Source organism: Physella acuta, unplaced genomic scaffold (genome assembly GCF_028476545.2).
Source record: "Physella acuta isolate Inbredline_101_S28 unplaced genomic scaffold, ASM2847654v3 ptg000130l, whole genome shotgun sequence".
Lineage (NCBI taxonomy): Eukaryota > Metazoa > Mollusca > Gastropoda > Physidae > Physella > Physella acuta.
Genome location: NW_026731649.1, coordinates 1 through 217,500, shown reverse-complemented (window position 1 = coordinate 217,500; position 217,500 = coordinate 1). Strand labels below are relative to the sequence as shown.

The window sequence follows — 217,500 nt, the reverse complement described above, 5'->3', positions numbered from 1 at the left end:
GCTTATAACATCCACCTAATCTAGATTTATACTGACCTAACAGTAGGTCATTGGACAATGATTTACTGATTGTAGCGAGAACATGATCTAGAAATGACAATTTAGAATTTAGGTAACTGCACTTTGATATTTCCTATGGTACCCCAGTCGGGCCAATGATAACAATTTCTACTTGTATTTATTGTTTTTTTTTCGGTTGATATTTCTTATCGCGGGACACGAGAGGGGCTAGTTGTGCAGGGAGGGGGTGATGGGAGATGGGGTGACATTTCATTTATCTTACACAGACCATCGGTATAAGAAATGACCATCGGTCATGTCAGTTAACTGGGTTAAATGGCGGTTAGTAAAGATAGAAGGTCATTGACCTCAGATAGCCAATAATTTGGGCTGTTTGCTTTGTGTGTGTTGTTTTCTGTTTTCTTTATTTTGCCTTATCTATTTAGGACAACAGTTTAGAGTTTAGAGGGTAGGAGTGGTAAGGGAAAGGGGGCGGGAGGGACCACCTTTTATTTACCCTATACGGCAAATAGATTTATAAAGAAAAGAAAAAACGTGATATGTGTATCATACTGTTTTATGTGTGATAAATGATGATTTGTATGCAGAGTTTCTTCCAGGCATCTCTTCGGGGGGAGGGGGGTGGGGGCAGGGGGGCGAGCCCCTCCTCCTCTCGAAGAAAGTCTACAGCCCCCCCCCCTCCGAGCGAACTGGAATTTATATAGAAAATATATACTTTTAATAGTGTCCGCCCCCCTCCCCCCCCCCCGAAAATTTCATGAAGTGCCCCCCCCCCCCCCCCCGAAGAAAAAATTCTGGAAGAAACACTAATTGTATCTGTTCTCTCGTTCTCTCTTGATTCCAAAAACGCGTTGTAAACCTGGTGTTTGAACTGGTGTTCGGTACTCTTCCACTCGACCACCGGCCCCCACACCTTGTGATTGATACTAAATACGTCTGGAAACCGGATGCCAGGATTATGACGTCACTCTGGCTTATGGGTGTTCTGTTAAGAAGTCTCCAGAAGATTCGATCGTCGTCTGAGCAGGTGTTAGGAGGCTAACGACCCGACGATGATAAAAGATGGGATGAGGGGGGGGGGAGGTTGGGGTGTGGGGGTCGACAGTAAATAGCTAGACTGGACATTGGTTGAGTGGGACTATTTGAATCCCCCCCCCCCCTACACACACACACACCCCTATTTATTTTCCGGGATACGGATCGAACACCGGGAAATCGAGGATACACAAAACCACGAGGAAACTTAATTGGTTTGTAAATTAGCATTTTTGTTATCACGTGACCTATACCGCCCCGGGTGCCAGACTACGAACCCCGCCCCCCTCCAACTACACCCCCCTCCCCCCGCCTCCACGGAATCTGACAAGTGTTGTCATATGGATGTTGTAATAGGGCCAGAATTACGTCATGAGTTCTGTCAAACATGACCTGTAGGCAAGGTCGATGGCCCGGGGTTCTCTAAGGGTCAACAGGTATTTAGGTCTTGTTAGGCTCCCTGGTGGGATGGGGGTCGGGGGTCGTTAGGGAATGGATTTTGTTATTGATATTGACTCATACTATCCAGTTGTGTGGTATCGATTACTTTTGAGCGGTACTTCTGTTGGTTCGTAAATGTGTTCTTAAAGGGTGGAGGATTGATTTTTAGATGGTTGGATGTGTGAGGATTAGATGTGTGAGGATTAGATCTGTGAGGATTAGATGTGTGAGGATTAGATGTGTGAGGATTAAATGTGTGAGGATTAGATGTGTGAGGATGTGTGGATCTGAGAAATGTGTGTAGATGGTAAGATGGGTGGATCTAAAGAATGTGTGGATGGTAAGATTGGTGGATCTAAAGAATGTGTGGATGGTAAGATGGGTGGATCTAAAGAATGTGTGGATAGGTGGATAGTTAGATGGGTGGATCTAAAGAATGTGTGGATAGGTGGATAGTTAAATGGGTGGATCTAAAGAATGTGTGGATAGGTGGATAGTTAAATGGGTGGATCTAAAGAATGTGTGGATAGGTGGATAGTTAGATGGGTGGATCTAAAGAATGTGTGGATAGGTGGATAGTTAGATGGGTGGATCTAAAGAATGTGTGGATAGGTGGATAGTTAGATGGGTGGATAGTTATATGGGTGGATAGTTAGATGGGTGGATCTAAAGAATGTGTGGATAGGTGGATAGTTAAATGGGTGGATCTAAAGAATGTGTGGATAGGTGGATAGTTAGATGGGTGGATCTAAAGAATGTGTTACTCCGCCATTGTCTGATCCCAAGTTCAGAATGAAAAAGGAGAAGGGTTTTGGGTTTGGGCTAGCAACCCACCATGTGAAAACAGAGGAGGGTTTTGGGTTTGGGCTAGCAACCCACCATGTGAAAACAAAGGAGGAGGGTATTGGGTTTGGGCTAGCAACCCACCATGTGAAAACAAAGGAGGGTTTTCGGTTTGGACTAGCAACCCACCATGTGAAAACAAAAGAGGAGAGTTTTGGGTTTGGGCTTAGCAACCCACCATGTGAAAACAAAGGAGGGTTTTCGGTTTGGACTAGCAACCCACCATGTGAAAACAGAGGAGAGTTTTGGGTTTGGGCTTAGCAACCCACCATGTGAAAACAAAGGAGGGTATTGGGTTTGGGCTAGCAACCCACCATGTGAAAACAGAGGAGGGTTTTGGGTTTGGGCTAGCAACCCACCATGTGAAAACAGGAGGGTTTTGGGTTTGGGCTAGCAACCCACCATGTGAAAACAAAGGAGGGTTTTGGGTTTGGGCTAGCAACCCACCATGTGAAAACAGAGGAGGGTTTCGGGTTTAGGCTAGCAACCCACCATGTGAAAACAAAGGAGGGTTTTGGGTTTGGGCTAGCAACCCACCATGTGAAAACAAAAGAGGAGGGTTTTGGGTTTGGGCTAGCAACCCACCATGTGTAAACAGAGGAGGGTTTTGGGTTTGGGCTAGCAACCCACCATGTGAAAACAAAAGAGGAGGGTTTTGGGTTTGGGCTAGCAACCCACCATGTGTAAACAGAGGAGGGTTTCGGGTTTGGGCTAGCAACCCACCATGTGAAAACAAAGGAGGGTTTGGGTTTGGGCTAGCAACCCACTATGTGAAAACAGAACGGCAACAGATCTAAATCAAACCATCATGGGAGAGCAACCGAGGACCGAGGCAGCTTTGCCTGATATGACGAGTCTAGATGAAAGCCGCAAGGAAGGCTCTACTCCGAAACAGTCCATAGTGACCCCCAAAAATATTACACGAATAGGAGCTTGAAATGTGCGTACCATGTACGAAACTAGCAAAACAGCTCAAGTGGTCAAGGAAATGTCAAGATACAGGATAAAAATACTGGGTATCAGCGAAATGAGATGGACAGACTCAGGCCTGACTATACTCAGATCAGGAGAAACTGTAATCTATTGTGGGAGATCTGATGATCAGCACTAAGAAGGAGTTGGTATTATCATGGATAGAGAATCAAGGAAAAGTCTAATAAATTAATTCCCGCATTCTCAGAGCAAGATTCTAAACAAGACACGTAAAAATTACCATAATCCAGTGCTATACCCCGACAGAACAAGCAAAAGATGAAGACAAAGACACGTTCTTCTACACTCTACAAGACCAAATCGACTCCACAACATGACTTTCTAATAGACATTGGGGGACAACAACCAAGGATACGAACTCTGCATGGGCAGATAAGGGCTAGGAGAGGGAAACAACAACGGTCAAAGATTTAAGGAGATTTTTTCAGAAAATGGTCTAGTTATAGGTGGCAGCTTATTCCAGCACAAAGTAATCCACAAATCTACATGGATATCCCCAGATAAACGAACCAGCAATCAAACTGATCACCAGTGTTTCTTCCAGACTTTATTCTCCGGGGGTGCACTTGAAATTGGGGGGGGGGGCGGACACTCAAAAGTATATATTTTCTATATAAATTTCATTTCGAAGAGACGCCTGGAAGAAACTCTGTTGATTACATTGCTATTAATATAAAGTGGAGAAGATCCATGAGGGATGTAAAGGCAATAAGAGGAGCTGACGCAGGTAGCGACCATAATCTAGTCTTGTGCAAGCTACAACTCAAGCTTAGGAGAGCTGACAGGAAAGTAAACCACCAGCTATTTGACTCAGCTTAACTAAAAGATCCCACCATTAAGGCAAACTTCGCAATTGAACTAAAAAATAGATTTAGTCTACTCGAGAACCTACCAGAAGAGGACACCAATACACAATGCGAGAAGATCCTGGATGTATACACGAAAACAAGCCAATGCATACTAGGACACAGGAACAAACAAAGGAAGGAATGGATCTCAAACGATACTTGGAATCTCATTGAAAAGAGAAGAGAAGCCAAAATAGAAACACTATCTGGAACCATGGAAAGCAGGGTACGGAACGATGTAGAATATAGAAGACTGCAAAAAGAGGTAAAATGAATGCTAGGAAGGATAAGAGAAACTATGTAGACACAATGGCCACAGAAGCACAGGCTGAAGCTGATAAGGGAGATAGCAGAACAGTCTACAAGGTTATCAGGACTCTAACAGGCGGAATAGCAAACAGATCATCTACAAGGACAAAAATGGGAGAATTCTCACAACGGAGAAAAATCAACTGAAAAGATGGGAAGAATACTTTGAAGAGACCCTAAACAGACCAGATCCAGAAGAAACTGCTGACTTCATTGACATGAACATACATTTTAAAATGTCTAGAGGACCCATCCTAGAACAAGAAATAATAGAAGCTATTAATAAAATACTTAAAAAAAACTTTTTAAAAAACCACGTTTTTCTTGTGGACTAAAAAGTAGAAAATAACTATTTACATACATTTGATGACAAAAAACGTGGGTACGTTCACCATCAAATTTCCCGACCCATCTGCCCGACCCACGTTTTTTGTCATCAAATGTATGTAAATAGTTATTTTCTACTTTTTAGTCCACAAGAAAAACGTGGTTTTTTAAAAAGTTTTTTTTAAGTATTTTATTTTCTCCTTTTTAGTCCGTTGCTACACATGAAAAACGTGGTTTTTAAAAAAGTGTTTATAAATACACGGACTAAAAATCTTGAGCGACCAGGATTCGAACCTGGGTTGTCGCGGCCACAACGCGAAGTACTAACAACTCTACGATCACGGCCAGCGCGCTCACATCGATTGGGGCCGAAGTAACTGTGTCATTAGGACTCCAGTCTTGTCGGTATCTTTAGAAATCATGTCCTCAATTTTATGGTCCTTGGGGCGTAATTAAATTAAGCTAATTACGGTCACTAATTGCTAGTTTTTATGATTGCATCTGAAATTGTTAGGCGAAAGTAGCATGCATGCCAAATTTCAGGTCTCTAGAGCAATCAGAAGTGGGCTAATTTTCGATGTCAATTTTAACAACAAACATCCAAACAACCAAACAAACGCGAAGCTGAGTTAAGAAAAACGTTTTAAATAAAATACTTAAAAAAAAACTTTTTAAAAAACCACGTTTTTCTTGTGGACTAAAAAGTAGAAAATAACTATTTACATACATTTGATGACAAAAAACGTGGGTACGTTCACCATCAAATTTCCCGACCCATCTGCCCGACCCACGTTTTTTGTCATCAAATGTATGTAAATAGTTATTTTCTACTTTTTAGTCCACAAGAAAAACGTGGTTTTTTAAAAAGTTTTTTTTTAAGTATTTTATTTTCTCCTTTTTAGTCCGTTGCTACACATGAAAAACGTGGTTTTTAAAAAAGTGTTTATAAATACACGGACTAAAAAAATCTTGAGCGACCAGGATTCGAACCTGGGTTGTCGCGGCCACAACGCGAAGTACAACCTGGGTTGTCGCGGCCACAACGCGAAGTACTAACCACTATACGATCACGGCCAGCGCGCTCACATCGATTGGGGCCGAAGTAACTGTGTCTATAGGCCTCCAGTCTTGTCGGTATCTTTAGAAATCATGTCCTCAATTTTATGGTCCTTGGGGCGTAATTAAATTAAGCTAATTACGGTCTCTAATTGCTAGTTTTTATGATTGCATCTGAAATTGTTAGGCGAAAGTAACCTGCATGCCAAATTTCAGAACTATAGAACAATCAGAAGTGGGCTAATTTTCGATGTCAATTTTAACAACAAACACATCCACGCGAAGCTGAGTTAATAAAAACGTGTTAAAAAAAAACAAAAAGCAATAAAGCTCCAGGAGAGGACAGAATCACTGCGGAGATACTAAATGCAGACCTAAAAATAGGTGCACAAACTTTATCAGGGATCTTCAATAAAGTATAGAATGAAGAAAAAGTGCTAGACTCATACAAAGGGGAATCATCATCAAATTACCAAAAAAAGGACAACCTGAATCTTTGTGAAAACTGGAGAGGCATTAACCTTATGTCAGTACCAGGAAAAATCTTCTGCAGAGTCCTATTACAAAGAATGAGGAAAGGAATTGATGGGATCCTTCGTGAAGAACAAGCTGGCTTCAGGGCCAACAGGTCATGTAACGACCAAATATTTGTCTTTCGCACTATAGTGGAACAGTCCCTGGAGTGGAATTCGTCTCTCTACATCAACTACATAGATTTCGAGAAGTCATTTGATAGCATCCATCTCCATCACTAAGGAAGATACTAGAGCTATATGGCTTTCCAGGAAATATCATAAACAATCTCTAGAACATGTACTATGACAACCAATGCTGTGTGCGACATGAAAATCAAGGTAAAAGCTAGTGTCAAACAGGGCTGTGTCATATCACCTGTCGTCGTTTTGGTGGTAATAGACTGGATTATGAGAAGAGCCACTGGGGACAAGCCAAGAAGAATTGTTTGGGAACTTACCAACCACTTGAAGACTGTGACTAAACTGATTACTTGGCTCTTCTTTTACATGCTCACAAAAAACCCACAAAAATAGAGCAAATTGCTAAAAGCGTTGGTTTAAAGAAAACCAAGCTAATGAAAGTAAAAACTAAAAGTGTTCTCAAGACCTTTGCTAATGGAGCAGAGCTAGAAGAGCTAGAAGAGGTCGAAGACTAAGTACTTCGGCAGCTACATCTCAGCAAATGGCAGCATTGAGAAAGAAATGGCCACCAGGCTTTCAACAGACTTGCTACGATCTCGAAATCATCCTCATTGCATGGGGGAACCGAAATAAGGATCTACACGTCTAGTGTACGTTCTGTACTCCTCTATGTTGCAGAGTCCTGGAAACTAAACAAGAAAGTAGAGAGCCGCCCTAGAGACTTTGAAAGAAGATCCTTCCAATGTACTCTCAGGATAAAGTGGGACGACAAAATCCCGAACAAAAAAATAAGACGAAGGACAGGATTAAACGACATTGTTTCAGAAGTACGAATGGGGAGATGGCTGAGTCGTGTCCTTAGCATGAACCTTAGCAAGAAGACTCCCGAACATAACGCTAATATTGACTCCACTTGGTAAAAGAAAGAGAGAGTAAGACCACAGGGGACATGGAGGATAAAATGGAAGAAGAAGTGCAGGCTACTGTCAAGACCTGGCATGAACTAAAGATGCTCGCCCAAGACAGAATGGAATGGCGGAGATTTGTTGCTGCCTTATACTCCACAGGGAGTGATGAGGATTAAGTAAGTAACTAAAGAATGTGTTGATATGTGGATGGTAAGACGGGTGGATCTAACTAATGTGTGGATAGGTGGATAATACATTGTAAGATGTGAAGACTGTGTGGATAGTTGTATGGTATTTTGGTGAATGTGGCCTACCCGGCATATTTTAACCACGTGACGTGAATTATACGTAAACGTGCATTAAATGACAAATTAAAACGACCTCAATAATTGAAGCTTTAGAACTTGTCATTAGAGCAGCTTGCAAAAGCTACTTCAATATATTAGTTTTGCTTCAATAAACTATTTTTGCTTCAATCAATTAGTCATACTTCATTAAGTTAGTTATACTTCAATAAATTAGTTTTACTTCAATAAATTGCTTTATCTCCCTAAACTACACGTCATTTTACAACACATGTGTCAAGCACACGCCAAAGTCCTGACTAAATCTAATGTAAAGATCACTCAAGGGAATTAAATCTGAAGTCAACGCTATTCGTGGTTATTTCCCTTACGGATTTCTGTATAACTCGTACCGTGCATTAACAAAGAAATGTACTTCAGTGACGCGATTTGTTTAAAGTGCTATCATATAAATACAAATTGAGTTCACTGACCGAGTTGTGCTGGTCAGTTTGGAACTGGACTGGTGTGGTCTGTCGTCTAGGGGGCACTGGTTGACAGATTGAAAATCTTCCTTAGGAGTTAGGCTGTAGAGTTACGCCCCTTGGTAATTATCTGCCCCTAGAGCGACATGACCTTAATGACTGCCCTTCCCACCCATAGGGGACTTTTTCCTCGATTACTTCGTACTTTTATTGCTCTAAGTATCCTTGCAAAGCAAAACAAGTAATTTTTTTTTTTTTTTTTTTTTTTTTTTGCAGTAGAATTAATGGTGCTATTTTGTTTTCTTTAAAATGTGTTAAAGTTTTGTTCCAGTAATCGATACTTTGTTTTGTGGAACTCGGCGAGTCTGAAGCAATTTGTCAAACAAGATTTGTTTCAATTTTTTAGTAGGCCTTTACTGTAATTTATCAAAGTTGAAAGATAGCGAAAGAAACACGAGTTTAAAAGGCTAAACAACATTCAAAATACATCACGCGGGCTAAGAAAAAATATTCACCGGAAATTTCAATGAAAAAAACAACAAAAAAGCAACCAAGAATTACGTGCGTTCGTGGAAATTTTTAGTTCATTATTTTTGTGAGTGCGGTTTCGTATTTAAGAGATTTTAAAACGATTATAAATGTAAAAATAAAAAATAACTAAGAACTGGGTGTGTACTAAATAGAGGTCACCTAATTTCCTTCCATTTATATAGAACTATGTAATTTCTATATAAGGAGTGTAAAGATAAACAAAGGGCTAGTTTTTAAGTGCTTGTTTTCTTACCTAGATAATGTTAACAATAAAATACATCCGGTAAAAGTTGGTAAACATCCGGTTAGACACAGACTAAAACTAGGCTGGAAATCCCATTACCTACTTAAGGAGTGTATCCCGGGTGTGTTGTGTGTGATATAAGCTCATAACATTCGAAATAAGTTGTTAAATAAGCTCCAACATTAGCTCCTAAACAGCGGGTAACAAGAACAGCATTACAATGCTACTCTACACTTATGTGGCTGTTGTTGTGATGACGTGTACATCACTACTGTTGTCGGGTAAGTTGATTAATTATCATTCCTTGATGGGTCACGTGGATTGTTAGTTCAAAGGTTAATCATGCATGATTGTGTGGCCAGTACGACGTCAGTTGGTGTAAATTTGTGGCCAGGTACTCATAAGAGCTGAGTTAGTGGTAAAAATTTAGAGAAAACCCTTGATATTTCATAGTATCCGCCGCCAACCAATCAAACGCGCGCTTTCAACGCGTTTTGGTTGGCGGCTGACGTCACGATGACGTCACGCGACCCGTAAACACGGCGTTTTTGGAGCTAAAAAGGGCCGAAAAAGCCATTTTTTCTACGTGTAGTTCGGATTTTTTTACGTTATTTAAAATGGGCCCGAAAATGACACTTTTTAGAAATGGACATAGCCATTTTTTCGAAGAATTAATTAAAAAAAGGGCCGTTTTGAGCTATGTTTCGATGTAAACAAAGGCCCATGTCAACACGTGTCAAACCACGTGAAGGCACCCGATCGACGATTTCGGTCACGCATGAGTGGTTTTCGTACGTTCTCGTGAACTAAATACCAGTTTCTTGACAACAAATTGGAAAACGACAATTTCGTGAAAATAACGACCCTAGCCTAGAGGAATGGCTTTTGAAGATTATTAAATAAAAATCGATGTATAGAGTCCTTTCATATGACGTCACGTCCGTTCGTGATACCTACGCCCGCCGCCACAGTGGTGTACATCAGACGTAAACACAATCAGCTGTTCGCCAGCGCTGGACGTGTTCACCAGCGCTGGACGCGTTCACTGTATGTAAAGAACCGCACCCGCGGAAAAGGAAAAATACGTTAAAAAACTTGAACTCTTAGGAATTGAAGATCCTTATACTGTTATTGACAGTTTCGTATAAATAAATATGTGGACAAAATTTCTAAATAAAAATACTGTTAGTAATACTGTTTGCGTTTAGAGTTAAAGTAGCCGAATCTGATCAAATGCAGTTCTCGATACTTTGTTTCATGTAAGGACAGTAAAATAATAAACTTCATTTTAATTATAAAAGATAACTATTAATAAAACAAATATGCTCGACCTTCACAAATACTAATAGTAAAAGACAAAGTCAAAAGTAATATTATAGGCTAATATGAATAATAAGATCTAATAGTAGGCTTATACCTGGCTCCGCTGGGTAGACATAGAATCTAGAATCTACTTCTTTACTTAAATTTAATTACTTTAGATCTACATTCGATTCAAAATACACCCATAATAAATCAAAAGTAGTCATAATAGGCCTAATAAAGCATTTAATTGTCTCTAAGATCTAAAATCTCGCTCTATTATCTAATCATTTTTTTAGCAAACGAAATTTTCTGAAATTGAAATAGATTATATGACTAGACTTAGATCTAGAATCTGCTACTTAAATTAAATTGTAAAAACTTTATACAAGCATGTAGTTGATATTATTGTAGTAGAAGGCTTTAATAAATTACTAAGGCCTACCTACTTTGTTGTCTTTTTACAGCAATATGTATCTGATACTGGACTGAGTTTAATTAAATTCAAATTCATATCTAGTAATTGGTCTACTAAGTTTTTGTAGCCTAGTAGTACAATCTAGATCATACCAGCCAACAACAAATAACCACATTATTATTATTAGGTTAATGATTAGGCTAATTTTTTTTTTTAAATCCACTGTTTATAAAAGAAACAAATCAAGCTAGAAACATTATAAGTGAGATGGTTTAGAATAATAACAATGGACCCAGTCTACAATTGATACAATTGCAGGTCTACATAGGGCCTACAGTCTAGTAGTTTACAGTAGGCACCTAGTGTGTAGCTAGTATACTAGTGTGTAGCTGTCCAGAGTTAAGATTCTTAATGCCTTAATGCTTTCCCCTGATAAGCCGTGTGTGCTATAAATGACATAACATGACACCGAGGTGAGAAGTGTTGAGGGGAGAGCAGTGGGACTTTCCCCTTTGTTCTCCCTGCTGGGCCCTGAGGGTCAAAATTATATAAGAAATACTATCTCTGTGGGGCTGGGTATCACGGAGGTGAGACATTTTCAGGGGAGGGCAGGGCAGACTCCTCTTTGGTTTTATTGTGGGCTAGATACAGGTGGGGGCAGCCATCATGACGGTTGAACGTCAGTATTAATGTGTCTGATTACTTCCCTGCTGGATTATAAGGGTCTTAAATTGTATAACATGCTACCCAGATTGGTTATTACCCATGGATTATATTAGCCGTTGTAGTGTGGGTTTTGTAGGAGTTAAGTGGTCTCCTGTTTGCTACAGTAGATAACCTCTAATATATTACTGCATTTGATCAGCTTCGTCTACTTAAACTCTAAACGCAAACGGTATTACTAACAGTATTTTTATTTAGAAATTTCGGCCACATATTTATATTATCCACGAAACTGTCAATAACTGTATAAGGATCTTCAATTCCTAAGAGTTCAAGTTTTTTAACATATTTTTCCTTTTCCGCGGGCGCGATTCTTTACATACGGTGAACACGTCCAGCGCTGGTGAACACGTCCAGCGCTGGCGAACAGCTGATTGTGTTTACGTCTGATGTACACCACTGTGGCGGCGGGCGTAGGTATCACGTGATTTAGGTCACTTGTTTGCAAGGACTCTATTGGCTACATGTGTTGATTCTAAAGTTGTCTATAATTGACTAGTAAGTAGGGCATGCTGAAACAACGGCCTTAGGGCGCCGTGTAGTGTGTAGTTTCGCTAAATGTAAATTAATCAGCCCGGCCGCAGATCGACCGCAAACTGTTAAGTTGGTTGAATGTGAAAAGCATACTACTTACAAATTACTTTTGATTATTCACATCACACAAAATAATCCCAAAGAAAGCACAAAATAAAATCCGTTAGAAAAGCATCACCATGAAATTTGAAAACCACAGTATGTCAACCTTAACCAGCCATCTTTGGCTCGATCTAGACTAGATCTAGAGGTCATTCTTTAGCCTACACATGTGCCTTGTCAACCAATTTAGTTTCTGACGGTACACGACATTTAGATCAATATATTAATTAACAAACTAACTGAATTCCAACATTCTATCACTCTAATCCTAAAATGAAACAGAATTTGAAGCACAATGATCTAACGAATAAATCCCACTCTAAGTAAGTGTCGCAGCTTTAATCCTGGATAGAACCATAGTGTGTAGTCGTGTTGTGAGTAAACTTGCACGAGATAAAACGCCGACCTAGACCTTCCTGATGTGTATGGCCCCAAAGTTAAATGCTGGGAGTAGGGGAGGGGAATTTAACACCAGAATAGATTTTTTTTCAATAGTTCAGTAGTTCACGCATCCTAACGGGGTTGAAAGTGTAACTTTATTATATTCAACTAGGCAAAAGGTGGAGGGTGGGGTCATTTAAACGACGGAGCTATATTTGTAGTCCACGAATACGGGGAAGCCGGTATTTGAAGCCGGCATTTCATTATCGTCATTGCTATTGAGTACAACCCTTTATTCTAGTTTAATGCTCGACTAGGCTACACATTACGAAATCTAAAAAATGCCGTAGTGCTACCATGCAAAAGTAGCCTAATATTTCTACTGAATGGGGTAGGTATTTGACTGTGCTTATTTAAATGCAGATCCCGTTAGCCTAAAAATATTTGGATACACATTTTAGTTATATAGTAAGGATTAATTTTATAATACAATGCATATATTCTGGTAGTCCTTCAAGTATTAGTAGTTATTGGACTATCCATAACTTGTATTTCAAAGATTTATAATGAGCGGGATGCACTCGATGTTTTAAGTGCTACATTCGGTAACTGTTACTTTGTGCATGACAGCATCCCAATAGTTCAATGTTAATAATGTAAACTGAACTTGACGAGACTCCCATCGCCAAGCAATCGTATGATAGACCCAGCAAGCATCACTCGTTAAATTCGACATGACTATACCAGTCCTTGATTTTCATTACTGCCTTGAAACGCCTAGTTCTTGGTTTAAAAAAAAAAAACGTCTCCCCCCCCCTCCCCCACCCCTTCCCGCTAGCGCCGACGTCATCATAGGCCAGGGGTCGGCAACCTTTTGAGACGAAAGAGCCAAAAGTTACAATTTTCAAAATTTCCCAGCTTTTAAAGAGCCACTAACATTTTTATTTTAATATTATGATCTTTGATTATGATTAGGTATATATATATATATATATATATATATATATATATATATATATATATATATATATATATATATATATATATCAATGTATGTAGTATGTAAGTGTGTGTGTCTGTTTGTCTTTTATTCATTACTACACCTTTCACCCGATCGCCATGAAACTTTAGGAAGCTGTTGAGAATACTCATGGGGAGATATTTGCGAAAATAGAATGTCAAATTCGCAAATAGAATAGCGAGTGTTTACTGTTTATATTTATTTAATCGTTCATTAACGAGTGTTGCAGACTAATATTTTTATTAGTTTCAAGAAGAAAATAAAATAATTTAATATTTTTCCATGGAACTGAAGAGCCGCACCTCGACGTCAAAAGAGCCGCATGCGGCTCGCGAGCCGCAGGTTGCCGACCCCTGTCATAGGCCAATACCACGGTGCATTTTTTTTCACCGAGTATAACACACACCTCTCTCCCCCTCACAGCAAGCGCCAACAACGGTCGCCCAAGGCCAATAACACGCACCACGGTGGATTTTTTTTTCAATGAGTATATACCCTACCCACCCGCCGCCTTACAGCATACCGCTAGTCTTTACAAACGGGGTTACAAGTTTAACTTTGAGTTCAAGAAGGGGAGAGGGTGGTATTGAAACAACGATGTTCTTTAATAATATGTTTAATAGTACAAATACATAGTAAGAAATTATACTTACCTACTTCTATAGCATCATACATAATTTTATAATTAGCAAATTAATTAATTAATTAAGTCTAATGATAATGAAGGGAGATAGTTTATTTTGGTTAAGGCACGACACACAACACTATGCGTGCGTGGTATGTGGCCTGACCGACCGAAAGGAGATTGTTTATATTATTGTTTTGAGTTTATATTTAACTCAATGCAACGAGCCCGCCGGTTGGCTGAGGCCACGCCGGGGGGACGATCTGTCCGGGATTCAAAGGGTCGATTCTAAATATCATCCGTTAAACAGTTACATTAGTGCGAGGGCAATAGACTGGAAAAGTCTATGTAATCATACTAAATTTTTTAAAAATTATTTTTAAAAGTATGGCAAGCGATAAAATTACAGCTACAATTTTAAAAATTAAAGTCGATAAGGAACCATCGATTGCACTCCTTTTCAGATTTTTGTGTTGAACATAAGCCGTTGAAAATGATTTTGAATTATTGTATAAATTTTAATATTTAATAAAACCGCCCTCAACCCCACCTTGAACTGAACTGAAGTGGCCAGGGAGAGTGAAACGATAAATGTCATAACATTTATTGTCCATGATAAATACGAACAAGCTGATCCAAGAAAACAAAATGGCGAACAAGGGAATATTTTCAGTTCGATTCAGGCTTTTAAAATTCGTTTGTATCTCTTTTCATTATAATTGGCTTATTTTTTTATGACTGTTATGCTCAGATTACTTATATCTAACATTATTCTTATTAATTGTTACCAATGTTTTTGTAGAATGTTTTTAACGCACGTTTCATTGTTTTTTTTTAGGCCTGTGGCCTGTGACTACTCACTCTGTGAGTGCTCTAAGCAGTAAGCTAGAGCTATAAGACAAGTTTCTAGATCTAGATCTAGATTATCTAGACTAGATAGATTTATATCGAGAATCTAGATTGTAGTACTAGATTCTAGGAGGAGTACTCTAGAGATCTATTCTAGATCTAGAATCTATTATTATCTAGATCTAGTAGAGAATCTAGTAGTAGATCTAGCTAATCTAGATTCTAGATCTAGAATCTAGTCTAGCTAGATTCTAGATCTCTAGATCTAGTATACTAGATCTATACTATATACTTCTATACTATATACTATATAGACATCTAGGATCTAGATCTAGTCTAGTAGTAGATCTAGGATGTTACGGCTTTTTTATATTTTAATATGTTTAATTATTTATTAAATATAAAAATACCAGATCTTGATCTATTTTAATTTATATACTTAATACTCAATAATATTAATACTAATACTATACTAACTAGATTAGATCTATACTATAGATCTTATAGTTAGTTAAGTAACTTTATATTGTACGTCAGTAGATCTATTAAGTATAAGTCTAGAGTAGAGATCTACTCTAGGCTAGATCTAGAAGTTATATATTTTATAAAAATCTATATTAAATAATTCAAGTATTTTAAGTTAATAGTAATAATAGATAAGTTAAATAAATTAGGCCCATAGTTTATATTATAAATGTGTAGCTGGTATAGACTAGTTTTAGAGACTAGTCATATATTAAATAGTTAATCTTAGTCCTTGGTAATTAGTAGGGCACTACACATACACCTAGTCTAATAAATGATTAGTCTAATAAGTTAAAGCCTACTTGTTAAAATATATTTACTATAGTAGTAGTATTAGTAAGTATAGTTACTCTATACAGTTACTAGGTATATTATAATACACACAACCTCATAATTGCAAAATCATGACATTAGTGAATCAATTATTTAGTAGGCCAATAATTTCTATATTAATTTAATTTTAATAGTTAATACTTACTAAATTACTAGATCTGTACAAAATACATTTTATTTAAGATAATTTAGGCTATGGTACAGACGACAGTCCTAATACTTCAATTACATTGTTATTATGATTAGGACCTAGTTAAAGGTAATTACTAATTAGACTTATGATGACTTATGTTAGTCTAATAACTAATAATAGATTCATATTTAATAGCAGTAGGTCTATAGGCTTAAAATAGTATTGTAAAAGAAATAAAGTATGCTTAATTTTTACAGTTGTCATATTACTTTTAGTTTCAGTAGGCCTATCTAGACTGTAGATTTACATGTAGTAGCTTAGTAGTAGTCTAGTAGGCCTGTGATAGGGTAGGTATTTAGTATTAGTATGTAAGTTAAACAAAGTTAACTAGGCTTAATAAGGCTACAATTTTAGACTGTAAAAATTACATGTAGCCTAAATAAAAGGTTACAGACTAGTACATTAAATAATATCCAAAATTTAAGTTCAATCTAGATTAGTATGCTAACAGTAATTTTAGGCCTCTAATAATAATAGTAAAAATTACTGAATAGAAGAGTAGGCTTACTAGTAAATAGCTGTCTTATTTTAGTTCTACTTAATTAACTTAATATATGACTTAGTCTACTCGTAGTTTTATGTAGTGATCTTTAGAACTTAAAATGCAGAATAGTTGATAAAGCCAAAAGGTGTCACTTGTCATAGATGTATTAACTTACTAATCAAATTAATTTAATTATCCTAATATTTATTTTAGTATGTGCATGAATTAATGATAGTTATAGTAGCCTAGTTTGAATATCAATTTTCAACTAATTCCTGAGGTGGCTAAACATAAGTAGTATATCTTTATTGATACCTTTTTCTTTTTTTTAAAATGATATATACATGACTTTTGGACTCTTTTGAAGGCCTATTGTATTTAATGACAAACTCCTTACATTAAAATATTAAAAGTAAACTTTTAGACCAATATTTTTAATGAATGGTAATGGTTAGATAGCCCATACAATCCAATACATAAATACACATCATTGCTTTATGATCTTTATAAGACGGACAAATATTTTTATTTATAACATTAAGAGTTGAAAGTATGTAAACATAATGAGTTTAATATAACAGTTTATGAAATTTATTTATGTTTTTTTAGATACTGTGGATTATACAACTGCAAACAGAGACGACAATAGTCAAGATGAAGCTCAATTTAAAAACTGATCCAAGGATACATGTTGGACCCAAGAAAACTTGTTCATATTGAACAACTATTTTTTATTATGTTAGTTCTGAATGAATATGGTAATTAAAAAAAGAAAATCATAAACTTTGTTATGTTTATTTTTTTTTCAGCACTGGTTGTGTGTGCTGGTGTAAGCGGAAACTAATTATTGCTACCTTAATTCAACAAATAACTTAAACTGGTGAACTATAAATAGTTTTTAAGAATATGGGGCTGAAGTAGATTTCACCTAGTTTTGTTGCCTCTCCATATAAATAAATTTTATGGTCAGCAAAATGTCAAACAGCTTTTACTAAGTTTTACTGTCTATAACCAGTCAGGTACCAGTTAAGGTTAAAGCTGCTTTGAATTTGAATCAGAGACAACCTAAAGGATTAAAATTTCAACTCAAGAACTTTTGCTTTAGCAAATGTGTTCACAAATATGTAGTCCCACTCTAAGCCTTACATTTGCATATATATATATATCATAGATGTAAAACTTAATGATAAGGGAAGAATCAAGAATATGGGTTTTTGTCAATTCTAGCCATACCAGCATATAAATGTAGACCAGGCTTAGTGAAGCATGGCTGATAACTAACCATCAACCACAAATACAGCAAACTATAATCACTGCTTGTTTCCTGGTAATGTGTTGTTATTGGCCGTGCAAGTTTATGAACATGTTATATATTACAAAAGAAAAAGACTTGCTGATCAGATGCATTCCAGATATTTGAGGAAAAGATGTTTTCTTTAAGGATAGGCAGCTATAGCAAATGAGCTTAGGGGAAATGTTGAGTTAAGATAAACTATTTAATAATTGTAATGACAGAGATACCATCACAGCAACAAATGTAATTGGGTTTGTATGACTAATTAATGAATATCCTATAAATAGTAGCAAAATGCTGTAGTGGTCGCCCATCAGACTTTGAGGTGGTGGGGGAGATTTGGACCTTTGTGTCAAGGGCGGGAGGGGGTTCAGAAAGTAAGATGACACTTTTCAATGTTCAACAAACACTCATGTTAAGAAACTGAATCTAAGCCTTTATTTGCATTATTAAAAGTTTTTTTATAAATTGTTATAAAATAATTAATCAATAGGCCTACATTGAATGTTGGAAAAGCCCATAGGTCTAAATATTTTATGAAAATCGCTGCAATAGCGGGGGGGGGGGGGGGGGGGGGGGGGGAGGGGGCTTAGGTTTACTTTTTTGGGGAAGGGGGGTGTCTGGCATCGTTGTGACATCGTTAATAGATGACCCCATAGTCAGAGGTCGATCTAGATTGATTAGGCCTATATTAAACTGTTGATATTAATTACGCTTTACTTATTATTACAATGGAATATAGCCTAGTAGTTTATTTATATTAAATAATATAACATCCCCTTTCACCACAACACCCTGACTATACTAATCCAAATAAAAATTAAAATGTTTTGTAAATTACTATTATATTATTAGTAATTTTGTGTTAAAACATTTTTAGCTTTAGTAAAACCGGAAGTGACTTTGTACTTATTTCACAAATATTTTAAAATATTCAATTTTGGTTCAAAAATATGCTTTCTGGCAACACAAAGTGGAACCACTTTTGGAACCACTTTTCCAGTCTATTGTGTACACCGGCCCTTGGTAATGAAATGTTATTAAAAATTTAAAACCAGAAATTAAAAAAAAAAAAATTAATTAAATTATTAATGTAATGCATGAATACAAAATCATAACAATCAGAGACAATGGCTATGTTAGGATAATATCTTTGGCTAGGAAGCTGATAGATACAGTTGTGTTGACAGAAATATTTTCGTTTGTTTTGTGTTGAATGTTTTCTACACTTGGTGTGGTTGGGTGTATGTGTGGACAGGGGCGAAGGGTTGGGGCAGGGGGGGGTAGTTAGCGCCTGATTGGTGTGAGTGTGTGTGGGAGTGTGTACGTGTGAGTGTGTGCGTGTGTGTGTGTGTGTGAAATATGTCGTTTATGAGGGGGATCGGATTCAAGGCTGTGGTTGGCAGAAATATTTATAGTTGAGTTTTCAGGATTGTGTGTGATTGTAATGTTTTGGATACTAGAATGGTGTTGTTAAGATAGTTTTGAGGATGGTGTGTGATTGTGAGATGCTGTCATAATTGGGCTGAGAATTGTGTTATTAGAATGTTGTTGTTGAGATAGGGGAGTAAGGAGGTGTGGGTTTTGGAGAGAGAGATGTAAATTGAGGAGTGAGATCAAGGATGTGATATCATAAGAGTAGGGTGTCAAATTTGACAAAATTTGACTGAGTGGGGCGTCAAATAAAGGTTATGGGCAGAGTGGGGGTGTCTTGTATGAGTTATGGACAGAGTAAAGTGTCAAGTATAGAGTATGAGAAGAGTGGGATGTATAAATTATTGGCTGAGTAGGGTGTCAAGTATGTATTATGAAAAGAGTGTGATGTCAAGTATGGGTTATGAGAAGAGTGGGGTGTTTAAGTATTGTGGCAAGCGATGACCCCCACTAATTGAATCTCTCCGCCATTGTTTTCAGTCGCTGGTTCTAGAATCGAACTGTCCACGACGCCAGAGAAAGTAGTGCAGGGACTGACGAGCTCGGTATCCTTGCGCTGCTCCCTGCTCGATACAACAGATGTGACCTCAGCACCGGAAATAGAACTGGAGAGCGACAAAGGTGAGGGTCGCTGTAACCAGGTCACTGATACGGTAGAGAATATCCAAAATGTTATTTCCGTGACCTTGTCCAAAGTCGGGATGACCTTGACACCTTTAGCTACGGTGAGCGTCTTCTCACCACCAGTCTCAGCATCCACAGGTAACTTGACCGTGACAGGTCACGTGAAAGGTGAGCCGGGGAAAGCACGCGCTACTCTCGAGGTCACGTGGGATCGCGTGACCCTTCAGGAGCACGGGGTCTACGCCTGCGAGATCCACGCGCTGACGTCTGCGGGACGTCTGCTCACGTTCGCCAGTCGTCTGGAGCTTGACGTCGTCAGCCCGACGGTGTCGGAGCTCCTGGAACGTCTAGAGCACGTGCAGGCAGAGGTCAAGGTCAGTAGAGCCATGACGGAGCAGGCGCTGAACGCCACGAAGGAGATGAAACAGCGCGTGCGAAAACTTGAAAGCTCAGAGCAGGCATCCTTGTCCGAGCTGAAAGAAACCAAGGCCAAGGTCGCGGAAATTCAAAGAAATATACATGACCTTGACCTTGCCAGACAGGAATTACAAAACGGCGTGAGCGACCTGAACGCGACGGTGACCTTGGGCAGAGGTCACGTGGAGCAGGGTTTGGTCCGCTGCGGCCACAGCATCCACGACTGGGTCAAGGACAATTCGGGCGGGAAGTTCAGCCTTCACCCCGTGACCTTCAGCCAGTCCTACCCGGTCCCGCCCGCCGTGATGATCGCCCCTGTCCAGTTCTGGATCGGCAACTACCAGGCGATCACGTTCGGCCTTGAGACCCTCAATGTCACGGCCACGGGCTTCGTTCTCCGCTGTTACATGGTCAACCAAGTGACGGACATTGATCACCTCAATGTCCGCTGGTTAAGTACTGCCCTCTAGTCAATCTGATGGACTTATGGTCAACTGCTTCATGGACATTGGTCATCTCAATGTCCGCTGGTTAAGTACTGCCCTCTAGTCAATCTGATGGACTTATGGTCAACTGCATCAAGGACTTTGGTCATCTCAATGCCCTTGAGTAAATGTATTGAATTGATTTAAACACTTGCTTGCAATAAATGTAATCCTAAAATATTTTTGTTCATGACCAAATCCATATTTGCTGGATCTTGTGCAGTTAATATCCCATAGTTTCAGCTACTTTTTGTTCTCAAAACATTCTTGAGCAGATTCAGCTTTGATTCGTACCTAGCATAAGTTGGCAGATTTGCTTAGCAATTCCCAGCAATGCTGTAGCAGTGAGGCTCATCACCCTCTTGTACCTGTACAGGTGTAGCAACTATGTCCAGATGTTTAAAAAATATGTGTAAAGAGATCTACTATCGTGGTCAATATAAAGCCTACCTGTCAGGTACCGATTGGAACTGGGTTGAATCTTGGAAATTCCTGGAACCGAACCCGAGACTTTCAGATAACAAGTGTTGCGGATTTTATATTTGACGTTCTATTCTGCCCAGTACACAGAGACTACAAGGACTATGCCCGTATACTTTGTCCTTTACAAGACACTAACTAGCCGCATCCCCCATCCCTGTACGGACTTGGTCAAGTTCTCAATATCGTCAGATTTTTAGTTCCGTCTCCTATACCCCATAGATCAGCATACTCATCAATGAGACAGCAAATTTGTTTAGTATAAAGTCAACAAGAAAATGAGAATATTCCTTTTTATAGTGTACAATTTTTTAAAGGGAAACAACAAATAGCACAATTATTCACCAGTTTTGTGTGGTTCCTTCCCTCTATCTACAACAATTTTTTTCTTTTTTTTTTTCTTTATGAATTAACATAATAGGAAACAATCTGTTTCATTACGATTTCAGGTAAAATATTTCAACAATTTTGTCAAAAAGTGTCGGTCTAATAGTTGAACTTTATGTCGGTTGAAAAAAAAATTAAACAATTTTGAAAAAATTGTTTAAAACATGATTTTTTTAATCAAAGGGAAATAAATGCATAAATTGTGAAAAGTCGTCGGGTTACCTTACCTGCCATATTGCTTAACGGATCTATAGTGACAAACAGTAGAGTAACATGGAGTTGGAATTCAGGACTCGAGTCATGGGTAGCTTGAGAATTGGTTAGTGTCAAAAAAGAGCTGACATTTTTATTTTATTTAATCAAGTACATGAGAAGATGGGACGGAAACATTTCCCAGATTATGTTCTAATGAAGTAGTAAAAAAAATATTTTAAAATTCAATCGAATATATATATATATATATATATATATATATATATATATATATATATATATATATATATATATATATATATATATATATATATATATATAAATATATAAATATATATATATATATATATGTGTGTATATATACATATAAATGTATATATATATATATATATATATATATATATATATATATATATGTGTGTGTATATATACATATAAATGTATATATATATATATATATATATATATATATATATATATTTATACATATACATACATATAAAAACATCTCACAAGTCCATTTTAATACATTCCAGTCACCTTTTAAACTCTAGTCTAAAATAGAAACTTTTAATACCCCATCCATCAACCTGATTTATTTCTGAACCATACATTGATCCACTTACAGACCATGGATGATATCCAGAGTTTCGTAAAAAATACATTTGAGTGACATACGACCACCGTGACGTAGCAGAATATATTTTGTATGTTCTAAGCCCCGCAGCGGGGAGCGCAGTTCTCCGTCTCGCTTGACTGACCTCTGCTGGTGTAATACAAAACCGTCATTTCTATTATCACCCGGCATTTGCAGTTTTTTGCCTGTAGACATTTGGATGTCTTAACAAAGTATTTATCACCGGTTCTCAAAATAAACTGCGCCTGGTGAAATTTTATGGGCATTATAAAATTTAAAATTATTTATTATTTAATTATTTATTTATTTTTGGGGTGAATAAATATCAATTTAAAAAGACGTAAGAATATCAGATATCGTGTGATAACTAATAACCCAAAGGTCTTTTGATCACATCCTCAAGTTAAGCTACCTGTGGCTCATAACTTACTTGAGCAGGCTCAGCTCAAGTAAGTACCTGGCGTTTTTAACCTAAAGTAGAAACCCCTGGTCATAGTACTAGAAACAGGTTAAACACAGACCGTTAGCTTACATTATAGATGCATTATGAAGTGGGGGTGGACACAGTAATATGAGAACCATTGCGTTACTGAAACGACACATCACCTCACAAGATGACATAGATGCAGCACAAACGATCCTAAGCTAGAAAGAACAGGAAATATCACATGTCATGTTCTCACCGTACCATCAAGTTCTGTGTGTGGGAGAGATGTATCACATGTCATGTTCTCACCGTACCATCAAGTTCTGTGTGTGGGAGAAATGTATCGCGGTAATCCCCACCCCTAACCTTCCCCTCCCCGCCGTAATTCGGCTGATAGTATCTTCATTAAGCGTCTTAAATTCTTTAAGAATGGTTTTTAATCTTTATAAAACGTAACACGTACATTAATGGAAATGAAATATTATTATTCATGAGTTATAATCGTGAAAACCATGTTGTAGATGTTGGTAATGTTACTTTCAAGCTTTGGGTTAGGTTGAGGGTTAGGGTGTGGTGGTGGTGGTGGTGGTGATGGTGGTACCGGGTTACGGTCAGGGTGGTACGTCTCATAATGGTGGAGACATTTTCGAACTTGATGGGGCTAGTGAAGTAGAGTTTACCTGTTTCTGTGACGTCGGCAAATGAAGGGATAGTGTTGTCAGCACTATGCCCAGCGCCTTTCCCTAACTTGAGACTTTCAGTTATCAGACTAGCGCTCTACCCCTAGGCCACGCCGACCCTTTAGTAACACTCGTAGAGCGCACGACTGCTAACGATAGGTTTAAGTTTGGTTCCCAGACTATACTTCGCAACACGTCTATGAGTTCACCCAGCTCTAACGGGTACCTAGTTCAAGTTGGTAAAAGTTAAGGCAACTGGGCATAAACCTGAAAACGTATTCTTTCAAATACCGTTGTCACTAAAACAGACTTAATACTTAAAGAATTATTTGGGTAAAATATTCCGAGTTTATTATACAACGTCTTCTCACTTTTCGCTTTAAAAATGATCAAATTTGAAATGTTTACAGTACTAGAAAAGCGACACAGCACACATGAGCCGAGAGAATGCGTAAGATGAAATGATTTCAATTTTAACACGTTTTTATTAACTCAGCTTCGCGTGGATGTGTTTGTTGTTAAAATTGACATCGAAAATTAGCCCACTTCTGATTGTTCTATAGTTCTGAAATTTGGCATGCAGGTTACTTTCGCCTAACAATTTCAGATGCAATCATAAAAACTAGCAATTAGAGACCGTAATTAGCTTAATTTAATTACGCCCCAAGGACCATAAAATTGAGGACATGATTTCTAAAGATACCGACAAGACTGGAGGCCTATAGACACAGTTACTTCGGCCCCAATCGATGTGAGCGCGCTGGCCGTGATCGTATAGTGGTTAGTACTTCGCGTTGTGGCCGCGACAACCCAGGTTCGAATCCTGGTCGCTCAAGATTTTTTTAGTCCGTGTATTTATAAACACTTTTTTAAAAACCACGTTTTTCATGTGTAGCAACGGACTAAAAAGGAGAAAATAAAATACTTAAAAAAAAACTTTTTAAAAAACCACGTTTTTCTTGTGGACTAAAAAGTAGAAAATAACTATTTACATACATTTGATGACAAAAAACGTGGGTCGGGCAGATGGGTCGGGAAATTTGATGGTGAACGTACCCACGTTTTTTGTCATCAAATGTATGTAAATAGTTATTTTCTACTTTTTAGTCCACAAGAAAAACGTGGTTTTTTAAAAAGTTTTTTTTTAAGTATTTTATTTCCGCTTGTTGCGTGTTGATGGCCTAAAGATAACTGGCCAAAGAAACATTGGCCATAGAGAAAAAAATTCTCTGCGGGGTGCCCCCGTTCAGCGTGAAACAGGAGCCGTCTATTTATGCGACCTAAACAATTTTCTATTCAACCGTTGGTCTATTCTCTACTCCACGGCCGGTCTATTCTCTATCGAAAAGAACGTTAAAAGGCGCAAAGGGAAGATTAGCCTGTAGTTGTTCTTGAAGTAAAATGAATGTTAAAACGCGATGGATTGCTAGCGCGAAGGGAGATAAGTCGACCTAATGAAGCGTCGTCTTCAAAGTTAAATATTCGGTTATCTCCCGTCATTTGTTATTATTTTTATTTTTTTTCGTGTATGTAATATGATGTTTGTAATTTTTAACTTTTTTTGTGTGTGTGTGTGTGAACAAACAGGACAACACGATGAGTCAGTCAGTTCTGTACCCGTTACAGGAAACTGTCCTTGTTGACAGACAGCTGGTGTGGGGGCAAGACAAACAACACAACATCCGTCAACATGTTGGTACACGGCAATACAAGCTTTCCCCGGGGATTTGGTGAGTGGGAGGGGATTAAGATATAGTCTCATTGCGTGTCTGTGTCTCTTAGTATCTGTGCCTCTTTATATATATATATATATATATATATATATATATATATATATATATATATATATATATATATATATATATATGTATATATATAATAAATATTAATAAATACGTGTATAAGTAAAAACGGTGTTGTAAGATGTTAGTTACAACTAAACCGAGATTTAAATGTTGTTATAACTTCTCGCTTGTTGAATAGAAATACCACCGTCAAAAAAAAGGAAAACACAGCCAGGTAATATAAACCGAATGGGTACCCGTATCTGTACACTAGTTAACCAGACTACGCCCCCCCCCCCCCCACACCCCTCTACACACACCACGTGACCTCCAACAATTAACCCAATACAATCAAGATCCTCATCAAACCCCTTGCTCCCCCTCCTCCCCATTAACCGATAAATTTCCTACAATCCTCCAAATAACGGCAAGTGACGACGTCAAGTGATTTATTGTGTGGTATCGGCATTTCACCATTACAGCTATTGAGGGTAATCTTCATATTTAAAAACAAGGCATGAATGTAAATGTTATAAAGGCAAGTTACCAGCTAATGTCGGTCAGTGGTTCCCAAAGATATAATTCTGACTAACCTTTCTCCACTCGAAATGAGATGTGCGCAGTTGACACTTTTGTCCTTAGTGCAAGGGCTGTATGTTGCCCGTTTGACCACACCATTGCTAGATACATACACCACACCTGTGCACCGTTGTATAGAGTTGATTAGCAAGATTCTAAAACCCACATATATCATATTATCAAGACCAGGGCAGCCACACAAATACAACACCACTACACCTATTATCCACACCACTGCACCTATTATCCATACCCCTGCACCCACACACACACCACACCACTGCACCTATTATCCACACCACTGCACCTATTATCCATACCCCTGCACCCACACACACACCACACCCCTGCACCCACACACACCACACCACTGCACCCACACACACCACACCACTGCACCCACACATACACCACATTATCCACATTATCCACACCCCTGCACCCACACAATACCACACCACTGCACCCACACACACACCACACCACTGCACCCACACACACCACACCACTGCACCCACACACACACCACACCACTGCACCCACACACACCACACCACTGCACCCACACACACACACCACACCACTGCACCCACACACACACACCACACCACTGCACCCACACACACACCACACCCCTGCACCCACACACACCACACCCCTGCACCCACACAATACCACACCACTGCACCCACACACACACCACACCACTGCACCCACACACACCACACCACTGCACCCACACACACCACACCACTGCACCCACACACACACACCACACCACTGCACCCACACACACACACCACACCACTGCACCCACACACACACACCACACCACTGCACCCACCCACACACCACTGCACCCACACACACACACCACACCACTGCACCCACACACACACACCACACCACTGAACCCACACACACACCACACCACTGCACCCACACACACACCACACCACTGCACCCACACACACACCTCACCACTGCACCCCCACACACACCACACCACTGCACCCACACACATACCATACCACTGCACACACACATACCACACCACTGCACCCACACACATACCACACCATTGCACTCACACACCACACCATTGCACTCACACACCACACCACTGCACCCACACACACACCACCACTGCACCCCCACACACCACACCACTGCACCCCCACACACACACCACCACTGCACCCCCACACACCACACCACTGCACCCCACACACCACACAACTGCACCCACACACACCACACCACTGCACCCACACACGCACAACACCACTGCACCCACACACACAACACCACTGCACCCCCACACATACCACACCACTGCACCCACACACACCACACCACTGCACCCACACACGCACAACACCACTGCACCCCCACACATACCACACCACTGCACCCACACACATACCACACCACTGCACCCACACACACACTACACCACTGCACCCACATACATACCACACCACTGCACCCCCACACTCCACACCACTGCACCCACACACACACCACACCACTGCACCATTTAGAAACACGATTAACCAGATCAGTTCGTGGCGCCACCGTGTGAATTATTTCCACAGAAATTTGATCTGGCAACCTGTTAAGTATCGGTGCTGTTCTAGGCAGGGGGTGTGTGTAAATTATTCCTGCAAGATAGAATCGTTGGGTCTGAAAGGCTGGCTCGTATTTAAAAATTAATCATATTTAGAATTTTTAAACAGTTTTGTTTGGTTGAAGTAATTAAAAACAGTACATCGATTATTGGTATTTTTAGCTCCGTAGAACAGAGGTTTGTGTTGCCACAGGATGACGAGTTTTTTTTTTTCTAGAATGTTTTGTTATTGTTATTATTGGAATACATGATTAAATATTCGAGTGTTCGGTTATATATTGCCGTTTTTTATAGAGGTAATTAACTAGTATTAATTAAGGAGCTTCACGGTAAAGTGTACGATAAAAAGTTGAATTGATTAGGTACGAACTTTGAAAATATAAAGTGAGAGAATCAGGAAGGAAAGTTGGTTTATTGAAAAAGCTGATGAGAGAATGTTGGGTTAGATCTGTGTGTTAGGGTCAGATCTATGGCTCAGTCAGTGGCGTAGGCAGGGGGGTGGGTGGGGGGGTCATAATCCCCCCCCCATAGACCCCTCGGTATATATATATATATATATATATATATATATATATATATATATATATATATATATATATATATATATATATACATATACATATACATATATATATATATATATATATATATATATATATATATATATATATATATATATATATATATATATATATATATATATATATAAAGTATGAGGGGGGCGCAAATCGAAAGTTTGAGGGGGGGGGGTGCAAATCGAAAGTTTGTCCCAGGTTAAAAATTGGAACCCCCCCCCCTTGAGACGATCCTGGCTACGCCACTGGGCTCAGTGTCAGATACCTGGGTTTGTATCAGATCTATGAGTTAGGGTCAGATAAAAGGTTGGTATGATTACTGGTTGGTGTAAAAAAAAATGTAAAAAATAATTTAGACATGGACCTAATGACGTGTGTGGAAAAGATTACCTGGCTATTGTTGTAATGAAGTAGTTTATTACATTTAGATCGGTGTAGAGCTACACATACAAATATATTTTAAAAATCAAATCGAGAACTAGTTTCGTGTAATGTCTTTTAAAAGAGTGCTGTTAAAATTAATATTTTAAATATTATGTTTAACCCTTACAAATAGAGTTTAAATAAACCTATATAAAAATCAAATAAATGATATTACATTGTTGGCCGACTCATTATGATTTTAGAACAACTTTGGTACTAGGTTGAACAATAAGACCAGAAGTAAACAAAACAAACGACTAGCAGTGTGTCGGGTATTGGTTGGGAACATGTAGACCTTCTTTTGATTGGGAATATGTAGACCTTCTTTTGATTGGGAACATGTAGACCTTCTTTTGATTGGGAACATGTAGACCTTCTTTTGAATGGGAACATGTAGACCTTCTTTTGATTGGGAACATGTAGACCTTCTTTTGATTGGGAACATGTAGACCTTCTTTTGATTGGGAATATGTAGACCTTCTTTTGATTGGGAACATGTAGACCTTCTTTTGAATGGGAACATGTAGACCTTCTTTTGATTGGGAACATGTAGACCTTCTTTTGATTGGGAACATGTAGACCTTCTTTTGATTGGGAACATGTAGACCTTCTTTTGACTAGGAACATGTAGACCTTCTTTTGATTGGGAACATGTAGACCTTCTTTTGATTGGGAACATGTAGACCTTCTTTTGATTGGGAACATGTAGACCTTCTTCTTTTATTCCTTGTTCTTTATTGTAAAATTGGGCGGGATTTCCTTCAACACAATCAAGTACTACGTTATTTTGGTTCTTTGACTCCGATTTCAGATCGCTTATCTTTATGGGTATACTTCCATAGCCTTAGTCTACAAGGCAGATGTTTGATTTTGGAGTTTTCTCTCCTAGATGGGTTGATATCCAAAGCTATCGAGCCTCGTCTGTCCAGGCGTTCGAACTCGAGACTTTTTCGGTTTAAAGATAGTCGATCTAAGTTATAATGATAGGGAACGTATGAGATTGTTTTATCTATGAAAAATATTAATAAAATATCATTAAATGCTTGATTGGAATCCCCAAGGAAAGTAGGTAGACCAAAACAAACATGGAAAAGATATCAGTGAAGCAGAAGCAGCCGGAATGTTGTGGGCCCAACTTTGCAGAGGCATAGCGAAGGGGGCGCGCGGGGGGGGGGGGGTACATATGTTCCCGGGCGCCGACCCTAGGGGGTGCCAAAATGGGTTGAGAAAAAAAATTAAAAGCTCTTTTTATTTGCAGTTTTGCATTATAAATATAAATAATATATGGGGGGAGGGGGGGGGGGCCAAATTGAAAGTTTGTCCCCCGGTACCGGGAAGGGTCGTTACGCCTCTGCAACTTGGAGGAATCGTCTAGAACCGAGTATGATGGACAGGTGTGGTTGCGTCCCTAAGCTCCACAAGGGGTCCACGCGAATGATGATGAAGAATATTTTAAAATCTCAGACTAACACGTAAAATGATTATATTTCATTCTTACATTTTGTTATAAATTTTGTTTTGTTTCATTAAATGTTTACACTAAGCAGGATTTCTCCGAAATTTTAGGAAACTCCATATGTGTTTTGTTGACTTTTCAAACCACCGGATTGCAGAATAACATGCCGTGTCCGGGAAGTTTTGCCGTGACCTTGGCTGTTGTCACGTAGTGGTAACCGTGACGGATCACGTTCCCGTCAGCCGAGAGGTCACTGTTACGTCATCTTTACTTCTGTAGTCCAGGTGAGCAGAGAGGCGGAGCTGCATCTTATGGAACTTCCGGTTTACCTGGAACAGGTGTGACGACGTGTCGTCAGTTCGTGGAATAAAACCTCACTTAGATGGTCTATGGGACGGTGCGGTCATGTAGTAGAGCGCACGATTACTACCTTGAAAGATTTGTGGAACTACCACAAGCCCACACTGAAGACCTAGCTCTGGTGATGGAAAATAAGGACAGTTGGCCACATACTGTAACTTTTTACAACAAGATTACAAAAACAGGTGAACTCTACTTCATCTGCTATATTGACCCTAGTTTATAACTTCAAGGACTGTTAAGTTAAAAACCACACTCAACAATCTAAACAGCTACCACGTATTTTAACCACCATCTTATATCCTAACCATCACCCCAAAGTTAAAACACTACATTTATGCCATCTCTAGTTAATCGGAACTTACTCTAAACCCCCACTCTGGACCCCCACCTACCCTATCACCTTCATCCTCACAAAACATTCTCAGTCCGCTAGCCACATTTCTAACACGGAACATCATTCCCAAACAACCCATTTCAAGAAAAGACCATCATTCCCTCCAACCCACTTTTACACCAAGCCTTCACCACAGTCGTGTACAGAACGGAGGCGGGGAGTGTGTGCTAGGGGGAGGGGGGGCACACTACCATTCCAACCATCAAAACAATTTATTACAGCATTCTGAAAAGTTAATAAAGACGCCCAGGCCCCCCAAAAAATAAAATACCCGGCCTGTAGAAAGGCTGCAGTTCTGCGGCAAAAGACATCCTAGTGATGTTATCGAGGGGGGGCCTTTCAACAGCCCGGGCGCATTTCTGAGAGGTATTCAAATCTACGCATGCGTGAATGGTACAAAAATTAAACTTCTCCCGGGGTAAAGATACATGTCTGCCTGAGGTTATTTCCCCTTGGGGCTCTGGTGTGCTTTAGAAGATCGTGATGTTTGTCTATTCACTTTAAAAAAAAATTTAAAAAAAAAGTTTTGTAATAATTATTATTATACATGTAAAATGCGAGTTTGCATGTGTGTGTGCGTGTGTGTGTGTGTGTTAGTGTTGTATGTGTATGTAGCTGTATGCCAGTATTATTCATGGAAAATATTGCAAAACTAATGTCCAACATTGGAAAGTCAAACGTGTTGTTTGCGTGATTTATATAGGTGTGTGTGTGGAGGGGGGGGGGCATCCACAGATCGGCCACAATCACTCATCCATCAAAGGGCAGTCAATAGAAAGGCCATCGATCAGAGGGCCATCAATAGCAAGGCCATCAATAGAAAGGCCATCAATAGAAAGGCCATCAATAGAAAGGCCAATAAATAGAAAGGCCATCGATAAAAGAGCAATAGATAGAAGGATCTTTAATAGAAGGGCCATCTTTCAAAGGGCCATCAATAGAAGGGCCATCAATAGAAGGGCCATCAATAAACTATACCAAATAGATCCTCTGATCTAAAATTGCAATTAAAAATCCTATTAAATTAGCCAGTGGTCTTCGCGCATCTCGTCAATACTAATGCTTTTATTAAAATTTATCCACCCTGGTATAAGTAGTAAAAGCCACTCGCTTATCTTGGAGGAAATATTTCCCACAAAGTTGGTATGTGACCACATCAGTACCAAAAAACCACCCGCTTATCTTAGAGAAAATAATTCCCACCAAAATTGTATAAGTGACCTCATTATTAACAAAATCCACCTTATTATTTTGCCTAATATAATGCCCACCTAGCTTGTGTAAGTGACTACACTATAATCAAAAAACCACCCTTCTGTTTGGGAGAAAATATGTCCCACCAATTTTGTATATGTGACCACATTACTACCAAACATCATCCCACTAATTTCGAGAAAATATCTCCCTCCAAGCTGGTATAAATGACCACATTATAAGCAAAACCACCCACTAATCCTGTAGAAAATATTTCCCACCAATTTTATACATGTGACCACATTACTAGCAAAAATAACCCCAAAAATCCTGTAGAAAATATTTCCCACCAATTTGGTGTCTGCTTACAAGCCTGCGCTATTTTGTTTCCGCCCAAACAGCGTGTCTTCAATAATTATACAACTAAATTATGTGTCACGTGTCACGCCGTCGTGACGTTGGCTCCCATTTCACGTCATCTGCGTGACTATGCGAGATTTAGATAGAAAAACAAGAGGTTAAATTATAATTTCATTTGTATCACATTTTTTAAAAGAATATTTCGGATTTCGGCGCTTAAACTCAACGCTGACTTGAGGATTAAAACCAGATATAAAAATGGAAATGCTATTTGAGCTCAAATTTCAATTCCTGAATGCTAAGAAGCTGATTTCTGTCTGCTTGAAGTGAGTTATGTTTGACGCTTTGTTGAAAGCTAGTGTTGTACATGTTAATAATGATTTTTTTTTTTAAATTATTTTTTTTTGCTTCCGTTGAGCAGGTGATGTCATATCCTGTCTTTGCTTTCATGTAATCCGATGTAATTTATTTATCGTTAGTACGGGTTCATCTGTAGACAGAAGGCCATTATCCAACAGATAACCAGGTCGTCTAGTGTACATTAAGGTAGTCTGGTAGATCACAGGATTAGTAATTAGTAACTCATAATATCTCGAGTTCGAATCATGCACTCGAGTCCGTTGAACTTTCCTGAGTCCACCCAGCTCTGTTGGGTACCTGGCGCTACTAGGGAAAATGGTAAACGGCTGGGCACGGTGCTGACAATATTGTCACTTCAATGTACCTAGATGAACTCCACTTCACCTGCTCCATGGCCAATCTGGTTTGAAGGGGATCTTCACTTTTAATACGAGCAAATGAAAAGTACAGACATGATATCTTTGTTTTCAGTCACTAATTTAAAATCATTTTTTTCTCTTTTCTAACCTAACTTCTACACATAGTATTTGTTACTCTACCTGTACGAGGTCCGTGTTTCTATTACGTTCGGTTTTTTTATTGAATTGAAACAAGTGGCAACCGTCGACCCTTCACAGCTCGACCTTGACCTTACCATTAGCTCCCATTGTCCAACTGACTACCACGCACGACGCACCATTTTCTCCACGCCAGCGGTGACCATTGCGTGTAGACCACCGGCGCAACAGTCGTCAGGAACTTTTCAATTTCTGGGAGAATGGCGTCTCAGGCAGACAAAAGGGGAGGTAAGGAGATGAAAGATATCCGCGGACAAGGGAGCTAACTAGACAAGTAATTCCCCCATTGATTACGCGAGACAATGTGCGGATTGCTGACCACCCAGGATCGACCCCAGGTCAGACGTAGGTACGACACGGTGGCGGGGGAAAGTTACTTTCAATGGACATCAATTAAAACGTTGTCGGCGTAAAAGGGGGGTAATTATTTTAAAGCTCGTCGTCTATGTACGGTCTCATGGTGTGGGCAATAGGCAAAAAAACATACATCTAAAAATAATAATTTTTTGTTGCGCCATTTAGACGGAATAAACCATGTAAAGACAAGAAAGTGCAGTCATTTGTCTGAGCCGGCATGTAGTTAGCTCATCGTGTTTTATCAACACAGGCTTCGGGCATGGATGTAGCTCATAGAGTTTCATGCACGTTGGCCACCGAAGCCGGATTATGTTCTCTTGACAAGTTCTAGACACGTATGACGGGTTTATTGGGGAGGGTGAGCTATAGCACTATAGTGAAAGCTCAAACACAGCCACAGGTGAAATCTACTCCACCTGTCCGCTGTTAGTTTCCTTAACACCAAATTACAGAAAAAAAAACAATGAAAGTAGGTCAAGTCATGGTGAATCTCTTTGAGAGACAAAACGGTCCAGGGTGCAGGTGAAGTAGATTTCACGTGTGGAAGGGAAGTAATGATGTACAGTCAGGTAGGAAAGGGAAATAATCATGTACAGTCAGGTAGGAAAGGGAAATAATCATGTCCAGTCAGGTAGGGAAGGGAAGTGATCATGTACAGTCAGGTTGAGAAGAGAAGTAATCGTGTCAAGCGGGACAATTATAAAAACCTTGTCAAGAAATTATCAGATTATCGTCTGGCAAGGTACCGAGTTAAGTTTCCCTGTTCACCATTGTCGTGCTCAACACAGAACTTTACCTGCGTAAAGTAAAGGTCAAGATTAGGTAAAGTAATCCACGAGTTTACCAGCGAGATCTGTCTAAGCAAGGAGTTTAACCACAAGATGAATGATGCATTTTGTCTGTCTTTTCTATGCGGCGCCTTAGACATACCACAGAACGTGTGTGCAATCCGAGTCAGACACGAAGACAGACTGCAAATGTCTTATATCAATGTGAACAGACAGACAATGTGGTTTAGGGGGAGCTACCCCCGGTATTTACCCACTAATCCACCGGAGTAAAAAGAGTTAATCCTACGGTCAAGGACGGGATCTAAAAATAGATTTATCACATGGTTTTTAAGAGTGGGGGTGGAGGGTGGGTATAGCTTTTCGCTATTGACCTCTCGTTTCAGTGGTCATAGAGCTAAGACTTGCGATATATACCGGGGCATGACAATGTGAGGACATTTCAATAGGACTTCTTTGTAAGGTCTTTACACAAACATAAAAGGTCTTGTAATAGAGACATAGATACTCAAAGACCTAGTACCTGGTCTTTGTAAGGTCCTTCCTTAGACACAGATAATTCAGATAATCTGCCGTAGATACAAATAGACTCATCGAAGACACATAAAATCCATCTTAAATTACATATTGCATTGCTACCCAATCCCCATCAATGAGTAACAGAAACAGTTATTAGACTCCAATCTTATGTACCCCCCCTCCCTTCTCTTCTTAATTAATAAAAAAAAAACACTTCTAAATGGCATCTTGATAATCAAACTTTTATTTAAACAACTAATATTTAAAAAGTGAAAAATATATTTCATACCGATAAGGGGAAGAAAAAAATCTTGAAAGATCGTTAATAATTTTGTAATAACGAGGGTCAATTTTTATGTAATGGTGGTCAATTTTTATTTTTCAATGGTCAATTTTTTTAAAAATGTAATCATTAAAGGTACTCAATATTTATTTGTCAATGGTCAATTTTGTAAATGTATCATTAGTAATTAGGCCTACTTATTTCAAAATCTCAAATTGTATGTAACGATAGTAAAATGTTACTTAAGGATGTTAAATTGTTTTATTTAACGATCAAGTGTATGGAAATAAAAGTTAGCAGCAACTGACCACGTACAGCAGAAACTTCTTTGGATATTTTTAAAAAAGTAAGAAAACACATTATTATTTTTTTTTTTGGTCGTTAGTTAAAGTATCCAATTATGATTGAGAATTCTTCAGGTCATGATTAATTAGGAAAATACTCTATGACGTTGTGGGAAGGGTTTAAAGAAAACTGAGATTGTGGGGGGACGGGGGGGGGGGTATTTCCATTCTGTTCCCGATGACAAGTGTTGTGTAGCATTTCTGTCTTTGCTTAGGCCATTATATTTAAGACCTCCCCCCTCCCCCACTGCCTCCCCCCTTCCCAGTGACCATTCGGCCTGCAAGTTGATACCCGTTTGTTATTCCACCCCCCTTACAAGTCCCGCCGTAAAGCCGGGATTATCCCCCCTGTCGCGAGTGATACGTTTCTAAATGAGGCCAGGAGCGACCCTGGGCCGGGATGTGCTAGTCTTTTGGTCGGCAGGATCAGGTGGCGGTCACGTGACTGCCGGCTGAAAACAGCTGCCGACTGTCATGGGGATGGTGTTAGGTAGAGGACGCTTGTTGATGCAGGGAACAACCTATGTAGACCCATTCAGTGGACCAACAGGCAAAAACCTATCTAGACACATTCAATACACTAACAGGCAAAAACCTATCTAGACACATTCAATGGACTAACAGGCAAAAACCTATCTTAAACCTATCTAGACACATTCAATGGACCAACATGCAAAAACCTATCTAGACACATTCAATAGACTGACAGGCAAAGACCTATCTAGACACATTCAATAGACTGACAGGCAAAGACCTATCTAGACACATTCAATAGACTGACAGGCAAAAACCTATCTAGACACATTCAATGGACCAACAGGCAAAAACCTATCTAGACACATTCAATGGACCAACAGGCAAAAACCTATCTAGACACATTCAATAAACTGACAGGCAAAGACCTATCTAGACACATTCAATGGACTAACAGGCAAAAACCTATCTTAAACCTATCTAGACACATTCAATGGACCAACATGCAAAAACCTATCTAGACACATTCAATGGACCAACAGGCAAAAACCTATCTAGACACATTCAATGGACCAACAGGCAAAAACCTATCTAGACACATTCAATAAACTGACAGGCAAAGACCTATCTAGACACATTCAATAGACTAACAGGCAAAAACCTAAAACCTATCGAGACGAATGAAACACTCTAGTATGTAGCATTAAAAAACCTCATAAAAATAACACACCTCAATGTCATCTAGATCTACATTTCTAAAGTTGCTTTAATAAACTCATCTGTTTGTTTTTCACAATGAAAACATTCTACTTTTATTTTAAAACATTTTTAGTGTCTCGACTCAGCTGATTCTTAGGGGGTCATCCATAAATGACGTCCCGCTTTTTTTGACGATTTGTACCTCCCCCCCCCTCCGTCACACATCGTCACAAAAAGCAAGACCCCCCCCTAAAATGACGTCACACCTCAGCCTACAACCCGCCCCCCTCAAAATTGCAGTCAAATTTTTCTTAAAACATCGATGTTTTTTCCAAAATTGTGTATGAACTCTGTCAAAATATAGTACTTCTAACAAACACAGAAACTTGTCGTTACCTCATCGTCCGACACCCAAACATGTGTAATACAACATCCGGTACTTGAGAACTGTTTTCTAGCTATAAAATACAACATTTTATAAATCTAACTAAGTGACTTAGCTTCTGCATGACTCTCAAGTCTTACTGTTGTGTTAATTCTCCGATTAAGACATCGGACCGCAGCTTTACGTAACATTTATATAGCATCTAGACGCACCAAGCACTGATAGATGGCTTAAATGTATTCCAAACGTAGACGGGAATTAGCTTTTATGGTCATTATTTTAGTGATGGTCAGCCCACAAAAATAAATTAATAAATAAAATAAAACAATAACCAAAGACTCGTGGCTTTTTGTTTCTGAACATTCGTAGTTATTTCAAAAACTTTCTTTTTTATTTAGGGGCATACATATTTTTATTATTATTTTTATTACATTGATTTTGCGAAATCTGTAAAGATACTGATCTGCTTAGTATACATTAGTAAAAATTTTAGGCCTGCACTTGATATTTTTATGCCCTTCGGAAATTTTCTGAGACATCTCTTCGGGGACACAATCCCCCCCACCCACCCCCGTTTATTGCCCCTGGACGAAAGACAAAATATATTTAACATCTAAAATATATACGTTACCCAGTGTCCTCCCCCCACCGCGGAAATTGTAAGTGCACCCCGTAAGTTTAATGTGCTCCTCTGGAGAAAAACGTCAGATATTTGATGTAAACCATAATGTCCTTATTCTGAGTAACCTAGTACCTTCAGTAAAAGCAGTGGTCGCTAAAATGAGTTGAGACTATGAGCGGAAAGTGGTACATCAGACATCTGTACCACACATAGATTCCCAAGACGATGCTGATGGAATTAACCCTTACATTTCCCTGGCTAAATGGGTATTTAAGAAGATACCCAGTTGGCAGGAATGTCCTCGTATCCATAATAAGTAGAGTTAAAAGTTATCCATAATGACATCACGCTTTTCCGTGTGCGATTTCTTCGGTCGTTTAAAAATCCGAAATATTCAATAAATTTCAGTTTTAAATCCCCTCATCGCAAATCGTCACAAAACTCTGATTCTCCCTTTCCCCCCCCCCCCCCCCACTCCACCCCCCCCCCCCGAGTATACTGCCAGGTATGCACTGCTAAAATTTTGAGGGGAGGTAAATGCTACCGGATATCGCAGTAGCCATATAACCCATGCACGTGCTTTGGTTGGAGAATCACGTTAACTCTGCTTCATCTGCCCCACTGACAAGTTGTAGACAGGGCACTTGGCTTTTGCAAGTAAAGACCTAATAGTTGGTCTTCCGATTTCTCGAGTTTACAAGATCAAAGACAATGATTTAGAAACAGATCACTTCAAATTTAAAAAAAAAACTATTGCAGCGAAAGGGTTAAAAACAAAATTAACAATACAACAAAACAACAAAACAACAATACAGTACAGCAGTACACCAGTACACCAGTACACCAGTACAGCAGTACACCCGTACACCCGTACACCAGTACACCAGTACACCAGTACACCAGCACACCAGTACACCAGTACAGCAGTACACCAGTACAGCAGTACACCAGTACCAGAGTTTCTTCCAGGCATCTCTTCGGGGGGGCCTGGTCCCCCCCCCCCCGAAAAATTTTTATCGCACCCCCGAACGAAATTAAATTTATATAATTTATATAGATAATATATACTTTTAACAGTGTTCGCCCCCCCCCCCCCGAAGAAAGTTTACCGGCCCCCCCCCCCGAAGATTTCAAGTGCCCCCCCGGAGAAAAAAGTCTGGAAGAAACACTGACCAGTACACCAGCACACCAGTACACCAGTACAGCAGTACACCAGTACACCAGTACACCAGTACACCAGTACACCAGTACAGCAGTACACCAGTACACCAGTACAGCAGTACACCAGTACACCATTACACCATTACACCATTACACCACCACAACACTACAACAAGGCAGGTTATCCATCATAACAGTAGGAAGCAAGCATGAAACTTGTCCATATGGGGGCTTTTGGGACCGATGGGAAAATGTGTGGGGGGGGGGGGGATTCCCCTTAATTTTTGAAAAATGTAAAATTACTTTTTATAATCATATGTATTGCCAGTTTGTCTTTTTTAATGTTAATATTTTACGTATTTAATTTGCTTGCCCCCAACCCCTTTCATTCTTTTATGCATATTTGTATGCCAATGGGCAGATTTAGAGTGGGAATTGAATGCCTCCCTCCCCAAAAAAAAAATCATACATAAATTTAGCACCCCCTTGCAAGTAAACTATAAATAAAAATAAAAATAATACCTAGATGTGCCTATGCAAAAAAATATATTAATAAACATTACTCTTAGACCTAGCTATCCGTTGGGCAGATACAACAGAATTCTGATGGTTCTTGACCTCGATATATGAAGGGATAGTGTGGTCAGTACTAGATTGTAGGAAAAAAGTCACAGGAAAAAAAAACACAGGAAAAAAAACAGAGAAAAAAAGTCACAGGAATAAAAGTCACAAATATATATTTGCATGATATTTGTTAATACTTTTATGTATTAAATATTTAGAGAGTGCAAATAAACTTAGGATTAATTAAATGTAATGTAATGTGTGTAGGTTGTATACGCATATTAATTATTATAATTCATCTAAAAATATTTAGTATGAAGTATGTAGATTGTAATTATGTTAAAGATAATATTAATAGCATTTAATAGAATGCTCCAAAGTTCACGGTTCTCATCGTGTTTTTTAAGTACCTACATTAAATTACTGTGAAATGGTTAGTTCATCTGACTTGCTGCCCTCAACTCATCGCAACAATAGTTATGATTAGTTCAACCACCTTTACTTCCCACATTTATCACGCTCATTACATAACAAAACTAAATATCAAAACAGAAAGCCGACAAGGTTCAAAGGCTGTCATTGACACAAAACGTCAACAATACAAAACATGTTCGGACTATGCCTACTAAGGAGAGGCCGACCAGAGAATAGCCTACGGCAAAATATATGCAAAACACGATGTGCCTAAATTTCTTTTATAATTAACTTTTCTACCGCGTATTTAACTAAATACGTAAAAGTTCAGATTGTTGTGTAAATTATCTTAGAGTATTTTTTACTTACAATTAATATTAACGATAATACGTTTAACGTCTATAAATAATTTATGCTATAAAAAAAATACAACACACAACAATAAACATACAAAATTTTACAATTCTTAATAAATAAATAAAAATATTTCTAAAAAGATGTTTGTGACTTTTTTCTGAAACTTTTTTTCTGTGACTTTTTTTCTGTGAATTTTTTTCTGACTTTTTTTTCTGTGACTTTTTTTTCTGTGACTTTTTTTCCTAGCAAAAACTAACTTTTTTTCTGTTTCGTTTTTCCGTTCACCCTGTACTATGCCCGGTCGCCTTTAGTTTCTCCAACGTGAGCCAGGTACCCACCAGAGCTGGATGAACTCAGGGACGCTAGTCCGAATCAAGATACGACCTCTAGACCTTCGGGCAGGTAGTCGAGCGCTCTACCATTATATCTGGATTTATCTCCATAGCTTTGGTCCAACTAAGAACAAACAACAAGGCAGCAGTTGTTTGATTTTGAGATGTCTCTCCTAGATGTGTTGCTGTCCTCGTATATCGAGCCTCATCTGCCCGGAGGTTCGAACTCGGGACTTTTCGATTTAGTGGTCCCGACCCCACCAACTATCTAATAATGCTCCCCCCCCAAGCACACACACGTTAAAGTACGCTGCAACTATGTATAAATAAATAACTGATAACGATATCGTAAGAATCTCTTACATTTACACATACATCAAAAGCACTTAATACACTACAAGGGAAACCCTTTGAGAACCTCTTTCAGGAATATACATCGGAAAGACAGAACTACATTAAGAGAACCTCTGACATAGGACCATGAATTAAGATCACATGGTACAACACAAGAAAACCCTTTGAGAACCTCTGACATACTATGAATAGAGAGCACATGGCAGTGGCGGAACTAGAAAAAACGGGCCACCCCGCAAAAAAAATTTTTTGGGCCCCCCTCTTATATATGTGTATATATATATATATATATATATATATATTTATATATATATATATATATATATATATATATATATATATATATATATATATATATATATATATATATATATACAAACACAGAACTTATAAATTAGATACTCATTTCTGGCCTGATCGGGTTTTGAAAAAAAATTGTGTTTATTTTTCAATTTAAACAAATTACATGTCATGTGTGTTAGTGCATTGGTCTGTTTTTATTTTATTTATTTATTTATTTATAATTTAGAACTAGTTTATTGAATACGTTTGCTGTAATTCAGCCGACCCTCTAGTATTGAGCCGGTCAAAAAAAATAATATATAAAACGTGAAAGCTTTGTATGTGTAATGGTTTCTCGTGTTATGTTTATTTTTATGTTTTTTTGTATTTATATTATTTGTTTTAAATATATTTCCTTTTTATGCTATGTCAGTCGTTAACTTTTATTTTTTTTTAAATAATAATTAAGAGAAGAAATTGCTTTTTAATTTTTTTAGTACAAATATATTAAAAGGAGCTTATGATTACCCCTATTTAACTATTTAAAAAAGGGAAATAAGTCATGGAAGGGTTTTGAATGTTTGCCTATCTTTCACACGACAGATGAAACATATATTTTTTTTACGCAACAGCATGTGTTAGCTACTGTATAACATCACAACTGTAGTAGATCTGTTTGTTATTTACAAAAGCTTTTACCGTCAAGTCAAAAATGCAAGAATTTTTTTTGTAACTATAAAATTTTTATTATGGTCGGCTATGGGCCCCTAAAATGGCGTGGGCCCCCCCGCATTGCGGGGTCTGGCGGCACTGTAGTTCCGCCCCTGGCACATGGTACGATACAAGAGAACCCCTTGAGAACCTCTGACATAGGACCATGTATCAAGATCACATGGTAAAATAGAAAAGAACCCTTTAAAAACCTCTGACATACTATGAATAGAGAGCACATGGTACGATACAAGAGAACCCCTTGAGAACCTCTGACATATACTACGAACCGAGAGCACATAGTAGGATACAAATGAACCCATTGAGAACCTCTGACATATACTACGAACCGAGAGCACATAGCACACGATACACATTCATCAAGTCACCACGCACACAACGAGTGCCGCGGGGCATACAAAAGCCTCAGTATACACAAATGATTTTGCTCCCTACAAGGATTTAAACCCATTATAGAATCCACCGTTTCATTGATTCGAATACGTTCTGTTCTAGGATTAAGAAATATTTTTAAATTGGTTATATTAGATACAGTATAGCAGAACTACATAGTACAATAAAACTATTTTAACAGCTGATGTAGGCCTGTTGGCGAGGGCCAGCGAACCCCCCACCCCGAGATTGTATTGATGTCCATTTTGAATTGTTTTCCCGTGTTCACGAGTCGGAATGCGCGGGTCACGCTCCGCCTTCACTTGACCACCGTGTGCTTAGTCGCGGCCCAGCGCACATCGTTCACAACAAACCTGTGTCGCGGGCCTCGACATCATTTCCGTCAACTGTATCGTCTGCTAAACGTGTCAACCGGGCCTTCAAACACCGTGAATCATTTAGGTCGAGAGTTTTTAGGGTGAGGTTTAAGTTCGTGGGTGGTGTTGTTTAAGGTAGAGACAAAACAAAAAGGTAAATTAATCAATTTTATAGCAGGTGTGGGAGCTGAGCGAGAGAGGGGGGGGGGTAAGGGGGCGGAGTTATGCGAACCGCTGGTGACAAGCGGCATGAAAAGTTTTGACGGGTGTGTGGAGCCTCGATATGAGCTGGTGTCCCAATTGCCTAAAAATAACCTCGAACACGGGTGGAGGGATATTCTCAACACGCAGGGTGCCGAGGTGTGTTGTTCAGTTGTGTGAAATTCGAGACGAGGCGGATTCGAGGACCGGGGACCAACATGATTGTGAGTACTGGTAAAATTCGATAAAAAGTAATTTGTTTGAACTCTGATTTAACTAGAAAAACTGGCGACCTATTTTCGTGTGGGTTAATCCGTCCCATACCACCTGTAGCCACAGGCCTGTGACGAAGAAGGACATGACACTGGTCCCGCCACGCTCGCCCGTTCGTCTGCTACGATCCGTCTTCACGCGGTGTGATTACTGTGCCCACTGGATTGGAAAGTTTATGTTATACGACGGACGGGGGTCGATAATGTTTTAAACACACTTTAAAATGTTTTGAAATTCGGTTTTATTTTGTGTTGTACTTAAAGGAGTTGCATTTTCGTTTCTGGATTCTTATATTGTTTTTAGAACAAATTTAGTTGACTTGTGAAGATTAGTTCTGGTAGTTTTGAAAACTTACCTGTTGTTCAGTGGACTGTTTCGGTACAGCGTATCACCTGGTATTCTCAGCCGCTGAGAGAATGAGGAAGCACTCAGGGAAGCAGGGGAAGAGGGGGGTGCCCGTGAGCCCAGCCAAGCGGGGCGGCGGCGATGACAGTAGAAGCTCGCCCGCCAGTGAGTGCGCATCGCCGCCCGTCGACTCCATGAGCCGTGTCGCAGATCCCAAACACAACAACAACAACAATACCCACGATGTCAACAGAGAGCGGGCGTATTCCGTCAAGTGTGAGATCCTGCAGCCGGAGACGATCGTTCACGTGAAGACGGAGATTCTCCAGGCTGAGTACTTGCAGCAGTTGAAGAGGCAGCAGGAGCGAGAAGCCGAGGTGGCGAGACGGCAGCATTACGAGGACCAGAACAGGTCCAGCTACCACCGCGACACGTCCAGTCCGGAGGACGATGACGTCAGGTCTGCCCAGCCGTACACCCTCCACGAACTGCCGTCCCAGCATCCTCTAATCATCAACCCCACCCAGACCGGGTCGTCCCCGCCCCCCATGCTTGTGTCCGCCACTTACCTCAGCAGTCAGAACCCAGCCCACATGACGGGTTCTACTACTCACCTCGTCTCGTCTGGGATGATCCTGGGCCAGCAGATGTACGTCCCAGACGACGCGCACATCTTTCGCGGAAATGACCCTCACCTTCGCGCAAGTGACCACAACCTACGCGATGACCTCAACATGGTGGAGGACTTGTCCGGGACGTCACGGATTTCGTCCCTGGTCGGGCAGCACCCTGGGAATATTCCAGAACAGACCATGTTCGAGCACCATCTCCTGGCCCAGCAGCTGGCCGAGATGGCGCAGCCCACAAACCTGACCGTGCTCACCAACGTCAGCAGCAGCTCTATGAAGAACAGCAAAGGTAAGACACTCACCAATCTCACACGGCACTCGCCATTTCCTCGGTTTACCTCCAGTCTCAATGTTTCAACACGGTTCACTTAGGCCCAAAAATATAAAGCCCAAACTAACGTTTAATTTAATTTGCAACAGACGGTTTTAAATGGTTTGGTTGAAATTGAAACCTTTTTTTAAAGTAAAATTGTAACATCGTTTATAATTTAAATATTCGTTTGGTGAACAAGTTTTTAAAAATATGTAATGGTAATATTATCAATTTTCGTCACTTGCCGAGTTTTAAGTACATATGTAAGCTATACAATAGTTATGTTGAAATATTTTTAGCTTAGAATTCTATTTCTTAGTGTTTAATAAAAAAATGTTTTATTACCTCAACAAAATTTCACGAATTGACATAATCCCAACGGTTCTAATGACATGAGATGGGTTAGGGTTGTAGCTATTTATTTCTTGTGTTGAGAACCTTTGCTATAAGAAAAACGTTTCACTGGCATTTGACGTTGTGTAATTGGGGTGTGTTTTAATTTCTCAAGCAGTTCCAACCTTAGTTGCTTGATACACGAATTGTTTTGCATGTTAGGTGAACATTTTTGTATTATAATTGGAATGTATTGCTGAAGCTATCGTTACATAATTTAATTATTTAAAGTTCATTAATTGGATGAAACCGTAAGACAATTAAAATAACAGCAATGAATAGATGGTGTAAAATAATTTTAAGTGAGATATTACAAATGTTTTTTTTTAAATTTCCTACTAGTGTGTCAAAAGTTAATTAGTTCCATGTTTGATTGCATGAAAAGTTATGTTGATTAATAACTAATTAGAAACCATTTACATTTAGTAATTGTTCTCGTGAAATACATATTTTAGCCTTCCTTCTCAACAAACAATAATGTGTTCAACCAACACAGCTCTTGATACATGAGCTGTCGAGGAGCTAGTACAAAACAATATAATACTAGGCAATCAATGTAATACAAAAGTAATATTAGAAATCAATGTAACACAAAGTATTATAAAACAATATACATTATCTAATACACAACAATATAATACTAGCAATCAATGTAATACACAAGTAATATTAAAAAATCAATGTGATACAAAAGTATCATAAAACAATATACATAATGTAATTGAAAACAATATATATTTGTATATATATATATATATATATATATATATATATATATATATATATATATATATATATATATATATATATATATATATAATGTGATACAAAATAAATAAATGTGATATAATACAAAACAATCACTGTAATGTAAACAAATCAACAAATGTAATACACAGCATTAAATTCTAAGGTATTATCCGTGATAGATACATCTACGGTTGGGTGGGGGTGGGGGTGGGGGTGGGGGCTATGACTGTTTATAACCCAGACATTACACAATCTCATGTTCTATGACGCTGTGGTTTTGATGTAAACAACTTTCTCCCCCATACCCCACGGTCCTTATATTGGACGACTCACACCCCCACCCCCCTGCAACATAATAAACTAGCCATCTCGTGACCGTCTTTAAAACCAATACACAGTTAATACAAGCTATCGTGTAACATCAATACTTAGTTTTTATACAGAGACATTTTTTCAAAATATCAATTATTTTTTTTCGTTTATAATTATCAGTAATTATTAATTAACACCGTGGTGTAATTGAGATTGTAACAAGAACGAGACGATCCATTAAAGTGGTGTGTGTTTACTTGTGTTAGTCTAGGAGTTATTGTGTGTGATTGTGACACGTGTGTGTAGGCCTATAATTGTGTGTAGGAAATCTTGTGTGTGTTGTGGGGCATGTTGTTATGTGTGTGGGGGAATAGCTGTCAGGTGTTACAATGTGTGGATGACGTCAGATGTGTCACAAAGGATCGGGGAGGACACAAAACAGGTGTGTCGCTTGTTGCGTTTTTGTGTCATGTATGTCATAAGTGTGTCGTGTACTTGTCACATTTACATATCCCTGCCATGTATGTTTTGCTTGTCGGATGTATGTATGTGTCTCATGTTTGTGTCTCATGTATGTATGTGTCTCATGTTTGTATGTGTCTCATGTTTGTATGTGTCTTATGTATAAATGACTCGTGTTTGTTGTGTGTGAAACGTGTATTCGACTGTTTGTGATACGTCTGTTGTCAGCCTTGAAGATTCTTCTAGTAGGTGTCGGGTTTCACAGACACAATCATTAAATCAATCACACACACACACTATCAAGTAGACACACACACACAATCAGGCATTTACACAGACCCACACAACATCAGACACACACACCCAGAGAGACAGACACAATCAGACAAACACACAGACACATGCACCGACAGACATCCACAGCAACATGTCTATATCATGTTTGTTGCCTCTACCCTACCAAGAAACCCGACATTATGACACAGGACAAAAAGCTCCAAAACATGTCACTAGACTTCCATGTTGTACCCGAGTACCCGTAGGGTGCCCGTACACAATAGGACTAACTACCACAGTACGTTTATTGTAGTAAGGCCACTTGTGGTCTGGATTGTTCTATACTACGCCCTTTCTTTACATGACAAGTGTTATGGGGCACCCCAGGGGTTATGGGGCGGGAGCGAATGTTGATTTTGTATGAGGTATGTATAACTTAAAGTTTAAGGCGTGTGCTATGTTAAAATTGTTTCAATACAAATTTAAGAAGTACAGGTATGTAACGTGTTTATTGTTCAATTTATTTGAGTATATTTTTCTTACATTTATATTGTGTTGGTGCTTATTAAAACTACCCATAAAATGGCCGCATAGTTTCAATCAAGCAACTCTTAGCGTAGGGTGTGAGTGTGTGTGTAAGGGAGGGGGGAGTTGGTGTGTGAAAGGGGGCACTACCCTTCGAAGCATGTCCACTCCCCCCCCCCCATGAATGTTTCAAATGCCCCCTTCTCTGAAAGAAAAATTATGAAAGAAATACTGCCTGACTCTTACCCTAATCTTGATTAAATCTCTGACCCTAACCGCTGTATCGGCAGAAGAAATTAAGCTCTATTCAAGTTACGGATTAAAAACAAAATTATAATATCCATATGTTGAAATCCAAACCAAAAAGTTGCTAGCTACCCCTCCAACATGTGCTCAGTTCTACAGAGGCGGACCCACACATTCCTTACCCTGGGGGCGCACTCACGATGTGCTCAGTTCTCCAGAGGCGGACGCACACATTCCTAACCCTGGGGACACACTCTCAATGTGCTTAGTTCTTCAGAGGCGGACCCACACATTCCTTACCCTGGGGGCACACTCACGATGTGCTCATTTCTACAGAGGCGGACGCACACATTCCTAACCCTGGGGACACACTCTCAATGTGCTTAGTTCTTCAGAGGCGGACCCACACATTCCTTTCCCTGGGGGCACACTCACGATGTCGCCGCTACCGTAGCTGTACACCATTATGGCGTCCGTCTTACGATTTTGGCACCCCACTCCCCCTCTTGTCAGTAACTACTTGAGAAGAAGTGCCGCCCGGTGCGTACATCCCCTCAACTCCGCCCTCGCATTGTCCGAATACCTGTTGCCGTAACTCGCGTGTATCCTTAAGGCTATGTGTATGTACGTTTTTTTCGCGATAACCCGGTTTTACCAATACACCTTTTGAATTTGTATTAACAGACCCGTTTGTGTTGTTTGTGACTTACTGCTAGAATTGAACCGTAGCACGGGAGTTTTTAAGTTTAATTACGTCAAGCTTCACCACACACCCTTTCCTACCTCAACCCACGGGAACTGGGGTTGGGGGGGGGGGGGGGGGGGGATCATCAGACCGACGCATTGTTAAAGTTGCTGAGGTTGTGCATTGCTGTGCATTGCTCCCACAGCAGTATTTTTAAATACAGAATGTGAGGAAATTGTGAATGTAGATTCTTTCTCTTCAAATACATTTCTTCTTATTCAGCTCATGGCTGCAGCTATAGGTGGGGTATAAACAGGCTGGCTGTGCTGCAGCTAAATGACTCCAAAATTTTCAGCCCCTTCCCCCAAAAGTTTTTTTTTAAATTATATTTTTCAAATCGGTGACTAGGTCACATATCAGAGACTGGAAAATATTCAGAGAAAAAATGTGTTTATTTCAATATTGTTTGGTTAATGTTTTCATACAGCTAAATAAAAATAAAATAAATAAAAGGTCCCAGTAAAATTAAGACGTCGCTAATTTCACATGTGTGAAACATATCGGTGATATTGTGGATGTCTTCTCAATGTATCGGCTTCCGAAACTTTTTAGAGAAGGAAAAAATAAAGCAATTGGGCAAATCCATGACAACCTGTTGACCTAATGTTCCACAACAAGGTCGTGAGGGTGACCTTGTATCGTGTCAGTGACCTCGCGTCGTGTGAGTGACCTTTCAGGGTCACCCCACCTGAGTTGTCAAACTGCAGCAGAACCAAATCCCCGTGACCTCGACGGGGGGAATCGTGCAGACGATTGAGGCCACTCACGCTAGTAAAACTGAGCAGCCCTCTCGTGCGTACCGCTGTGAGCCGTTGTTTCTGGTCACGTGACGGTCCCCGCGCCCCCTCGACGCCCCCCGCGCCCCCTCGACGCCCCTTTGTTGCAGTCAGTTAATAATGCATCGAATATAGCAGCATAATCGATTACATGTGGTCCCCTATTGTCAGGCCCAGAAAGTTATTACTTGTCGCAATTTTCAACGATTATTTTTCCCCATAATCGATTCCCATCGATACTTTATTCGCCGTGCCTAAATTACTTTACCAAGTTCAGCTTTAGATCGGTTCGATGATCGTTTTAACTTTGGGAGCCATCTGTCGATGGGGATCTTTCCGTGGGACTGTAGGATAGGAATATCAGCGAATGGATTTTAGGTAGTGTTGATAGGGTACTTGTCGGATATGACTAAAGTGTTGGATGTTTTATTATTATTTATTATTTATATTTGATTATTTTAGATTTGTTGAACAGAAAACTCACTATTTTAAGCATTGTCCAAGCCAAATTTATTTTTAAAGCACTATTTTAAGCAGTTGAAATTTGAAAAAAAAACCCCAGCAAACTTAACAACACAACGAAACAAAGTTACTTCTGTGAATAAAAGACGTTCGACGTATCGACTTTCACAAAAAGGTTTTTACAATTTTTTCAAGTACCTACTTATACTGTAATAACATTCGGACTTTTAAAAAAAAATTATACTGAAAGGCTCTCAAATCCTAAACCTAACCCTACCTGTTTAACTATGAACAAAAAGAATTTTGGACCGCGTCGTGTATTCATTCCAACTACAGGGAGTATTGTTGTGTTGGAATTTTTAAATACTGGCAGAAGTGCCCTCGCTTAATGTATTCATTTGTTTACTCAATAATATTGTTAGTTCCCCTTATGTCACGATTTGTAGCTCGCTATTTAATAGAGAAGGGACGTAACCTACGAGTACTAAAATCGATAGCTAATGCCAAAATCAATTTAGCGTACATTTTTTTACTAACCGCAGACTATTATAAAAAAAATAGCCTTTTGTAATGATTTCCAACATAGAAGAATTTTAATACATCTTTCCGCTTCTTCTAATAGTTGAAATTATTAAGTTATTTTTTTTTAATTCTATGTTCTGTTTGTCGGTTTTGGTAAAAAAGATGTGTCCATTCTAGACATTTAATAATGCCCAGCCTGTACATTTGGACACATTTTTAGCATCTCCACAATAGAGAAATCTTAGCTTTAGATTATCTACATGTTTATGATACATAGAAGGTGTCACCCCAGAACCGTTGCTCTTGGCATGTTTTCCAATCAGTACTGTTATTGATCTTTGGACTCATCTTTTTATGTGGAGATTTTAAGCAATGTAATATAATAGCATACACAACACCCAATATACCAACAAAATATAACAATATTACTGGTGCTTTACACATAACCCCACACAATACCTCATACACATTTTCACCCAGTATTTCACGATGCAACATTTATTTTTAACACTTAGAATACGAGCCGGGTAAAAAATATTTTATAAACGCTGCCAGTTTTGTGGGTTTCAAAGCGTTAATACTTTAAGGACGATATATCGTCGTGGCTCGTCCACGGATACATTCGTCCTGGCTCGTCCGTCGATCGAATGTCCTGTTTTATGTCCTGTGGCTGGTGACACCTACGTCAGGGGGAGACCACTTAGTCATTGTTTCCTACCAGAGTTATCCCAGCTAGAGCCGCACAGGGCCCTGGCTGGAAACGTGAGCCACCCGGCCCTGTTACCTTTAACCCCCACTACCCCGACCCCCACCCCGAGTTGAAGGCAGGTACCCCAACCAGAGATTCTTCCCCATGGTAAAGGGACCCAGGCGTCAAGGTATCGAATGTACAACCTACTATTTTAACTGTCTTTCCACACATTATGCCGGGCTGTTTTGTTAATTTTAAACTTAAAAAACCCAAAGCATATTTTTACAACATACTTCTTTAACTAATTGTTCTCAAACTATGCTTGTTTATTTTAAACTTTGAAAACACCAAATCAAATGTCGACCAACTGGTCGGCATATAGAATGTACATTATACACTTTAAACAAACTGTCATCTTTATATGCGTGACTATGTTAATTCTAAACTTTAAAAAAAAAATAAAACCTTAAAATATATGTTGATTTACTGGTCAGCACATATGCCCGTAGCCCGTAGAAAGAATGACATCAGTTTTAACAAACTGTCCTCACTTTATACGTGGCTGTTATAATAATTTTAACAAAATATATAAGCGTATGTTGACCAACTAGTAAGCATATCACATGTACACCAAACTGTCATCTTTTTATGCGTCGCTGTGTTAATTAACTTTTTAAAATGAAACCTTAAAACTTAAGTAGATACATCGGTCGCACATATGCCGATAGAAAGTACGACATACAATTGTAACAAACTGTCCTCACGTTATACGTGGCTGTTATATTAATTTTAACATAATATTTAAGCATAAATTGACCAACTGGTCAGCATTATAAAATGTACACTTTACAATTTTAACAACCTCTCCTCACTTTCTACGCGGCTGTTATGTTAATTTGAACTTAAAATTTAAGCATATGTTGACCTACAGGTACAGGGTGACTCGCCCCGGGGCCACATATTAACATAACCCTCGCCGTTTAGATGGTGACTTTTTTCCTACTAACATTGTAGATTAGTAGGGGGATTAGGAGACTTGGATTATTGGTGGGATTTACCTGACCGTTGATCATTGAATTAAAACAGTTGAGGTATTATAACTAATAGGTAATGTACTAGTGTTATAATGATAGGTATTGTAATAGGTATCAAATTAGTAGTTAATATTAACAATTGGTTTTATAAAAAGTATACTTCAATAGAAATTATGTTATATGTACTTAGTTAATTGTATAGTTATAAATGTAGGAATTAAAATAATACTTATTTGGACGATACTACTAAGAGCTTTTGGTGTGATGTATGGTTGGCAAATATTTCTTAGGCCACTTAGTTATGTTGTTTTTGGTCACTTTGTCTTTTTATTTGGTAATACTTTGTTGGCCTGTATCTGGCCACCTAGTCATGTTATAACATGCCGAGTAGTCTGACTCTGACCAAAACATTTGAGATCAAATTCGCCACCGGTCATTTCACGTTCAACCCCAGTTGAACACGATACGGTGTCGCTCCTCTCTTATCTCTCTCCATCAGCTGGGATCTTTTTTCTCCTGTTGATAGTTTACACGACACCGTACCCCCGGCCAGTACTGTATCGCACTCAGGATTTTTTGTGTATTTTTAACGCCATTAAAATGTCCGGCAATTTCCGGCTGTGTGAGGTCTTGGGTAGAGGCACGGCTCTGGTGAAATGAATACGGCAGTAACAGTCGGAATACGGCAGTAATAGCCACTATACCCAACACTTTGTTTACGTCTTTAAGGTGACACATATAGAATGACTGTCTGGTTTAGTTGTCTATGGTCTGGCTGTTTTATATGTCTTCAGTCTGTCTGTTTTATGTGTCTTCAGTCTGTTTTAGTTGTCTTTGTATGTTTTAGATGTCTTTAGTCTGTTTTGGATGTCTTTAGTCTGTCTGTGTTAGTCTAAGTTCGTTTTTAGTTGTCTTTAGTTCACACAATGAATGTCTGTCTATCCCAACTTGTCTGTGAGATACATTTGTAAGCGTTTGTGTGTGTTGATTTCTGTCTGACACGGATTGTTTTGACGGACGTCGTATCTTGTCTGATAGACACGGATTGTTTTGACGGACCGTCATGTCGTGCCTGTCTGCCCATCAGATCTAGGTACTGTAGACAACTGTTGATAAGAAGAAAAATTTTACCTGGTTACCTGTTGGGGTAAACAATTAAGGTGTATCAAATAATTTACTGATCCATCGCCTACAATAGGATTGTTCAAAACATCAAGTTTCGATACCATTAAAGATCTGTTTTCTTTTTTAAACGCTGTGTAACAAACAATTCGGGCAGTGTTTGAAATGTATACTTTTGGTTAACTGCTATTTCATGCTTATACATGTGATATACTAGGTTTGTTTTAAACAAGGTGTTTTGGACAAGGTGTTTTAAACAAGGTGTTTTGGACAAGGTGTTTTAGACAAGGTGTTTTGGACAAGGTGTTTTAGACAAGGTGTTTTAGACAAGGTGTTTTAGACAAGGTGTTTTAGACAAAGTGTTTTGGACAAGGTGTGTTGGACAAGGTGTGTTGGACTATGTGTATTTGACTGGGTGTGTTGAGCCAGTAGGTGTCTTACAGCAGATGTGTTATAACACGCGTGTTGAGCCCCATGTGCCACATACACCTAGCAAATCCGAGTGTGTTACACATACCGTGTGCTACATAGTGTGTTATACGAGAACTAGGCTTGTGGAAGAACTCTAGATCTACACAAGGCTGAAGGTGCTGTCAAGTCGACAATATGTCGAGAGGGGGGAGGGGCGTGGCGCTTCACAAAAGTGACCATTGTGTTCTCTCTGGACGATCAGACAGCGGTCTGTTTAGACCGACCCCCACAGGGGGGTCCAGGTGAGGGTCATTACCCGACGGTCAGCCCTGGGCCCGGGGTGTTTTGTAATTTGCCGCGTCAAAAGAACCTGAAAATATTTTCATACATTCATCAATAAGCTTTGAGCTATTTATAGAAAACATGGACTCGTCTGGTGTCAACGTCTTGGTGTGTATGGCTGATTGAAAATGTGACCTACTTAAACACGACTGACTGAAAATGTGACCTACTTAAACACTGTCGATTGAAAATATGACCTACTTAAAGCTTGCTTGACCGTAGGTCAGACCCGTGTTAACAAGATGACACACTTTTTTTGGATCTTATACCATCTACCTGTAATGATGTTGCCTACCTATATAGTTAGCTAAAGTGTTACGATGAGATACTAAGGCGGGGGGGGGGTACCAATGTTTCCACCCAGCAATTTCTTTTGTCCACACCAACGTTCGTTTGGTCAGCTTTTGTTTGGACCGAAGCCCCACAAAAAGCTGCGTGGCAGTCGTAAACCTGCCGTGCGACCATTCTGTAAACTACATACATTGTACAAAGTCATATGGTGTGTAAGATTGTGGTCCCCAAAGTCATGTGGTGTGTAAGATTGTGGTCCCCAAAGTCATGTGGTGTGTAAGATTGTGGTCCCCAAAGTCATGTGGTGTGTAAGATTGTGGTCCCCAAAGTCATGTGGTGTGTAAGATTGTGGTCCCCAAAGTCATGTGGTGTGTAAGATTGTGGTCCCCAAAGTCATATGGTGGGTAAGATTGTGGTCCCCAAAGTCATGTGGTCTGTTAGATTGTGGTCCCTAGCACGGCTGTCCAAACATCCAAGTATTGACAGCGATATATTTTCACATAATTCTCATGTACCCGTGGACGACATCGGTTACTTATCATGAACTTATGGACGACATCTGTAACTTATCATTTTGCCTGTTGTCCATTTCACTTATTTCTCATGTTGCCGTGGCCTATATCCCTTGTTTACCATATACCCGTAGACTATATCGTGACGTCCTAAAGTAAGCGCGGTGCGGTCTAATAATTAACCTCGCCGTATTTAACTCTTCTAACAAGTAAACAAATTAAATGTTTACAAATATATAGGATGTCTACAGCGTCGCGAGATGTACTCAAAGATAGAGATCAAAGACGAGGGGACGCCGAGTAAGAAAACTATTCAGCGAGGTAACATACGCTTCCGGTTTTTTAACAAAGGTTGGATTTTTGGGTAATTATTTTCATTTCTTGCGTGTTGCGGAAGGTTTGGCCTAGTGATCATATCTGCTATCGCGTTTTTTGTTCCAAAGACTAGAACAGAGCTAAGAAAAGTGCTGCACGTTTTAATTTAAAGTTTGGGTGGGGTGGGGTGAGATTCTGTGTAAACACGTTGTTAACAGTACCTGTTTATATTTTCCTTTTTATTTTTTTACTTTGAGTATAAAAAAATAACCTAAAATAGATCCCGATGTATTTATTAAACCATAAGTATTGTAGCTGAAACAAATATCTTTCTACTTCATAGATTGCATGGTTGTAATCGTTAAACGAGCACTGTTAAGTGATGTTTGTGGTTTGAGAATAGAAGTGAAAGTTTGATTCTTTTAATTGTGAAAATAAGGTTTCAGATCAGTTCAATTCCGAAAGAGGTTATTCCTTATTTGGTCCATACTGAGTGAGTATAATGTAACTATCAGAACTTATTTCACTTTTTCTTAAGTAACACTTATTTTGTTTGATTATATGTGGGATCCATTGTTATCGAAATTTCAATCCGCTCATTTCTAATGAACCGAATTCTGTCAATCTTTCCTGATAAGCTCGTTTCCCTGGACAAAGCAGTCTAATTAGATATTAATTTAGCAATTAATAATTAACTGATAGATTACTATATTCATTATCAATAGGGGAGATAACTAATCTAGGTAGTAACAATCACTCGATCAGTTGGTATTGTGGTGTTCACAAATGTGGACAAACTCAAGAACCCGGACCTTGGGTATCAGTTTCCTCCAAAGAACCACCGTTTTAAAATGACTGTATTTCAAAAGAAAGATTATTTTATTTGATTATTTTAGTGTGTTTAGACGATGGGTTGTAAAAGGTGTTCTATACCTGTTTTATCAGCCGTATGTGTTCTCTGTTCAGGTGACACATCCCGCTAGACCCAAGGAGAGAGCGATGGAGTGGATGATAAAAGCGATGACACAAACAAAATCGTTCTGGGTGGATTTAGTTTTTTTGTCGCCCTCGAAAATATTTGTATTAATTGGTAAACTTTCGGTAGTCTTTACAACACTTGAGTCGATAGAACTCCGATTAGAGAGAAAAAAAAAAGGGGGGGGGGGGTAATAACGCAAAAATTGACGTGATATACGTACTATGACATTATAACTTAATTACATTTCATGATCATAAGCTAAAAATAAATACCGGCATGTCTGGATGTGGTTTGCGACCAACATTACCTTATAGAGCCAAAGTGTGCACGCTGCATTACATTTAAAAAAATAACAATGCTCCAGGTAAACTAGCTCCGCGCGACCTTACAACTTCCAGGGACCATTGCTCACACGGTACCTGCTGCATAGATGTACCACGTGACGGCCATATAATAGGTTGTCCTTTATGTAGGTGAACTGTGACGAGCCTGATTCCACTGTTTAGTTAGGGCTTAGACCAATGGTGTCCTGCTATGTGGAGGGATCCTATGGACAACCCGTTGAAAAGAATTCCAATTCCTTAAACATAGCCATAAACACTAACATTTAACTTGAAATATATATATATATATATATATATATATATATATATATATATATATATATATATATATATATATATATATATATATATATATATATATATATATGAATATATACACTGTTTGCTTTATAATAATGGCTAAATACAAAATATCCACCACATATGTATGAGCAAGCAACGAACACCAATATACAGACACGCTAAGAAACCTACACACAGCACATATGCGAGATCTGAACACTACACACTTGGAGTCCCTGATCCCTGCCCTAGGCGCATATAGTAAATCTTACAACTGAGAAGCCTCCGTGTGATCAAACGGGGCTAAGGTTCACGTCAATATTTGTCGTTATAGATCAGTGGCCTCACGGCGCTTGTGTTTCAACTCAGGCCTGTGAAGTGTGTCAATGAAATTTCGGCTTGGCTAACCATGGGAGAAAGGGATCAAGGTTGGGCTACCGTGAACCGTCGCACTCGAGTGGTCACGAACCAATACAACCCGTGGGTCGTTGTGTGGCACTGTGCATGACGTAATGTTGGCAGTACTGTACAGTACATGACGTAATGTTGGCAGTACTTTATAGTGCATGACGTAATGCTGACAGTACTGTTTAGTACATGACGTAATGTTGGCAGCACTTTATAGTACATGACGTAATGTTGGCAGCACTTTATAGTACATGACGTAATGTTGGAAGTACTGTGTAGTATATGTTCACGCTCGGTATTATACATAACACCATATCCCGTGGACTGTATTAAAAATGACTGTATATTCACTGTTCAGTAAAGTACACGTCCCAATGTTTACGGTACTTTATAGTACATAACCTAGTAGACACGGTACTGTATAGTACTGTTACAGGAGACTGCAATAGCTAACTGAACAATATATTTAACTGCTTCCATCTCCAAATTCTCTCTACAATCCCCCCCCCCCCCATCTCTCCAGTTGTGTACAATGTACGCTCGCTACGACGTGGCACTAATTGTCTCTACACATGTATACACGCATGACGTCATTGCACACGTGATCACTACACACTGGGACATCACACATGTTCTAATCACACGTGGACACGTGACGGTATGGTCAGCATACATGAGGTCGGCTTCCATAGACGAAGTCAGGGTGAATGACCAGACCATGGCTATCTGACAAAAGAGGTCGAATCCATTTAGCAATCTATCGCGTACTAATTAATTGATTTTTTAAAATGTATTAATTAGCTTCCAAGTTTTACATTTATCCGACCCCCCCGACCCCCCCCCAACCCCCACCAAATTCTATATGATGTAGTTATATGTTGTTTTGGATTTAGTTTACTCGAGTGATTCGACACCGGTCAGCTGTCTCGTATGCTCTTCTGGTTTGACTGTATGGCAAGTTACATTGTCAGACCTAGCGGTCCATGGGATAAAGGAAGTAGAGTTCACTTGTTTCCGTAGCCTCAGCACCTATATTTTCCCTAATTTTATTCAACTACTTGCTAGACTTGGATGGACTCAGGGACTTCCTATTGACTCAAGCTCGGGATCCAAACTCGAAACTTTCGGGTTAGCGCTCGTTCGCTCTACCATCCAGCCACGCTATCCCACTTTATAAATATCAACTCAACCAGTTGTTTAAAATCAAGCATTTGTGTCAGTCACCATCGTGTGTCACCTGATATAGTGTGTGTCACCAGATATCACCTTAGATCCTGTTCTTAACACAATGCCATCATGTATTCCAACCACCATCATAAAAAATCACCACACAACGCCATCATTCATACTATCCCATAACCATTCGTACCTGAAACGGACATAAGTTTATAATTACTCTGCCCCTAGCACGCTAAACGAGGCGGGGTGGGTGGGTATGAGAAGGCGTCTCATTGAAATAAAAATTAATTTCGAACAAGAAGTACACTCAGAAGACGTTCTTGAGCACAGCCCTCGTCTTGGTCCCGGTCTTCTGTGCACCGTGGCGGCGTACCTTTCGAGCAGGGCTATTATTTCCTACAGTTATTAAAATTTGATGGCAGCACCCCCTCCCTCCCTCCCTCCCCACCCCCACTCACCACTCCTCACAAATGCAGATATGAGTGCCCACGCCATTCTATTAGGAGACCAATGATACATTTTTTTTCTTTCACGTGGCCGATCTTACTGTACGGCGTTGGTAGAATGTGGGTCGGTGTGTTTGTGTGTTTGTGTGTATGTGTGTGTGTGTGCCTATAGAATTGCTACTGAAGATCTCTACATTAAGGCTCTCAAGACTAGTTTACCGTAAATCCTTTTAATATTGTCTCTAAAGAACTACTCATGAAGGTTGACACATTTAGGTCGACGCATGAAGGCCGAAATGTTGAGGCCGACATGTTGAGTCGGACACACACTAGGGTCCGTCACTACCCCCCCCCCCCCCCCACACAGCCCGACCATACAAGGTGTGTAGAAATAGATATATTAAAAAGGATTTAGTCTTCGTACCCGTAAAAAAAAGGGGGGGGGAGGTAACCATCTCCTCTCCCCCTTCCTTTTGTTCCAACCCCCACCCCCTATTCTCTATCTCGACCTTTATTATGTCCTTTCTCAGGCACCGAAGCTGGGGATGTTTTGATTAAATTGTGGCCTGTCATATACACTAACACGGATGGCATTTTGTTACCTTTAAAAAAATAAAGCGTAGAGGTCGTATCCAGAAAATAAAACAACACCGGCGTGCCATAGAAATTGCCTATCCAGAAAATAAGACAACGCCGGTGCACCATAGAAATCGCCTATCCAGAAAAGAAAACAAGTATTTTGGGTCTTCGTGGCAAAGAAATGTAGCCACAGAAGTCGTAGAGGCCTAAATTCCCCCTCCCCTACAACCCCCTCCCATTTTATATTTGAGACAAATGTATAACCGGTCTTAAAGTTGATTGAGCCACGTGATACTATTAGCATTTGAAAACATTTCAATGTCCTTACCACTTAGACTGGATCGTCTTATTTTGTACCGGAGGGGTGTCAGGTAGGTTAAGAAAAAAACATAGAAGGGGGGGGGGGGTGTTATGGGTCTTTTTTAGTTACCTAAACTATTTTCCCCAGGGAGGAAGTTGGAGTGGGGTTTAAAGAAAAGGTGTGTGTATGTGGGGGTGGGGGTCTGTACTTTATATTTTTCTACCACATACATAAGTTTCATTTCTTTAAATAAAACAGGGGGTGGGGGTGGGGACGTATCGATGGGGTAGAGGCTACAGCCGTCTGGTGAATAGGCCGTAGCTCATGTGTGAATGCTGTTACATTTCTTCCATGGGATATGAATCATAACCTGAAAGGCCCCTCTAGAGCGGCGAATAATATCCGTCCTGAATAGGACGGCGTACCGGGGGAGGCCCGCGGTGAATACGGCCCTTTGTCCGGCACTAATATTAAAAAATGGTCGTCAAAAATTCTGTCAAACAGCATCGAAATCTTATTTAGATTTCGAAAACAAGTTTTAACATTTTTTCCCTCCAAGACGGATGAACTGAATTTTAATTGTTTCAAGTAATCTCCTTTTTTAAAATCATCTCTCTCTCTTTTTTTTTTAAAGATAATGTTTTGTAAGTAGGCCTTTAAACCAAATAGATCAAATTATTTAATTATTTTTTAACATAATTTTTGTAATAGCTCACGGAAAAATATACAAATACAGCTAACAACCCCCCCCCCCCCCCCCCCAGGACAAATCTGTGTTTTAAAAAACTCACAGGATAAATCAAAAGCCCACAGTACCAATCTATAAAGTATTAAAAAGCCCCAGGACAAATATATAAAAGTATCAAAAAGCCCACATAACTAATCTATAAAAGTATTAAAAAGCCCTAGGACAAATATATAAAAAGTATCAAAAAGCCCACATAACTAATCTATAAAAGTATCAAAAAGCCCACATAACTAATCTATAAAAGTATCAAAAAGCCCCAGTACAAATCTATAAAAGTATCAAAAAGCCCACATAACAAATCTATAAAAGTATCAAAAAGCCCACACAACAAATCTATAAAAGTATTAAAAAGCCCCCAGGACGAGCCTAAGAACGTGACAAAAAGCCCAGCAAGAGGCCATAGCCCGCTGTCTCTGTGAAAGGGCCCTTTATTGCTGCAGCTTAAAGCGTTTGTGCCGAGTGTAGTATTTGCAGCTACCCTTAGTGGAACACAATACCTTCAACAGTCCTATCCTTGATCCTTGGAGGGTTAATGGCGAAATCATATCCACACCCCCCCCCCTTTTTAAGTTATGGCGAATTCGTGCATTTTATGTGCAGGATTGTTTTATGCATAAATTCATATACACATGCTTGCAGATGGTGTGTACACATTGTGAATAAACGTCATCAGTATGATGGTATACACACTGTGAATAAACGTCATCACTATGATGGTATACACACTGTGAATAAACGTCATCACTATGATGGTATACACACTGTGAATAAACGTCATCACTATGATGGTATACACACTGTGAATAAACGTCATCACTGTGATGGTATACATAATGTGAATAAACGTCATCACTATGATGGTATACACACTGTGAATAAACGTCATCACTATGATGGTATACACACTGTGAATAAACGTCATCACTATGATGGTATACACACTGTGAATAAACGTCATCACTGTGATGGTATACATAATGTGAATAAACGTCATCACTATGATGGTATACACACTGTGAATAAACGTCATCACTGTGATGGTATACATAATGTGAATAAACGGCATCACTGATGGTATACATACTGTGAAAAAACATCATCACTATGATGGTATACACACTGTGAATAAACGTCATCACTATGATGGTATACACAATGTGAATAAAGTCATCACTATGATGGTATACATACTGTGAATACACGTCATCACTATGATGGTATACACACTGTGAATAAACGTCATCACTGTGATGGTCTTGCTTGAGCTTTGTAAGAGCGTTTTTTTTTTCGTCGATATGTGTATACATTTATTTAAATGTGTACCAACTTATATACCAACTCGGTTAGGCGTACAGCTGACGGTACATAAACTCTACTTCATCTGCTATATTGACTGTTTAATAGGACCGAAAATGTAACTTTTCTACCAGCTACATAATATACCTTTATAGACGATGATGAATGTTAACATTTACTTTGTATACCTTGATAGATTTATAATTTTATACCTAAAAATCTGAACCTTTATAGACTTTGTCCCCTATAAACCTGTACTTTTATAGACTTTAACTTTTATACCGTAAAAATCTATACCTTCGTACATTTGTTCCATTACGACTTTATACCTTTATGACAGGTGGCTTCACTACTTTGTATGTTCCCACGTTTTCTTTAACTTGCTTTCTCTGTTTGTCTGTTTTGTCTGTTTTTCCAATCCAATCTTGCGATCGAAATTGCTGGCACTTCCCAGTTAGCTAGCGCGCTGAAATTTTCAGGGAAGCTTTCTTTTGGATGACCATAGAATATTCAATAGTTATTATTACTAAATTGATAAATGGAAACATTTTATTGAGCATTTTAGACCGCTATATAATCTATATATATAATTCTCCTCTGCGAGCCATTAGAAAAAAAACGAGCGACGCGTACCTCGCGCGCAGTGAAGCGAACGATCCCACGTCGCCACAGGCTTAGGGGCAGATAATTTAGTTTGGACCGAGTTTAAACTTACAGGAGGTAGGCCAGTTTGGGGGAGACGATATGGTCGAGTGGTTGGGCACACGATTGCTATCCCACTCGACACGGGTTCAAATCTATGTGTTCTAGTCAGTAACCAGCCCTCGTCCTAACCGCTATCAACTAACCTCTGACAATCATTCACTTGCGATTGAGACCGAAGAAGAAAGGGTCTCTCGTTTTTTACGAGTTGTCTTTTTACGAATTGTCTTCATTTACCCAAAAAAAAGTGAAAAGATAAAATCGATAGCAAGATTTCAATGCAAACAAACAGACAAAGACTAAAAAGTAGAAAATAATAATCATTTAAAAAGTTTTAAAAAACCCACGTTTTCTGATTGAACTAAAAAGTAGAAAATAAATGTTATACATCACAATAATGCAAGCGATCACTCTACTATAAGCGATCAAAAACGTGGGGCGCCGTGATTTTCTTACAGTTTCTAATACTGTTGACTCTCTACAAGCTCCCTAATAAAAGTCAATAGTATTATCTAATCAATAGTAATATAACTTTTACTTCGGCGCCCCACGTTTTTCATCGCTTATAGTAGAGTGATCGCTTGCATTATTGTGATGTATAACATTTATTTTCTACTTTTTAGTTCAATCAGAAAACGTGGGTTTTTAAAAACTTTTTAAATGATTATTATTTGTACTTAACTCCGTATATTCATGTACGTGTGTATGTTATTCCCGACATAATGCTAGTGAGTTATGGAACCTTTGTCACTTGGTATAGGTTCAGTAGAATATTTGAAACGGGAATATCCGGATAAACACAACATAGGGACAATGGGACAATGAGACAAGTTTATACTTGAACGTCCCTGGTCATGTGACGTCACGTACGGGGGTGGGGGGGGGGGGGAATGTTCGAGAATATCAAAGACCGGCTGAGATGGCATCTTGAATCTGATACGTTGGACGGTCTGTTCAAAAATTCTTTTGTCGCGGGTGAATGTAGATGAAGTTTTTAAAAACGCGTGTAGTGAATATTTGTTGGTTAGTTTGTAATCAGTGAACCGTATCATGTGTCCGAGTGGCCGCTGATTACCTGAGCTAGCTGGTGTCTAGGTAGTCTGTAGTCAGTCAAGTGTGTCCGGCTAGCCTGAGATTTATTGGATTAAATGGTGTCTCGTTAACCTTTAGTTGGTTGGATTAAATGGTGTCTGGTTGACCTTTAGTTGGGTTGTATTAAATGGTGTCTCGTTAACATTGAGTTGGTTGTATTAAATGGTGTCTGCTTTGATTAAATGAAACCTAATTAGCCTGTGGTTAATTGGATTAAACCTTGTCTGGGTAGCGACTGACGACTTGGTTTACTCGCAGCCTTGTTGATTTCTCACAATTAGTGAAGAAAACATCGCCTATGATACATGAGTTTTTAACCAAAAGGCTTCGTTTAAATGGTGAAAATATTTTAGTCAAATGAAAAGGTTAAAATGAAACTTATAATCTTCTTTATGGAGTTGCGCTGTGTTCAAAAAGTATATGTAAAAGTTAAAAAAACAAACAACAACAACAGAAATTTAAATCACAATCTGCTGATTGAAATATTATAAATCTTCAACCTAGAATTTATTTATTTAACGAAAATTTTCAACGTTCATAATACAACCCCCCCCCCCTCTCTTCATATTAACCCCCCCCCCCCCCCCCCCCACCCTTTCAACGAACGAACTAGCGCCATCTATAGCCTAGAAGAGCTCGCCTCAATAGCCCTCAGACCGTACGTCCTTAATGATATTTTGGCAAAAGCCCACCTTGTTGACAGGTCTAACTGAGTCAGTCGAGCGGTCCTTTGTGGGCCCTCAATAGCTGCCCCGACCCCTGGTGGATACGGGGGTCATAATAAAATACGAAACATACATCGGGTATCAGAATGCTGGCTACGTAAAAAAATACGTCCTTTAATCTCTGTGACTACACTAGAACGTTGGAATCTTTTTAAAAGGGTGATCGTTTAAAAGGGATTTTTTTTTTGGAGAAATACGTGCAGGATTTTTTCTACTCACGAGTGTGAAGCGTGTATGGAAATAATAATCTGCGTGTAAGGGCCCCGCTAGAGTGGTGTTGACACAGGCTAAAGAAGGACAGCGCTCTATAGGTGAGTGGACGGAGACAGAATTAAAACGGACGGGGGGGGGGGGGGGGGGGCTTAACATGTGCTGAAAACTAATATACATTTTTTTGTTTGTGCATACATTAACAAGGGAAATATGTGAAAAAGGAATCGTATTGCTAATATTAATCCTACCCCCCCCCCCTCATCTTACTTGTCTTTTCATCCAAGACCACACCACCACACTCCTAATTCCCCCACCCTCGCATTTAAAACCACACCCCTTATACCCCCACCCCCGTAGTTAAAACCACACCCCTTATACCCCCACCCCCGTAGTTAAAACCACACCCCTTATACCCCCACCCCCGTAGTTAAAACCACACCCCTTATACCCCCACCCCCGTAGTTAAAACCACACCCCTTATACCCCCACCCCCGTAGTTAAAACCACACCCCTTATACCCCCCACCCGCGCAACTAAAACCACACCCCTTATCCCCCCCACCCTTCAGTTGAAACCTCACCCCTTATTTCCCCACCCCTGCAGTTAAAACCACACTACTTATCCCCCCACCCCTCAGTTGAAACCCCACCCTTAATTCCCCCACCCCCAGTTAAAGCTCAACCCCGTATTCCCCCACCCCTCATTCCCCACCCCCGCAGTTAAAAACCACCACTGCAGGTGTGCTCTACAGGTATTTGATGTGTTGACGTCGTGGTTTTTTATACCCCACAACATTTGTCAAAACTCTCGTGTCGATGCTTTGATTGCAGACAAAAACTAATGTTGGTTTTTTTATGATCTAATTGATTTGATAGATACCGTCTTTAATTTATGCGGCTCTTGTAGGCCAGCCGTACATTTTTTGATCGCTTAAAACTGGTTTTCTTTCATTTGTTTTTATTACAACTTTTTTTTACGACGCTTGTTGAGTTGACTTGTAAACGGATGTATGTAGTATATAAAAGCTGACTAAAAACAACAACTGTTGGAATGTGTTTAAGGAATGAAACAATTATGATAGGAGTCTAAAGCAAGCAGCCAACCACGGTACATACGATACATAAAATATTTAACTTTGATCATAACCAGCTACATTAAGTATGTTTGTATACCACCCACTCTTTAGTCTAATATTGTTAAAAATAGATTTTTCCAGATTCAATTTGTCGCAGGAAAGTTATTTTTAGGTCTGAGTAACATTAATGTGTTTTTGTACAATTATTTATGCAGTATTTTATAACTTCCATTAATGGTACCAGTGTAGGTTAAAACGATCAATGATTAGCGATGCAAGCGGATACATTAAGTTATTTTGTTTTTAGTCTTTTCATACGGAGCTAGTTTGTATTGCAAATCGGAACCATCCTCTCAAATTTAGTCATAACATCGTGGAAAGAACCCCCCCTCCCCCAACACACACACACACCCCTCGTATAAAAGTTGGGTCAGTGACCAGAGTTAGACTGGACAAGTGTTAACCAATGCCGAGGCTACTATATCTGTGTATGTGGTTTATTCTTGTGTCCAGACTTTTTGAGTAATGGAATTTATATAGAAAATATATACTTTTAGTAGTGTCCGCCACCCCCCCCCCCACCCGCCCCCGAGAAAAAAGTCTGAAAGAAACACTGGACCAAAGTCGATGGGATCTCACTTTCATCATGTTACACGCCCGATTATTCCACTAATTTAATTAACTAAAGTAATTGCCTCATTATATTTGACGGCATTGGAATTCGTTTCGTTTTTACTAAGTTTTTAATTTTCAAAATTTTGGGACACGTATTTTTGTCAGAATAAAGATTTGATGTCTTAGTATTGATTCAGTGGAATGGTATTTAAAATAACAAATGGTACTCGAATACCACACAACTCAACAATAACGATTTGATGTATTTGTATCGATTCGGTGGAATAGTATTTAAAATAAGAAATAGTACTCGAATACTGCCCAAGTCAACAGAATAACGATTTGATTTCTTAGTATCGATTCGGTTTATTGGTATTTAAAATAAGAAATGGTACTCGAATACCGCCCACCTCATCCATGTATTGCCGCTGGCTTAGATGACAGGTAAGATAAGCCACTACATTCACCTGTTTGTGTTTGCTGCAGGTCCTTTCCGAACTGTGGTCCAGCTCAACGATCAGTCACTGATCTATTTTTAGTCAAGGTCGCCGATGTTTTGTTCCGAGCGCGGTCATCCGTGTCTGGAAGGAGTGAAAGTGCGCCAGGCGTCAGAGCGTGACCACCGCATTGACTTCCGTCGTGGTCCGCCTGTTGTTTGCCGTGGTCCAATATTTGGAAGGTCACGCTGACACGCTCCGTCTGTCTGTGTGTCTTCTGACTTATCTAACGGTTCATAGATCTGCTGTGTATGTTTGTTGAACAGTTACTCGGTGTGTGTGTTGGGGAGGGTGGGGGTTGAAAGGTACCTGGAGTAGATTAGCAGTTGTTGCTGTACAGATGTTGTGTGTTGGGGAGGGTGGGGGTTGAAAGTTACCTGGAGTAGATTAGCAGTTGTTGCTGTACAGATGTTGCAGGTGTAGTAGCGTGACAGCTGTTGCTGGCGTAGGTGCACAGGTGGTCGTGTCGTCACGGGCTAAACGTTGGAGTTAAAATTGTCACAACCTGGACCACACTCACTGGGACTTTGAACTCGAGGCTTGTACATGACGTCACTTGTTCGGATTGTTGACCTACCCGCGGTGTCCTAGCCATACCTTAAATCAATTAGCCATACCTGTAATCAACTAGCCATACCTGTAACCAGCTAGCCATACCTGTAATCAACTAGCCATATCTGTAATCTACTAGCCATATCTGTAATCAACTAGCCATACCTTAAATCAATTAGCCATACCTGTAATCAACTAGCCATACCTGTAACCAGCTAGCCATACCTGTAATCAACTAGCCATATCTGTAATCTACTAGCCATACCTGTAATCAACTAGCCATACCTGTAACCAGCTAGCCATACCTGTAATCAACTAGCCATACACGTAATGTCCTAACCATACCTGTATCGTCCTAGCCATACCTGTAATGTCCTAGCAATACAATACCTCTAGTAACCTAACCTTACCTGTAATAACTAGCCCTACCCTAGTCCTATCTAGCCTGACTGTACAAGCTTGGTTTGTAATGATAGATGACTTTACTGAAACCTGGCACCATACTAACCTGGTTCTCAACTCACCCGGAATTCCGAAACTCGTACCCGACTCTAACCGACTTACCATGTAACCAGACTCGCCTTTAACCCAAGTAACCTGGTAACCAAAGCGTCAGTTGTATACCCACCTTGTTACCCCCCACCCACCACCACACAACCCTACTATGTCGTGCTCTTAAGTCATCTCTTTAGTCCCATGACTTGAGATTTAACCTTGACCCCGTTTCCCTTATCAGGCCCGGCATCATCTTACTCCTGTGACAGCCCGGCTCCCCTTTCAGCACATCGTCTGGTCATATCTTCTGGCATCTCATTAGCGACTTGGTTACCCCGGCTCTAAATGCACGTACCCATCCTTTGATCACACGAACACCCCCACGACCATTTCGTATGGTCATTAAATAGACTCGCCCAACTAACAGGGGTGTGAGGCGGTGCGGGCTGTGATTACTTGAAGCAGATAGGGGTGTTCGTGTCGAGAGAAGTCCCGACCTGTTTAATGTGCGAAGGTCCTAGATCGCCCCCTTTATCTTTATAAATATTTGCATTTAAATGTGGTTGTGGTATCGCGATAATCTCATGTTTTAGAAAGGCCCATAGATGTACTAGTCTTGTCTTGTATACGGTATAGATTGTCTGGAATATGTTTTTAGATCGTAGTAACAAAGGGAGGTGACTCGCCCTTGCTGAGTGTGAGAACTTGGCCCTACACCAAGGTGACATTAAGTACTCAGGTGACCCTCCACCCATGTGACCTTCTCTCTACCCATGTGACCCTCTATCAATGTGACTCTCTACCCATGTGACCCTCTATACCCATGTGACCCTCTATCCATGTGACCCTCTTTATCCATGTGACGCTGGACCCATGTGACCCTCTACCCATGTGACCCTCTCTACCCATGTGACCCTCTATACCCATGTGACCCTCTATCCATGTGACACTCTCTACCCATGTGACACTCTCTACCCATGTGACCCTCTATCCATGTGACACTCTCTACCCATGTGACACTCTCTACCCAGGTGACACTCCACACAGGTGACTCTCTCTACCCAGGTGACTCTCTCTACCCAGGTGACTCTCTCTACCCATGTGACCCTCCATATCCATGTGACCCTCTACCCATGTGACCCTCCACACAGGCTACTCTCTCTACCCAGGTGACCCTCTACCTATGTGACCCTCTCTACCCAGGTGACTGTAAACCAAGGTGAAGCTTTTAACACCTGCCATAAAGAGTTAGGCCCACACGGCCGTGCGTGAGATCGTAGATTTAATGCTTGTTTTATGTCATGACTTCTTTTGGGGGATACGGAAATAGGACTCAATATTCGGTTAACTGGCGTTTTAAGTTGGTCAACTGGCGTCTAAAGTTGGTCAACTTGTGTTTAAACATACTGAAATTTTTTGAAACAGTCTTCATGGGGAGTTAGAATTATTTTTGGACCATCATGATGTGTAAGCGCGCAGTGTTAGAGCTGTGTGTAAAGTCTGCACCACTTTCACAGCAACACACGCCACATTTTGTCGTGCTAACATTGCTCCAAGGTATCCTGGTAGCTGATCTCTATTGCTTGTTCAATTACTTGAAGTCATTCATGCATTCACCTCGATAATTTGACGTACGCAACAGTTTAACTCTTGACGACAATTGATCATATGAAACTTTATTGAAGTTATCCCCCCTCCACAAGACCCATCACCCTGTCCCTCCTCTCCACACACACACAGTAAATGCTACTCAAAAACCCACATAGTAAAGCCACACAAAACCCCCACACAATAAAGCTACTAAAAAAATCCACATATTAAAGTGATAACCCCCCCCTACCACACACACACAAACACAGACACTAAAATCACACAAAACCCACACACTAACACCACACAAAAACCCACACACTAACACCACACAAAAACCCACACACTAAAGTCACACAAAAACCCACACACTAAAGCCACACACTAAAGCCACACAAAAACCCACACACTAAAGCCACACAAAAACCCACACACAAACCCACACACTAACACCACACAAAAACCCACACACTAAACCCACACACTAAAGCCACACAAAAACCCACACACAAACCCACACACTAACACCACACAAAAACCCACACACTAACACCACACAAAAACCCACACACTAAAGCCACACACTAAAGTCACACAAAAACCCACACACTAAAGCCACACACTAAAGCCACACAAAAACCCCACACAGCCAGACACAAACCCACACACTAAAGACACACAAAAAACCCACACAGCCACACAGACCCCCACCGACTACACACACACGGCCTGTTGTACCAACAAAGCTGTAACAGCCTCCTAATTAAAGATTCGGATTAATATCAGCAACACATGTTTTCACGGAGATGGCCTTATTGATCCGCGCACAATTTTTTTCAATTGGGCATCAAATTGCGATTAATTAACCGAAACGATCTGTGTGATCCCAACTTCAGTTGGTGGTACTCGTCTTTATACCATGACTGGGTGAGCTTTACCGAGGGGATGAATGCTTGTACAGGACCCGAGCGTGGATGGTCTGGTGGGTGGATTTGTTTCTTGTACATCTTTGTGTGGATTTGTTTCTTTTACATCTTTGTGTGGATTTGTTTCTTGTACATCTTTGTGTGGATTTGTTTCTTGTACATCTTTATGTGGATTTGTTTCTTGTACATCTTTGTGTGGATTTGTTTCTTGTACATCTTTATGTGGATTTGTTTCTTGTACATCTTTATGTGGATTTGTTTCTTGTACATCTTTGTGGATTTGTTTCTCGTACATCTTTATGTGGATTTGTTTCTTGTACATCTTTGTGTGGATTTGTTTCTTGTACATCTTTATGTGGATTTGTTTCTTGTACATCTTTGTGGATTTGTTTCTCGTACATCTTTATGTGGATTTGTTTCTTGTACATCTTTATGTGGATTTGTTTCTTGTACATCTTTATGTGGATTTGTTTCTTGTACATCTTTGTGGATTTGTTTCTCGTACATCTTTATGTGGATTTGTTTCTTGTACATCTTTATGTGGATTTGTTTCTCGTACATCTTTGTGTGGATTTGTTTCTTGTACATCTTTATGTGGATTTGTTTCTTGTACATCTTTATGTGGATTTGTTTCTTGTACATCTTTGTGGATTTGTTTCTCGTACATCTTTATGTGGATTTGTTTCTTGTACATCTTTATGTGGATTTGTTTCTTGTACATCTTTATGTGGATTTGTTCTTTATACATAAGTATATGGATTTATTTTCTGTACATATTTAAGTGGATTTGTTTCTTTTACATCTTTATGTTGATTTGTTTCTTGTACATATTTATAAGGATTTGTTTTTTGTACATGTTTTTGCACATCTTTATGTGGATTGGTTTTTTTTTTTTTTTACACTTTATGTGGATTTGTTTTCTTGTTCATATCTAGTGAATTGTTTTCATTTACATCTTTATGTGGATTTGTTTTTTTTTGTGTACATTTTTATGTGAATTTGTTTTCTGTACTTTTGTATGTGCATTGTGTTTGCTATGGAAACTGTGAGTCTTTAAGCTAAAATGTAAACCTGGGATTTAATCGTTTCTATAACTTGATGATACCCAAAGTCTCTGTGTAATTCTTCAAGCATGTCCCAATACAAAGGAACAGGTTGTATACCCCTAGACAGCATCAAGAGACATGTTCAACTTTTTTTCTTTTCGCATACTAATTTGCAAATATTTTTTACATTAAAATAAACGTGTAATTGTATTATGATATGCAGGTTTAAAATTATCATGGTTTGTTTTATAGATACTGATTGGATAGATTAGTCAATAAAAAAAAGAAACAGTTCAGAGACAACAACGTAGTAATTGTTTACTGATTAATGATTATGAATTTAAAAAAAAATTGTTTATTAGTGTGTGTGTGTGTGTGTGAGTGAGTGTGTGTGTGTCGCGTCTAGTTCCCGTCGATATATATATATATTTATTGTTTGGCTTTACAAGACTACGTGAAACGGTTGACTGACTACGTTCACCTGTGTGTAGTTGACCATGTGACCACTGACCAACCAATCACAGCAGTTCACTCCATGGGTCGCCTCCTAGCCCGGATCAATGAAATAATTAACATGATTATTGATTTTAAGGCATCGATTAAGAATACCTGGAGTAAAAGAACAAAACGCGATCCCAAGATTACCCGTGTTGTCTCCCCTTAACTTACCTCCCCTGTCGCCCATACACAACAATCTTGTCCCCCTTTGATGTCCGGGCACGCTTTTGTCCCACTCGATACCTACGGTTCTTCTGTTCTCGACAGACAGATAAATCTGGTAATATATTCATACTTTAATACACCCCCATAAACCATAATAAAAAACACCCACCCCTTTTCCTATGAAACCCCCCCCCCCCCCACCCACCTCTCCCCCCTATCGCAGGTATATACAAAACGACTCGATAAAATAAAACGGTTTGTACCTTTGTCCTGATCGAGACGTAGATGGTATCGAGACGTAGATGGTATCGGTGGAGATGGTATCGTTGAGCTGCTATCTATTCAATAGTCTAGTGTATTATTTAAGGCCAGGAATGAACGCGTCTTTTTTAAATGCAGGAGTAGATGCATTCGTTAAGATAAAAGTTGTTTTCTTCTTACTTCACTGCGAGTATAAGGGAAGGGGAAGGGGGAGGAAGGGGGGGGGGGGGGGGTTACAAATCTAAAGGTTGGAGGATTGGATGTCTGTAGGGGTCTTTGAATCTTTAAATCTTTATAAGTATACAGCTATAAAATGGATTAATTATATGAGATATATAAGATATATATGCATAAATTATATATATATATATATATATATATATATATATATATATATATATATATATATATATATATATATATATATATATATATATATATATATATATATATAGATATATATATAGATATATATATATATATATATATATATATATATATATATATATCTATATATATATATATATATATATATCTATCTATATATATATATATATATATATATATATATATATATATATATATATATATATATCTATATATATATATATATATCTATATATATATATATATATAGATATATATAGATATATATATATAGATATATATATATATATATATATATATATATAGATATATATATATATATATATATAGATATATATATATATAAAATATATACGTGATCTACAACATCCTGGTGGTGTTTCGATACTCTTTTGTTTACAAAACCCCATTAGCAACATAATAGTTTCTTACGTCATGGTGTGGGTGTCTCTTTACCTAGAAGGTTCTCAAATGGAATTACCTCCCTCTCCCCTCTCCCCTCCCACACACAAAAAGAAACTACCTTAACATGACCTTGACATTTCATGTATACCACCTTGACTCTACACCCCCCTCTCGCACGACATGATTTGGTTCAATGTAATTATGGTTACACATGGACCCCCCCCCCCCCCTCCTCGCTCATGACTACCCGGGTCTAATATACATCAGGGTACAGTGATGTTTAATGTCTGACTGTCATATACGTACCTACTCTAATTTAGCAACTCTCATATCGTAATAGTAATGTTTACATTCTTAAGTAGAAGGCACAACATTTGATGGTACCATGTTACCTAAAGTACTAGCGATGGTACGATAAAGTACCAATTACCATGGACTTCTAAGGTACTAACCATAATCTCATTCAAGCGTACCGAATCATTATGGTACTGACGTACTGAAGGTACCATTCACAATCTACTGCACCCACTCAACCGCCTACGAACATTAATTTGTCTGTAGATCAATGGCCGCTCCATAACTTCCGGTGTTTGCGTGGCACCTAGTTGGCGCCTCCCCTCTAATGTGTCTACTGGTGCCTTAACCTCCCTTTAAAGTTGGACCCTCGGCAGTAGGAGTTGATGAAATGTAACCGTTCATTCAGGCGAGGTAACTGTAGGACCAGTGGGTGGAAGTAATTGGTGAACTCGCGTGGATTATCTCCACTTCTTCTCACCGATCTTGTTTTGGTGGTTTAACCTACAAGGTGGGGGACAAAAGGTGTTAACGAATGGGCAGGGCATAGGTGGTGATATCTTCAACCCAGGGGTGTTGTGGTGACTTCATATGTGGGAATATTTTTTTTACAAATTTTCTTTCAACTCTTCCAAACCAAATTGTCCGAACTGGTTCATTCGCTCAATCAACAAGTTGTTTACATTCTAGAATATTCGGTTATATCGTGGGGGAGGGGGGGGGCATTCACCTTTACATACTGGTCTTGTTTTGACACATTAGTGGGGATTAGCGGAGATTAGCATAAGGTCTTTAATGTAGAATGTTAGATAGTCGTTGGTGCTTTAAGTTGGGTCGTGTTTTTACTTAAACGTATGTTGACTTAAGCTTCTAATAGTTTAAATCACATATTTAGAGAAGCCTCTATCATCTTAAATGACATATTTAGTGAAGCCTCTAACAAAATAAATTGCATATTTAGTGAAGCCTCTTTCAACATAAATCATATATTTAGTGAAGCCTCTTTCAACATAAATCATATATTTAGTGAAACTAAAATCACATATTTAGTGAAGCCCCTATCAACATAAATCACATATTTAGTGAAGCCCCTATCAACATAAATCACATATTTAGTGAAGCCCCTATCAACATAAATCACATATTTAGTGAAGCCCCTATCAACATAAATCACATATTTAGTGAAGCCTTTATCAACATAAATCACATATTTAGTGAAGCCTCCACTCAACCACATCACTACCTGACATCTCAGCACTTATCCTCCTCCCATGATGCATTTCGACACATACTCCCCCCCCCCCCCCTTTTCACCCCTTGTACAGAAACGCGAGCCGAAATTAAAATTCTTCCCCCAATTATGCCATGAAGATATGTCCCAATTTTCTGCTGTACGGCGACCGTCTATGTCCTGTTCGCCTTTCAGACGAGTCGAGGGCACCGTCTTGTAACACGGCCCGACTGGCGAAACTTTTGTCGTGTTCGCCACGGGGGTTCCGTGCACGGACATTAAACTCTGCTTCTTTTATTGGGGAGGGGGGGATTATTTATTGACTTAGAGGGGTGGGGTGGCGGCTGTTTTTTTTTCTAAAGATGACAAGGAGAATTCAGGATTTGATGTGTATTGTGGATTACTTGGAAAGGGTTAGAATACTATGTTGGAATGTTGTTTGTACGGAACATGTTACGAAATGCGGGGTTTGAATACAAGTTTTATGATGGGATGGTTAATATCGGGGAAGTTAATTAATTGTCGATAATTGGGCCGTTTAAGCTCTTCAGTTTTGTATGGCTAGAGTATGTTTGACATCCTTGAGTCCACCCAGCTCTGATGGGTACTCGGCATGTCAGTAGGACTTCCTGGTTCTACCTAGCATAGCTTCCGTAGTGTATTTAAAAATCAGCATGGTCATTGTGATGTTATCAGATGCCGGGGTCTAAAACGCTTATTCACTTTTTAAAACAATGGGTGCCCATAGTGATCTAAATAGGATCTATTTGTGAATAAAAGCATCAATCGATCAATACAAGATTTTAAAGCGCCATTTTGGCATTTAAACTTAAACCCAACACATTTTTTTTAATTAGCCTGATATATAATTAACCTAATGTATGTGGTTTAATTTCGGCAATAAAACGTATATAATTGGACGAATTAAAATGGCCATTTAAAAAGTTAATTAATTACTGAATACTGGGATGGATTCTCCGTGTCGTCATCATGAAAAGGTCATGACGTCAGTTGTTTGATGGGAAGGTCACAATAAATAGGATGTATGAGGTCACCAGTAAAGCACATGTTTTAAAAGTAATTAAAACTATTTCAATTACTAACAGAGGCGTATCCAGGTTTTCGTTGTAGGGGGAGCGAAAAGAGCAAAAAAAGGCGCCGAATTTTTAACACGTTCTATATACGTGTATATATATATATATATATATATATATATATATATATATATATATATATATATATATATATATATATATATATATATATATATATATATATATATATATATATTATGCTGACGTGTAAGAGTACATTATTGTTGGAATAATATTATTAATATTATTGATAAAAGGCTATCTTTTATTTATTTTATTCACTGAATGTACTGTTTACTAATTATAATTTTTAATCAACTATTCTCCATTACTATATTAAGTCATCACGTTCATTAGGTGCGCAATGGTTTTAGTCATGAAACTTTATTGTACATTTTTAAAAGTACTGAAAAAAATGCATGAATTTATAAAGTGCAATATGGTCGGTAAAACACGGATATTCTACATACTGCCTTTAATTTATTTGCGGAAAAGCTAGGGGTTTTATAACAGGCGTAGCAAGAGGGGGGGGGGGGGGAGGGTGGAAATCGAAAGTTTGAGGGAGGTGGGAGGGTGTAAATCGAAATTTTCCGCCAGCGCTCGGAAAGGGCGCGATTTGGCGCTACGGGACAGACTGTGAGCAATATGCCTTTATGATTACATTTAAATTGAGTTTATGTTGAGTGTTGTGTTTGTTTTTTCGTTTTTGTTTTTTCTTTGCGTTCGTTTGTGTTGTATTTAGTTTTGTTCTGTTCCCAACTTGGTACATTTAAAAAAGATTTACCGTGTGTTGTGGTTGTGGTTGTGTTGTGGTTGTGGTTGTGGTTGTGTTGTGGTTGTGGTTGTGTTGTGGTTGTTTTGTGTTGTGGTTGTGGTTGTGTTGTGGTTGTGTTGTGATTGTGTTGTGGTTGTAATGTGGTTGTGTTGTGGTTGTAATGTGGTTGTGTTGTGGTTGTGGTTGTGTTTCGTTTGTGTTTGTGTTTGTGTTTGTGTTGTGTTTTAGTTTGTTTTGTTCTGTTCCAAAGTTGGTATATTTTAAAAAGATTTACCGTGGCGGAGCACGGGATGCAGCTAGTAGATATATAAAGTAATTATGTGTGAAGTTTTATGTAGAACATTTTCTAATTCAATTATTCGTAAGCAAATACATTATACAGTTGCCTTAAACTTAACACCCCTCTAAAAAGTTTCCAAAAAGGCGCCACTTTGCTGAAAATGGCCAGAGGGGGAGCGGCCGCTCCCCCTGCTCCCCCCCTGCGTACGCTACTGATTACTAATGAGACAATTCAGAGCAGTTTCGTATGTGTGTTCATTTAATTGTTGGTAAGTTAGACGTTCTAGTAAAATTGATAGCCTATATATACTATTGTTGATTATGCACCTTTTTTTTACCTTAAACTTCATTGTGCAATCAGATGTAAAAAAAAAAAAAAAATGACCTGTGTTTTATCGTCAAATTAAGTATGCAATTAAGAATAATTTTAACTTACCTGTATTTTTACCTATGATTTAATAATTTATCTGTAGAAAAAGTATCTATTTTACAATTCTATTGACAATTCACCTGTTTTATATTGGTAACGGTGAAATCGGTAAAAAAAAATGATTATGATGGCACACCTTGATTTGATAACATAACTTACGTCCAACCTATTTCCCCCACAGAAAAAGACATGATCTACGCCGCCCATGAGGAGTTTATGCAGCAGCTGCACCACGTCATCCGGCACAATCCCAACAACAGCAGCAGCAACCACCATCATCAGAACAACAACAACAACAACAACCAGCAGAACGACAGCAACAAGAGGAGGGACAATGAGGGGGAGGACAAACAAGGCAACGATCAGGGTAAGGTTGTGTTTGTTTGTCTGTCTGTGATCGTTGTCAGAATACGTTGTCAATGTTCATTGTCAGTGTTTGTTGCAGGGTTGTTTGGGAGGGTTTGTGACAGAGTTTGGAAGGATTTGTGTGTGTGAGTGATTTTGTACAATAGCCACAGATAAACAAGTGAATAGATTAACATAAAAAATATTCGAGATTAGAAAGGCACCTCAATTCTTACAGTATTTAAATTTGTATATGTTTTTTAAGTCAAACTTACATTTATAAGTTTTCCATCTTTATATTGCTGTATTTTGAACAAGTCCCATGGTAGACAACCGTGTCTACCCTGAACAAGAAAAGTAAAATACCGGTTGCTTCCCTTAGTTTAATTCTCAGGAAAATATAAACCCAAAAAATAATTTCGTTCTTTTCTCCTTTTCCCCGCATTCTAAATTCATACATATTTGTTACTAGGTATTACTAGGGGTAAACGCATAACATAACCGTTTTATTGACATATAAAATTGTTTTTATAATCATCACATTATCCACTTTCTAACAGTTTCGCTATAGCTCTTTCTTTTATTAGTATCAACAACTCACAAAAAAAGTGGTTTCGTCATTTTCTTGTTTAAATTATTATTTATTATTTTCTTATGGTTTTAAATTATTATTTTTTTCCTAGTCTGTCATCTACACCATTTAATTCAATAAAAACGTTAGGCGAACACATTTTACCGTGTTTAATCGGCTGCTGGAAATGTAACCCGTGTTTATGTAAGAATAAAAATGATTTCGTTTAAAAATTGACTTTTTATTTTACCTGTTTAAAATTTCAACCGGACGATGTTCATCTAATTACTTGACCAAAATCATAATTAAACATTTCCCAAGTTGTAAGTCTTTGATATTCGATTAGCCGTACCCCCACGTTTCCTAATCATCTCTTTGTTTACTCCGACCATTAGGGTCATGGTGTAACTGCACCCTGCCGTATGATTAACGCGATGACTGTCGCGGTACGGCTAACCCAACTGTCCTATTAACAGCGCATTATTCACACTGACCACAAAGCGTATCTATCTGTTAGGGTTCTGCTTTATCTCCCCTGTGATTATAATTTAATGCCACGCCTAGCATGCATGCATCTTCACCACCCCCTTCCATTCAGTCACAGCAACAAACACAGAAAGTCTTACCACATCTATTATAGAGACGCTAGGCAGTAGTTAGTCCCACATTTAAAGCCTAACCAACGAACCATTTCAAAGATTTGTGGGTTAGTTTTTAAGTTACGTTCGCGTTATGTTACGTTACTTTTGTTGGGTTACTTTCTAGAAGCTTCGAGATTATGTTGATAATTTTTTTTTCAATGCCGTTTTATTTACATGTCAAAAGTGGTTGATTTTTTTTCTCGTCCAAAGATGCTGTGTTTTTGTAGGCTTGTTCTATGCCGACATTAATAACACATCAATCGTGTTTCTGGCCGACAATAGGGACTTATCTTTGGTCATATTGAGTCGCTGTTGAGTGTGTGTCGTGGCGACACGCCACTCACGACATCTCTGTAGCAGTGGTTCTTGTGGTGGGGCCGGTAGGGGCGATATAAAAATAAAAACAAGGAGAAATGCGCAAACTGTTAGCGAACCAGTAAAAAACCTCATTGCACAGCTCGCCTCACAGCCGCCGTCATTAGCCCGCTCGTGACGCCAGCAAAAAACGCGAACACAGGAAACGATCAATAAGTAGGCGGGGCTAAAAGCGTAGCCACGCCCGCGCGTCTTCCATCGCGTCAGCTGCAGTCGAGCAGCCAACCGCAGCCGTCGAGAGCCAGCACGAGGGGGCTGGTCTTAGTGGGTTGTCTCGCATAGCGCGGACGTCACAGTATCATTGATTCGCTAAGCCTTGGCAAGCTTGCTGGGATCAACGCGGGGGATAATCTAAAAAATAAAAATATGCATCAATCCTCGATACATCCCCAAGAAATTTTTAATGTCTAAATCCTAAATCGTTTGTCTATGGGGTTTATGTCCTGTCTTTTAGGTATATTCTTAATGTATAAATAAACCATTTAAATATTTTACTTAAAATCGATTTGACGTGTACCCATGGTGTCTATAATTTATATTGCTGGTATAACGTGTATGCTATTTCTTAAAGCCAAAGGTCATCTTGGTGTAATGACTAGGTTTGCTATTAAAGTCTGGCCACTGCTGTTGTTAAGGCTTTATGTCAGTACTCATTATTAGGCTGTGGACATAGTCAGCATTAAGGCTGTAGTTTGTGGTAGGATTAAGAGAATTTAAGACTCTAGTCAAAGTTAAGAATATGGGTGCTTGGGTTAAATGTGTTAAGGTTCAGGCTTAAGTCAATGTTTTAATGATCTCTTTAGTCACTATTAGTCGTCTAGTATTTCTTCCAGATTTTTTTCTCCGGGGGGGGGGGGGGGGCATTTGATATTTTCGGGGGGGGGGGGTCTACATTTTCTGTGGGGGGGGGGGGTGGACACTAGTAAAAGTATATGTTAATATAATGTTATATATTAACTATATGTTAACCCCCTAAGAGGTGCCTGGAAGAAACTCTGTTGAGAACTTTCGGAGGGAGGCTGACACTGGTACAAGTATATATGCTCTATATACGTTCTGTTTCATCGGGGGGGGGGGGGGGGTTCTTTGGTTAAATGTAATGTGGAAATGTTGCGGTACTAATCAGACACATCAAGATTAAGTTGTTTTCTATATTCGCGTGCTATGACAGTGTGGCTTACCCAACCACACGCGCTTACCCAACCACATGTGCTTTATCAAGCAAGTGATATACGAGTCAGGGCTAGGGTTAGTGTAAATGTCGAAATGACTGTTCTTGTGATAGTTAGCTACAAGAACGCGTTCCGTTACGGGTGCAAATACCGGAACATATTTAATGGACCTGAATGCGACAAAGATTTATTTGTTTGCTGGTCTGCCAGATATACCCTCAATTAAAATATATATAGCGTGAATTAGGGCCTGGGTTGGAGAGTTACCACCCCCCCCCCACTCCACTCACACACACTTCTCTGCTTAAAAAAAAAAACTACTTGTAAATTATCAGACCACCTACAAGGCCTACTTGAAACTGGTGTTAATTTATTTAAATATTGCCCCTAAGAGGAATGGGTAGCGGCCTATCTCGATGTTGCCCGCTAGTCATATCTTGCCTCATATGAGGTCCTCCCCCCCCCCCCCCCAATCAGAGGTGTCGAATTAATCGCACATTCGTCTACGCTGCCGATCAGGGGGGGGGGGCGCTTGAGTAGAGTTAGCTTAGGGTTTGGATTACGCGGTTTAAGATTAAAGTTTTAGCGCGATCTTAAATCTCCAGTGTGAAACACGCAGCTGACTTTGTGTGGGCTGTAGGTTTTACTGTGTCGGTGATGTTGTTGAGTTGTACAGATGACGGCGTGGTTTTGGTCGATAGTTTGGTGTTGGGTGTTGGGTTGATGTTATTGTGTTGGTTGGTGGTGGTGTTATGTAGGTGACATCAATAAACTGGACTACCCTCACCCCCAATGTTCTAGTCACATGACTCCCGACCAAGTTACAATAAACCATCCGTCTTCTGACAACTGAATACGTGTGGTCTAGTGAGCTAGCACAGAAAGACTCGACCATTGACGTGAAAAGTTCAAACCTTGTTCTTTGTTTTATTTATTTTTATTTTATTTTATTTTTTTGTGTGTGTGGAGCTAGCGTTACACAACCACCCAACAGAACCACCCATCAGAACCACCCAACACAACCACCCAACACAACCACCCAACACAACCACCCAACAGAAGCACCCAACAGAAGCACCCAACAGAACCACACAACAACCACACAACCGAACCACCCAACCGAACCACCCAACAGAACCACCCAACAGAACCACCCAACAGAACCACCCAATAGAACCACACAACAGAACCACCCAAAAGAACCACCCAACAACCACACAACCGAACCACCCAACCGAACCACCCAACCGAACCACCCAACCGAACCACCCAACCGAACCACCCAACAGAACCACCCAACAGAAACACACAACAGAAACACACAACAGAACCACGCCAACCACACAACAGAACCTCCCAACAGAACCATCCAACAGAACCACCCAACAGAACCACCCAACAGAACCACCCAACAGAACCACACAACAGAACCACCCAACAGAACCACCCAACAGAACCACACAACAGAACCACCCAACAGAACCACCCAACAGAACCGTCCAACAGAACCACCCAACAGAACCACCCAACAGAACCACCCAACAGAACCACCCAACAGAACCACACAACAGAACCGTCCAACATAACCACCCAACAGAACCACCCAACAGAACCACCCAACAGAACCACACAATTACCCAATAGAACCATACAACAGAACCACCCAACAGAACCACCCGACAGAACTACACAAACAGAACCGTCCAAATTTGCCCGACTCAACCGGTAAACACAATAAATCACAACCATTTTAATCTAACTAAACCAAACCAAACAGATTACTACATACCAACTTTGACATGTCTATCAATAAACAAAACCTATGGTAAAATAAAACCTAGTTAATTCCTGTAAAAATCCATCTTCAGCTCTATCAAACGCACATGCCTTGAACTAGAGATTCAATACCTCAGTGTAAGACTCTACGCTTTCTGTTGGGGATACATCCGCTCCTATATCAATTAAAGAGGATCTGAAGATTACATAAAAAGTGATCGCTATTTTTACAGCTTATAAATAGACGCAACGGCACAACCTGTTACTTCCCCCGGTGAAGTGATTTCCCTTTGTTTCAAATCTTTAGCTCCCCTAACAATCGTCAACAAAACAAAAACAAAAAATGTGCACTTTCGATTCTCCGATCTTTCCCGGGGTTTTATGTAACCGCCGTTTTGTTTTTCTAGTTAATTCACTTTTTAAAGTCATAAAAAGACGAAATTGAAACGAATTTTTAGGTCGGATTCTATTTTAAAAACCTGAGTCTCTGGTGGAAGCCAGGAAGCGATCCACCAGCTCGGTGGCTCCATCTGTCGGCCGTTTTGTGGCCCAGACACAGTTGTCGCCCATCCCTCCATTTTCCTCCCCTTTTCTTCCATTCTGTCCTCTGCAACAGCTTTTGCCTACCCATTTCATTGAAGATGGTGAACAATTAATCCGATCAGTTGGAAAAGATAAAAATAATTTATACCCCAGGAGTCCTTAAATTGACCATTGTTCTTAAAAACACATGAAAAAAAGAATAGAAGACCTTGATCTATTTATAGAAGACGCCAGTGCGACTTTGAATCCCGCGAGCACCAAAGCTGCACTAAAAGACACTTCCGGGTTTTCTCGTTTTAGTGACCCGTGGTAGAATGGCGTTTTATTGGTGTATGTCGGTCTAGTTCGTCACGTGATGGGTCTGCTGGTCTTTTTAGTCACCAGGTGGGTCATGTGGGTCATGTCAGTCATAATATGGGTCTTGTGGGTCAAGTCAGTAACAAAATGGGTCTTGTGGGTCATGTCAGTCACTTGATTGGGTCGTATAGGTCCTGCTGAAAGATTTTTGTTTGGATCAGTTTATTGTTGGGGTTCCAGTTTGTCCCAACACGACCAGCCTAGATTTAAACCTATGCTCCCCCCTGAGCTGCTTGACACCGCATAAGTTGTAACCTGCCTACCTGACGTTTTGTTGAACTAACATACCCTTTGTACGCAACTTCAGATCAGCGTCCCCACACAATACAGGCTGCACACAGAACCGTAACCATTTATCTGAACCCTAACCATTTATCTGAACCGTAACCATATATCTGAAACCTAACCATTTATCTGAATCCTAACCGTTTATCTGAACCCTCACCATTTATCTGAACCCTAACCGTTTATCTGAACCCTAACCGTTTATCTGAACCCTAACCGTTTATCTGAACCCTCACCATTTATCTGAACCCGACCACCATGGCAATGCTAATGCTTAATCCCCAAAAAAAATTGTTGCAAAATGTTGTTTCGTGAACAAAAACAAACGAAACACTTTTGAATTCAGTGTATATTTGTACAGCTCAATCAGTGCCAGAACTTTCTCCCATCTGTATATGTGTCGTGCTGTGAATTACATGTCCACAACTTTCTCCCATCTGTATATGTGTCGTGTCGTGGATTACATGTCCACAACTTTCTCTTATCTGTATATGTGTCGTGGATTACATGTCCAGAACTTTCTCCAATCTGTATATGTGTCGTGTCGTGGATTAAATGTCCAGAACTTTCTCCCATCTGTATATGTGTCGTGGATTACATGTCCAGAACTTTCTCCCATCTGTATATGTGTCGTGGATTACATGTCCAGAACTTTCTCCCATCTGTATATGTGTCGTGTCGTGGATTACATGTCCAGAACTTTCTCCCATCTGTATATGTGTCGTGTCGTGGATTACATGTCCAGAACTTTCTCCCATCTGTATATGTGTCGTGGATTACATGTCCAGAACTTTCTCCCATCTGTATATGTGTCGTGGATTACATGTCCAGAACTTTCTCCCATCTGTATATGTGTCGTGTCGTGGATTACATGTCCAGAACTTTCTCTTATCTGTATATGTGTCGTGTCGTGGATTACATGTCCAGAACTTTCTCCCATCTGTATATGTGTCGTGGATTACATGTCCAGAACTTTCTCCCATCTGTCCATCCCAGCCTCCCCCTCACCAGCGTGTCCAGCCACCGCCTCCATGAACTGACCTTTACATAAGTCCGTCCAATTCTCGGGAACGGACCCCAAAAATGAGCCCCCAGATCCGGGCTGTGAAATCTCGCCCTCGCCAAATTGGCTTGATTTCATTCAATTAGCCTCGGCCAGAACGGGCGAGACCTCGCGGCATTCAGGCGAGGGGGGGTGGGGCCCTTGGGTTCTTTTGGTTCCACAATATTAGGCCCCCGTCTCCCTGAGATGACAGCCCACCGCGTCTCGCTTCACTGGCTCGGCAAATTGTCTTCATCAGTCAGGGTCCGCCTTCTGTGGTGACATGGGCGTCTAAGAATCTTCTGGCGTCTTTTAGTTCTTAGTGGTAAAAATATAAGGGAAGTAATCAATATCTTAGCTGTAAGTTGTTTCCCTGTTGCAACCAGCTTCTCAAAAGTGTGTATGTTATCTCCCTTTGATAATTATTATCTGGGTTGTCTCCCTTATGCAAGTTCTCTCATATCTCCACTTATCTCCCTTTCTGTTTGCCCACAAACTCATCCACAGTCTAGTTGAGAACAGCCCAGACATCGTAACCAGGAGAAACCTGTGTAACACGTCCAGAAAGGTTCACATTTCTTGAGGGACATCCTGAATCTTACTACACCACATGAGGCTCATTTTGGTACTTTAGTTGAGAGGCATTTTTGTATATCAGTTAAGAGTTAAATTTGTAGGCCTACATTACTTTAGTGCCATGTTTCTGGTAGGTCTACGTCATTTATCGAAAGGATTCGTGTTACACCGCTTGGGGGGGGGGGGGGGGGGGGTATTCTATTACAGTCACTTGAAAAGGTGTATAGCGGAGCCTAGGGTATTGTAACTGTAAGTTGAAAGGACGTACATCGAGGCTTACAGTTTGCCAACATTGTCCAACACCCAGATGATACGGGCCCGTCACATAGGGGACCACACACTCACTCGAGCCCGCCTCGTTACTTATTCATTAATAAACTCGCGCTTGCAATCTGTGGTCCCATTGTACGAGTTATCTCCCCAACACCGCTTTTGTTCCTCCGCTGTTTTAGTCGAATCATATCGGAGCATCACACAGCTGAAATATTCCTACGCCGCTTGAATCCGGACTACTTGCGGTGATCGCTTATAGCTTAGTGCTGTTTATCTGTCTATTAATTATGATAGGGGCTGGTTGGCGAACAGCGGGAGACAAAAGCCCATGTGAACTTCAAAGAAATTTAAATGGTTTTAATTATAGTCAATTAATTAGTCCTGAGAATTAATTGTAATGTATCCCACATGGTTTGGTGAAATTATGACTAGGTAAAAATGGCAGCTGGTTAGGGGGCCCTAACTACTTGAGGGCCCCCAGCTGCGTGTTTAGAGTGAAGTGGAGATGATAATCAGCTGTTTCAAGCCTCTCTGTCAGTTGTGAGTAGTAGTCACTGACAGAGTTCAGGCAGACGTCAGAATTGCTGTAGACGTCACACACCCAGCCGTACACGTCACAGACCACGGGTACCATCACGTGACTGTCTTATAGCGCCCTCTATCCAGGTAGTTCTAGACATGGATTAGCCCCCCTTGCACCTAACCTGGGACGCTTGCACCTAATCGTGGACGCCATTTTGCAGGTGTAGGCTACTTTCAGCATCGAGTTCAAGAATTGTAACAATGACGTTACACTATGTACTCGAACTTCCGCTTGCTCAGCCGACCGTGAAAAAAAAAATTCTGCAGCTTCTTCGTTTTTTGTTCTTAACTGTAATGTTTAATGGGATGGACAGGGTTGTTTGATTTTGGAATTTTCTCTCCTAGATTAGTTGCTATCCTAAGGCCTAAGTTGTCGAACCTCATCTGCCCTGGGATTTGAACACGGGATTCTCCGGTGTAGCAACCATGAGCTTTACCCGCACGACCACGCCGAAATTTGGCAATTTTTTAAATTTAACAATGCAGAGTAAAGTTGTTTCTGTTATCAGATGAGACTAGGGGCGTGTATAGCTCTTTAGTTAGTTATCGTTTTAAATTGCACATCAACAAAAAGACATGTATTCACTGGAAAACTGGTATTGTATCATTTTAGTCACAGACTTGATAGATATTTTCGTGAGTTAGGTTTGAATGGAAATACAACACTGATTTCGATCCTGTTCAACAGCCTTAGTGCTTGAACCTAGCAAGGTTTGAATATTTGGAATGGTAGGTGAAGTAGAGTTTACCGACTCAGGGTAGGGCTTAGACGCTTTTTTTTTCTTGAGAATTTGAACATAGAAACTACACATATGTTATCCTATCAGTTACTTGACCTAATCCTGACTCCCACGCTGCTTCCTCCTACATAATCCACCACTAATCCCCTTGGCCAATCAACCGTCCTAATCCCCCATTCAAGTTACCAGTTTTATTATACATCATATAGAAATAAACCGAGAAAAAAAAATCTGTATTACAAATAACTAGCGATAAAATAAAGTAGTGCGGGCCACGAGGCAGAACGCGAGACCGGCCGTTATTCATCTAGGGGAGGGCACCCCGGCCAGGAAGGATGGGTGTGACAAAATCCACTGACCGCTCTCACTGAGAGGATGCCATAACAATTGCCGACCACGCGACACTCTTCTTTTATTCATGGCCCTGTTAACTCAGTTTTATGTTGCCCTCGCCACCGAGGGGACACTATTTCTGTTAGACCCCTCCGTGAGCTGGAGTTAACTCCCTTCTCTGACGTCACCGGAAAACAGGAAATTGTGCCATAAATAAACGGCGCCTCGGCTGTTGTATTGTCTTGGCGGGGGCCGCGGTTTGTGCTATATTTTGATTGCTTTTTTATTCCCTTGTGTGCAAATCACTATGGAAAATTATTCCCCATAAGCCTCTCGGAGATGTATCTTCCTGGGATGTCTGGCGGTGACTACCCCTTCGACGCCCCTCATCCCATCCCCCCCTCCCCACCCCTTCATTAACACCATTGGCGGTTTCAGTCATTTGCTTATAAAATCTCTCTCGAATTTCGTGTTTTTACTATTAAATTACTTTCACTTATAAGTAGTGTATCTTAAATTTTAAAAAATATATTATTTTAGAATATTCCCATAGCATCATAACTTTTGTCATAATACTGCTATATTTGACTTAACCATTAAACGTGGGGATTTGATTTTGAGCATTTGACTTGGACATATGACTTTAGCTTTTGGCTTGTCTATATCTATCTGATGGATATTTGAAATGTCATCAAGAAATAACACCGCCACCAATTCCTTTACCACTCCGCCGACATTTCCACTTCCACTAGCCTACCACAACACCATCGCTTACACTAGCACTACTACAACTTCCACAAGCACCACCAAAACACCATCTCTGCCACTAGCACTACCACTAGCACTACCACACTTACACCAGCAATAGCACTAGCACAACACCATCACCTCCGCTAGCACTACCATAACACCACCACTTCCATCACCGCCCCACCATGACCACAAACACCCACACCCCCGACATGTTGAGATCCATCGCCCTGTAGCTGAACATTTTATCCCATTCGCTGGTTCTCACGTTCTCGCCCTTCAAACTCTGGGTGTGGCCAACCTCCTCATTAATTTTATAATCTAGTCACGTGACCTTTATGTTTCCGTCCACGGGTGCCACTCTGTTGGTTTCTGACGTCATCAGACACGTCTGACAGAAGGACAACAGCCAACTTTTTTGTTGAGTTCATTCGGTGTCTGTCGATTTTTTTAGTTTAGCACGAATTAGTACCTACGTTGAGATTTACTTTTAGGACTAATTGTCGGGACCTAATTTTGTCTACCTATTTTTGGGATCAGTGTTTGGGACCTACTTCTGGGATCAATGGTTTGGACCTACTATGGTAACATACTTTTGGGACTATTGATTAGGACCTACGTTTGTGACCTGTGACCTACTGTCCAATCACCCGACAGGTGCTCTATGATTGGTTCGATATACTGGTCACAAAATAGAAAATAACTCTGGACAGTTCTATCAGTATTTAGAGGTGTGGTGGTTTTGTTTCTCCACCATTGCTAATCTCAGTTCTCTCAGTCGTTGTGATCTAATGGTGACGTATACTAGTTCCTGGTCACTCTAGTTTCTAGTCACGTGTTTACCGTAGTACCTGTCTATGACACCTGGGTGCTGGCGTGAGGAGAATAACTTACCTGGAAGAGCCTTCAGGTTTATGCTAATTTGTAGGCTACACCTGCATTGGTTTTACTCACGTGTAGGGGAACAGATGCACTGGTCATCACATGGGTCAGCCCACGTGGCTGTGGTCATCACATGGGTCAGCCCACGTGGCTGTGGTCATCACATGGGTCAGCCCACGTGGCTGTGGTCATCACATGGGTCAGCCCACGTGGCTGTGGTCATCACATGGGTCAGCCCACGTGGCTGTGGTCATCACATGGGTCAGCCCACGTGGCTGTGGTCATCACATGGGTCAGCCCACGTGGCTGTGGTCATCACATGGGTCAGCCCACGTGGCTGTGGTCATCACATGGGTCAGCCCACGTGGCTGTGGTCATCACATGGGTCAGCCCACGTGGCTGTGGTCATCACATGGGTCAGCCCACGTGGCTGTGGTCATCACATGGGTCAGCCCACGTGGCTGTGGTCATCACATGGGTCAGCCCACGTGGCTGTGGTCATCACATGGGTCAGCCCACGTGGCTGTGGTCATCACATGGGTCAGCCAACGTGGCTGTGGTCATCACATGGGTCAGCCCACGTGGCTGTGGTCATCACATGGGTCAGCCCACGTGGCTGTGGTCATCACATGGGTCAGCCCACGTGGCTGTGGTCATCACATGGGTCAGCCCACGTGGCTGTGGTCATCACATGGGTCAGCCCACGTGGCTGTGGTCATCACATGGGTCAGCCCACGTGGCTGTGGTCATCACATGGGTCAACCCACGTGGCTGTGGTCATCACATGGGTCAGCCCACGTGGCTGTGGTCATCACATGGGTCAACCCACGTGGCTGTGGTCAGGCCTTTTCGTTCTATTGTTGGATATTGAATATCATACTCCGTAAGTGACGTTATCTACACAGTGTTACACTGTAAATGACGTGGTATCCGTAAATGTTACACCATGCAAGATTACTCACTAATATTATAGTGTCACATCTGTGTAAGTTACGTGATCTTCGTTAATGTCACGCTCTTGTAAGACCAGGTGTGACAACTGACCACCGTAAAGTAATAACCGTTTGAATGTTTTAACTTTTAAGTCACACATTAAAAAATCTGGCATTTGACCAGCTCGCTGGTTGCATGGGCTTTGTACGAGGGCTCAAATCTGGGTGAAAATGTGATTTAGACTAGACGAAAATTAAATGTTAGTAGAGATCTAGCTGGGGGGCAGTAGGAGGGACCAGTGATGGACATGATACACTGACCACGAGAGTCGAGTGCCATGGTTGGTGTCCAGTGTCCCAAGTGTACCAGCCAATGAGATCTATCAGTGTTTTATTTGTACTGGTGTCTGGCTGTGTTTCTCTACAACACAACGGCGACATACACATCTTTCTTACAAGCTATATACACTGTCTTAAGCAACAAGTTTTGGGGAGGTGGGGGTAGAGGAGGGTGAGCGTACGCTGGGGGGGGGGGGGGGTAGAGGAGGGTGTGTGTACGGTGTGGAGGGGGTAGAGGAGGGTGTGTGTACGGTGGGGGGGGGGGGGAGGTACGTGACAAGTTGAGCCGATATTTTAGAGTTCCAGCTTGAGATAGCCAGCGCCGCTTCTCGTGCCGCGAAGCGAGGCGAGGGCAAGGGCTCATTTGACTCAAGCACGCCCCCCTCACGCCCCCCTCCCCCCTTGATCCGGGTTTCGATTCGCTCATTTGCATTTTGATGTGGCCAATCTCCCGCCCTTTTCTTTCCCTTTTTTTCCAAATCTTATTTCTGCTAACAGCCTGGCATTGAGATTTCTTGTGTTTTTCTTTTAATAATTCTGAAGAAGTAAAAAAAAAGTTCTAATAACAAGTAAAGAAAAAAAAATGTATTAATTCTTTGCTCGCCCCATATATAAGAGTTGTTTTTCGTGTGGTTTTTACATATTTCCTTTAGTCCAAGTCATGTCATACTTTGTCACTACATGTTTAACCGCTATATGTTTTTGTATCGTATACAATTGGTAGCCTCCCTTGTTCAATTTATTATGGGTAGTTTTCCCTCGAATCAGCTTACTTTCTACTACCCCATGTATTCATATAGCAGCAGTTATCCCACTCCCCCCCACCACCCCCAGCACCCCACCCTTCTTGTCTTACTTAAGTAATTATCGCCCCTCGCTCTCCGCCCTCATTTGTCATGCTCGCCTTCTCGGCATGAAAATTCATGATCGGATCCACTCGTCTTCTCTCCCCTTTCCTCCAGTCTTATAATGCGAGTGAGTTCCCTTGGTCAACTTCTCTAACGCCTCCATGCTTGTTGGTAGGATATTTCCACACTGATCAAGGGGACACCACTGTGTTTCTTAATACTCAAGTTGATATAATCTTCATCATCTAGGCCTAGTTGTGATCTTTAAATTTTAAAAATCGCGAAAATCGTGCATCGGTTTTTGTTGTTTTTAGGTTCTCGTGAAAACATTCCGTCTCAATATTTTTAGGAGTTTAGTTTCGATTTTGGATCTTGTGTGAGTCTTAAGGATTTTCTGTTTTAAACCAATGGATGTTTCTAATTTTGTAACCTTTTGGAATGTGAGGTGTGTTATTTTGTTGATTTGTAAACTAGTGTGATACTTATAATCATGTTAGTTCTAATGTTATCTTTACAATTAGTGCTACTTCTTGTAATATTAGTATAAAGTTGATGCTTCTTAAGTCAAATTAGTTGTAACTTTATTATAATCGAGTCAACGCGTGATGCGTGTGACGTAACTGCTGACGTCATAGTTGCGTCATATTGTGACCGGCGTCGGTGGACGTGAATTTCATTAGCCCGAGTTGACGTAGCTGTGACCACGACCCGTCCGTTATTCCGCTGAAGACGGCGCTCGCTGAAGCGTGTCGCTTACGTCATGTACTGGGCAGACACCAGCGCCCTCTGGTCGCGGATAGCTGGTCATCCTGTTGGCACGGCAAGCCGGTCATCATGTGGTCACGCTCAGCTACTGACGCAACAGGCGGCGCCTGAACCCCCACCCACCCCGTTGAAACTAAAACCGACCGGCATCCCGTGAGGGGTCCGTGCCGGAAGTTGGGTCCAGTGTACGCTACACGGTTACCTCCCCTTTTGTTTTAGCCGGCTCGGCCGTTACCCACGGACACGGACTGCCGGATAGAAAAGTGTGCTCTTTTCAGTTTCACGGAACGTAAATTAAGTGTTGTGTTTGCTTTTCCGGCATCGAATTGTGCGACTTCCGATTGCCGGAAAAATCTCGCTGAATTCTATTTTCCATGTTATAATTGTGAACTGCATATTCAATTTTCCAGCTACACCTTGCGCTGTATTCGCATTGCCGGTAACATAATATATAGCCTACACATATTTAAAAAGAACCATATTTTTATAGTTTGTTTCAGTACTGTTTATTCCCTGTTTTTATACCTATTTTTTTTTCGCGTTTTTGTCTACTTAAATTGTTTTACTTATGTTAGATGAAGCGTATATTTAAAGAGCCGGCTGTATTTATTTTAAGAAAACTAAGTTACATTTTAAATTACATTTTTTTTATTGCAACTTTTAAAGTAAGTTTAAAAAAATAAAACTTTTAGAGGTTCCTAAATTCTATATAACGCTGGTCCAATTTGCACAATGGAGAAATTCTAAGAACAATTGACGCGTTAAAAATAAGTAAGAGGAAAAATTGTGAAAGGAAATTTTGTGTCTACATAAAGTAATAATGATAAAATACATTAGATGAAAACACATTTGACGGAGTAATTTGTTAAACTAACATAGGATTTTTAAGTCAAATGTTTTATTATAAACGTCAGAAAACTCGAATTGAATTCGAATTAAAACTTTTATCTCACTGTAGTCGCCGGGTAAGACGGTGATGAAAAAACCACTTCCGCCGCTCAAACAATTAGTGTATTTTTAATCACATGATTACAAAAGTTTGAACAGTTAAAGATGGCGAAATGTTAACAATAGTGAGAGTTAAACGTTAACCCCGAGTTGGAGCCAAATGTAACGACGGACGCTTTGTTAAACAGTGTTAAAAGCTCGACGCGAGTGTGGGCATTAGCCTGCCCTTAGAGCAACATTCAGGGGGAGGGAAAAGTCTCACAAGGGCAAGAACTCTGCGCCATTATGACAAACCTCAGGGGAGGCCACTGCAAATTTAGACCCGTTTTATTAATTATTGGATTTGACGGGACCATCTTCTCAATTATCTTCGAGTATAGTGTACTCGCAACCACGCGATCTCTTAGACATCCGCTTAAGGATATTTTTTTTCTCTCTTTAACTTGGTGATGCTGACGTGTATCCTTTAATGCAGATTCCAAAAACGAGATTTGTTTTATAAAATAGCTTGTAGCCTCGTTTTCGTATCTAATATTGAGTCTTTCAGATAAAACGTTCGTGCGGTAATATATTTAAATATTTCTTCGCTTCGATGTCCCGTTTAAGTTCTAAATGATCATCTTAAATTGGGAATAAATTGAAATATTATTTATAAAAACTGTTTCAATGAAATTGTCATGTTTTAATCTTATATCATATGACAATTTAATTTTTATTAGGAATTGTTTTGTTTTTTTTACAATAAAAAAAATATTTAAAATTTGTTTTGTATTGGTTTAGAAATATTTTTTAGATGGTATAAAAAAATAGTCCAGCAGTTGAAAAATTAAATTTGTAGACCATTTTTTAAGTTGGTAGTGACAGAGACTAGACAATGGTGTTGACAGGGCGGGTAGAGATCCCGCGTTGGGAATCCCGTCACTTAACTCTGTCCGCCTTAGATCCGTCGGTGTTTTTTTTTTGTGAGGTAACATTGTATTGTATCGGAGGAGTATTGGTGGTTCGCAGGTGAACACTGGTCCAAAATATCCGGGTAATTTTTATGGTGGAGATTATCTTCTCCGTACACGGCGTGGAGTTTGTACGTCCCGTGGCGCGTGGAACGGACAAAGCGGTGGATTACAGTACGGGCATCACGTGGTACAGATACAGTCTCATTGGGTGATGCTAGGAGTGTGTTCCGATTGATTGGGCGCGGAGATTACGATAAAGTCACCCGTCATTGATGTTGAGACGAGAGTCGGGATAATTTTTTATGGTGGTATCTCGGGTTTGGAAAGCCAAGCCGTTAGCGCTGGGGTTGTCTTTTTTTTTTTAGGTCCCGGACTGAGTGGGATTTGATCCTGAGACACTTAGAGCCGGCGGTGTTGAGTTTGACGGGGCTGGCTAAAAAATCTAAACAATACCAGTCCATGAAATCCTACGTGCTGCTCCATTCAGAAGTTATTTAAAACAAAGTGGGTGTTAAATTTTGGCCAGGTTTTGTAGTGCTGTAATCCACGGTTACTCACGTTTGTACAGCTTATGTTATGCCCATCACCTGTATCGCTCATGTTACGCCAAAGTGCTCAAGTTAGGTCCGGTATGTGCTAGTGCTATAGTGCTAAAGTTAGGTCCCGTATGTGCTAGTGCTAAAGTTAGACCCGGTATGTGCTAATGTTAGACCCTGTATGTGCTAAAGTTAGACCCGGTATGTGCTAGTGCTAAAGTTAGGCCCGGTATGTGCTAAAGTTAGACCCGGTATGTTCTAGTGCTCAAGTTAGGCCCGGTATGTGCTAAAGTTAGACCCGGTATGTGCTAAAGTTAGACCCGGTATGTGCTAGTGCTAAAGTTAGACCCGGTATGTGCTAGTGCTAAAGTTAGACCCGGTACATGCTAGTGCTAAAGTTAGACCCGGTATGTGCTGGTGCTAAAGTTAGACCCGGTATGTGCTAAAGCTAGACCCGGTATGTGCTAGTGCTAAAGTTAGACCCGGTATGTGCTAGTGCTAAAGTTAGACCCGGTATGTGCTAGTGCTAAAGTTAGACCCGGTATGTGCTAAAGTTAGACCCGGTATGTGCTAAAGTTAGACCCGGTATGTGCTAAAGTTAGACCCGGTATGTGCTAAAGTTAGACCCGGTATGTGCTAAAGTTAGACCCAGTATGTGCTAAAGTTAGACCCAGTATGTGCTAGTGCTAAAGTTCGACCCGCTCTGTTGTAGCACTAAAGCTAGGCCTTTGGACATCTGACAATGGAAATGCTCTATCTCGGCGATAACGGACCGTACTCCTACCGCTCCGGCTACCGACAGTTCCAATGCTCGCCCTACGCCAAGTACGATCTGCCTCCATCGTGTGCCTACTCCACGGGCATGGGGCAGGGCGCGGACGCCCCCGGCTACCTCCCCCCTCCTGGATTCGGGGCCTACCCGTTTCAGCAGATGACGTCATCTTGCATGGGATTTTTCCAGCGGCGGCCAGGTCGGATCAAAGGTGAGTCCAGCGCGTGCTGTTGTCTTGTGGCAGTACCTGTAGCCAGGTGTCCGTGTACATGGTGGTGTGAGGGGGGGGGGGGGGGTATGAGGGGGGTATGTGGGTGGGGTATGGCGGGGTGTAACAGCTGATGTTTCACGAGGCTTTACAAGTGTATGGCCGGCCTACTATTGTATCATTAAGTCGTTAACATTGAGTGGCTGACCTCAATTACTGTAACATAACTGGTTGACCCCCCCCCCCCCCCCCCACACACACATCACCTATCTGTGGATAATCCATGCGGGCACATAATCCCAATGAATCCCCGCTGTGATCTCTCTGAACACTCACCCCCTCCCATGTAGGTGAATAGTTTTTTTGTTTTTTTTTTTACTGGGAATAACGTCTCTCAACCACTTACTATGGGCCTAGTATACTGGTGGTAGCTACAATGACCACCGTATATTATAAAGGTATGTAAGGGTAGCTTAATTGGCTACCCTACTTTGCGTATACGGGCTGCTTCACATCTAAGTAGGGCTTCATTGTAGTTTTTAAAATAAAAAATGTAGTTTTTTAAATTTAATCACGCAAACACTAAAGCTTTCGACTATTTATAGATAAATTAGGCCAAGCAACGAATTAGGCGTTCATTACGTTCCCTATAAAAACGTATGTAATCGGTTTTGCATATGTGTAATTTAGAACATAACACATGTTCTTTTCTACACATACACACATACAAGCCCATCTTTCAAACATACACACACGTGTATGTATGTGTATACATTTATATACAAAACCTGACTTCCCCGACTCCCCCCACCCTCACCCCCCCCCCCCTCGCCCAAACATACATGCATATTCTTATACATATATAATTATACTCGTTACATATTTAGCCGCACTCAAAGTAAAAAAAAAAGATATTAGTTATCATACTGGTTTTTGATCACAGTTTTTCCCACATTCTCCAACTTTATTTTTCCTTTTTTCAATACCCCCCCCCCCACCCATTGATTTTTTCGCTCCCCCCCCCCCCCCCCCCCCCACCCTCAATTTTAATCCACTACGGTCAGTTTTAACGGGGTTTTTTTCGCCCTGCGTCTTAATTTCTTCTACCGGCTTCCTCAGGGGGGTTCGCGGTGAGAAGCACCCCCCCCCCCCACCACACCCCTACCCATCTCCGCCACAAGGGCGTGACGTCCCCCTATTGTGAGGGGACGTCACTGCCTGTGCAGGGAGGACAACTCTGGCGGGTACCACGGGATCGATTGCAATCCCGGGTAGGTAGCGCGAGACTGATGAAATTAGGGTACCGCCATTGAGCTCTGGATTTGTGGGCCGGTCTTCCCGTCGTCTCAAAGGGAAGCCACCCGTTGTTTTAACGTCTCGCCCAAGCAAGTTATTCCCCTTTAATTTTCGAGTCAATGTTTCAGCGTGCACTAAATTGTACTGCTCTCCCTTTGGTTCTGTTTCACCGCTTTCTTCTAATTTTTTTTTCTAGTTTAAACCTGGGAAATCTAAATTGTTGTTGCCCCCTTTTAACGCCGTTAACGCTGAAACACAACACCTTAGGCACAAATCTCGCTTCTAGATAGATCTAGATATCTGTATAGTTGTTTTCAAATTTCACTCACCAGAAAAGTAATAGTTTTTTTTGTGTCTTTTGTCAATTTTTTGTCAATGTTGCTGAAAAAAAAAGCGCATAGGACCTCACTCTTCTTCTCTAGTGGATATATTTACGTTGCAAGTCATTGCATTTTTTATCTACTTACATTAATAATGTTTAATTAGGTCAGAGTGCTAATTTCTGGATGGGGCTAATGAAGTAGGATCGGAGCTTTCAGTTGGCAAAGGAAGTAGAGTTCATGGAATCCTACGTCTTCAGGCACTGCAAAGTTGTTTGTCTGTTCGTATGTTACCCTTTCGAACCCATCGGTGCAGATGAAATAGAATTCGTCTGTTTCCGTGACCTCAGCATATGAAGGAATAGTGGGATCAGCACTATGCCCAGACGCTTTTACTTACCCTAACGTGTCCGCTACCCTTCAGAGCTAGTTGGAATCAGTGACGTCTTAAGGACTATAGCCCGGATTCTAAACTCGAGACTTTCGAGTTAGAAGTCGTAAGTTCTACCATCCAACCAAACCGTACCCAGTTCTATAAGGTTCGTGAAACATGTAGCCTACTCACCAACTGACACCTGTCAAGTCCCAACTGTCCTATCTCCGCCTGTTTATCTAACAGTCCTTTCTTTTTTTTACTATAGACTCTATACATAGCTGGTTCTTTTCACCCCTGTCATTCTTTAACAATGCCGGCTTCCATTTTCATTAGCTACCATAAACACCGGAGCTTTTATCGGCTTCAGTTAAAACCGGCTTCCACCACCGGCTCCCATTCACCACCGTCCCCGTTCACCACCGGCTCCTATCACCACCGTCCCCCATCACCACCGGCTCCCATAACCACTGGCTCTATATACCACCGGCTCCCATATACTTCCGGCTCCCATATACCTCCGACTCCCATATACCACCGACTCCCATAACCACCGTCTCCTATCATCACCGTCTTCTATCATCACCGGCTCCCATATACCACCGGCTCCCATAACCACAGGTTCCCATATACCACCGGCTCCCATATACCACCGGCTCCCACCACCACCAGCTCCCATAACCACCGGCTCCCATATACCACCGGCTCCCATATACCACCGGCTCCCACCACCACCAGCTCCCATAACCACCGGCTCCCATATACCACCGGCTCCCATATACCACCGGCTCCCATATACCACCAAAGCTCTGACTCCGTGTCTCGAGTTCCCACCATTAGATCCCCAGCACATCCTCCAATAAAACTTAGCCACGGCTTTTTATCCAGGCCATTAATCTTCAACTAATGTACGAACCCCCAATAGGGCGTCGAAATTACGTTCCCAAGAACGGGGGGCCCCAATCAATGTTGGCGCCCGACAATAAAAGTTTATAAATTACCCCGCTTCCCCCGTGCCATCCACCTTTTTTGGCGTTTGTTTGGTAAATTCTAAAGCCGTCACCGGCGTCGTGAAAAGGGGCTAGCAGCGACCTGTTCGGTTTCATCAAGTCCGCCCCATCAAGCAGTGTATCACGGGCGCTCCTGGTGGACAGGGAGCCATTGACAGCAGGACCGGCGCCCTGCGGTTTTATGAGCTCTGAGCTGTAAGCCTCACATAAGTGCCGGCGTCGGTACTGCTATGGTGAAATGGCTGGTCTCTTGAGGGGGCGCTAAACGTTGGGGGGACGTTTGGGACATCCGGGGGGTTGGCGGGGGTCTTCGGGTCCATTTTGTCGCAGGTCTGGAGCCGGCGCTGTAATTAGGGCATCGGGGATTTAGGGATCAACACGTGACTTACCTGCAGCGTAGGACGGTTATAGCTAAATCTGTGTCCCCCCCCCCCCCCCTCTTCCTCGCAACAACACAACCATGGGGTGTTTATAGCTGAATCTGTGTTTTACACACCACACGAAAAACCTTGATGTATAAAGCTTAATCTGTGTCCCCGTCCCCCCTCACCCTCCTTACAGGCACCGGTACAACCTTGATGTTAAGCTTAATCTCCCCCCCCCCCCACCCACCCACACACACAACCGCCATACGCACAACACTAAAACCTTGATGATTTTATTTACCCCCCTCCCCCCCCCTCCCTCATACACACACGCTATACACACATCACTAAAACCTTAATGATTGCATTTTAACTACCCCCTCCACTCTCCATATACACATACACACACACCACACAAACCCTGAACTTTTAGCTAAATATACCCTCTTTACACACACACACCCACAAAACTCAACGCACACATTAATGTTTACATCTCAATCTTTACTTCACTCACGTCACACCATCATAATTAATATTACATAAACTGCATGTAATGTAATGCCATCAAAACTAGCTTCATTGTTTAAATACATTAGTAAACAGTCATATGATCCATATTAATCAGTAGGCTAAAGAAAAATTAGCCTATTTAAACAATCTAGACCTACGATACCAAGCCAAATACTAATCACTGATCAGGTTGGATGAATCGTGTCATGCTGACCTAGAACTCTATTTATTTTTACACCGTATTTTGTTTTTCCATAGCAATTATAAAGTGTTATTCATACCTCTGTCAAAATAACTTGATACAAACTTGATCATAATCAAATTACCCAGATAACAACATTATCACGTGCGCTAAGCTTGTGAAATAAATTTTGTCATCAGAATTTTGTCATCAGAATTTTGTCAAGAAAATTGGAAACCCGAACTGATGAAGTACGCTATACGTCACACAATTTTATAGCGTAAAATACAATTCACGTGCAGGAAGACCATCATTGTTTTTGTCGTGAGTCGCTGTATTGACACACTCCGATGAGCATGTACGTGCATGACAGGGGTACCCGCCCTACGAGTGTCGTCACATGAGCAAACACTGATTGAATTGTAACTCCATCCTAATGCGATCCTTTACACACTCGCCGGTCTATATGCCCTCGCTCGAGTCTCGATGATACCCCACTCAACATGTTGTCTACAAGACGCATCCGAGCCTGGCACAAAAAAAAATTAAAAAAAAATTAAAATATTTTTTCCCGTCCGAATTTTTACGAAATGTAAATTTAGTTTTTAGGATGCATTTGTGGTAAATCCTTGCCACAATGGAGTCTGACATGCGATAGTGCGCATATAATTGGGACGGGTATGGACGTAGGAGACAAGACGAATGCATCACCAAGCGGAACATCCCCAAATTGGCTGTTTTTAAAAGCTCGATTCTCAGACAATGGCTGCTGTGTTTGGCCTTTGTTGTCCCATCGTATGTTCGCGGCTGGTGGGCGGGGCTGGGTACAGTTTAAGTGGCATATGGGCGGAGTTTGGTATCTCATGCACGGATCGGATTAGCACGTTTCTGTACGGGAGGGCGACGATACGTATCAGATTTCTTCTACAACGTTTGGTTTATGAATTAATACGTTTCCAAGGTAATTAGGAAGTGTGAGATTTGATTATTATTTTAATGAATATTTTAATTAGATATGGATAGTAAGAAATATTTTTATTCAGAGCATTCAACTCACAAAGAGACCAGTTCATTCTACATCATCGCATCATCCCCCAACCAAAACTAGACTATAACATCACCTGAGTTTCTTCCAGGCATCTCTTCGGGGATGCTCCCCCTTCCCACTCCCCCGAAGAAACTCTCCCCCCCTCTTCTCCCCCCCCCCCCCCTAACGAACTGGAATTTATATAGGAAATATATATAGGAAATATATACTTATATAAGTGCATGACTCTCTAGAAATAAAAATAATAATTATTATTGTATCACCTATAAGCCTTTAACTCTCATGTGTGGAGTAATAGATTATCACTTTATGTAATCTTAGTTACTGTCATAACCTATGTAATAATTACTGTATCACCACAATGTAATTACTGTATCAACACATTGCAATTACTATATCACCACATTGTACTTACTGTATCACCACATTGTAATTACTGTATCACCACATTGTAATTACTGTATCACCAAAGTGTCTCGCCCATAATTTCTTTACTCATTTCAATACACCCCGATACCGCTTTTATTTTTTAAAGTTCAATATCCGCTCTGTACCGTGTACACTGAGATTAGACCTAATTAATTAAAACTTCTCTAATCTTAAAATTCCACTTAGTGCCTTGGGACTACTTACACCCTCAGCCAAACACCAAAAGCAGCGTTAAAACAGTAGCAAAAAAAAAAGCATCCCCTTCCCTCACTTATCCGAAAAAGCATGAACGAGATCCTAATCTACATCTAAAGAATGACATTAAAAATATTTCCATTAGCTCTTACCTCTGTAAGAAACCGCTGAAAGCCCCGCCTCCAAAGCAAAAAGCCCACTTAAAAGCCTGCTCCACCGGTGGCTTACAGTGTAGATTTGTGCCCAATGCCTGCCCCCCTGTCCCATTAACAATTGTATTGAGACAAACGTTGGAGATCTATATATCAAAGAGAATTGATAAGCCGGTTATCTGTTCACTGTGAAGGCTATTTTGTGTGTTGTAGTTCGCTATCAACCCCGACCATCGGCAACTCTTTGATCTACATAATGTCGTGGAATTTGAATTTTTTCCCCCCACTACGTCTTACCCGGATTCGATCCTATTTACAATCTCGTCGACCAGATGTGCAAGCCTAGCCAATCTAGATTAGAAATATTGTTTCGTTTCTTTAATTTCAAATTGACACATGTTAAGTCAGCGCCCCACCCTCACCCTCCCACGCCCGCATAGCTCTTTAAAACGTTGTGAAAACAGTCGCATAAAGATAGGTTTTAAAAAAATCGTTGACGCCATCAATAGTAAAAGGAAAAAAAAAAACCGAGCCGGCTGCATAAACAGCGTACAGCCGGCTGTTCACTTGAACATGAGCCGTACCATAGCAATTAGTGACCCCCGTTCCAAGTCCCAATCACAACAGTTCACGTTCGCCGAGTTATTCCCCCTTGCTCATGGCGACCCGAGTTACGGCAAGTGATTTTTCCACAGTCGGCCATCGATTGCTAGAAGACGCCGGAAATAGGGTCCGGCCCGGTCTGATATGGCCACAGAAATCTGCTTATGTTGGCCGCCATTTTGTCTTATCGGCGAGGCTGGTCTAATGACGAGAGCGACTCCTTTTGTTTACCCAAACAACCATTTCCACTCGGCCTCGGCGTACGGCATTGTTCGGGGATACTCGGGTTCTTCCGGAGTGTCTCTAGTCAAATTGGTCCTAGTATTCATCTTCATGGGGAATTTTTTTTTTAATTAGAGAGTTGATTTTTTTAACCCGCTTAGTTTGTGAAAAAATAAAATGAATTTTGTATGTTAGATTTGTATAAAGCAACACCCCCATCTTTTAAAATAAAAACAAACACCGTTTTAAGTTGTTTTTTGTGAGCGCTTCAATAGATTTAAGCATGGCGGATGGGGATTGCATGCTCAAGTTGAGACGGCCTTTTAAACGATAAAAGGTGTGTGTGTGGGGGGCGGGGGGGGGGGGGGGGGACGACTGTTACTTGTGTTAAATGTCATCTATATTGAAGTATCACATGACTGTTATAAATGTCATCTATATTGAACTATCACTTGGCTGTTATAAATGTCATCTATATTGGACTATCACTTGGCTATTATAAATGTCATCTATATTGGACTATCACTAGGTTATTACAAATGTCATCTATATTGGACTGTCACTTGGCAATTACAAATGTCATCTATATTGGACTGTCACTTGGCTATTATAAATGTCATCTATATTGGACTATCACTAGGTTATTACAAATGTCATCTATATTTTATTGTCACTTGTGTTAAATGTCATCTATATTATAAATGTCACCTCGTTCTCTAACCCATGTCATCATAGTCCCCATGTATTTTACGCTTCACCAAACATTACCCATGTCTATTAATGTAAGAGAAGGGGTGGGGCAGGGGGTGGTATCTTATACAGTACGTGTTAGATTACCTAGATACTAATCCCTTATATTTAACACCTTCTTCCTACAACTGATATTGTTTGGTAATACAAGAAAACATGGCAGATTGTGTGAGTTGATGCTGCTGGTCCACTAGTGGTCACTACAACATCCGCGTGTAGACAAGATTCTCACGTCAGTCCAGTCAGCCCACTATATTGTGACCTAGTTGGATACCTTGTCTGTATGACGCAGCCACAATAAACTCCGGACTATACCCTGAACAAAACTCAGTCAAATCGAATTCTCCAGACTTTTTCTCAACTCAATCCGCCACAACAACAAAAAATTGTTCAGCGGACTTGGAGTCCAATGTCGCGTTTGATTGACAGCCGCCGGCCCCTAGTGTCGATACGAATTGGTGGGCGTGGCGATAAATCAGGCCGTTAAAACGTTGGATGGCACACGAGCGACAGGCGGGCCGTCAACCTATGGGCGGGGCCAAGTCGCTATCGATCACACGGCCCTGTCCCCTGCACGTCGCTATCGGCAATCAGTCGCGAAATCGCTCCGGGTCTTTTACGATTTGCTTTATTTCCTTCCAATGTATTTTTACTAGTTCCCTCCGCCAGCCGTCTCCAGAGGTCTTGTTTAGGGATACACACGGCCATCTTTCTTCCGGCAGGAGCCGTGTTGTTTTTACTCGGGAGTCCGCAGCCGGGGTTTTAAAATTATTTTCCTGCTCCGGGAGCTGTGGAGCAGTGAGCGTGCTGATAAGATCTGGTCTGATAAACCCTGGGAGCTGCGACACGTAGCCCCCTACAATAAGGCCGCAGCACAGGACCGAGGCGAAGGGAGAGAAAGCGATCTGGTTGGTCGGTTGGTCACTCGTCAAGCAGGAAAACTCCACGCCTCAAGGCCTCGCTGCCACGCATCGCCACCCATCGGCACTTCCTAACTCTAATGTTGACAAAAAAAAAAAGGACATCGGCGGAAACCGAACTGGGAATCCAAAACTCTGTCTGGTATCAACATCTCAGTCACAGCGGGCCGAGCGTTGTCGTGCTGGTGAACACTTGACGGTGTTTGAGGTCAGCAGCCGACCGTCGCATCGTGCCGTGACGTGAGGCACACGGCTGTTCCCGGTCTAACGGTAAATTCACTACAACGTCACCGACTTCTGGAAACTCGAAAACTCAGTCTGCTGTCGTCTGTCAAACGGACATGCGAGGTTGACGGAATACGATCTACAGCTCCGTCGCGTGGAGCAGTCATCCGTGTGCGCAGGTTCGGAGAGTTCGGCAGCCACCAGCCCATTTTTCGCCTCTGTTGGACATATAAGCCGTCAATTTGCACCCGTGTTGGACACAGAGGTTGCGCACCACGGCGCGAAGTGACTGCGACCCCGAAGTGAAATGTACACCAGTGCGCATTCATCTGTGGAATGAAGAGCTCGAGGCCTATGTATCGAGGGTCGCTGTACGTGAAGCCTAGCGAATAGTTCCACGCTGTGGATTACCTGTCTACCGAAGGAATAGGGGCCGTGTTTTAATGTGAAATATTCCGTCGTGTGATTTATTTTTTTTATCAAGACTAAAGCTAATTAATATTAATGAAACTCGCGGTTTAATTAACCCTATCTTCGAGTGTTATTTAATTGTTTTGGTCTAATACAATTATATAAACCCATGAGAGTGTTATTGCACTGTAAAATATAAATTTAAACAAAAAGTTGGTTATTTTTCTTGAAGTTTAAGATGGTTAGGTTTAGTAAGAAATAGTGACGTGTTCGGCTTCTTGGTTCGTCCGAGGATATAGCTCCACTTGACCGCAAGTGGACACTGGTCAGTGGCCTGCTGTATGGCCACGTTAGCCTGGGAGCGTATGCTTCCCCGGGGGTGCGGAGACAACATGGGACCTGCAGGCAAACGGTTTCACTCCCCCATGGAGCTCACAGCTTACTGCTACCACCCCCCGCCGGCCCACCCAGCGGCCCACCATCACCACCATCACCATCCGCACGCTATGGGCCACCCGGCTCATCCTGGCCCTCATCCGGCGGGCCATCCGGCCCAGGGAATGATGGAATTTTACCATTCATGTAAGAGTAAGTAAAGAATTCAATGTTGAGCAAACAATGGGTTCTTATGTGTGTCCTTAAAATAGTTGACCACTGTAAAATAGGTGACCAATGACTTCTAAGTGTCCCCAAAACAGTTGACAATGGGTTCCTATTTGTGTCCTTTAAATAGTTGACCACTGTAAATTGTTGACCACTGACTTCTAAGTGTCCCCAAAACAGTTGACTAATGTTGACACATTTACTTCTAACTATCCCCAAATTAATTGAACAACATTGAAATTTTTTTTTCTGAATTGACTAAAATAATTGATCTCTTCAAAATGTCCCTAAAATAATTGACTGTTGTCAAAATTCTTATAAATGTCCCTAAAATAATTGACGAATGTTGTCAAATGTCTTCTAAATGTCCCTAAAACATTTGCTTTATCTTGACCCAGCAGAGCTAAAATTTGTCTCCACAAATTGAAGAACTGTGTGGTTTTATATGTGTCTGTCTAGTGTGTAGTTGGTTTGTAATAGACTAAGTGTGTAAGTTTGTTCATCTACTTCCTAGTTTTACTGCAATCATTTTGAAGAAAAAAAATGATGTCAGTTTATCAAATTCCTTGTCTTCTGTTAAATGTTAGTTATCATAAGAATTTTTAGATCTGGCATATTCTAACAACTGAATTAATTCTTAATTACTATAATAAACTTAAAAAACCCAGAACTTTCATTTCTTTTCATTTCCAATTCTCCTTTTAAAACGTCATTAAACATTCATGACATATGCTTGTGGCAAACATTTCTAATTGTAGAACTTAATTTTTACTCCAGCTAATTAACTGTAGCTGAAGTTTACTTTATAAAGATAGAGATCGGAGAGTTTTTAAATGTCGGTGTTTTAGTTTTAGCCATAGAATTCGTGTCCATTCATAAAAGATAATATTTTCCCCCCTTTAAACCCTATTATAATAGTGTTCTATAACTACTTACTGATATCATACAATTCCGCTACTTTGGGCTTTTGTAATGTAATACAAATCTTATTGTAAGAAAAATATTACTTTGTTTTAGATCAAGTATACTATACATTTTAATTAAGTATATTTTAATCACAGAGTGTATTTGAATTAAACTAAAAAATAAATCTTTGATGGAGTAAAAGATGACTTTCCCTATAACCCAAAAACATTTGGTTGACTGACTCTAGAATTAACCAGAATAAATGACTGATGCATTCATTGTTTTAAGTACTCGAACTTTAACAATTTAAAAATGACATGAATTGACAAATGACAATACATAACAAGCTTCTTAATTTATTAACTTTCAAAGTGTAGTTATATTAAAATAAACCTTTTTCTATTTATAAAAAAAAAATACCCCCCACCCCCTCTAGCATTTGAATTTATTGAACCTAGTTTATTTGTACTCTAACATTACATGAACTTATATTAATTCTCAATCATCACATTTACCTCACATTAATTCTCCTACATTACATTTACCTCACATTAATTCTCTAACATTACATTTACCTTAAATTAATTCTCTAGCATTACATTTACCTCACATTAATTCTCTAGCATTACATTTACCTTACATTAATTCTCTAACATTACATTTACCTCACATTAATTATCCTACATTACATTTACCTTACATTAATTCTCTAACGTTACATTTCCCCCACCAATTATCTATGTAAGTACATTCACAATATGGACATTAAGTTCCTTACCAAACGTTTATTTTTACTGATACAGAATCAATACATTAGCAATTTTAAGGCTATAATCTGGATTATAAATTATGTTCTTACTCATACAAGAGTTTCTCCATGATAAATAAGGTATTTTATTTTTCATCTTTCTAAAGTGGAACAAAAATTATTTCTAACCGATAAAAACATGCCGAAAAGAAAATTAATATAGCATGTAAATTTGAGAGGATCTTGAATTTTACTTCATTTCATAATAATGGTATTTATATATACAGATATAACTATACACTTAATCTATAATTATAAAAGGAAATGAATTACTTAAGAAAGTATTGATTAGTCAATTACTGCAACTTGCAACTAAGAATAATTGCTGTTTTTTTTAATCTCCAGAAAGAAAACTATTTATTAAAAAATAAATTAAAACTTCCAATTAATTGACTAAATTTTTAAAATTAATCCCTCGTGTACTTCCATAATCTAAACTAAACCCCTAATCCTAATCATAATTAAGAGTAACCAGTCGCCTCTAAGCTTAACTCAATTGAACACGAATAACAAATTATACAATTACAACCTGACCGCACACACTGACACAACTTAACCCCCTAGCCGCTTCACACATCAACAGACAACTTAACCCTTGAACCGCCGGAGCAAGCAGCATGCGCCGACCATAAACCGAACCCTCTGACGGCTACAAACTGACACAACAACACAGTCTTCATTAACCTCATCTATATTTCACTGGGCGCAGCAGCCCTTCTCACCACTACAAGCACTCTACAACACGACACAATCTAGATCCTTATCTCACTGCTGGGTCGTCAAAGTTTAATCGGAGGCAGGGGGGTCGGCTTGATTCTTGGACGTGGTAGTAGGGGGGGTCGGGCTGATTCTTGGACTTGGTTGTAGGGGGGTCAACTTGATTCTTGGGCGTGGCTGTAGGGGGGGTCGGGCTGATTCTTGGACTTGGTTGTAGGGGGGTCGAGCTGATTCTTGGACTTGGTTGTAGAGGGGGGGGGGGGGTCGGCTTGATTTTTATGTAGGGGGTCGGCTTGATTCTTGGATGTGGTTGTAGCTTTGATTTGGCTTTTTTTTTTTTGGGGGGGGGGGGGGGGGGGTTGAATCAAGCCTTGTTTTTAAGACTGCCTTTTGTCAACCCGCATCTACCCTCAACCCACATCTACCCCTAACCCACATCTACCCCTAACCCACAGCTAACCTTCAACCCACATCTACCCCTAACCCACAGCTAACCTTCAACCCACATCTACCCCTAACGCACAGCTAACCTTCAACCCACTACCCTCAACCCACATCTACCTTCAACCCACATCTACCCCTAACCCACATCTACCCCTAACCCACAGCTAACCTTCAACCCACATCTACCCCTAACCCACTACTACCCCTAACCCACTACTACCCCTAACCCACTACTACCCCTAACCCACTACTACCCCTAACCCACTACTACCCCTAACCCACTACTACCCTCAACCCACAGCTAACCCCCAACCCACATCTACCTCAACCCACTACTACCATGAGCCCACTACTACCCTGAGACCATCAATAATTGAAGAGGAAACTAACGCCGTTCGCCATACTTGTTTTGAGCGTTTATTGATGGCAAGACGCTCTACCGTACTTAGTCAAATGAAGGTCCCCATTTTCTTTGTACTCACCTAACTAAATATAGGCAGAGTGTGTGTACTAATTACGTCATACACAGGTTGTATGGGGGATTCCACGTGACTTTCACGTGACTATTAAACTAAATCTATTAATAATTGCAAGTTGTGTATTTACACTATGGGTCCTATAGGCTAATCACAATTCAGATACACACATAAGCTTACACACACAGACATACACGCGTGCGCGCGAACAAACATAATGTGCATATATGTATATCAGAACGTGGTTTAAAATGTCACGAGATTTCGTTGAAGTATTAAACTATTAGCACATTGAATACTTGCACACAAAAACTGAAGGGATTACATTACATTGTATTGATTACTTGTTTAACCGTGGATTATTGTTCTTTACTTAATAACAGCGGGTTGTTTTTGGCTACAATTAATGGATATTTTCCTGGCCACAGCACGGGGTCATAGATCTCATACAGTGTGTAGTTGGAATATTGTATGTTATCGTTTAACTTAACAAGATTAATGACACAATTAATTTTTTTTAAAGGTTGAGTTTGGGAAAATTGGGTTAAACTAATGCAAATTTATTCAAATATATTCTTTTCTAGTTTATAGATCCATTAACGTGTAATTTTTTTATTCCGTAAAAATGAAAAACCAAATTATTTTAATTTTGGCCAAAGAAATGTTTTCGTAGTAAAACAGTTGTGCTACACCACATTTTTCAAGCGGGAGTGACGTCCCTTAAAACATGAAATCCAGGACACGACTGGTGAATATTCCATGAAATACCTTGATTGCTGATAAGTGATTGGCGATATTGATTAGTCCAGGCACAGTTAGTGAAACTGTCGTTAATAGCCCCACACACACACTGTACATTTATTCGCACGCACTCACTCACTCACACACACACACAGACACAATGTACACTTATCCATACGCACTTACTCACACCCACACAGACACATATTTACACACACTGCGGCTGTACAGTGTAGAAAGGGTTAACTCGTCTCTGGAGGTTTGATTGCGTGTCGGATGTACTCACGCTCGCCGTTTACAAACACAACAAGGCTCACGTCTTAAATATTGACCAGCCCCGGTCACGTGACCCGACCATGACCAGTGCCCGCTTTACGTCGTGTAAACGGCTTTACAGTGAGTAAACCTACTGCAACCTGACACTACTTAATATAACGTAAACAGATGTTGACGCGATGTAGAATTATGTGTTTACATACAAACTATTTTTACGGTAACGTACGGTTACATACAGCCATGTTCACCTGAACCTATTTGTATGTAAATATAACTTTAATGTAAATATATTTTTATTTAATCAAATTTGTATCTAAAGCTATTTTTATGTAAACCTTTTTCTACTTATACCGATGTTTACGTTAGATCCCATCTAAGATTGTTGTATAGCTCTGCGTTCTGTTGCGAAAACAGGTCATTCTAGATTTTAGGGGCCTGTCTGTGTAGATGAAGTAGAGTTTATCGACTCAGCCCCCCCCCCCCCCCCCCCCCCCATCAGACCCAGGTGTGTCCCACAGACCCAGGTAAAACATCGATTCCATTCACCTGTGGTCCGTGTAGCTAATGTAGGTACATAAAAACACCGACTAGAGAAACCGTGTCGCAAGCTTTTCTCCACTCACTCAAGCGTGTCAATGATTTGTAATATTTCCCCTGTGCTGTTGGGCCTGCTTACACGTGCGTGTCAATCAGTTTGTAATCTGTGTTACGTGTGCTTACAGAAGCGTGTCGCCCTCGAGGCCCCTCGGCTAAGATATTAACACTTCAATTTGTTTACAAAAGATTTTTGTTTCTGATTATAAAAATGTTGATGCTAATATAGTGTTATTTTTAGAATTATGTAAACATTTTGTAGCTGCAAATAAACAGCACAATTAACCGAAATAATACAGTAGTAGTTATAGCTATATAACTATATTAACTATACTAAGATTATAAAAAAAAAATAACTGGTAGATTACCATACGCATTCGACTTGAGATGTATAAAAAGAAAATAATTTTAAACCGGCTTAAGCAATTTTACTACACTAAAAACAATTATACTCGATTGAACGAAAATCCTCATGTCAAATATTTCCCGAAATTCATTGTGTTAAAAAAAATTCCCATTGTAAAAGTGTTGAAACAATTTTATTTTATTTAACGAAAAACGTAAAGAATGTTGAAAAAACAATTATAATTTATCTTAAAAAACTGTATTTATTTTTTAAAATATTTATATTTCTTTAAAATGTTTAAATTAATAAACAAATAAATATAATATAAATAAATAAGTAGGCTACTGCAATAAGGCACACCCATAAGTTAGGTTGTCTCATAATCGTACACTATTGTTGTTTTTAGGTGTTTTACTGTTAATAATAGTTTAATACCTGTTATGTGGGTACCTGATTAAATTAGATAAGGACTTCCTTGTTGGTAGAGTATATATAGGTATAGAATCTACCTGTTAGGGTGTAGGTAAATACCTTTTTCTCTCATGTTGGTTGGAAGGTGAAATATTTATATTTTAATTTGATCAAAGCTTTCTTTATTAGTATTGTAAACGCTTGCTTTTTTGACAACCGGTCGTTTCGTTAGCGAATTAAAATATACCCATTCGACCAGAGTGATCCATCTCTTTACATAACGATCTGTTTATTCATCCACTTTTGATCCAAACATACGGGGATAAAAGTTTTCCATAAATTAGTTTCTTAAATAAAAATTAAAGACTTATATTTGTATCACACCTGAAGCAGTCCCTCTGTCGAATACCAAGTCGACAATAATAATAATAACAATAATAATTTGTCTATTATATTAGTCGTAGGGCCGTGTTTTAATATTGTATGAATTTGATTGTTGTGATCATATTGTATTTGTTGGGTTTTTTTTTTTACTTTTTTTTTTCAAACCCGACCTAAGCAATCATTCATTATAAAGTATTTAATTTGTTTAAAGTAAACAAGGAGTTAATGCTACAGGGTCGCGAATCGCCCATCTCGTCGGTAGCAATCAATGAACCAAACTCTCTTTTCTTGTTAATTTCAAGCCTAAATGAGCCCAGGAAAACAACGGCAGCACGTAGAAATCATTAACCTCCGTCCATTGCAGAAACTCTCCCCCCAGGCCACGAGACTCTGCCAGCACAGAGCACTAGTCACCTATGGGAGTTGTCGCCCATTCTCCCCCATCACAATAGTGGTGAGGGGGTGGGGGGATGTGAGGGGGGTGGGGGAGGTAAAACGATTTTTTTTCCTCTCTCTCTCTCCTCATCCTGCGTTAATTTCTCCATTAGTTGAAGCAAGTTAACTGAATACAAATGTCCACATGTGTTCATTAACATGTGCGGCTACGTATTGTTTGTTCATTCGTTCGACTCTTTGGTCAAGACGCCCTGCCCCCCCCCCCGCCCCCTCCCCCACTCTACGGCTGCTGTTTTGATTAACGCCGTAAACAGATGTTAAATAAAGTCAACTATAAATAAAAGAACTTCAAAAAAACATATACATGATCGTTATCGTGGTGCGTTTATTTTGCTTGTATCAAAAGGAACAAAAATGAAAGAAGGGGGGGGGGGGGGCAGCGAAATGATTTATTTAATCTCAAACAGTTTATCTGCCCCTTGCACCTACCTGGTTCTCGCCGGCTGTCCGAGAAAAACCGAGATTCCGCCGAGCAATCCATAAGGCACATCTCGTGGGCCGGATCAAAAGAATCTATTAAGACGCCTAAAAGCTTGCCTGTCGCGTACACCGGCATGTGTTTGATGTCTGTTCTCCGGTTGTCATACCCCCCCCCCCCCTCTCCCATGTTCGTCTCGATACACGGGACAGGGGGGGGGGGCAAATCGAACATGTTCCGATGGTCCCGATAAGTACATACAGTGGGCGGGGCTACACTCGAACATTTAGGACACGGTGCAATAGAGGCAATTTTTTTTTCTTCTCCCAAATTTTTATTTTGTGGAATTCAAGTGCCGGCGTTGACATCCATTCACCCGAAGCGCCGAGTGGGGGCCCATTCACCCGTAACTTTGAGTGGGGGCCCCTCCGAAAATGAACTGGAATCAAAGGAGGGTAGTTAACTATTGAAAGAAATGTTGACGGCCTTTTGCCGGCTTCGTCTGTTTTTTTTATGTGGGATACAAAATGGCGCCACTTTCTTGCAGTCGTGAACCGTCGTCAACATTCATCCTGGTTCCATACCGCTTGTGGAGTCTACGTTAATATACCCGGAGATCTTAAATTAAACGGAAAGGTTTTCAGAGATTTATTCACCGCGGTCCTTACATTGGCTTTTGTTTTAGTTTGTAGTTTTTGAGTGACGAAATAGACCTCCATAATGTTGCTCGGCGGTCTTTAAAGTCTAAAAATAGCATCGCTATAAATTATGCTACGGCATCCAATGGCAGAAGACTATAGAATTAAATCTTTTAAAATATTTTTTCAATAGAATTGTTTAACACTTAGCTTCTTAAACTATCTAGAATTTAATTATCTTTTTTGTATTTATCTTAGCGTAATGAATCGTTAATTGTGATAGATATAGTTGGATCCCTACTGGATTAATTTCTTAACCAACTTTAGGCCCGTTTGGAATTAACAGATTACGTTGTCTTGAGGCGTCTGCTACAGTGAAAGATTAAATGGATTATTAGTCTTGTCAGGTAGCCAGTGGATTAACTGATTGGTCGCGGGAGGACGCTGCCGACTCGATGAGAATATTCTCTTGATGTTCTGGGACCCTCAGGTCAGCCAGGGGAGGTGGGCAGGTGCGTCCCACCGGGTCCACCACCCACGGGCGCTAGAGACGCTCCGGCCGCCGTACGCCGGACCCTACAACAGCTACGGCGCGAAGTTCGAGCGTTACTGCGGGCCGGAGCCCATGACGCCGTTGTCCGGCCCACCCACCGGACCTCCGCCCTACAGGTACTCACCTGAGCTGCTGTACCGCGGTCACCCCCGTCTGTTGGATGAATTGTACTTGCAGGAGCCCCCGGGCAGCGGCCACCACCAGCACGCGCACGGTGTCTACCTGGACCACTTCAGGGGTAGGTTGTTGACGGAGATAGTGTACCGACATCAGGGGTAGGTTGTTGACGGAGACAGTGTACCGACATCAGGGGTAGGTTGTTGACGGAGACAGTGTACCGAAATCAGTGGTAGGTTGTTGACGGAGACGTGTACCGACATCAGGGGTAGGTTGTTGACGGAGACAGTGTACCGACATCAGGGGTAGGTTGTTGACGGAGTGTACCGAAATCAGTGGTAGGTTGTTGACGGAGACAGTGTAAGGACATCAGGGGTAGGTTGTTGACGGACACAGTGTAAGGACATCAGGGGTAGGTTGTTGACGGAGACAGTGTACCGAAATCAGGGGTAGGTTGTTGACGGAGTGTACCGAAATCAGTGGTAGGTTGTTGACGGAGACAGTGTACCGAAATCAGGGGTAGGTTGTTGACGGAGTGTACCGAAATCAGGGGTAGGTTGTTGACGGAGACAGTGTACCGAAATCAGGGGTAGGTTGTTGACGGAGACAGTGTACCGAAACCTTTCCAGTCTAGTTAGTTTATCCATGTATCCCGTGTACCAGTCAATAAAATATTGTTCAATCACTTTTGTTCAAACTATCACATGGTATCACAGATCCTTTAAGATAAGATTTCTGTGGGTGCAATGCTAGTTCGAGACAATGTCTCCCTCACATTATCATCTAACTTTTTCTTGATATGCTTAGTGTAGCCGTCACCCCTGTGACTACTCGATTACTATTTAGGTAGATCTTGTTCCATTCTCACCCTGTTTATACAAAACTAGAACTCTATTAACTATCTGTTCGGTCGATTACTGCAGCATCTTATAACATTAGTGTGTTGGCTTAACTTATAACAAGGGAAAATACCTGGTATGATTCAACACTGTTCTTGCCTTGGTTACTGTGCGCCATGAATCTAGATAAGTTGTTTTAAAATGTTACTTGGTTATCCTGCGCTGTGTATCTAGGATAAGCTAGTTTAAAATGTTACTTAACTTTCTGAGATTATGCTTTAATGTATTTTCTACTTAGGAAATCAATTTCGTTTTTAATTACCAGATCGCTCGATAAAGTTGTCTTAATCTCCCCGCTATTGATCTGCTTGTCTTTTAAGTTTTGATCTTTGATATACGACTTACCTACCCGTTCGAACTAACTGCAAGGGCGGGGGGGGGGGGGTATTGTTAGCATAATCCGCATTAAGCTTTTACTTAAGTCAACATATCCCAGCCTTTCTGATCTAGTTAACATCCAACATTAAGGATTAACAGTGGGTAGACCTCCAACCTTGACGGAACCTACTTTTAAGATCTGTTATAGCTATCGCAACCTACCTTAAAGACCTGTTATAACTAACTAAACCTACCTTAAAGACCTGTTATAATTAACGAAACCTACCGTAGGAATCTACTCTAGTTAACAAAACCTACGTAAGGACCTAATGTAGTTATCCTACCTTAGGAATGTACTCTAGCTAACAAAACCTACGTAAGGATCTAATGTAATTATCCTACCTTAGGAATCTACTCTAGCTAACAAAACCCACGTAAGGATCTAATGTAGTTATCCTACCTTAGGAATCTACCTGACAAAGCTAACCCCTAGGCACCTACTAGCACCGGCCATTCAGGTAGCTTGGAGTGGCCGATGCCCCATTGAGACTGACAACGACTATTCAACGTTCGCTTCTGAATCTGGTGTTGTGCGTGAATGTCATAGCTTGCAGACCACAGGGCGCTGCGGTTTCTGTAGCCAGCGTTAAATTACCTTCGTACCCTCCCCTTTACCGTGTCGACCGTTCTGAAGATGTAAGGCAAGTTGACAACATTCAATACATAACCCAGTTCAGTAGTTTGGTGAGATATTTCTAATAACAAAATATTTCATCTCGTCTTGCGTGTGATTGAACGTTTCTAGGAACTACAAAATAAAGTTGTTTTCATTTGAATCGACGACAAACTAAAGACTAAACTTTATAAACTTATTTTTAAAAAAATTATGTTTATATTTATTTAATGAAATGTATTGCTTTAATTTGTGTGTGCCTCTAACATAGGGGTCGGCAACCTTTTGAAGCGGAGGAGCCAAAAGTTACAATTTTCAAAATTTCCCTGGTTTTAAAGAGCCACTAACTTTTTTTTAATTCAAATATTTTATTTTTTTATTAAGATTATTAGTATTTGTTCAAGGAGCTGGAGAGCCGCATCTTGATATCAAAGGAGTTGCATGCGGCTCGCGAGCCGCAGATTGCCGACCCCTGCTCTAACATGCCATTTACAGCGTCAATTTACAATTTATTTAAATTTAATTTAAAACAATTTAGCTGCTCAGAGACCTCAGTAACTACGTTTCGCTGTAAACCAGACATATTCAATGAGAATGGGGATGAAAAATGCATTTGTTCTTGGCTCGGAGATTATATGAACAAATATTTACACTTTAAAAAAATCGATATCACTTATCTCTCCAAAATTAAAATTCTTATTAGCTTAATTTTTATGGGTCAATTTTGAGAAACTAATTTTCAAATCGATCAGTAAACGCGAAATTAGTCGTTAATTAAACTAACATGTGATGACGTAAAGAGTTAAGTCCCTGTCAGTAATGTTTCCCCTGAGAGCCAAGTCTTGTTTTCTCATGACACCCAGCATCAGTAAGATTGTTTTTACCGTTATACTCCCTTCACATTCCCTTCACATTCCCCCCCCCCCCTCCCCCCCGTCTTTTACCCACGTGTTGTTTTTGTTAATTCCTGTGTTTAGCTTATCGTCTGCTAGACCTGATGGTGAAGTAATTAGACAACAAAAAAGGTGGGAGGGGGGGGGGAAGAAGGAGAGTATCGTGTGGTGCGTGCTGGGATACGTTCCTACACAGCCATGTACGATGCTGTTGATGTTTGTGAATGTTGGTGTTTGAGGTGTGTGTAGTGACTTGAATTATCCAGTAATGATGGTGATGCTCTATGATGTGGGCTGAGACCGTTGAATTACACAGTAATGATGTTGTTTAATGGTGTATGTTGAGACTTGAATTATCCAGTACAGTATGATGTTGATGTTCTATGATGTATGTTGAGACTTCAATTATCCAGTACAGTATGATGTTCATGTTTTATGATGTATGTTTAAAATTGAATTATCCAGTGTTTATGTTCTATAGTGTTTGTTGACGCTGTTGTTTATGTTGATGTTTGTCATGTGTTGAATTACCCAGTAATGTTTTACTATTTTCATTGAGATTGTTGGTAATGTTGATGTTTCACGATGTCTATACCGTTGATGAAAGCTAAATTAGGGGATGTCATCTATCATGATCCGAATCTATTGAATATGGGGATAGTGTTGACATTATTATTTGCGACTTTGTTTTTCATAATCCTATTTGGTAGCTAAAATGTAATTAATTCACTTAAACTAAATTGTAATTAATGCATTTTAGTAGAATTTTAAGAAACATGCAAGTTTGAAAGGTTGGATTTTTTTGTCCAATAGTCAGTATATCATGTTGGTACCAGGTACAAGTCCCGGATTTGATTGGGGAAAGAAAAGAACATGGAATTGAATTAATTCAAGTTTTGAAGTTTTAATAAGTTCACTACAGCAAAATCGTATTACACAGTATAATTTTTTTTAAGACCTGAAAATTTAAAGGGATAGGCTTTTTGTTTTCACTATAGTCATGTTTCTGAGAATTTGAGTGACAAAAAAAAAAACCTTGTAATTGAATTGATTCTAATTTGAAATGTAATAAATTCACTTAATTGTAAAACACTATAGGAAAAAAAATAAAAGTTTAAAGAGATGGGATTCTTCTACCCCCCCCCCCCCCCTCCCCCCAGTCAGTGTTTTTTTTTTTTTTAAGATTTTGATTGAAAAAATTGTAATCGTTGTTTTGAAATTATATTCAATAGTCGAAATAACTTCAACTCAGGTATTGCCACAAATCATTACATTTTTCAGCAACAAGTTTCAGTAGAAAAATATATTTGATATAGCTGAGGAATCGAACCAGTTGATTTCTAGCAAATTCTGGGAACACTTCTAACACATATGCTTTATTAGGGTAAAAACATTAGGAATTATTAGCATTACTAAATGTTTAATAAAGCGAGTGAGATAATACATATTTTAAAATGTATTAGGGTCCCTCAACGGCGGGCATGCATTGATGAATAATTGAGTGAAATATGACATGGAAATGGGGTTTAGAAGCAAAAAAATATTTTATTTAATTTTTATTTTTATTTCTCTAAATTGTTGTTTAACTCCCACCCCTCTTATTCTGTGTAATAGTAACACTCTTACCTCACACAATCATTCTTTGTAAAATAGTAAAGCGTCTACAAATCCCCCCCCCCACCATATCAACACCAGATCTACTCACTCTATCCCCACATGTGTGGATGTTGTATTAATTATTAACAGGCGTACAGATTCAGCCCATTTCACTATCACCCCTGTCGACGTTTGGTAAAATATTGACAAACCTACAGACCCCACCCCTTCTCCCACTCAACCACACCCCTAGAGCTGTTGAGTGAAATGGGTGACCCCCCCCTCTTCTACACACCTAGTTTTGCAAGGTACAATAGACACCCCCCCCCAACTACACCTCTATAGTGCTGTTAGGTGAAATAGCAACACGTCTACAGACTCCCCCCCCCCCAACTACAGTGCTGTTAGGTGAAATAGCAATACGTCTACAGACCCCCCCCCCCCCCAACTACAAAGCTGTTGAGTGAAATAGCCACACGCTACATGCTCCACTTGTCTCCTCCAACTACACAACCACAGTGTTGTTGAGTGAAATAGCCACACGCTACATGCTCCACTTCTCTCCTCCAACTACACAACCACAGTGTTGTTGAGTGAAATAGCCACACGCTACATGCTCCACTTCTCTCCTCCAACTACACAACCACAGTGTTGTTGAGTGAAATAGCCACACGCTACATGCTCCACTTCTCTCCTCCAACTACACAACCACAGTGTTGTTGAGTGAAATAGCCACACGCTACATGCTCCACTTCTCTCCTCCAACTACAGTGCTGTTGGGTAAAATAGCCACACGCTACATGCTCCACTTCTCTCCTCCAACTACACAACCACAATGCTGTTGGGTGAAATAGCCACACGCTACATGCTCCACTTCTCTCCTCCAACTACAGTGCTGTTGAGTAAAATAGCCACACGCTACATGCTCCACTTCTCTCCTCCAACTACACAACCACAATGCTGTTGGGTGAAATAGCCACACGCTACATGCTCCACTTCTCTCCTCCACAGGTGAAATAGCCACACGCTACATGCTCCACTTCTCTCCTCCACAGGTGAAATAGCCACACGCTACATGCTCCACTTCTCTCCTCCACAGGTGAAATAGCCACACGCTACATGCTCCACTTCTCTCCTCCACAGGTGAAATAGCCACACACTACATGCTCCACTTCTCTCCTCCACAGGTGAAATAGCCACACACTACATGCTCCACTTCTCTCCTCCACAGGTGAAATAGCCACACGTCTACAGACCCCCCCCCCCCAACTACACCACACGCTACATGCTCCACTTCTCTCCTCCACAGGTCACGGAGGTGTTAACCAACTTGGTGGGGTCTTCGTCAACGGCCGGCCTCTGCCGGACATTGTCCGGTCAAAAATTGTGGAACTTGCTCACGCCGGCATTCGACCTTGTGATATATCCAGACAGCTCCGGGTCAGCCACGGCTGTGTGAGCAAAATTTTAGGAAGGTGAGTACCATATATGTCATCTTTTTTTTTCGCGTGCATGACATTTGTACACGTCGGCCAGTGAGCAAAATTTGAGGAAGGTGAGTACACTATAGGTCACCTCTTTACGCGTGTACACGATGGTCAGTTAGGTCGATTACTATTTCGGTGCCTGGCGTCTTGAACAATGGGATTCCATACTCTTATGCCGTGGTCCAGTCGGGGACCGGACAGAGTGGAAGATAATGGTTGAGTGAAGAGATGCAAGTCATACTGTGGTCAGTTGCTACTTGCTGACCTGTTGACATCTTACCCATGAGCTCAAATTTCTTGGAAGTTAAACATTAATGTGTGTGTGTATGTGTGTGTATAACTAAAGACATGTTGTTGTAACCAGTAAAATAAGCACCAGGTAGTCTGTTAAACATCCAGTTATTGATTAACCATCAGTTTAACTCACTGATAATCGAAGCTTCACCGGTTTTACACTCACGATGTAAACACACAGCGACTAAAAATAGAACGCTAATTGAACAATTTAGGTCAGTCTTCTAATTTGGTTACAGTACAAAGTTTTCATAGAATTTACACACAGAGCTTTTACATTCCAACACACTAATCCTTAATACACAGTCCTGGAAACACATTTACAAACACCCACGCTAATACACACACAGTTACTCACTCACTCACACACATACAACCATACTCGCTAACACCAATACACACAGACACCGTGTGCTGTTTAGCCCGCTACGGCTGACCCACTAAATAATTCACGTAATTCATGTTCAGGGCCAGTAGCTGATTGTATTTCCTGTCATTTAATATTTATATAGTGAATCGCATCAAGTTCAACCAATTAATTTAATTTAAGTGCCAATTTAAAAGTTATATATTTACATATTCTTGGTCGAGACAGGTTGGGGCAGGTATAAAAAAAAAATAGGCAATATCTGAAGTGGAGCATACAGGCGCTAGGCATGTTTTCGTATTGTCGTGAATGGCTAGAATCTATATATTCTAGTTTTCCTCTTGGTTTTGTGTCTCCAAAATTCACAGCACTTAGTCGCTAAAACAATTACAAATGAACGTTTACTTTCCGAGAAAACACGATTGGTGTTTATATTGCTATCCGTAGGCCTATATTTTTTACTACAATGCACACTTGAATTATTTTTTTTTAATTAAGGTGATTTTACTCAAAACTATTTTAAAACATCAAACCCTAATTCGAACTTAAAACATTAAATCAACAGGATGATTTCTAAAGTATTGAATTTATACATAGATTTTACAACATTCGATCTTCCAAGTTAATTTTTTTAACAGAACAACTCTCATGTAATTATTTTTTAACACCCCTCCTCTCTGCCTTGATTTCCTCCCATTTTATCCTCCCGCCTCCCGTCCTCTCGGTCCGTATCGTCTCCTGCCGTCCTCCTCATCAGCTAATCAATGCAAGCCATCTTAGCTGACAAAACTATCGACTCCAATCGCTGCATCCTCCCCCACCCTCCCGTCCCTCTTGTCACCCCACAACACTCCCTATCTCATCCTCCTCCATTAATGTGAGCCCCCCCCCCCTCCCTCCATACCCCCACACCCCATCAATTGTGCGAAAGTGGATAATTTGATTAAAGGCACGAGTTGTGTGTCCTGTTTTTACCGCGAGTCGTGTCCCTTGTTTTTTGACGCTTCTATTTCCCGTCTACGGAAGCTTTTGCGTGATTCGCTCGCGTGGGAAACTCTCTTCTCTTTCTCTCCATCTCCCGTCTTTCTCTCCATCTCCCATCTTTCTCTCCACGACTCTGATCTTCTATTTGTTTATCTAGCTGTCGTATTTCTCATCCAATCACTCTCTCAGAAAATCTCACTGTATTTTTTTTCAAGCTTATCTAGTCACTTAGAGTCCTATGCATCTTTCTGAGTTTTCGCAAAACAAAATAAAATCTTAAATATTGCTGTTATTAAAAATGAAAAGAGAATCATATAATCAAATTTTTATAATAAATCTGGATGTTCGGGTTTAGGAGAAGTGGTGTGTAGTTCTGAACACATTACCCCCAAAGAAAATCTCGAACGTTCGCTGGAGCGTCCGTACCTTTGGGGACTAGTCTTCAGCCGTCAAACTCCTGTCACAGAGAAGCCATCAGAGAAAAGGGGGGCTAACCAGGGAACATAAAATAACCACTCGCGTCAGGAGCTCTGGGATTCCCTGGTTCCCTCCCCTTGCCATCCCCAAATTTCTGTTGGTGAAGAAATTTTTTAAGTGTAAGGCTTGTCAGGGGCAGCCTTAATTAATTCCCCTTTAATTGGGTTGCACAGCCAATGCACACATTAGCGATCGGCTGAGATCCCTATCAGACTGCCGGTCTAATGCCGGTCTCATGCCGGTCTATTGCCGGGGCTCCGGTTGGCTATCTGAGCTCTGTTCTATTGTCAGAGCTAAACGGTCAGATCGTGAAGACAAGAATCATCAGCCTCGATCTGGAGATGGGTCGTTACAGTCAGTGGAAGCTAAAGTTAGGGGTCAGCGACAGCAGTTGACCTGTACATTGTAGCTGTGCATCGTGCCAGCTTGGCTGTTCATATTTTTACAATAGTAGATGTACCAGTGGTCTCCCCGTACACAGCTGATGTACCAGTGGTCTGCCCTTTACAATAGTAGGTGTACCAGTGGTTTCCCCTTTACCACAGTAGGTGTACCAGTGGTCTAGCCTAAGACAGTAGGTATACCAGTGGTCTGTCCTTTACCACAGTAGGTGTACCAGTGGTCTGCAGCTCAAATATTTATATCAGAGGCTAAAACAAGGTAGCTGGCTATAGCAATGCGCGGTCCACACTCTTTGTGTGGCCCACAATTATAAAATATTACCATGATATCCGCAGCACATACAAGTGTGATCTATATTTCAAATGTGTCTATAAAGCAAAACTAAATTGACTAACATAACACGTTACATATTTCTCTAGCCAAAAACTGCATATTTCAGTAGCCAATGTCCCTCTGGGATGCTTCATAGTTATAAACATGCCGCACAGTCATTGTATAAAATCCAAGTAAACTTGTAAGAGCCTTACAGAGCACCGCGCACACACAATACATGTTGCACAACAACATTCCAGGGGGAAAAGCTAGTATGCAAAATGTATTTTCTGTGTGCTATGTTCTAAAAGTCATATACAAAGGATATATTTATTTTACAAAATCAATGCGCGGCATGTCAAAACTACTGCGCGGCCGCGCAACCGCGCAGCTTAGAGGGTACACTGTTGCACACCTGCTTTTCTCGTCAGAGAGAGCGCTCTCCGCTACTTGCATATTCTACAACCCGCAAACAACCCATATTCTACAACCCGCAAACAACCCATATTCTACGACCCTCAAACAACCCATATTCTACAACCCGCAAACAACCCATATTCTACAACCCGCAAACAACCCATATTCTACAACCCGCAAACAACCCATATTCTACAACCCGCAAACAACCCATATTCTACAACCCGCAAACAACCCATATTCTACAACCCTCAAACAACCCATATTCTACAACCCGCAAACAACCCATATTCTACAACCCGCAAACAACCCATATTCTACGACCCGCAAACAACCCATATTCTACAACCCGCAAACAACCCATATTCTACAACCCGCAAACAACCCATATTCTACAACCCGCAAACAACCCATATTCTACAACCCGCAAACAACCCATATTCTACAACCCGCAAACAACCCATATTCTACGAGCCACAAACAACCCATAATCTGTGGCCAATATATTTCTCAAGACAGGGCGGGGTCGGTCCCCAAAAACCACGTCATGCCCCAACAAGAATAAAAACAAAACAACCGTCAATGCATGAATCAATGTACGTTATTACAATGTTGGGGAATTTTTACCCTCCTGTATTATGTTATTATCACATTAAAAATTAATCTGGAATTTAATTGTCGGTGCCGGCACATTAAAAATAATTATACTTTGTCTCCCCGGGTTCTCTACAAAATGTGGTTTGTGGGATTTTTGCTGCTCCTCCCCCCACAACTGTCGCGCTACACACTGCAACCGCCGCCTGCGGTTATCTTCCCCTGATCTAATTATAATGTAGACCGTGATTTATTGGGTCTGAGCATGCGCATTGGATGAAATGATCATTGCAATTGATAGGTACAAGTGTTTTCAATTGACTTGCGGATGGCGAGCGGGGCGGGAAAACTATCACTCTCCGGGTCTCGCATCCTCTACTCCGTGCACGTATCAATTTAAAACTTTCGGTTTTTTTTATCTTCTAATTTCTTTTCGCAATTAATTGTTTGTCAATATCGCGGGCAAGCCGAATGTTCTTCCCAAGATAAAAGCTGTGTTATTAAAGTGGATTTAAAATTAAAAAATGGAATACTTTAGAATTAGTTCTGTGATCGTCTGCTGGTGTAGCCAGTGCTGCTGGGTCAACGGTTCTGTTCATCTTTGTCGTGTGGGTACAGGGGGCGCTGTCGTTCGTTTATAGTACCGACCGCTCCATTGGTAGTAGCTACAGACGGGGCTGGTACTAGTATAAATACTCTTAAATCAGCTTGGCCAGCTACCTACTAGTACATTGGTACTAGCTACAGACGGGGCTGGTACTAGTATATTCACATTTAGTTTAGCTAGACCAAGTACCAACTTGTACATCGACACAACCTAACAAGCAGTTAATGGTTTTGTATTGATGATGTGCTTGATGCCACTGTAAGTCACATAAAGGGGCACCATTTTAACCTAGCCCCAGTCTGGGCGCCACCTTAGCCTAGCTACCCAGTCTAGGCGCCACTTTAGCCTAGCTGCCCAGTCTGGGCACAACCTTAGCCTAGCTCTCCGCCTAGGCACCACTTTAGCCTAGCTACCCAGTCTGGGCACAACCTTAGCCTAGCTCTCCGCCTAAGCACCACTTTAGCCTAGCTACCCAGTCTGGGCACCACTTTAGCCTAGGTACCCAGTCTAGGAACATCTTTAGCAGCTCCTACTCTAGGCCCCACTGTTGACTACCGAAACCACAATCCAATCTCTCTATCCCTCCCCTGAACTCCCACGTCCCCGTAACTTCGCCTGGGCTCCCCTTCTTCACGTCCCTGTTGTTCTACCTGTCCATCGACCATCTCAATCCGGTTTGCCGTACCCACTTCGTCCTTCTCCACCACGTGACCCAGCTGATGAGTAACATAACCAATAGCAAACGTGCGCCATTCATGTCTAACTCACGATATCTTAAGAAACCTTCGCCAAAAAGTTGACACGATCGTGCTTGTCTTACAAACTAAACTACAACCTAATCAAGTGGAAGTGTGAGAAGTTAAAGACTAGTTATCTAATTAATCGACTGCCCCGAGGCTAGCACACACAACAATTTTAATTAAAATTGCGAATGAGAACATCCACGTTTGGTGTGTATCATAGCGTCGGTTCCCGCCTACGTGCGTTCAAACTTTAATGCTGGTTTGTTTTAAAGCGAGTTTAATTGTTCGCCTACACAAAACACGGGCATAAAAGATGGGGACCCGCATTTAAAAAATGTGACGCAGACTCCCACACATCACGATTTGTAATTACTTGTACGTTCTTTTGCTCCAGTAGTATCCGCTCTTTAGTTGGTTTCTTTATTCTTTAGATCAATGTCGATTTATAGTTTTTTTTTAAGAGAAATTTCCACTTTCAAGTATTATTTGTTGGAGAAGTTTAGATTCTGAGCTAATTTTAGTTTCGAATTTTTTTTTTGTTATAGCTGTTTCGACTTTTATGTTTTTTTGTTATAGAAGTTTCGATTTTTATGTTTTTTGTCATATGAGTTTCGACTTTTATGTTTTTTGTTATAGCAGTTTCGACTTCTGTGTTTGGACTACCGTCGCTAGCTTGCCGTCTTTGTTGTGTCAAATAAAGGAAGACCACACCACAAGGGCTTGTGGTAGAGTTCCTGGGGCCTTTAGACGTACCGCGCCCCGACAACCTATCATTTGTCCTGTCCGGGATGGTTTAGAGCAGACTTTGACACGGTCAGACATGACAGCCAAATGACACACGGCCATATGGCATACGGCGCTCGCGCTCGCTTGCATGTCGTGCTGTTTGGTCCCTGCTCGCTCTCGTGGGGAGGGCTGACAATGCGGTACTCATCTTTTCTGACAGGACGACAAAAGAGGGGAGTGGCTGAGGTAGACAAAATGTCGAAACGTTATCCCCTGCTCCCCCCTCTCACAAAAAAAACGTCGTCTTTTTTGTTCCTCCATTGTAAAGCTGCTTCAGTAGTTTGGGGTTTTTTGTTTCGTTTTGTTTCGTTAAAACTAAAAGATATTGCTCTTTTCTATGGGACGTAAATTAACTAGTGCACCCATATGAAAAACATGTGCAGTCTTTAGCGTGAGTGATCAAACTGGTTTCAGCAGAGGTCACAATTTGAGACAAGTTCCCGTGGTCTTTCCGTGTGTGTTGAGTCAAATATTGTGGTTAGGATCGGCCCGAACACACACGGAAATAAAAGAGTAGAAAAATATACAATAGCTGCTGCGGATGAAGTAGGACCGTACGCCGGTCGCGTGCCGGCTTTTGTCGACCGGTGAGCTCTATTAGGGCGGTGCTTGAGACGTTTTTAGAAAAATTATAATTAGTGTAATTTGGCATTTTTGTGTTGTTGTTGGCCGGGAGGGAGCTGTACAATGTCATTACGTGTTCGCACGTGCTGTCCGCTCGTGGCGTCGCATGCTGGTGACGTCACTGACACAAATGTCAAGGTGCTGTTTGGGACTTCAAAAAGAGGGGGCGAATATGAGCTTTATATTTATTTATTTATTTATTTTGTTGATTGTAGTAGAAATCAATTTGGGCGATTTATAATAACAGCTGGGAAAGAAAGACCATTAAGGCAAGCTTTAAAATCATTACAACGTTGAAAACTATTTTAAACATTTTTTTTTAATATCTAAATATTAACATATGTATGGTTAAAAAATTAAAACCATTAAATAATCACCAAGTTTAAAATTTAGATAGTTTACAAACAAACTAAAGTTTCATAAAATTGATCATTAACAATTTCTTTAAAAAGTATCACGTGCTCATAAATCTACAGTCATAATTTTTACTTAAAGAACATAGTCTGTGTGCACTAATTATTAATAAGGATTATCCTTAAAAACATATTTCATGTCGTTGTATTTATTGAACACAAGTTAAAAGAAATAAATCGTGATTTTAGTTGCAGAATAGTTGATTAAAGAGGTGCTTTTAAAATCTCATTAGTGTCGTGTGTTGTGCTGTGTGGAGTGATGGGCTCAACTCCCTTCTGGCTACAACTGTTCTGTCTTCACAAAGACTGTATTTCCCACGTTTTCTTTAACTTGCTTTCTCTGTGTCTTTCTGTGTTTGTCTTTCCAATCCAATCTTGCGATCGAAATTTCTGGCACTTCCCAGTTAGCTAGCGCGCTGAAATTTTCAGGGAAGCTTTCTTTTGGATGACCATTGAATATTCAATTGTTATTATTACTAAATTAATCCATGGAAACATTTTATTGATCATTTTAGACCGCTATATAATTGTACCAAAAAACGTGGGGGAAAAGGGACATTACCCAGTAACTGTAATTTGATGAAAACAAGGTTCGGCACTCCCCCTCTTTTTGCTAACTGAGTAGTTGTCACGCTGTGTTTGTGTACAAACAACCATAACGTAACAACTGGTGGCCAGTATGGGGGAGACGATATGGTCGAGTGGTTGGGCACACGATTGCTATCCCACTCGACACGGGTTCAAATCTATGTGTTCTAGTCAGTAACGTATTCACACAACGTGTTTTTTACGAGTTGTCTTTTTACGAGTTGTCTTTTTACGAGTTGTCTTCGTTTACCCAAAAAAAAAGAAGTGAAAAGATAAAATCGATAGCAAGATTTACATGCAAACAAACAGACAAACACTAAAAAGTAGAAAATAATAATCATTAAAAAAGTTTTAAAAAACCCACGTTTTCTGATTGAACTAAAAAGTAGAAAATAAATACTATACATCACAATAATGCAAGCGATCACTCTACTATAAGCTATCAAAAACGTGGGGCGCCGTGATTTTCTTACAGTTTCTAATACTGTTGACTCTCTACAAGCTCCCTAATAAAAGTCAATAGTATTATCTAATCAATAGTAATATAACTTTTACTTCGGCGACCCACGTTTTTGATAGCTTATAGTAGAGTGATCGCTTGCATTATTGTGATGTATAGTATTTATTTTCTACTTTTTAGTTCAATCAGAAAACGTGGGTTTTTTAAAACTTTTTTAATGATTATTATTTTGTATCTGTGTCTACCTCTGCCTTGAGACAACACTTTGTATCCTATATTACTATTTCAGTAACAGCCCCTATACTTATTTACCCAGACATAAATTATTTATTTATTTATAAATGTATTTTTTCTGTCTGTGTTCAGGTACTATGAGACTGGCTCCATCAAACCTGGAGTTATCGGGGGCTCCAAGCCCAAGGTGGCGACGCCTATGGTGGTCAAGGCCATCACGAAGTACAAGGAGGAGAACCCCACCATGTTCGCATGGGAGATCAGGGATAAGCTGCTCAGTGACAACGTGTGTACGAGCGACAATGTGCCCAGTGTTAGTTCTATCAATAGGTGAGTACTGGCGTGGTCGGTTGGTGGGGGCAGTTGGGGTGGTCATTTAGTGTGGTCAGTGACAACGTGTGCACGAGCGACAATGTGCCCAGTGTTAGTTCTATCAATAGGTAAGTACTGGTGTGGTCAGTTGGTGTGGTCAGTTGGTGGGGTCAGTTGGTGTGGTCAGTGACAACGTGTGCACTAGCGACAATGTGCCCAGTGTTAGTTCTATCAATAGGTGAGTACGGGCGTGGTCGGTTGGTGGGGGCTGTTATTTGGTCAGTTGGTGTGGTTAGTTGGTGCGGTCAGTTGGTGTGGTCACTTATGTGATTAGTTGTGTGGTCAGTTAGGTGCTCGGTTAGGTGGTCAGTTGGTGTGGTCAGTTGTGTGGTCATTTGTGGTGGTCAGTATTAACGTGTATTCTAGCGACAGTGTGTTAGTTCCATCAATAGGTGAGTTTGCTGGTCAATGTCCTCCTGTGTACTGACCACTGGGTGGTCAATGTCCTGCCAAGTCCCAATATTTAAACCTGCGATAATGTACCATTGGTCTCGTCAGTATCCTCGTTCATTGGCATTGTCCGTGACGTTTAGGTGCAGACAGGCGACTGAGCTTTCCATTTTAATGGTCATCATTCTGGCAAATATTCTGACCAGCGAGTTGGTTACTGGGGTGGGGAGGTCATTGATTTGACCATTGTCATTGTATGTGTCCTGTTACTGCTGTAACAGAATCTCCGAGGTTAATCTTGTAAAATGGCTTGCTTACGGCGGCCTTGTGACTTTTCTGTTGCCGTCCGTCACCATGACAACAACAGATCTTTTTTACCCATCTCAATTACACGTGTGTATCCATCGGTCGATACATTTGAGCTTTATTTTGTTTAACGTTTCGTTTTCAAACTTCCGGTTGCTTATGACGCGGAGTAGTGACGTATGTACCTGTGACACAAACAATGACGTATTTTCAACATGGCCTCCGTAAAATACCCACAAACCAGCGTTTTGTTTGACCTAATTGATCATGTGACTTCTTCTTACCGAGACACTTCATGAACGTAGCTTTACCTAGGTATAGCCATACAACATCACCGTGTGTCTGTATGCTCCGTGTTGGACGTACAAGGCAAAAAAATAAAAATACAAAAACTCGAGTAATATTCCGCCATTTTCACACCGGTATCGCGCGGGTTGGTAAATGCACATTTCAATAACAGACCAACGATACGGATTCTTAATAGCCCTTTGTACAGACGGCTGCCTGAAAGGGATTTGATCGCGTGTACCATCGCGCTGGACCCCTGGATAAGGCGCGGACACCCGCAGAGCCATACCCCACCGTCGGTCTCTTTTCCGACAGAAACTTCGAGAGCGTCGACAAAGCCGTCCAGCTGGGAAGGGGATAAAGGATATCGTGGCCGTCCATAAATGATGTCGTAGCCGTCCATTGAGTTGTCTACAGCTACAAAATGTCTCCCTTCAGGTTATGTTTCTCGAGTGGAATAAGCGCGACTCGTTTACCGCGGCTTAAAAGTTGCGCTTTGTTTTGGAGCCGCGCTACCAAAATTTAAAGGGACGCAACTCTAGGTCTTGTACGGACTTGTAAGATTCAGAACGTAATTATACATGCTTTATTAGGCTTTATTTCTGTTTTACGATTATGGTTAACCGTAATTTTATCTGAGATGTGTCCGTTACAATAATAAACATATATAAAATACGCAAAAATTATGCCGGGCGTTTCCTCTAGATCAGGGGTCTCCAAACTACGGCCCGCGGGCCGGATGCGGCCCGCGAGGTCATTTTATCCGGCCCGCGACGATCTTTTTGTCCACTGAATAAATGTTTGTTGTAGGTGGCTGAGGAGCGTTGCACAGAAAATTCAAAACTATTTGAAAATATATCTTTGGGTGCAAATACAATTACTCGCCGTGTTGCAGATATTAGTGAAAAAAATGTGACTCAAATAGCGAAAAATTCAAGCAAGTTTCGCCATTTTTCAATTGCAATGGATGAGTCGCTGGGCAGCTGTTCCATCTCTCAACTTCTTGTGTTCATTAGAGGTGTGGATGAAGACATGAACATAACACAAGAGCCGGCTTCCCTACATATAATGTATGACACTGTTACCGGAGAGGATATCTAACCATAAATAGTTCAGAGACAAACACAAAATCACATCAGTTAGATTGCTAATTTTGCGAGAAAATTCTGAGCAGCGTATCAAAGAAAAGAAATAGGTGACTTCCTGATAGTAAAGGCAAGTCACATCCATTATTGTCTGATGAAGATTGGGTAATTGGCCTCTGCTGCAGACATAACTAGTCATTTAAATTTTCTGAACCTAAAACTACAAGAGAGTGAAATCTAGTTTCTGATCTATACACCCACCTAAAGGTCTTTAGATACAAACTTATCATGTTTTTGGAACAGATGCAGGCTAACAACTTGACACACTTTCAGCAGTGCAAGGTCTTCATGGCTGAGTTCCCCACGTCATTTACATACGAGATCATCAAAGACCTCCAGCTGCAGTTTTAGTAGCGGTTTTCTGACTTGGATTCAAAGTCAGAAGAAGTGAGACTGTTTCAAAGCCCATTTGAAGCAAATGTGGCCAGTTTCAAAGATGAACTGCACCTTATGTCATTGATTTGCAAGTAACTGACCTCCTTAGAGATGTTCAAAGAAGGGCGGATGGGGTTTCATACGTTTTCGCACAAGGAAGACTTTCCTAACATTAAAACTTTTGCATCAAAGTACCTTTCAAATTTTCGAACAACATGCTGTGTGAACAAACATTTTCAAGAATGAAATACGTGAAGAACAATTTGAGAATAAACGTGGACCTCGGGTGAGGGTGGTGGACACTTAAAATGTGTATATATTTCTATATAAATTATATTTCGTTGGGGGGGGGGGGGCAGGGGCGGTAGACGTTCTTCGGGGGGGGGGGGGGGGGCGCCACGACCCTGAAGAGATGCCTTAAAGAAACTCTGGCCCCCGAACTGATATGTGATAGCTAATGCGGCCCTCGGGCTGAAAAGTTTGGAGACCCCTGCTCTAGATTATAATACCAAGTAGCGGTAGGTCGCAAATGTACCGTTATTTATGAGATAAAAAAGTAACCCTTTTGAACTCAGCGGTTCCTTATTTATGAGATTTTTAACAATAATATAATAATGTTAACCTCATATTTAAATTTTGTCCACGTGACTTTATATGTCCAGGAAGTGTGGGACTTGCCAGATAGTTTTCTGGCCATTTTTTAAATATTTTTTACCCCACAAAATCCACCTTTTCAATTATTTCCTTAATGTGACAAAAAAAAAAACACCAACAACTGAACAATGGCGGGGTGTACAATTTCTACTGTGTTACCTGGCAAGTGTTCCGGCTAAAGTCACGTGGTTGTTTTCCCACTGGGAAGTCGCCATTTGGTCCTACCGCTCCCCTCCCCACAGCAGGGGCAATAAAAATTCCAGCTTTAACATCAAAGTCAATCGAAAGGTTTTTATTTTATTTTATTTTTTAAATTGCTTCTTAATCTAGATACAGAATTGACGAGAGAGACACGGTGTGTATGTGTGAGTGTGTGTGTGTGTGAGTGTATGTATGTGTGGAGAGAGGGAGTGGGGGTGTACAACTCATCAAGGGCATTAATCAAAAGCTGCTCCGTTGTGTAGCTCCGCCTTTTTTTGCTCCCCTAATGGAGAGATGGTATCTACCTGGTCTGATCGTAATCTATCGCTCAATAGACTCGGGGGTTAAAAGCGAACCTTGTGCTACAATTTACTTGTAGCTGTGTCACTCGGCGAGCCGTAGGTCGAGGGTTTGACTTAATGTCTTCTAAAGTGCCGGTCCCCAGCGCGTCGCTTTGATTCCATGCACCAGACCAGTGCTGGGCTTTCAGGGCGACAATGCGCACCAAACCATCCCGTCATTCCCACGTCCGCTGGCCCGTGTTCGTTAAATTGATACAAGCGAGATCGAAACCAACTCCACTTTTTAATTGAATTTAAATTTTTAAAATAGATTCTAGTGTGTGTTTGAGAGGGGAGAGGTATTTGATTGAAATTTTGATGACATTAAATTAAGTTTGGTTAAGTAAGAAGGAAATTATAAAACCAGAAGTTTTTATATTTTTTATTTTTTTATTTTCCTAAACTGGTCGATATATCGATTAATTTTTTAAAACTTATTAGGAGGTGGGGGAACGGGGTTAAGCTGGATGAGGAAGGGTTAAGCCTGGAGGTGGATGGTTTATGGCGCGTTAGGGCGCGATTCCAACGTTACCTTAATGGCGGCGTAATCCGTCTGCCGTACGGCTTGATTTGAGGATCACCACGGGGCAGGAAAAGTGCCCCCCGCGCCCGGCTTAGACGTATTCGTTCTCGAGATGTGCATCGGTGCACAGACGAAGACGTCATCAATCAGGCGGTGCCGACAGCGCCGTGTGTTTTAACCCTCCACCGCTAATGGACGACAAGACGAGCTGAATGAGGAATTAAACTGACGGGTCTATTTCAGGAAGTCTCAGACATAATGAAGTTCTAGCTTCTGTGTTAGACATGCTACGGTAACATACACTGGTTAATGTCACATCACAGAACGGGTGGAATCAAATGACTACGTGTCTTATATTAGCAAATCTTTTTTTTTCTTAATCGGAATAATGTATTAATTTTAATATGTCAATGACGACACGAAAGCTTTTAATTGATAATTGAAATTTGTATTGCGTTGTCAAAAAAAAAAGCTTTTAGTTGTGACATTGATATTGCTTTTGTATTTGTAATGCTCGTAGTCCATTCGTATAATTGTAAACTATTTTTTGTGTGTTAATTAATAAAGAGGTTGTTAGTTGTTGACTAGAAAATGTAATTCGTAACTGAATTTGTTTAGCTCGGTTTCATTTAAATCGGCGGATATTAGTTCCATCGTGTTTCTATGTAAATAAAATCGACAAGGCTAGATGGATAATGAATCTGTACATAGACGGGTCTTCTAGCTAGTAAATTAAACATAATGTAAAGACGTTTTACGCATAAACACATGGCCATCATTTTAAAAGCAATACATTACACCAGACGTCAAGGAGTCGAATTAGAAATTTCAAATAAATTGAAGACGACGCGAAAATATAGAGGCAGTTGATGCTAAAACATTTTTTCTTCACAAAACCGCCCCTATAATCTGATAGTAATTGGCTTCGAAGCGTAATGGCCATACGTCACCGACACGATGAATAATTAATTAGTAGTAATGATGAGCCAAGATGCCCAAGACCATGAAGGGAAAGTGAAGAACAATCCCCGTCTAGTTCCCTCGTAAACCAGACTGGCCCTCGGCGGCTCCTCGCGGGGGGAGAGGGCCGAGTTTGTATCGACTTTGACAAGTCTTGGGGCGAGTCGCCCACATCATCATCCTTTAACGAGCTTTCTATTTCTTGATGACGACAAGAGGAACAGATTTCCCCCCGCAACTCGTTTTGTTAACACGATGACCCCATTCATTAGCCACGCCAGACAAATGGGCAGCCGAACGCGTTTGAGATCTAAGGAAGACTTTTTTTTGGTTCTGGTCCAGGATAACGGTTGGGTCCTCAAACCTCAGGGATAGTAGAGTATCAGTCGCATTTCATTTCTGGCTTTATATGCGTATGTAGACATGCATTTAAAAAAACAACTTATTTATTCTTTATTTCTCTGAAAGAAAGTTAAATTGACCAATGTAATAAAAGTATAGCCGTGAAATAATGAAGGGTGCTGAAAACAAACGATACGTTCAAACATTAAACCGGAGGCATTTCTTGTTATAAATACACAGATTTACTCAACTACATGTATTTCGGTAAGCGTGGACTGGCGGTTATGTTTAAGACTTTGTGTACTATGTCGAACCCATGCGTTAGTGTGATAACTATTGGATTACGTCTAACCCTTTAACTACATACACTATTTAGTCAAATACAGTGTTCTCAATTTTTTTTTATATCGTGAATCGCGTGGATATGTGGCTAGTGTGATATAACCCACAATAATCTTGACCGCTGAACTCTTCCCGCCTGCTAATAAAATCAGCAAGATGTAGATAACTAATCGTGTTATTAACGTCAGATTCGACCACGTCATAACCCCGCCCACCGATCGAGCCCCCCCCCCCCCCCCCCCTCGGGAGTTTGAGTATCTTTTGTCCCTCGTCAATGGCCATCTTCGCTAACCTTGACCGATCCTTACGTCAAATCTTGTCCATCTGGTGGTGTGGGGGCTTTGAAATATTCATCACTTCTTAACGATCATCACGCAGAGAGGTTTCTTCCAGCAGGGGAGGGAACTTGTCACAGCGCTAGCGGGCCTTCGCCGAGAGTTGTCGTCCCCTGGGGACCAACAAATTTGGCTTTCACGAGGGGAAGAAGAACTGCGATGGCGGTTTCAGATCCGAAAAACGAGGGAAGCGATTAATCTCGTCGCTAATTTGACACAAGAATTACGCCACCAGAGACCCCCCGACCCCCGGGTCTATTGTCTACCTGCTCCTGGTAGCGCGGCGGTTCTCAAACTCGGCGGTTCGAGGGTGTTTTTCTCCGAGCTGCTCAGCTCGGCGCTGGCTCGGTTTACGGGTAATTGCCCCCGCCGCCATCTTTGGTCACCGTAGCGATGCTAATTTAAATCACGTGACAATTGGCGCCGTGTTTGTCATTTTCCTTGTCGTGGTGTGAAGTGGGGGGGGGGGGGGAGATGTCTTCATGTTTCGTTTTGTTCACATCTGCGGCGATGAAAATAGCGACGATTAAAGACAAATAACCCCTCTAGTTTCACTGTCTCATATTTGCCTTCATCGTAACGGATCCACGATTTTTGCTCACTTTTGAAATTATTTCTAAACAGTGCTTAAAAATTAACTTTCGCTTTTGATACCGCACATTTTTTTTTTAAATTCCGATATTTTGTATTCATTGAACCGCTTTTGCTTTCAAGTAATTTAACTACACCTAATTATTTTTATTTTCTACTTAAGTAAAGATAGACTTGTTTTTGCCCATTAAGTTCTCTACTCCACCCCACCTCACCCCCACCCACAGACCCCTATCAATCCATATCTGAACGTTAAAAGTTAAAATAATTTTTAAAAATACATCTTTTTTAACCGGCACATGTCGTTCGGTGGCACACGTGACTTAATCTATTCCATTATCACGTGATTCGTGTGTTTACGATTGATTTTATCCTGATTGTGTTCATTTGAGCGCGTGGACCAACCGCGATGATGTGCGCGCGTGTCGCCGGGCGCGCGTGTGTTGGTGAGTTGATACAAGGCCTCTGCCGGATGACAGCTGTGTGTCCCATCTTACCGGCATCATTGACCGATCTAATGACCTGTCCACATGTTACTGACACTCAAGTCCGCCTTACCCCCCCCCCCCCCCTCCCCGCCGATATTTCATTAGACATAAACTTTCAGCGCTTCGCCAGATGGCCCGCATACACTAACTGATTTTATTTTTGCAGACACCGGACAAAATCGTTTTCATCGACATTGTTAATGTGACATATTTTAAGGTTCACATTTCAAAGAATATAGTATAGTCCTTTGTAAAATTATACTTTATAAACCTACTGCTTTTAGTTGGCCGCTTAATTTTGGTCTGGAAGTAGAGAGTGGTACTCATAACAGAAAAACATGAGTTCGAAACCCAAAGTTCTAAAGTAAGATTTCGCAACTAAAGGGAAATAATCATTTGTCGCAACTAAAGGGAACTAATTCTTTGAATTTAAAAAAAAAACGCGATGCCCCTTCAAAGAAAAATAAATAAACAAAATAAATAAATACCAACTTTACTTCAACTAAAATTTAAATGGCCACATCTTTATTTAAAGCCATGGAGTTGTAACTAAAATATTTTCTCTTACAATTTAAAAAAAAAACCTTTACAAATGTCCCCCACCAATCAGATTCACTGAAGGACAAACTCCACGACCGGTCAGCACCAAGTCGCCAACACATGCCCTAACAAGGAAAAAGCCATGTTTTCAAGCGCTCACTTTAATACCGAGGGTCAGATAATTGGCCGCGATTGAGGCCGCCACGTTTGATTTTATTCTCCCCCCTCACCCCCTCAGAGCCCCGGGATTCTATTCTCCCCGCACCCCTCACAACCACACTAATGAGAGGCTGTGTGTGTTCGCGTGCGGGATCAGAGTGCGAGTTTAATGCACTCGCCCAATCGCTCCACAAGGATGCGAATTCACTGCGCGTCATTCTTGCAGGCATTAATGGAAATTTCCGATTAATTAGTTTATCCTTTATGCCGCACACAAAAACTACCAGGCCGTTTGTTTCAAAATAAACACATTGTATAGACTAGTATAGACTAAGTAACTTGTAGTCATACTAATATTAACTTATTGGTTAAATATTTGTGGTAGAATTTTAACAGAATATCGGTAAGAATGGTAATAGATTGAGACAAAAGAAAGTGTGTGTGTGTGTGTGGGGGGGGGGTAGTTAAGCCTCTTGTGTGGGGCCGCAAGCTGCGACCACCTTCATGAATAGAACCCAGTCTACGGGGGAGGGGCGGGGTGAATACCGGGCAAGTATTGCGCGACATCTCTAGGGGATTTGTTCCCAAAGTCGCGGCTCAAACATGCAACATGTTTCGTTTTCATTTTTATTTCTTTTGTTTCACGTTTTCGATATCCGTTAAACCACACCCATCCTCCCCGCCCGCAGCTTTTTTCCCCATTTCCCAAAACAATTGTTCTTTAGAGATTATCCTATTAGATGTCTTTAATCTTACTTACTTTTAATTAGATGGGAAGAAATATTTGTTTGGCAGGAAGAAGGTAGCTAAATAAATAAATTTTTAAAATTACGGTAAATTATTTTTTCTTTTGTCAGACTTCACCCATGCGCCACTACGAGTTACCAATCTAATGAAATACTTTTTTTTTAAAACTGCTTCCTTCGATACTTTAAAATATCGAAAAGACACCTCTTCAAAATTGTAAGCATCTTTTTAAAGAAAGTGAAGGAAGAAAAAAAATCCCACCAAAAAATAATAACCCTCAACACCCAGCCCGGTTTCTGGTAGACTGGGTGCAATAAAAACCGAGGTAACGAAGCGGAAAGAAAATAAATCGTATCGTTACAGGCTCCTGTCTCGCCCAAATATTTTTTTCTTCACCATTCAAACTCATCGCCGCTTCATCACTCAAAGACCGTGAGTGATAACTACACCGGGTCAGGGTAATTAATTTATTCATTAATTAAATCTCCCAACAGCCCAGTGTTTTGTGGTTGGGGTTTCTGTCCACCAACTAAAAAAAAACCGCAAAAAAAAAAAAGTTTTGTGGGAGAGTACGGTAGATTAAGCAGGCTTTCAGCTCATTTAGCATACCACTGACTTAGTCGAGCTTCCCGTCCAGGCTTGCTCATCCTTGGTTTGATGCGCCGAATTAAAGGCCACTTTATTCATAGTCAGGCTCCTCTTCACGGGCCATCTGCATCCGTCTGGCACCATTTGGCCACTGGCCACTTGGTCTGTTAGTGTTAACAACAAATGAGGTTATTGCTACATCGTTTTTTTTTAGATTTGATTTCCTCGTTAAATGTTGTAGTATCAAGATAAGAATTTTTATCCGCTTTCTTCACGTATGGAAGATTGATCAGATTTTGGTCCTTCTCAGCTTATTGAAAACGGAAACCAAAACACTGCATGAGAGTTAAATACATTACTCACCGGACTAATTTCTTATTTCGATCTAGCAATTTAAAACAGGTGGCCTAACACACTAACAACGCACTGTACCTAACGGACCAACTTTAACTTCATTGAACCAAGTACTAGTGCCAAATGCCTCAGTTATTACTTGGTCAGATTGAAGAAGATCAACTCCATCTAGAAAATGTAAAATGTTTTGATGGTTTGTAGTTTTAAAATCAACCAGTACACACCATTTGGCCCGATGCCACCCCCCCCTCCCATAAACATTTTCCCCATGATTACCTCCTCCCCGCCTTGTTTAAACTACAACCCCTGACCTCCCACCCCACCCCCTAAAACTGCTATCCTTACCATTACGGGTACCGGCAACTAATACATTTATGGACGACACTAGACCCGCCCTGGTCAACTGGCCGCCATTTCTTCATCTAGCAAGACGCCAGGTTCAGACTTGGGGCGCGTTAGTGGAATCGCTTCCCTTCCCTGCTGGAGACTCAATGATCCCATTCAAGGGGAGAGAACCCCCTTTAGGTTCAGACACTTTTTACTGGGGTGACCGCCCCGGGCCTATATTGTCTACCAGCGGTGGATGTGTGAGATGCTGCTCAGCGGGACCCAGTGAAGATCCATCGTCGTGAATCACGTGACGCCCGGGGGCCGACATCGTCAACGGCTGGCCGGTACAAAGCGCCCCCGCTGGAATCGTCGAGTTCTCCCCCGTCCTCCGCCCCTAGGTCGGTAATGGACACCCTTTTAATCCCCCTTTATTATTGTTGGGGTTGATGAAAATAAATTACAAAACACTGGCCGCCATTAAATGAAACGTCTTTAGCTGGGTGTTGACAAGTGGCTGGATGTGATTTGTGGCGGTTTTCTCGGGAGGTGTTGTGTGCTTTGTGTTTTGAGTTTTGTATTGGGGATATCTGCTTAATGTTAACCTAGGGGAAATGTGTTTTATGTTGTATCGGGGAGATGTTGTATGATTTACTGGGTAGATATGGTGTATGATTTACTGGGGAGATGTGCTTTATGTTTTACAGAGGAGATGAGCTTTATGTTTTACTGTGATTATGTGTTTATGTTTTCAAGGAGATTCAGCTAAAAGATTAGCAAAATGTTGTTTAACAAACACTATGCTATTTAGTTTTAGTGTGTGTTGACATTCACCCTATTATGAAAAACCCAACCATGTCTGTACATGTTCATTTCTGTACCCCTCCGTTTCTCTACCTGACAGTGCCTGTACTTATGTTTATTCACTTGGTCAAAATTTCGCCTGGTCAGCAGGACGCACGTGCAGTGTCCTAACATAATGATGTGTGTACTCACGATTTGTTTCTTTAGTGCTCATGACATGATTTTCTCACGGACAAACTACATTACAACTTACAACACCGTTTTAAAGTAATTCTTCAACTTAGTCACCAACTTTTACCATCGAGAGCTAGTGATTGAAACTATCTTGTAGACAAGTCTAAATCGAAAACCTAGAAAACCAGTTGTAAAACGTTGTTCCGTGTTAGTTTGTCTCATTAATTACAAGCCTGATTGGTCCATTCACTGACCGACGACAACATGACAGCGGACTAGACGTGGACAATGGCCCTCACATTTTTATAACTGTCCACGCACGTCCAGACGTCCAGTGCTGATTAACGAAGCGCTCCTTGGAGACAAACCCCCGCCCGGATTAGACGAATTAATCTTTCCGCTCTGGTGAAAACTAGCTTTGTGGGACGATAATCTCTTTAACACAATCCCCCTCTATGAAGGACACCGCTGTTATCGAATTTGCTCACTAATCGAAGTTTATTGATTTTGAAAATTGGCATCGATTTTGTTATAACTTAAGACGTAAGACGTTACGTTATTTGAGAATAATAAAACCCGGGTGTATTTCTAAAGACAGAAAATCAAATCGGGAATCAGAATTATCTGTAAGGGACACCGGGTGCTAACAGGGACAAAAGTTTGAACCAGGCATGAGAATTATAAGGGCTGGTTCGATTTTTTTTTCATTCATTAGCATTTTGTCTTTCATGCCTGACTTTTGAGCACTCAAGCGAGGGCTATATCTGAAGACTTTTCATCGGGTCTTAATCGCCCTTTTTTTTTCTTAAAAAAGGGGGGGTTCTAAAAAGGGGTTCTATTATTATTTTTCGGGGTCTTTCAAACCCACGTGTGGTGAGATAAGGGTCATTTGCTTTTGAAGACATCAATCAAACTGGTCTTCTGGATTGAAGACAAACTTTGTTTCAAGTTCCGTTTTGTGAACGATTCTTTCACGTGTAGCATATGTGCCATAGAGGGGGCTACGTTAAGCATATGTGACACAGGGGCGGGTAAGTCAGTTAACATATGTGACACAGGGGCGGGTAAGTCAGTTAACATATGTGACACAGGAAGACAATCCTGCTCTTCTGAACATGTGTGACGTAGCGTGGTGACAAATATTGACTTACTCTCTAGAACCTTCTCACCGCCACATGAAAATACTTCAGACGAGGAGGGAAAATTCTCAAACAAAAGAAAGCTAATCGCAAAAAGAAGTTCCATAAAAAAATATAAAATAAAACGATTTTGTGGTATTTTTTACCATAAAGTGTAAGATTAGGACAACATTTTGTGGCAATTATTGGAGGAAATTTTCATTTCTTTAAAATTTGAGCGTATATTTTAGGGGTCTATTTATTTATTTTGTTGCTAGCTGAAGATATTTTTTGTTTGCTTTCCTCTACTGTGATTATTGTTATTGTTGTTGTTATTGTTGTTGTGTGCCAGGTCATCAAATTATCGTTGTCTTAAGTTGTATCGGTATCGTATCTACTACTACAATTAACCGACATGGCTTCTTCTAATTGACCTATCACATGATGTATCCAACAATTATTTTAAAATTTATCCCAGAACCCGTAACTTGACGGGCGTGGGTGCTAGTACACTGTTTATTAATCTGTAACAAATCCCTGATACGCCACATGAACTCCAACATTTCCTTCCGTAACGTCAAGTTCTACGAGTCACCGAGTGCGTTATGTCTACCTGTAACCTCTGTCATGGCTTTCTTTTGTTCAGACACCTGAGACAGGTAAATATTGACCGAGGCTTCGGTAGATTTAATGCTGCTGTAGACTATCTGGAACTGTGTTCCATTAGGCTGGTGCTGGTATTACTTTGTCAGTATTGTGATGCTTGTATCATCGAGTCAATATGTTGATTCTAGTATCACCGAATCGACAGTACTTTTTACGCTGCTATGGAATCATTCACAATAATATGTACCTCTTTAAGTGAAGAACATCATCTTTAGTAAGTTACTGTCGATGTTAGTGAATTTAAAATAAAACCCCTGTTATAGCTGGATAGATGCCTGTTTAACTCAAGTTTTGTGTACTTACACAAAAAAAAAATTACTGTGATACTGAATAAAATTTAGATGTCTTAATGACGACATGCATGTCCTATGTTTGTCAATATTTTGACGTTAAAGTATTTTCCTCCCCTCCTCAGAATCGTGAGGAACAAAGCCAACGACCGCGCCAAGTCCACCAGCCCCCACACACAGGACGGCGGCTCCCCGTGTTTGGTCAACGACGGGAGTCTGGGCGTCCACCCGTCCTCCTCCCCGGGGATGGAGGGGGCGCAGAGGGGAGCCGCGGGCCCGAATGGAAGCGGTAACGGAGCCGGAGCCGCTGGCGGCTTCAACATCAGCAGCATCATGAGCGCAGGGAACAACAACAACAACAACAAGCGAAAAGGCGAGTCGGATACAGGTAAGGGAATCATTGGGCTTTTCATGGCGGGAGTACTGGTGGGCTTTTTTTGGAAGGAGATTACTGGTGGGCTTTTCTGGAGGTTAAATTTGTGGTTTATTTGGAGCTAGTATTTGGTGGGTTGTTTTTTTCTAGAGCTTATATTAGTGGGTTTTGTTTGGCCTCAATTGTTTTGTTCGTAGTGGTGTTTTTGTTCTGGTGCTGATTTGGTAGGTTTTTCTGGAACTAATAACGATGGTTATTTGATCAAAAGCATATAATGTTGGGGATTTTTCTTTAGGTTCCATTGAGTATTTTGCTTGTTTTGCATATCCAGATAGCAACTCCCCCTCCCTTTTTGTGATTTGGCCAATTATTGAAGCTTTTCGTTTTGTAGTTTTTACAATGAGTTATTTTCATCTCATTTTTATCACTTTGATTATTTTTCCCTGTGCAATGGAGAAATAACTTCACTCTTAAGACTGGTACGTTTAAATCATCAATCATGTTGTTCGACTAGATCTTGTTGCTGAAAATGAATTTGGAAATACTTTTCTATGTAATTTAATCAGACCAACAAATGATTATAACTTAGTAAACGTTTTGTTATTGAAAAAGCTAGAATCCCATTGGATCACAGGTTGGGGGGGGGGGGGGGGGGGCAGAGAGACATCGGTTGTCCTCCCAACAGCTGGCTGTGACCTCTGAACTACATCAATAAAGAATGATGTACAGATTTCCGCTCATGAGAAGGTCTAACGTGACTCGGGGGAGCTGGCAGTTACCCGGCGCCCCCTCGCACTGACCACGTTTAATCACGTGAATTGCCTCGCGCCTGGACGCCAGCCAGTGGTCATTTAATAATTGATTGGACGCTCGGACTCATCACGTGGCACTCGGGGTCACTCGGGTGTACGGTGCTGACGTTGTCTGGACTAACGCCCTGTCCCCGGGGAGGTGGGGGGGGGGGGGGGAGGGAGATGATCCGGGTCTTGTCGTCGCTGAGATTTTAAATCTTAAACGTCCAGGTGTTAGTTGCTCACGGGGATATGACGATCAGGTGTGTAGGATATTACGTAACAGCCGCTTCTCCCGTCCGGTTGATAACCGTTATCTCTGGGTGTCACGGTGATGACCCGCAGCGGGGAGACTACATTATGTCATTAAGCCCGATGACATGGAGTTGAGCTATGCTGGTCAGTAGTAGTCCGATGGACACCTGTACCAACCACACACACTTTTAGGATGCATTCTTGTCCAATTCTCACTGACCTGTACTTTCGCATATTTTCTGTGTTTATCTATTCTAGTTTTTTCAGAATGTACAAATATAGATTCGTGTATGAATATCATTAGAATAAATATTTCCCTAGCATTACCTTTGGCAAAAGTTGTTTTCTCCATATTATGTACTTATGAGTTTGTTTTTATACAGAATTCAATCAAAGCAGCTTTTCCCTATCCACTCCTCGCCCTCCCCAACTCTCATCACATTGATCACCAACCCTATCCTACCCCCCTCCCACCCACAGTAAATCCATCTATCATTCGGCATCCCTACTCCAAACCTCTACTACTTACTCTGATCTAATAGACCTCCCTCTCCCTCCCCCCCCCCCCCCACACATACACACGCACATCAAAAGCACCCTTCCGCTGATGAAGATGCTGATTCTAAGGGGTGACAATTTACTTTTATTTTCTCTGACTTCTCTCCCCGATCAAAGGGTGACAATTGACTTTTATTTCCCCCCGACTTCTCTCCCTTCGCTAAGAATGTACCCATATTGAATAAGACCCCCCTTCGCTTCGTGCTAGTAGATAGCCATCTCCCAAAGTACCCGTGTTTCTACCTTTTAACTTTAAACCTTTCTTTCATCTTACCGTGTAGTGGGGGGGGGGGAAGGTAGAAACAGACGGGGACCGGGACACTATTCGTCGTCCCAAAAGTATCGTTAATTGTTAAAATGTTATTCCAAACGTCTGACAAACCACCCCCTCCCCCCTCCCCTTTCAGTCCCTGCGTGGCAGATCTAAACTCGCATCTCATGCCGTCGGTATATGATCGGATCTCGGCTGGAATTAAACTCTCACAAACCACGAGTACAAAAACACCTGAAAACGTCTCATTGGAAACATTAAACGCCATTCATCCTAAACGGAGCCGTTTTCTTTTATTGCGTTGGTTAATTTTTTAAAGTCTTCTTTAGATGCTACAAAAAAACTGAATTTCTCTTCATATTTTTACATTTTAAATTCCATTAAAAGATGAATATTATAGGTCTTAATTTTTGCTATAGAGTATAGATAGTTTTTTTTCTAAAGTTAATGAAGCGAAAATTTTTAAAAATTGTATCCTCGCTTTTTCTATAAACAATAGAGCCAATCAGCTCGGTGATTAAAAGTTCTAGAAGCATCGAGCCAGTCTGATGCCGCTTTCAAGAAAATCGTCATTCATGTTTAAAAAAAAAAAAGTATCCCTTGTGCATTGCGCGGTCTCCCTCTGGCTTATCTATTAAAATTGTGAGGTCAGTCAAGCGAGAAGCGCCATACAGGTCGCGATTTGTTTGTTTGTCTGTGTTGAATGTTTTTTTTTTTTTAAAACCTTCCGACATTTCGAGTCGTATTAAATTTATATTTAATGGGCCACGAATTAATCCAAGTTTTTGTTGATTCCATTTGCCTCATTTATTAGAGAATGCTTGAGGTAGATAATAAAATTTAATTTAAAATAAATGGGGGGCAAAAAAAAATTCATGCATTCGTCTGTTTTAATGTTCTCGTTAAGTTATTTTTAATGGCACATCGATGGACGACCACCGCCGTTAATCGAACCACCAGACGACCACCTCCCTGCAATAAACGGTTGCGTTTTTTGTGCATATTTTCTTCTCTGGTCCTGTCGTACGGTTGGGTTTAAAAAAAAAATTCTGCAGTAGTTTGGGGTACAATGTCTCTAGGTACGGACGTGTTATATTATTCAATCTTAATAGCCTGTTCTAACGGGCACAGCTATTTTAAAACAACGACTGTGGGTCTGAAAAGAAAGTTATGAAACGTTTTTAAAAGCAATTGTTCTATAAAATAACTGCATTGAACTTCCTTTTGATGTGAAATGCACTAAAAAAATTGCGATCTTAAATCGAATGTTTTTTGCATATTTACGTAAGGTTTTGGTTTAACAATGCCTTAGTGAAGAAGTCATCATGCGTGACAGTGGTTCCAAGGTTCTTTGTTTCTATACACCTATTCAGTGTTTTATAAAAGCATGTTGCCAGCTTTTGTGTGTACTTTACATACGACGGACGTGGTATCTCATCTTGCTAACTCTAGTTCCCCAGTCTTCATTGATGTTATACTAAGATTCTGTCAGTGTCAACTTACCAACAAAGTTAGAACCGCTGATGTATCGTGTGTAAAAAAATGTGTATGTCAATTTTTATTCGTTGACGACGTAACAAAAGATTTGAAACGTTGCGCCGTGAGTGCTCACACTTTCACGTGTAGAGTGAGTTTACTTTACACGTGAGTCCGCGCGTCTGGCGACTTTTCTTCTCCCCGTGTTCACGGTTCTCGTGTCATAAGTTAGATATGAGATCAAACACGAGGGCTTTAAAAAAACACGGCTTCCGGCTGGCGAGGGCTGAGAGCCACTCGACGGGTGTTCCGTGTGGTTGGGTAGCCACACAAGCCACACGGGCCTGTGTTCTCAAGGTCGCTGTCAAGTGACGTCCGTCAGACAATTGGTGCTGCGACAAAACGTCAACACCACAGCGCGATTGTTTTCTTTCCCTCTTGTTGCTCCTGACAAAAGACCCCTGTCACGTTGACTGTGACATTTCGCTGAGGAAACGTGATCGTGACAATGTCAATATGGCCGCGATCACGCCTACAAGCCTGCTTCACTTTTGTTCATCTCAACTGAAGTCTGACCATCCCCTCTCCTCCCCATCCCATTCCCATACGATGCCCAGTTTCAGCCCACCTAAGATGCTAGTATAAAAAAACAACAAATAAATAAAAATCGATATGCATAAGGGGAATTAATTCTGTATAAAATCCCGTTTCCAAGGGAAATAATTCAACTAAATAGCTAGTGTGTAACAGAGAAATAACGTCAATGATTCATAGCTGGTACTTTTGATTGTTGAATAATTGAGACGGTGGATTTGTTTTTCCTACAGATCTTTTCTTGTGTCTCTCTGTTGTGGTAGTTTGTCTTACAGATCTTTTTCTCGTGTCTGTCTATTGTGCTAGTCTGTCTTTTCTTATCTTTGTCTGTTGTGGTAGATGTTTGCCTTGCAACAGGATACGGGCTAGCTGCTGTCGTTCATTCATACCATTGACAGCCTATGGCAGCGACGCGAGCCAGACGTATGTTGTTTTAAACTAAGCTCCGCGGTTTTCTAAAACTTTTTTTCTTTTATTGTTTGAGAAACGAAAACTTTGGAAGAAAAACTTTTGTTTTTTATTAGTAGACTGTGACTCGAGTGGTTGGGAGTCGGTGGTTGTGTGAGGAGGGTGAACTTGGTGTACTCACATTGAGGGTCGTCAGCTATAACTTCAGTGCTGCCCAGGGGGCGGGGGGTAGGGCGGTAGAGAGCACGATTGTAAATCCTGGTGTCATGTTCAATTTACACTCTAGCAATTGTTATTTCTTTAAAAGTATGTACCCCAATCAGGCGGCTGACTTTCAGTACGAATTACTTTTGAATGGAACACCTTGACAAACTTATGACTGCAACATGAGACACAATTATGCACATTGAGACAATATGAGACAACATGAGACACAATAAGACAACATGAGACAACATGAGGTACAATGATACACCATGAGACACAACTAGACAACATGAGACACAATTAGACACAATTAGACACAATTAGGCACAATGAGACAACAACAACCTGGACACAACGAAACACGCTTAAAGTAAGCTTTTAACTAGACCCAAACCAGACCCAAACTAGGAATAAACTGTATACAAACTAGACCCAAAGATATAAACTAAACCCAAGCTACACCCTAACTAGACCCAAACTAGGCATAAACTAGAGCCAAGCCTAGACCTAAACAAGATGAAAACTAGACCCTAACTAGACCCAAACTACACACAAACTAGACCTAAACATGATTTAAAACATTCAAGTGGGGAAAAAAATGAAAAATATCCTTTTTAGAGAGCAAATGTCATAACCAAATAAAGCCTCCACAAAATATTGTTGAGTCCCAACCCGATTGTTCTCAAAACTTTCCGTGTGTAGGTCAACATGCGTCCAGAATACACACTAACCTAACTGCTCAACTGATACATCTGTTTTTTTTTTGTTTTTGTTTTTTACCTTTTGAGCAGCAGTTAGCTGGAGGTAATTGCTCACCTGGAATGATCCCAACAAGATCGATATGCACCTCGGACAAAGTCTGATCATAAAACTACACAGGTCCTAGGCTACTGTAGCCAACAGGGATTTTAAAAAAAAAAAGTATCCGACTCCTGTTCATCAAAATGGTTTACACACGTCCCTCCACTCTGCCTACCATTAACGCCTTAGCTCCCCTTTCAGCCGAAGAAAGACCAAAGTCGCAAAAATGAACCTTTATTGCTGGGGCTCTTTGAAACGGATTAGATAAAAATCGCTAAACTCGCTGGCTAACAATGCCGACTCTCGGCTTTGCTAGTATATTTAATTGCGTTTTCACCGAGAATCTTGTAGAGTTTAGCCTCCCCGTGTAGCGAGCGGCTCCATTCATCGTTCGAACCACTTCAGGCTCCCTCGCTAACAATGGCGTCCAGGGACTTCTGGAGAAAGACGTTAACTGTCACCATGGATTCTTCTCCGTTCGACCGGAACCAAATTCAAATCTGAGCTCTATTTTTTTTTATTATTTGAAAAAAAAACTTTTTTTTCTGTACCTGGGTACATCCGCTGTAGGAGAGAATTAAAGGAGCTGGATGGAGCAGGGCGATTGTGCCCACCTCCGGCTCCCGTGTAAACGCCGCTCTCGTATATAACGCGACACGTGTAAGGTTCGCCCGTCCGTCGGCCATTTCAAGTCTCGGGTATTGTTTCACGTGCCGACACGACCCCTGAACCCTTGTCGTAATTTCCGGTCCTCCTCCACCCTAGATGTGTGGAGTGTTGGAAGATAGGCACTCCACGGTGTCTCCGTTTTACCTCGCATTCTACCCATGTCATGCCATCTATTGTTTCGTTCCTACTTTTATAAATATCTCTTGCGTCATTTTATACTTAAATTTAAGACCTCGAAAATGCATTTAAATTGTTTGAAATTTTGTCAAAACTAGATTGACCGATTAAATATTAGACGTATTTTAAGTAAAGTTAGTGTCTATATTTGTTTCGGTCCGTGTTTTGAAAGTGGGGCACCATTTTTATGACGGAGCGAGGCGCCACAATGTGTAATGACGGCATAGATCGCCACAATATGTAATGACGGCATAGATCGCCACAATATGTAATGACGGCATAGAGCGCCACAATATGTAATGACTAAGAAGGCGCCACAATATGTAATGACGGAACAGGGCGCCACAAAGTTTAATTACGGAGCTGGGCGCCACAATAGCTAATGACAAAGGCATCTCTTTTCACCGCCCTAAAATATTGACGCTAAATATGTCATGACAAGACCACTGAATACACTTGATTTCATGTTGTCAAATTAGATTCGTGGCTGACAATGCGCTGATGTGGTTTGGTGATGTCGTTTGGTGATGTGGTGTGTGATGGGTTGTAGCAGTGAATAAAGGGCGCCGTGTTTCGAGTCTAGAGGCTGGGACTGGAGCCTTGACAAGGTCAACAAATGTATGGCTGCCTGCGTCTGTCTGTCTCCATTTTGGCGTGGTCCTGTTTGATGTCCTGGTGTCTCAAATGAGACATGTGCCTATCCGTGTCTCAGGTAAAACATGTGCACAAACCGGTGTCTCAGTTCAGTCTTAGCATTTCAGTTGAGACATGTGCCTATCCGTGTCTCAGGTAAAACATGTGCACAAACCGGTGTCTCAGTTCAGTCTTAGCATTTCAGTTGAGACATGTGCCTATCCGTGTCTCAGGTAAAACATGTGCACAAACCGGTGTCTCAGTCCAGTCTTAGCATTTCAGTTGAGACATGTGCCTATCCGTGTCTCAGGTAAAACATGAGCACAACCCAGTCATATGTCTGTCTTAGCATTTCAGTTGAGACACGTGTATGTCCGTGTCTCAGGTCAGACATGAGCACAACCCAGTCATATGTCTGTCTTAGCATTTCAGTTGAGACACGTGCCTCTCTCTGTGTCTGGAATTGTTTAACTGCTATAAAAAACGTACATTACCTAAATATATCTATATTGGGCAATAGTTTTCTAGTCTAGTGCACCGTCTTTTTTTTTTTTTTTTAACATTGAAACTTCTTTACTGACAGTTTAACTATCACTCTACCTATTATGTGACAGATTTATATTGACGAGCCGTATAACAATGTGTATGTGTATTTTAGATAATGTGTCAAGTCTTCTACTGCCTTCATACTGTCTGCACATGTTACACCGCAGATGCGAACCTTTAAAAAAGTGTGATTTACACGATACATCACATAGACGAGCCCAAATACGAACCTTTAAAAAAGTATGATTTACACCAGGGGTCTCCAAACTTTTCAGTCCGAGGGCCGCATTAACTATCAAATTTCAGTTCGGGGGCCAGTTTCTTCCAGAAATGTCTTTGATTTTTCTGAGCAAGCTCCTCAGCCATCACCAACAAACGTTTTTTTCCGTGGACAAAAAGATCTCCGCGGGCCGGATGAGAGGACCACGCGGGCCGCATCCGGCCCGCGGGCCGTAGTTTGGAGACCCCTGATTTACACGATACATCACATAGACGAGCCCAAATACGAACCTTTTAAAAAGTATGATTTACACGATACATCACATGCTCGAACCTTTAAAAGATGTGATTTAACATGGAAAATGACGAGGCGAAAGGCCCAGGCCGCCCGCCACTCAAGTGGCCATTACGCCGTTATGCAGAACTGTGAGCAGTCCTTGTGCCGACACGCTCCAGTGAGTTTCTAAAAGCCTGTAAGGATCTAGTGCTGAGCCCGTGGGTGTGTGAGGGGAGGGGGGGGTGTAGATAAGAGACTGTTCTGTGCAGTGATTCTTTTTCATCCGGCATTCAGGGCATGGGCTAGGGATGTGTGTCGTGGTATAGTGCAGGGGTCTTGGCTGGGGGTCTCGGGCTGAGGGTTAAGGCTGGGGGTCTTGGGTTGGGGGGGGGTCTCGGAGTAGGGTCTTTTTCTGGGTAACTGGTTCGTCGTTGGGAATTAAAGTGCATACAAAATGTGCTCTGGTCAGGCGTAAGGGCTATGGGCTTTGTTTTTTGGGGCTTGGGGGTCATAGTTGGCGGCTTCAGCTCGGGAGTAGGGGACAGGAAGGGGTGTCCTCCTTGATGTTGACTATTTTTAACAACAGATCTAACCTCTCTACACATCGGCTGTAATCCTTTGGTCAGTAATACAACACGGTGGTCTTACGCCCAGCATTAGTGAGTTGGCTCAGCATTTGTCAGTTATACAGGGCACTTGTCTGTTTGTTGTAATAGACGGCACTTGTCTGTTATAGACGGCAATTGTCTGTTATAGACGGCATTTGTCTGTTATACACGACATCACTGTGATACACTCAACATTTATGAATGATCTCAGCATTGGTGTGTTACACCCGGCATTGGTGTGTTACTGCTAACGTGTTGACTTCACCACGCGGCCCTCGTCAGCTCACGAGCAGGTGACACGCTTAGCTTGATCACTCGCTCGGGTTTATAATCATCACCATTGGACGATCGTCTAAATGGCTCATTTATCCCACAGTTTAGAGGGTGGAAAAAATCTCCAGACATCCCGGCGCCACCGCTGTTTAGCGCGCGCGAGAGAGAGACGTTTTACTTTTTTTTTTTAGCGTCCTTCAACTTGAAACAAATTTGTCGGCAATTGTGCCGGGTAATGGTCAGGTAGAGCCCGTGATTTGCATCTTTACAGAACAATAGTTTTTGTGTTGCCGTCTTGTGGTGAAACGGGGGGAGGGAGGGGAGGGTGGGGGAGAGATCGATGTTCTTTATTTGAATTGAGCTGATTGTTGACGTCATACGGCTGCTTTTGTTTGTTTGTTTCGGTCATAGTTCATGTTGTAAGTCATAAGTCATACTATGACTGATCGCTTTGTATGTATTTGATGATGATCGTAAGAAATAAAGCATGAACTCTATTGAAATCTAGTTGGATGGAGTGGTCGGACGCTAGAGTGTATGCCTGCTAACCCGCAAGTCTCGAATTCGGATCCTGTTGGATGTTCCTGGGCGTACCCAACTCTCAGCCCTGAATTACGTTAAGAAAAGTAAAGGCGGCATATTGTTGACCACACTATCCCTTCATATGCCGAGGTCACTGAAACAGGTGAACTCTACTTCACCTGCCACACGGACCGTCCGGCTCGAATAAATTTAATACCGATTTCAAGTCACATTGTGTTTGTGACTGATCATTGTATGAATTAAAAGTGAACTGCGGTAATGTACTTGTGACTGATGACTTGAGGGTTAGAGTTGAAAGGTCACGCGGCAGCGACAAATCCCCTGCCGTAATTTATTCTAAACGACCTTTCCCTGTAGCCGCGACAGGTGACGAGGTCTGCGAGCTGCCCATTTGCCCGGGCAACTCTTCACGTTTTAATTCACTCCCCCTGAACCTTGAAATGGACAATGGGCTGCGGCTAGAGTTTCCAGCTAACGGTGCCGTGTACGTCCCCCCGCGCTGGCAGTATCCCCCCCCCCTCCCCCACACACACAGAACATCGTTCTCGTGAGCTCCCCGCCTTTGTCTAAACGCCATCACCGCTGGCTCCATTCAGCAGAAGATGGCTCCCTACCGCGCATGTCCACAACAGCGGATATTAATTTGAACCGGAAGTCAATCCCGTGCATTACGGGTCTCGCCGAGACCACGCCGGGTGAGGAAATAGCGGAGATTGCCGTCACACAGCTCGCTGTGGGGCTTGCGAGCGGATAAAACTGGCGAGGGGAGAATTACCCCGAGTGCTTGCATTGGCGTCCGATTTCATTGCCATGTCGCCATCGCCAGTAATCAACACCGACTAGATCGATACACGCCGTAAAACATTTTCAATTTTCATCCGACTTTCGATTGCGGGGAGGAAAAATGGTGTCCTACTTCGAACTATTTGGTTAAAAAAAAAGTCAATATTCTCATCGACTCCCGGCAAAACTTTACAAGTATCAAGAAACATCAAGCACAAAGTGCGTGTATTAAAAAAATGTTTTAGGTTCCGAGAATACTAATATATGAGATACGAGTGCTACTTTATCCTAGAGTGCTACTTTATATACATAATGCTACATTATCTTATACAGAGTGCTACCTTATCATCAGTGTTTCTTCCAGAATTTTTTCCCCGGGGGGGGGGGGGGGGCGGACACCGTTAAAAGTATATTTTTCTATATAAATTCCATTGGAAGAAACTTTGCTTATCATAGAGTGCTACCTTACATACAGACTGCTACCTTATCAGATACACAGCGCCACCTTATCAGACACAGCATATCTGGTGTCGCCCTATATCCCCTTGCTCAAGGCTACACGAGCGAGAAAACAAAAGCACGTGACTGATTGCCTGGTTGATCTATCGATTGCTCCACCCCTCACCCCCACCCCGACACTTTCCCGACTCGTATTACAGTGTTATAAGCCGCCCTCCGTCCTGCACATGTCTTCCTCCCATAGGCTGCTGGTTACATAGAGCAAACCATAAATATAACATGATATATATAACCAATGAAAAATATAACATGATATATATAACCAATGAAAAATATAACGTGATATACATAACCAATGAAAAATATAACCACTGGTAAATTTTAACCACGAATACACCCGACATCATAAAAAAAAAAGAACTAGAAAACGCAAACACAACAAGAGAATTATAAAACACAAAACACTTTTCTCTGTGCTACATTATTTTCTTGTTGGGTTTACTAAATCCAGTGACCGCGAATAATTCTTTCACGAAAGTAAAAATATCTTTAGAGATGACGGTTTAATTAAAACACTTATAATATCAGATTTCATGAGCTTTGAGAATAATGAACATTTTAATTCAGCTCACTTGGAAATAAAGACAGTGTGTTTTTCTAGCTTCTGATTTATATCTGGTAAATATGTAAAAAAGAATAGATAGTTTACTCAACATGTCTATCTCTATGAGAGATAAATACAGATATTCTATTGATCAATTGTTTAACCAATTAGACGAATTGGCGACACGTTCGAAAGTTTTTTCAACAAACAACTCTCTTGGTCTGTGTGTTTTGGTTACCTTAATATTTTTTGTCGGCCCGTGTGTGAGATACCACAATATTATTTTTTAACTTTGGGCTCACGCGAGCGTTTGTCGTCTCCCCAGATTTCTCAACTCAATTTCGGGCCAAATTTTATATCGAGTTTGGCTTTTCTTGCGTGTTCAGCCATGCATGAAGGCCAGGCGCAGGGCGTCCAGCGATGTGCAAAAATTAGTCGCGGTCTCTGGTTTTCTTAGACGGCCGCTGCCCGCGTTTGTTTTTTGGATTCTTCGGTTTATTTATTTACAAAAGTTAGGTCGTGTGGGGGAGGGGCACGGGGGCCGCGTCGTGTGGGGGGACAGGCGAGGGGCCACCTGCCGAAAGCTCTTTGTGTTTTGTCTGTTTGAGGGAGGGGAAACATGATTTTCTTGGAACTGCAACTGCCACCCAATTTGTGCCGTTGGTGCCCTATCATCCTGGCCTTGTTTTTGTGCCCACGTCTCTCTTGTTTTCAATCATTGTTTTATTCGGCCAAGTACACAAAAAAATTGTGGCACAATGACCTGTTCCAGTTCATAGCACTCAGATACTAGAACTTTCTGGTTAATTTTCAGGTTCTCTTGTCATAACAGTAAAAACAATTATTCCAATTTCAATAACCGTGTAAGACGCAGGAGTAATTTTGTTTCGTTTTTTTTGTTCTTGGAAATATATTTTTTTTCATTAACACAAAAAGAATAGCCTACACTATTTTAAATTTCTTCTAGACAAAAGTTTACCCGGAAGTTAACTTCTGATATATAGGTCAACTTCAGATTCTGTTTTCGCCATAGACAACAATTCAAGAAGTTTGTTATGGTTTCCAACATATTTTAAATATTTTTTTTAATTTTTTATTTTTCTGAAGTCAAGACTTGGATGAAAATGTTTTTAAAAATCTGGACATGACTCATGCCAGAAAATCTCTTTAGCTGCACGTGTTATTGTCGTGTAATCGAGGCCCTCGGTTAGCGAGAATTCGGCTCGGGTTTTAATTGTTCCCGATTTCGTTTGGGCGGGATCGATATCTCGATGGTGCTAACCACAGCTTATGTTGGAATCGCCCGGGGTTTGCGTGGACGATGGTGGGCTCGAATATACCCGGCGATTTCCCGTCAGGTGCTAAAGTAGCAGACGTCAAACTGCAGGAGGTGCATGCTGGGAATTAAACAGGTTTAGATGCTCACGTTTTTAGTTCCGGGCCTGGATTAGGGTTAGGATTAAGCGCTCTTTACATCTTGCTTCAATCAATGTCCTCGAGAATGTCTGAGCTAAACAATAAAGGCTAGCAAGGTGTAACGACGTGCGTTACACCATATGTAATGAGGCCGTTACATGTTTTCAGTTCATGTAATTACGGGCATTGTTTCATATACAATGATGCCATCACTAGCTTTTAACAAAACAACTTTTTACTCCATTGGCACTTACCTTCCGCTCTTTTAAAATAGTGGATTACAGTTATGCGTAGTGGTGTATAAACGTTTACATGTTATGGCGATGTTCTACGGTTATGTGTTATGGTGTATGAAAGTTTAGGTGCAATAATGATGTAGGAAAGTCTTGCAAGCACATGTCTTTTAGTTTTTCGCATCAATAACATTACGAAAATGTGTGAAAAATAAACATTGAGATAGTTATCGATAATAGGGAACTTATCCTACCTATTATCGATAATAGGCAGGATTAGTTCCCTATTATCGACAATACTTTGTAGGAGACATCTGTAATAACTTAAGTAATAATTTTGTTATTTCCCTAACTTTTTCTGTCCGTACAAAGTTGCAATGCTTTTTTCACCAAAAAGTAACACATTTACGTATTATTTTTAGATAAAAAATAATAATTGAAAAAAATAACTTTGCTTATTTTTCGTTTTCTACGTATGCCTGAAAATATATTTGGGAAATTATTCGGTTTTATTACATAAATCTCTAATAAGTGTCAATTCTGAAAAAAAAATTCGAAATAGATTCGAAATGGCCATATTTAGGTGGCCAAGATGTATTTCACACCGCCCAGCTGACTAAAAAATGGACCCCCCCCCCTCCCTACCTCCCAATCAACGAATTAAAAAAACAAACTTGATCCTCATTTCTCCAGATCCCGATCAATAAATGCACAAAAAGTGTTATCAATTATGCTTTCTCTTTCCTCGTCTTTTTAGCTCGACAAAATTTGAAAGAAAAGAAGTTTTCTGCCTGTTAATTAATGTTTCATCATTCTGAAAAGTTTGTTTTTATCTCATTTTCCAAGCCAAGACCTTTTTTTTTTTTCCTTTTTTTATGCACTTTCTTCATCGATCGCTGATCAATATTTAACGCAAAACTGACGCAATATTGCTTGACACTAATACGTATGTCTTTTCAAACTTCAAACAAGGGTATCGTTACTTTCAAAAGGTACCGGAATAAGCTGGATTTCCTGTTTGTTACCACTGACCAGAGATTTGTAGTCGTATCATCCTTCTCCTGGAAGTATTTGATCCTCTGTCATGTTGGTTGTTAAATGAATTATGCAACAGAAAGATCGGCATATAAACGAGCCTGTAATATGTGTTGTTGTTTTTCGACCATCGTTCAAAACCAAAAGACATTCTCGATGAAAAATCCTGCAGTAGAGCCCTTTGGTTGTACAATATCAAAACCTACATCTATTTAAGTTGACTAGTAAGCTATATCCATTTAAGTAGACAATAGTTAGAACCGAAGCCTTGACATCTATTCAGGAGACTTATTTCCAAACTTGTACAAAATACATTTTTGTCTCGTTGGAAAAAAAATAGAAGTTTAATTATCAGGACTTGGGCTTGTTCTAAAGTGTCACATCTGGATGTTACACCGTGTTTCTATCACGTGATATTGTGCGTCAACGTGGACACCAGCAGATGTCGTGTGCCCCCTCCCCCCTCCCACCCCACCACTCTCCTTGTTTACAAACTCCAGTCGCTTTTCTTATTTTTTTTAATTTCCCAAAATTCGTTAGCGACCTAGAAGAAATGGATCCAGACAAAATAATTCCACCTGCCACAGTGTAGGAAGCGGGAGGTAATGAATCGGTGCTGGGAGGTTCGGATTAGACCGACGTCATTCTCACTGCTGCCAATGGGAGACGACGCGGCCATCTTGTTCCGGAAGTCGAACCGGAAGTTTCAAATCTGAGATTTATGCACGGGGAAGATTGCGGTGTCTACCCGGCCTTTTGTTGGTGCCGCACGTCCGCTGCTCACGGGGTGGGGGAGACGGGTCGGGGGTGGGGGAGACGGGTCAAAGTGGGAGGTCGGGGTACCTCGCGTGCCGAATGCACGCGGTGACATTGAGTCGTGTTGCACATGAAAAGCCTAACCCTAACCCGTGCAAGACAGACGGTGAAAAGACGCCTGTAGGTACCAGAGAAAGAAAAACTCGTCAACAAAAGCTGGCGAGGAGAGAAGCGAACAGCGGAAGATTTCTGTTTGTTTAATGAATGGGGGCGTGTTATAAAAACTGAGATTATTACATTTTTCACTTCATTTTACCTGCGTAAAAAGCTACTGTCACTGACTGTAGAATGAAAAGAGTATCATTCTATATTAAATTAGCGCTAGGGTTAATATTCTTTTTCTAATTATCCACCAACACAGTCCCCCCCCCTCTCTTTTTAACCCTTGTTGAGTCTCGTGCTTGGTTTGGCGTGGTTGTACCTGGTTGTACCCCCCCCCCCCCCCTAACAACTCTTGGTTTGCCCAGCTCCTGTTAAGACTCACGTCCCTACATTAGCATTTGAAATTAAAACCCGGCCAGTATTAGCTCGGATTTACAGGATTATTGTCGCCGGTGTTTTCCACCCCCACCCCCCCCCCCCCCCCCCCCACCCCCGGGCTCGTATTGTCCCCCGAAATGTGAGATTCATTTTCTCGAATTTTAAATTAAATTTAATCTAATTAAGTCTACCTGTCTTTCTTAGAAGTCCCACCTGACGTTTCTATTTAGAATAGCGAGTTTTCTTTTCTATTTTTACTTCTACACGTGCAGTGTGAGTACACATGCGCGTGAGCACAATACTATGTTTGTTGCGACACTGAGGTGCAGTATATGAGTGCGTCAATAGCCGTCTGTCCGTCATACGTCAGGGTGTGGCCAGACGTGTTTTGACCGTGCAGCAGAGTTGACTGAACGGCAGGTGCCCTACCCCCTTTCCCATTCATCTAAACCCTTCCCACACATCTAAACCCTTTCCCACATATCTAAACCCTTTCCCACACATCTAACCCCTTTCCCACACATCTAAACCCTTTCCCACACATCTAAATCCTTTCCCACACATCTAACCCCTTCCCACACATCTAAGATAGGGAAGACAGCTGTACCGAGTCCATAGTCTTCTCCCATCCCCGTTACAATATTAGCATAGGGAACTCACCCTTCTCTATATGAGGGCTTGTACATTTCGTTATTCACGCGGAGTACCCTTTCACATTGTAGGCAAGATAGCATTCCCTCCATACCATATTTAACACATTCCCTTTCGTATTGTAGGTAAGATAACATTCCCTCTATATCCTACTTTACATAGAACTCTGCTTCCAATCATAGGTGATACGAAACCGTATTAGCGTAAAGTTTGTAAAAGCTGCTCTACTCATTGTATGGCTTAAGGCCTCAACCATTATAAGGCCTCAACCATTATAAAGCCTCAACCATTATAAGGCCTCAACCATTATAAGGCCTCAACCATTATAAGGCCTCAACCATTATAAAGCCTCAACCATTATAAGGCCTCAACCATTATAAGGCCTCAACCATTATAAGGCCTCAACCATTATAAAGCCTCAACCATTATAAGGCCTCAACCATTATAAAGCCTCAACCATTATAAGGCCTCAACCATTATAAGGCCTCAACCATTATAAGGCCTCAACCATTATAAGGCCTCAACCATTATAAAGCCTCAACCATTATAAGGCCTCAACCATTATAAGGCCTCAACCATTATAAGGCCTCAACCATTATAAAGCCTCAACCATTATAAGGCCTCAACCATTATAAGGCCTCAACCATTATAAAGCCTCAACCATTATAAGGCCTCAACCATTATAAGGCCTCAACCATTATAAGGCCTCAACCATTATAAGGCCTCAACCATTATAAGGCCTCAACCATTATAAAGCCTCAACCATTATAAGGCCTCAAGCATTATAAGGCCTCAACCATTATAAGGCCTCAACCATTATAAAGCCTCAACCATTATAAGGCCTCAGCCATTATAAGGCCTCAACCATTATAAGGCCTCAGCCAGTATCTTCCATTTTGTACTATCCCCGTCTATACGTAGATCCCGTCTATACGTAGATTTTACGAATGAATTATTTCTCAATTTTGAAACAACTTAATTTTTTATATCCAACACAGCATTAATTCTGTTATTTTATCCTATAATCCACAGTTCAAAATGGCATGCGTGAAAACCAGGACTCAGTTTCGGTAAGGAAAAAAAATCATTATCTAATTTTTCTTCCAAACTTATCAGATAGTCTGCTGGTAAATTGTATGGTTGTCACACTTATTTTAAATGTGGATGGAACAAAATGTTTTTTTTTTTTAATTCGAATAGAAATTGAAAAGGCTTTTTTAGTGTGAGATTCTTTCTCAAAATGTGTTCGAGTGATTGATTTTGTCTCATGCTATTTCTTTGTTCATGTGGTCCGTTAGTGTGGTCAAATGTCCGTCCGTTAGTGTGGCCAAATGTCCGTACAATGTACTAGGTATGTTACCACCTCTACTACAGATGCGCTGGTACGAACCACCTTCGAAGATGTCCAGACCGGATGACGTCAATCCACTAGATGCCTCCCCCGAGGATATCCACTACTACCACCGCGGGCCATCCACGTTATCCCTCCCCTTCTCCAGCAACCCCTCCCTCTCAGGTGGCGACATCTCCATCAAGCAGGAGTATCACGTGACGCCTTCACGGACCTCCGGGGAACCTCACAGCGGAAGTGGGGCCGCCTATCCTATACGTAAGTGCTATAAATAGACCATACATTCTACTCACTATCTCAATATCCGTGTTACTTCTCACTCTTGTCCCTGTTTACTATATCCCTATTTTTAATTGCTACATTATCCTAGATTTCTGTGTGTTGTATGTTGGATGTCCCTGGTACTTCTATCGCATCACATAATCCTCATTCATCTTTATACTCAATCCTCAATCTCGCACACCTACACACCGTTAATCGATCTATACTAATACTTAATCTTTAGCTTACAGCCTACCGCTATACTTCATCTTTAGCCTACTGCCATACTTCATCCCAAATTTCAATGTCGTTTTAAAACCATTCTCTAAAAAAAAAAACACCATAAAGTTATTTGATATTTATTTCATGTTAAAATTGTCAACAAACATAAAGGTGGTTTATTCCTTGAATAACTCACTACTTTATTATTCAATTTGTCAACATGTACTGAACTATCTAAACGTTGTATGATCCTCTCCCCGTCAAAACACTCTTCAATAATTTTTCTTTACCGACATCAAAGTCCAAGTTTACTTTGGTTAGGATGCCCCCACTTCAGTTTATATCTCTTGGTTAATGTATTCCCCGATTGTTCCCACGTTACGTCTGTGCATGTTGCAAAGTGTCCAAAGTTTTTGCAGTCACTTAGCCCGGGGCCTCGTGTCGTGAATTTCAAATCAAAGCCAGCAGTTGCCGGGTGGGTGCCCACACACCTGGGTGTTACCTGGAACACAACAGGTGTGTGCCGATGAAATGCTGATCTGCGATAAGCCTGTTAAAATCAATGGATGTTAGAGACATTCACTCAACACCTGTCTAGGGTGATTTAAAGATAGCGAGTGAATGGCTGGTTCTATGTTAGGCTCGTCATTTTATGGGAACAGTCTAGGTTTGTTATTTTAGGCCCGTCATTTTATGGGAATAGTCTAGGTTTGTTATTTTAGGCCCGTCATTTTATCCCACTCATGCTAATTTTTGTTGGAGGAGAATGGCAAACTTAGGTGAATTTTTTTAGGCGTCCGCATTGAGAAAATATTAGACTTTTGTCATTAGGATAATAAACGCTTACACAAAGTTTGTTGGAGTTCGAAAATTTGTTTTTTTTTTCACATCCGCTCAGATGTTGAGATTTTTATTTTGTTATTTTGAGAATATCGTAAAGATAAAACAACTTCTTTTTTAATTTTAACTTTTGTTTTTAAATTTAAAAACAAAGAAAAAAAAATTTAAATATAATAAAAATTCAAGCTTGAATATTTCTCGGAGTTGTCACGATCTTGGGTCGATGTGGGCTTGACGTATGGGCTTGACGTGTGGGCTTGTGACGTGTGGGCTTTCCCCTTCCTGTCTTGGCGATGTCATGAGTCTGATCCCAGCCGTCTCAGCTTTCTGATTGGTTGAAGACCGTCTCCGCAGCAAACGACACTCCCGCACTGGCTGGAATCACTTCCGGGGTGAGATTTTCCGTTAGCGTGCGTGGGGGTCGTTACTTGAGCCTGCCGGCTGGTCTACTACACCCGGCTTTTTTGCCGGCTCCAGACAGAGCCGGTTGTGACTAATTGTAATTATAGCCGGGAGAATCGCGAGATAACGACCAGGCTCTCGCCGGCCGACGCTCGTCCTGGATTTCGTCTTCCTCGAGATTTCGGCGAGATTTCTTTTACTCGAGATTTCGTTCTTAGTAAGACTTAAGACAGCGAAATGTCTGTCGCTCTAAAAATTTCAGCAAGACTTTGTTTAGTTCGATATTTCACTCACCCTAAGGTACCGGCACAGTATTGTTCCTCTAAAGATTTGAACAAGACTTTGTTTATCTCGAGATTTTAACAACAATTTCCTTCTTGAAATCTCCAGAAAAATATATTTATCCTCTTCTTTTTATTTTCTATCTTAAGACCATACCACATATTATTCTACTGATACCTACTTTCATATACATAATACCCCGTCTCCTTTTGTGAAATAAGATTAATTAATCAATTAATTAAAATGATCCGCATCAGCTGTCCACTTGAATCGAGAATTATAATTATGTAAATAAACACGTACACAGCATGTTTTGAACCTGCTTAACGCACGTAACTACGGAGATGTGTAACAGCAGCACGCCTAGTGTGTACATGTGTTGCATGGCCCATCCTGATGTAATCCATATATTAAGTTCAGCCTGATCAATGTCATACTTAAGTGTTTTTTTTTCAACGTTATTTGATGGTTAATTTTATTTCTCTTTAAAGTTTTTAATGTTAACGGTGTTTTACTTCTTTGGATGGTTGACAATTTTTTTTTTCTCTTCTTATTTTGTCTTGTCAAAAGATTTTGATGTTTTGTTTTGTTGTTTTTTCTTTCTTTCTGTGCCAGCTTTTTTTTTTTTGTTTGTTTGTTTGTAATTTACTTTAAACGACTGTGCCCACTACATTGCTACATTTTTTGTTGTTGTTTCTTGCACTCGTGGTATGCCAACTGTGTTTGTCCCCCTCCAGCCATTCTAAAAACACACCGAGGCAGCAGCACCTCCACGCCCACCTCCTCCCCACACTCGGGCACCGGCGGCAACGACAACATCGGCGCCCCACACACCCCCACCAACGGCAGAGGCAATAAAGATATGAGCCCCTCCCCCAACTCCTTGAAAGACGGTCAAGGTCAAGGCATCGTGTTCACCGAACTGACCCCTGTCCCTACGGCGTCCGGCAACAGCTACCTCCCGTTGCCTTCCATTGGTCAGTTTTCAAGTAAGCGAGTCCAACTTCTATCATCACGCATGCGCTAACCAGCTAACCTCGTTTCCGTTCCACTAACTGACCACTAACACCACGTGTCCATTTAACTAATTACTAACCCGTTTTAACTAGCAACTATCCTCTCGTGTGCGTTAATCTAACCACTAACCCTTCGTGCCAGTTAAACTAATCACTAACCCCAAGTGTCCATTTAACTAATCACTAACCCGTCGTGTCTTTAAACTAACCACTAACCAACCGTGTCAATTTTATCTAACGACTAACCCTAGCCAACTTACTATAGTAATTTTTATTTTACTGCTGTATTCGCTTTAAACACAACTGATCTATATTCATTTAAATATCTCACGTTAACCTACATTTGCGTTTCTACTACACGAAACATTGAGTACATTCAATAACTGTGTGTATTAATAACATCTGCAAAGGGAGGGGGGGATTCTAATTGCAAGTTTTACATTAATTGTCTTTGTCATTTTATCGATACTTTGGGTGTGGTTGGAGTGGGGTGGGGGTGGGGGTTGAGTCGGACAGCTGTTAATGTAGAGACGGTGGGGTAGGGAGGGATATCTTTTCCTGTAGCTGCTTGATTGAACGCGAGGCTTGCGTCCCTTTGTTTTCTTGTTGTATTGACGGCTCTCGGCTGTCGTTTGGTGACGTGATCAGGTATAGGACACGACTGTCTGTGTTGTGGTGATGGTGTGGTGGTGATGGTGTTGTGGTGATGGTGTTGTGTTGTTGTGATGGTGTTTTTGGTGATGATGTTGTCGTGTTGTTGTGATGGTGTTTTGGTGATGGTGTTGTCGTGTTGTGGTGATGGTGTTGTGTTGTGTTGTTGTGATGGTGTTTTGGTGATGGTGTTGTGGTGATGGTGTGGTGTTGTAGTGATGGTGTGGTGGTGTGGTGTTGTAGTGAAGGTGTTGTGGTGATGGAGTAGCTGTGGTGATGGTGTTGTGGTGTTGTGTTGTGTTGATGGTGTTGTGGTGATGGTGTTGTGGTGTTGTGGTGATGGTGTTATCGTGTTGTGTTGGTGTAATAATGTTGATGTTATGGTGTTGTGGTGATGGTGTTGTCGTGTTGTGTTGTGGTAATGATGTTGTGGTGATGGTGTTGTGATGATGGTGTTGTGTTGTGGTGATGGTGTTGTGGTGATGTTGTTGTTATGATGTTGTTGTGTTGTGGTAATGGTGTTGTGGTGATGGTGTTGCTTTCATTTTTCATTTCCGCTTCTATAAAATGTTGTGTAATGTGTTAAAAACATAACATGAACATGTCATATGTGTGTACAACTTGGTCACTACTGACATCAGATGACGTCACCTGGCACCCAGTGACATATTAACCCTCGTTGACCACTCACCCGTAACAGGTTCACCCTCCACTGACTTTCCCTACTCTAACCTTGGTACGACTGTTGTAAACATCCCCCCCCCCCCCCCTTCCACCCTCTCATCACGGTTCAACATCAAGTCAACATCCCAAAAAGAACAAAAAAAAAACATCTATCACACATCGCATCAACATCTGAATTCCATCTCCTCTAAACACCAACAAAAAATATTCCCCCATCTGTTTTTGTATTGTCCCGTTCCTTTATCTCCAGTAAAATCCATCTTTTACATTTTTAATTCTCACAACAAAGCCTACTAGAACCTCTCCCGTCGCTCTAGTCTAGAAGACGTATCTCACCATTGTTCTACGGCACCGCCAGGATCATGTATACTTCATTAACTCCCTTACATTCGAGTTTAATGGAGCTCTTTTGTAACTAAGTTGACGAAGTTGTAGCAAACTTGTAGTGTAGATGTAGAACAAAAGAACACCATTTTTTTATCCTTAGGGTAGACAATGGCTAACACTGGAGTAGATCAATTAAATAACAGTTTAGCTTTTCATTTCTTGCGTTGTATTATCTACACCAGCAATAGCCTTTAAATTATAGAGAGGGTGAGTAAGGCAGAATATGTTTATGTATGCGTGAGTTTATGTGTGTATATACATACATACAAACACACACACACACATATATATATATATATATATATATATATATATATATATATATATATATATATATATATATATAAAGAAAAATTTATAGAGGGAAGGGTAGAGCAATAAAGATACGAATATAGATATGGCGGATGTTTTAATATTGTGTGTTCTTTTCTCGTTATGTAACCTATGTCGCCACCCAGACATACACTTTGATTACCAGGAAGCTAACGTCTGTCACTTTTTGTTTTCTAGCCCCGCCCATCTCCTATGGCGGGAATGCCTCAGCTTACAGCCAGGCAGGGATCAGCACCTCGGTGCCGCTGCCCGTCCTTCCCCAGGTGTACAACACACAGGTGTCGGGTGAGTACCAGTACCGCTTGATGTGCATAGCAGGCATGCGCGACACGCTTGGTCACGTGATACACGAACAGCGCGTGCACAGCTGTGTAGCAGGAGTAGAGACACGCAGGGAGATGTAGACGTGCACCTCGATATATATATATATACTAGCCGTCCCGGCCAGGCCCTGCTCTGGCTTCTGTGAAAAACCTTTCCGTTAAAGACCATTACCTGTGTGTTTAGTAATCATCATAAACCCGGCATTGCCCACCCAAACCACAACCAACCAAAACAACAAAACGCAAACATAACGCTAACACAATTAGAAATACAAACGAAAACAAAAACCTAGCAACAAACCCAACCACAACCACAAACACCAATACAAACACAAAGAAAAAACAAACGAAAACAAAAACCTAACAACAAACCCAACCACAAACACCAATACCAAAAAAAAAAAACAACGAAAAAGCAAACGAAAACAAACCAAATCCAAACGCAAAACCAACCAAAAACACAAATACAAACCCAAACAAAAAAAACACAAACAAAAACGAAAAAAGAAAGAACAAAAACGAACCAAATCAAAACGCAACCACTAACGCAAACCCACCTAAACACAAAGAAAACACTAACGCGAACATAAACGCCCGGGGCAGAATCGCCTGTTTTAGCTTAATAAACGACTATAGTACCCCAACTTATTCATAGTTTTTGCACTCACTTAAACGAACGCGCCTGTTTCAATTTAATGAACAATTATAATACTCCAAGCTTATCCGTAAAATACCTAAAACATTTGCACTTGATCAATCCCCGCTAATTATGTAATTATTTTTTTCCCAACACCAAAACAAAGTAATTAAAAAGTAAATGCTTTTCAACTAATGCAATGGTTTCATAAAGGGAAGTAATTGTGTTTTGCCTAATTTATCAAAGGGAAGTAAGCGCTATAGGACTAAATAAAAACATAATTAGAATTTTTGTAAAAGATGATATTTTTTTTAAAACTTGTGTTTAATGAACATGCCGACAATTATTACTATAATTTGAAAAATGAAAATGATTTCCCAACACTTTTAATAGTAATTTTTTAACTCATAAATTTAGACAAACGCGCACGATAATTGATCTAACACTTAAATCCGTAGAAATGCCAACGACAAACATATGCGTTACAGAATTGAGCTTTATATATTAGATATATATATATATATACTAGCCGTCCCGGCCAGGCCCTGCTCTGGCTTTTGTGAAAAACCTTTCTGTTAAAGACCATTACCTGTGTGTTTAGTAATCATCATAAACCCGGCATTGCCCAACCAAACCACAACCAATCAAAACCAAAACAACAAAACGCAAACATAACGCTAACACAATTACAAATACAAACGAAAACAAAAACTTACAACAAACCAACCACAACCACAAACACCAATACGAACACAAAGAAAAAAGCAAACGAAAACAAACCAAATCCAAACACAAAACCAACCACAAACACAAACACAAACCCAAAGAAAAAAACACAAACGAAAAAGCAAACGAAAACAAACCAAATCCAAACGCAAAACCAACCACAAACCCAAAGAAAAAAACACAAAAGAAAAAACAAACGAAAACAAACCAAATCCAAACGCAAAACCAACCACAAACCCAAAGAAAAAAACACAAAAGAAAAAACAAACGAAAACAAACCAAATCCAAACGCAAAATCAACCTCAAACACAAATACAAACACAAACCCAATGAAAATAAAACACAAACGAAAACGAAAAAAGAAAGAACAAAAACGAACCAAATCAAAACGCAACCACTAACGCAAACCCAACCTAAACACAAAGAAAACACTAACGCGAATATAAACGCAAAGTGCTCACGGGGCTGAATCGCCTACTTCAACTTAATAAACGACTATAGTACCCCAACTTATTCATAGTCTTTTGCACTCACTTTAATGAACGTAGGCGCGAAACCGAACACGGGAGGCCCGGGACCCCAAAAAGCACCCTGTCTGGGCGCCAGAGGACGCACCATGACGTCACCGCCTGATTGAACTTAGTAAACGCCTATAGTGCATAACTTATTCATAGTCTTTTGAACTCACGCGAACGTAGATACCATAGTGTACACCGGAAGGCCCGGGGCGCCAAATAGCACCCTGTCGGGGTGCCGGAGGACGCCCGGATTTGATTCACTTAAAGACTATAGTAACCTTTCTTATCCATAGTCTATCGCACTGTTTAAAACAAAATTATGCAGCATAGCGCTCACATGATAGCCCAGGGTGCCAAATCGAACCGTGCAGGGGCGCCGGCGGACGCGCCTGTTTCAATTTAGTGAACAAAAATGATAATACTTCAAGCTTATCCGTAAATGGAAAGAAATAAACGTATATGATTTGTAGGACCTGGCTTATTAAATGTTATTGATTTAAAAAAAAATTATTGAACAGTATGTTCAGTGTATAGAATAAATAAAAGGCAGTGTTAAAAATACCTAACGACATTGCACTTAATCAATCCCCGCTAATTGTGTAATTTTTTTTTTTTTCTTAACACCAAAAACAAAGTAATAAAATGTTAATTCTCTCTTCTTCTTAAGAATTTTTTTTTTCATTAAAGGGAAGTAACTGTGCAGTCAATACATTTCCGAAACAATTTTAGAAATTTTATAAACGTCGATACACTTTTTAAAATTTTTATGTCGCGTTCATAATTGAAAATTATTTTTCTAAGTAAATAGAATGAAAATTGTTTTTAAAAACTTTCAATGGTAATTTTTCGACTCGTAAATTTAGACTTTGAGCACGATAAAAAATCTAACACTTAAATCCGTAGAACTGTCAACGACAAACTTTTTTTTTGCCACACGTTACAGAACTGAGCTTTATATATTACTAGCCGTCCCGGCCAGGCCCTGCTCTGGCTTCTGTGAAAAACCCTTCTGTTAAAGACCATCACCTGTGTGTTTAGTAATCATCATAAACCCGGCATTGCCCACCCAAACCACAACCAACCAAAACCAAAACAACAAAACGCAAACATAACGCTAACACAATTACAAATACAAACGAAAACAAAAACTTACAACAAACCAACCACAACCACAAACACCAATACGAACACAAAGAAAAAAGCAAACGAAAACCAACCAAATCCAAACACAAAACCAACCACAAACACAAACCCAAAGAAAAAAACAAACGAAAAAGCAAACGAAAACAAACCAAATACAAACGCAAAACCAACCACAAACCCAAAGAAAAAAAACACAAAAGAAAAAACAAACGAAAACAAACCAAATCCAAACGCAAAACCAACCTCAAACACAAATACAAACACAAACCCAATGAAAATAAAACACAAACGAAAACGAAAAAAGAAAGAACAAAAACGAACCAAATCAAAACGCAACCACTAACGCAAACCCAACCTAAACACAAAGAAAACACTAACGCGAATATAAACGCAAAGTGCTCACGGGGCTGAATCGCCTACTTCAACTTAATAAACGACTATAGTACCCCAACTTATTCATAGTCTTTTGCACTCACTTTAATGAACGTAGGCGCGAAACCGAACACGGGAGGCCCGGGACCCCAAAAAGCACCCTGTCTGGGCGCCAGAGGACGCACCATGACGTCACCGCCTGATTGAACTTAGTAAACGCCTATAGTGCATAACTTATTCATAGTCTTTTGAACTCACGCGAACGTAGATACCATAGCGTACACCGGAAGGCCCGGGGCGCCAAATAGCACCCTGTCGGGGTGCCGGAGGACGCCCGGATTTGATTCACTTAAAGACTATAGTAACCTTTCTTATCCATAGTCTATCGCACTGTTTAAAACAAAATTATGCAGCATAGCGCTCACATGATAGCCCAGGGTGCCAAATCAAACCGTGCAGGGGCGCCGGCGGACGCGCCTGTTTCAATTTAGTGAACAAAAATGATAATACTCCAAGCTTATCCGTAAATGGAAAGAAATAAACGTATATGATTTGTAGGACCTGGCTTATTAAATGTTATTGATTTAAAAAAAAAAAAAAAAAAATTATTGAACAGTATGTTCAGTGTATAGAATAAATAAAAGGCAGTGTTAAAAATACCTAACGACATTGCACTTAATCAATCCCCGCTAATTGTGTAATTATTTTTTTTTCTTAACACCAAAAACAAAGTAATAAAATGTAAATTCTCTCTTCTTAAGGATTTATTTTTCATTAAAGGGAAGTAACTTTGCAGTCAATACATTTCCGACACAATTTTAGAAATTTTATAAACGTCGATACACTTTTTAAAAATTTTATGTCGTGTTCATAATTGAAAATTATTCTTCTAAGTAAATAGAATGAAAATTGTTTTGTAAGACTTTCAATGGTAATTTTTTGACTCGTAAATTTAGACTTTGAGCACGATAAACAATCTAACACTTAAATCCGTAGAAGTGTCAACGACAAACTTTTTTTTTTTTGCCACACGTTACAGAACTGAGCTTTATATATTAGATATATATATATATATATATATATATATATATATATATATATATATATATATATATATATATATATATATATATGACTCACTATGAGCACATAAAGATAATAAACAAACCGCATAAATGTAAACCCCAGTTCGAATCCGAGTTCAAGTCAGTAGTTTGTTCACTGAGTTCACCCAGCTCTGATTGGGTACCTAACTCACCTAATGCTGACCTCACTACCTCCTCTTATGCTGAGGTCACAGTAACAGGTGAGCTCCACTTCACTTGCCCCATAGACCGTCAGTTTCGAAAAAGGAACTTTACTTATTACTTACTATATAACGAAAATATAGTTACAGTGTAGTGGTGTGTTACAAAAATAAAATCTAGTATAGTACAGTCATGTGTCAAAATAGATTTTCATAGCAAGCTGCTGGTGCACATCAAAAGGAAGATTTATTAAAGGGATATTCTAATATCGTTGACAACACCAGTGTACAAGAATGTTCAATCAGTCAATGATGACGTAATTTCGTCTCAATGAAAACAAAATTACTAGCAGCCTGCCCAACATAGGATACAGACATCTTCTCCCTCGATCGTTATTTCTATGTTCTTTTTTCTATTCGGCAAGTTTTTGGTTTTATGGATGTTAAGTCTATGATGTGTAGAGACGTCTAGTCTATGATGTGTAGAGACGTCTACTCTATGATGTGTATGGACGTTTAATCTATGATGTGCAGGGACGTTTAGTCTATGATGTGTATGGACGTTTAGTCTATGTGTATGGACGTTTAGTCTATGTGTATGGACGTTTAGTCTATAGTATGGACGTTTAGTCTATGATGTGTATGGACGTTTAGTCTATGATGTGTAAGGACGTCTAGTCTATGATGTGTAAGGACGTCTAGTCTATGATGTGTAAGGACGTCAATTTTAGGATTCGTAGTGATGTCTAGTCTATGATGTGTAAGGACGTCTAGTCTATGATGTGTAAGGACGTCTAGTCTATGATGTGTAAGGACGTCTAGTCTATGATGTGTAAGGAGGTCTAGTCTATGATGTGTAAGGACGTCTAGTCTATGATGTGTAAGGACGTCTAGTCTATGATGTGTAAGGACGTCTAGTCTATGATGTGTAAGGACGTCTAGTCTATGATGTGTAAGGACGTCTAGTCTATGATGTGTAAGGACGTCTAGTCTATGATGTGTAAGGACGTCTAGTCTATGATGTGTAAGGACGTCTAGTCTACGATGTGTAAGGACGTCTAGTCTACGATGTGTAGGGACGTCTAGTCTATGATGTGTAAGGACGTCTAGTCTATGATGTGTATGGACGTCTAGTCTATGATGTGTAGTGACGTCAAGTTTTGTCAGCTCTTATTGATCTAAATATATCATCAGCTCATTTGCTTGAAACGTCACTATTCTGGTTAAAACATCACACTCTTAGTAACTGATACTCAGACGTTACAATGGCTACCGTTTTTTTAACCACTCAGGTTTAACCCCATAAATATGTCTGGTTTACCTACCTAATTAACCTGATTACCATCCGCCAGATGGTTTAATTAAAGAACACCCACCTAGCTAGCACAGCCCGACATTAAAAAGTGTGGGACATTAAAAGATAGGCCTGTATGGACAACCTGTGCAACATTTCATTAGCTGTTGCCGTTCATTGTTTTGGCTGGGACATGTACACAAATCCTGCCATTCGGGGGTTAATTAGTTATTGATGCCGTATAGATAAACCTGGGTCTTTGAGGGTTAATAAGCTTGGTGGTGGTGTCATGTAGAAAAAAAAAGTCATATAGGAGTTAATTATGTTGAGACATGCATTGAGTTACATGCATGTTAATTTATTTTATCGGCAACAAAATATACATGCTGCTGTCGTTATATCCCTCTACCTGCTGTGGTATTCACCATTTTTTTTTGTCTCTCAATCTGGACGATCAGTGACGTCTGCTGACCTTGACCTCGTGAATGAAGTCGGGTATCACGTGTGTCGTTGTGGGACATAACTCTGGCTCATGCTGGGGTGTATCGCTTTCATCAAGGGCAGAGCTGTGTGTGGCGGCTCCCCACACACTAGCTGTGTGGCTGATCCACACAATAGCTGTGTGGCTGATCCACACACAAGCTGTGTAAAAAAGAAACCACACCAAAGTAGTATACCGAAATACGGGGTTTGTTTTGAGGGCTAGGGACTGATCACTTCAACTTTTCAAAAAACATACGTTACCTGAAAAAGTAATGACACATTACTGGAAAAGTAATATATGTATTTACAGGGATATTTGTCAGAAGATTTTGAACGGCCTTAAAAAAAAAAGTTATGTCTCACAAAATGACAACAATTTATAAGTTTAGACTGCGGATTCGATACAAAACTAATAATAATCGAACGTGGTATGTCAAAACCAACAGCTATTTTACCTGGATCGTGTTAAGTAATCTGTAATATGAATCTAGATTGCTCTAGTTGAAGAATAACGTTTTTAGGTAAACGTACGAGTCACCCCACACCCATCCTTTCCGTCTACCCCCCCCCCCTCAATCCACCCCCCTCCATCCCAGAGGCGTAGCGACCCTTCCCGGCGCCCGGGGACATACTTTCAATTTGGCGCCCCCCTCGGGAGCAAATTTTCGATTTGCACCCCCCCTCGAACTTTTCATTTGCACCCCCCCCCTCAAACTTTCGATTTGCACCCCCCCTCGAACTTTTCATTTGCAACCCCCCCCTCAAACTTTCAATTTGGCGCCCCCCTAAGGTCGGCGCCCGGGGACATATGTCCCCCCCCGCCCCCCCCTCGCTACGCCTCTGCTCCATCCCACCCACCTCTCTTACCACGCCCAGCACCACCTTGCTGCTGTAGCTTGTATCAGCTTGTGATACTTTAAGACTTGCATGTTTGTATCTTGTAACACAACGACTATCCCGGTGAGCCTCAAGCCTTAATGTAAACAGTTCAAACGTGTATCAGAAACCACATCAATTGCCGTGCTGTAACTCGATCCCCGCGCGCCCCACGGCGCCCCCTGCGCGCCCCACATGGACAAGAACGAGTTTTAGTTGCATGTACCAGACTCCCCTTACACTCAATGATTTGAGAACACCCTCCCCCACCCTCCCCCCACCCGGGGCGACACCAGTTCGAAATCTGCCCAAACCATTACCGACGCCTGACACAGGCTGAGAGTGCCTTTAAATGATCTTGTACGCCCTCCACCCCGTCACTCTGTCGGCACCCTTCTGCCCTCCAGCCCTCGCCTCCTACCCTCCATACCCACCCCGCCCCCCGCCTTCACATAGCTGCCTTGTTTAACCGTGATTTACACAACTCGGAAATTATTTTTTTTCCTTCTCCAAAATTTACTTCCTCTTTTTGTGGATTGAACTCTGGAAGCCAGTACATTTTAAATTTGTCCCACCGGAGCCCTCGATACCCCATCCCCTCTCTCGACGCCTCCTCCCCCAATCCTCCTGCGCCTGTTGTTTGATACTTTTACGCATGCGCTCTGGAGAAATGAGTGCTTGTAGCTGCTCGCCCTGTCAATGAGGGTTTAAACGCTGGGTAAACGCAAAGGTGCGTCACGCGTCGTTATGATCTGATCTACGCCACACTGGCAACATGAGCCCCATGCCGTCCACCTACACCAGCCGGCTTCCAAAACGATCAGGGACTCTCTTCCCATCGTTAAAAAACCTTCCGCGAAGTTAAGTAAGCAGAACAGGCTAATACGCATGACGGTTTTACAAATTAGTATACCGTTCACGCATGCGCGGGACGTCGGTGTCATCAGGTGCTGGAGCAACAAGTCAAATGCGGTGTGGAGCTAGACGTGATTTAACGTGCGGAGAGATTCTGTCTGCCGGTGATACGACGTAAGGCAGAGATATTGCTTGGCTACCACATGGGACGGAGTGGTCTAGCGGTAGAGAGCTGGACTGCTAACCCGTAAATCTCGAGTTCGAATCCGGGTTCGAGTCAGTAGACCGTCCTTGAGTCCACCCAATGGGAAAGTAAAGGCGGCTGGGCATTGTGCTGACCACACTATCTGTTCATATGCCGAGTTCACTGAACTCTTCTTCACGAACTCTACTTCACTTGCCCCATAGACCGTCAGGTTTGAAAGGGAAACTTCACTTTACTTTACCACACAACACAAGAGTAAAATCCCATAGTTCATCCCTAGAACTTTGCTTCAACGATTTTTTTTTCTCTTTACCCTAAAAGATATGATAAGGTTGTCTCAACGCTATATGTAGTCTAGAAAACCATAGTACTTGTACTCTTGCAACTACTCACATAAATACCAAATGGTATATCAAGTACAGCTCTGTCCTGCATGTAATTTACAGAACCAAATACACTGGTTTTTATCACCTTCCGCTCGTGCCCAAGACACATAGAGCAGATGAAGTAGAGTTTATCTGTTTCAATTACCTTGGCATAGGAAGAGATAGAGTGTTCAGCACTATGCCCAGCTGTTATTGTTTCCATAACAACAGTCAGGTACCAATCAAAGATCCGTAGACTCAGGGATGTTCTGCTGTCGAGAAGAGATCCGAACCAAGAACCGAAAAGACCTTCGCTGCAAACGTTCCGAGTTAACATTTAAATAAACTAATTGTAACAAGATGAGGGGATAAGATTTATTTGGGGCCCTCTATTGTGGTGGGGGGGGGGGGGGAGCTGTCTACCAAAGACCAGATATAATTTTAACGACGTTCATCATTAAACAAAAGTAACCGAAACATTTTTTTTTAAAGTCTTTTTTTTTTGGAGTGAATCTGGAGTAAGGAGGAGGGGAGGGTGGGGGGTAAAAATTTCTCTCTCTAGAAAAAAAAATCCACCCGAGATTCTATCGTAATTTGTAGATTAAGCTTTTGATTAATTTAATTTTGCGCGTGTTTGCATTAATTAGACTGTTGGGCTGTGGGTTCCGTGTGTTTACCTGCGTCCATCTCCCTCCTTTGTTGCATGTTTGCCCTAGGACCTCATCGGTCGTAGATGTCTTCAAGTTAGATGCCATTTGGCCTATCCGCCGCAATCCCCTTGTTAATTTGGCTTGAAACAAAGACCTCGACCGCCGCAACTAAAGCAGACTTTTTCATTCAGTCTAGAACTTTAAAAAAAACCTGAATCGATCAATTCAATTCAACTGGCGGCCACCGAATTCATCATAAAGCCTTAGTCTCCGAGTCGAAGTTGCGCGAGTCATGTTGGCTGTGTCAACAAATTTGTTTGTGCTGTGTGCAGACCGAGACAATGGGCGAGTGAGCTAGTACACACGAGCGTCAACAAGTCTGCGCGGGGAGCTGATCGCCAGGTTTGAAAACTGCGGCCCCGCCGATCAATCCGAGTTTCCTCGGGGACGGGGGAAATCTATCGGTCTGTGGGCTGGGGGGATTCCACTCTGCCGGAATGGATGGAACCGGGCATCGGGAAAGTAAGTGCAGGGGCGGCCCTATCTGTGTTGATATTCCCCAGCCGACAGTTACCCGCCCCTGCCTCAGCGCCCACGTGGTCTTATCGACTCTCGGAAATGGCCGCCATTATCAGGATCTGTCCCTCGGGAGAGCTGTGAATCTATTGGCCTATCACTCTGGCCAATCGGCAAGGTCGTTAATTAGTGGCCTGTTCGTTTGTTTTTGTAGGCGTCGACCTCTGAACCCTAACGGGAATGTCCATTAATTGACAATGAAAGGCGGTTGTCCTCTTCTCCCCCTCCTCCCCTCGCTCAGGCCCGGGCTTGAATCGCGCGAGATATAATGGAAAGCGAATAAGTTTATTTGGAGAAACGCCTCGTGAAAGACCGGCCCACGGAACGAGCGAGATGGCGAGGTTTTAGCCAATTTCCACCAGCGGCCGCCAATGAAACGAGCATATTAGAAGGCGAAGTGAAAGATAATCAGCGCAGCGCGCGGGGCTTCTAGCGGCCCATTAAAGCACCCTAGACGTCTCAGGCTATTCCATTACCAGCAGATCTGTAGGCATAACAAGACAGGAGCCCTGGGGGGGGGGGGGGGGGCTGAGAGAGTGGAGGGGGGTGAGTCTTGTTTGGTGTTAAGTGCATGGGTCTGAGCCTGGACCGTTTGCCTGTAAAATCTCAGCGGTTCTCACTTAAAAAATTGGGTTGAGAAAATGTCGGGGTCGTGTTGATGAAATACGAGAGGAAACAAAATTCAGGCTTGTGTTGTCACCTCCCACTCCCCTCAGTGTGACAAACCTAGCCTCGGGTGACACCCCGCCCCACGCCGGACTGTCAGTGACCAATCGCCTGTAATGGTGTTTTAATAACAAGTTTGGTCGCCCGCAGACGACCCGATGGCTCTGTTGACGTCTTTGTTTCATCGACCTTGTTTCTCAAGTTCTCTCTCCCTGTCATCTCTCTCTGGTTATCGCTCTTTCTTTTTATTTTAACAACTCGAACTTTGGGTGACATTTTTTTTTCTAGACATAAAACTCATTCGTAACATCATTGAAGCAACTATGACTTCTTTTTTAAACATTTGTGAGCGTTGATTTAACTGACGCCAGGTTTTTGTCTATGAGTGACTTAACTTGACGAACTTTGAACTTGATTGTTTGAATGTTGTCACTTGACCCACTGACCTGACCTTTGACATGCCAATTAATGAACCCAATTTGTCCCCCACAGACTACGCCACCTACACGTCTACCGCCCCCTACTCTCAGTATGCAGGAACCCCCTACGGTGCTGACCCCTCCTGGAACCTTCGGCAACACGTCATAAGTAAGTCTTTTACATCATAAGTCTTTTACATCATAAGTAAGTCTTTTACCTCATGTCTTTTACCTCATGTCTTTTACCTCATGTCTTTTACCTCATGTCTTTTACCTCATGTCTTTTACCTCATGTCTTTTACCTCATGTCTTTTACCTCATGTCTTTTACCTCATAAGTAAGTCTTTTACCTCATGTCTTTTACCTCATAAGTAAGTCTTTTACCTCATGAGTAATTCTTTATTACCTAATGACTAAGTCTTTACTAAGTAAGAATTAACTACCTCATAATAAGTACGTCTTTATTACCTCATAAATATTAATTAATAAAGTCAGAATACCTTAATTTTAACCTAACTATCTACTCAGGTAAATAGGCATTGTGGTTCACCCTTTGGGCATTGTCACGGATACTTAGGGGCATTGTCACCAATACTTGGGACATTGTCTCCAATACTTGGGACATTGTTTCCAATACTTGGGACATTGTCTCCAATACTTGGGACATTGTTTCCAATACTTGGGACATTGTTTCCAATACTTGGGACATTGTTTCCAATACTTGGGACATTGTTTCCAATACTTGGGACATTGTTTCCAATACTTGGGACATTGTAACCAATACTTGGGACATTGTTTCCAATACTTGGGACATTGTTTCCAATACTTGGGACATTGTTTCCAATACTTGGGACATTGTAACCAATACTTGGGACATTGTTTCCAATACTTGGGACATTGTTTCCAATACTTGGGACATTGTTTCCAATACTTGGGACATTGTTTCCAATACTTGGGACATTGTTTCCAATACTTGGGACATTGTTTCCAATACTTGGGGCATTGTCTCCAATACTTGGGACATTGTTTCCAATATTTGGGGCATTGTCACCAATATTTGGGGCATTGTCACTAATACTTGGGGCATTGTCACTAATACTTGGGCATTGTCTTCAATACTTGGGGCATTGTCACCAATACTTGGGGCATTGTCTCCAATACTTGGGGCATTGTCACCAATACTTGGGGCATTGTCACCAATACTTGGGGCATTGTCACTAATACTTGGGCATTGTCTTCAATACTTGGGGCATTGTCTCCAATTCTTGGGGCATTGTCTCCAATACTTGGGGCATTGTCACCAATACTTGGGGCATTGTCACCAATACTTGGGGCATTGTTTCCAATACTTGGGGCATTGTCTCCAATACTTGGGGCATTGTCTCCAATACTTGGGGCATTGTCACCAATACTTGGGGCATTGTCTCCGCCCACATCTGTCCAGGCATTCATGTTTACATTTATTATTCATTTGTATGACGTCTTATATTTTTACAATTAAAAACTTTGACCTGTGACCTCTAACCTGTGACCCCTAACCTCCACAGATCCATACAACTACTACGCGCCGAGCATGCGCTCAGACCCCGCCTCTTCTGCCGCGTCACCCACCAAAACATAATGACGTAGGCACCTACACGTCCTTGACCTACATACATCGCTTCAGCATTCTCCATGTTTGTTAATGTGACCTCTGACCTTGCTCTCTACACGAATGGTCCAAGACGCGACCTTCACCTCTACAGAGAGCAGACGCAGGAGAGAAATATCGAGAATGAACTTGAAATCTTTCACTGATGGCATACGATCGATCTCTGATTATTCAAATTTTAAGGTCACTTAAAAGAAACGCAATTTACAATTTTATGTGTTTTTTTTAGCCTAATGTTTTTCAACAAGACGTCTTTACTTTATTGAAGATCATCATCACTATAATAGATCAATTATATTTTTTTTTATTCATTGAGGACATGATATCGATTTTTAAATTTAAGCAAGTTGTTTTGTGAAATAACAACAACCGAATGCCCCCACCTAGTTGGGCCGCTTTAACGGAATTGGTGCCTACAGTTGTAGGCGTGTTGCAAGTGGGATCAGCCCAGCTTTTGGAGTGGTTATCAAATCTTCACTGAACTTGATGCGGCGAGTGTTTATCAAATCTTCACTGAACTTGATGCGGCGAGTGTTTATCAAATCTTCAATGAACTTGATTCTTCGATAGACACTTGAAGAGTGTTGAGTGTGCTGACGTCATCACACATTGATTTTTACGAAACAAAGACGGTACAAGATTTTTACAAATTAGAAATGTAATACGTGGACTTATCAAAATACAATTTTTCTCGTGCTAGCAACGTAGCACACAGGGTCCCTCGGCACTTTGTGGTCGTGTAGCACAACATTTAGAATGTGTGATCTTGAGTGCGTAGGATCTTCTGCTTCTAGCAAAAGTGATCCAATGACCCATAGGGTCACCTAGCACCAGTGATCCAATGACCCATAGGGTCACCTAGCACCAGTGATCCAATGACCCATAGGGTCACCTAGCACCAGTGATCCAATGACCCATAGGGTCACCTTGCACCAGTGATTCAATGACCCATAGGGTCACCTAGCACCAGTGATCCAATGACCCATAGGGTCACCTAGCCCTTGGATTGTGTAGCAAGCACGGAATGGTGCGGCCAAAAGATCTTGTTTCGCATGACAGATGACTCACAGACGTGATGGATGACATCACGTGATGGATGACATCACGGCATGGATCACACACGTCATTAGCATGAATCTCACTTGCATATATCGTGAAACTCTCATTCTCGGCTGAATGAAAAATTGCGCACCAGAAAAAAAAATGCACACCACTGATTGTGTTGTGTCGGTATCAATGTTACAACAAATGACGTACATGCCACCATTTGTGAACACAATGCTGCCAAATGGACATGTGATGACGTATCAACATGTGGATTATGATCCATGTCAATGACAGTCCGCAGATCTGTAGACGTCTGCTCTAAAAAAAAACATGGCGTCTCAAACAGCTCAACAAAAAAAAATGTTATGATCACTTTTGATTTGTATCTGTGTTTATATGTTTGATTATTTTTAGTTACACAAAGAGTATCCGTAAGAATGTGTAATCCATGTTGCACAAGTATGAATGTTAATTAACGGATTTAGTTAACGAGGTATAGCAGTATTGTGTGAAAGTACATGTATTTTGGTTTTGTTAATTAAAATATTCTCAAGTAAAAGCTTGTTAGCACAAAGATCACGATTTTTTATTTTAAAACATTGTCAAAATTTGAATTTAGTAAGTCTCCGCATATATTGTTGAATTAGAGTTTATAAATATTTGTATTATTTCTATGACTATTAGAAGGTCTTGGTTTTTATGAAAGGTCTACCTATCCTTATTGTGAAGTTTTTAGTAAAAGATCGGACGGTGAGGTCTAGGTTGGTGGAAGGTCTGACCTCTCCTGGACGTAACAGCTACACAAAGACCTAACTAGCCACATCGTTACACAAATAGGTCCTTACATCACCATAAACATTTTAAGGCTTTTCCTCAAAAAACAAACGAACAACGGGGTGGGTATTTAGATTTATGTTGTTTATGGATGGGTGGGTGGGGGTATTTAAATGGATGTTTATGGTATGGTAGAGTAGGTGTATGGGGATTATGGCTACTTTTATTTCTTTGCTCAATTTAGAAATATATATATTTTTACGTTTATAACTATTTGTATATTTAAAATTTAATTTCATTGAACTTTTCATTTTGAATTTTTTGTATGAAATAAATATTTAACTTGTGTGGTTGATGGCTGACCACTGAGACCACGTGATTCAGATTTGGAAAGATATTTTTTGTTCATTATTTTTACTTTCACTTTAACACTGCTGTATATTTACCATATAAATATAAAAGAAAGAATTCCTATTATTTTATTCCTATCCACCATTTTGTGTTGGATTTTGTGTTTACATTTATCAAGTTTGATGACTTTTAAATGCAGTTATGTTTATTTTTTTCTATTTTAGAAAAAAAAGAATGTAATTAAATTGTCATTAGTAATCAACAGCTAATAACAACATTTAAGTCTAGATTTGAATCTAATTCTAATTGGTATTCGAACCCCTAACTAAAGCTAGGCTGGTACTAGGTGTTGGTTCTTAGCTCTTCACAACAAAGTGTTAGCTTTTTTAATGTCAATCTGAAATCCAAGTTCTTATTTCCTAGGTGTCACCATGGTAGGGTGTGGAGCCCCCCTCAAGACTTCCTACCTGTGGGCAAATCTGTGGAGCGCCCCTGTTTACTTCCTACCTGTTGTTTAATGTATACAGCGCCCCTGAATACCTGTGGAATTCTGTCTTTATACCAATGTTGAGATTTTCTTCTTTTCTATATACGTCGCGGAAGTGCGTCTTACTTTTAAACTTTTAAGCCGACGCCTAAATTCAATCCTAGATTTGATCCTAGATTCTTGCATGGATTCGATCCAGGATTCGATCCTAGATTATCGACTGGATTCGATCCTAGATTATAGTCTGGATACGATTCAGGATTCGATGCTAGATTCTTGTTTCTATTCAATCCTAAATTGTCGGCTGGATTCGATTCAGGATTCGACCCTAGACTATTGTCTGGATTCGATCCTGGATTCGATCCTAGATTCTCGGCTGGATTCGATCCTAGATTCTCGCCTGGATTCGATCCTGTACTCCAGCTTGTACCTTCTCTACATCCATGCACCTATGTTATTTAAACGCTTTAAGGTTCCCTGTTGCCCACGAAATCTTGCCAATCTTTATCGGCCCTATTAGGCCGTCTGTTAGTGTTCATTCATACTACACAGCCCCTTATTGATGATTAATTCTAGCATTCTTAATGTCATCCACTTTTTAATTGTAAAAATCGATTTACACACGCACTGTGATGTCAGACGTAAATGACATCTGAATGTCATACACTTGTCATGTGCTTATATTACAGATGTACTATGTTGATGTTTGAATATGTATGTATTGTTATAGACCAGGTATTTATACATTTGATATTTTTTCTATGTGGGAACTTGTTTTGGTTTATGCTATGGCATCCTGTCACGTGATGTACACAACAATATATTCTTTGCATAATGTCCCTGAGGAAATATGAATAATTGATGGCAAATTTTTTGCATGTTTACATTACAATATTTGTCAATGAATTTTTTTTAGCATTTATTTTCTTGCATTAATGATATTCATAGCATTACTGTAATTAAAACATTGACACAAAGGCCCTTTTCAACATAGAAAACACACCGTGTTTTAATCCATATAACTCTTTCTTTTTAAGTTGTTTTATTAAGAAATTTTTTTTCTTTTGTTATTAAGCAAATAAAAGTTTCAAAAAATGCATACAGCGTATATTTACAAAGGGTAATTTGGGTAAAAAAAATATTTATTTTGTGAGATATTAATGAGCTATAAATAACTTCGGTAAAATCCAAACCTAGTTGAAATCCATTTTTCCTTACGGCGACTTTATTCGGCGGAGGTGTGGCTAACGTCACGCCCCCCAATCCCACCATCCTCTCTGCTCAAATTTATAAATAACTATATTTTTTTTTTATCAGAGTGATATTTTGTACCCGTAGGCCGAGGCGGGATTCGAACCCGCGAGGGTCACTGCGGCGTTGCTGCGGGAGTGAGATGCTCAAACGTGTCTGCCACGACGGCGTGGCGTCAGTAAACATAGGGGGCGTGGTTGCCCCCGTGTGTCACGTGTTAATATTTTTACCTTCTCAAGAGATTGAATGGGGGACATGATCTCGTTGCTACATATTTTTTTTTACATTTACACAAACTATGTAATCTTCATTTTAATTCACTGATATGGAATCGTTTATTGAGTTATCTCCACATATTATTACATGGGTAAATAGATGTATGTGTATGAGAGAGAGAGAGAAAGAGAAAGAGAGATAGAGAAAGTTTGTTAGGTGATCAATGTTTAGTGGTTGTCTCCCATGTCTACTCAACAAGGTCACCTCCCTTTTGTTACCTTGACCTTGTTGCTCATCATGTCACCATAAACTGACTGCCTCCACGGGACAACTTCAACCAGTTGCCTCCCATCCTCATACTGCTCAGTTACCTCCCCTTGACAACTTGGTTCCATCCCCTTATTGATTTTAGCAGGAATATTCCCCTTAAAATGGTTTCCTCCCTTATCATTTTAACCAGTTTATCTTCCTTGCTTGCTATCCCATTCACATTTCTTTACTAGAAAGTTGTTAATTTGAAGTATTCTAATTTTAAAAATCCAGGTTTATTTTTAGAAGTCCCACTGCAGTTTCAACCATTTTATTTTCATGCTCAACTTCCGCCCTAATTGTAACAAATAAAATCTCGAGATAACCAATTTGTTATATGATGCAGTAGTATCGCCGCTGTTTACAACAGTCCCTTTAAACTCCATGACAAGATCTGTTGAGTAATCCACTTGTTCTGTCTGTGTGTGATTGTGTTACCCATAACAGTTGTGTTTTTTTTTTTTGTGTGTTTTATGATACTCGATTTGATGAATCCAATTTTTGCCATTTGTATTTAAATTTATTTTGATTTCATTATGACAAAGTAAATGTAAAAAATATTTGAAGAATTAAAAAATACTGAGTTGTGTATTTATTCTTGTGTCGTGTAGTTTGTTTGAAGTTGGTTATTTTCATCCCTGGCCAAGCAACTTACAACCATGACCATCCACCCTGGCCAAGAAACTCCAACCCCCCACACCTCCCCCCCCCCCCCCCCCCCACACCTTTCTACTACACACGTGATTAAACTTAAAGGAATGAAGCCAGGTGAAAATTTTAGAAATTGTAAACACCTATAACTTACTTTTATAACACACTTAGAGCATTACCTTGACAACATACCGCAAGCATTACCTTGATAACACACCTAAAGCATTAACTTGATAACACACCTCAAGCATTACCTTGTCAACACACTTTCAGCATTACCTTGACAACACACCTAAAGCATTACCTTGACAACACCTCAAGCATTACCTTGTCAACACACTTTCAGCATTACCTTGACAACACACCTAAAGCATTACCTTGATAGCCCACAAGTAAAAAAAACTAAATGCACAATGAAGACTCTTCTAATATGAGAGGGCGTAGGGGAGTGGGCTTTACTGAGCTATTCTTAGAAATTGAGCTCATATGACGTCATCATATTTTGTGCACATAATTCCTAATTGTTCCAAGGGCCTGCACCTGCCACTGGAGGGGGAGGGGCGAACAGCGCTGGTGTCATAGCCCGTCGTCGCCAGTCAATTATCGATAATTGGTCACCATTGTCATGCAAATAGGCTGCTCCTGCTCCCAACGATAAAAAGGTATGGGAAGCTCAGGACAACAAAAAAACGAGTATAATTTTTTTTTAAGTGTGCGAATATTGATGGGACGAGTACAGCATACATTTTGTATGTCCTTCACATAAGGCAGACGACAGACTCCTGTATGGGAGTGAGGGCAATGTCTTGTGTGTCACGTGGGTCCTATTCAGCTCACGCGCAACGGGTGCACCGGTATCGATGCTGTCGATAACGTGATGTCGGATTCGATTACTCAGGATCGGCAAGGGCCCGTGAAGGGGGACCCCGCGACTGACAAAAAAAAATAATTATTTCTTGAAAAAAAAAAGTTGCGGGGGTGGATATTATTATGTAATTTTATTGTCATCTACATTTTAAATTAGTATTTTGAAAAAAAAAAACAGTTATATCAAAATGCTGTGAGCTTGCTGTTATTATTGTTGAATTTTCAATTTAAAAAAGAAATTAACTTTATTTGTCACCCAGTTGTAGAGTATCATTTTACCCTTTAAAAGGTTATTAGCAAAATGAGAAAGCAAAATGATGGTGTGTCGGTAACGGGCTTTCGCCAGCTGACCAATACTTACAAAACAGTTTGATTTTACAAACGAAAAGCATTGAAGTTTCTCATTGATGCATCATCTGTACACTGTACCACATTTGATATTGCGAGCCAGTGTGTGTGGCAGTTGAAGTCGCCACAAAACAAGCAACGCAAAAAAATACGGAGAACGGAGTTAAATATCAAAACTAGAGTTCAGCATTAAGCTTTGATGAGCATATTAGTCATTATTAGCTCACCTGGTCTAACTTTACCCTCAGCCTCCCATAACCTTAACATCCGGGTTCTAGTACTACCCATTACACACTGTCTTCTTCTTCTTCATTCTTAATTTTAGTGTTGGAAGGGATCCCCTCCAACACAATTAAGGATAAGTGTCAACTTGTTATGCACACATGAGGCCATTGACTCTGATTTCAGCCTGCTTTTCTTTTTGGATTCGCTTCCATAGCCTTTGTCCAACCAAGAACAAACTACAAGGCAGCAGTTGTTTGATATTGGAGTGGTCTCTCCTAGATGAGTGGCTGTCCCCAGCTAACGAGCCTCATCTGCCCGAGGGTTCGAACTCGAGACTTTTCGGTTTAGACCGACTCGACCACGCCAACCCTACACACTGTCTAACTCTTGAGACTTCTGGACTGCAAGCGGTTCTTAGTATGACTAACTATGGCCCTTGGAGTGACTAAATGTGGTCCTTAGAGTGACTAAATGTGGTCCTTAGAGTGACTAAATGTGGGCCTTATAGTGTGTAAATGTGGCCCTTAGAGTGTGTAAATGTGGCCCTTATAGTGTGTAAATATGGCCCTTACAGTGTGTAAATGTGGCCCTTACAGTTTGTAAATGTGGCCCTTACAGTGTGTAAATGTGGCCCTTACAGTTTTTAAATGTGGCCCTTACAGTGTGTAAATGTGGCCCTTACAGTGTGTAAATGTCGCCATAGTGATGACGTTACCAATTTGGATATATAAACATCTTGTTATTGTCGTATGTGTTTTACCGTAAAGGCACGATTTCATAACATCATTAGCTTAAGCTTGTATCTAACAACTTGTTTTCATGAAGCGCTGAGTCTATACAAGAGAGGGGCCTTGGACAGTCACGGATGTCCCATACACCCCCAAACGCGGATCCTCTATAACCCCCCACCCCCACACGCACACGCCCACACACATAAACACATACACACTTTCTCTACCATCGATGCGAGAAAACGACAACACCGCCCACCAAACCTACCCAACACTGCAGCAGCATTAAAAAGAAATTTGAGAACGATTCTCCACCGAAGAAGGAAAAAAGGTTGAATATTTCATAAGTCTCCAGTCAACCAACTGAGTCGTCAGCAGCCGATTGGCAGACTAGCAACGACTGTACCCCATCTGGTGGCGAACTCGTTGAAAACGCTTTCTACTTCCGCTAATCTCCGGTTCGAATCTCCTTCATCGTATTCTAGAAAGATTTTTTTTTTTACATTTTTTTTTTTATTTATGTATCTTGAAAAATGACGAGTAGTTCATGATCGTCAAACTTCAAAGTAATTCACCCAAACACGCTCCAGGACAAGAGATTTTTACACTATTACTGCTATACGCGAAGACTTGTGGAAATACTATGTAATTCTTTTTTTACCTGGAATAATGTTAGCGGATTTTTAAATTATTATTTTAATAAACTTTAGAAAACTAACAGAGACTTTTTTTAAAATAAAGAGAATATAAAATTCTGAATATTTAACAACGTGTTGTGCTGATTATTGCTAAGAAGCTACATATGAGTTGTGTTCTGTCGTGTGACTCAAGCATTGAATATATGATATACACCCAGAGTCGTCGCGAGGCGGGGGCGGACTGCACCGGGTGACACCATTTAGAGGGGGGGGGGGTGACACCAAGACAACAAAATTGCAAGATTTATAGAATAAATATGTTTTTTTTTTGTTTTTTTTTGCCAGTTCAATGAATGGTTAATTAGAGTTTAAAAATATTTTAAGTACATAATGACGATGGCGACAGATGTAGAGTATTGGATAATGGATGATGTCATTTTATGTCTGTTCTCATAATATCAAAGTTTCAGTTACTTTGTTTGATTACCATATGTGACCTAACGAAAACGTTCGAACACTTTACCTCACACAGCGAACCTATTGAGACGTCAAGTTGTGCTGGGTAGAGGCTGATTTGGTCCACCAACGCCTGAATCACAGTAGACAAGACTACCACTGGGCCAATTATATCACGAATATACGTTGTTTTTTTTATAAAGATGTTAAGTTAAGTTTGTCGATGCTTAGTTGCTTGAGTTACAAGTACATGAACTTATTTTGTAAAAATAAAAACCACATTATGTTACATTTACTTGGAGCTGAGTGAAACCACATACAGACGGCTGTTACTTTAAATGGTCGCACTTTTGTCTCGACTTAGTGACTTTTGGTCATTGTAATCAAGTTAGAATCAAATAAGCCTCACTTCTAAGACAAAGAAAGATGTGCATCTGTCTGTATGTCGCCAAGATCTAAATGTTACTAGTACATTAATTAAGTCAGCAATATATTCTTTCAAACGTCGCACGAAATGGGAATAATTATTTATAACAGTTTAACATGAAAACTTGCGTAAATATACAGACCTGGGTAGGTAGGTCCCAGCTGAATATACATGGGTGGTTAGGTCACAAGTAAATATACAGACAATGGTAGGTAGGTCCCAGGTAAATATACATACAAGGGTAAGTAGGTCCCAGGTAAATATACATAGGTGGTTATGTCCCAGGTAAATAGACATGGGTGGTTAGGTCCTAGGTAAATATACATGGGTGGTTAGGTCCCAGGTAAATATACATGGGTGGTTAGGTCCCAAGTAAATATATAGACCTCGGTAGTTATAAACTATTAAGTTCCCATTTCCACTAGACCATAGCAGTATAGTATCAGAGCTTCATCTCATCGTCGTCATCAGCACAAATTCATCCCCCACTCAGTGAGCGGCCATTTTGTTTCCTTTGAAGATCCCGTGTCCATTTGTGTCAACGTTTAGCGATATCACCCATAGGTGGACGTCTCTTATGGTGGGGGTGGGGTAGTGGGGGTGGGTTACTTCTCAGAATCAACCCCGCACCAACTGGCCCTTGATGGCGATGGCAGATAGGTAGGTAGAATTGAGTCGTAGAATGGCTCCCATTTTCTTCTTTTCATCCCCGTCGACGGTGAAGACGTCAAACCGACGGCAGTGTTAAGATACCCACCCGGCGAACAATGGCGCCTTATCAAAGATTCAGGTCTCGCTAACTACGAGATCTCGTCCAGGGTGTGATGTTGTTGGGGTGCTGGGAAAACGCGCACATTGCGTGTCTCTATCTAAAACTGTTTTTTTTTAAACTCGGGGGGGGGGGGGGGGGAGGGTTCGGGTAGCGTGAAAAAAAAACAACAGTAATGTATCTCTGGCTTTCAAGGCGAAAAAATATGATTGTTTATTCATGGAGTTAAATGACCTTATGTTTTTTTATAATTTGGTTGTTCCCCCGGGAGTTGATCTCATTAAGTTGTCAAAGTGCAGATCGGCAACCATTTTTTGGTCTCAATAGAAGTTTTATAAATAATTGCTACCGAAACGTTATTTAAAGGTGGCGTACGGGATATTATATTTTAATTCTATATCTGTGTGGAAACATATACCTTTTGCTTTTGTTCCATGTATTTTCGTTATTACGAAATTTTCTTTGTTCAAGGAAGCGGGTCACGTAAATAGTTATCAAAGAGCCACATCAATTGTTATCATAGAGCCACATCAATTGTTATTATAGAGCCACGTCAATTGTTATCATAGAGCCACATCAATTGTTATCATAGAGACACATCAATTGTTATCATAGAGCCACATCAATTGTTATCATAGAGCCACATCAATTGTTATCATAGACTCACATCAATTGTTATTATAGAGCCACGTCAATTGTTATCATAGAGCCACATCAATTGTTATCATAGACTCACATCAATTGTTATTATAGAGCCACGTCAATTGTTATCATAGAGCCACATCAATTGTTATCATAGAGCCACATCAATTGTTATCATAGAGACACATCAATTGTTATCATAGAGCCACATCAATTGTTATCATAGAGCCACATGAATTGTTCTCAATTGTTAACATACATTGTTAACAAAGAGCCACATAAATTGTTAATAAAGAGCAACATAAATTGTTAACAAAGAGCCACATTAATTGTTAACAAAGAGCCATATAAATTGTTAACATAGACTTCAGGGTAAGAACATTGCACTTAAAATCCTTTATGCGATGACGTCACCAACCAACTGTAATAGTCTCGAGTCTATATGATCAGTGCCTTCAGTCTCAGCAAGCAATGTCCCAACCCCCAGCAGGCAATGTCCCTACCCCCAGCAGGCAATGTCCCCACCCCAGCAAACAATGTCCCTACCCCCAGCAAGCAAATGTCCCTACCCCCACTAAACATTGTCCCTACCCCCAGCAAGCAAATGTCCCTACCCCCACTAAACATTGTCCCTACCCCCAGCAAGCAATGTCCCTACCCCCAGCAAACCTTGTCCCTACCCCCAGCAAGCAATGTTCCTACCCCCAGCAAGCAATGTCCCTACCCCCAGCAAGCTTTGCCCCGTGTCCCAGTATACTACACAGCCCACTATCCCGCCACATCACAAACGTGAACTCTACTTCACCTGTCCAAGACCGCCATTGTAGTCGCCATTGTGACCACACTATGTCTATCTCGACGATCTAAAAACGCGAGTTGCGCAAGGCTGGATAAAGCGCATCAGAACCTTCGCGTTGCGAGATGTCATTAACGTCACGCTCGCTACCGTAATCTCGTCACCAGAGACCAGGCGAGATTTCAACGAGAGTACTTTATTAAATATGATTACCCGTACTCACGCGAGAACTATTTTTATCCACCAGTACAGTAAAAGTCAGACCAATTGGTTTTTAAGACTATTTTTAGATGAACCCTTTACCTTGACAGTGCTTTTTTTTCGCCCCACTTAGACGAAATAAACACCGCGTTAATTTCCGCCTACATTGTGAGTAGGCTTACATCAGAGGCGTAGCGACCCTTCCCGGCGCCCGGGGACATACTTTCAATTTGGCGCCCCCCTCGGGAGCAAATTTTCGATTTGCACCCCCCCCCCCCCTCGAACTTTTCGTTTACACCCCCCCCCCCCTCAAACTTTCGATTTGCACCCCCCCCTCGAACTTTTCATTTGCACCCCCCCCCCTCAAACTTTCGATTTGCACCCCCCCCCCCCCTCGAACTTTTCATTTGCACCCCCCCTCAAACTGTCAATTTGGCGCCCCCCCCCTAAGGTCGGCGCCCGGGGACATATGTCCCCCCCCCGCCCCCCCCTCGCTACGCCTCTGGCTTACATAACAATAAAATAATTTTAAATAATAATTTTTAAAAATAATCTGGATATCAACACAATTTAAAATACAATAAACATAAAGAAACATCATTTTACTTTTACTATTGTTGTAAAATCATTGGTTGCAAAAATATATGGACAAAATTTCATCAGTGATCAACGCCTTTATTATTATACGCAGAGCCGTTACTAAGGGATAGCGGGTGGTGACCAAAAGTGGGGGAGGGGCGCCAAACAGGGTTGAAAAAGATACTCGTTCTGAGCAGCATAGCTACATTATGCAAAGTCAATTTTAAGAAAATAGACTGTTTTAAGTATTGATTTGATTTCCTAAAACGGGGGTGTGGGGCGTTTTTTCGTCAACGTGAATTATAAAGTTTGAATAAGGGGAAAGGCGCAACAATAATAGTTTGGAAGGGGTTGATACGCCTCTGATTACACATTTTTATTTTATTTTTAATTAAGAAAATTTAAAAGCTATTTATCACTAAGGCTTTTGGGCATATTTTTTTCTCCTTTCTGGTATTTAGTATTGTAAAAGTATAATCGGCAAACCAACTGAACCAAACATGTGTTGTGCTAAAAGGCACTAAAATTCGCTGATGTATTCTCTATTAGAAATTACACGAATAACGTCTTCCTCTTATTGCCGTCCATCTGGGGTTAATATCTGTAACACCATTTGTAAACACCAGCTCACCGAAATATCTCGCCCGTAGGTGGTGAATATAGTAGGCCTATATAATAATCTGTATATCAAAATTTTATAACTAATTAAATATATAATTAAATTAAAAAATGAATGCGATTTTTTAAATCAGACACACGCATATCTGCAAAGTTGAACAAAAAATAGTTCCATTAGAAACGTCTCCAAGCTGATTACAAGATTCGATCACAAACTAACAAATGGACAGACATTGTTATTTAGTAAAAGCTAATAAAAAGCTTGCTATCGCATGCTGTTCAGCATTTTACTGTAACTTTTCCCATCTGACGGTAACCCAAGAAGTAGATGCGACACGAGTTGGGTCGCTATTACATGAGCGGCTAATCCTCTGACCCCCGTCACGTGGTCTCCGCTACGAACCTCGGGACTCGGCGCCCCCGCCGTTGTTCGACTCTCTCACGGAATCCCGTCGTATCGGACGGCGCATGCGCAGCGGCGCGTGTCCGATTGGCGAGGGAGCTCGGGGCGGTCACGTGTGGGCCGCCATCAGAGTTCATTCGTTCAGACCGACAGACTGACAGACCGACAGACCGACAGACTGACAGACTGTGGAATGAACGGCCCGGGCTTTTCCAGGACATTTTTTTTAAATACAGGCGGCAAGTCACGTGACTTAATCACATTCTCGGCCGTCCCGTTGTAGGGGGTGGGGGTAAGAGTTTTTGGGGGTGGGGGTGGGGAGGGAGGAAATCCGAGATATTGGTAGTTTTCAATATCCCCTTCAACTTTTATGTCACCGCCCTCACCTTTAACACACAGCTAAGCATTTGTGGATACCTCCCATGATCACACGGATCCAGATCTATGGTTAGGCCTGTGTAAGTAAAATAGAAAATGTATATGACTCCCCCCCCCCCTCTAACCCCTTGCATATCAAAATAGCTGCATAGACACTTATGATGCAACAATTGTCCACTTGAAGTTCATATGTTATCCAGTGTTGTCATACCTTATAAGAAAATATCCATATTCTCTAATTTTTACAAGCTTTTATTTAACTCACTTCCTCTGTCGACAGTCTGTCGACATTCTGTCGACAGTCTGTCTGTCTAGATGGAAACGCAGGAGTGAAAATTCGGAAACTTCTACTTGACCGATACGATTCACACTTGGCACGTGGGTCAAGACATGAAGACAATGCAATCTGAAACTAAATTTGACTTAATTGGATGCCTAATTAATTTTTTATGAATTAATTAAAATTTGGACCGAATTAGTAGGCATGTCTAGCCAACCACACCACACGCGTCATCACCTTCAATAGCTGCGCCATCACGTAATGGCTGCGTTCAAAAACCATTGCGCGCCTACTGAACGTGATGTTCAGTAGGCGCGCAATGGTTTTTAGTCATGTAACTCTATTGTAAATAAAACATGAAAAGTACTGAAAAAAAAATTCATAAAAAACGTTTTAATAACAAGCTTTTATGTAATGATGCACTAAAAAGTAGAAAATAAATTATAGACTACTATTTAAATAACTATAAAGAAAAGCGTGGGTGTCTTCCTTAACATTAGTAAAGGTATCCAATAGATACTAAAGTGACCCACGCTTTTCTTTATAGTTATTTAAATAGTAGTCTATAATTTATTTTCTACTTTTTAGTGCATCATTACATAAAAGCTTGTTATTAAAACGTTTTTTATGAATTTTTTTTAAAAGTCCATTTATGATTTGTTTACTCTTTGCTGTAAATATTTTAAGAATGGCGGCGGTGGTGATGGTGTGAGTGGGGGTCCTAGCAAGAGGTATCTGATAATGCCTAAGCCACTGTATTTTCTTTCCTTAGTCAGTTCTATGTGGTCAGCCCTTAAACTTGGATCGAATCGTTGAGTTGACCAAAGTGGAGTCTAAAAAGAATCGTGATTGAAAGTTGCTAGCTATTGGGCAGAAGAAGAAGGGTGTATGTGTTTCTTGACCTCGGCATATGAAGGGAAGGTGTGGTCAACACCATGCCCAGCCGCCTTTACTTTCCTAACGTAAGTTAGGTACCTATCAGAGATAGGTCGACTCAGCGACTTTCTACAGACCTGGACCCGGATTCGAACTCAAGACATTCCGGTTAGCAGCCTAGCGCTCTACCGCTTAGGTCACGTCGTCCCATTAGTATCGTCTGCTGGTTGTTAAAAAACTACAAAAATATTTGCTGGTGCTCATTAAACATTAACTGTGATTAATTGATTAATTGACCACCTTAATTAATGGTGAGTGGGGGGAGGGTACAGCTGTAGCTTGAGAATTATTCTGACATGTTCAATTCTCAAATCTAGCATCATGCGGTCGTCCCGGGTTCTAACCTCACCGATGCAGACAGCGGAAATTCGCAAATATTTCGTTTTAATTTTTAGACAGTTCTTGTAAACAAAAGAACGAATTTTTTTTTTTTTTTTTTTTTTAAATTTTTTTGTAAATGAAAAACATTTTGACACAAAAATTTCCTTTTTAATTTCTCTCATTCGATGCCTCTGATCACCGCCTGGGGTGTTGCTGAATATTTTCTGGCGTTCGCCATTAAAAACAAATTAATCACCTAATCCGCCCCAATCTCCCTGTTGTTTTTTACCAGATTGAACACAAAAGTGAACCAAAAAATTGTCTACTTCTTTAAGTTTCCCGACAGACTTGAAATTCCCGATTCGCCTTGAGGGCAACAGAAAGCTGGTTAAAAAACTGTATAAAAACCCCGGATATTTTGTTTCGTGTATGTTTGTTTTAAAAGTTTAATTTTTTACATTCACTCAGCCTCACGTGCAGAGTCTTACGTCATCCACTTCGCCAAGATATTTGCCATCTACTTGGCCCTGGGTACGCCTGCCATACCCCGCCCACCACTTCTCAAGATGGTTTCTATATAAGTCTATAGATAAAAAAATTTCGTCGTATTCTTAATTCATGATAAAAGTAATCTATTCTTAGAGTTACAGGCTATTTCTTATTTTATAAATAATGCACACGCATGGCATTGAATTGATGCTAGTTATATTGATTTGATCAATCCATGTTAGTGGTACCAATTAGGACCTGCGCAATCACACATCCGGTTCTGCAGCATTTGGAGTTTGCTTCGGAATGGCATCTTCGCCTCCTAGTTAAAAAATCATGAGGGTTGTGCGAGGAGGGAAACACGATGAATAAATCAGGGGGGAGTTTGTAAAGAGTGTACTCGGCCCTTACGGCGCGGGGGCCATCCCTGATTGGCCCAGTCTTGTGAGGCATTAGTCTGGGACTGGTGCCTTTGTTGGTGCCCCGGCTTATCCTCAGAGTGACCCAGATGACTTGGTCCCTGCCGCCATCAAGTCTAGTCCCATCAGACCCCCGGGCGGAGAACCGGACCAGCGACCCACATTTTTTATGACATACTTTACTGATCACTTGAAAAAAATTGTTAGTCAATTTGAAGACATCTGTATATACAATACAAGCAAGCGTGGTCATGATGTCATTTATTTTAGCAATTTTTTTTGTTCGCGTAGCTATCTGCCTAAGACTTCCTATAACAGAGCTTCAATTAAATTGGGATAACTTTTATTGGAGGTGGTAGATTCCTTGTTTTAATTCTTTTTAAAGTTTAGGGTGAATAATATTTTAGAGATATTTGTAGCTTTTGTTGCGCAATATTTTAGGAGAAACCTGTAATTTAGTGTACAATATTTTAGAAGTAAAGTGTAGTTTCGTGTACAATATTTTAGGAGCAAATTGTAATTTCGTGTACAGTATTTTAGGAGCAAATTGTAATTTCGTGTATAATATTTTTGGAGTAAATTGTTAACAGTGTTTCTCCCAGACTTTTTTCTCCGAGGGGGCACTTGATGTTTTCGGGGAAGGGGGGGTGGGGCGGACAACATTTTCCGTGGAGGGGGGGGGGGGGCACACTGGTAAAAGTATATGTTTTCTTTATAAATTCCATTTCGTTCGGGGGCGGTAGACTTTCTTCGTGTCCAATATTTTAGGAGTAAATTGTAATTTCGTGTACAATATTTTGAGAGTAAACTATAGTTTAAGGTTCACAACATTTTGAGATTAAAGTTTTATAATTCAGTCTTGGCACGACTTTGCATCCAATAAAATAAAAATCTTCTGGGTAAAAAAGAAATATCGAACCGTGGTACTTTCTGTGGGAAGACTAATGCAGGTGCGCAGACGACTCGGCCCGGGTAAAGATTAAGTTAAACTCCCTGTGGATTAAAACAAGATCGGCTTAGGTAATTACTGCAGTTAGTTATAAAACTAGGTCAAGTACGCTGTGACTATTCAAAAGACAATTTTCTGATTGGTGACGTCTTATGGTGTCAGTTGACTCTGATGGCGCCACCATCTCAGTGGCAATGACGGAGGGGAGGGGGGGGGGGGGGGGGGGTTCAAGAAGCCAAGTTCATGGAACGTCAAGGTCAGCAGAACCAACCAACCACAGAAAAGCTTGGGTCACTATATTATCTATTGGATACCTTTAATACTAATATTAGGAAGAGAAACGCTTTTCGTTATTGTATAATTTAAATAGTAGTGTAGTATTATATATTTAAAGAAAGTGATTTTCTTCGTTTTTAGTGCATTATTACAAATAAACCGGTAGTGATCTCCCCTAAACTTTCTCGAATATTCTTATATAAAACAACAGTGGATGGTAACTGGGGATATAGTTATGATTTTTAATCCATTTTAAATACTTAAACTTTTAAAAATAGAATAGAATCTCAGTAAAAAACAATTGCGCACCAAGCGAACGCCTAATAAAGGTGTGTATAATAGTGCGCAATAGTATTAGTACTTAATAAATTTACATTAGTTTTTTGAGAAATCGGAAGTAGCGTAAATTACAACTTCCAGTCAACGGAAATTATTCAAAATTTAACAGAAGGTAGAGAATTAGATCTTTTACTTACATGTGAAATTTCATTTATCTATCTGAAATAGTACTCAAGTTATAGGCTTTTGGAAAATTCAAAGTAGGAAAAGTACCACTTCCGGTTATCGGAAATCGCTCAAAAGTTGATACGGATCTACGATTTTGATAAAATACTTAAATATGAAATTTCATCATTCTAGCTCTAACGGTACTCAAGTTATCGTGTTTACACACGGACAGACACACAGACACACACACACACAGACATACGGACAAGATTGCAAAATTATGTTTTTCCGTATCAGTGAGGTGTAAAACGTCGAGATTTGTAAAAATCTCGATTTTTTTTTTTTGCACGATTACAATACTTTCTCTATACTACGTATATACGAGAAAGTAAAAAAGCTTCTTATTAATACGTTTTTTATGCAATTTTTTTTTTCAGTAGGGCCTACTTTAAATTTTATATTTACAATAGAGTTGCATAACTAAAAACTTTTGCGCATCTAATGAACATGATAACGCGAGTGCGGAATAGTTTGATAAGTCTGTCTACTAATTTCAGAAATTTGTAATTAATTGATAAAAAAAATTATTAGTCATCCAATTAAGTCAAATTTAATGTCATATTGCATTGTCATTGGGTCTTAAAAATTTCATAGAAATTGATCGCTTAGAAAAAAAAATGACACCATTTCAGACTTAAATAAACCGGGAGTGATCTCCCCTAAACTTTCTCGAATATTCTAATATAAAACTATGAGGGATGGCAACTCAGGACATAGACAATATTTGTAATCCATTTTTAATTACTTAAACTTTTTATAATAGAATGGAATCTTGTAAAAAAAAAGAATTGCACACCAAGTGAACGCCTAATAAAATGTGCATAATAGTGCACAATATTATGAGTACTTTATAAATTTACATGCGTTTTTTGAGAAATCGGAAAAAGCGTAAATTAGTACTTCCGGTCAACGGAAATTACTCAAAATTTGAAAGAAGGTAGAGAATTAGATCTTTTACTTACATGTGAAATTTCATTTATCTATATGAAATAGTACTCAAGTTATAGGCTTTTGAAAAATTCAAAGTAGAAAAAGTACCACTTCCGGATATCGGAAATCGCTCAAAAGTTGATACGGATCTACGATTTTGATAAAATACTTATATATGAAATTTCATCAACCTAGCTGTAACGGTACTCAAGTTATCGTGTTTACACACAGACACACACACAGACACACACACGGACACACAGACATACGGACAAGATTGCAAAATTATGTTTTTCCGTATCAGTGAGGTGTAAAGCGTCGAGATTTGTGAAAATCTCGATTTTTTTTTTGCACGATTACAATACTTTCTCTATACTTCGTATATACGAGAAAGTAAAAAAGGAAGACCCTACAGCTTTAAAAAAATCGATCTATTATAGTTTTACAGCGTGGAGTAGAGACCTCACGACATCACATTAGTAGAGTAGAGATCCACCTTATCAAAGTGGCTTAACTGTAGGCAGAGGCGTAGCGACCCTTCCCGGCGCCCGGGGACAAACTTTCGATTTGCACCCCCACCCCTCGAACTTTTCATTTGCACCCCCCCTCAAACTTTCAATTTGGCGCCCCCCCCCCCCTAAGGTTGGCGCCCGGGGACATATGCCCCCCCCCCGCCCCCCCCCCCTCGCTACGCCTCTGACTGTAGGTAATGTTCAAACCACGTGATAGTCTCAAATATGGTATCATATAGTGGGCCCTTACATTACAGACTTAAAACAGATTCATGTTTAGACAACTCACAAGATATTAAGACGTTTGGTGCAATATAAAAACTTCATTAACATTCTGACCAGGGGCGGAACTATAGTGCCGCCAGACCCCGCAATGCGGGGGGCCCACGCCATTTAGGGCCTACAGCCAATCGTAATACATTTTTTATGGTTAAAAAAAATTAACTATTTGCATCTTTGACTTGATGGTTATTTTGTAAAAAGACTACTGTAGCTGCGTTTGGATTATCTTTATTCTATAGACCAGTGTTTCTTCCAGACTTTTTTCTCCGGGAGGGGGGGGGGGGGGCACTTGAAATTTTCGGGGGGGGGGCGGTAAACTTTCTTCGGGGGGGCGGCCTTTTTTAAAAGTATATATTATCTATATAAATTATATAAATTTCATTTCGTTCCGGGGGGGGGGGGGGGGGGGCGGTAAAAAAATTTCGGGGGCTTCTACCCCCCCCTTCCCGAAGAGATGCCTGGAAGAAACTCTGCTATAGACACCTCCCCACGCTCTTGTATATTCCTTTTCCCTTTGTTTTTAAACCACTGTGAAAGCCGAATCCTCTTTCTCCTACAATCAAACTTATCAAAGATAAGCAAACGTTCAAACTACTTCCATGACTTATTTCCCTTTTTAAATAGTTAAACAGGGGTGCTCATAAGCTACTGATTAATAGATTTGTACTAAACAAATTAAAAAGCAATTACTTCTCTTAATTATTTTTTTTTAATAAAATACTCACTAAAAAAATGACATTGTACAAAAATTAAATGTATTGAAAATTAATTATATAAATACAAAAAAAGACATAAAAATAAACATAACACGAGACACCATTACTTAAACAAAGCTTTCATTTTTTATATTCTTTAGACTGACTAAAGTCTGGATTCAAGTGTGTATACTCTCTATAGTTCTATACGATACACCTTATTTTAATCTAGTTCTTATGCCATTTTATTTTCTCCCTTTGATTATTATATATGCAAGTGATGTTCATTGTTCATGTCTTTGATGCTGTGTAAAATCTATCAAATATATTATTATTACTGATTTAAATGTTTAAAACAATTGAATAAAAAAAAACTGTTTGAGGACTGTATAGATATAGATGTTTGAAAGGGAAGAATGTTTGCTTTGATGTGTCTCATTGTAATAACATAACTTTTCCGATTGCTTAAAATTTGTATAATTTTAATTCTCGGTAATCCCTTTTATTTTTTTTCAGCTCTACTTTAAAACCCAAATTCCACCCCCCGTCCCCCCCCCCCCCCCCCCCCCCCCCCCCGTCCCCTCAGCCCACCACGCACGCCGAGAAAAAAAAATCCCTTGAATTATCATTTAATTACACATTTGCATTTTCAGTTTCAGGTTGGTTTTTAATTTTATTTTTTTCTTTATATTTAGACGTTTCGTATTAGATCTATGTATAAGTAATCCATCTTAAATGAATGAAAGCAGGCTACAAGTAAGAAAGAAATATTACTATTGTAAATCTGTATCAGTCCTCACAAGCCGATGATGAAAACTGTAATGCTAAAGCGAACACACAACTGACGCTATAAATTACGTGTCTGAGGCAAAAAAAAAAAAAAAAAAAAAAAAGATACAAGTTGTTATAGCAGAGATAAAATAATAAAATAAGACTGATTTTCAAAAAACACACTAAACAACTTACACACATACAATGATGTTGAAATTTTTAGTAATAGATTAATTGAAAAACAAAACCATTTCTTCTTCAAAACCCGAACTGGTTGAATGAGTATCCTATGTTCGTATTTTGTGTTTGTATATATATATATATATATATATATATATATATATATATATATATATATATATATATATATATATATATATATATATATATGGGGGGGGGGGGGCTAATAAAATGTTTGCGGGGTGGCCCTTTTTTTCCTAGTTCCGCCACTAAATCTGACCAATCATATGTACAGAATTTATCATGTGAACAGTATTCAGTATCTGCATTCAGTTAAAACTTTTTTTTTTAATAAAAAAAAATTGATTGTGTTTATGGTTCATAGTTCATGATCAAAATAACTTTCTGCTCATTAACTGGTAAAATTAATTACTGTTCATAAATTATATGTTCGTATAACGAGTCATGGTTTGTCCAGTCTGGCTTGACGTTCGTAGTCCGGGTTGTTGATAACTTGGAGCATGACAAAATACACATTTCCCTTCTCTAGACCAGTTAGACTTTACGGTCACCATTGACTGACCTTTCTAAAACTTAATTAACTTAATTAAATTCATTAGCATATGCACTTAAAGCTCTCGAACGTCCCGATTGCACTAGAAAAACGAACGGTTACGCAAAACGGATCACGCATTTGTGGGATTTAGCAGACGAAGCGGAGCGGGGAAACCAAATTACGTCAGCTAATCGCTGACAAATCTCTCACACAAGGCTAGAAAAGGCGGGGGAACGAGATTAGTCAAAGGGAAGCAACGCTTAAAATAATCGTTCACAATTAGAGTTATCGGTCTTGATGGCTACGCTTTACTGCGTACGCTAAAAAAATTGTTTTAGAGCTGTCTGTCTAAAACTCTGTTTTATGCTTAGGGTTGACTTCACGACAATTGTGTCTATAGCAGAGCTGGTATTCAGAATAAAAGCCATTTTTTATCATAACTAATTTATTCAAGAATTTGAATAAAAAATATCTTAAGTGGTTTTCAGATATTTCCAGCATTAAAAAAAACTTTGATACAAAACTGTATCTCTCATTCAACGGTGTCTAATTAATTCCTGTCATTATTAATATTTCTCTTTGAAGTATTGTTTATGACTTAACATTGAGTTCGGTAATGGCTTTGATTTTTTTTAATGCAGTAAAGACAGATCGTGGTCTAGCAGTTTAAGCCACCTGTGACAATGGCAGTTGGCACACGTGTGAAAATGACAGTTGGCACACCTGTGACAGTGGCAGTTGGCACACCTGTGACAGTGGCAGACAGGTAGCGGTGACGTGTGGTGCAGACAGGTGAGCTGCACCTAGAGACCCTGGCCACAGGTGGTGCTTGAGGAAAGGTACTAACATGACGTCACCAACAAACATGACGTTGACGTCAAACAAGTCAACAACTACAAACACATCACCAACTACAAACATGACAGCAAGATAATTTATCTATACAACACTATACAATAAAAATTCAACCAATACACCATAGAATAATGACACCATACAAGCAAAACACAATATATAAAAAGAGACAACCCAGACAACATAAACAAATGACACATCACAAGGCAAACACCATACAAATATAAAAATTTAAAAAACAAAAATTTGTAGATAAAGTTTCCTTTATTACATGAATCCTGTCATATTACAACAATTCTTAAAACAAATGTATCAAATTTTTAAAACAACATACATGTAATATCATGTAACAGTCAAAATTTTTAAAACAACATACATGTAATATGTAACAATCAATCAAGGAAAAAGCAAATTCACAGCTATGACCTTTGAACTGCAGCTTATCATTATGACAATTGACATTTTGACATAGACATGACATGCAGACATTTTTTACGTAAACCAGTCATCCCTGACCCAAACACCCACCAAATTCCTGACTCAATCCTCAACTTTCTTCTGTCTTTTTCATTTCTACTGAAGGCCTTCATTGGACACTGTATGGTAGCTCACTTCATACCAAATCATAATGAGATGATACTGTACAATGTTCTCATTGAAAAATGGATGTCAATGAACAATGGATGATGCTGTACAATGGATAAAACCAAACATTGGATAACATTGCACAAAGGAGAGCACTCAAAAATGGATACCATTAAGATATCATTGTACACTGGATAACATTGAGCACTAGATGCTATCAAATATTGGATAACACTGTACAATGGATAACATTGTACAATGGATAACACTGTACAATGGATAACATTGTACACTGGATACCATAGAACAATGGATACCATAGAACAATGGATACCATAGAACAATGGATACCATAGAACAATGGATACCATAGAACAATGGATACCATAGAACAATGGATACCATAGAACAACGGATACCATAGAACAATGGATACCATAGAACAATGGATACCATAGAACAATGGATACCATAGAACAATGGATACCATAAAACAATGGATATCATCCAACACTAGATACCATAGAACAATGGATACCATAGAACAACGGATACCATAGAACAATGGATACCATAGAACAATGGATACCATAGAACAATGGATAGCATAGAACAATGGATACCATAGAACAATGGATACCATAGAACAATGGATACCATAGAACAATGGATACCATAGAACACTAGATACCATAGAACAATGGATACCATAGAACAATGGATACCATAGAACAATGGATAGCATAGAACAATGGATACCATAGAACACTAGATACCATAGAACACTAGATACCATAGAACAATGGATACCATAGAACAATGGATACCATAGAACAATGGATACCATAGAACAATGGATACCATAGAACAATGGATACCATAGAACAATGGATACCATAGAACAATGGATACCATAGAACAATGGATACCATAGAACAATGGATACCATAGAACAATGGATACCACAGAACAATGGATAGCATAGAACAATGGATACCACAGAACAATGGATACCATAGAACAATGGATACCATAGAACAATGGATACCATAGAACAATGGATACCATAGAACAATGGATACCATAGAACAATGGATACCATAGAACAATGGATACCATAGAACAATGGATACCATAGAACAATGGATACCATAGAACAATGGATACCATAGAACAATGGATACCACAGAACAATGGATAGCATAGAACAGTGGATACCATAGAACAATGGATACCACAGAACAATGGATAGCATAGAACAATGGATACCATAGAACAATGGATATCATAGAACAATGGATACCACAGAACAATGGATACCACTGTACACTGGATACCATAGAACAATGGATACCACAGAACAATGGATAGCATAGAACAATGGATAGCATAGAACACTGGATATCATAGAACAATGGATACCACTGTACACTGGATAACATAGAACAATGGATACCATAGAACAATGGATACCATAGAACAATGGATACCATAGAACAATGGATACCATAGAACAATGGATACCATAGAACAATGGATACCACAGAACAATGGATAGCATAGAACAATGGATACCATAGAACAATGGATACCACAGAACAATGGATAGCATAGAACAATGGATACCATAGAACAATGGATATCATAGAACAATGGATACCACAGAACAATGGATACCACTGTACATTGGATACCATAGAACAATGGATACCACAGAACAATGGATAGCATAGAACAATGGATAGCATAGAACACTGGATATCATAGAACAATGGATACCACTGTACACTGGATAACATAGAACAATGGATACCATAGAACAATGGATACCACTGTACACTGGATACCATAGAACAATGGATAGCACAGAACAATGGATACCATAGAACAATGGATACCATCCAACAATGGATACCATCCAACAATGGATACCATAGAACAATGGATACCATAGAACAATGGATACCATAGAACAATGGATACCATAGAACAATGGATACCATAGAACAATGGATACCATAGAACAATGGATACCATAGAACAATGGATACCACTGTACACTGGATACCATAGAACAATGGATAGCACAGAACAATGGATACCATCCAACAATGGATACCATCCAACAATGGATACCATCCAACACTAGATACCACTGTACACTGGATACCATAGAACAATGGATACCATCCAACAATGGATACCATCCACTCATCTTATTTTGCTCTTTGAGTCCTCCACCTCTCTCTTGACTTGACCTTGGAGCAGCATCAAGGTCTGGGCGGCCATTTTCTGGCACTCATTGTCTGGGTCTCTCTCTATTACGTCTGCTCAACCAGAGGGGGGTGGGTATAGGGGGATGGGGTGGGGTAGGGTAGGGGGGGGGGGGTGGGGTAGAGGGGGATAAAAGAAATAGATTAAAACCTTGACAGCTAATTAAGCTATACATTTTTATTATTTTAATTTTAAATAATAATCTATTAACTTTTTTGTAATTAAATAAATAGTTTCTTAGTATTTGTTAGTTATGCAGATTTTGTTTTGAAAATGCTTATTGTTATGATGAATGATTAAGATGAATGCTTCAGATTAAGTTGAATGATTACGATTAAGATGAATGCTTAAGATTAAGATGAAAGATTGATTAAGATGAATGATTAAGATGAGTATTTAAGTTTAAGATAAATAATTAAGATAAACGATTAAGATGAATGATTAAGACCAATGTTCAAGATTAAGATGAATGATAAAAATGGATGCTTAAGATTAATGTAAATGATTAAGATGAAAGATTACGATGAATGATTAAGGTAAATGATTAAGATGAGTGATTAAGATGCATGATTAAGGGGACTGATTTAGATGAAAGATTTAGATGAATGATTAAGATGAAAGAATAAGATGACTGATCAAGGTGAACCAACCCTCTAGCCAGGCCATGGTCTCAGCAATGTCCGCCTGCAGGTCAGTCATCAGACTAAAGGCTGGCACCACAAGAAAAACTGTGCTGGTACACACTAGTACAGACTGGCGTACAAAGCTGGGGAGGGTACACATGTGTCACAGGTGAGGGGGTTTTAGACAGGTGAGGTTAGAGTCAAGTCATGTCACAGGTAAGGTTTTTTTGTGATAGGTCATTTTTTTTACATGTGACGTAAAAGTCATTTTTTTAAAGGTGATGTTAGTCATTTTTTACATGTGACGTTAAAGTAATTTTTTTAAAGGTGACATTAAAGTCATTTTTACATGTGACGTAAAAGTCATTTTTTAAAGGTGACGTTAGTCATTTTTTACATGTCATTTTTACATATGACATAGAAGTCATTTTTACAGGTGATGTTAAAGTCATTATTAAACAGTGAAGGTGAAAGTCTGTTTTTGATGGGTAAGGTAAAATTGTTTTTAACAACTTAAGTAAAGTTCAAGGTGAGCAAAATCAACTGACCAGTCCGAGTGGAACCTGATTGGCCAGGTAAACTCCAGTAGAGCCCGCCCCATCTGACCAGCACCCTGAAACAGTGGACATAGAAAAGTTAAATTTATATTTGGACAAAAAATTAATTGTTCAAACCAAGGTTAATAATAAAATTCACATTTAAAAAAAAACATAACATTACCTTTTCAAAAAGTAATTTAATATTTAAAAAACAAATTTGCAACTAAAAATCAACTTCATATAAAAAAAAATTTGAGCAAAAAAGTTAAGAATGTGATAAGTGCTGGTACTGCTACTAAATATAGCACATGTTGCTAGGCAAAGTTAATTGTGTATAAATAGAATTGATTAGTTTTTTTATATTTGATAATTAGCCAGATTAATGGTAGATTAATGGAATTTTTTATTTTTTTTTAAAATGTGACAATTAGCCAGTTGTAATTATAGGTAGATTAATGGAGAATATTGAATACTTGACAATTAGCCAGATATAATTACAGGTAAATTAATGGATGAGTGTAAAATACTTGACAATTAACCGGACATAATTACAGGTAGATTAATGGATGAGTGCAGGACAATGGCCAGTGTATAGAGCAGCCTGTACAACAGTGTGTGGTCCTTGCCCAGTAGGTCCAGGCATGGCTCAGTTCTGTCCACTTTGGTCATCAGTGGGTAGAAAAACTGGCTAGCCACAGGGGCGAACCGGTTCAGTGTAGGGACTGGTTCTGGTTTTGACCTCCCGTGGACAAAACGCCGCGTGTTGCTGTCTATCCGCTTCTGGACCACCTGCCTCCAGTCTGAAGGGTCGAAGTTTGGGGAAATTTCAACAATCTTTTTGGTTTTACTGAAACAAAAGATTATATTTTTTAAAAATTTCAACAATCTTTTTTGCTTTACTGAAACAAAAGTATAAATTTTCTAATCTCCCAACTTTTTAGTCCTCCTGATATAAAAAAAAATAGTTTCCCTTTCTTTGATGAACAAAATGCTGTATATTTAAAATGTAGCTAACATTCACATACATTATTAGACCTCTTTGAGACTTAAAACAACAAGAATTAATCAAGGAAAAAGTTTTAAAATCCTCCTACACAGACATATAATTAAATTGGGATTTTAAAACTGTTTATAATAATGGAGCTATTTTGTAAACACAAAAAAAAAAATTTTATATAAAAATAGTTATAACTATAGTTAAACATAAAAATTCATTTTTTCTAAATTAACACAATAAACATCAAATGAGGAAAACATCTGATAGAAACAGCTGGTTTTATATAGCAGCTCATCACATGGATGTGGATACAAGTAATGGGAAATTGTTGTATGAATGATGTTTGTGCTGTCTTACAACTTGTGTTATCCTGCAGGGTTGAAAGGCAGTTGTAAGACAACACAACTAGCGTCTTTCAGTCCTGGTCACATTTTAAAAAGCATTACAAGAGATAAAAGTGTGTAGTTCAGAACACAGGCCATGTCAGACTATCAACATAAGACACCAGCTACCCACCTGTCATCTTTTTGTTTCTCTGGTGTGGAGAGTTCTTCTGCTGCATTACCTAGGACCTGTGGGAGGATTAAATGGCTAGTTCTATTTTGTGCTTTTATTTACTGAAAATATGACAGACACTACATTTTTCTGGTTCTAAGAATGTTTCAATGTTTCTTAAGAAAAAAATTATTTCTAATTTTAACATCACACATCAACAAAAATATTTATAATCTGATATTAATATTTAAACACTTACATTAATATTCACATATCAACATTAATATTCAAACAACATTAATATTCAAACATCAACATTAACATTCAAATGTCAACATTAATATTCAAACATCAAAATCAATAAACAAACACTAACATTAACATTCAAATATCAACATAAATACTCAAAAATCAACATTCAAACGTCTACATCCATCCAACGTTTCCCTTACCTCAAGAATGTCCATGCGCTGCCTGAGACTGTAATTTTTCTCATAGAACTGAGAACACAGGAACTCAGCCACCTACAGATGTCAGTGTTGAGGAAATATTGATTGATTGAAATCTATCATTTTAATTATTGTCACATCACACTTTGTGGAAATATTGATTGATTGAATTCTATCATTTTCATCATTTCACACTTTGGGGAAATATTATTGGTTGAAATCTACCATTTTAATTATTGTTACATCACACTAGAACATATGCCATTGCATGCTATTAAATGTCTACAAGTTTCCATAACAAGTTGCATACATGTGAGACTGAGATTTGAACTCTGACCTCCAATATGGTTGACTTGTTGAAATGTTTACTTAATAAGTTCTCCTTGTCAAGTTAAAAATAATAAAAATTGTATTTTTCTAAACAAGGTTCCAACATATGATAACTTAAATGTTTGGACTCAATGTAGGCATACCTTTTTAATGTAACCTGACAAATGGTTGAAAATGACTGCTCTGATGTACAGAGGTTAAAACAATTCTTACATTAGCTGGGCTAGTGACTGCTAGCGCAACCAAGGCTGAAAATCTGTTGACCAGGAAATTCTCAAAGCTGTGGGTGTCCTCCATGTGTAGCAGAACTTTAGTGAACTCTACTGCAATCTGGAATCAGAAGACATTTCACAAGTGGGATTTTTTTTTAAAAACCAGTGAAATGAAAAATTTACTACAAACAGCTGTTAACCACATATTGTTATCTGTTGTCAGTCAATAGTCATGTTACTTTTTCAGACCTAACGGTCCATAGGGAATATTAAGTACCATACTGTATACAGTCCATCTGTTCTTGACCATAGAATATGAAGGGATAGTGTGATCACTGTCTTAGTTTCCCTAACATGAGTAACGTATGAATTAGAGCAGGGTTGATTTTGGGATTTTAGCAGACTCGAGTATGTGATCCAAACTTTAAATTTTTGAGTTAGCAATTAAGCACACTACTACCCGACCTCGTTGACCCAATAGTCAGTTTAATTAGTCCTGGGCAATGGACTTGTCAAGACAACTAGAAACATCTTTTAAAGCTGTCCTCATACACTTGACAGAAACAAGTGTGAGTTGATCTCAACAAGCAAGAGTTCTACTACACCAAGGGAGGTCAGCATTAACTAGCCCTTGTGTCACAACAGAGTTACCTCCTCCAGGCCAAATGTTGCTCGTCTGGGTTTATCTCAACAAGCAAGAGTTCTACTACACCAGGGGAGGTCAGCATTAACTAGCCCTTGTGTCACAACAGAGTTACCTCCTCCAGGCCAAATGTTGCTCGTCTGATTAAACCCTCAGCGTGTTGCAGACACAGCTCTGTCTTGTCTGGGTCCTTGGTGCTGTAGATTAGACCTGGTTCATGGGAAGAAAAAATTGTATCAAAACCATCGACAAAAACCTTCAATACAATCTAATTAGTCTAACCTTCCATACAGTCTAATTAAAGTCTCACCTTCCATATCATATAATTAAAGTCTCACCTTCCATACAATCTAATTAAAGTCTCACCTTCCTTACAGTCTAATTAGTCTCACCTTCCATACAATCCCGCACATATTTGGGAGGCGAAATCTTTGTGAATTTTTTATCATTGGACATATCATATGGCTCCAAGTCATCATCACTGAGCAGAAAAAAGTAAACACTAAACTATAAACACTGGTACTGAAGTTGTATGCAAAAACCTACAAGATCCAATAAAAATTAAAAAAAAAAATATCCTTATTTGAGAGTTGCTTGATTTCATAATTTGGGGGTTCTGAGTTTTTAATGCTAAAGTATTGTTAAATGTTAACTTTTTAGCTGTGTAAACAGTTTCGGCACGCTCCTAACAAATGAGTAGAAACCCTTCTCACCTGTCCAACTCTGAGTCATCATCTGTTTTCTTTCCATTCTCATCTTCTAAGCTCAGCGACTTCAAACTTTCTTCAACCTTTCCACTGGGTATGGATGAAATTTTCTCTTCGGATGTGATGGCCCTGATATATGAACAATATCAAATTGGTAAGTTATAAGTTATAATGCACAAACTTTTTTTAGACAGTGTTCCAATCAATCAGTCGCAGGGAGGTAACAATGAAAAACATGGCAAGACTTAAATGAGACTATAATAGTCTCCCTTCACCTTATTCATCCTGACCAAGCCTTTACCCAGCAGTGGAGAGTTATCATTAAAAGAACATATAAGTGCAACTGATTTATTTTTTTAAAAATATTTTATAATTAGCAATAAATTTATTAAAAATTTAAAACAAAAACGGAAACAAATTTTTTAAAAGTGAAGATATTTTTACAGAACTAACCAACAAAAAGAACTATTTAAACAAACAGAACTAACCTAACAAAGAGCACTAACCTAACAACCCTACCAAAAGTAATATAGAACCAAACCTTTCCTCCTCTGTAGGTCCAGGGTCTGCTGGCAAGTCCTTGAACTCCAGGAGATCCTTGACCACTGCGTTATTCAGGTCAAGGTCAAACTCCAGCTGAGGCCCAGTGGGCTCCAGCGTGTGTATCAAGGTTTTAGCAATGGTCATCCCGGCCAGCCTCATTGTGGGGTCTGAGCTCTCCAGGTGCGCTTGTACCCCAGGCATCAACTCACGCATCAGTTCTAGAAATAAAATCTGACATTAGAGAAACCAAAAGATGCATAACATTAGGTCTCTGAAGTGTGAGAGATGATCTAACTTATGTAGGGAATAACAGAAAAAGTTATTACTTTAGTTGAACTAAATTTTAGCTAACACCAAAATACTAATTTCAATCCATAAAAAAAACATAGTTTTCAGCAATCATGACAGTCTAATTATATTAAATATCTGTCCAATATTTTTAACAAGCTAATCTTCCAATCTTATTTCCTAAACAAAATCTGTTCAAAGTTTTAACCAGCTAATAGAATAATATTATTCCATTAACAAAATCTGTTCCATATTTTTAACTAGCTAATAGAATAATATTATTCCCTTAACAAAATCTGTTCCATATTTTGAACCAGCTAATATAAAAATCTCATTTTCTTAACAAAATCTGTTCCATATTTTTGAAGAACTCACCATCCTTATGAGCTTTCTTCTCAACCTCATTGATGGCTCCCATACACACCATCAAAACCTTGGAGATGTACAGGTGCTGTTCCACTGAGATGTGCTTCATAGAGCTACCATCACCCCACACTCTCACCACATTCAAAAATACCTGCGTTCATAAAAACTACTGGTGAATCTAGCAACATTTTAAAAATAACTGCATTCATAAAAATTACTGGTAAATCTAGCAACATTAAAAAATACCTGTGTTCATAAAAATTACTGGTAAATCTAGCAACATTTTAAAAACACCTGCATTCATAAAAATTACTGGTAAATCTAGCAACATTTTAAAAACACCTGCATTCATAAAAATTACTGGTAAATCTAGCAACATTTTAAAAACACCTGCATTCATAAAAATTACTGGTAAATCTAGCAACATTTTAAAAACACCTGCATTCATAAAAATTACTGGTAAATCTACTGGTAACTGGCGAAGAGAGTTTATTTTAAACTGTAAGTAATGTATGCATTCACATCTGAATATATATAAGGTAGATGAAGTAGAGTTCAAGTTTATTTAATCTCAGCCTAAGAAAAGATCGCGTGGCCAGCACTATCCAGCAGACTTAAGTTTCTCAGATGCAAGCCAGGTACCCAAATAGAGCTGAGAAGCCTCAGGAAAGCAGAATTACCGTAAGCCTTGAAATCAAACTCGTGATTTCCATGCTAGTGAACTACATGCTGTTCCATGGGTTATTATTTTTTAACTTGTCCTACGTCTAAGATTTAATTAAAGTAAATATTTTGCTTACCTCTATCAGGAGATGTCTTCTGGTGTGTGAGGCAGATAAATATCCAATAATATTGTGAAGAATTCTTTTCTGGAAAGCAAACCACAAAAAATACTTTTAATCTTATAATCGTAAAATACTCGTTTAATTTACTTTTTTATAATTTACATGTTTTAGTTGGATTACGGTAATTATATTGTTTTAAAACCATATATCGCATGAATACAGTGATAATTGTAAATAACATTGGATAATGAAGAAAAGCCAAGTGAAATTTGTATTTATTAAGTTAAATATTGTGTAGTTTATATGAAATGATAGAATTTAGATACAACACAATATTTAATTCTATTGTTATGCACAGAAGCAGCTTTTGGTCTTAATTTAACACTATTATACTGATACAGCACAAATATGAACTATCCATGATTGGTTATAGTCAGTGAACTAAATAATGTATTCATTTTGAAAGGATTATAAAGTAAAACAATTAGTCTAAAAGTAAAGTGAAAAATGAATTTTGAGTGAACTGCAAGCAACCTACAGGTTTGCTGTAAGTTCGGTGCAACAGCATCTTCGTACACAGCAACATTTTCACGCTAGTTGTGTGCACCACACAATCTCCCAGGAACTTGTCAGCAAGGCCATACCTGAAGTGGTGAACATTGATTTTTTTTCAAATTTTCAATGCAATCAAATAAAAAAACTTATACATAATTAATTCATGTTAAATTTTATTTTACAAAATCGACACACATTAATTTCTGATGTAACCAATTTTTGGAATTTAAATTTATAAAAAAAAAAAATGTCTGCAAGTGAGGAAAAAAACTAAATGGAATAGCTTGTATTTCAGAAATTAGAATTTTTTAGAAAAAGAAAATCTCTTTCATCTAATTTACAAAATTAATTGTATATAACTCCTGCATCAACAAAGAATGTCTATGGGTATACAACTATATAATGAGAGCATCAGTAAACAATTACCAGGAGAGTTTCTTCATCATTGGAACAATAACAGACTCCAGAGTCCTGACTGGCACCCCAGCAAAAACTCTCTCACAGATCCTACACCAGATGTAATCCAGTCTGACCTTGACACTCAACTGGGGCAGTAGAGTGTCCAGCAGAACGTCTGACAAAAACAAAACAAGTCTTTTGTACACCACAGGAAATATATATTAGTTTTTCTATTCATTTTTTTGAGACATAGCTTGCTTTTATAACCACTGTTATAAAAACTATACTAAAAAAGAAACTAAAGATAAATAATTAGCATATTAGTTTGCTGACATGATATAAAATGCACCAGTGAATAATGTGTGTTATAAAATGCCAACAGTTAATACAGCAAAGAATATATCAGTAAATGACATGTGGTACAAAATTAACATGACATACGAGCAATGACACATAATTACAAAGAACATAACAGCAAATGACATGTGGTATAAAATTTACAAGCAACAACACACTAAATGACATACGAGCTATACCACATAAAACACAGCTAATTACAAAGAACATATCAGCAAATGATATGCCAGCATATGACATGACAGAACAAACCCATGATACATGTTCTAGAACATACCTGCATGTCCAGTAAAGCACAACTTGCCCACCAGCACACTGACCACAAGCAGAGACACGTTCTGACCAGCGGCCACCAGGTCATGACCCCACTGTAGCACGTCCAACAATGCCAGACTGGTCATTGGTATGTAGTTTTGTGGCAAAAATTTCTCGCTACAGAAATAAAAATAACACTTTATTTTTTTACGGCTACAGACACACAAATCATTTTAAACTTTAACCCTTTAATTATGTAGGTAACTCTGGATGTAGCCATACACATCAACCACAATCAATAGGGTTATGGTCTGTTTGTTTTTGTGCTCCGATGTTTGCCCGCAAATTCTGATAGACATAACTGTTGTAAATATATGACTATAGACCAGAAGTACCAAATTTCTTATTTATAGCTCACAGGAAACCATGTTAAAATATTTATTTTTTTTAAAGTATGCTCCTAAATAAAACACAAGACAAGATATAACAGTCTTATTCATGAAAATATTTGGGATTAAACAATGACGAAGGCATGAATATGTAATATAACGTTTTTGTTGTAGCATTTTGTATTTAAGATTTTATTTTGTAATGGAATTGTATTTTGTTAGTTATGTTTTATTAACTGATCTGCAATAATTATTTAAATGCTGACCTGTTTTCATGTTGCAGTCTGTTGGCCATTTTCTCAGGTAAGGAGGTGAGATAGCCAATCAAGATTTCTGCCTCAACATCCAGGACCTGAGTGGATGAGCTGCCATCTTCACCTGCCTGACTTTCATCCTGGAGGAGCTGAGCCAATCTTTGTCTAGTCAGGAACTCTTCCAGCAATGAGACACATTTGTGAAATTTGTAATCTTTCCTGAAATTATTGTTTCATTCTTGTCAATCATGTGTTTTACTCTACATTTAACACAACCAAAAATAGAATTAGATTAGTTAAGAAGTTATTTATTATACAATTTACAATAATATTACCTTTCTGAGTCAGTTACAGCCTGAAATAAAGAGAAAAAAGATTCTTTCGGAGGACCCTCCAAAAATATTGATTTGAAAAGTTCAGTGTTCTCTGTGCCCAGTTTTGACAACATCTGAACAGAAATCTTTGACATGAGGCAGCTGTATATTTTCATGCCATAGGTTTTTATCACAGCGCTCCTTAAGGAGATGAGAGTTGAGCTTTCATAGCCATACACGCTTGATGTCCCAGCATTCCCTTGAAGAGCTTGAGGAACTAACACTGATTTTATCACTGTCAGCCATTTTATTAAGTCCTCTTTTAAATCTGCTACACGCAGTCCATTTGTTATTTCTTTTCCTAAGATTATTGCATCTTTTTCCATTGTAATAGTTCAATTGTTATGTAATAGTTCATACCTTACGACACAATTTTAGAAATATGATCATGTGTGACATTAACTTCTGCAGAAGAATTCAAATTAATTGCTATCATCTTTAAGTTTTAGTCAGTATTCAAGATTGTCAAAATTTCAGCTCATCCCTCGTCTTTTGCAATCAAGTTCACAAACATCCTAAAATTTCAGCTTTCATCATCAGAGTTCAAAAGACACCATACATCTGCTGTGAGAGTGGTTGCCTGTTTAGAAGAAAAATTAACCAATTTAGCCTAACTTGCCTTAAAATCATCATTGGGGGTGGGGGGGGGGGGGGGGTCGTTTAGTAGAAATCACTATAATTTTATAAAGATTCAAATTAATGTCAAAAAAGGAACTTATTTTAATTTATAGTAGGCCTATATAAATAACTGTAATATGAATAAAGATAAATTCTAAAAGAAGAGGGCAATCTAAGTGAATGTGTTATCCTATACTATAGTGTACAGAGCATAGTGTAATCGGTATGATTTTGTTTTTGTCTACTAAAATACTAAAGAAATGGAGGATTAGTGAAAAATATGTTTAGGTTGTTTGCTCAGTGTTTCTTCCAGACTTTTTTCTCTGGGGGGGCACTTGAAATTTTCGGGGGGGGGGGGGGGACGGGGACGGGACGGGTCAACTTTCTTTGAGGGGGCGGACACTGTTAATAAAAGTATATATTTTCTATATAAATTATATAAATTTCATTTCGTTCTGGGGGCGGTTGAACTTTTTTTTTGGGGGAGGGGGGGGGGGGGGCAAAGATAGTCCCCCAGAAGAGATGCCTGGAAGAAACTCTGTGTTCACTTTTAATCTGGATGATTTAGATTGAAATTATACAAAATAAAATAAATGGTAGACTGGCCATTATTATGCTGACAACAAAACACACAGCAACTACCAATGTTTGTAAAGTGTTGTCATGTGATTACTTTTCAATTAATAATAATGTTAATATTACTAATGACAATGCAATAACACTGAAGAGGTGAACAGGGCTTACAATACTTACACTGGATTTAGGCCTAATTAAAAATTTTAAAATTTATTAGGCCTATATACTATATATTAATATAGTTTTTACTTTTTACGTCTAATTTGCAAGAGCCTTGATCATTTCTGATCCTAATAGAAGATTGCTTGATAATGATAGTTATTTTCTTTTCTTATAAGATACCTAAGATAGTAACTTAAGTAAGACTTAAAGCTACTCAATTTTTAGTTTAGTTTATGTTTAGTTTACAGTTTACTAGATCTAATATACTATTAAATATAGTAATAAGTACTAACGACGACGTAATTAATTTAAAAAGTTAAGGGTGGTATTGCATTGCTTTTGGGGCCTAAGGCAAGGGTTTACTTTTTTTAGCAGTGGGCAAGTAGTAGGCAAGTACATCTGATTTTTTTCAAAATCAATTAAAATATAGACCTAGATCTAGATCTAAATATTAAAATAGAATAGGTGTGGTAAGTTCTAACCATAAAACTAGTACTACACTACAAGCTAGATCTACTAACTACAACTAGTAACTACAGTAACTACTAACTAGTTCTAGTTTAGTACTAGAACTAGAAATCTAGTATAAATCTAAATTTAACTAGATCTAGATCTAATCTAGATCTAGATCTAGACCTAGGACCACATGACTGATGTGATAGATCTAATAGTCTAATAATATTATAATAATTCTAATCTAGAATCTAGATCTGGATCGGATTTTGAATCTATTCTAGTATTCTGACTTATAGAGAAACCACACAGTTCTGAGTTCACTACAATTGACTACAACTAGATCTAGATCTATAGGCCTATTATAAGTATAAATTTAGAGTAATGCAAAGAAACGTAAAAAATTACTATGCTTTCTTAGTTATCACAAGAAATGGAGTTACCCCAGTCTACTTTTGTTTTCGATTTAAACTTCTTCCTCATTTTTAACTGATTGAAGCGTAGAAATTAAAAACATTAACGTTAAAAGCAAATTAATTTTTACGGTAGCTGCTAAAAATTCGTAAAAATAAAATAATATAATACCAAATTAATAATGATAATTAATCTGACGATCTTATGGATTTAATTGAAAGCGTGAACAAAAATCCCTCCATGATTAATATAACTGCAATGCACTATGCTGAGTTATTGGCTGAAATTGAAAGTGTAGTCTTTCCTTGAAGAAAGGGAGTGGGGGGAAGGGGAATCACAATCACATAACACTTATCTCTCCCCAGAGCCGGCGTTAGGGGGTGGCGAACGGGGCGGTCGCCATAGGCCCCGCGCTTGAAGGGGCCCCGCGCTTCAGCACTGTCATTGTTATCTGAATTAGTTTGTAAACTTAAATAACTGTTGCTGAATTCAATTGGGAAAAACTAAATGGTCGAATGCCGACGTTGTTGATTGTTATAACTGAGGCCACGGTTGATGTTGGTGAGTCCCACCTGAACTGGGACAGGCCGTAATTCGATACAAAAATAGTGTCACACCTACCCTTTGTGCAGGGTACGGTACGGTCGCCTGGCATTTGACCTGAGCTGACTGGAGATGGCGGTCGAGAATTAGCCCACGACGTAAAGAGTAATAATTTTTAGTGAGCAGACGGGATGTCTATAGTAGACAGTTAGTGACCTGATGAACTCTAGTCCTGACTTTCTTGTTGTAGATGTCGTATATGTACAGTGTTTCTTCCAGACTTTTTTTCTCCGGGGGGGGGGGGGGGGGGGGGGGGTGGGGAAAGGGGCACTAGAAATTTTCGAGGGGGGGGGGGGCGGTAGACTTTCTTCGGGGAGGGGGGGGGTGGACACTGTTAAAAGTATATAATTTCTCTATAAATTATATAAATCTCATTTCGTTTTCGGGGGGGGGGGGGGAGCTTGCCCCCCCCCCCCCCCCGAAGAGATGCCTGGAAGAAACTCTATATGTAGGCCTACTTGTCTTGGTATAACAAAATTAACATTCACTTGCGTGCAGAGGGGTGGGAGGAGGGCGACGAGGGGGGGGGGGGCTTAGGATCTATATCAGGCGGCATTAAACAGAGTGATTTATTATTATTTTTTGGAAGAAAGTTAAAACTGTTGTTATGTTGTGTCACCCTAAGGATTCACCCGTTCAATAATTAAGACAATAATGATTTTGGTTTTAAAATATTGTATGAATTCTAAACAAATTTTGAAGTCTATACTGTTTTGATACATCAGGCCGAGTTCGCTGTATTGTAAACTTTATTTTCCTAATTATTCGGCACGTGATTAAATTTTCTTAAGTGATTTGGTATGAATTACATAACTGTTAAAAGTGATTTAATATCTTAGCAAAGGAAAAAAAACTACGAACATTGGGTTAATACATGAGAGATAAAAATCTGTTATTATAGTGGAAAGTTTGACATTAGCTTATAAACTCCAAAACATTTGTGTTATTGTGTGTACATCACATTATATAGGCCTTTTACACACACACACACACACATATACATATATACATATATATATATATATATATATATATATATATATATATATATATATATATATATATATATATATATATATATATATATATGTATATATATATATAATGCAAAGGCCCCGCGCGGATGGTTGGCCCTAGGCCCCGCGTATTCCTAACGCCGGCTCTGTCTCTCCCCCCCCCCCCCCCCCCACACACACATTCAGCAAAATTGCTGGATAAGCAAATAGACATGGTTCAAGCAGGCTAAGACAATGTGCTACATAGACTAAATAAGAAACAATGAGAGAAAGAGACTAAATTACAGGACAAACATGTGACGTCATAAATGGAAGATGCTTGAGAGAGGTTGGAAATTATTTAAATTAAAACATGAACCGGTTGTGATCTAGTAGCACGTTTTTTTCCCCTCAGCAGACGATCGTGACGTCAGTCAGGGTGGCGTGTGCAATATTCATAAGTTATTCAGCCCAATCAATAGATCGATCAAGGTGTTTTCACCACAGCATCAGACAAGGCTGACCTTATCGAAAGCGAGGCGAGCGCGCGGCTCAAAACCATCAAGCCGTGTTGTGGTTAGGATCAGCTGGATAATATCGGCAAGGAAAAAATTGCAATTTTTACAAATCGATTACATCGGGGAGTATCGATCTAGTTGAACCTTTGAAGTGAATTGACGTCTTATTAGTTATATCTGAAGGTAAGGGTTAGATTTTATATCATTTGTTAAAATTTAAAAATGTATTTGTAATCGGCTTTTTTTTTTTAAAATACGATACCAAAAAGTGTAATTAACATTTGTATTTTAATAAGGAAACCACTTAGCTTAATTTATTTTTAATTGGTTCGGTTTCTATTTTCAAGTCTTTTTTTTTTTTTTTTTTTGCTAGCTATACCTCCACAATCGAGTTTTTGGTAAGCCAAGGCCTATATCAAATAAGCTTAAACCTTTTAAATAGCAAGGCTTATATTATGGCTGTAGCTTTAGGGCTATGGACTAGGCTCAAGTTTCGGCCTAAATTATCGTTAGAGGAAATCCTGAAGCATAGACGGTTCTAGACTTTAAGGTACTTTTTCAGGAGGGGAGGGGGGGGGGGGGGTCTATAAGTAGGCTATATGTTTTGAAGAAGGTAACACCTCCATATCCATACTAGGACCCACCCACAGCTATACAATCTTTCATTAAGAACATAACATCTTGCAGGGCCTATATAATTAACAATAAGCAAAGTAGTTTTTAACTTTTGGTAGGCCTAGACTATTATTTTCAAAATAATTTTGAACCACAACTAGATCCGCATGGAGTAGGGTACGGCTAAACGAATTGACAGTATACCCCCCCCCCCCCCTACAGTAGAGTTCATTTTATTATATCTGCGATATACTAGACGTGCCATTTATTTTAAGTTAAAAAATATTAAAACATCTAATTAACAGTCAAATCTGGGTAAATTAATTTCTATCAACCTGTCAAAATTATCAGACGGTGCCTAATCAAAGCTAGATCTATCTCCACATCAGTTTATCTGCTTATTTATCTTGTATCAACACACAGGTGAGTGGCGTAGGCAGGGGGTATGTTGGGAGGGGTGCAAGATTTATTTCAGACATTTTTCCCGGAAAAGGGGAAGATAGAAATTTCCAGTGGGGGGGGGGGGGGGTGTAGGCGGACAATGGTTAAATTATATATGTTTTTATTTCCTATTACATTTTTTCCTTCCTCGTCGGCGGAAGGGGAGGGGGGGGGGGTCTGGGGATACCTGGGTTGAAAAACCTGGGGTGGAGTGATGGGGGAATTTCCCCCCAAAATGAAAGCTGTACTACTATAAGTTACAGCTAGTGGCGACATACCGTCGTGTTTTCAAAAGTTTAAATGTCTTCAAGTTATAACTTTTTAAAAATAATAATGGTGTGTATATACATGCTTTATATATAGGGCCTATATGAAAAACAGTAAGAATACACCCCGCCCCCCCCCCCACTAACACAACACACACATGACAAAAACTAATCCTGCCTACGCCACTGCTACAAGACAAGTGTCAAGCGTTTATCTTCTTATCTTATCTGTAACGAGCTGATACAGTGGTGACAGGGTTATGTCATGGGGTCACCTCGTTGTGTCCGGGTTACGTCATAGGGTCACCCTTGTTGTGTCCGGGTTACGTCATAGCGTCACCCTCGTTGTGACCTGGTTACGTCATAGGGTCACCCTCGTTGTGACCGGGTTACGTCATAGGGTCACCCTCGTTGTGACCGGGTGACGTCATAGGGTCACCCTCGTTGTGACCGGGTCACCCTCGTTGTGACCGGGTTACGTCATAGGGTCACCCTCGTTGTGACCGGGTCACCCTCGTTGTGACCGGGTTACGTCATAGGGTCACCCTCGTTGTGACAGGGTTACGTCATAGGGTCACCCTCGTAGTTTCATGCTTCTTTCACCAAATGTTTCGGTATTATTTCGTTGATGGTATTGATGAATCGATCTTTTGTCAATCTGGTCCACCGATATAGCTCTGCTTAGCCTCGCATTTATCAGGTCGATTAGTATTGATTTGTCTACTGTAATGTTACACAAATGTAGAGTTTGTTTTCTATTTTAAAAGGGAAAAAGTTAAAGTTTTTTTTAAAGAAGCTTCTATTGATTGATAAATGGGTACAGTAACATCTCAGTGCGGGGGGCGGGGGGGATGTAGTACGCACATGGTAAATCATTTTAGAGTGGCGACATTGGTAGTGGAGCAGAGGCGTAGCGACCCTTCCCGGCGCCCGGGGACAGACTTTTCGATTTGCACCCCCCTCAAGATTTCGATTTGCACCCCCCTCAAACTTTCGATTGCACCCCCCCCCCCTCAAGATTTCGATTTGCACCCCCCCCCTCAAACTTTCAATTTGCACCCCCTCAAACTTTCAATTTGCACCCCCCTCAACCTTTCAATTTATTTTTCCAACCCATTTTGGCGCCCCCTAAGGTCGGCGCCCGGGGACATATGTAACCCCCCCCCCCTCGCTACTGTAGTGGAGAAGGAGTGGTAGTAGAGCTGTAGACTGTTAGTTCAAAAGTCTCGAGTTCGAATCAGTGTTTTCAAGTCAGTAGAACCTCCCTGAGTCCACCCAGCTCTGATGGGTACCTCAATGAGATTAGGAAAAGTCAAGGCAGCTGAGCATAGTGCTGACCACACTATCCCTTCATATGCCGAGGTCACAGAAACTGATGAGCTCTACTTCACTTGCCTCATGGAGCGTCAGGTTCGAAACGGAAATTTTACATTGGTAGAAACAATAATTTTTAACGTTTGTCCAATGTGTCAGGCCAATGAGCAATAGCTTGAGCCGGTAGTCGTGAGTGTGTGTGTATGTGGGGGGGGACATAATCGAAAATTGTTACATAATAAACGATGCTTTAATTAGTACAAAACTAGTGGAGGTGAATGGTGACATCAAACCGGAAATGCGAAATTGTTGGAAGGCGTAGGGTGGTACCTCAGTTACCATACTGTGTGTAGCTTTGTGTTATCATCTACGTATTGTGATAACTACATATTTCTGTTAGCTCCCCCCCCCCCTAGTCTTTCCCCAAACTGTTGTGAGCTGACACCGATCACTGTACCTGTCTTTAATTTGTGAGCACACTAACACTGCCTGTTTTATCACTATCAACAAATAGAGCTGCAACATTGTTTGGTTAATTCATTTATTAAATTCATTGATTTATTTTAGCACCTAGAGCGCCATTGATCTACTTTAATTGATGGTTTATCTGCCCTAAGCTCCTGATATTTCGGGCACCATGTATCCGCCATCCACCCATTCAACTGTTAGTAAAAGCAGTGTTTTTAAAACCTGGCTTCAAGCCACACTAACAAATTAAAAATTACACTGTAGCTAATCATAAGAGGCGAGCCATTCCTCAGCATAAAATTTTGATTTTTTTTTAATAAAGAAGTTTTTAAAGAACATTATTCAATGGGTTTTCCCTCTGATACATCAGTAGGTTTTCCCAATGACGTATCTGTA

At 40.1% G+C, this 217,500-nt stretch overlaps 3 protein-coding genes across 5 annotated transcripts; 2 read left to right on the top strand and 1 right to left on the bottom strand.

Annotated features, from left to right (window-relative positions):
• Window positions 1-9,077: 9,077 nt before the first annotated feature.
• On the top strand, window positions 9,078-20,930 carry LOC131935050 (uncharacterized). Its single transcript, XM_059291333.1, has 2 exons — window positions 9,078-9,262; window positions 19,680-20,930. The coding sequence occupies exons 1-2, from the start codon at window positions 9,202-9,204 to the stop codon at window positions 20,708-20,710; spliced, it is 1,092 nt and encodes a 363-aa protein (XP_059147316.1). The 5' UTR covers window positions 9,078-9,201; the 3' UTR covers window positions 20,711-20,930.
• A 22,042-nt stretch (window positions 20,931-42,972) lies between these two features.
• Window positions 42,973-180,145, top strand: LOC131935049 (paired box protein Pax-8). 2 transcript variants are annotated; one of them, XM_059291331.1, is made up of 11 exons: window positions 42,973-44,377; window positions 76,679-76,864; window positions 117,631-117,796; window positions 126,243-126,440; window positions 139,656-139,918; window positions 156,719-156,756; window positions 157,061-157,295; window positions 159,782-160,033; window positions 162,293-162,400; window positions 173,543-173,638; window positions 175,017-180,145. In XM_059291331.1, the coding sequence occupies exons 1-11, from the start codon at window positions 43,531-43,533 to the stop codon at window positions 175,088-175,090; spliced, it is 2,463 nt and encodes an 820-aa protein (XP_059147314.1). In that variant the 5' UTR covers window positions 42,973-43,530; the 3' UTR covers window positions 175,091-180,145. The 2 variants fall into 2 exon arrangements, with proteins under 2 accessions (XP_059147314.1, XP_059147315.1); XM_059291332.1 differs by lacking the exon at window positions 159,782-160,033.
• Window positions 180,146-199,941: 19,796 nt separating this feature from the next.
• On the bottom strand, window positions 199,942-211,949 carry LOC131935052 (telomere length regulation protein TEL2 homolog). Of its 2 annotated transcripts, none has more exons than XM_059291336.1 (19): window positions 211,914-211,949; window positions 209,623-210,241; window positions 209,300-209,506; window positions 208,667-208,821; window positions 208,060-208,207; window positions 207,617-207,722; window positions 207,094-207,162; window positions 206,303-206,444; window positions 205,638-205,857; window positions 205,103-205,225; window positions 204,782-204,870; window positions 204,505-204,599; window positions 203,748-203,864; window positions 203,208-203,279; window positions 202,777-202,832; window positions 201,816-202,110; window positions 201,273-201,337; window positions 200,752-200,867; window positions 199,942-200,154 (listed from the first exon to the last, which is right to left on the bottom strand). In XM_059291336.1, exons 2-19 carry the CDS (start codon window positions 209,985-209,987, stop codon window positions 200,039-200,041), a joined length of 2,556 nt encoding a protein of 851 aa, XP_059147319.1. In that variant the 5' UTR covers window positions 209,988-210,241; window positions 211,914-211,949; the 3' UTR covers window positions 199,942-200,038. The 2 variants fall into 2 exon arrangements, with proteins under 2 accessions (XP_059147319.1, XP_059147318.1); XM_059291335.1 differs by having other exon boundaries at window positions 211,879-211,947.
• Between the last annotated feature and the right edge of the window lie 5,551 nt (window positions 211,950-217,500).

What these genes read in the sequence shown, in the direction of transcription:
- LOC131935050 (XM_059291333.1), top strand. Translation starts at nt 9,202, where the DNA reads ATGCTACTCTACACTTATGTGGCTGTTGTTGTGATGACGTGTACATCA. An exon ending in TACATCACTACTGTTGTCGG is followed by an intron (nt 9,263 to 19,679) that starts GTAAGTTGATTA and finishes CATTGTTTTCAG; the next exon opens with TCGCTGGTTCTAGAATCGAA.
- LOC131935049 (XM_059291331.1), top strand. Translation starts at nt 43,531, where the DNA reads ATGAGGAAGCACTCAGGGAAGCAGGGGAAGAGGGGGGTGCCCGTGAGC. An exon ending in AAAAGGCGAGTCGGATACAG is followed by an intron (nt 139,919 to 156,718) that starts GTAAGGGAATCA and finishes TATAATCCACAG; the next exon opens with TTCAAAATGGCATGCGTGAA. An exon ending in TTCCATTGGTCAGTTTTCAA is followed by an intron (nt 160,034 to 162,292) that starts GTAAGCGAGTCC and finishes TTTGTTTTCTAG; the next exon opens with CCCCGCCCATCTCCTATGGC.
- LOC131935052 (XM_059291336.1), bottom strand. Translation starts at nt 209,987, where the DNA reads ATGGAAAAAGATGCAATAATCTTAGGAAAAGAAATAACAAATGGACTG. An exon ending in GAAGACATCTCCTGATAGAG is followed by an intron (nt 206,445 to 207,093) that starts GTAAGCAAAATA and finishes TTATGAACGCAG; the next exon opens with GTATTTTTGAATGTGGTGAG. An exon ending in GATGACTCAGAGTTGGACAG is followed by an intron (nt 204,871 to 205,102) that starts GTGAGAAGGGTT and finishes TTTTCTGCTCAG; the next exon opens with TGATGATGACTTGGAGCCAT.